Source organism: Alosa alosa, chromosome 9, assembly GCF_017589495.1.
Source record: "Alosa alosa isolate M-15738 ecotype Scorff River chromosome 9, AALO_Geno_1.1, whole genome shotgun sequence".
In the NCBI taxonomy this organism is placed as follows: domain Eukaryota; kingdom Metazoa; phylum Chordata; class Actinopteri; order Clupeiformes; family Clupeidae; genus Alosa; species Alosa alosa.
Window position 1 is genome coordinate 4,913,189 of NC_063197.1, and position 288,358 is coordinate 5,201,546.

At 41.1% G+C, this 288,358-nt stretch overlaps 2 protein-coding genes across 3 annotated transcripts in view; both read right to left on the reverse strand.

Moving 5' to 3' along the window:
• The window catches only part of si:ch211-51h4.2, a 90,620-nt gene extending 89,928 nt beyond the window's left edge, over nucleotides 1-692 (reverse strand). The window contains exon 1 of the mRNA XM_048253679.1: nucleotides 497-692. Coding sequence (XP_048109636.1) covers nucleotides 497-632 — 136 coding nt within the window. The 5' untranslated portion in view covers nucleotides 633-692. The remainder of the gene's footprint in view (nucleotides 1-496) is intronic.
• Nucleotides 693-2,004: 1,312 nt separating this feature from the next.
• LOC125300857 (inactive N-acetylated-alpha-linked acidic dipeptidase-like protein 2) lies at nucleotides 2,005-215,477 on the reverse strand. Of its 2 annotated transcripts, XM_048253009.1 has the most exons (15): nucleotides 215,322-215,477; nucleotides 150,479-150,992; nucleotides 119,112-119,391; nucleotides 114,369-114,488; nucleotides 105,961-106,111; nucleotides 76,751-76,894; nucleotides 69,703-69,795; nucleotides 68,026-68,231; nucleotides 66,677-66,805; nucleotides 54,577-54,723; nucleotides 38,024-38,116; nucleotides 35,189-35,251; nucleotides 15,520-15,613; nucleotides 9,857-10,055; nucleotides 2,005-5,482 (listed from the first exon to the last, which is right to left on the reverse strand). In XM_048253009.1, exons 1-15 carry the CDS (start codon nucleotides 215,362-215,364, stop codon nucleotides 5,302-5,304), a joined length of 2,457 nt encoding a protein of 818 aa, XP_048108966.1. In that variant the 5' UTR covers nucleotides 215,365-215,477; the 3' UTR covers nucleotides 2,005-5,301. The 2 variants fall into 2 exon arrangements, with proteins under 2 accessions (XP_048108966.1, XP_048108967.1); XM_048253010.1 differs by lacking the exon at nucleotides 35,189-35,251.
• Between the last annotated feature and the right edge of the window lie 72,881 nt (nucleotides 215,478-288,358).

Below are 288,358 nucleotides of genomic sequence, written 5' to 3' on the forward strand. Positions count from 1 at the left end.
TACCTTCTGTTCATTATTAATAGTTCTTTAACAAGTAGCCTATAGCCTAAGTAAACTGAACAACTGAAGTAAGCTAATCTACTAGAATTCTTAGCACTTAACATTTTTAATAGACTACAACATAGTAGACCAACTAATAACGACCATAAACGTCATCGCACAAATATACATTCAGATAGGCTATTTTCACTGCATGCATTTGGTGCACAGTGCCTAAAAAGGAATCGTTGGACTGCAGTTGGTGGAGAGTTGCCGGGGCAGGGCTCTACAGAATGACGTCATCAGTCAGTTGATATGAATCACATAGCTTATATATCTTTAGACCCACGCAAATGACTGGCTGGAAACTACGAACAGAATGAAATTGTGATGGTGAAATCGGTGAAATCTCTTTCCTAATGTGCATTGTCTGTCCTTACTGGAAAAGGGGAGAGCATTCACACTCGATCAAGACACTTTGGAGGCTGCGGTGCGCTGCACAATCTCTGATACTCACAGCATTGTAGATAAATAAACCTCAACTTCCAGGGTCTGTCCTGATTCTTTCTGGCAATTTTGAAAGAAACAGACGTCATGTCATTGTCAGATATAGGACAGCTCTGGCTGATTTCCTCGGCAGCAGTCGCCATCATTGTTTTTCTCTGTCAGTCGGACGGTAGCCTACACCTGAGGTGAGAGCATCCTCCACATCCAGAGGCTAGTACTGCGCATGCGCTGCTGCTCGACTTGTTTCCAAAGAGTGGAACCTAGTTGCCTACAAAATCGATGTAACCTTCCCCTGAGCAAACAGTATTGGGCTAAAAAAAACCTATATTCCACAGCAAGAGGACGAATATGCCAAGTACTGAATACATTACAGCCTATATTATATACTTTTTAATATGTCCCTCATGAACATAGATTTAATAGTCGTTTCAAGCTAATTTCTTCAATATTGTAAATGGTAGGAATAGCAGCAAACCATAAAGATGATTCTTTTAAAACCATTTTATTGGACCCACAGAGTGAGTATATTAGTTAATAAAACACATCTTTACAAGTTACAGTTAAAATTCTAATCTAATTTCTTCCCAGGGGTATTGTTATGAAAACTTTATGAGTTTTAGGGGGTTTATATCTGCATGAATGGAAGACTTGCTGAATCTCTGAAAAAAAGATTTCAGAAAAGACAACAGAAATTAAAATAAATCCACAGTAGGAAATGTATCACCAAATTTAATGCTCATAACATGTAGCAGCCACACAAAGAGCCTAATTTGTTTCAACCTTCGGTGTTTGGACTGAAGACAATAAGAATTGTTACAGCCCATCAATTCATGGGTTTCATCAGGTCCCTTTCCACAGGTGTATACAATCATGCACCTTGATTATGAAAGCAGACTGCATGCTGTTGATTAATACACCTGTGTAAAGGGACCTGATGAAACCCATGACTACAGTACGTGCTACAGTTGAAGCACAGTCTTACACAGGGCAGAGCACCTGTACAGTGTATGTCTTAATGTAAGTCTATGAGCATTAGGCCTATTTCTTTTAATCAGGAATGGCTGGAAAATAAATGAACTATTACTTTTACCACAAACTAGGCAGACCATAGAAAGTCAGAGGCAAATGGATAATGTTAATAATAAAATTCCACTTCAAATCTTAACAAGAAGATTAATCACAGGTTGCATAATTGAGTGAGTTAAAAACAACCCAAAAGGTTTCCAACGTAAACATCCCCATTCTCTGTGGAGTTCATTTACTCATACAGTGCATCCTCATATATCATTTACCAAATGGCCTCTTAAAACTGGATTTGTATACTTTGTATACCCTCCGTTTAGTTGATGTGCTTACTTTGATGTTGAAGTAATCTTTAATGGCCTTACTGGCATTATCCCACAGCTTGTCAAATAGATTTGAATTGTTCCAATTGTTTTGTGTATGCTGTGTATGCAGGACTTCAGTAAACATCAGTAAAGCAGAAGCAGAAGTATCACAGTGTGAAATATCTTGAAAAGTTTATGTAGAAATCAGTTTATTGCTACAAATTCATTCAGCAAGCCAAACCAGCTGGGACAAATTCATGCATAAGAAACATAAAGACAAAATGTAACCAGTAGTTTGTGCAGAGACACGTAATTGAGAGACAATTGTGATAGGGGTTGCATTTGTACATGCCTAACATTTTGCTCTCTATGAATTTCTTTACTCTCTTGTACGAAATCCACCTCTTTCCTCTCCCCCTGACAATTAATCTTTTCAGCCCTGAATGCAGACATCACATATGAAACTTCACATCACATCTTAGCAAAACCAAACAGCTCAGTGACTGTGACTTCACATCTCCTTAACAGATCATTATTTCGTACAAAACCATAGTGATAGAGAGTTTACCAATGGCCACTGTAGAATAATAGCCATTTTAATACTCACAACAGTGAGTGGATTTGTAACAAGAGTCTCATCATAGTTAGGGATGAAAGGAGGGAGGGAGAGGGAGACAAACCAGCCCATTATTTTTCTCTCCTGTGGTGATGCCAGACACCGCGGAGTTCTAAAATAAATAAATCAAAATAAAAGCATCCTCTTACCATGATAACATCATAAAATAATGAACAACAAACATAATTAGAATAGTTGTTGAAACTTGTTTAAATATAATGTCATTAAATAGAGTTGACACACTCCCTGACCCTGTCTATCTGCTGTAGTCTTTTGACAAAGTCGTCCTTACACGAGTGAGCATGTAAAAACAGCTCAGATGTCAGACCTAAAGGTAAAACCTTTAAGAGTTGGGTTTAGATCTTCATTACTTACAGTATGTGTAAGTGTAAGAGACATTAAACATGCAGATATTGTCCTGATATGAAAATAATGACAAGTTTGATAAGGTTTTAGTGCAAATCTACATCATATTTTGTACACATTACTGCTTCTATTCTGCACTCATTTTCTACCGTCATGATGTTTATTTTACAAAAAAAGAAACCCCAAATATGGTAAACTTTTATGGAAAGTGTAAAGCATGAGCCACACACCTGATAGAATATTTGATATCCAACATCATTCAAATCATTCAAGAAGTCATGGTATTTTCACCCACATACACTATGCATATTGGCATACATTCATTTAACTCACTTAGTACAGTAGATGTGGGATTTCTACATTTCATTGTGACAAAAAAGAATCCAAAGGATTTAAAAAGTTTAAAAAGTAACATGCTCTTTCTCATGTAAGTGTATTACTCATAAATAATTACACTTTGCTCCCAGAAAGGGAACATACTGTAGCAAACTACAACAGATCACAGTGGAAATCAGTGATTTTAGTTAAAAGCAGCTCAGAAGTCATTTCTGTTGTTGGTCAATGAGGAACAGTGAAAGAGGACAGTTCTGTCATTGTGTACTGTAGCTAAGTAGACGGTACACATATGATTGGAACCATTTCATGTCAAATGCTAGGAAGAAAGCTTATGAATAAACAAGTTTTACATTTGTCATTCATCTTGGATGTCCTTTTGTTCACCCATACACATTAAAAGTGGAAATCTGAAGAAAGGATGTGAAACTGTTTGGATGAAACATTTGGATAAAACATTTGGATGTGAAACTGTTTCTTGTGTCCTTGTTTTGATATTGACAATTGTCACATTATTTTTACTGCACGGATGCTTCTTAACCGAAAGGCACATTAAGAACGTAAAGCTTGGTTAAATTTGATTCCCTGATTCAAGTGTCCCAAAATTGGCCTGTTTTAGTTTAGTTTTTAACGTCAAGTAATTTAACATGTTCATTTACAAATCACAACACCTGAAATTCTCTCTCAAAAGCAATCCAATTTAAAGTGCACCAAAATTGCAGGCATAGTATCTATCACAGTTAAAGCAAAATAACTGTAGCCTTCATATGATACAAAAGTACAACGTCAATTAGTGAATATTCATAACTGCATACGGTTATTGATACAGGTACACTATGATTAAGCCTTCAAAGGATGCATGATGAATGTGTGCATTATGTGTATGCAACTCACAGTTTTTGAACTCAAAGTTTCTTTGTCCACTTATTGTTCACAAACACACACATCTGGTGTCAAACTCTGACATTATAGCTGCACGAGTATTTAAGTAAATGTAAGCATTGAAGCCTCTGTGCTTTTAAAAAATCAACTCCCAGTACATGGTAGTCTCAACCTCTTAGCATTGCAAGATACAACAAATTATGCATTTTGTTTTATCCAAATAATAGGGATAAAGTGTCTACCGCTCAACCTAAATATAAATTCAGTATATCCAGAGAGGTGCTACCAGAAGAGACCAAGGGAGCAGTTTCTTTCCTGTAAGAACATTTGTGTTTTGTATTTTGTCTGCTGGTGGTCATAAATACAAGCCTAACTTCCTGTTGTGTGACTGTTTCTCCACATTACTCATCGTTTATCTCATCAGTAACACAAAGTCATGGATATAAGGCACACCATGGGCCTCAGACTTCTCTGCTCTCAGCAAGCACTGAATGTGACCAGCTGCATTAACGCATTATTGGATATACTAGTGCATTGCACTAGTTACTCACACGTTAATCACCCTAACGCTAAGAAATGTAAACTATTAAATGGATTTCTTTCAACTGAACAGGACTGCATGAATTTATATTATAAGCTAATTTGATTGCCCCAATGTTTTTTTTTTTTTTTTTAAGGTTTGGATACTAAGACATACTGTACATTTCCTCAAAAAATAATAAATAATGATTTCATGTTTTCCAGTATGCTAGTTTTGTATCTGTACTATACTGTATATCTACTAACCTTTTTGGTTGCTGTGTTGTTTCCATTTAATATCAGTTAAGCTTCCTGTCTTCATCTTAGGAACACGCCAACTTTTTTTGGAATAAGCTTATTTTCTACCCAGAGTTAAAGACACATACCTTTCTCTCCTATTATATATGTGTATGCAATAATTCAGTCTGACACTGTTAGCCTAGCTTGGAAGTGGATTACACTACAGCTAAAAGGGATCAATAGGCTAATTGGGGTAGACGGCAAATAAGCTAATTTCCCTAAAGACATTTGGTACAGACCTTGAAAAATGAACCAAAAGCCTTGTATGGACACTGTCACAAACAATAAGATTCATATTGCTTAAAATAGTACTACTCTTCCAAGCCCTTGACAGTTCTGGTTATCAAGATAATCAGTGCAAAACAATCATATTAAAGTTGGTTGCTGTTCGGGTTTTTCCTCGGGTGGTGCGCCTCCACTATGCCTGCTGAGAGTGGGACTATGCCGACAATCTCTCCAAAATGCTCGGTGTCAGTGGGAACTGTCTGGGTCATTCTCAAAGAGTTCAAGCCCACTCTGCACAAGTTTCTGAGCTGACCTGATGGCATTGAAAACAAAAGATAGAGTCTGGTTTACAGGCCTTTCCACTTCCTGGGCATCCTTCAGTATGGAGAAACGGGAGGACTGCGTGCTCAGCCCATACAGAAGGTTCCTGTGGGAACAGGAGATGAGAGAGGAAAGTCATCAATATTGCAGAGGATCCAGGTGTCATGCACACAGTCTAAGCTCAGGCTCCTTGAAAGGATTGAGGTTTGAAGCTGTCTACACTTACAGTAATGCAGGTGAATGTGAGAAGCTTTTATTCTTCACGCTCTAAGGTCATTCATTGATTTTTTTTTTTTTTTTTTTCGTTTTAACTGGCTGGACAAGTAGAACAAATGAGCCAATTCTTTATCTGTAAACAAGCTGACTTGGGTTTAGAGCATCACCTTGACCTTGAGTTTATGTTCATGAGTCCATGGCTTACACAACAGGCCCAGTATCGTTCCCGTGAAAGAACTTCAATCAGTGTCGCCAGACACCTCAATTGGGTAAATTAAAGCCAAAGAGTTAACTGCCAGTTGCTGAAAGGGGTATTAATGCATTTCCATTGTAGGCTAATCTTTCAATTGTACAGGTACAATTTTCTCTTCTGAGATGATGATGGTCTGAAAAGATCTGATGGAAAATCCACAGCTCCAACTTGGTTGGGTATAAGCAATTTAGGACATTGTATCACAACATTGATTAAACAAGAAATGGAAAAGAGAAAGCAATATTGTGTCGAACATTTGATCTTTCCTGAATCACATTCAACATTCAAATCTCTGTTAAAATGCATACTACGTGTCATTATATATTAAAAAAAACAAATATTACTAAACTCAAAATATAGAATTTGTAGCCACATCTTAGCATCCTTACACCAAGATTTTGAAAAGATTTGGGAAAGATTCTTGAAAGATTCGAGTCTTTTAACTAATGGCCCCCATTCTTTACTCAAAAGATTACAATCTTTCAAGAATCTTTCCCAAATCTTGTCAAAGTCTTTTGGTGTAAGGATGGCTCCATTAAATATTACCATTAAATGTTAATGCCAGGATCATGTATTATGACGCATGTGTCATGTAAACACATGATCATGTATTATGACGCATGTATCATGTAAACACATGATCATGTATTATGACGCATGTAAACACAGGATCATGTATTATGACGCTTTTGTTTTTGGTCTTTGGTCCCTAATGTACAGTCTGAAAGTCCCTAAACACACAATCTCCATGAAATCCCCTGGCTATTGATCAAGAGAGCTCAGTAACCCCACGTCTTTAACCAAGTGAGAGCTCTCCACTTCAGCACTCCAAATTGGATTTAGCCTTTAAAAACACAGTCATCCCCTGTGTCAGTCAGGCATCATCTGTCAGTTGTTGACAGCATAAAGACATTTGTTTTAGCTGCCACAGCAGACTGTACAGGGTATGTTTGAGTGCCATCCATCTCTGTGAGACCTCGTCAGGTCAAATACCTCACAGCTGTCTCCACGACAGCCTACAATCCCCCACCTCCACTCTCTCTACCTCTCACCTCCTTCCCTCCCTCATTCTCTCTCTTCTATCACTTCATCACTACCCTCCCTTATTCCCCTATTTCCTCTAAGGGAAAATGACTCACAGACGTCTTAATCAACCAAGGTTTCCTTAGTGCGTGTACTCATTATAGTAACTTGATATGTACTGGACACAGCTAGAACTAGACCAAACATTTCACACAGTTTGTGTGGCTAGAATAAAATCATGTCGGTGTAACCCCTCCACCTTCCATCTCCCAATGCGTTCGTTGTCTTAGCATGATGAGTCCAAACTGCTCGGAGCGAGGTGAAAAACTTACCCAGACGACTGGAGGAACGTGGGGGTCAGCGAGATGAGACTAATTCCCAAGTGGCTCAACAACTGAACACAGGGAGATAAATGGATATTGTGCTTTACAAGGCCCCGGCACTTAATCTTTTCCCATTCACCTTCTGCTAATTTAATCAAGCCACTCCAGAAAATGTTGATTACCATCTGATTACAATCATGTCGCCTCTGCAATGGCAGCTCCTCCTTCTAATGAGTGAAAATTACTGAAGGCATCCGTGGAATGCAATGACAACGTCCCAAGTAAAAATAAATATCAATGAAATAAGTACCTCAGGCCTAGCAGACCAGAATAGCTGAGGTTAAGAAATCAAGCAAGTAACCCCACTTGCATCTCATTTCAGTCTGCCAACACAAGATAGGAACATCTGGCCTTAAAATCACATTTGACATCTAATGGACAATCCAAACTATTTAAACTGTTCATCAAGGTAGTCCAGTATCCGTAACATTAGTGCCCTAAAGCCTAAAGCGTAGGCATAGCTGGACAAATATGTCAGAATAAGTGAAATTTTTCAGCTTCTATTCAAGTTTATCTTTTTCTTTCTTTAAGCACAAAAGTATCTGCCTAAAATGACAATTGATAAAAAGGAAACATCATCAAAACTATTATAAGGGTAGAAACTAGAACATAGTTGTATATATTGCATGCTTTTGAGTGAATGTGGAAGGCAATTAAGCTGGAATGTTAGTTAAGGATGTCTGTACAGCATAATTCTGACTTTGTGTCTCTAAGAGGCAATTAATTCACAGGGAAAGTGGCTAGATAAAGATAATTGTGGAAAGAATCACAATGGTGCTCAGTGGCACTTTGGTACAATTTCACAAACTCTTAAACAATGGATGACACCCCGCTGGAATCTGGTATACAGTGCCAGGTAGACTGTAATTGGAAAGGCACTTTGAACAGACATGACTATTTGAAGATAGTCACAGTTTGTGTTGATCTTTATCATTATTATGATTAAGTAGTTAACTGTAATGTCATATGCTGAGATGGGTCTGAGAGGTATATTGATATTACTTCATAAAATCTGTGTTGAAATTCCCATTTAGTGCCATGCTTCAGTGATGTTCTGTACTTCTCTGGAGTACAATATTGCACCCGCTTATCTCCATGTTGGCCTCTTTGCTGCAGTCAGTTTAAATGAGTTCTACTTGTAACACTGACAAAATGATTAAAATGTGGGCCTTAAATTATCTGAAATACTTAACATGCTGTGAATCAGACAAGCACCCAATACATAAGTTTGCAACATCACGGCAGAGGACAGCAGATGATGGCAACCGAATATTAAGAACTTAGTCTACTTTCAAGTCTTCCAGACACAAGCGAAATTTATGTAAATATGCAACAGAAGTCCTCCAGCCCTAATTATAATATAGCTGTCTCTCAGTATGACACAGCACCATCCTTATCAAAGAGCAATAGAACATTTCAAATTAAACATTCAGCTTATTTTCACCTGAATATGTGCTGATCTACAATTGGGAGTAGCTCAATATAAAACATCCATATTGCCAAGATGTATGCTTCATATTTATGCTGTAATGTTCAAAAACAACAATATTACAAAATGTCTTGAGGCGAAGTCAGCACATTTGGCTGAAGGCTAAGAAGTAAAACAAAAAGTAAAAGCAAAAAGTTCCACAAAATGAAATATTCAAAACCAGCCTTTCTCTCCTTCAGCCCCCTGTCAGCCTGCTTGTCTGAAGAGAGTGCATTTGACAGAAATGCAAATTGGCATGTCTATCTCGGCTGCCTGGAATAGTCACCCACAATACACTACGGGGAAGTAATGTCATCATTCATTTCCTTACAAGAACTTCAACATTTCCGACTCTGCTTCAGAATTTGCCGTAGCCTTTTAGCAGCATAAAAAAAACTGGGTAAATTGATCTCAAAAGACACATTATGTTTCATGGTACAGACAGATACGAGCATGCATGGACAATTGAGAGTAATGTCAGCAAGTGTAATGCAAGCAAACATCAATTTGGGCTGTCTGTCTTCAGGAATAGACTGAATGATATTAAAAGCTCATGAGAGAGTGGCACTCTGGTGTTTTGTGTTCTCCCTAAGCAATTCAGATTGTCTCTGACTGCAATGAGAATGGATATGGCCACTAAATCAAAAGGCAGATTCTGTAACGCGCTGCCGTTCGATTCTATGGCACGCCACAGCAGCAGCTGTCGTGGTGACATTTTTGTAGTGCCTTGGCAGCATGTCAACTCGTTTGTAAGACATATGTTTTACATAGTCGCCTCCTTTCCGTGGTGAAAGTTTTCAGTCTGTTTTACTCCACGCCTGGCCCTCTCAATAATTGATTTCTTTTTCTCCGTCTAGGAACATCAAACAGTGTCTACCCACTTGTCTCCATCACCTTCTCCATTCCCTTTGTTATCTGATAACTCTTTGCCTTAATATATAATACATAATGGATTGCAGGAGAACTGAAGCAGTCCTCCAAGAGAGGTCTAAACCCATGAATTATTGAGGGTCAAATTTTAGCAGAGAGGGGCTCAGCTTGTGCGGATGGAGGCTCAAAAGGGAGGCTCTCATCTTCAATTTGAGTGATGGGATGGAGGTTGTAGGGGTGGTGGTGGTGATGGTGATATGTGTTTACCTGCACAAGCCAGCTGGGGGGGCGGGGATGAGGAAGCTTTTCTCCAGGCCCTGCAGGACGTCGTTCAGCATGCGCACGTGGGAGGGGTCCCTCTCCTTGGGGTCGTTGGCCGGCCGCATGCTCTCGGACTGGAGGAAGGTGGAGTTGTCTCTCAAGATGGCGGCGGCTGCCAGCAGCTCGGCTGTCTGCAGAGGGTCATCTGAATGGGAAATAAAGCGGGTGGTGTAGGCGGCTGTCAGTAGGGCTTGTGGATTACTAACCCGCTGACCTTTCAGTCAACACATTCACATTGCTCAAGTAAACAATTATTGAAATTCTACATCTGCTTCAAGGACAAAATAAAATCAGAGACACTTGCAGTAAAAACACAACCCTAGATGGAGAGAAACCATATCAGTCTGCTCAAGAAATAACCTGTTGCATTACTTTCCTAAAATTAATAAAATCTTGGATGCACAATGAAAACAATTTAAAATGCACCCTGAGTCAGATTATTATTATGCTTTCAGAGTAGAGAGAGAAGAGGCACAATGCTCAGTCTTTTATTCAGCTAAGAACTTTAATTCAATGAAGTATTTGGCTTCTTTTTAACATATTCCTGTTGTTGTCTTTTCAGAGTTCCCCTGAGTAGAGGCCTGTGATCAAATTAAAACACAAATCCCTTGCATGAGTTCGCACATTAAACTGCGACATGGAACCAATCCATTGAGCACTGCATTATGAAGCTCACCGACAAGCTATTAAGGACAAGAGTGTGTGGTAAAATAGACAAATGTGAACTAAGTACACACCATGCAAGTGTTGAAAAAAAAAATAGTATAGTGCCTGTCACCTTATGTACATATTAACCACATCAAAATAGGAGGTTCCCCCATTACCTTATGCACATATTTACCACATCATTCTTACATTAAGGCATTATCTCATACACACTATACAAAGAGCACTTTCCATGGGTATAATTGCATTCCTATAGTTCCTATATTCCTATTCCTACAGTGTAGTAAGCAACAGTAAATTAGCTTTCTCTGTGAAGACTTGCACTTACAATTTGTTTCAATGAATGTGCTGAAGCACCTTTTCACATAAAATGCTACAATGCTTTCAAGCAGAGCTGTAATTTCTAAATGCTTCATGAATAATAGTGAACACCAGAATGTCACTAGAAAATCAGGACATTTAAATCCTGCAATCCTGCATTCTACTGTGGTATAGAGCTACCTACTAAGGCAACACATAATGTCATTGCAGAAGTTATAAAGTGCACTACCTGAGAGCCCAGAAGCATTTGAGAGATTGGCATTTCATTACATCATATCTCATTTGGCCTCTCAAATACAGACACATTTTCCAATCAAAATACAACTAGAGTACATTTCAATTATGAGGGCAATATCTCACTCTTTCATATTTAAAATTTCATGTTGAGACCACAGTACGATATCTGCTTGAAAGCAATTCATGAATGGCACTGGAATCAAAGACATATCACTATGCAAAAAAGAAAGAAGGCCAAGAGCCCAGGGCAGCTGATGAATACAAATTCGGCTCTGTGCGGAAATGCTCATTCAACCCTGGCTTTCGATCAGATAATGAGATAAACATCTAGCACCATTACACATTTTTAGACACATGACTAAACAATAGCACACAGGAGGTGCGTTCAAAATCAAGACTGATTGCGTTTGTCTGACTCTAGGCATTGCTCAGCCACCCAGGTTTGCCTAACTGCTCTCTGGCATGTCATCGTGTGACTGAGTTTCAGAGCGACTCTCACAGCGACTCCAGTGCAGTCATGAGAGATGGAGTGCTAATGTACGTTGTGGCAAAAGCAGTGCTGAGGAGGCGAGCCCAGCACCAAGTGTGTGTGAAATTTTCGGACAAGGCCAAGGACAGCGGTACAGCAGGATCACAGAAGCCAATGGAGATGATGGATGGGGCACGGTCCGCACACCTCGCCGCAGGTCTCTCTTATGCCTCTGTGCTCTAATGCTGACTAAATACTCTCTTGTAACTGAACTTTGTCGATAAGTCGGACACGATGGACTCTGCAAATGTGTCTGTCACTGCTGCACAAGTGCACCGAGGGAATCTAATGGAGAAGCAACAAGCTGATTTAGCTAATGACACAGTGGGCGCTTAAGCGCTGCTTTACTTTTTGGATCTTGGTTTGCTACATTTATGCATTTCAAATGTATTTTTATGTGTGCATAAAAAAGCAATAGTCATTAGGCAGAAGAAAATCAGTTCTGCTGAGGGTATATGAGATTTCACATTAATAGCTTCAGAGTACCCTTCAAAGATGTGGCACACTTAAAGCTCTTTAATGTCTGTGTATAATTAACCTTGACTACAGCTGTGCTCAGCACACTTACACACGCTTCATACTGCTGCCTCTGATCTATCGGCATGTGCATGTGTGCATGTGTGCATGTGTGCATGTAGTGTGTGTGTGTCTGTGTGTGTGTGTGTGTTTGTGTGAGAGAGAGAGAAAGAAAGAAAGAAAGAAAGAAAGAAAGAAAGAAAGGAAGGAAAAGAGTGAGTGAGTGAGTGAGTGATTGCGTAACAGCAACTACAGAAAAAAAAAAAGTCAGAGGCCCAGCAAGGAACAGGACTAGTCACAGGAGAGTTTGCTCTCGCTGTGACAACTCACTTTGAGCAAGGAGAGCGAGAGAGAGAAAGACAGGATAAATATAGCAAAGAAGCTGCTGCCCTACACAAACTTCAGTCTCTCCCCTCCTCTCCTTGTGCCTCCCCCGTCTCCATGGGAGCAGTGCAGTTATGAAACATGTGGGAGGCTTGCTGTAACCTATCAGAGATCCTGACGCAGACGGAAATGTGGGGATAGTGGTGTTGGCATAGACCCAGCTGAGACTTCCATTTGAACAAATGAAGGGAGTCAGTTAGGAGATCACACAAGCCCCTGTCACTTTCAGATGACAAAGCGCACGGTATGATGCAATGTTACACCAAGGTCCTCAGTTGGGGAGAAGAGCCTGAATGGGAAATGAAAAGAGCCTACAAACATATCAGAATCTCAGGGCGAGATGCAGATAAGGCACACCCACACCAATTCAACGATCTGTGCAATCTTTTATTAGGGGGGCATTCCTAGAGCATCAAGATCATCACAGATGTGATGTTCAGAAAGACAGGGAGCATCTAAAGGCGTTGCTTTTATACAGTGAGCAAAAAAAGGAGAAAAAGAGACCAAAGCGAACAAAGGATCTTGAAAGATTCAATTAGCCTGGCTTGTTTGATCTCAGACAATCTATTTAATTTCTCATGAATAGTGCATCTGCACGTGGTGTCTGTGGAAATCCATTTACTCCTCTATGCCCCAAAAACAGTGATGGGTGACATCAAGAGACACCAGATCAAGCCCCAGCTACCCAGGATTATTTATTTACAAAGCTTCCATCTTTGGCTTTATTTATAACTGCAGAGATAAAAGCACGCTATATTTAATTCAACCTGCTTGTGGTCCTCCTGCCATCTCAGTGCATTAGTTCAGTGTATCTCCAGCGAGGAACCCCAGATCATTTGTGTGTCGCTAAGCCCTGCCCTCCATTGTTAGGGGTGCTATTGTAGTTGTTTTTATTTTCAGAGCCACAGTTATCACAAAGTGATCTGCAGTATACAAATATACAATATTATATCATATCAAGATATAATGGTATTTGCATTTTTATAGTGATACTATGAAACCAACAGTGACCCACATTGCACCTTTTGCACAATGTCCCTTGTTGCACCTTTTTTGCGAAAACATGCTCATTCTAACATGTTTAATGTCCTCTGCTGTGCAGTTATACAGTGGAAACATTAGAGCCATCAGGTGCTGTAAACATAATAGCACTAAAGTGAAAAGAAAATTAAAGGGATTGAAGAGAGTAAAATAAAAATGATGATTAAAAGGGAACTGTGTTTGTATGCGTCTCTCTCTCTCTCTCTGTGTGTTTGTATGCGTCTCTCTCACTCTCTCTCTCTGTGTTTGTATGTGTCTCTCTCTCTCTCTCTCTGTGTTTGTATGCGTCTCTCTCTCTCTCTCTCTCTCTCTCTCTCTGTGTTTGTATGCGTCTCTCTCTCTCTCTCTCTCTCTGTGTTTGTATGCGTCTCTCTCTCTCTCTCTCTCTCTCTCTCTCTGTGTGTGTGTGTGTGTGTGCACACATGTGTATGCATGCGTTGTGTTGTCTTTTAGAATGTGTGACTGTGTGTGTAAGTATTTGACTGTTAGTTAAGCCACTATCTGCACTGAATGAAAATTGACAGTAAAGCTAACCTGAAGGCCTTTCCTAATAAATTCCTTGTTTCTGAAGCTCAGACCCAGTTCAAAGTCACTAAAAAATGGAGCCAAGCATTTAGAAATGAAACTCAGGGAAAGCTATTTTATGGCCCTCAGGGATTTTTTTCCTAGTGAAGTCACAGGACAAACGTTCTCTCTTCCTGGCTCTATCGTTTTTTTCTCTTTTCTTTTCTTTTTTTCTGGTCCCCCTTTATCTGAGGTGCCCTTTTTGAAGGCGGCTGGGATTGAAAGGCAATCGAGTCCAAAGCTGATAATCCCCCCTCGCTTTCAGTGGCGGCAAAGGGAGAAAATGCCGGTGCCACTGATTTGAATTTTACAAATGCAGAAATCAAGGTCGCGTTGCCAGGGGCCTCGAGTGCTAGGATGAGGGGGCGGGGGTGGGGGCGGGGGTGGGGGTGGTGTGGGGTGGGGGCGGGGTGGTGTGGGGTAGGTGTGGGGTGGTGTGGGATGGGGTGGGGTGAAGAGCAGGGAGTGGGGAGCGGAGGGGGATCGATACATCCACCTAAACAGATGATCTACCACTAAATCATTCTTATGGGGAGGAGGAGGGGCTGTCAGTCCCCTGGCTGGACTGCAGAAGTGAGTTATTTCACTGCATAGACCCACACACACACACACCCACACACACACACACACACACAGGCATGCGCTCACACACTCAGAGACACTCACACGCACACTGGGATGTGCAGAGCATTTAGTCAACCTCTGTCTGCCTCGTCAGTGATGTATTAATGCCTAATTGTACAGTGTATTGAGTGCTCTAATCCTCCCCTATGACCACCTCATACTATTATAACCTATAGTGACTGCAGTCGTGGCAAAAGCAACATTACTACTACATCATCTGGTGCTGGCAGCTGATGTGCAGAGATGAATAATACACAGTGGAAAACCTCTGCAATAAAACACCTGAAATCATCTGTGAGGGTGTGTAGTGAAAACAAAAGTGGAGGAAAGAGAGGAGGGTGGACGGCTTACAAAGCACCTGCTCCTGGCTTTACTGCCTGCTATTGTTCTGCATGTCTCCAAGCATGGCATCTTTCACCCGTACCCATTAAAGTTTTATGATAATTGTGGAGATTTTAGTTCAGCCAAGCACATTATCAGCCAAGCACAGCCCGGAACAAATATGTCTAGTCTATGCTTTTTAAGTCCAAGGGCTATATTCCATCCCCTCCACCACACACACCTGATTGTTGATGACCTTGAGGCTTGTCCATATTACCTACAGAACCTGCCACTGGTATAGGCAAAAAAAGACATTCATTCTACATAAACAAAGCTTTTATACAAATAGGCATGCTGCACCCTGTTTACAAGCAAAAAAGTGTCCATAACAGGACAGTGATCTTACCTTTGAGTTTGTTTTGTACATCTAGGGCAATGTCTAGAGGGTAGAAGGGGAGGACCGGGTCGGTGCTCAGACGCAGTATGGCCTCTGCTGTCATCTAAATCAATAAAAGAGAACAGCTGTGAATTACACCCGCAATTTGTCCAGGCCGTGTATTTATTGGAGGGGATGAAAAATGCAGTGTCAGATACATCCCAGATAGAAAAAGAAAAATATCAAGACAGAAAGGTATGGTCACCTTGCCCAACTACAACTATTGGTTTAAGGGTTCAGAGTGTCCAATTCAACTGGCCTAAATGGTCCTTCATCCAAACCTAACACAGTTACAGACTGATGGTCTGCAATTATCTCGCCTCTCAAAAGGCTGGTCATGTCGCTGGCTGCAAACTCCCAGCTGTGGGTTATGCTCCATCTTGTTGTCCTTTGTATGTGTCCCCTTCATTGATTTCTCCCTATCTTGGGCACTGATCAGAGTCTTGTAGTACCCAACAGCTGAATTTGGGCAACCAGCGAACACCTCTTTATTTGTCCACCTACTGAACCACATTACAAGAGCCCTGTGTTGTCACCCCTCAGACAGTCAGGCATCACACATGGCTCTGGGGTATCTCTCCTCCTGATGGAGCGGATTTCACACGTCTCATCTCTTTCAGGCCGTCATATCTGCCTGCTGTATGAGCGGCAGCTTATTGATTGCCTCCTCAAACCCTGGTGTGCCACATTTGAGTCTAGGACCTTCAGCAGATACACAGAGATCAGATTAAGTTGTCATCAGACGAACCACAGAGGCTAAAGGTTGCCAGAGAAAGAAATACATCTGGTGAGTGACCTAAAGCCTTAAATGGAAATAACAGCAAAATGACAGCCACCCCTGCTCAGTGGAGATTCTGATACTGTTTCGGCACTTAATAAGAATGACACTTATCATTGGAGGCTGTGGAGCAATCATTCATTTGTGACTGCATAATATATTCCCATAAGAGGTTATTTGATAGGCTAAGCTAAACTAATCCCTCTCAGTGTGGATTCTAAGGCTCATAGAGATACAGATAGGACTCATAGAGAGATAGACCAAGGGAACAAGATAGCAGAAAACAATGATCACACTGGCTTAAATTTCACCAGAACCTCACAGGTTGACAGTTTTTTGTATTATTATTATTCCCGTGCGTATTTGGAATTAGCCCCCTGCCTCGGGAATTATGTATTAACCTCGGATCAGAGATTGGCTGTTCAGTGGCTAACTCTGACAACTCCAACTTTACCGTCATCGTATATCTGACAGATTCCAGCCCCTAAACAGGAGGCTTATCGCTCACCATGCGGTGAGAAGCACTCGCCACAGAGCCCGTCAAGGTTCATGCTGGGCTGACCCATGGGCGATGATCCAGACACCCTCGCCTTAGTCTGGCTTCAGAGGAATCCAATCCATCTCAACGCAAGACCCAAATGGCAGCTCTGACGTCCATAACCATCTCCTAATGTAACCCCTGGGTGGAGGCAAGAGGCTGGAGGTAGAGCAGGAAGTGGTTATCACGGTGGCGGGAGTGTATCTCTGTGTGTGAGCATGTGGGGGGTTCGCAAACTATGCTCTGCTAAAATTCATTGGCCTTAGCATTTGTCAAATTATGTTTTACAGTAAGCTGGACATGTTCAAGCTGAATCCAAGGTGAGGCCATTATTTAACTTTACTTTTCCGTTTAAGGATACACTGCCACCGGGTGATCTTTCCCGAATGACCCTTCAGCCACTGTGTCATCCGCGGAGGCTTCGATGTTTTAACAGTCCAGTTGAGAATTTTTATGGAGCTTTTCTGCTATTTATTAAATCGCCTTACAGTGTACGCTGGGTCTGGTGGGCTATCAATCACGGAGGGGAAAGATTAGAGCATTGATTTGAGCAGAGTGAGTAATAATACTGCAGAAAGCATACATCATGTGCGAGTAATGCACCCGGACAGAGAAGGCCACTGATTTCTTATTTATGGTCTTATTTCTTGGGCTGCTCTGCAGAGTGGAGGTGCTGGAGAAAGCATCATGTGATGGGAGAGGGGAAAACCACACAATGGGAAACATGGAGGAGAGGCCAGCTCATTTATACTGGCCTTTATACTGCCTTGTACAAGTGACACAAACACAAACCATCTCAATGCCATTCATATGTCACTGTTATATAATTAGAGTATGGTAGAAAAAAGCAGAGGCGCACTCAAGGGCTTGATTCTAATACAAATTTGTATTGAGAGCCGAGGTTTTTTTTCAACAAGTCTACAGACAAAAAACTGGCAAGAAAACACTGGCCCTTGAGTGCGCCTCTGCTTTTTTCTACTGTACTCAACCTTTGGAGTTCACGCACCAGGCAAAACATCTCAAACTTAAGGCGCAGACGCCGATTTGCCATTGTTCCATAATTAGAGTATGAACATGTGAAAAGAAAAAGAAAATATGCCATTGCATATTTTTTCCATTTCCATTGTTTCCATTGCAATAATTACAGAGGTATGTTTGCTATTTTGAACAAATTAGCAGCTCATTTCCATCATAAGTTAAGCTAATAACACTAAATATTTGTTTTAGATATTGATATGACCTAGCTAAATATTTGGTTAAAATATTAACAAGATTGCCTAGCAACTGTGTTGATTGCATTTATTTGATGAATGCAAAATTACATTTGATAATTGGAAGAGAAGAGTTACAAGAACAACAGGGATAAAGGAAAATGAATTTACATTGTTTACTCCCTAGACTTTTAGAAGATGGCACAACATGTAGAGCTCCAAAAAGGATCTGGCCTTTATGTCGCTTCTTTTATCATAGCATAACATATGCCAGTACTGTCTCCCATATGCTACACAATTAATTCACCCCCATCACATTTGATGCCTGGCCAATACATCCTTAAAATTGTGTTGGCTTGTACCAAGGATATCATTTCTCTCCGTCCTCCACAATCCCGTGGCCTGAATGCTCTCCCCCGCAGTGCAGAGTGAGATTTCTTACCGACCCCTGAGAAAGTGTCATTCTGAGCACACAGGTTTTAAATCTTGCCTGCTTTCCTTTCCAGGACACAGCAAAGCACCTGGGGGGGTTTGCAGGAGAATATATTTGTGTACATTAGACTAGAGGACCAAGCAGGGAAGAGAGGAGGAGAGAGGAGAAATGGCTAGAGGACCTGATAGTGCATCAACAGCAGAGGGCCCCCTTGGAAAAGCTTAGCTGAGCTGATGGACTAGTGGTGTGGCAAACACTAAATCTCTACAGAAATAGAGAAAGAGAGAGAGAGTGACAGAGCGAGAGAGGGAGGGAGGGGGAGATAGAGAGTGGGAGAGAGAGTGAGTGAGTGAGAGAGAGAAAGACAGGGGGAGTGAAAGACAGATAGAGAGGGAGAGGGAAAGAGAGGGAGAAGAAGAGAGATAGAGTTAGGGAGGGAGGGATGAGGAAGAGATAGAGAGAGACAGAATCTGGCTGAGTCTGAGTCTTGCTAGGGCATGCTGAGGCGATTTGCTTTGTAGCATTATCCCATTTCAGAGGTCACCGCTAACACCACCTCTGAGCTGGATCAAGTCAACACAGCGATGATCATGAAAATCTGTGATAGGGTTAGGATTTGAAGATTAAATTATACTGAGAGGCAATTGGTTAAACTGTATTTCTCAGTTCAGCTCAAAAGTACATGGGATATGATAAAAGTGAAAAAATAAAATCTTAAAATATGAACACTTACTGCAAGGTTATTTCAATGTAAATGTTGAAGAGATTTACTTGAGCATACAGGAGTCATTATAATTTAACTGACCTTCAGGGTCCTACAGGACAGTGTTCAGCTTTTACAATATTATATTCACAAGATCATTCATCTGCAAAAAAAATGTTATTAATAAATCATATAAATGGCATGACCTCAAACTTTACCTTTGTGGGTATCATTAGTGAATGAGACAGCTCTGATTAATCTATGGCTCATCTGTCAGTCATAGAAGCACAATGCCACAAACCACAAATACCCGGAGATCTAACAGGAATTAATCCAAAAACAAATTGGTTCCAAAGTGGGATCTAAAGGCTGTGTGTTGTGAGAAAAAAACCTTCCTATTCTTATTATAGAAAATCTGTAAACATTGTACAGGAAATTAAATGAAATACACAAGACACACACACAGGATATATTCATGTCACTCATATTGACAAACGTTGCCATAGTCGTTGACAATGAAAACATGACAAAAATAGATACGTTCTTACTTTCAAACAACCTTCCATACAGATGCCTTCCAGTTACTTCTTGTAGTTGAAAGTAAGCTGGAATGACTAGATTTTGCGCAACCAGAACAACTTACTAAAATAAAATAAAAAGGAACAAGTGATTGTTATCAAATTCAAGTTCTTTGGGAAAAACAAGTTTTGTTAAATCCCCTGGGTGAATATACAGGATACCAGAGCTGATGCATGATCTTACATTGGAGTGGTTAATTAGTTATCGCTTTGGTGACCATTGTCGCCTGTCTTTATGTGAGCAATATGTCTAGAAGATTGATACCACATCTCCCAGCCTTCTGCTTCCATTCATTATGAAGCCAGATGGCAATGAGAACACACACACACACACACACAATGCTCATGTTTGAGAGAGACAGGGAGTAACACAATATTTGCCATCTCTGTTCACCCGGACAGAAGCTTTCTGATTTAAAGGCTTGTTTAGTGTGTGAGTGACCTACATCGGAGTGAAGAGAAATTAGCAGGGCTGCTGAAATGGCTGTCGTTTGACCTGCTCTGACTTTAAAAGGAAATGTGTTTATATGATTAAAGGGCGCCTTTAATCTTTTTCCTTTTGAATTCTCAGAAAAAGGGCAGACTTGAAAAGCCCAGCTCAACTGAAGTCTCACGCTTTTGGGCGCGGTTCTGCAGAGCGACACTATTGTTGCATTACTGCTGATGAAATCAGAAGTACTGTGCACTGTGTATAGGGGCCGGCACACCAATCCCCTCGCAGGCCTGAGAAGTCTATTGTATATATTCTGCAAAACTGAACAGCTTACCGCATGCAGAACACACCGGGTAACTAAATGACAACATCAGTTTTTTAAAAAAAAGATTTAGGCATTGTAAGCAAAAAAAGAGAGAGACAAAAAACAGCACTAGTTTCACTATAGAGGAACGTGCAAAGTGATATGATTTGATGACAAGCATCTGCTGACTGCAGGGACTAATTAAGCCCCCCCCCCCCCACACACACACACACTTCAAAGTTTTATTCAAAACCACAAGCTCACTGAATTTTTGATCACAAAACACACGTTTTGCCATCTTATTAAATACCTATTAAATGTGCACATTTTCTGACACTGCAGGTGTTTCATCTGCGGGCCTATCCATGTGTTATGCTCCCAAACTCACTGATCAGATGTATAAACACATTGTTCACTGAAGCGGGTGCTTAGGATCAAACATATGTGGTTTAAAGTGAATTACAAGCCTGGCTACACCTGAAATGGCATGATCACTCACAGTCCAAACAATTACAGAAACCAAACACACAAATGAACTAATTAATGAATACAAATCATCATATAAAAGAGTAAGGCTGAGGACAGACAGTGTAGGTGGCATTTTTTTGGACAAGTCATTCGTGGTGCCTGCCATGACTACAGCTCAGCTTTTGACTGAACATCCACCAAGTCTGCACTTAAACGATTCAAATGGTACAGCTATTGTGATTGTACACTACAATACAACAATTACAGATGAGGAGGTAGACCAGTTATCTAGAAAAAAGGAGGCAACTGCACATAATGGCGAACAAAACGCCTAAGAGAAAGTAATGAGTTATGTACAATCTTCTCAGTGCAATTTATAATCTTGCGATCACTACATAATTTTTAAAGCATTCAAATGTTCCAGCCATTGCTGTTGCACCCTCTAATGTTCTGTGGAGCTATGGTCAGTTAGAGATGACTGTACACATGGTGACTGAGTTACTATAGACGTATGTATGGTTATGGTTATGGTTATGGGATTTTGCAGACACCTTTGTCCAAAGCGACACACAAATACAAAAACAACATAATATTTAAAAAATTAACAGGGAACAAATTAGAATGTTGGTCAAATTATGTTTTACAGTACATACATACACACCCACACCTCTTCTCAGTACTCTAACAGTCCATTCGGTGTGTCCACTAAAAAACTCTGTCCTGGCTCTGTAAATGGAAAACAAACACAGTGGCTCGGACTAAGCCAAGAAGTGGCCAAGCCAATTAACACATAGCTTCAGGAGCAGGGGAGGGAGGGATGCCATTTGATTGGCTGTTGAGCTGAAATATTAACAAAATTTAGCCAGAATCATGAACTGGTTTTGGGCATCTACATGTAATATGGTTTCCAAACATAGTCCATAAAAGGGACATTTCTCTTAAATGAAAGCTGCATTCATTGTGCATGTCTTTACAATGACAGCTAGAACTATAAATCACATTAAAGAAGTCACTTCTAGTGATTGAGAACTCCAACGGGTCATAATCATTGCAGTTGAATTTTTATTTCATGACTGACACCACCTATTATCAGTGTGCGAACTGAAAGGGGTTGATAGCTGTATATTATTACACCAATATTCTGTTTTCGACTGAGAAATTCAAAGGCAGCCATAATTAGTGTGGGGTGTCCTTTGTGTTGGATGTTTTTAAAGTAAAAGTGGAAAAGGCTGGAGTTGCATTAGGCTACATCAAATAAGGCACTGAAAGGCGGAAAGATCTTGATGGCTGGAGAAAAATGCTGGCTTGGAAGTGAAAAGGAAGTAAAAAAAAAAAAAAAATGGGAATAGACGGAATCGAAGCATCTGCTAAAACCTGTGAAGGACAGTCTTAAAAGACCGAGAACACAGGGGCTGGTGGAATGCCAGCACAGTAATCCAGCTCCTTTTCCCCTTCACTCACTTCAGAAAGAGGGCTGGTATTAAAAGGGATCAAATGCACTTTGTGGCTCCAAAAACCATATGGTCTAGCTGCAAACTCAAAGTGTGTTGTTAACAGATGAAGGGCATCATTCATGCCTGTAAGAGTCACTGTCAGTAAGCGCTGTGCCCAAAACACGTAGCACGGCTAATGCACATAAACCCAAAGGGAAATGTACTGTATGAAGAACAGTGAAGTGTGGAAAGGGAGGAGGGGAGGAGAGAGAGAGTGAGGAGTGAGAGAGATAGAGAAAGAGATAGAGAGAGTGAGAGAGATAGTGAGGAGTGAGAGAGAGAGAGAGAGAGCGATGCACTTGGGCATTTTGTGTGTGGAAAAGACAGACGGCGCAGTGCTGATATATCAATTGACGATAGTAATAAGCATGAAGCATTTAAAAGCACTACAGGAAGGCACATTGGTGTCTGAGATATGCCTAAGCATGTGCCTCTTCGCCACCGAGACTGTCATTTTTGATGAGAAGACCGTTATGTAAGTGCATAAACAGAGAAAGAAGGAAAGTGTGTGTGTGAGAGAGAGAGAGAGAGATGACAGAGCTATTTAATAAACATTGTTGACAGGTCCCTAGGGAACAACAGGCCCCAACCCCATATGTAATTTCCTAAAAACACAATAAAATGGCCCCCTTGCCGACTGCTGCCAATCATGCCTGCCTGATTGCCTCTCCTTCCTATTTTTCCTCTTTTTTTCTGGCTAAAGGTTAGTACAATGGGCTAGACTCCCCCTGGAGAAGCCTATGGTGCACAACTGTGATGGATGAAGCAATCCACTCCTCACATCCCGACTTAGAGCCTAGCCAAGTGTAGAGGTGGCATTCTTACTCACCTGCGTTCCCTATTACCTGCCCTGGTAAGTACAGAGCATAAGAGGAGGAAAGGGTGGTTTGAAGGGTGGACATAATTAACCACTGGAGATTATTTAAGTGTGAGCGTGAGTTAAGTGTTAATGCACCAGTGAAACTGGCGCATTAACTGTGCATTAGATGTTAGTATGCAGTGGCAGCAGGTCCTGTAGGAACATCATGAGAGCTAATTTTATTATTATTATCACTTTTAAATAGCCTGGTTCATTCACAACCTACACAAATTCCAGCTGTTAATTGTAGGTATATAATGCCTGGTATTTAAGCGATTCTATTTGTACTTTTTTGATGTTGTGCTTTACATGAGGCAATGTGTCTTTATAAAAAACCCATAGCGGAACCCTATGCATTAAACACTAGGATCTTTATAGGTGTTGGTATCGGCAATAGGATTAGACTTGAAAGAAGAATGTACGGCACAGTGAGTAAAGCTCCAAATAATATTGAAAAATGTCCACCTTAGGGTGTCACCAAGGGCAGATTTTCTTAAACATTATACTGTATACTGTACACACATACAATTTCTACCTGACAAATTAATGGACCAATACACCAAAAAATGCTTGTTATTACCAAAGTCCTTTTAGGCAAGTCCCTCCACTCAGCGGCCATATTGTAACGCTTTTTGGGCACTTATCGGGCATCTATTTCAGGGCAGTATGTGTAATGTATGTGCGCAAGGCTTCATGAATTACGACACACCAACCTCGCTACAGCTGCGAGATCACAACACATGATTGGCACGATGTATTCACAATATACCACATGATTGGCACGGTGTATTCACAATATACCACATGATTGGCACGGTCAACTTTTGGCGGCGGAAGGGGCGGAAATATGTGTAGATGACTGCGCCAAAAAAAGCGTTAATACATCTGGCCCACTGTATATATATATATACCACATATATGATTTGATATACAGTAGTTTCAGGGATTTTCCGTGGTGGGCTAAGTTAATTAATCAGTGATGAGTTTCTGGAGACATCAGCTGCCCTGCAGCTGGAAAACATCATAGAATTCCGGTCTGGAGAAATACTTTCAACCATAGAAAACTGAATGAGACAGAACCCACTACTACAATTTATGTCCACGCGCACCCCTAACAATTTCATTTTAAGTGCTATTTGCCTAATTATAGATGCATATCAGACTCTCCTAATTGGCTTTAGTGGGACTTCTGAAAAGAAAAAGAAAAAACACTGCAGGGTCCATTACTAAGTGACTAATACAAGAGAAGAAAAGTAAAAACAAAACAAAAAAAGAACATGGCTTCACACAGGAGGAAATGGAAAAGACATGTGATTCCATGAAAGACCCTGATTTCCCATACACACAAATTATTCATATGTCAAAAAAAGCCTTCAAGTGATAAACAAACAGAAGAGCTTATGCATCTAAGGCAGGCTCTTCTCGCAAATAAAACCTGAGTTGTTTAGAAATCACATTCTCTTTGAAAATGCAGGAAACTAGGGTCAGCTCAGGTGTTCTTAATATAGCGTATTGTGGTAAACAGCAATGAGCTGGTGAGCAGGGCTCGCCTGTCATAGGTAATATGCTCAGTATTCTGACAACAGTAGAACACCTCAAGCTGTATCAGGGTGAGGTGTTTCATAGCTCTAGCTTCTGCTAATGATAGCATTTCATGCAGCACCATTATAGTTTGTAGAATGATGGATGGATCGATAAATAGATTGATTAGACTGACAGACTGATAACATTTGGTCTGTGAAAGACTGTTGATTTCCTCAGCGGGCAACGATTAAATCTTGAATATTAAATCTTACTACATTAAATATATAGGTCAGGCTCAGGTCCTGACTTACATTATAGCAGCTACACTGAGAATAAAGACTTTCAAATGAACAAAACTTATTTTATATATTTTGCAGATTAATCTGTGATCTTGAAGCTCAGATCGTATGGTAGTAACAACATAATTATGTGTTAGGTCAGCATGACGAAAATGTACTTAATTCTATGGAGTGTGGATATAAATAGCAGCATAAATAATAAGAAACACACATAAATAATAAAAAAAACACACAATGTGCAAGATGCATTTCCAGGTAATGCTGCAAAATACTGGACCACCTAAGAGCAAAATTATTTTAGCATCAGAAATACCTGAAACTAATTTGTGGAATGCTGTCTCCATCACCTGGACTGGGACTGGGTCAACCTGTGATAAGTCAGCCTGCCTTGACAGTACATGCCACTGCTTTGTTATAAGTGAGCAGCTGTATAAGTGTCCTCAATGAATTGAAATATTATCTTGAATCTAAAATGTGACACTTTCATTTAGCAGTATATAAAATCATCAAATTCCCCCATTATTCTTTTAAGATGACAGAGGATAGCGAAATGAATATGAGCAGTCAAAAGACAAAAGACAGCTCCAAAAAAAAAAGAGATGGGGGAGGGGGGCAGTGGTTGGGGGGTGTTCTCAAAAGTGCTGGGTGAGTTCCCACATGTCATCCTGTCTCAATTTTTAAGTTTTCAATTTTTCAGGCCGCCAAGGAGACAAGCCTCAAAAGTGCAACGAGAATTTTTAATCACAGGCGAGTGATGGATGAGCTGTGCGTCCTCGCTGCGCTGGGGACGGTGCAGGGAGACGGCTTGACCGGCGTGGATCTCCGGACAAATTACACTCAACCCCATTACAATGCACATCAACCGGCGTCCGTGTCAGCTTTCATACACCCAGACGCCAGTTGTGTTGCTCAGGTGATACGAGAAACCCATCTCAGAGATGTGCCGTTGGACCTGAGGAGTTAAATCCCTGTGTGTCAGGGAAAATTACTTCCTGACACCTCGTCATGTTGTATATTAAGGCACAATAAACTTCCATGGCACTATTCCAAGGAAAAGGTGGCGAGAAGAGCGGGAGAGGTTAGTGGGTGCCTGCTCGTGGGGAGAGAGATCAGCAGTCAGGAGTCGTGCTGGTTTAAAGAGATAATGAGGCTGCAGGAAATCTGACAGTTTGTGCCTCGTGAAGGGGACAAACGAGCCAACAGGAGAGAGCTGGGAGAAGACACTGTGTTTTATTTGGGTCGGCTGTTCGTCCAGTCTCCAGCTTGGCACTATGGCCACTTTTTCGAGCGAGGGGGTAAGCAGATGCAAGCTTCTGAAACTTGTGTAAGCAGCACATATAAAAGACTCAGGGGAAAACAACTCATTTAAATTAATGAGATGTCATGTAATACATCTGCATTTAAAAAAAAAGCATTTTCAGCGCACAATTATTCAAAACATGTTAAGACTCAAACATGAAAAAACTATAAACCTTTCAAACCTTTTGTTTATAAAGTTCAAAGCTAAATAAAAACGGAAACAACTTGCCACAAATTATTGTTCACAAATGCTACAGTATGTATTAACAGGAGCAGTCTGGGCAACATAGCTGAGCATTTTACAGATTCATTCCAGGTCACTAATTTCTTTAACTTCTAGTTATGAGGAAAAGCAGAGCACAGTCAAGTGTGAAATTCACAAGTGAAGCTTTTGGGATTCTCTTTGCAGTCTAATGAACATCTTGGAGAGTTACACTCCACAGACCCATCAAAGAAACCAATAAAATGACAATTAGCAAAGGAAGTCTGACAGAACAACTCTGACACATATTAATCATCAGTTTATATTAAAGGGGAAAAAAGAGACAAAGAGAGATGGTGTGGAGAAGTCCATCCTTCACTGAACAAGTCAGTTGGGCCCCAACTGGACTCGGTATGCATGGGAGATAGGTAAGGATTAAAGAGACAGACAGAGGGGTGCCAAGACAAATGAGGTGAGGTCACATGTGTGGATATGAAGAAAAGGGTCATATTCCCTAGATCCTGAAAATCCGACTAGGTATTCGGTATTAACTCACCTGGAGGAGGGGAATGGGAATTATGTGAGGATGCTGTTCATTGACTTTAGTTCAGCATTCAACATGATAGTACCTCTCACCTTGGTCACAAAGATGAAGGCCTTAGGACTGAACACCACCCTGTGTCACTGGATATTTGACTTCCTCACCAACCGTTCACAAGTGGTTAGAGTGGGGGGTCTGACATCTGACTCATTAACCATCAGCACTGGTGCTCCCCAAGGCTGTGTTTTGAGTCCACTGCTGTACAACATCTATACACATAACTACAAAGCCAACAGTAGTCATACCTCCATCATCAAGTTTGCAGATGACACAGTGATCTTGGGCCTGATTAGTAACAACAATGAACAGCTCTACTTGGATCAGGTTGATGAGGTGGCACAGTGGTGTCAATCTAACAGCTTGACACTGAATATCAATAAAACCAAGGAAATGGTAGTGGATTACAGAAGGCAGCAGCAGAACTACAGTTACACCCCACTAATGATCAGCGGGCAACCTGTAGAGAGAGTCACAAGTTTTAAATACCTTGGTGTCCACATTACTGAAGACCTAACATGGACTGTTAACACTAAATATGTTCTGAAGAAGTCCAGACAACGACTCTACTTCCTTCGTCAGCCAAGGAAATTCAAAGTTTCTACATCCATCATGAAGGCCTTCTACACTTCAGCGGTTGAGAGTGTTCTAACTGGTAGCATCATCACCTGGTATGGGAACTCCACAGTTAGAGATTGTAGTACTCTGCAGAGAGTAGTGCTCAGCTGAACGTGCTATAAGAACTCAACTCCCTGCTCTACAAGATATCTATTCCAGAAGAGTACTCCTAAGAGCCCAAAAGATTCTGAAGGACTCTTCTCATCCTAACAATGGATTATTCCTACCGCTGAAATCAAGAAGACGCCTATGTAGTCACAAAGCCAGAACTGAGAGACTCAGGAGAAGTTTTTATCCCCAGGCCATCCGACTCTGAACTCGCACTATACTGACTTTGCACACATTCACTCCTCAGCACTCTCAAACATTTCCCAACTCTGAACTCACACTATACTGACTTGGCACTCATTCACTCCTCAGCACTCATGACCCCACACACACACACACACACCTACAAGACTTTTAGCACTTTTACATCCCTCACCCTATGCTACAGACCTTTTATTTATTTTCTTATTTCATCACACAAAACACACACACACACATATCTGACTTTCTCCAACTTTTGCACATCTCCATAGAACTTTTTATTTATTATTTTTGATTTCTCCTCCATCTACCCATGTCCTTGATTGCCTAGCCTTTCTATGCCCCCCCCCCCCCACCCCACCCCCCATCCCCAACACACACACAAAAAAAACACACACACTTACATCATCACTGTCATCACCTCACATACATACAGCACACTGCTTGCTACAGTAAGCCTCCTCTACTTGCTGTACACTGCCCCCCCCCCCCCTACATACACAGCACATTGTCTTCAGGATCTTCTTCAACACACATCCTCTACATACTTACAGCACACAACAAACATTCTCATCCATGGCTAAATGATACCCTCCGATCGCAGCGCACCAAACTCAGAGCCGCTGGAGAGGAAATGGCACAAATCCAAACTAGCTGACGACCTCAAAAAATTACCAGACACTCCTGACCTCCTTCTCAGCCAGCATCACTGCTGCTAAGACTGCTTTCTACCATGACAAAATCAACAGCTACAGACACTTTCGAAAACTTTTCTCAACCTTCAAATCGCTACTCAACCCTCAGCTGCCTCCTCCTCCATCCAGCCTTACTGCAGATACCTCGCCTCATTTTTTACAAACAAAGTGGCGGCAATCAGCAGTCAATTCTCTACATGCCCACTCAACGCATCTGACTCAGATACCGCGACTCCTACAACCTCTAGGGACTACTGGAACATCTTTTTCAGCATTCACGCCTCTCCGAGAGTGAAGTGTCCAGACTCCTGACATGCAGCCGTCCTACCACATGCTCGCTGGACCCTATACCTACGAGCCTACTTCAGTCCATCAGCCCGACCATCGCCCAGCTATCACACATGTGATCAATGCCTCGCTAACCTCCGGCACATTTCCAACAGCATTCAAAATGGCCCGGTAACACCGTTACTTAAGAAAGCTTCTCTCAACCCTGCTCAAGTCGAGAACTACCGCCTGTCTCACTACTGCCTTTCCTATCCAAAGGCATTGAACGAGCAGTCTCCAAACAGGGCTCTGACTTCCTTTCACAGAACAACCTTCTGGATCCAAATCAGTCTGGGTTCAAAAGCCGCCACTTCTACCTAAACGGCTCTGCTGTCTGTAACAGAAGCCTTAAAGAAGCCAGGGGCGACCGCCGGGTCATCAGTACTCATTCTGCTTGACTTATCGGGTTGCCTTTGACACGTTAATCACCACCGCATCCTTCTCTCTATACTGGCTGACATGGGAATCTCCGGGTTCTGCTCTCTCCTGGTTTGAATCCTACCTCACAGGACGCCGCTTAACGTTATCATGGCTTGGTCAGCTATCCGCACCTCACCATCTAACCACAGGGGTCCCCAGGGCTCAGTGCTGGGCCCCTCCTCTTTTGCTATCTACACCACCTCCTTGGGACAGATCCTGCTCAGACGGCTTCTCATACCACTGCTATGCAGACGACACACAGCTCTATCTGTCCTTTCCACCTGACGCACCCCCTGGTTTCAGCACGGATCTCGGATTGCCTTTCAGACATAGCTACATGGATGAAGGCACACCACCTCCAGCTGAACCTCTCAAAGACTGAACTGCTGGTCATCCCAGCTAAACCTACCATACACCACGACATCAACATCAAATTTGACTCCCTGTCTGTTTCACCCCACCAGGACTGCAAGAAATCTAGGAGTTGTTCTTGACAACCAACTAAACTTCTCGGATCATGTTGCCTCAGTCGCCCGGGCATGCCGCTTTCATCCACTCTACAACATACGGAAAAATCAGGACTTACTTGACTCAAGATGCTACCCAACTTCTGGTTCAGGCAATAGTCATCTCACGACTCGACTACTGCAATGCCCTCCTGACAGGTCTCCCAGCCTGCGCAGTGAAACCACTTCAGATGATCCAGAACGCTAAGGCGCCTGGTCTACAACCAACCCAAAAGGGCACATGTTACCCGCTGCTCATCCAGCTACACTGGCTACCTATGGCGGCCCGCATCAAATTCAAGTCTCTAACGCTTGCCTACAAAGTAGTCTCCGGGTTCTGCTCCCACCTACTTGAATGCCCCTCATACAGACTTACACTACCTCCAGACCACCAGGCGCTCCTCTGATCTAATCGACGCCTAGCTCTACCACCCGATGCACGCCAAGCCAATCCAAACTTTTCTCATCTGTTGTTCCTCGTTGGGGAACACACTGCCAGTTCCTACAAGGGCAGGGACATCCTTTTCCACTTTCAAAAAAACTCCTGAAGACCCAGCTCTTTAGAGAACATCTACTCATAGCAACACTTACAACAAGTCTTACTGATCCTAGCACTCACCAGCCGTTTTAAACTGACAAGTAACTGTTAAAAAAACAGCACTCACCCGGCGACTTATTCTTACTGTACTCTAATGTTTTTTTTAAACTGTCCTAAAATTGTGAGAATTGTTCTAAAAACTTACTGTTTACCATGTTGTTAGTCACTTTGGTTAAAAAGCGTCAGCCAAATGTAATGTAATGTAATGTAATGTAACACTGCCCCCACCTACCCACACACACACTACACACACAAACACACACAGTCACTGCTAAACTCCCCTCCCGCCCACACACACATCTTCATCACTCACATACATCATACATACAATCATACATACAATCTGCTTGCAATAGTAAGTCCCTTCACCATACTTGCAGTACACTGCCCCCCCCCCCTCTCCCCTACATACACAGCACATTATTTCATCAGGAAGCTTCTCCAACACACATCCCCAACATACTTACAACACACTGCCCCCCCCCCCCCCCCCTACATACACAGCACATTGTCTCATGAGGAAGCTTCTCCAACACACATATTGCACACGGCCTCTACCCACATACACAGCACACTATCCCATCTCCCCTGTCATCCCCCCAACACACACACCAAGACCCCTGGCAGTTGGGTTAGCCCCCTTGAGCCGTGGATCTGCCCAAGGTTTCTTCCTTGGTAAGGGAGTTTTTCCTGCCCCCTGTTGCTCTTGGGTGCCCCCCCCCCCAATCCTCCCCCCACTTTTCTTATGCAGCCCTTGCCACTTAATCTACTAAACCCCTCTTCTACTGCACTTTTTAACCCCCCCCCTTTGCACAAATAGGCTGACACCAGACATAATTTCACTGCATTTCTTACTTCCAGTAACTATATGCATGTGACAATAAACTTCCTTGTATCCTTGTATCCTTGTATTACACTACCATCTACAGAGACACTATCATGCCTACCACTGCCATCACCCCCTCCACTTTTATTAATTTCTCCTTCTTTAATTGTAGCCTCTACCCTCAATACAATCATTTCAAAAGAAGACCAGACATGCACAGCTTCTGCACAGATGATCAAACATTTCTGGACACGATGTTCAGCCTTTGCCATTAAATAATCAAATATCTGATTGGCTGCCGCTGTCGCTGCCTCTACTTGTACTGCATAAAGAGTTGGTACATGTCGTGCACCTCTGATTGGACAAGCTTGATGTTCTATCACTTCTGTTGAATACACTTCCATTGCTCACTGTCACCCCCCATCCCCCACACACAAACACACACACTCAGTCATCTCTCAGTGGTGAAGAAACACATCTGTGTGCAGATGCTAACCCGTGATGAGCAGGGAAAACGTCACAGACGCACCATCCCACTGCCTAAAGGTGGCAAATCAATGCCATCGTGTCCTCTTTGATTGCATCACCCCTGTCCTAGCTTGGACGTGAGCTGCAACAAAGTGGGTCCTCTGGGTCTTCACAGAGCAGAGCTCGCCCAACAGCGCACCACCACCCCCACTTCTTTTCCCCTGGAAAATTCCAGTCAGAGGTGTAGCAGGAGGGAAAGAGTTGAGCTGTAGCTGTTCTACTGTGTGCTGAACAATGCAGTGCGGTTCTGAACATTACACGAACAGCTAATTCCAATTTTCATGTCATTATTCCATCCTTCTGTTTCAAACATAGCTGGACCTTGAGTGAGTCTGTTCAATTAACTTGATTTCAAAGGCCTTCATGTGGCATGTCCCTCCATCTCCGCCACAATGGCATATGAACTGCTTCAATATTTTATTGAGAAATTACATCACTTTCTCAGTTAATGAAAGTTAACCAAATGGATGTTTTTTGCCGCATATTGACTTTGACCAAGCAAGGCACTCATGTGAATCTCATTCATTGTGCAAATGAAACACCTATTTTCATCTGTTCTACAGTTTTTCTGTAATTAACTTTGTGGTGAACAATGGATTTACCAGAGGCACACAATGAGGACCTCTTGATGTCTCAAGGAATGCATAAAGCCTTCAGGATTTAGCTATATATACTTAATACATCTAGAGTGTGTGATTGAGGTTAGTAAAGCTCAAGCCACTCTTCAGTCAAGTTCATATTCATGGTCATATTCACTACACTTTCATTCATATTCAGGCAAGTACCATCTGCAGACTGGAACTCTGTGTCTTTCAGGGTCACTCTTCAGATTTGTCAAAGCTGTTGAAATGGCAATATCACACAGACCAAACAGCAAGAGACAAGAACAAATGTCTTCACTGCATTCTAGGATTACATTGTCTACCACCAAAAAAGTGTAATGTGCCCTATGGGACACTTTCCAAAGTTTGCCAAGTGCTACCCAGCACAGCACAGGATCTCAGTGATTCAGTGATGTCCTGTCAGTTTCAGCTGTCCCAAAACTTGCTTCGTCAATATCTGCTTCTGACCCGTCATCCTGTATGCCCAGGCCTACTCTGGGATTTCAACACCCCTACCTATCAGTCCTGTCCCCAAAACTGCCCTGCCTCACAACTAAACTTTTTTTTTTTCCATCAATACCCTTCTAGCATAATGATGGCTGTTCTTGCCTGTGGTGTGCATTCAGTTGTCCCCACCAGGTGGGCAGAAAGAGTGGGGTGGGTGAAGCCTGGGATGTGTGGCAGGTTCGTTTCAAAACCTCCTTCTCAGAGGCGACTCCATCTCCATGTGATCCAACTCCCCCTGAATCCTCCACCTCCTCCTCCTGCTGCTGCTCTTCATTCTTTCCTCCTCCTCTCCACACCATGACACTCTTCTCCTCCCTCTCCCATTCCCCTGTCCCTCACAACCCCAACCCCCAACCCACCCCTTCCCATCACCCCCACTCCGATTATCCATCCCACCCCAGCCCAAATCCATCTCTCTCGTTTGGCTTCCTCTCTCTCTGCTTCCTCAGTGGGTTAATGGGTTCTTAACACATGGCCACTCGGTCCATCATTGTATCAGGGCTGTTCCATCTCAGATGCTCCCCCATTATTTCCCCCTCCCTCACAGGATGTACAACACTGGGACTGATGAGTCTGTTCCCTCTCCTCTGCTCCTGTTATCAGTGTGCTGCACACAATGCATTTCGGGTTCAACTTCATCTTCAACCAGGTACATATGTATGTGCTAAACACAGGCAGAGCACAGAACGTGAGAGGGAGTTGGATCCAGAATGTGAGATAATGTTGGGAGCTGTCCTCATGGGACATTTGGATGGCAGTGACGGTCCTCTGGGATGCTGCATGGTCCAGCACTCTTCCCTGCCTCACAGTCACCCTCTATCGCCATCAATCTAATCCGATTTGATAGTAAGGATTCATGGCATCTAGTCTCTTTCACTCTGCGTTCACATGCAGTGATCTATTTTCTGATAGTCTCAACTGTCACTAAGGCTTTCATTTGAGAAATAAGATCTCAGCAGTGATGGATTTCTACAGAACTTGCCAATATCTTTGGCATACTGGGACATCCAAAGAACAGATTAAAACAATAAGAGAGCAGCAGGAAATTTAAATAACTGAAAATAGATCACTCTGAAATTGTCTGATATTACTGCGGCATAATATTTGAAATAATAATAAATCCTATCAGATGCTGAGCTGATCGAATCCATCATACCCAAAAAAAGCAATCACATGACTGTGCGGTGTAGTGGAACTCAGCTCAGCTCAGACAAACTACATATGGTTTACAAACATAACTATACAAATAAGGACTAAAACAAATAACAAGGTGATAAGGGAATGCTATTGTTTTCCTGCAACATCCAGGATGTTAATTGGTGAACAAGCACATAAAAAAACTGGGAACTTTCACAAAAGTTCTAGAATGTTCCCCTGAGCCTGTGCGGAACCATAGCATTGGTCATGTGTACCACTCCCTTGGTATGTGTGTGTATTTCTATAATGTATGCTGCAAGGGGACTTGGTGGGTGCAGGTGATTGAGTGTGTGTGAGTTTGGAGGCCCCATATGATCGATGCCAGCCCGCCATGCCAACTCAAGGGAAGCCAACTGGCCTCATACTTTAAAAATTAGCAACACAGAGAGCCCGTCTGTCACCTTTTCCCCCTGCTGAAGCCAAAACCCAGGTGAAAAATGAGCACAGGGACCTGGAGTGAGGTGAAAAATCCCCCGGCCCTCTCGGCAAACACAAAGAAAGAGCAGAGCATTGCTGCCGTCCCCGAGGGACTCGTGGCGAATAGGAGAGCCTGAGCCTTTCATGACGGACCGCGCTGGTCCCAGGCTTCCTAGGGAATTTCATTGTTCCTGGGGAACGCTGGCGCATCACAGGGTACACACAGCCGATTTCTTGGCAGCTGAATCAATTAATCCCCCATCAGCCTCTATTGGGCCCGTTCCCCAGGGTCAGCTCCATACCTGTACACCGAGTTGCACATTTCCACTATTCCACATTCCTGACCTTCAGTGCTAATGTCACCCTTACAATTATAAGTGTTTTCCATGGGCGAGGCCTCATCTGGAGAGGTGTCACAGCCTGGGGTGGTGGCTGGAGGAGACAACAGCAAACACACTGTTTGGGATTATGCATGTAAATACACTTTTACACAAAGTACAGTTAGGAACTTGTGGCGTCACCTGCATGCACACGCTTAGTTGTAATACGGCTCGTGACTCCTGGGTGATGTTTTAAATTGTTTTCACCAACTTTATTTCCTCAGTACTTCACCGTACACACACACAGATTTAATTATGTCTTCATGTCATGTGGTTTAAGTCGTCTGGCTTTTAACAGTAGGAACATTTTACAGAAAGAATAAGAATAAAATTCCTGCCTGTGCATCCTAACCTGTAACAGCATTGTACTATGGCTGTGAGCACGCTTTACATGTTCCCATCAGCCTGAGGTAAGAAATTATTCAGTGGTTCGGTGTTTCTTTCATTGAATTTTCTGCAAAAAATCTAAGCAGCTAGAGAGATTTTTTTATTAGGTGAAGCGTGGAGCCATTCTTCACAGCACACAATGTGGATGTATGGTTTCAAACAATTGCAGTGAGTTCTCTACTCGGTTTTCTCTTGTTCTCCACCTCCAGATGTTTCTCAGTGTGAGGAGTCCCAGGAGATCAGGATGGATCCCTTGATAAGACACTACCGCTTGGCAGAATTATTTCCATATGAGCATGTATATACGGATACTGTATGTGTGCATGAACACAAGGAGAGGGAGAGGTGAGGAAGAGCCGAAGAGTTTTGCAATGGTTTTCTGTGTACGTCTGCCTAGTTGACCCCCTCTCATTCTTTCCCTCTCTCTCTCACTTGAGTTTGTCTGTCTGTCTGTCTGGTGATCTGTCAGTGTTTATAGTTGTTATTCTGTGCCTTTGTGAGTTGGGCAGTGTTTGAATGTATGTGTGTATTTGTCTATGTGTATGTGTGTGTGAGAGAGAGAGTGAGAGAGGCAAAGACAGAGAATGATAGAGAGAAAGGAGAGAGAGAAAGGGAGAGAGAGACAGATGGCATCCAGGAAAAAAAAAGATTTGAGACTTTTTTTCTCTCTTTGTTATTCAGTAAAGTTTTTCTCCCCTCTGCCCATTGTGTTGAGAAATGTGATATTTTGACACTTCCAATTCTCTTCTGTGAATTCTAAATCAACCCTGTGGCTGTTTCTCCTCAAACTTTGGCACACTCTGACCGATTCCCAGCACAGTTAACTGAGCTTGCGAGGCTCCGTTTGAATATGTAAATGGCTAAAGAAAGAAAACCATGGCAACATCGTACTCATTTTCTTTATCTTTTTTTTAAAAGGATATGCCATTGTTCTGTGTTTCTTTGTCGCACTGCCAGGCCGCTTCCACTCAGCTCAAATAATTTGTGGCACTGAACATTATCTCCTTGGCAGAGATGAGAAGCTGTAACGACATTCATATTTCTTTCTGCCACGTACTTACAGAGGCCTTCATCAGCTGCGGCAAGAAGAAGGGAAAAAATATTTATGAGCACTTATGTTTTTACTCTTTTTCTATTTTATTACCATCTTTGTGTGTGTGTGTGTGTGTGTGTGCATGATGGGGGACAGGGGTATTATCGGGGGCATGGGGGGTCCTTCCTTGTTCCTGCCCCAAAACATGCAACCTGCCCTTCCCAAAGAGACAAAGAGCAGGTAGGCTGAAAAATGAGCTGTCAGTTTGGAGTCCTCCACCGAGCAATCAGTGTCTGCCGGAGACGGGAGGAGTGACTGCTGGCTTTTAATGAAGTGGCACGCGGTGGCTGCGGACAGTGCCTCCCCCTGCTGCAGAGTGCAGACACGCAGCCGGGGAGGGCGGAGGGGCCGGAGACGCAGACCGGGCGGGGTGGGGTGGGGGTGTTGGGTGGGAGAGCGACGAGCCGCATAAGCATTCCGCCAGCACCTCAGCAAGAGTCCTGACAGCCTAAGGACTGAGCCGGGAGTTGGAGAGAGGAAGAGAGGCGGAGGGAGAGAGCGAGAGAGAGGAAACGAGGGGCAGAGACAGAGAGACAGAGCTGTCTGTTTGGGGTGGATGCACGCGTCTGCTTGAGAGAGCAGAAGACAGTGATTGTGTGTGTTTGTTTTTGTGTGTGTGTGTGTGTGTGTGTGTGTGTGTGTGTGTAAAGAGAGAGAGGAGAAGAAGAGGCAGATGTGTGATGGAAAACTTTGAGTCCAAGACAACAACTAGCAGCTAACGGCTAGACTTCTTTTCTGTAATTATGTGGGCTTGATTCACTTTGATTGCTGGACTAGTACCAAGTCAGATGTTCAGGTGGTCATAACTCACATCAAACTCCTTCAATGTACCTTTATAGTCTCAGGTATTTTTAATGGTTGCCAACTTTATTTATAAGAATGTCAAAGGAATAAGTGATTGTAGACAAATAGAAAGCCCCTCATAAATTGCTTGTAACAGTGAACTGAAAGCTAAACCAAACATCGTCTTGACACATCTAATCCAAACATGCACATTTCCAGTGATGAATGAGACATGCTCAGCTTCACACAATTTCACAGCCAGCTATCCTAATCTACGATCTCCTTTGTGTCAGTATGACGTAAGACGCACACACAATGTATATCAATGTATGCAGCAGAAGGACTATGACAGGCCTCAAAGCTCAGAGCAAATAGCACCACGTTGACCACATTCTCCACAATCTCCTGTCACTGATGTGCCACTAATTAAGCCTCTCTTTTTGATTGGCCACATACATTTGTTCACTACAATATTTACACAGCAACCGTTTTCTATCTGCTAAAGCAAGGCAGCTGGGTTTCAAACATGCACCATACAAACATACAGCAGGCTTACTGTACCTTAGCCACAGCCTCGTGGAGTCTGAAGGAGGGATCTGAGGCCTTGTCAGTGGATGGGTCTGAGGGGAAGAAGGCCTCAGAGAGGAAACTTGTCTACAAGTGGAAAGAAAAAAAGAGAAAATAATGCAGTTAGACTCTACTGTGAGTATTATGCTCCCCTTAAAGCAACACGATTGGACCTGAGAGGACTTGTATTGGAGTTAATGTATCTGTAACTCAACTGTACTTAGTGTCAAAGGCATGTTAAAAGATTAAAATGCAAATATAATCTCCATATTATTTTTTCTTTTATCTCAGTTTTACATCTGAAACAGAAAGACAATTGTCATTTGTGCTACAATTGGCACCATTTAAGAGGCTTCCCATCCAACAATTTATGAATAAGGTACATTTCCACAGGCTGTTTGCATCTGACTAATTACGATGATAATTATGATATCACTAAAACCGTCTGAGGCCCATAACAATCAGAAAGCAGTCAGCATGAGCAACACTCAAACCTTCCAACTCGCAAATGACCTCACTGCTTTCCAATTGATGGACAGACTCAAAGATAGTTTCCCCTGTTAGCACTGAAACTAAATTGCTTTAGACACCAAAGGGGAGACAGGAATTAACCCCCCCAACACACAAACACGCGCACGCACACACACACACACACACACACACACACACACACACTATCAAGAGACAAAAAGCAGCACTAAAATAAAAACAACTAAAGATGGAGCCTGGTTCTCCCTTCCTAAAGACAAACCTGCACATTACTGAGGTGCATGAGTCACCTCGTTGATGAGTCACTGGCTATGCCGAGAGCTAAGGTCCCTTTCTTCCTCCACCACTTACATCCCTCCACATCGAGCCCACCTCATAGCCCTAGTGATGTCGCACAGTGTTCCTCTATCCCTGTAGAATAACACCAAACCACTAAGAACAGAAGGCGTGCGTGCAAACAGATTCAAACAAATATACATATTGACACCTATTCGCATACACTGCAGAAAGTAATCACAGAATCAAGCGCACATCTCCAGGTACCCTAGCTCAATGCTAACAATCACAGACACATTACACAGATAAATGGCTGAGAAACAGATAGACAGACATGCAGGCGTACAGACAGTGTACGCCTGCATGTACACTGTCCCGTGGCATCAAGGAAGCAAAAAAGGAATACACTCACAAGATAACAACCCACTTCAAAGACAGCAGGAACGCACAAAGCCTATGGCAGGGCATTCAGGCCATCACGGACTACAAGCCCGCGCCACAGAGCTGTGAGAGCAACATCCCTCTGCTCAACAATCTGAACCGCTTCTTTGCTCGCTTTGAAGCACAAAACAGCACTTGCCCACAGAAGACCCCCCACGACACGAAGCAGCCCCTGTGCCTCTCTGCCGACAGCGTGAAGAGGACACTTGCTGCTATCAACACCCGAAAGGCAGCAGGCCCAGACAACATCCCAGGTCGTGCGTTGAAGGACTGCGCTGAGGAGCTTAAGGATGTCTTCACAGACATCTTTAACACTTCCCTGAAGCAAGCCATCGCCCCATCATGTTTCAAAGCTGCCACCATCATACCTGTGCCGAAGTAAACTGCTCCATCCTGCTTCAATGACTACCGCCCCGTGGCACTGACACCCATCATCATGAAGTGCTTTGAGCGGCTTGTCATGTCACACATCAAATCCATTCTCCCCCCACCCTGGACCCCTTCCAGTTTGCATACCGAGCCAAACGGTCCACAGAGGATGCAATCTGCTCTGCCCTCCACCCAGCCCTCACCCACCTGGAAAAAAGAGACTCATATGTGAGATTGCTGTTTATAGACTTAAGTTCTGCATTCAACACCATAATACCACAACAACTCATCTGCAAACTTGACAAACTGGGACTCAGTACCTACCTCTGCAACTGGCTACTGGACTTCCTTTGTCAGAGGCCTCAAGTAGTACGTGTTGGCAATAATATCTCAAGCAGCATCACACTGAGCACGGGGGCCCCTCAAGGCTGCGTGCTCAACTGGCTGCTCTTCACCCTGCTGGACGATGACTGCACTGCAACCTACAGCAACAACCACATAGTGAAATTTGCTGACGACACAACTCTGGTGGGTCTCATCACCAATGGCTTACGAGACTCAATACAGGTTGGAGGTCGACCTTCTGACCACGTGGTGCAGGGACAACAACCTCCTGCTGAACGTCAGCAAGACCAAGGAGATTGTTGTTGACTTCCGGAGAGGTCACACCCAACACCTGCCACTGACCATCGACGGTGCTGTGGTGGAGAGAGTGAGCAGCACCAAATTCCTGGGAGTGCACATCAGTGAAGACCTCTCCTGGACCACCAACACTGCATCACTGGCGAAGAAAGCTCAGTGCTGCCTGTACTTCCTGCGGAAACTCAGGCGAGCAAGTGCTCCACCAGCCATCATGACCACGTTCTACCGAGGCACCATTGAGAGCATCCTCTCCAGCTGTATCGCTGTGTGGGGCGGAAGCTGCACTGAATACAACAGGAAAGCCCTGCAGCGCATAGTGAACACAGCTGGAAGGATTATTGGTGCTTCACTCCCCTCCCTGAGGGACATTTACACCTCCCACCTCACCCGCAAGACAACCACAATTGTGAGTGATGCAAGTCACCCCGCTCACAGTTTGTTTGATCAACTGCCCTCTGGGAAGAGGTACAGAAGCCTGCGCTCCCGCACCACCAGACTCACCAACAGCTTCATACACCAGGCTGTTAGGATGCTGAACTCTCTCCCCCCTCCACCCTCAGCTACATAACATCCTGGACTTTGGACCCACAATGGCTGCCTTGCACTACTCCACTTGTACACTTGCACAGTTTGCAACTTGTTGTTGTTGTCCTGTAGTCCTGAAAACACTTCTGAACACACTTCTGCTGCTCTTACATAACTTGCACCACTATGCAACTTGCATACTTAGGTCAAACAGAACTACCTCAGCCATTTATTGGCCTGACTTTTGCACTATTATATTGACTGTCTACTGTATGCACAATTGCACATTTTCAAATTTTGCTGCTCTTATTTTCTTCATTGTATGTGCCTTCTTATTTTTACTTTTTATATTGTTTACTTGAATGTTATGTTTGTCTGTGGACCTAATTGGAAAAATGTGTCTTGTCTCCACCGTGGGATAGTGGGAAATGTAATTTCGATCTCTTTGTATGTCTGGACATGTGAAGAAATTGACAATAAAGCAGACTTTGACTTTGACAGTGGAGAGAAAGAATGGAGGAGGAAAAAGAGACAAGACACAGAAGAAAAGAAGAAAGAATGAGGAGCCAAACTCACATCATTTTTGCATCTAAGCATGTACAACAGACAAGTGTGACAAGCTGCTGAGGGGACAGATGAGCCACCCCGGTTACTATTTGATCTCTAAACCACAAACCTTGATCCTTGATGATTTTTTGAACAAAATGAGCCATGGTGGCTCCTTTGTAGTGACCCATCTCACATCGGTTGGCACACAGTGTCACAATTTGCAGCATTATAAAATGGGAGAAGGAGTTTGGGTAGGTTTCTGTAACTTACTCCTTGTGTCATTCACTCAAATTGGTCCAGAGAAGCCTTTTGTCTGTTCTGTGCACAACCCTCTCATGCAGGGTATCCATTTAACTTGGTATCAAAGGCCGGAGTCTGAATGGGTTATCTGAGTGCATCCCTATCCATTAGAGACTGGAAGAGACCTAGATCTAGATATTGATGAACAAAAGGCTTTTCAGAAAATAAAAATGGAGATATTACATAGAACCCATTAGAAGTCAGACACAGATACGTACAGTACATTTGTGAACGTAGCCTTATCAGCGCCATGGCCAAAGGACAGAAAGCGAACACAGTGGACCTTTAGTTTACGCGCTATTTATCATACCTGTAGCTCATTGGGTAATCGCCGCCTTTCTCTGCCGCCTCCGCTTGCAATTTGCAAATCGCAAGATTAACGTTCGTTTTGGCCTAACAAACTTTGTAGTTTTTTTCACATGCTGTTGCAACAACTAGTAACGTTAGAAAAACTACAACACCACACCGGCTCTAGCTAGACCGGAAACAAAACAAGGGGCACGCTGCACATACTTGTTTGGGCTTGCAATCTGGCCAAACTGTAGTAGGCTAACGCATTTATCACGCACCGTTTCTTGTCCTCAAACACAGTCACGTCCTAGCAAAGATTAGTCTTCCTCCTGAAGGCATGGAAATAATAAACACCACCGCTGAATGCCTGAATGGTGCTTTTAAGTCAGGGGCCTTAAACACCCGGCCCGCGGGCCAAATCCGGCCCGCGTCCTGCCCAATTCCGACCCGCGACGAATGACAAAATAATAATGTAATCCGGACCTTGAGGCTATTAATTGCGACAAACAACGATACTGATTAAAATAGACGATAGATCCAGGTACGGTGACAAATCTCATTTGTAGGTCTACTTTGCTCCACTATGTGCAAGACATCCAGAGCTTGATTCAAACGCAAAATCGCTGCGCAAAGTGTTCAGGAAATACTTGTAGGCTATTACACGCGAGAAACACAAAGATGTGCATTTGTAATGACGCGGAAGCGATGCAGGCCATAGTGTTGCAGAAATTGAAGCAGAAATGAATCAGAAATAGCCAGGCCTACACCAAATGTTGAAAAACGTTCACGTGTGATGAAGTCTTAGGTAAGCTATGTTATTCACCTATTCTAATTCTGAAGGAGAATATCCTTTTGGAGATGATGATCTATCGTCTATGACAGTGATAGTCACGGTGCGTCTGTGCATGGAGGTGCGTGTATACAACGGTGTCCACTAAGCATACCATGCTTGTTTCGACCCTCTGCCCAACATAGCTTGGAGGTTGCAGTGGTAATCGTGATGATAGTGTCCGTAATGGATGTGGTACAGACAGCAGGGCTAGTAGAAATAGGGCTCTAAAGAACTACAAAGTCACCCGCAATATGATCACGAACTTCTGGGTACTGCAGATTACCCATGATAGGAACTGTTTGACCAGAATACTTTATTGTAGGCCTATATTGTAGTAATCTATTACTAAACCACAACATCTTAGGTGTTGGTATACATCTTAGGTGTTTTTCTGTTAATTTGTTATGTGGGTAATATGAAAAAAGGAAAGTAAACCTGCTTAAATATGTTCATCTAGTATTTACTGAAAGGTGCATAATTTGAGGTGCTTGCCATCCAGTGACAAATTAGATGGGTAAATGTACCCCCTTCATAAACTTTTGTTTTACTCAAAGATTTGTACATTTACAGTATAACTTTATCTCTGACCACTTTCAAGCCATGGCCTTTTAAATTTTGAAATAAAAATCCAATGGTGTTGCTTTCTTAATCCTGATGCCTAGTTTGCCAGGTTTAAAAAAGTTATGAGAGGAAATATTTTTATTTGGTGTGAAACACACACACATACCTGTTTTTTATGTTTTTCATTTATTTTATAATTTGTATTAATATTTATTTGATCATTATTTTATTTATAAGCTAAGGTTGCTAGCACAGGTGTCTAAAACTAGATAAAAACACTTGCACTTTCTGTTTGCAGTTTTGTGTGGTATTTGAAAAAAAAGAACATTGCATTTTCAGAAATAGCCGGCCCTCCAATCAGATGACGTTGGCAGAATTGGCCCCCAGCTCATTTGAGTTTGAGACCCCTGTTTTAAGTGCTGTGGACACCGATGCCGACATGAGTGTGGTGCAATCTGCTTTCGACATTCCATTAGATTCCATTTTTCTCAGTACAAGACTGCACACCAGCATCGTACTTTGCCGCCGTGTAAATCACGATTCAGCTCTATGTGGTCGGCGCCGCTCCACTAAAATCCATTGTTCATCCAGTGTTTGCCAGTTAAAACTTCGGCGCTGATGCGTGTGGCAAGTGACAGTAAGGCATATAAAATAGCAGTGCACTCATGTTGGCACTCGTGTCGGTTTAGTCAACATGGAATTAAAATATCACCGAAGCACTTTTTAGTTTAAGTTTTAATCTAAACATTGTTTACACTCAGACTGTTACACGTAAACTGAACATAGAGATAGGCCTATGACTAGGCTATTTCTATTTGTTATGCACATGCCATGCAACTAGCTCGCACATGCCATGCCTTATGTGATGGTTTGCAGTTAGTTGAACTCAAGTTGATTTCCATCAAATGAACTTCAGCACAGCAATGAGTCCATGAGTAGATTCTAGATCTTCCAGTGGCAGTGGGAAACAAAGCAAGGGGAGGTAATGCAATCCTCTTCTGCAACATCCCTACAAAATACACCTCCATGCTGACATTTGCCAACTACAGTATTTTGGAGATGACAATCACTGTTTTACATCCTAGTGTTAATCCTAGCATTTTCCACTGTATTGTTTTTAGTATGTTTTCTTCATAACATAGAGCGATAATAAGGAAAAATTGCTTCAGGATTGGAATGGACTGAATAAAGTAGTAATAAGGAACTACAGTTAATGTAACACACACAATGTCCTGCACTTACAGGTGGCGCACCATGCTGACCAGATGCAAGCTTTGGACAGACACAGATTGAGTAGTGGTAGAGGTGGTGATTAAGATGGCTACAGCAGAAGGAAGCTATTACACACATGAGCAAGGGAGCACCTGCAGCAGAGAAGTGTGTGTGCATGTGTGTGTGTGTGTGTGTGCGCGTGCCCATTACAGACAGATGCTAATGCAATCTCTCTCTCTCTCTCTCTCTCTCTCTCTGTCTCTGTGTGTGTATGTGTGTGTGTGTGTGTGTGTGTTCAAATCCCTGTCTGTGATCATGTGTGCACATGTCTTCACCTGTGTTTGATTCAGATTTAGAGTGTGTTTGTGTTTGTGTGTGTGTGTGTGTCAGACATCATGCTGATGCTTTTCCTGCTGTGTCTGTGTTTCATCCCTCCCTAACACCACCCATCAAGTTTTGGGGAAAGAAAATCAAATGGCACACACACGCACGCAAGCATGCACGCACACACACACACACGCTGGAGGCAGATGAGGATGAAGCTCACAACCAGAAGGGGGCCTCTGTGCCCTGGGAAGGAAGCGTTCCTGCCTGCCTGCCTGCACGCCAGTGGGAGCACGTGAGAGGAATCACGGTCTCTCTGTCAGAGCAAGTGGGACACACACTGTTTATGTAAGCTAGAAAATGATGCTTTGAACGGGGTAATCAGCATGAAGCTATAGATCACCCTCTCCCAAACACACCCGGGCCGTGAGGCACAGGACAAGCATGCATCGAGAGGGTTTTTAGCTGTTTAGTGCAGCGTCATATCGCAGCAAACAGAACTAATGGTCTATTGTTGGCAACACGCACATGAATATTCAAGCAGTGTTAACAGCAGCAGGGAATAATCAGAGACACTAAAAGTATGGCTCATCAGTAAGGGAGGGAGTGGGATCAGCTGCTGTCTCATGCAGCTAACACTAATGTAATCAACCAGGGACTTCAAAGGGAAAGTTAATATTGTGAGTTCAAGTGAAATAAGATTCCATAATCAAGGGAGAGGAAAAGATAGAGGAAGGGATAGAGAGAGGGGGAGAGGGAGAGAGAAAGAGAGCATCCTAAACATAAAAAGGTTCTCAAGTAAAATTGAATTCAAGCTTACATAATTTACTTCATCCTCTCCAAAGGTTAAAGTAAATATCCTCCTGACTGTTTTGCATTCAGTGATCGCTCGTTTGTTTCCACACCACCATGGTGCTTCTTGCATTTATGCACAGATACATGTGTAGCCAATGGTCATTTCTAGGTAAAAACCAAAATAAAACGAAACTGTCTAAACTAAAATAAAAACATAATTGCAACTGAGTGAGTGGCTCCACTTCAAATGGGCAACTGCAACAACACAATAAAAGAACAGATCCAGGCAACTATATTGGGAAATATCAAGTTTTTGTCAAGCACAATATTTAAAAGGCAGAGAAGTCTTCCACACCCAAAATAAATTGCTAATGAATAGGTTCCGAATTTTGTGATGTGAAAAAAAGCCACATTTATGGGTAAGAAAATTCCCTTCACTGCTAAACAGTTTACAAGCTAATGGAAATCACTACTTTGAAACAGCAGCAAAGGAAGGTGAATTGCAGAGGCATAACCTTTATTCATGATCAATAAAAAAAAAAAAAGCATGAGTTGGCAAGGGGCTTGATAGAGTTGTTGAGATAAATGGGGGAAAAAAAAATGGGGAAATGTACTTCCATTCAGAATACTGAGCCCTGGACAATATCCCTTTATTTTCTGTGCATAATGTCAAGTGTTTGTTTTAACACAATGTGTCATGCAAATACAGCACTGAGGCAGAAATATGGATTATTCCTGGACTCTGTCGAGGTCCACTGCTGCACTGGTAAGCTGGCAGCTGGTTGCGATGAGGCTGTAAACCCTGGGTAATGGCCCTTTACCACAGAGAGACTGGGAGGAGATAATGGAGGCGTTAATGATTGCTTTCAGGTGCCTCCACTCTCTTTCATGGCCCCAGCTATCTTATCATTCCCCGGGAAGCTAAGGATTGGTTTACGTGCAGAACAGCCCTCGAGCAGTGTTCTGGGGGGGGGATCAATGAAAACTAGCAGTGTTGTGCTCATTTCATCGCCTGCAGGGAAGTGGGGGTCCTACTGAGCACCCCCTGGAGAGAACCCAGCTGGCTGAAGTGTGCCTGTTCCAAATACGACGAGTTTCCAAGGGGGTCCCTTTCCTCACAAATCAGACAAGGTGTATCTGTGTGTGTCTCACAGCCCTCTTCCCCCCATGTATGGGGCCCATCACTGTAACAGTAAAATGAGACAGGAGTTCAGCTCGTGCTCAAGACGTGGAATCTCATCACCACCAATTTTATGGCAGGGCTGATTTCATAAGCTGGCGTGACAGCAATATGGAACGCAAGTGTGTGGCTGTGACCCGCAGTAAAAACATGTGTTTGCCATATAAAGTGAGATACCCCGAGATAAAGCAGGCAACCTCAGCATCCATTTGCTCACAAACCACAACCCATATAGTGGGCATCTCAGTTGAGATGGTGCTCCCTTGGGTGACGGCATATAAAAGGCAAGCGTGTGAGGCAGATTAGTACCCAGCGCGTAGCCTCCTGCTCCAGTCCAGATGCTCAGGTTAAAAGCCAGGAGATTGATGAAGAGTCTGGGCTTGGGCACTCGCCCCGCTCTGCACAGCAGATGCTGCATTTGCCTGACTTGGCTCTGACGAGAAGCTCGATTGGATAGGCTCATGCCACACCAGGAAGAACAAATATTTTTATGTACCATGCAGCATAGATCAGTAATGAACTTTTCAGGCAACAGAATGTGCACCCGTGCTCTGCAGAATAAAGCATGGGGGAGACAGATATGGCCCTTTTAGTCTGGTAGCCAAATGCCCTTCAACTGGAATGGAATATCATGGTGTCAAGCTCCAAAGAAAAGTTGTGCGTTACAGATACTGCATGTAGACATTCCCTCATTTTTAGTTTAATATTCTCAAGGTTGTTTCATGATGAGTAACATAAGCCTGTGCTCTTGGCAAGTTCTGCCAGAGTGAGGTTTTTCCAACATGGAGCAGCAACCAACTGACTGATGTTGGGCATTGGGAATTTTTAGAATGTGATGTGATACATACATTCATATATGTAAAAAAAACATACACTCGAAAACTGTCATGAGGGAAGCCGTTCTGAATGGTGTCGACGATTGTGCTTGTTGAAGACAGTGCCGAGACAATTTTCCTTGTTATTTCTCTTTAACATCCTCTAAGGTTGAGGTTCATGTCTCATTCAATTTCCCCTGTGTTCATTTTCCCACTGGAACACCATTTCCGTCTCCGAACACAGACCTATTTTGAGGAAAATGAAAAAAATATATTTTTAGATGTGAAATTCAATTTAACAGTAAAAGGAATACATTTTGCATGGCAAACCTTCAAGATATGCTCGACCTTATCATGTACTGAGGACATGAAACACACACATACGGGGAACAAATATAATTTTCTCCTTTTAGGCGGTCATGTGTTCAAGTGATGCATCTTTGCACTGGGAAACATGGCATGTGCATTCTGTGTGTGCTATGAGGCATATACTTGAAATGATGTGAGCTATGTTGACAAAAGATACATAAGCTCTGAAAAGGTCAAACTTAATGTTAAGTCTTCCATTTCAAAATTATAATAAATAAGGCCTCATTGAGTTAATGAGTCATTGATGAGCACCATCTTTAAAAAATTGCCCTGCTTTTGATTGTTCTTCGATTAAACAGTCAGCTCTCAATTGCAGACTGAATTGCCTCAGACCTTGAAACTTGAAACTAATTTCTCTGATTCCCCAGATGTTCATTAATTGATTTGAATGCATACATTACAAAAGTCTATGGATAAATTGCCTTCTGACACACTACCATGTAACATGCACAGATAGGCTTTGTAACTGAAGGTTTCCTTTAAACATATTCTGAATATTACCACCAACAGGACAACATAAAACGGATTTACTGGTATGCATGCTGTGCAGCCCTATAAACAATCCTCACTGGTTTTTACCAACCTATATAAAGCCAACTCAGTGAGCTGCATTACGTTCAACATAACGCCACAGCACCTGGATACCTGCTCTTAAAAACGTCCAGAGGCAGGTCACTCCCATCTGGTAAAGCCAGATGGTGGACCGTAGGTAGCTGGGCCGGGCCTGACTCAACTGTCAATTGGATCCTGTTCCGGGGTGGTGGACAGGCCCATCTGATGTCCAGACATCGGGCCTGGGCCTATCTCCCCGATCCAGCTGCAGCAACTTCACGCCACTAATTAGATTAGTCTTGCACAGGGTACTACGGCAGCACCTTGGGCAAGACAGAGAGAGAGACCTGAGCAGGCCGCCTGCGCAGCGCAACGCTCGGCTGAACCGAGTAACGTCTTTAGAGGGCCCAGTGGCATTTGCATAAGTGCCAAAAAAGAGGGAGACAGAGAGAGAGAGAGAGAGAGAGAGAGAGAGAGAGAGAGAGAGAGAGAGAGAGAGAGAGCAGGGCTAGGAAATGGCCAGGAGGAATGGCTAATATATAAGGGGTGACAGGTGTTACCACATTCGGGCACATGTCTCGACTGGTAATCAATTCTGAGGTCCAAACAAGGGAACAGGGGTTGTTAGTGTGGGCTGCAGTGACCAGCTGGTGAGGGAGAGTTTGCTGCAGAGCTGGGCAGCCCTTTCCTGAGCCGTCACACCGTATTAAGGCAGAGATATGGTGTCAAGGAAAATGCAGACACCAGCAAGTTTTCCTATAAGCCTCATGCAGCCCAAAACATGCCCTGTACTTGCCCACACTAATAGAATAAAAAGAACACTACAAAAGCAAAGATTTGCTACCAAAGACAGTGACAAATAATACTATTGTATCATTAAATCATTCCCATGGCTAAATACAAAAACAATTTGCATTTCCAAATGAAAAAATATTTACCTGTAATCCACTGATTTTTAAAAAAAAAAAGGCAGTGCTGTATGGTTTTAGTCCAGGTTATTAGCTGTTACATATGCAGTTTTAGGTTTCTGGACAGATGAGTACAAATCAGTATAAAAGTGCAAAATCAGAACTCACAAGCAAAATCAAAATGTCAGAAGGCAGAACCTGTTTGCTGCAGTGCAGCAAGGTAAAGAGCAGGCACAAATGATGCTAAATACAGGGATGGAGCACCTTTTGCTGCCTCTATGTGTGATAAAGGCATAGCTGTTTGAAGTGAGTCAAGAAAAACTAACACTGATGTAAAATCAGAGCATCTGCTCCAGGCCATGACATAAAACGTAGGTTTTCTGAAGTTGAAAGAAACACACACACATGCACGCACACACACAAACTCAACCAACACCCAATGACCTCCACACACATACAAACGACCTCCACACACAGACACCCACATACAGTACACACACACACACACACACACACACACACAAACATTAACCCATCCACCCACTCACACACATTCATGCAAGCAAGAAAGCCCTGCAGCAAGTTTGTCATTTTAAATCCAAAGGCGTCGACTCAGAAGGCTCCTCAAGCTCTCGGGTGTTCAAGAGAAACGGCTTGGAAGGCGGATGCTGCGGCACAGATCTGGCCCAAGGAGCCGGCTCCCAAACAGTCCCACCATCACGTGCTCTAATTCGGTCTGATGTGTTGAATGCCAGGGAAAAGGTTACTTTCACAGTTTGGGGCACACCAGTATTGCATGGCGAATGCTTAGCCAGGCATGTGTGCAGGATGAGACAGATGAACAAACGAGCACGGAGGAGGTGAAACCTTCTGGGGAAGTTGCCATGGCTGCTGTGTTTATTTTTAAAGTTTTGTCTCCCCCACGTCCCCGCCGGCCACTCCTGGACTCAGTAGCTGTTCCACAGTGAGCGTGGAGGGAGGAGAGACGCTTGGGCTTTTCGGAAGCACTCTCACATCTGCACAAGAATCTCTGGGTCAGCATCCCATCTTTCTCAAAGTTGATTCTCGTCCAATAGCCCGGCTGATGGTGCGTGTGATCGTAAATAAGATCAAGCTGAGTGCAAAGTGATTTTAACAAACTCCATTACAGGGTTGCGCTCGGGAGGTAAAATGGAACAAAACAAACGGATCTGGGATAAAGGCAGCAAGTGTGTGTGTGTGTGTGTGTGTGTGTGTGTGTGTTTATGTTTGGGAGATAAAGAGCATCTCAAACACGAGGCGCTCAACCTCAGGGCGAGATCTTACAAACAGCCAACAGATCTGTTCCACATCAAACAACACACCATCACAAAGACAGATGAGCATTTACTCCAAAAGGCGAAGAAGAAAGAAAACAGTTGATATGAGAAGTCTCTGGAAGGCATCAAAGATTATGTGCTTTATTCTTTTCTATGGTTAAGCGGCCTAAGTCACATGAAATGTGAAATATTATGTTTTTGCACAAATGTTCAATGTTCTGACAAAGCAGCAAACATGAACAGATGACAGGTCACGGTGTATCAGGAGCACTGGCCACTAGCCAGACTTTATGAAAAACAGCATAAAAAGTAAAATCCTGAAACATATCACTGCTCCAGAAATATGGAGGTTAATAACTGATGCCCGAGGCTGGGTGAACCCAGCCTGGTCTGCCGGCGATTTCTTTTTCACCCTGCAGCTCAGGCTGGAAACCTGCTCTGAAATCTTTTTCTGCTGCTCCCGTTACAATTTTGCCGGGACCAATCACAAGCTGGTTTATCCACCTGGCGTGCTATTGGCAGGTTTAAAACGATGACGATAGCGGGAGAGCCTGGAGTTTTCGCGTCGCTCTGCAAACGTCACCCGGTTCGTTGGTCAGATTGGTGAATGACTATCCAATTGCGTACAGTCATTTGAACTATGCCCGTTGATCACGCCTCTTGTGCAGTAGAAAATACATAGCGGACTCCCCAGACCAATGCTTGGTCTGGTGAAAGCCAGACTACTGGTGCCCTGGCAGGTCTTAACCATATTTCTATATCAGGTAGCCCAACATCAGAGGCGGACAGAGTACACAGCTTCATTACTTCAGTAAAAGTACAGATACCCTTTGCTAAATTTTACTCAAGTACAAGTAAAAGTACAACAGTCAGATGTCTACTTAAGTAAAAATACTGAAGTACTTATTTTTAAAAGTACTTGAGTATCAAGAGTACATTTTCTAAATATTGCATTACTACTGCCACAGTGCTTACATTTATGTACAGAAACGTCCTACATAGAGTTATGAAAAATGTTAATGTTAATACCTTGGAGAATATAAAAGGAATTGAAAGTAAAATCAAGTCATTTTCATCTTTTTACCATGTTGCCAGGGATGGGCAGTAGCTTTTGAAAGCGGGCGGTATCCCCCAGAGGGTGTGTTCAGCACAGCTGTTTAGCATGTGGCCTGCTATGTCAGACAGAGAATCTGTCAGCCTGGGGGATTGGTCTGTCTTGTGTCTGCTGCTAATGAAAAGTCAACAAGGGCCTGCATCTCAGCCTCTTCATGCACTGAAAGGAAACAAATTAAATCTTTTTCCTATTTCCCTTAAATCACTCACTTCCATCACCTCCAAAACACGATACCACCTGCCATTTATCTTGCCTATTAAGGGTACAGTTGCTTTATCCTTTAAATGTCTCTGTAAAGAAAAGAACTAACAAACCATCAACAACCGTACGCCCTCATGCACTGTTTCCCTAACAAACCATCAACAACCGTACCCCCTCATGCACTGTTTCCCTCTCAATGGTCTGTTTGCTCTGTTCACTCTCTCTCTCTCTTTCTCTCTCTCTCTGTTCTGCCCTTTTTCTTCTCTCTCCTACTTTGACTTCTCTCTCTCTCTCTCTTTCACACACACACACACACTGTACACACTTTTTCAAACATATTCTCTCTCTTTTTCCCTCTATCCCCTCTTCTTTCTCTAGACACACACACACACACGCACACACAAACACAGACACACACACACATCCACACACACAAACACAAACACACACACACACACACACACACACACACACACACACACACACACACACACACACACACACAAGCACACACACACACACACAAGCACACACACACCTTTCCCGCCCTCTCTTTGCATATGCTTCCCTTCAGCTGATGGATGGTTGTGACCTTGTTAAGACGCTGTGTTTAGTTCATCATCTTGCTATGCGTCCCCCCTCCCCCCAGATGCAGTGTACCTGTCATCCATGCTCTATCCATCCTTTCCACATAATTACACCGTGTTTGCCCGGCCAAAGTGCCCCTGCTTCCACACCATTGGAGATCGTTTGGGGTGGGCGGGGAGCTCTGTGTCTGTATGCCTCACACAGAGATGACTGTACTGTTGCGATACCATTACGACGACGTTGCATGGGGGAACAATATGCCTGTTCCTGCCCCTGGGTAATGCGATTAATGTAAGCTTCAGGCACCGTGTTCCAAAGCTAGAAGTGTCACTCCATCATTAAAAAAGTGTGTACCATCTAATGGCTCATGGACGGTTAAACCGAATGTCTGAATACTTTTGCTTCATGTTGGTGTGAGGCGTCATCCTCTGTGATTTTAGATTACTAGTATACTCTGTGCCGTAAAATGAGGCCCAGTCAACACAGCAGTGGCAACATCTGGATATTTGTGAGAGCCGTAATAAAATACTGTATCTGCTGTACTGCAGGACACAGGACAAGGGAGACAATGAGACAAGGTAAACCTGGGCAAAGGAATTACCTTTGACAAGGACAATATGTTCCCTTCTGGAAAATAAAGCTTTGACAAGGACAATATGTTGCCTTCTGGGAAAAAAACTGGAGGATTAAGTAAAATTGATTTAATTTGTGAAAGCAATAATAAGCACATTTACAGAGGAAATTTGGTCTCTGCATTTATCCCAATCCATGAATTAGTGCACACAGTGAACACACAGTGAGGTGAAGCACACATCCCGGCGCAGTAAGCTGCCTGCAACAACAGCGGCGCTCGGGGAGCAGTGAGGGGTTATCATACTACATGCACATATTAATGCTACATAGAAGTTGTTGGTCCAACCATACAACCTCATGCTATATATTTGTGACTGATTTCAAAAGCTGGATTTCAATCAATTTATTTGCATATTCTAAGCACATCCAGGAAAATAAGGCTCAATAAAATTCAATGACATATACAAATAAAAAATGTTTGCATTCAGAAGCTAAGAATAACAAAATCGCAGCATATGGGAATTACTGTAATGTGAATAAACTCATTTCATCAAACTTTGTCACATTATACCTTATACGAAACAAGAGTTAATTCATCCTCCCACAGTGAATTTAATTTTAATACCCATTGCAAGGTGCAATCCAGCACACATATGGATGCCGCAAGTAAGTTATTCTTTATCATCCAATCACAATATTTTCACCATATGATTTTAACATTCACATGAAGCTAACTGTTTGTCAATGGAACAAACACAAACTTCTCGCTTTGGAAATGGACTGGTTCACACCAGAGGAAATGGAGAGGAAATGGTTGCGCGGAAGCTCTGCCTGACACGGTGAACTCCCACATCTATGCACGGATATATGTGGCAACTACTGTGTCTGGGAACAATTGGACAGCAAATTGCTGAAAAAATGACTGTGAGCTATGTGCCATTTGGAAGTGGAATACAGCTCAACAGTGTGTAAGAATGTGTGTGTGTAAAAGAAATATTTCTGTGTTACTACCATGGAATATGGTGAGATGCAGGAGAATGAACTGTCACACCAGAGTGAAAAATCTCCTCTCCTAAACCCTTGAATGAGTACACAATAGCTTCCAGACACAACATCCACATCTAGATATTCAATGCACATCTTAGACAAAAGGAGGCAATTCACACACAATAAATCCACTATATATCTGTGTGGATTTACAAGAGAAATACTGCCGACGTTTGTATTTTCTTTAACTGTGTTCAACAACCCCCAATCCACACACAATCAATGGAGAGCACAGGCTACATAAGCAGCTAAGCCAGATACTCAGCGACTGTGGCCTGCTGTACAACATGCTGTACCTCCAGGGTCCTGGTCGAGGAGGATGTAAACTGCACAGTGGGGATGGCAAGCTGGTTGGCGAAGAAGCTCACATCCCCGGGGATCTGCAGGGAGCTGATGTTCGGACCAGGGCAACAGCTATTCTGAGTGCAGCTCCTTAAGTGTCTCTGGAATGGAATGGAATGGAAAACACTGTCATATGTCCCACATGGCTGAATCAATGTTTACAATGGGAGACTGTGTCTGTGTATGTGCAAGTTCAAGTGTTTGTGTTGTCTAAAACAACATGTGAGCATACAGAACACTTCACACATTCTACACACTGCTTAACATAGAACGGGGGGTCAACCTCCCCATAGCATTTCCACATACCAGGGATGTGAATACTACAACAAGCTCTTCTTACAGGCAACATTTGTTTTTCTTCTTTGCCACGCAGCAACATTTGTTTGTAAATTTAAAGTACCTTTTTGTCACTTTTACCCAAAGTAAGTGACAGACTTGACACAGTGGGTTTGGAATTTTAAGCTTGGGAAATGAGACCTTTCATTCATGATTAATAGATTAGATTAGACTAGATTAGATTCAACTTTATTGCCATTGTGCAAATACCAAATAGCATTTTTCCCTTGAGTACTGTCATGTACTTGATAATTAACTTCAAATAAACAAGTACACACCAGCCAACAAATACACACGTCATCTACTGATCTTCTACTCATCTTCTTCTACTACTTTTAAATATGAGAAATGACTGAGAGGAACCACGATCATGGACAACCCCACCATTGACTGCTCTGAGAAACACCGTTTCCTGTTCTCACTAATCCTGCATCCACACAATGGCAGCAAGATCTTTTTTCAGGCCATTGCAGCCTCACTCCCACTTGGTAAAACTCGCATGACGCTTTGTTGATTTTCATCAAATGGGAAATCAGCGGTAGAGCCAGTAGCCCTTGGCATTTACCCATAGTGAGGAAATCAATCATTCCCTACAGGAACGGAACAGGAAGTATAGAAATGAAATAAATAAAATCACATGCAGTTGGAAAAATACCCAAGTAAGACAGCTAATCACCTCTATCAGTCTATGAGCAAAAACTGTCCTTGACTTGATGAGAAGAGCACACATAAGAACACATAGTATACTATTTCCATATAGACAGTGAAGTACACACCTTCATGATTAGGCAAACACGCTAACAGTTTAAATAGACGTTGGCAAGACTGAAGAAAATGAGTCAGGAACATGCCTTTTGACTATGCGATTTTGCGGACACGCGCACGCACACACACACACACAAACAAGCATTGTCTCATTATCAAAGCCTTCAAATCTCCAAGTAGAGCAAATGTGAGTTAAGCAATTGTCATCCTTGAGCTCTGAATCTGTCTTCAAATATTAGAGTATAGCTTCTTCTCCCAGGCCCTTCATCATTCCCAATTAATGCCATGGGGCCCATAATCTGTACACTGTGCATTTAGAGTCACTGATAACAGTCTCACTATCTATCTGGGAATGTATGTGTGCAGGTGCCATGTGTGTCTCCATCTCTTCTCTAACACTAAAGCCTTTGTGGCCAGCACACAGCTCTAAATTCAAAATGAAGACGCCTGGTCCTCCAGGAGCTGGTGATAAAAGAAACAGCGGAGACAGAGACAGAGAGAGAGAGAGAGAGAGAGAGAGAGAGAGAGAGAGAGAGAGAGAGAGAGATACTCTGCTATTTCATTCCTTTGTCTGCTATGATAACGAGATGGTGAAATCACTGTTTATGTATTTGTGCTTAAAGGAATTCTGTGGTCTGAAAGGATTCTGGACAGGTGCCAACCCAGCTGTTGGCAATCACCTACGAGGTGGTACCCACTCCACTGTGCCCCAAATAAGTCTGGCTGTGCCTCAAAACACTGCCGAATGCCCACCATCATTGGCTAATGGCCGTGCTTTGCCAACCTGTTTGAATCACGTTAATCCACTGGAAGGAGACTGTGAGGGCGGTCTTTAACTGGATGGAGACAGGGAAACCTCATTGGAGTAGTGTTTGAAGATTTGGTCAAAATTACCCAGTGGATAACAGTCAGAGTGCTAATTCACACTGAAACTCCTTGATGGGAACATGTAGGAGAGCAAGTGGTTATTTTCCTTGGCAGAGTTTATGTGTGGCTGTGTGTGGGTATGCGTGTGTGTGTGTGTGTGTGTGTGTGTGTGTGTGTGTGTGTGTGTGCATGCGTGAGAGCTGCAGTCCAACTCTCCAAAAGCATAAATGAGATCTGCCGTGGGTGACACTGTCAGGTCCCTAAAGACTGACACACCCAATGTTCTTCAGCCAGCCATCCAAACTGGATTAATGCTGCAAAATGTCAGAAAAAAAACTTCTAGATGGAATCGATAAACCCATAAATAAAATATCATACGCATGTTACTTTTTTTTCTGTCTTTTTCATTGACTGACTGACAGCACAGCAAAATAAAATACTCAGGGAAGGTGGACAGGTTTCCAAAGATTATGTGCATAGAGTACAAAAGGAAACTGTATGATCACTGTTATCATTATGAACAAGAGACAAAAATGCATTATTTTTTACTACAAAGACAAATCAGATTGAAAGGAAAAAAACTAGGCACAATTCACAAGACTTCTGATGAAATAAAAGGCAAAAATAGCTTTCCATGAATCCTTCAAATGGCGAGTCGCAGAACCAAAGTACTGTATCTTTCTCAAAGCATAGCTGGCCAAAATGACATTGTGCCGAGGAAATAATTTAGAAGATGACTTAAAAAAATACATTTCCGGAAACAGGAGCCTGAAGCAGCCCACGTAAAAAGATAGGGATGTATTAATAAGACCTGGAATATAATAAAAGAAATAAATAGGGCTGAGGTTTAAGGAGTGGGAGGCTCCGAATAAAGAAAGATACACTTATGCACAGTGGGAATAGCTCCACAGTAGCCTGTTAGTGGCGTGCGAGGGCCTTTTGTGAGATCCGTCTGGTCCTGGGCCCCTTTATTATATTCGAGCAAGCCATTTCTCATTCTCCCACAATGCTCCCACTTCCTTGCGCTCAATATAAAGCTTTTGCTGGGCTGACCTGATGCTGGTAATAACAGGGCAGTAAAGCAGGTTAATATTGTTCAGCCGAGTGAGCTCATATGTCTGCATGAGCCTGGATGTCACTCCAGCCCACACGAGCCTCTTTGGGATCGGAGAGAATGCCAAGGTTATAATGCAGCAATCACTGAGATTAGGGACACTCTTCAGTTTGCCAGCACAGCTCCTGTGAAACATGCAGGCAGGCCTTTTACAGGCGTGTACAACACTAACACATGCTGATGGCTCATGCATTCTGTATGCAAATGTTGGTGGGAGTGCAAGTAATTAAAATCAATGTTAAGGAACCGCAGAATAAGAGGTTACGCAAAGTATTAGTGGTTGTATTAGTTTGGTGTTCAAAACCAGTGAGGTATTCTTCCACCTTGTGTGACGGTTTGCCCTTGGATTCCAAAAACTTGTTTTAGATTTGTTGGGTTGTCACTGTGTTTGTACGTATGCTGAGTATAAGGTCAGGAAAAGGGCAAGATAGCTGAGTGGTATGAGGGAGTTGTCTAACTAGAGTAGCCAGAGATTTTGCTTGTGTGAGAGGGGATTAGCACATAACATGCACTGTACTAATGTTATTTAGTGTGTTAAGGCTATGATGCTAGTGTCCTCCCCTGCTCTCACTCACTGAGTGACCATGTGCACAGAGAAATAAGGACAGGGAGGGATAACTTCAAACTTTTAAAAGTATATATGTTAACTATATACAACAACAACAACTGAGTTGGCAACAACACAACAACACACTCCTAAAAAGAGTGAGGAGGAAACAAGGAAAGTCTGACAAAAGGAAAGTCTGGCAAATATTCAGAAAATAGAGGCTCAATTATTTCAAAACAAACAATGAATACCCCTGAATAGAGGAGGGAAAAGCCTGTCCCTATAATGTCAACACTAGCAGGTAAAATGACAGGAAGAATTTAATGCTGGTTGCAAAGCCTACTTTGAAAATAACATCAGAATAACATTATCAACATCCACCACTGGTTTGATTGGTCAACATAAAGCAAAATAGCACTAAATATTTTCCTTCTCTCTCCACCCAACAAAGCTAGAAACATTATAAACTATAGTAGTTACAGTATGCATTAAGATACTTCATGAACACAATGATATAAAATCCCCTCTAGTCAGATAGAGTGCATGATTACAAATATGAGGAAGTTCAGCAAGAACAGAAAGTAATACTGTATGTTAATACATTACAGATTATTAAATAATATATATGTAATGCAAACCTACCCAACTCACACACATTATAAATTATGAACTTTACAGTAGCTAAAATAAAATAATAAAGACATTATCAGCAAGTATGAAGACAAAGCTTGACACTGGACTCCTCTAGTGACAGCGTCATTAGCTTTAGCGTTACATTAGAGTTCTGTAAATGTGACACTGGGGCCCCATGTGAAGTCATTTCGTGTGACATGTAATTTAATCAACTCACCACAATTAAACAGTCACTGTGTTAATAAACCGCACTTTCATAAGCACAGGAGAGGTCATTCTCTCTGACACAACAGCAGTGCGTCTAATTCCGCAAGCACAAGCTGCTAAGGCAGAGTCACATAAACATGACAGCAGCTTGAGAAAACACTCTCTTTATTGGGTCTCTGCTGTGGCTACCGATGCAGCCTAATAGGCTACGCACAAGTGATATAAGAGTCTTCATTTCCAGGAGACTAAAGATACTTGTGGTGCATATACTGCTTGAGAGGAGAAAGGAAAGCAAGCCAATTAAAATAACAGCTAGCTTCAATTAACTGTCATATGGGTGACAAAATGACCTGAAGGCGAACCCTGAAGGTAGCAGTGTGCACAAACACACACAGACACACACAGACTTCCATTCAATTGCAATGTGTGAAAAGACAATAGTGCACTAGTGGCTGTGATGTTAGTGTCCTTCCCTGTGAATGTGTTCCGAAGAGCATCACAGAGTGGCCAGGTGCACAGAGCAATACTAGGGGTAGGAGGGGAACGACGGAGTGAGATTACGGTGCTCTCACACACACATGCACACTGTAAACAAGCTCAGCGTGTAAATGAAGAAGCCGTGGGAGGTGAGCATCTAATTCGTCATCCGAGAGCCCGTCGGACGGTGAAGGTTTATTGATTGTGGACAAATTGATAGCCGACAGAGGCGATAAAACATGCATGGCTGCCGCGCAGTGCCGCCGATACACTTAGAGATACTTGAGTACCTGCTCCCCACCTCCTCCCACTCCAAAAGCGGCAGGATGCAGAGGAGGCCCCACCTAGGCCACTGCACTGATTCAGGACCGCATAGGGAAGCCGTAAATCGTAGCCTCGTGTGTGTGTGTGTACTCCACTGTAGCTTAGCCCTCACAGTTTAATTACTAAAAGCAAACACTGCTTTGTCAATGTGAAACTACTCACATTAACAGGATAATAATACAATAACGCCATATCAACGGATGAAAAAGATAGTAGATATCGGCAGGCAGGCTACTGACCCACTATACTTTGAAAATAATGAATTAGGACGCAGTGTTGTGGTGTAATCAGAGAATCAATGAACACTTTATGCCACTGACTTTATGATCTCATTCAAAGACAACGTTAATGGAGCACATGACAGGAATAGGTTTCATATTCTCGGCAGGTAGTTGAAATTTTTGAGGTCATGGCCTTAGAATATTGCTAAATTAGTTGTACACTATAACTGATAACTGACAAGGCCAGTAAATGAATGTCGCTGAGGATAGAACAGATTGGTGCAGAGATATGGACTGCCATATGTGGATACTACTCACTAGTGTGAAAGGGTGCAGACCTCTCCGCAAAGTCTCATTGCTGTATCTCCCTAAGGTGAGGGGTTTTTAGATTGTTCTCCCTACTGTTGTGATGTTACGCATCAGCCATTGCAGACATCTGACAATGAGGAAAGGCAGGGCTGATAACAATGGGGACTGAGTGGGAAACATTTACCTATAATTCATGTGATATATCTCTCCTGACAATGTGTGGGAACTCGTATAAACCCTTAATGGTATATTCCTCTACTAAGCTACCACTGTCTGTCTAACATCTTTTGTATTTTGTTTATTTTGTTTTTGTGTACATCTTATTTCACAATATTTCAACAACAAAATCTTCCTGGGCGACCTCAAACAAATCTGTTATCAAATTTGAATTTGCTCTGCAGGTTTGTCTGGAAAGGATCCCATTGATGCCAGTTTCCAAAACGTTTCCGTTTTACGACTTAGAGGGGTGTAACCAGCAGTGAAATTAAACCTAAATTTAAGCATTAAACTCATGTTTCAAATTGTTTCAGAAGTGCAGTAAAAGCATATTTCTTGTTTACAAAGGTTTTAAATTCAGTTTTTAACTCAATTCCCAAAAAAATCCACATCTGTATCTCTTTAACCCTGTCACCATCAGCAAAGCCATTGGTTGCATTGATGGGAAAGCTTTCCAGACTGACCTGAGAGAAATTTCAAATTTGCGAAGTGGTTCATCCGAGTTCATCCAGTCTACAAAAATAGCTAATATCCTGGAGAATTAACACAAACTGCACAGAGTATGACAATTTTAGTTAATAAGCAAACAATTAAGCCAAAATGTTGCTCTCTATGTGCACCTGTGGTTTGTTCTTTTCAAAGAAGCAACACACTTCCCTGCTGGAAGCCATTTTCGTCTCAATATAAAATAGTTTATTTTTCCTCTGGAAAGGAATCTGTTCAAGAAATGCGTTGCTCTCACAGTTTAATAACACCTGTGGAGCAAAGCGCGCACTGAAAGCACAGCAGGATGGCAGCATGAATGTCAACGTGATGCTGGAGAGATGGAGTGCCTTTAAATCTCAGCAACCAGTCGAGTGTCAGTTGGCTGGTGGGTGAGACGACAAGGCTGGTATTAACTCAAACTGCTACACACACACACACACACGCACACAGAAACGAATGATTCATAATTATCATGTCAAGAGCAAAAACACACACTTGCTTGATGGAATCCCAAAGACACTTCAAAATGGGAGAAGTGGAGGTGGGGCACCAGATGATTGCTGTGTTTACTGTGTTGTGTGCACTCCCTGTTTCTGAAGCACTGACTAGAGGGGGGTTTACTTTGAGACTGGGGAGGAGTGAGCGCACACACACATCCATGCATGCACACTCACGCACGCACATACACACACAAACACACACACACACACACACACACACACACACACACACACAAACATACAAACAAACCCCACACAAGCCTGCTAGGTAATTTGTGAGGCAACAGATCTTCTGTCTTGGTTGCCACCGCATATGTGCACACAGCCTGGGAGCCTCGTTCACAAAGGTAAGTGAGTCATTAATTCAAGGGTACAGTAATCACTGCTTCAAACAATGTGCCTCCACACTGTTGAGGCATTCTGGTCAGGTAACATGATGTCTCACCTGAAGGTTGCACACACTGTTTCCAGGTGGCAGTAGCAGAGCAGAAAAAAAAAAACAGGTGACCAGCCTTAATTACCATAGTACTTTGCATAAGGTAGCTGGTGCCACTAATATCAGAAAGCTGTCGCGTTGTAGAAAAAACAACAGTTTTTTAGAACAATACAGTTTCGTGCTCGCAGCCCACTCACATTTATCTCTGAGGTCAGGGTGGGCTTTCCATGAGCTCAACGGTTTCCAAATAGGCCCACTGGGTAAAGGTTCCAGCCACCAGCTCCCACTGTTTGGATGTGGAAGAGGAAATAACTATAATCTGTTTCCTCTCTAAGTTATTACAGAAAAAGGTTTATATTGCGAAAGACAAATACATAAAATACAAATCTAAGATATAACCTACAAATGCCAATGAAATACATATAATATTACATATAATAAATGATGGTACTGAATAGATCTGAATAGTATCTTAACAAAACATACATTATGAGATATACGACTATGCCACAACTACCATAAGAGGTTATGAAATATTGCTGACTACCAAGGGAAAGAGGACATAAAAAGAAAGGCGTGATTTTCTTGAGATAGTCTCTGTGCAGTAAGCAATATTTGCTGTAAACATGTGATTATGTTGTCAACAGGCCATGGAGAAAAGTCTGGTGTAGACATGTAGAAATGTCTATGTTGAGGTCAAAACAACCTTAGTGGAGTGAAAAAAAAAGGTTTCTTCTGTGTGTGAGCTAATTTCAATCCAATCTGCACAGCCAGAGATTTGCTTGTGTACCATCTTGTATGCATTTTTTAATCAGACTTGACCATTTCTGAGAGGATTACAGGATCCACTTTTTCCACTCTAAATGGATTTGGCATCTGAATATAATCAAGTCGGCCTGTCAATTCTTATATAGGTCAGTTTCACTGGTTCTAATGCAGGGCATGGAGCAGGAAGAGGGATATGTGGACCTAATGGTGATATCCACCCCCAGTGTTTGGTGCACCTCCACCTCTGGGGAGTAGTGCTCGCTCTATGCCATTTAGTCATTAAAGATACATACAGCCATATATGTAGCAGTATGCATATTTCAGAGGACATACAAGGATACAAGGATACAAGGAAGTTTATTGTCACATGCATATAGTTACTGGAAGTAAGAAATGCAGTGAAATTATGTCTGGTGTCAGCCTATTTGTGCATTAATGAATTATAAATAATACATTCTGCTGTCCATTGTAATTGCAATTATTAATGAAACTGTGATCTATTCGCTGGCAGAGGAGTCATTTGTGACTACAAATATGTCTCTGAAATAAGACCTGATGAATCATACTTGATGGGCATGGGGTTCAAATGGATGGACGAAAGGGACTAAATGCTACTGTGTACAACAGGGCGTTTATCAATGTGACCCAGATTTTTTTATTTTTTTTTTCCATCAGACAGCACAGTATCATCACTGTGCATTTAAAATCAATTTACAGGGAGAATCTCTTCCTTAGTGGTAATAGATGTTGGGTTAAAGTGGATTACCAAAGCTTAACAGGTTTTAGTTCACCTTATCGGACAGAACTAGCAAGGGACACCTATTAGGTGCAGGACATTTGTAACGAGACTCAGGATCTTGAAAAATGGAGGCAGCTCGGGGCTTACTGACACATTTCACCTTGTCTTGGGGGACCTCATCCACACATACATGTGCTCTACGGAGAATTGCAGCAAAACGAAACATGCCAAGTCCAAGCTAATCTGGGACACGCGCCGTATGGGGTAAATCGAACAACAAACAACATCTTTCTCAGTATAACAAAACTCAGGAGAGTTACACACACTTGAAATGTATGATGAGCCTTTTTGGGCAGACAAAAAAAAACATCTAGATGGATGAGGATGACACTGTACTCCTTTCATCCTGGAAAAGACCAATCCTCCAAAATCCATGGTTTAAAATAGACCCGAAACACACATACACTCACTTGTACACACACACGGGTGCAACAATACCCAATTAAACGATGAAAAGTCTCTCAATTTATTTTGTATGCTAGGCCCTGTAATCCCCAAAGAAGGGTCTGTTTTATTATAATTGGTTCCAAAGCACCCATTCGAAACACATCAACACAGTGGCATCTCTACTTTGAAGACAGCTGCAAACTAAGATAAGTGGAAAATATTACCCGCATTGCACTGGCGTGATTTATTGTATCTTTAAAAATGTCTCAAAATTTAGAGACAGTTTAGCCTACCTGCTGCCTCCGAGTGCAGCCCAAGATAAATAGTGAGATTGGAGCCGTCCAGCTAGTCTGCGGGAACTACACGTACAATCAAGAGACATCAGCCGCTCTCGCAGCAGGGAGAGGAGAAGCCCTGAGGTTTCTTTTCCCACTCCTCACGACAATTAAGAATCACATTCTCCGCTCAGTAACAGGGTGACATTTGATTATAGATTTGTTCACTTTAAAAAAATTTTTTTTAAAAAAGCTTTTTTGTTCAACTTTTAGCTAAATGTGTCTCTGTTGTCTCTTGTCTGCTCTTATAGACACAGTAGACATAAGTGGGAATGTGTGTTTGCTTTATAGATGCAGCTCACTACACAAAATAATTATTGCAACAGAATAAAAATTAACACAATAATTTGAGACTGAGGGTGGGTAAATAAACTGAAGCTGTCACCTTTTGTTTAGGCAGGTTGAGTGTGATTGACACAGGTGCAAGATAATGGCAATCAATATGCATTACAGTGTGCACACACACAAAGGGAGAGATGGGGAGAGAGAGAGAGAGAGAGAGAGAGAGAGAGAGGGAGAGGGAGAGGGAGAGAGAGAGAGAATCCCTTCACATACACCTGAAATTGCAGCACCTGATTACTCTAAAGCAATTACCAAAGTCAGACACAAACAGAGCCCTGTATCTTTGATTGGATGGGAATTCATTCAATTATCATACTAATAAGGGCATCTTATGTCTTGTAGCTTGGGAGAAGAAGGGGAGTTAGGCCAGTTAGGCCAGATACCATTACCGTAGTCATTAGAAGCTTGCAAATGAGCTCAAAATGATGGGGATGAATTATAGAGAGCATAGAATGGCACTAGGCTCTCCACAGAGTGAAAATAAGACACCACAGATCTACTGAAAAATACTAAACTTTTCAGACATCAGGAAGAAATAGATTTGATTTATGGAATCAGGAAAATAGGCTATAATGATAAAATGTGATTGGATGCTTAAAATTAAAGTCCTACCACAAAGAAAGTACCAGTGGCATATTAATATGAGCCTGTGAACATATGAAGAACAGTATGAAAGGCTGGCTCACCATTTCAAACCAACATTTTTGTCTGAGAGTAACGTGACTGCATTGACAATCGTGCTTTGACAAACGGCTCTGAAAAGCCAGGAGGATTCAGTGAAAGGGACAATGAAAGATAATTATGCTACGTCCAGCAGTATGTTAACTCATTCATATAGCAACTTTCTCTTTCTTTCTCCCCCCACTCCACACAGACATTTGGAGGACATATTCCTTCCTGTGTCTTGAGATAAGTCTTTCTGTCTGTTTTATAACAGTTTATATGACCTGTTAAAAAGTTGTCATAGCTCTGGACACTCTAGGGTGTCACTGCAATTATCTATAATGGTAACATAACTGTTAGGTCAGGAAATGCCATTAACACTATATGGCAACAGCCATGGCATTCTTTATGATGGTCATGTTCACCTTATGGTGGAGGTTTCAAATAATGTGCTAGTTACACTGCTTGGAATTGTTGACTCTCTGCCATGTTGTGACTTTCCAAAGATTCGGAAACTACCATTTATTACCAGCTCAGTTCTCATATTCTTCATTGAGTATGTTATCTGTTATTCATGAAGCCAATTCTAAATAAGAACTTCCACATGACCGCAGACCACTGGGAATCACATGGTTCTGTGAAAAGGTTGCTAAGACTTTGTAGATTCAATAAGTTAACACGCTAAGACCCTGCTGAAGGTCATAGGAAATGGGACCGGCCGTATGTGTGTGTGTGGGCAACGCTATTTCTCCATCTGCAATCCTGCTATGGAGCTACTCCAGCTGTGCACTCTGAACGGGTCAAGACTTACTTTATTACTCTGAAATGTCACAGGTGGACTGGCATTTAGGCTAATGAACAGAAATGTTGTTTCAGTGAAAATAATGGGGTGTTCTGTCATTACCACCAACCACATGACTCACTCCGACCTGCAAAATCCTCCTGTCAGATGGAGCTCCAAGACCAGGGGACTCATTGACAACATTTTAATAGGTTAAGCTCTTTACCACTTCGTTGTCACCTCATACAATTACACAAATTCTGAAAGCTAGCAGAGAGGAGAAATGAAAATCCAACAGATATTGAGATAATCTAAATCAGGCTCTTGAGGTAATTTATATGACTGGTATATCCATTTTTAGAGATCACATTGAACTTAGTCTGGCAGGTTGGTTGACGGACACTTGCATGCTTACATATTGATTTATATCCCAATATATGGTCTGGTATCCTCTGTAACATTTCAACTTAAAACACATAACTATTAAGCACAAGATGTAAATATATGTACATATATGTAAATATATGTAAGAGTTAGGTACCTTGTGGATGTCGGAGGCCAGTTGAAATAGTGAGGGCGAGGCTGTGGAACAAGATGACCTCCCGACTCGGACTGGACTGTAGAGACTGATGTAAGCAACAGCACTGCTCTCCAACACCACCCGATTCTCCTGTGTCACAGCATCAAGATGAGAGCAAGATTTATCATCATCATCATCATCATCATTCTTATCACCAATAATAACATCATCATCATTGTCATCATCATCAATTAAAACATTATTATCATCACTGTGGTCTTCATCTTCACCTTTGTCTGTTTCATCATAGTTTTCATAATTGGTATAGTATAAGTATAGTATAGTATATATACTCTTTTGATCCCGTGAGGGAAATTTGGTCTCTGCACGGACTCCCAATCCGTGAATTAGTGAAACACACTCAGCACACAGTGAACACACAGTGAGGTGAAACACACACTAATCCTGGTGCAGTGAGCTGCCTGCAACAACAGCGGCGCTCGGGGAGCAGTGAGGGGTTAGGTGCCTTGCTCAAGGGCACTTCAGCCGTGCCTACAGGTCGGGGTTCGAACCGGCAACCCTCCGGTTACAAGTCCGAAGTGCTAACCAGTAGGCTACGGCTGCCCCTTGTTTTGCCCGTGCACAGTATTTTGAGACTATTTGAGAAAATGCCCCAGCCAAATTACTATTTTTGACTGGTTAATTATGATACTTTTGATTGCACTTCCATCAATGCCTGCCACAAAACAATTTCAGGTAACACTTTATTTTAATGTGTCGCTGTTACAGTGTACCTACCTAATTAGGTACAGTGGTACAACCTGTGTAACAACATGTACTATCAGGTACTATCATTGTACTTGCATTATGTATTTGTGGGTACCTACATATAGTTGTTACATTGTAATACTGAGTGCTTTTACAAAACTTTGCCAATTTGCCTAAATTTTCATCAGAGGCAAAGAGCTGACCTGAGACCTGCTGGATGGGGTAAATCTGGTTATGATAGATTTGATATACAAAGCATTCTTAGCTCCAGTCAAGGCCTCATTGTCTTCAGTGTACATGTAACAGCTGTGCTGCTACAACCTTGTTACTCTGTTCAAATTTCTTATGGACTGTTGGCTATATTAGCGAGCAAGTGTCTTTTTTGTCTGACAATGTAAACAAAGCAGGTGGATAAACACTTGTGACCTCTCATTAAACTCATTGGCCCACCAACACATACAACACTGCTGTTTTCCTTTGGTGCTTGCAAATGCATCTGGATATTCTAAATGAGCAATTCCACCAAGACATTATGCAAAGGCCACTCAGTCAAGAGGCACAAACTCAGACCAGAGGGGGTATTTGGACTTTTCTGACTTTACCTCCCCCCACTCAAATGATCCAATGCTACCAAGTGCTGACCCCCCCCAGGAGGTGAAAATGATGGTACGGTCTGGCTGCCAGCCCAGATGGGCCTGAGACATCATAGAGGAAATGAGCTGAGTCATGATGGCAGCACCACTACTCCAGTCCTCTGAAGAACCCTCATGCCAGCTGCCATGACGACTGCCCACCAGAACATATCGATCTGTGATGTAGGAAGAAAAGAACGATGACAAACACACAAGAGAAGCGCACATGCACAGTCAGCTGGCCTTCTTGGTAATTTCTTAGCAATTCAGGCCAGGGGATCTTTAAATAACATCATTGAGTATTTTTGAGGCCTGAAAACTCACTGACTTCACCAGTCATTTTATGAAAAGAAAAATACCTAACCCCTCCCTATCCAAAGCCACCTGGATAAGAAATGAGGTGTGAATCACATGTCCAATATGTGGCATCAAGCATTAAAATCTAACATCTGGTAAAGCAGCAAGGAGGGAAAAGTTCCCTCAAAAGATTTGTGGTCCATAGAATAAGTTTAGCAGCAAATTATGGCAGACTAATAGCAGGCGGTAAATCTGTGGGGTAATTTTAGGAGTGTTTAAACAGGTAGACATTCTGGCAAGAGGTGTGGAGGAGGAGGAGGAGGAGAAGGAGGAAAGATTAAGGACCACCACTGCATCAGGGACATTGATTAAATCATCCACAAGAGGCCAGAGCTAGCCGGTAATTAAAAGCCCATTTGCAGCAGCTAACCGCCCTGCGTTTGCGCAGTAGTGCACCAACATTGTTTTAAAAGGACAGTTTGTCGTTAGCGAAGGTCTGGGTCCACTTGGGCATTTGAACTAAACTTTACTTGTATTGGATTTCCATTACAAAACAAGCTCTAGCTAACCATTCCATCTGTCTATTTATTCTATCACATACACTAAGACCATATCCATACACCTGCACATTCACTCGTCTTGATATTTCACTGGGTTCATGTACTTCAAAACATTAATAAATGGAAAATAAACTAGAAATGAGACAGCAGAGTAACAATCAATAAGAAGTATAGAAAATGTGGTTACATTTAAATCAGTAAAGGACATTAAAGAAATAATATGACATAGTGCGACTGCAATTTGGATTTCATGAGATTGTTGTAAATATGTTTTCAATCCTGGAAGAGTGCGAAATGGAAGAGGGGGATTTGCAATCCTACCAAGTAAGCAATGAATGAGTGCATCTGAATGTGAAAACAGCTTTAAACAACAGCCTGTAAGAAAAGTGATCTTTCAGTTTTATTTTTCCAGTCAAATGGGTAGTTAAAACCATGTAATTGAGAGAATCTGTCTTAGCTCAGATCCGGCTCTTTTTTCAACTGTCAATCATGGATGAATAAACTACAACCCATTTAATCAGACATCTTTGTGCAACAGCAGTATACACATACTGTTTTTCAGAATTACGTTTAGAAGAACGTCCTTTCATACAGGCAAAGTTATCATAACCCAATATACAAAAATCCATTGACGCCCCTGTGCGCCAGTCACACACTATATGTTTTAACCTTTTTTATTTTGTATAGTGAAATACTGACCAAGATTATTGTGTCAGTATGTTGACTAACTAAGCCAGCCCCTCTCTGCCCTGCTTATTCATGTAAGATTATTGTGTCAAGAGTCTCCTACCTGGATTAATCCTTCCTTTCAGATAGCCAATGACATTGTGAATTGTCCTGTATGATGCTTGGGTCGTGACATTTAATGTGATTATTCTTTTGTCTGCAAGACAAACGTTTGAATGTGTGAAACAGAGATTAAATGCAGCACTCAATGCATAACAAAACCTTTTCATTTTTCTTAAAGGACAGCAGACATTAGAATCTATCAAAATGTACTTAGGAAATATGTCCTTGGTACTTTTGCAGAGAATGAAATAAATCATGTTTGGAGAAGTGAGCATAAAAACAACAACATTGTAAGTGACTTTTGTTCTACGGCTATTCAAAACAAAACAAGCATTCATCTTTTATTGCTTCTTCCCATGCAAGGATATGAACAATCATAAGTAAAATTACTCAAGAGTAAGTGTGAGTGACATCAATCAACACACCATCATTATGAAGAACATCTTATTGGACATTACAGAACATGAACAGCAAATTCAGAGCGGGAAAGATGAAAGAAGACAAATAGCAGGCTAGTGGCCTAAAAATTAACATTTCAAAATGGCATCAAGATTTTTTTCAGTCTTCTTTCACATCCTGTGAACACCATGTGTTGAAAAGCACAGGATACTTTATCTGCTGAAACATACAACTGAGATACCCATTTGCATCAGCCAAACAGTCAAACTCTAACAGGGAATGGGTTTACCACATATTTATTTGACCCAATACAAAAAAAAAACAAGTAATTAGTTCGACAGTAGCATCCTCAATGTCAATTCAGTGTAAGTAGACACAAAGTATACCATCATTACTATATGTAATTAATGTAAGTAACAGATGAGCCCTTAGCCTCAGCAGCACCAGATGGGGACTTATTCTCAGTGACATAGAACAGCACTGGCAATTTGCATTTAGTAGTCTGTGTAACGAGATGCAAAACAGTAATGCCATTCATCCCATGACTAGAGCGTCATAGCGGTGGCTTTGGCTGGGTGGGCCTCCATGCCTCTTCCTCTCTCTAAGAGAGCACGCTGGTCAAGAGCAGCCCTGAGAGGTAAACACACAGGCTCTATGACTGCTCAGTCTGCACACAACACAGTGATCGATATAAACCTTGTGTCCCCCTCAAGAGCTCCCAATCGACACTGATGCCACTTCTTCCCTCAAAAGCAAGAGTTCCACCAAGAGGCCTCGTACAGGAGACAAGCTTTGAGAACACCAGTGCTTTATTGAAAGCACTGGCAAGGAATGACATTTAAATCAATTCAACCACAATGAAAGACCTCAGATTTTTAGGATGGTCTTAATTTTCCTCTTATGAAACAGAACACATTTGTGTAGCATAACCTATCTAATGAAAAGGCATGTACTATTGACCACGTATTCCCAAATATTTACTGTAAGACAAGTTTTTTTTTTTTTTTAATAATAACAACAACAGAGGAACAGATAGTGAGAAGACGGAGACAGAAGAGAGACAGAAAAAGAATGACAAAAGACAATCTCCTCAGCCTGGGAGCTTCGATTCGCTCCACTCATCACAGCCACCTCCTTCTCCACAACAGCAATGCACACACAAGAGCAACTGCTGAAAATACCTCCATAACAGGAGCAGGAGTCGAGGAGGGCTTGATGGAAATGAAGGGGGTAGATTAAAAGACCAAACAGCCGTGACTTTCCCTGCAGATAAGAGGGGCAGGGGGGAAGAACAGACACACTGGATGCACTTGATGAGAATACAAACACAGACACTATGCATGCCAATCAATCCTCGCTCCCTGCTCTCTCTCTCTCTACACACACACACACACACACACACACACACACACAAAGAGACACACAGACATACACACAGATACAGACACGCTCAAATGCACACATGCACAGTCTCTCTCTCCTTTTGCTAATTATTGGTGGTCAGACAGCGAACGTGAATATTAATCATGCATACTGAAATCAATATTCATCATCAATACCACAGTGGATGAAAGTAAACCCCGTATCCCATAGGAATTTCCCCATCTTCATCCACTCCCCTACATTCCCCCTCTCTCTCTCTCTCTCTCTCTCTCTCCCTCTCATCCCTAGTCATCCAGCCCCCACTCCTGCGACACTGCACATGGAGGGTGTGATTCCCCAGTTCAAACAGAGCGTCAGTGAAGAGGATGTAGGCTCTCTCCAGGTTGAAGGCGAAAGCAGAATTGAAAATTCCTTTTTAAGAGAGAAGCCGGGTAGCGGGCAGATGTTCTGGCCTTGGGGTGTAGCACGCAGACACTGACTTTTTTATTAGCTTGCCGCGGTGCAAATATCACAGGGAAATAAAGATGAAGTTGCCACTAAAGATGTAAGCTTCATGGACACAAATAGGGGGGACCCTGTAACCACGGTTCATTGATACAGAGCCTTTTTGCCTCCAAGTAATTTCATTTTGTATAAAAATGCAGTGGCCGTCTAGCGGGGCACCGGATCTCATTTATCACTTTTGACAAAAGCACAAATGACTTTGGATAAAGAGCAAAGGATGTACACACAGCTCTGCAGTGGTTTTTAAAAGCTTCGCTGCTCAGGTGATATTACAGATAATACACTTACACTCATCCACTCTACAGCATGCACAGACAGCAGATACGCAGCAATACACATGTACAGTTTGCTGATATACTGTTTAACGTGAGACATTATATCACTGCTGTCATATTTTTCTTTTGCATGTGAAAAGTTCAGACACCTCAGGCTGCTACGTACTCTTTACTGTTTTGGATGGCAAGTCGACACCCTTGGTTTGGGATAATGGGAGCTCTCACGCTCTCAATTCACTCAAGCACTGTCAGCACAATCCGGCAGCGCAGCATTTTCTAAGGTCAACAAAGTTCATTGTTTTTAGACACGGAATCACAACAGACTACACAGCTGCAAATAAGAAAGAAAAAAAGTGGAACATTTCCTTTAATAGGATTAATTGCCTAGGGCAAATATTTGTTTACTGACAGAAGACTTTGTTTTAATTTATAGCTAAAACAACCAGCAGTTGACTATGTTAAACTATTGTCCTTGAAGAGTATTTCACGAGTGACAGTTTTATAGACCAAATAACTTGCAGCCTTATTTTCAAATAAATAGGTACATCCATTCCTAGGCTTACTAACTTAATAGAAACAAGTAATACCTGCATTCATAGTGTTAGATTTCTGTATTAAATTCAAACCAGAATTACAAGTGAAACAGATTACCACACAACCAAAGCCAATATATGGCCTGTCACCATTTTTAATCCATACTGACAATCCCCATTTCATTACATTCATTTTAAAATTTGGACCTGGAAAAATATTCCTGTTAAGCTGATCCACTCAATTCAAAAGCAATCTGAAAGTGCCAACCATGTCAATTGCCGTGCACAGCAGAGGTAAACAGCACACAGAATCGCTTGTGTTTTGTTGCAAACCCTTTGATACATCTATCAGGAACAGCTGCCAATTAATTAAATGCATTTTCTACAAATCAAGCTTAAGATAGAAGCAATATCTGTGCTTTTTCACCTCAACCTTAATCAAGCAATGGGGAAAGCTCAGAGAATGAGACTGATACCGACTGGTCTACCTGGGCACAGCAATCAATAGCATTGTAATTAAAGCCAGAGTGTTTCTATAAAGTTATTTCACATAGTGTTCTGCTCCTACGCAGTTACTCCGTGGACAATTTATTATGCTTAAAGCATTCAGCCAGGGGCCCGTGGGGACCCCAGAGCGCCCGTACAGAAGAGAGCCAGCGCCTCACAGAAAATCGGAATTCGTCTGGCCTCCCGCTCTCTTCGGTATTGAATTCTATTTTTATTCTCTTTTTAACGGTCTAAGATTAGATGAAAATGGCCAGGGTGGGACAAATACACAGTGCAATGAATGAGAGATCATTTAATACGACACATGGTGGGCCATGGAGCTCCTCCTGACAAAGGCGTGAACAATACATTATCTGCCACGGCAATGTGGGTGGGTGGATGGGTGGTGCGGGCTGGCTATTTCACCGGTGTCTATTTCCACACAGGCAACACGTAGGCCGCCTCTGCACCTCAGCACCTTGGCTCAATTCAACAGTGGGAATTGGAAATTAGAGAATACCGATGCTTTACAGAGAGCCTTAATTCAAAGTGGACGAGAAAAAAAGGCAAAAGCATAAAAAAAGAAAAAGAAAAAAACCACCACGAGAACAGATAGAAACAAATTATTTGAAACCTCTGGAGTGGTCAGTGCTTCACCCACAATCGATAGAGCACAGATTACTAGCCATCCAGATTTGATCGAGCTAATGGAACATTGCAACTCACGGTTGGATGGGTTTGGCTGGGTGGGGATGGGGGGGACGGGTGGGGGCTAAGAGGGCCTGGGGAAGACAGGGACAATTGGGCCTCATCCCCTGCGGTCTGCAATCGATGCAGTTCTGGTTACTGATATTTTGATCACATTGATTGCTGTGCATCAGGGTCAGGAGACAGTTCTGGTCAGTGCTCAGGAGTTATGGGGCATTACATGTTTGCTGATCCAAGCAGACTGAGAGACGGGGGTAGAGAGTGAAAGGTGACAGAGCTGACCTCAAAAGATCCCCCAGGGCTCACAGAGACAAGTTTACAACAAAAATATACGATGTACTAAAATAAAAATAAACATTATTCTATCGAATGACCAATGCTAAGAGCCTCCACTAGCGAGTTGCTTGGTGAAATGTCCAATCTTTTGTCTAATATCCAATTTACCGGCATCATCTAAAGACACACTAACACGCACATTACTAACATTTTCAACAGGCAAACAGAGCATTCTGTCGCTCTAATACGCACAAATGTATTCAAACAGACACCGTTTATGTACTAGTCCATGTACAAGCTCCCTCTGAAACACTGGCATTGTTCTATTATAGTAGTAGTACTGCATGGCCAAACAGCAGCTGCTTGCCTCATAATCACCCTGATAGCGTCCGTCTTTAACTTCTTTTAGGGAACTTTGGCAAAGGGATTTGACTCAAAGCCCATTTTCCCTCACTTTGTCGCTTGAGCCCAAATCCTGCACCGTCTATCAAGGCGAGACAACGGCACTGCAGCAATCTTGCTGGTCTCCTGGGTGACGATGCACAGATAAGAGGGGATTTTCAGTCAATAGCAGGAATTAGAGCTTAATACCCCCATTAAAAAGCCTGAAACAGATGCCCGCATAAGCACAACACCAGAAGAGGGCCGTGTCGAGCTGCAAAGTGTGGCTCTCAGTGGTTGCAGCACACAAATCATCCTCAAACAAACACCTGTCCTTTAAGACAACATCATGAAATCTTACAAGCCTCATCCAAAATTATCCCTCATCAACACTGTTTGTATACAAGAGGTATCCCAACGGTCAAATACAAAAGAAACCACAATGCTTTCATTCACAGAAGAAAAACAATTACAATCAAAGCTATTATGATCTAGCAATCGATTTACATAATGCAACATATCCAACAAAGAATTCATGGCTGATGTTGGACGCATTGTGCTCTAAATTTAAATTTGAGAGCATGTGTGAAGTCCTGCTGCTGTGTATGTCAGACTAGCCGTGCACACTTTAATGCGTTGTGGCACAGGATGCAAAAGTGGAATTCCAACATAAAGCCATTGGTCCATATATGTTGACGTGGTTTTATTCTATTGTGTGATTTTTATTTTGCTGTCACTGTTTACCCTTTACCTGTTGAAACTTCTAGGATGGGCACATACTCTCTTTGATGGATGTAAAATTGTGGTTTCCTATGTTTTTAATCTTGAACTCAACCTCGATGCAAGTGGTTTTTATACAATCATGATTTAGCTTCATGTCCTTTATGGTAGGCAAGTAGGCCAAGACAGACCTTAATTCAGAATGTTAATAAGCAAGACTCCTTATGGGAGTACATTAAGAAAAAACAGATCCCACAAACATTTACAAAATAATTAGTGTCAAACTTTTGGACAGTCGAGGGGTGTCACTCTGATGATAAATTGCCTGCCAGTTGCAAAATTTGCAACAAGGGCATTATACAATGTAGGTCACTGCAATAGCAGGCAATAACAGAGATTACACATACAGAACACCACTGCACATTACAGTTTTTTATCATTAAATTAAAAACATCATTCCACTTGAACGATGGCCTCTTACGCAAGCATTGCTATTTAAATATAATTATGTACCAATGAGCACCTCTTGAATTTGTCACTTTTATGGAGCTGATGACACACATCTCTTTTTTTTCAGCAGGGGCAGTGACCACGTTACTTGTTAAATCTGACCCCTCACAGCCATCACCACAGGGAGCAGCGCTAGTGCGCGCCTGACCGACCATCCACTCATGGATTCAATTAAGTCTCCAGAGGATCCCCACGAGCTGCGCTGACTGACACATGTAATGGACTCGGACATATACGGCCATGATGAGAGTGGCCCAGAGATGATGTGGAGTGCCCACTGCAATCCACAGTTGATATAATAACCTACTTTTAGCCTCGCACTACTCTCCCCACGACACCTACGTAAATCAAGGTAATCATGCGCCGCCCTCATTTACCCACCGCACGCCCCCTTCATTCGAAGTAGAGGGCCTGCCGTCTGTGGTTCTCACAGCGGGGAGACATCAGTGCCATGCTGCAATGGGCTAGCAGTTGGTGTTTTGATAGCATATTAAAAAGCGCCATTCTGCATCACAGACATACAAACGCAGAGAGGCAGAGACCCAGAACTCTCTCTCTCTCTCTCTCTCTATCTCTCTATCTTTCGGACAAAGAGGAAGCGGTGTTTCCCAGTTTGGGCCCCAGCTAGCTGAGGGCTGTTCTGGCAGAGAGAGGTGTGGAGGAGGTGTCAGCCCTGTTTGAACACAGCAGGACTTCAGAGCTCCTGGCCATCAAAAGAGGTGCTGGACACCGACACCAACCTTGAGGTTACGGTCATGTGATGGGGTGTAGAGATGTGTGGAAGTGTGAGTGTGTGTGTGTGTGTGTGTTACAGTATGTGTGGCGACTTCCGCAGCACCCAAATGTTGTATCCTGCAGAGAAGAATACATTTACCTGAGGCAGACTGCATAGCCAGCGGGGTACAGGGATGTCCCTCACCCATAGTGGGTGCAGACATAATCTCTTTGGCCAGACCTGCAGAGATGGACTGAACCAGCAGTGATGTTAGGTAGGGCCTCTGCACACGGTAGCTTCCCTCTGTTGGAACACACACCAAAATATAATATCCGTCAATTGCAATACAACAAGGAAGCCAAGACAGCACAGCACAGCACAGGTTAATGGTATTGCCTTGTTGAGATCTTTTTTGTTTTCCAACTCGGCTTCTCAATTCAGGAGCACTTCAGTGAACAAATGGACCAACAAAATCAACAATGAAATACAACAATTAGCAATCATTTCATTTTTCCTGTCGTCCAAACGCTAGGGTAGAAGTGCCACTCTGTTGTGTTAGCTTAAGTGTGTGTCATTGTTTTTGTCCTTGTTTGTGTGTGTGTGTGTGTGTGTGTCTGTGTGCGTGTCTGAGCAATCACATTCACAGAGCACATACATTTTAAAAATTGATGAGTGCACAAGGTGAGCGGTGTGCCTACAATCCACAGGAAATCAGTAAAAAGAATGAGAACGTCTGAGAGGGGAAAGCGAGAAGGAGAGAGAACGAAAAAAGTGAGAGGAAAATGAGAGTGAACAGAGAGAAGGTGGGCGAGCAGGATGGAGGGAGAAAGAGATAGATAGATAGAGGAGAGAGAGAAAGCACAACAATCAGTAAGAAAGAGTGTGGTGGTGAGAGGGCCAGCTCATGCAGTCAGGGATGTCTCCACTCATATCAAGGCTCCTCTGCTTCCTGATTGCAGCTCACCGGCTCCCTGCTAATAGGCTGGCGGATTTTAAGTTGGAAGTAATGGTTTCCACTGAACCAATGGGGATTTAGACGGGTGAAATGCTCCATTGATCCAGCCTCATTAAAAGTGGGAAAAGGGTGAGCCTAATCCTGCTTCAGGAACAAATTTATTTAGGGGTTCAATTTTCCACCAGCAGAGTACCTCTGGTGTGATGGGCACAGTCATACATGAGCAACAATCACAAGCTCCTGAGCACTGCCAGGTTTGGACTTTGGTGCTGATTATATTTGCAATCTATCCAGGGTACTTATTGTTAAGAAATGGCTCATGAAGTAGGGATCGACCGATATATCGGCCGGCCGATATATCAGGCCGATATTTGCGTTTTTTACGTGTATCGGCAAATGCCGATAAGCCGCTGCATTCGCCGATAGTTTTTCCCGCATTATTTACATACAGGCGTCCACAGGCAGCTCTGTTTTGCTGGAGACGCTGCAATTCACGTGCAGACTGCCCCTCCCCCAAGATCAGAGTGCTGAAAGCCTGCTCTTCAAGACAACAGTAAACTTTAAACTTTCAAAGCATCTTTTAACTGTTTGACTTAGCTGAAATATTGCCATACACTTTGAAGGTGGAAGTTTGTGGGTCCAAATGGAAAACACGAATGATAGATAGGTAGGCTACTTTTTTTAATTCTTAATGATCGTTTATAAAACTGCTTGCCATTGTATTTAGGGAGCCGCAAATAGCTAAGTTGTAGGCTATCCATATTCATGCGGTAGCTGTTACAAACACTGGTCATATGATTAAGTAGCCTAATGCCAACGTTGTTCCATGGTATTTGTGGGAGTTTTATTCAGCGACCACCTGGCTGAGTGTTGGACGCGTGTGGTGTGTGTGTGTGTGTGTCTCCCTCCCTGAATGATAGATAGGTAGGCTACTTTTTTTTATTCTTAATGATCGTTTAAAAAAACTGCTTGCCATTGTATTTAGGGAGCTGCAAATAGCTAAGTTGTAGGCTATCCGTATGCATGCGTTAGTGGTAGCTGTTACGAACACTGGTCAATCATATGATTAAGTAATGCCGACGTTGTTCCGAGATATTTGTGGGAGTTTTACGCCCCTGATCCACTAGCATGCGATGCGAACACCGCGACGCAGTATCCCTATTCATTTCTATGAGAAGCGAATTCCGCACCCGCATAGGACTCTGGGTATGCGGTGCGACGAGTGCTAATGGCTGCTTTCGCGTCAAAAAGTTCAGCAATCCCCAACTTTATGCAAATGAATCCGTCCATCGCGAGGCGAGTATCCAATAGTAGAGTAAAACGCAGGGGAGGTCCATCATCACGTAGCCTAAACAAAACCTAATTTTCCGGTAGTGTGGTTACCGCCAACTTACAGAAACATGGTCAGATGAGGGGAAAAATAATCATAGCAGTGTTTGTATGTTGTTTGTATGATGTGTGACTAGAATCCTACATGGATAACTTCATGATTGAAATGTCCGCCCAAATTGCAAACTAATTTATAGATGTGACTTTCCTTCGGTAATTTCAAAATAGTGGAGGGAAACATTTTGTTTGGTTGTTTACTAGGCTAGCTGCTCTTGCCCTGACGTTACCACACATCTACAAAAGGGGACGCCCATCAAAGCGTCTTCATGGAGGGTAGCGTCGCGATTTGAGGAATTCGCATCGCATGCTAGTGGATCAGGGGCGTTATTCAGCGACCACCTGGCTGAGTTTTGGACGCGTATGGTGTGCGTCTCCCTCCCCCTCTCCCTTTGAGCTGGCGGAGTTGCCATCGCAGTGATATCAGAGCTTTAATAATGAGAGACGAGTAGTTGAATATTAATTCGTGTTAACGTTTATCATGTACCAGACATACTTACAACCGGACCCGCGTCACACAGAGCAGGTTGTTTGCGCCATGCCCCTTTTGAGGGGAAAACATTCCCTCAGAACAAGCCAGAGTGAACCGGTAGACATGTACCAACCACACAGCTAAGAACCCCTCCCTGAGTTTCTTTTTTGCCTACCATGTCCTCAAAAAATCCTGACAGAAGAAAATTATGGCTACAAGCCATAAGAAGAGAAGACCGTATAACACTTCTGGTCACTGAGTGGGGTTGTTGCACCACCTCGTTTTCGAGACTGAAGGGACATGTTTTTATATTAATTGAATTAAGCTTTTGTAGGTATCTTTCACGGTCAACGACCGGCAAAGTGGTTATGTATTGAGTGGTCATATTGATTTGTGGTATTTTTGTTATTATTTACTCCTCTCGATTTCTGTGCAATTACGTTTATTGACCCTAATTTGCGTTGGAGTTAATGAGAGGGGTTGTTTGTTTTCCCCCCGAAAGGGGCGGGAACGTTTGTCACGAGTCAAGTTCCCGGATGTGCCGGTCTAACGTATGCCTTACTTGTTTAGAGCCGTTTACTAACGTTATCATTATCAATCCAGTTCAATGGTGGTTCGTCAGCTACCAAACAGAAGTTTGTGTGTGTCCATACCTGTCAACATTTAGCTTTCTAAAGTGTGTTTGTGTTTGCATATTTAATACGTTTCATACACATGTTACAACACTGCGTTTCGGTCGTTGCCTCTACCTTACCATTACCTTACGCATGCCAGTTATGTATCCACCAGCTGCCTGCCTGCAGCCTACTTCCAAAACTCCAAAGCTGCTTGCTGTCTGATTTGGTTCCGAGGGCACAAGTTCAGTGTATCAACAACACTCGATAACAGTTTATGTGATGTGTTAATCAATTAAATTCCCAACAATTTCACAACAGCTAGTTCTGGAGTAGGCCATTCAACTAGCCCGCTTGCTTACGACGAGACTCAGGCTGCGCAGTCGGCACCCGCTTCCTTATCTGGGTTTTGGGTTGCCAGGTTTTAGCCTATGAGAAAACGGTTGAAATTGAAACTAAGTGATCGTGTATATGTAGGGTGTATTTCATACACAATCTGGCAACCTGAATGGATCAATGATTTTAAAATGAAGTTTGATGGCCATGCAAATTACGGGAGTTTTCCGGGAGACATAACAAAACGGGAGGGTGCTGGGAGATGACCTTGAAATACGGGAGAAACCCGGGAAAACGGGAGTGTTGACAGGTATGGTGTGTTCGTCTGGTCTGTCTCACACAGTGGGACACACGCATCACAGCGATATGAGAGTTCTGCGCTACCTGAAGGAGAGATTTTAAAACTTTGAGAGATACGTTTTTATACCTTTTGACGTTGATGCCGTTTAGAACAGAAACATCTGACACCACGCTATTTCCACGTTATTTTCCTCTGCTGATTCATGTTCTGTGGTTGACAAATCTGGCAGTTTTTTTTTTTCAGGAAAAATATAGACATAGAAAAATTGAAACCATGCAGTCTAAAATGACAAATCAAGCACTTTATTTCAATAGCTACTTTTCAGGCTAATTGTTTTCTTAAATTATTTAAATGTGTTGACAAAGGACATTTTGTGATGACTTGAATTATGTCTTATAATATGTCAGCAAGCAATGCATCATCAAGGCTGTGTTGTAAGATGTTGATGAAATCATTTTGCACAGTTAACCATATCCAGTGCACCCATCCATAAGTTCAATAAATGTTCCTTTTTTAAATTGAGACTTATAACATTTGTTATCATCATTTGTGTAATTATGCGTCATTTGTATGATGTAAATCGTCTCAAGAAAATCGGCAGCCTGTATCGGTCATCGGCTAAGGCTGATGGAAAAAAATCGGTATTGGTATCGGCACTAAAAAATCCATATCGGTCGATCCCTATCATGAAGGTATGTCTTATATACGGCAATGAATGGAAACTTTTACTTTACATTAAAACTTGCATTCTTAAACACAATCTTCAAGTAGAAATGGCACAGAAGCCGTCTTCCCATCAGCCGTCATGTTCATAAAGGAAAGGACAGGTTTCAGTTTCAAACAGAATCAAGACTAGTGTATCAGTTCTAAAATTTGATTAAAGACTATTCATCCGTGACAAAGCATCCGTGGCCTACTTGTTAGGGAATCGGACTTCTGACCGAAGGGTGGCTGGTTCGATCCCTAGGTAGTAAAAATATGGGTGGGGGAGGAGTCATTGAACAGCGCTCTCCCACATCCACGGATGAGGTGCCCTTGAGCAAGGCACCTAACCCCCACCTACTCCCCTAGCGCCGGATTAAGGGCTGCCCACTGCTTCGGGTGTGTATGTGTGCTGTGGGTGTGCTCCTAATGAGCTCACTGCTCTGAGCGTGTGTGTGTGTGTGTGTGTATGAATGTGTGTACTACCGGATGGGTAAAATGCAGAGAACTCATTTTCTACAGGACTAATAAAATATAACTTAACTTAACTTTAATTTAATTTAATTAACAAAAAACAAAAGAATGTTGCCTTCTCTTTTTATTAGAAATAGTTTGGCCATGTCATAAATTTATTTAGAAAAACTTGCATAGACCTCATGTACAAGGCACTCCTTCCAGAAGTTCCATTCTATCCTAATGTAAGTTCTGATAATAAAAAAATGTGGGCAATGTATGACAGGGGGGCTACAAAAGTTTTTTTTTTTTTTTTTTCACTGAAAGAGGATAAAGACCAAGGAAGCTAATGAAAGAATGGAGGACGGTTAGAAATGTGCCTTTTAAAGGTGCTTATATGCCACTGAAATAAGGTATCTTCATGAATTATGGAGGAGCACTCTGATTGTCTTCAGGCTGTGAAGCAGTTTACAGACACCCAATAAAAGAGCACCTCCCCATATGGCTCTAACTCTTGCACTCTGCTGTGGTGGCCCATTCGTCACCATTTTTCAAGTTACAATAACCAGTTCCCTTCACAATCCTACAGCAATAACAATAAAACAATGGCCATATAACAGCACAAAGTATGTCAGGGTGGGATCTAAAATATACCTTTGGAATTACAATTTCATCCTTCCTCGCAATCAAACGTCTGTGATAAGATGTGTAACACAGTCTTTGTGATAAAGACAATTCTCATGAAATATACAGAGAAGAAAATGCGGGACAAAAAGGCAGGGGATGTGAGTGTGTTTGTATCTGTGTGTCTGTGTATGTCTGACAGGGGGTAGGTGGAGTGCTTTGCTAAAGTGCTGAAATCTTTAGGGAAACATCCTGAGATACTCCGCTCCCTCTGAATCGCTCAGCATCAACCACTTTTATTTTCCCCCAAACTTGGGAAACATAAACAACTTCCCCAGCAAATAGCTTTTATCTATGTTCTTCTAAAAATTCATACACGTCTTCTGAGTCCTCCTCCCTCCTCCCTGGAAAAAAAAAAAAGGTACTCAGAAGCATTCGTTCCCGTGGACAGAAAAAACGAGAGAAAAGAAAACCTGAGAGCTAAGAGTTTGCTGCTCACTCTCACATTCTCTCAGAAGTCAGAGCACGGCAAGTCGAGGGCTTATCACTTTGTTGCGGTGTCCTCACAAAGGTAATATGGTCTAAGCCCCGTTCTCCCAGCCCTGTCGTTTATTACCTCAGAGGGTGGAGGCCCTTTCACAGCGTCTGCTAACCTGAACAGCCATGATTCATGTGGCCAGTGAAATATAAGTACAGTATCTTTATTCTCCATCTGCTGTGTTGTGCACATGCAGTGCATGCTCCAGCCAGGCGATGCTGTGTCTTTCCAATCCACCGTGTGTGTGTGTGTGTGTCTGTCTGTCTGTGTTCATCTATTTATCTTATGGTGTCTACTGGGACTGCTTCAGTACATCTATGTGGTGGGGGATGTTAGCCCTTTGAGAATGAATGAAAATATAATTTGAACTCAAACTCAGTTTTTGAAAAAGTGTATTAGATTTACTTTAACCTAGCATAAATACGGTAGACATGCTTAGCAGAGAAGATCCTACTCAACAGTCATATACCATCACAACATGCAAACGTTTTTTGTTGGTTAATTCTACAGAGCATTTAAACTGGGCCTCAGATGAGAGCACTTTTGCCTCGTCAGGCTCTCTGACCACTCCTGACTCCGATTAGCAGTCCAAACAGGCCTGGCGCAATATACACCCCTTTATTGAGTATTTCCAGACATTAAGCCCAATGAAAAAAATAATCGAGATACATTTCTGTATACATACACTGCAAGATCGATTAAAAATATACAAGGCCAAGTTCAATACAAGTTTATGAGATTTATGAGATCCAAAAATGAATGAATGGTTTGTTCATTTTTAACAACCTATAAGATTTTATGAACGCCAGAGAGATTTTATAATCCAATTAATGCAGCACAATTTTGTACAAATAAACTGGTAAGGGATGGCAATTAATTTGCACAAACACAATGCCATGCTCTTTCATTTAAATTATGCATTTTTTGCCCTTTGATGTAACATAGTGCTCACCTTTTTACATAAGTTCTTTCATGTGTTAAAAATCTTGAGAAGCATTGAATTAGTTGTTCAAAGCTTGATTTACATGATCATGAAGCCCAACATGCCAGTTATCGCTAGTCAGGATAAATATGTGTTCAGAGGTTTTGCATTTAATCTTTGCTTGTCATTTTTATTGAATTCTGCTCACACTACTGTAAAATTTGGGAATCAAGTATACAAAGCAAACAATGAAATTCATGTTCACCTAAAATTAAAGGGAAATGTTTTCATTTAGCATGTATCTGACGCTCTGTCAAGCCAAAAAAGAGAGAGGAAAAGAGGAGCGCAAATGAGAAGAGGAGACAAATGGAGGGACAAAGCAAGGCAAACAGAGGGCAAAAGAGCAATGGTGTGATGGCTCAGCCCAGCACAGCAGATGTGAGACAGGGAATTCTCTCAGCCTTACAGAACTTGTGCTCCCAGGGTGTTCAACTGAAGCAAGCACTGCTCAGATCAATACAGCCAACAGACCCCCAGATAAGCCTTTCATTACTTCACTGTAATGGAGACTACCAACTCAGTGCCACACAGCATATCGGCTCCATTTGGGCTTCTGAAACTGAGCACAGACAAGTTGATTTTTCTCTAAGGCGAGTCTTTAACACTAGTCCAACACTAGGCTGAAACCAGAGTGCTCTTAAATGGAAGTTGAGATGCAAATCAAACTGTAGTTTGTTTTATTTCTTTATTCCCATGAGAAGGTACTCAAGGAAAAATACTTGAGTATTCAAAGATACCGGTATAAGACATTTCTGTAGTAACACTGACAGTCTGTCAGTCAGTCATCCCCTCCATACTGTAGGCTTGTCTAAGGTGACAGACCTGTGTTTGTTTAGGTGCACTGTATATATGGATGTCTAAATCAGAATAGTAAGAGTTATGTAGCAAACACTCTTCTAGCAGAACACAGGTACGGCAGGATGCCTGGCATTGCAGACGTGATGATATACAAAAGCCAATGTTGAAGCAAGACCAATAAAAAGGTAAGATAATTCCAAACAATCACGCTTAACTAATAATCTCATAATCCCTTTCAGTGGTGCCCAAACCAGATTAGAATGAAAGAAATTGGCGGAACAATAGAATTAAAGAAAGTTGTAATAGATTAAATACCACATTTCAATAACCACTGCTCTATGATCAGAGAACTCAGAACTATACACCCTGAGATAACATGTAACTTAGAAGAACAGGAAAGCTATGTGAGGGGTAGTAGACAGCAGACAGATTAACAACAAGGCCTGGTGTAGCAAGTGAGTAAGAAATCACAAAAAGCTTTCACACGCACTGAGAATAAGCAATGATACCAATATTTGCAAATTTATTGAGATAGTTCAGTGCAATCAAGCATAAAAGGCTTGAGTATTTAGGGCTTCTTAATATCTAGAGGATCATGACAGAGGTTAACTTTAAATGAGAGTTGGTCGTCTAGTGCATTTTTAAGTCAATTACATTTTAGAGTTTCTCGGAAATGGTGTGGTTGTGAACAAATTAATTTACGGAGAACGTCCTTGTTTGGGCAAGAACACACCAGTACATTGTGCTGATACACCCATGTTTGCATGTAGGATTGTGTTAAATTTGCCTTAGTTCATATGAATCAGGCCAGCTGTCTAAGGAAATCATTTTACTGAGAAAAGGCCCCTTGTACCGAGCCCCTGTCATGATGATTTTCATTTTCAGACATGAATATGAACTATAGGATTTTTTATAGGAATTGTAAGGAGTAATGATAGTGTGACAAAAAAGATACCGTCTTTGAAAAATGGCAAATGTCAAGTATGTGATTTTATCAGATCTGTGATTTGTGTCTGAATCTGCGCCCTATTCTTTCTATTGTGTCCATTTGATAGCTTGCTAATTTGAAATCTGAACAGAGGAAAAAGTATTTAAGGAACTGCTGAACACAAGGCGACTTGAACACATTGTAATGGTGGATACAGTTGTCAACAGACTAATCTTTAGCAGTGTAATTGCTTCAATTAGAATCAACTTAATTTGAACATGAGCAAAAACCATGGTCACTCTAAGAAATACAACTTGAAACATTATGTAAGACAATAACAAAACATTACATAACAGGAATGAAACATTATATAATAAAAATGCAGCTAATGAAGCTGTTATGTATTCATGAATGATAAAAAGCAGGATCCCCTACTTTGATCAACCCCATGAGCAAATTACATGAGAGGTTGAAGATGCACCTCACCCTTCACACAAGGTACAACAACACTTTCAGAAAGTACTCAGTGTCACAAAATGTCCAGTATGGTTAACATCATTTAGCTCTAGGTCAATACGGGCGGTGTTCCCACTGGTAAAAAGCTTTAATTTCCTTAAAAAAAAACATCGCGTTGAATCACTGGACAGTCTTGTGATGGCTGTCTGTACATGACTGGTATAGTCACCTACACAGTGATCAGCCTTACTGATTATTATTGACTTTAGATACTTTCACAGGCAAATGATACCTAAAATCGAAATACTGATGTTACTATTGATTTTCCTCTACTTAAACTAAGCACAATGTCCAGCTGGTGTAGTTAAATAGTAGATAGAGGATGATAACATGCCACTGTTTCTCTTGAGAATGGTGACAATGTCATACCTACAGTTTCCATACACAGGTTCAAATAACACTTTAAATAACATTTTCCTTAAACCTTCAGTCAAGACCAATGTAACCATTGAAATAAACAAAATCAAAAACATATACAGTAAATGTGGTAGGTGTAATATCCAGACCAAAAACATACGATGATCATATCAGTGTCACATAAGCTATTATACTATTAACCATTCTGAGAGTGGTCATGACAGCAGAACATCCTTTCAATAGGTTGACCGCCAGAAAAGATAGGCTACTTTTAGATAATGTAAATGGCCACCTCTGAATCAGGAAATGGCACAGCTGACTGAGTTATTTGACCATGATTTGCATGAGGTGTGTGTGCCCTTGATTAGCTAGTCAGTTAGTTAGTTACTTAGTTCCAGAGCTAGTGAGCGGAGCTGAGTGGTGTGAATATCCCGTTCCTCGCTCAGGTGGTTCACTGGGCCGCTCCTCCGCTCAAATTCACGTCAGGCCGCTCAGCTCAAGCTTGGCAACGTAGGCTCCACATAAGCCTAAAACTAAAGGGCTCACTGGGATTAATTGCCTAAATAATACAGGTTTAGCATCCAAGTTTGACTTCAGCCTTACTTAAAGCATTGGCCATTCAAATTGCTTACGTTTTCCTTTGCTCTCCGTAGCACACTCATATTTCCGCGAAATGTGTCTTCTTAAATTCCAAAATAAATCTCACTGGAACAGTGTCACCACATGTTTTGTAGGAATAGTACGCTTCCAAGCCCTATGACTTTTAGTTTCCTTTCTAAAATATTTAGCGACTTCATCCCCAACGAACTCACTGTAACGTCAGCACGCTGGACTATGTGCTACGGACTCTGGGACAATGTATTCTGGGATATGGGGGAGAACTCTAGGGGTTGTTTGTGTGTGTTAATGCCTTTATTCACTGTTTTAATGTCCGTGTTTTAGTGTAGCATGTTACACTTTTAGGTCTTCCTCGTGTGTGACCCTTTTTGTGTGGGGGGCTGCGTCCACCCCTGTATGTGTAGTGTGTGTGTACGTTTGACATGCCTAGTGTATGCTGTTTTTCATTATATGCAACCCAATCCCCGTGTCTAGAAGCTAGACACTGAAAGTGTCCTTCGTATTTAGCTGCAACTAAACCTACTCCATTACATTGATATGGCTAGTGTATTTGTTTTGAAATATGAAGATTTAAACTTCATTCAAGAAGTTTACTCAATTAAGACTTGAATTCTGGGCGGATTTCGTTATGCCTCAGAGTCGTTGTGTGAGCGGTGCCGGAGCGAGATTGGAGCAGAACAGAGCTCCCGCTCCGGTTGCTAAATGAAAAAGTGCTCCTCGCTCGCTCGCGCTCCGCTCACTAGCTCTGGTTAGTTCAGCTTCTTACTGCTTATAATGACAATTACATGAGAAACTACCGTGTGAATTTCATCTGATTTTTTAATCAAGTATATTTTATTAACTACCAAGACATATCAAATTGGCTAAGGTTATTCTTAATTTGTAGTGGCGACCAGTGCAGCGAGTGCCCATGAAACATACAGTAAGTAACTTACATCGTTGGCCCACATCACCAAAAAAAATATACCCGAAAAGTAATTGAGTATAGGCCTACCAGTGAGTGATGAATTATTTCATGGTAGTATCTAGCATTAGTTCAATAGTTAATTTGTTAAAAAATAAAACAACATAGATAATTATTCATTATATAGCTAATTGTTTGCTAATTTTCACTTATTTAATACATTTATTAAGGCATCATAAATGCAAAAATTCAAAATGTAGTTATGACAAAGACAAGATCAGTCAGATAAAAGTTTCCTAAAATCCAATAAAGTTTAATAACCTTCAATAGGGATTTATTATTGACAGTTTTTGTTTCATCTTTTGTGGCCATGTGATCCACACTTTAGATTTCTAGTTTGAAACTCTACTTGAAAAAAAAAACATAACCAATTAGAATGATGAACTGAGAGGCCCTCTCCAGAGAGCTCTGGTTAAAGTAGGCTGGAAAACATCACAGTTTACGGGGTGATGATCAAAGCAAAAGGGATTCACTGTGCATTAAATGGTTTCTCTGTGCAGAACAGAGACCACAGGACGCATTACATAGCCACCACAGAAAATCAGCCATATTCCAATTCCAGGTTTCCACATCTAACACCTAAGTGACTGGGATATGAACCATGAGAAAGTAGAAGACAACCTTGATGAATAGTGTTATTAATAGCAAACCATAAACAAAGCAACAAGGAAAAGAGGGAAAGAAGCATTGGCATTAGTCAGCTAAACCCCATAAAAAAAGTCAGCACAGGACTGATATACAATAAATACACTCAGGTCCACTGAATTTAATATTTCTTGGTTGAGAGGTGTTTTTTTTTTCTATAAAAAGAAAAAGAACATGTTATGTGTAAGCCCAAATTAAATGTTCCATCACAATTCTTCTCGAGAGCAGACTTAAGTCCTCAAAAGAGTATAACTTGATATAATGCCTGCGCAGCACTTTCCAAAAAATGCTGAGAGAAAACAAACAAACAATAACATGTACTTGTATCCTCTGGAGCAGCGTTCACAAAGTGGAAAGGCACTGTATTAATTATTACGGAGGCCCATCCTCTCAGAGGCTTTATTTCTCTCATCTTCAATCTTAGCACATGGTCATTTGGGGGAGCAATGCCCTGTTACCATTGTTGATGGGAGACAAAATAGGAATCTTAATAGGAACAGCTGGCCCGTGTCTGACATACTGTATAGTGCATGCAGACTGTTGTGAATACAGTGGTTTTGAATGGGACCAGGATTCATGATTGGGTTGTGAAAAACAGGTGCCATTTTCATGGTAGCAATATTTGCTCAGGGACCAAGGCTGGTAAAAAAAACGCTGCATATTAGGTTATGCTCACTCCAATCTACGCTTCTGATAACCATTACTCTCTGTGGAAATAACTGCATTGCCTTTTGTATTATCCATTACACTGCAGGGCGATGCATTCATTGAGATTTATGTGAACCATGTGTCACATCTATTTTAGTAGTGGGGTGTAAATTAAATATATTTTTGTGGATGTTATGTGATACACTTTGCTTTGAGACTTAAATCAGATTGTAGCAAGCATATTTTCTATGTAAACGTAATTCAGGGTCAAACAGTTGTCCTTTCCCAACCTTCATAATCATTTCCATATTTATCAGTACAAAAAGTGTCTGTGACACCTATATCAGGAGACATATAATCTTACCATCTGTTCTGTTTCATTAGCAACAAGCTGCCTTATTTACTTGAACTGAAACACAGTTGATGATTTATCTATTTACTTAGGTGTCAACATTTATAAAATTAATCTCAAAACATAATGAGAAATCTAGTCAACCAGCTTATACCAGTAGACTTGTTTAAGATCACTGCAATCACAAATTTAATGCAACAAATCATGTTTGAAATGCCAAATCATGCTGCAGAAGAGTTTAGTAACACACTTGATGTGATGTGAAAAAAATCGCTGCTCTCTCTTAATGTTGTGGGATGGTGGTATGCGAATACAGGTTCATTGCAAGGGCAGGTGAATCTTAATCAGACCCTCTAATGATAAGGCTGATGGTTTGTTGCCTGAGACTTGCTCTAGGCATAAGTTTCACTTTCACTTGTAAGGCCCTATTTTCGACCTGGCGCATGGCGGAAAACGGGTTATTTTCCCGGCGCACCGTTTAAATTCTTATATAGCACGTCTCTTTTTTTTGAGCAACGCGCCAAGGGGTGTGACAACTAACGACCTGAGGAGGGATCTGGCGCGTTGTCTAAAAATCGCTATCGTACACTACCTAAAATGCATTACGCCACTGACCAAGAGACCTGGAACCTGAAACCTGGTCAGAAGTCCATGGTGAGTTGTTTATATGTATATAAAAGTGCATTATCAACAGTGATATGGGCGGGTGCACAACACACCTAGCTTCTCTCATCCACAAACGCACACGGGGCACATCCATGCAAAACATTACAAATTGACGATTACAATGGTAAACATAACTAGATGTACCGCATAGCGGTACAAAATATGACCGCCGATCAGTCCTGTACATCCGTTCCGCGAAAATAAATCACACTTCAATTTGTCTCCATATTTTACTCCATCCCCCACTCTTGAAACTTTTTGTGTATGCTTGTTTGGCATGCCTGAGTGTGTGTGGGCTGCACAGAAAGTACCCTACTGGTGCTGAAAAGGTGAATAGATTGTAGAATAGCCAAAGAAGATGTAGAATTGTTATAAAACCTTTAAAATCTCTAAACAATCACAAGTAGGGCAGTTCATCACAGTTCATCCATTGCAACTGGATTGATGAAAGGTCACTTACACCTGTAGGCTACATTGTATTTGGGAAAAGCAAAAGGTATCAGCATAATGTTATTTATTTATTTATTTTTTATGTATTTATAAACAAAAACTTCTCTGTCAGTTCCATGCCGTTTTTCAACAGCTATCAAAAACAAAGGTCATTTTGGATGGATGGATTTTTTGTGAATGTTTCTTCTTCTACATAAGATTTTAGTCATCTTTAGTTCATGTAATACTTTTATTGTCAATGCACAAATTAAGTAACAGTAGTCTGAAACGTTATTGTTAATGCACAAATTAAGTAACAGTAGCCTAGTCTGAAACGAAATGCTGTTTTACATCTAACCAGTGGTGCAAATAACTGACATGTCCAAATGGGCCTTGATGAAATGCGTCGCTAGACTGTTCATACACATTTTAACGGGCCAAAGTTGAAGAGCTTTGTCCGTTATTGTTAGTGCAAATATAGGCTGATTCATGTTCCCTTGCATTGTTTAACTGAGGTCCATGGCTAGTCTGGCTTTCATCAGACCAAGTTCAATCTTTTAAGAAATCAAAAAAAAATAGCGGGCCAGATCAGGCTGGGTTCACCCAGCCTAGTCCATAGGCACCGATATTGTTTAATTTTCCGATTGAGATATACACGCTCTGGCTATTCTAAATGCAAAAATGCATCAGGGAGTTATGACAAAACGGTAACTAACAAACTAGATCCTAATAGAAAGTTGTTAGCTTCCCTAAGCTACAGGTAGGATTATAAAGTAGGCCTATTGACAACATAAATTGTCAATAGGCTATGCTGGCGACACAAATAAAATCTCCTTTGGAAACCAATGGCTTACGCCTTACAGTATCAAGCGGACTTAAACTGTCATATCGTGGCGAAAAGTTGTAATAACATTCACGCAGCTCCATGAGTCAAGGAAAGCGCGAATGAAGTAGCCACTTCTAAATGGGACCCACTACACAGTAGCTTAAGGTGTTTTGCTAAAGCAGCCATAATGAAATGAAGGTGTCATTGTTTGGATACTTCACACACACACGTGCTTTTTAATTTCACAGACTACAACTACCAAGCTGTAATCAAAGCACATCGATTCCCCTCTCACACCCTGCACGCACTTAAAACAAAATAAACAGGGCGCCTCAGTCTCAATGCATGTATAGGCAAAACTGTATCAGACCGGTGTAACGTTGGTAAATCTTCCATTGCACAGAATGATTTTTTGTAGCACGTGCAATAAATGACAGTCGAAAGATACAAACAGTGCTGCTATACATTTGCTTGTTATAACCGCATTTATAGTTTTCTACAAATGCAATAAATCAAATGCCTCCATCACTCAACCAACGCTAATGGTAACATTACCTAGGTCCTTATTGATATTACAAGATTAACGCATTACCTGCAGTAAAAACCAAGCATGTCCGATAAACATCCTCAGATTTATTTCGCTTCAAGAAGAAATGGGAATTACACTTCATGTGAACATCGTCCTATCCTTGTTAGATGTCCGCTGCGGTAAATTACAGTCCTTGTATGAAGCGTATTGTTGTTTTTCCAACCCACTTTTAACTTCCAACAAAATTACGCCTCACTGCAACGATCGCCATCTAGTGGACAAACGACTACTACTCGCCAATACTGAAAATGCAGCCATGATGATGATGATGAATATTTATTTTGGCTTTCTTTTTAATCCTACTGATTTTCGTTTTTTTTTTTTTTACGGGGCAAATCACAAATGAGTGATTATGAGCCAGGTTGATGTGGGCCCTTGAGACCAACATACCATAAAAGATTCACAGAGAACTGTGTCTGCCCTACCCTCCTTTCGGGGGTCCAGTCCAGCGGGGGGGCTGCAGATGAAAACGAAAAATTACGGTTCCATGCTATCCATGTGGGGGTACATGCTCACCAAGTTTTGTGTACCCGGTCTTTCAGTGTCCCGAATCCTTGTTGGTGTACGCCACTAAATGTACACATAAATTATTTTATTGTAAGGCCCCCCATGAACGAAAGTACACAAAACTTGGCATGCATTCAGAGGGTGTCATAATGATCCTACACTTTTAATTTCGTGCAGTTTTGACCTTGTCAGCCAGAGATATTGAGATGAAAACACCTAATTTTTTGCTTTTTATTTTTTAACTAGGTGGCGCTATACATGAAATAAGTGGTAATGGGATGGGTTGACATGCCCCTTAAGACCAACATACAAAAAAAAAGGTGGACCTCCTAGGCCCCACGGTTCTCGAGATATTCACAGAAAACTGTCTCCGCCACCTACAGGCCAGTTGGTGTATAGTAACATAAATTAATTTATTGTGTGGCCCCCATGAACGGAATTCCACAAAACTTGGTGTGCATACAGAGGGTGTCATAATGATCCTACACTTCCAATTTCGTGCAGTTTTGACTATGTTAGGTCACAGATACCTTCAATTACACCACCTCATTTTTACTTTTTTGTGTTTAACTAGGTGGCGCTATACATGAAATGAGTGGTTATGGAATGGGTTGACATGGCCCCTTGAGATCAACATACAAAAAAAAAATGGTCCTCCTAAACCCTACGGTTTTCGAGATATTCACAGAAAACTGTGTCTGCCCTACCCTCCTTTCGGGGGTCCAATTCAGCTGGGGCTACAGATCAAAACGAAAAACGATGGTTCCATGCTATCCATGTGGGGTTACATGTCCACCAAGTTTCGTGTACCCCGGTCTTTCAGTGTCCCGGGAATCATTGACGGAAATTTGGGCATGCGAAAAAAGCTTCGCTGCGCGGCGGTCATAATTATAACTAGTGCACCGCATAGCGGTACAAAATATGACCGCCACTCAGTCCTGTACATCCGTTCCGCGAAAATAAATCACACTAATCAATTTGTCTCCATCTTTTACTCCACCCCCCACTCTTAAAACTTTTGTGTATGCTTGTTTGGCATGCCTGTGTGTATGTGTGCGGCTGCACAGAAAGTAGCCTACTGGCGCTGCAAAGGTGAATAGAATAGACAAAAAAGTTGCAGCATTGTTATAAAACCTTTAAAATCTCTAAACAATCACAAGTAGGACAATTCATCACAGTTCATCCATTGCAACTGGATCAATGAAAGGTCACTTAGACCTGTAGGCTACATTGTATTTGGGAAAAGCAGAAGGTAGCAGCATAATGTATTTATTTATTTATTATTAAACAAAACAATCCCTGTCAGTTCCATGCCGTTTTCAACAGCTATCAAGAAGAGAGGTCATGTCATGGATTTTTGTGAATGTTTCTTCTTCTACATATGCATAAGTTTAGTCATCTAGTTCATATGATATTCAGCTTTATTGTCAATGCACAAATTAAATACCAGTAGTCTAAAACAAAATGCAGTTTTACCCAGTGGTGCAAATAACTGACATGTCCAAAAGTGCCTTCATGAAATGCGTTGCTAGACTGTTCATACACATTTTAACGGGCCAAGTTGAAGAGCTACCGTCCGTTATTGTTCGTGCAAATTCATGAGGCTGATTCATGTTCCCTTGCATTTTGCAACTATGAGGTCCATGGTTAGTCTAGCTTTTGCCAGACCAAGCTCAATCTTTTAAGAAATCGAAAAAGAAATCACCGGCAGATCAGGATGAGTTCACCCAGCCTAGTCCATGGTAGGCACCCGATACCGAGATATTGTTTAATTTTGCGATTGAGATATCCACGCACTGCACCCCCCATCCCCCCCAACATGTTCGCCCCCCGGTTTCAGAGCTATTCAAAATGCAAAAATGCATAGAGGAGTTATGACAAAACCGTGACTGTTAACAAACTATATAAGCTATATAAGGTAGGCCCTATGCTTGGCCTATTACACAACATAAATGGTCATTAGGCTATGCTGGCGACCCAAATAAAATCTCCTTTGGGAACCAATGGCTTACAGTATCAAGCGGACTCAAGCTGCCACCTCTTGGCAAAAAGTTAATAGTTTTGCAGTAGTAATAGGCAAGGGCGTAGGTTTGGTCTCAGCTTTGGTGGGGACACATCCACAACTCCTGTTGTCACGATACCAACATTATTGTTTCAATACCAATAGCAAGTGAAGAATCTCGATTTCGATACTATTGCGATTTTTTAAAATTTGATTTGGTTTGTGTGATTTGTGAGATCATTGAAAAATAAAAAGATACCCGCACACTGTTTCTATAAGCTCCCAGAGTGGTTATTAGTGGTATTAGTACAACGTTTTGACCAGAGGTCTTCGTCAGGTATCCCTGTCAGGTATCCCTGTCGGCTAAGCCTTATACCCAGCACCTGTTTAAATTTGGAGATGTGCGTGCACTCCACTCATATTCATATAAATTCATATAAACTATAAATGTATATTGAGAATTATTTATAGTATTTTATGATCTGCATGATTACTAATAGCTAAACATATTTAGTAAATTGATTACATCATATTGATATTTAAATTATTAGGCTACACTTGTCTATATCATCACATTTGGTGTGTAAATCTAATTGAGTGCCTGTCACTTTAAGAGGAACGTGAATGCTGAAAAATAGTTTCGCAAGTGCAAGGATATGTGGATTCAATTCATCATGTTTGCTATGTCATTAGATAAAATAAATGTTAAAAAAAACTAACAAATCAAAGAAAATCTTTCTGGGATGAGATAATAGAAGAGATAAGTGTCTCGCAATGTTCATTTCTATGAGTAGGCCTATGGAAATGCACCAGTTTATCTTTTATTTTTTGCATTGTGCAGGCTACATTCACAAATACATTAGCCTACATAAACAGAATATAGGAACAGGAAAATATCTCGGATCCATTGTTTATTGCGACTGCAAGATTGGTAGCCCAATTAGCCTAACAGTCAGTGATAATGACTAATAGCCTATGTGACTGCCCGTGCGGCACACCCTTATTCAACATGACTCCTAACTTTGGTTGAAAGATTACAGAAGCTAGGTTAGCTGTGACAATATCCTGGGTAATATGCTATTTTAAACAGTAAAATCCGCATTTGAAAGCCTGGTCACCAGTTGCCAGTTTGTATGGCTAATTATTTTGCCTAGACTCAATGAAAAAAAAGCTTCAGTATTTTTTGGGTGGCAAAGCTGATCTACAAACCACAAAAAGGGGCAAACATGTACATGCTGAAGGGCAAAGGGAATATCACAATGTTTTACTCTGGCCTTTTTTGGCATAGGCTTGGCAGACAGCCCTAACTTACCGTTGGCGTTGACACACCCGCTCGCTTGACTGCCGGTGCAAACAAGTACAGTAGTCTGTGCTTTGACACTCTCCGTGCGTGTAGGCCTACTGTAGCGTGCATGTCAGATAACCCTTCCCCCTCCCCCTCTGTTTTTCAGCAAATCATATGACGACGTTTCTTGTACTGTTGTGCTGGCTGTCGGAATGATCAGCAGCACAAATAAGTTCGCTAAAATATTGGTGGGGACAATTTTGTCATCTTAAAATATTGATTAGGACTAGTCCTTAGCGTCCCAGCCTAAATCTACGCCCATGGTAATAGGCCTACATTTCACGCAGCTGTGTTAATCACGGAAAGCGCGAATGAAGTGGACACTTCTAAATGGAACCCAACCCACTGTACAGTAGCTCAAGGTCTGTGGCTAAAGCAGCCATAATGAAAGCGTTATCATTGTTCGGATACTTCACAGACACGTGTTTTTTTAATCGCATAGACTACAACTACCAAGCTGGAATCAAAGCACATCAACTCCCCTCTCACACCCTAAACACGCACTTCGAACAAACAAAAAGCATCTCAGTCTCACGGTATAGCCATAGGCAAAACTGAATCGGACCGGTGTAACGTCGGTACTAAATCATCCATCGCAAAGAATGATTTTTGTAGCACGTGCAACAAATATGTGTAGGTACAGCCCTGTCCTGGATACATCTCTCAACGTGCACTCTAAAACATTTGGTTTAAATGGAGATGTAGATCATCACGGGTGCGTTAATAAATCTACATTGCGGCGAGTTGACACAAATGATTCACTTTGACGAATTTATGTAGTTTCAGTCCTAGTTACTTTACTTTGGGCCATGCTCTTCCTTACTTGAATCACCTTTGAAAATAGAGGATTGAAGTAGCCTATATGGGTGTTTGGGAATGAACGTTGACTCAGATGCTTTTTGAGACTTTGAGCTAAATGTCCCAGCCCGGTGTTTAGGATGCATCATAGACAGGTTATCTTTCAGGTAGCCTATTTTCCATTAAAAAACCATCACGTAGCGAACGTGTTGTGGCTAACTCACTTAGCTCCTGTTAGTAGCCTCGGTTATGGTCATAAGCAAATGAGCTGACAGTTGAAAGATACAATTAGTGCTGCTATCAATTTGCAGTGCTGCTATCAATTTATAGTTTTCTACAAATGCAATCAAATTGGCCTCCATCACTCAACCAATGCTAACGGTAACATTATTGTACCTAGGTCCTATAGCTATTGATATTATAAGATTAACGTACCTGCAGTAAAAACCAAGCATGTCCGATAAACATTCTCAGATTTATTTTGGCTTCAAGAAGAAATTGGAATTACATTTCATGTGAAAATCGTCCTATCCTTATTAGACGTTCTCTGCAGTAAACTACAGTCCTTGTAGGAAGCGACAAACGACTACGTATCGAATACTGGAAATGTAGCCATGATGATGATGAATATTTGCTTTTCCTTTAATCCTAGTGAATTTGTAATTATGTATCGGCCGTTCTAATTGCCGATACCGATAGTATGTGCGTGCCAGGTTGATGTGGGCCCTTGAGACCAACATACCATAAAAAATTCTTCATCCTCGGTGCCACGGTTCAGGTAGTTATTTAGGAAAAACTGCATTTTTTTGTTTTTTTGGGGCCCAGCGGGGGGAGTGGCCCCCGGGGACCAAACAAAATTTTTCCGTAAAAGTCTAGTGGGGCTACATACCCACCAAATTTCATGTGACCCGGTGTTTCGGTGTCCCGGGTATCGTTGACCAAAAATTCAGGTAGTAGATGACGGAAAAAAAAAAAAAAAAAAACTTTGACAATCCCTATATGACCGCTTCGCTAGCGGCGGTCATAAATATATGTGATTTGAAGTGATAATCTAGTATTAGCATTTTAATATTTCAATATTGTGCAACTGCTGTGGAACTAAGAACATTCAAAACACTGTTTTCTTAATTGGCCTTTATTGTGTTTGATACTCCAGAATCATTAGACCAGGGCACCTGAAAATTCTCTTTCTTAATGATGATTGCTTTTTAACGATCAATTAATGACACTTTCTGCCCATGGAATCACCAACTGGGATGACACTAAACCCACAGACCATGTGGCTGCCTTCATTAAACAGACCCAAACGTCAGATAGATTTTCAACCCAATGACTGAAACTGAGATACTGCTCAACTCAATTTTGAGATACATCACTTCAGCATCCTTCTAATCATGCACCATTGTTGGGTCTATTGATAATATTTACTGGATACTATTTACTAAGCGTTGTTACAGTCTTACTCAGCCTGAACACATAAGCATTGTGTCTGATAAACCGCATTACTGTGAACCTCCCAAACTCCTACAGGTTAAACAAAAGGATGTCAGGTGCTGGTACAGAAAGTTATTTCTCCAGTGACCACCATGTCATCAATAATGGTAAATTTACGTGATACCTGGGACCCAAACTTAAATGTCATGGTTTTATTGTTTTGCTTGCAATAAATAATAGCTGACTCCAGGAACAAAATCGATATGTTGTACCATTAGTGTGATTAATTAGTGTGCAATGAAAGCCCATGGGGGCCCAAACAGGGCCAAAACCAATCTTCTCAACAGCACAGATATTATACTCAACATCTAAACGATGCCACAATCAGAAATTGTAGAAACTTTATTCAAAATTTGTGTGAAATAAAAATGACTGTCCCAGAAATGGCAGTAACTGCAAACCCAACACAATAAAATACAAGACCAAATCTAAACATGCCAATCAAATCAAGCGCTGTAAATGAACACTCAACAAACAAAACAGAATGTTTTTTTGGTTAGCGCACGTCAACTCTGCGGTCTCTAGGCATGTGAGTAATTTCCTACAGCCACTGCCACTGCAGGGCCATAATCTCCAGCACAGCAGATGCAAAGAGAAATGAATTTAAGACCAGAGGGGCTTGGGGCTAGTAGCAACAGTAAATTTTAGTCTGGGAAAATTATTCCCCACTTGCTGGGGCTAAACTGTGTCCATGTCTCATAGGAAATATGGAGCGGCAAGGGGCCTGCAGGGGTGTTGGAGAGGGCAGACAACAGCTCAACATGAGAGGGACTGAAAACAGGTAAATAACAATGGGCGTGGGTGCCTCAGTAAATATATTCTCTCTCTCTCTCATCTGTATATGTGTGTGTGTCTGTGTGTGTGTGTGTGTGTGTGTGTGTGTGTGTGTGTTAAGTTACAGTTAGTTATTGATGTGCAAAGAGAAGCAGGATGGGCACACATATTGGCAGCAGGGTTATATTTGTGTGTGTGTGTGTGTGTGTGTGTACTGTACACCTGTATGTGTCAGTGTGTCTGGTTTACTGTCACATTGTGATTGGAGTCGCACAGTCTGTCATACGTATACGGCACTGTCAATCTTGAGCTATATATAAGTATCTCTGAGCTCTATATAAGTATAGAGCATGGGGATGCCCTGTGATTCAGCCAATCGTGAGCTAATGCAATGGGTACAAAGTCTTACATTCTAATGGCATGGCTATGCTTGAATGAAGATTGACGTGAAGCAATTTGAAGATGCACATGTGCTCAGCAGATCACTGATCAGGAGGGTGGACTGAGCCCTGACAAACACAGCAGAATCTTCACTGATTTACTCATAACCTACAGGTTGACTCATGGGTCGGGCAGGTTTGGATAAACTTTCCAGAAGATATTGTATACTCAAGTGTGTTGGGTGACTAAAGCTAAAAAGCAGCTTTCTGACAAATTTCTAAATAACCTACAGCCATGTACCACATGGTTTTGTTGATCATGATCCACTAGTTAGGATACTCACAGATAATGTGCTGCGTTCACTTTTAAGAGTTACATGCATTGTTGCATGCATTGCATTGTATGCATTGTTTGTGTGTGCATGAGAGAGAGTCTTAAATGAAGGGCTACTTGTTTTATTGGTGTACAACAATTAACAACACCTTCTGAAACATAGTCAAGATGATTTAATAGTCCTGACCCAGACGCTATTGCTGGGGTATAGACTATGCTTTCGAATCAATGTATTGTGTTAACATTTGCTGGAGCCTATTAGTGGTGGCTCACGCGAAACCTTGTTACAGCAGCCTGTAGCAAGTTTTGGTAATACATGTTCTGGATGATATTGACTACAATGGATTAGACGAAGGATTAAAAACGATTTAAGTGGTCATTGGTGTGCTGTAGTGTTTAGTTTACATAGGCGTCTTTAAAATACGCACCACATAAGTATACATGTCTTATTCCATCATATCAATTCAACAATTCAAAAAAATAGTTATGGATAAAGTTAGCGCTCTGCAGGTCAGGTTGGCTTTGAGTGGATCTTTAGCACATATAGCTTTGGGGTCAGCAGTGTGGAATGGCTCTCCTAATGGGTTGCAGATATGGAGAAAAAAAACACTGACCCCAGCATCACTACAGTCCATTCCTGCCAACGCTACAACACTCATGATCTTTTGCAGGCAGGACAATATTTCAGACATTTGAAGGTGTTTTCCACTTTGTCTGCTCATTAAAAGAGCAACAAGGGACACATGAGCATGTGTGGGAGATTCGTCCTCAGGGGGGCTTTGTAAAAAGGACCAAGTCCTGTGCTCTGTACTTTTAAAACATTTTTATGTTTCATCAGCACAACTTTGATACTGATATCTCAATAATACAATACTACTCTGAGGCCTCCACTAAAATATTATGTTCAATACCATTTAACACTTGGGAATACACTTTAAAATGTAAAGATGCCATCAAATTCAGGTGGAGAGCAGGTGGTGGTGCCACTGAACTAAAGCAATGAAACTAAGCAAACAGAGTGGCAATGTGGGCTGAGTGCGTAATGCTGCTTACGTACACACATGCATTACACATACTTCTTAATGTATACTCAGTTATCACACTTACATAATGAGATAGGTACTGTAATCTTCAGACATGAGAAAACTCAATAGAAGAAAAAATGATAAATGGTAATGGAAGCAAGACATAACAATGTAAAAATGTATTCGCTGATTTTGTTAAATTTTGCCATCAAATGACCTGACTTGTTTTTTATACAAGGCTGTGAATTAGCAACTTGGTATGACCCACATTCAATATGCATCATCTCAGGGAAATGAGGCAAAAGAACCAGGCAAATTGCAACCACGACACCAAAAACCTGGGCCTTGGATTTCTTAAGAACCATGGCTTAAGAAGAAAGCAGCAGCACTCACTTTTTTCAGATATACACTAGAGCGATAGACAACAATGCCTTTTTAACATTGCACAACATGACACAGGATACAACGGCAATGCACAGTTGGCTGATGGCAGTCGCAAACTGTGCGAACTGGCCACATGTTGTGCCCAGGATCCGTATTGGAACTCCACCACATGCGTTGCCAGTGGCCTGAATGCCCAATCAAAGCACCACAACACCAAAACAAAAAGCACCAACAAACCAATGTGCCAATGTTACTGTCCTGCTGGTCATGGACTCCCAGGTAATCCAGCTGCTACTGACTCATAGCTCTGATTTCAGCTCTCCTCTTCCATGTTCCCCACAGAGAATATGATGTCTTTCCTTTGTTAAGCTACTTTGAACCACATCATAGGTGCTGTTCCTCAGAACTAGCCCTTGCTGTCTACATTAATCAGTAATATGCATAGTGAATGATTCCAAATAATTCTCTTCCAGTCAAAATGGTTCCGGTTTCTTTTGAATCTTTTAATCTAATGTCTCCCACTAATTATAGTTTCCCTGTATCTCACTCATTCTGTGCTTTGTATTGAACTAAAGAAACTCCATAAGCAGACCTACAGTAACAACTCCGACGCAAAATGCAACAACATGAGTTTACGTGAAGGCTACATCTTTGAATAATCAAAAAAATGACAAATCATGGGGGGAATACCACACACACACACACACACACACACACACACACACACACACACACACACACACACACACACACAAACACACGTGTGAACGGCCAGTGTAGCAAATACATCAGTAAGGCAATAGTCATTACGTGTCGAGGCATATCACTTAGAAACATTCAAATGAGCAACCCTTTGGGTTTGAAGTAACCAAAATGCTGTGTTGCAGTTAAGGTAAGGTTTTAATAACCTTTACCTAGCCAGGTAGGCTACAATAGTCACAACAATTGCATTTCCAATGATATTAGGTTACAGGGATAAACCACGCCCACTCCCATTTTCATATCCGAATATACATACAGATACAGATCATGTTGTGGGTTGAACAGATACAGTTACATACAGATAATGGTGACACTGTGCACCCATACTTACTAAATAGAGTAAGGTATTAAGTAATGTAAGTACAATGTAAGGTCTACACTGAGAAAAATGTGGTCATATATTTTAGACTTGGATATAGAGCTGTATTTCATTATCAACATGTGTTACCTTAAATATCAACCAACTCTCCATGTCACCTTTAAAATCAACCAAATCTCCCATTATCAACATGTCACCATAAATATCAACCAACTCTCCCATTATCAACATGTTACCTTAAATATCAACCAACTCTCCATTTCACCTTAAAAATCAACCAACTCTCCATGTCACCTTTAAAATCAACCAACTCTCCCATTATCAACATGTTACCTTAAATATCAACCAACCAATATAACCTAATAGATTTAGTTTACCACCACTGATGCATCCGTAGCAGTCTGATCACATGAGGAACTCAATTTCCAAAGTAATTCATTTATACTTCAGAGAAACATTAATAAATTAAACGGAAAGCATTTAACTACTTTAACCTCAATGCATTATGCAATTCAAAGAGATGCAAAAGCACAGCACGGGCACAGCACTTTTTTTTCGACGTATTGTTTCATTAAAAAGGCAATTAGGCATAATGAGAGCTTCCAACTCCACCACAGAAAAAAGCTAGCATCCTCCTCAATTTATAAGATCCCCGGGCTGACCTTGACACCAATAACAAGTTCCCCTTAATGGAATAGAAAGTTCACCTGAACCTTAAATGTACATATTAATGCACTTGGGACTTGCAACTGCTTAATCTGCTTTACGATTACTTTAGGTTTATCGGCGTGAGTCCTAGCACACATTAAACACAAAAGACTCAAGGGACCCGGACAAGATGTTACAAGGATGGAGGATGAGCAAAATAGTGTGATCACTGAGTGACGTTGCACAGAGGACCACCGCCTCCTCAATAATAATGGCTCCATTTGTTCATTAAAGTCTCAAACATGGGTCCCATTGCTGTGCCTGTGCCGTGTTTAAATCAATATGCAAATGACTACATTTCTATTCAAAGGCTTCTTTTGACTTCAACAAGGTTTCTAAATAACCCAAGGGATGCAATTCTTTCCATGTGAATAGACCCACCTGTCAGCAAGTGGAAATTAACATGTAAAAATTGTTTCAAACCATTTCTTCTCTTCTCGTTTGTGTCGAAAGGCAGGGGAAGGATAGCAGCCTTTGCTTTAGAAGGTTAATATGATTATGAAATTAAAAATATCCCCTCCCTCTGAGGTACGGCAGTCAGCTAATAGAGGAAACTGCATTCTAATGTGAAACTGCATTCTTCTGTGGTAGTCTCATGTTTCATCTGAAAGCATGTCTGGCACAGGGCATAGCTCACCACATGGGTAGTAGAATGTTGTCTTATGTGCATCAGACAGCTGTCGTCTCCAGAGACAAACATCTGGCTAATACCTACCATGTCAAGCAGCAATGGTCTGACAAACATCTTTCGACCAAATACACAGTGGGGAATATATTCCAACACTGCACATATTCAGGATGCAATCGTGGAGACATGGACTGCACCACTAAGGAATCTTTTAGGCAGGCATCACACTGACCAGCGGCGAGCGGCAGGTTTCCTATTGTTCTCTATGGTTCAGCAAAGGAACAGTGGCAGCGCTAGTGTAACAAGCTGAGTGTAGAACTTGGTTCAACTTTCAAAGTGCAACGCAAACGTACATTATTCAATCATCAGTTTAGGCAAACTGTTTGTGTTACTTAGGAACAAGATAGAACTTATTATGGTTGCATATTGCATTGCACTTAACACTGCCACTGGCCAGTGTGTTCCCTGCCTTAACGTCTTGTATCTTAATGATATATACTCTAAATTATAATGCACCCGTTTCCATAAACACTATTTTAAAAACTCACACAGACAACGCATTTGTGAGTCACCTACCACAAACAGACTGTACCCCTTTCATGACTGGGGGTGTCTTACAACCTGGCACAAACCTCTAGACCCCCTGTGTATCTTATAAACACACACAGTGCCTAAGACTGGAGTAAATACCACTTCTCCTAAATAATTCAGTGTCCCCTTGACCCCCTCAAGTGCACCACCCACACACACGCACTCACACTCCAAGAGGCACCAGCAACACTGCTGCGCTGGTGATGGAGTGAGGCGGCATGCAACATCTGTTCAGACATCTGTTCTCAGTCCTCTGTGTCCTGACTGTTGCCTGCTACAATCCTCAGGTATTACAGTGGTGCCACTTTTTCTGAGGCCAGTCCGAGTGGTGCATATGGTGGGGATAGAGAGGGCTGCCACACGTGGGTGAAGCTTGCTCACTCGGCAAACTTACACCCCTTCAGACAGTGGCACCTGTCTGTGGAAAGATGGGGAGGTCCGGATCCCAGCCTGTGCGGTTCCATGGCTAATGAGGGTAAGCGATGGTAAACACGGCATTTTGCATTCATGCAACTCCACTGTCATGATGTGTTTGTTTTGCTTGGAGCTGTCCATGGTGCTGCCCAGAGGACTGGTTTTCAGCACCACGGACAGCGGCATCTGACCAACACACTCTCCTACTACACAGGTTCTACTACACTGGAGTGGTTCATGACCAGAAACGTTTTAGTTCCCTGGACATTTAAAAAGGGAAATGGAAAAGTTCTAGTTACATGGACATTTAACGACAATGTTCACTAAGTTAAAAAAAACAAATGTCATCATGTTAACCATTACAAATTACTGCACAAAACAAACACATATCCAATTACCATCCTGTTATATCAAAATTCTGCATGGGTCTGTTTGGATGTATATAAATAATTAGTGGTACAACTTTGTCCTGAAAAAAATGGTGGCTGAACAGTAACTCTTGTGGAATGTTGAGTGCTTGACACTAAGTCAGTGGAATACTGATGCTCACCGTGCTAGTGCTGACACAACTTTTCAGGGAGGAAAACCTGAATTTCCATAATTAAGCCATGAAATGCAATTATAATTCCTCAGTTCCAGCACTTGACTTCATAGCGGCGGCGCAGGATATGAATTTTAGAGCGGGGTCCCAGGGGCGCATCAAGTGCAAACAAACAAAGCTGCTCTTGAGCTGCTCTCCTTTCTCTAAACTCTCACGCTGACGCCAGGCTCCACCCAGGCCCTGCGCACGCAGACTTGATCAGCCAAGCCTGGGGGCCTCGCGGACTAACTACTGCTCATTCAAATTTAACATGAGACACCACTGGAATAATAATCAAATAAAGAGATATCGCAGTGTCTGGGGAGCTGTTTGGGGAATGTTTGAAAAAGACAGATAGTACAAATGTGCACTGAGAAAGTGCATTGAAAATAAAAGAAATGTAAGATGCACTGAGAAAGATAGAAACACAAGATGCATTGAGGACAGCAAAGCACTGAGCGTATTCAACACCATCATCATCATCATCGTCATCATCATCACCTCTGACACACTTTAACAAGTAATACTAACATGAAGGCCCAAAAAGAATCAGAGAATGTGGAAAATGTGTTCTATTGTGAATAAAATAACTCTTAGAGCATCATCATCTGAATAGTTCACTTACTGATGCTTGGGTATCCTGGGGTTGATGGATCGCCTCCAGGGTTCAGAGTGACGCCAAAGGCCTTGTGCCAGATATTGACCTCGCTGGGGACATCACATGGATCCACGTAAAGCAACACCCCGCCGAAACCCATCTTTTCCAAGAGGGAGAGCTGAAAAGCAAGTCCAGAAACAAGAACTGATCAATTATTTAAATAAAAGTGCATACAAAAATAGAGATAACAAAAAAAATATTACCCACCACACCCTAATCTTGAGACTAGACATCTCAGTGCAATTATGATGCTATCGTGCAGAAATCACTATACATGCAGATATGGACTCACTACAAAGAGAGGCACTTAACCATATCAGCAGACATTTTTTACTTTAAAGGGAGGGAATTACTTTAAAGGAAGGACATACTGTTTTATCAGCATTTCTGCCCTGAGGGTATCTTGGTGATTTGTACCAGGATGTGCAAATTGAGTGACAAGAGTAACCATAACATTTATTTCAGCACACATTGTGGACAAAATACACCAGGGCTGGAAGATTCGAAAAAGGTGTTAGCGGGGCATGCAGGGTCAAACATGTCCATCAGGGGAGTGAGCAGGGCGTGTGAGTGATTGAAGGCTACCCCAGGCTCATTTTAGCCAATGGGGCGAAAGCATTTGTCAGTGTGTGTGTGTGTGAGTGAGAGAGAGAGAGAGCGAGAGAGAGAGAGAGAGAGAGAATGTGTGTATGAGAATGACTGGGAGACATACGTCTCTTTTTGAGAGCTCACTAGATATGTGTGACAGACGCCCCAAAGCCCGCCAGTCTAGATAACAGCAGACTGACAGCTGCGCTAGCCCCAGTCCCCACCCCCAGAGCAAGCCCTGAATCAGCCTGGAATGTCTCTACCAGTCTCTCGACAGGCGGCTCTCCACACACAGTGCAGTCGTGCCTCAGGTCCTAGCCTCAGGTGAACAGAGGACAAATCCCTAAGCCCTGCTGCTGAACACACAAGGAGAGCTCTATACTGAGAAAAGAGCAGGGCTAGATACAGGTTTATTATTATTGTTTATTTTTTTATTTATACGCACATGTTATTATCTTATTTGATTATTACGAGTGTTTTTAGTAGTAGTAGTAACAGAACAGTAATAGTAGTAGTAGCAGCAGAAATAGCCACAGCAGCAGTCGCATGCTATATGATATAATGTGTAACATATGATCCTAGTAACTTTATGTAAATATGGATATGTCAGAAAGAGGGGGACATTTAGGTCACATAGCCAATGTGACCGCACAAGAACCAGGTCTTTCTCACTGTTATGTCTTAGCTCAGAAAGGACTAAAAAATGTCCATCTCCATGTTAACTCAACATCTGTTTACGACGGGACGTCACATCCTTCCATCTGGCCTCTCTAAACCGTAAAATAAATTAGCATTTGTTCTGCCATGAGAGACTGTGACAGTATTTTGGACACAGCCCGTCCTCCAGTATCTCAGATATTCACCAGGGTGAAGTGTAAGAGAGCTGCAGGGTGTTTTTCACCAGCCAGGGCTGATGTTGCTGACCCACTTTGCATCAAGACAGCCATTTATATCCACTGAGTCACTTTTTATTAGGCCATGTTTGCCTTTCACGCAGCAACATCTGTAAAACAAACTCCTGAGCTCTCAGGAAAATAGAAAAACTGGCATGGTAGAAAGTCTGTGTGAAAGTCACATAAAAAACTGGCATGTTTTGGAGATGCATCAAAACACACCACAACACAGGCAGGGATCACAGGTAGCATACACTGGCATTAAGGGAGTTGTAACGATGACAGATCCTTAGGACCTGGCATACATAGAGAAGAGCCAAATGACCTTTTCGAGGGGATAGAGATAAGTGATGTTGTAAAGGGAGAGAAATTAGAGGATCAAAATTGTATTAAATCCAATGTGGGAGTTCTTCACAGATAGCAATCAACACCTTGGGGGTATGTTTGTATCTGCTCTAAACCCCAGACAATAATGCCATGGATCACAGCCTCTCTCTCTAAATGCCAACAGCCACTAACCCCCTGTCCTTCACTGCAAAATCGGGGCGCACAACTAGGCATACAACACTTGACATTTACTCACTGGTAGAGACTACTCTATAGCCTTTCTACCAGCACCATTCCCACAGACATTTAGCACTATATGTACTAGTTCTGTACTTATATTCTTAATAATCTTGATCACCTACTCTGACTACCACCTAAAAGAAAGCATACCATCTCCTACTATCTACAAATGCTCAGATTATAAACAAACTATCTGATGACAACAACTTCTTTTATTAAGGGATTTTGTCTGTGTGATATTTGATAGTTGTTCATCAACATTTTTTTAAGATGGACCATGAATTTCAACAAACCATCTTTAAAGTCTCTGTTAGCAATCTCAGTGTACAAGGTACCTTTTAGTGTCCGTATTTACAGTATGTTGCCCCAGCACAGACCAGTGTGCTCCTCTGCATTTTCCACTAACTTATCTTTTTCTGCAAGTCCCAATAAGCCATAAAAAGCTAAAAAGCTTAACACTAACCTCATTGCATGAGTGCAATCTTTCCTATAAATATACTATTCAAAGCACAAGCAGCTCCTCCCACACTGCCTCTTTTACACACACCAGTCCCAGAAAGGGGCAAAGTGCTTCATATCACATTACACCTTCTTTATTCTCTCCAAATAACAGTGATTCAAAGTCCATCTCCAACATATTAGTGGTAAAACACTATCGTTTTCTGATGCTTTACAGATACAAGGGCAGGCTCAACCATCCCTCTGCAGAGAGGTTATTCAGTTTCTCAAAGAGAGTATCAGTCTGCACAAATCTGCATGGGTTTTTTAAATGTCTCTTCAAATGACAAAACTCAGTCAAACTTTGACCAGCTCTATTTAAAGTGTTATATTAATGTTGTGGAACTGATTATAGCAGAATTAGAGCCCTTGCCATTATGTTCCTTGAAAGTGATTAAAGCCATTACAGGGAAGAACTTTGAATTTTGCACTTATGGTTCTAATTGCAAGTGCACTTATGGTTTTAATTGTGCTGAACTCTGATGATTTGTTGGTTGTACTTTTGTTAAATTGTATTTAACATATACGATCACACAACCGATGTCTCAATGGGTCTAGATCTTTGTTATGTAAAAACAGAGGTTGTTTAATACAATTTATTCTATACATTCTATAGAAGGCTGACAAAGTACAGCATTTGCTATCAATGTACTATGAAAACATTTTGTGCAATGATTTTGGAGTAGGCTTATTCTTTCAGGTCCAACTTGTTTCATCATTTTTAATAATGAAAATAATTACTTATAAAAACTGTCATTATAAGCAAATGGCATGAGCATGCACACCTACATAAGAACACACTTCATGGCACTGACACAAGTGTCTTCAAGATTTCCACACCTAATCTAATCCTGAAAGCAACTGAAGCCTTCCCTCAATGCCAGCTTCTTGTCATCTCTCACAATATCTTACAGCAGCCAGCACTGATAAGGAACTCTCTATAGGCCCCATGAACCAAGGGTCCCTCTATTTGTGCACACAGGGTCTCTATTTACTCTGAAAGATAAAAGTCTTTCTGCCAGTGGCTGTCTATCTATCCATCTATCTGTTTATGTATTCATCTGTGTATCTATACATCTATCTTTTCATCCATCCGATTATCCAGCTGAACTCATATACAGACTTTATGTCTCATCATCATACCATTTCACTGATGTATGCACTTTACTCAATACTATTCAAAACAGGGAGTATCTTTGAGTTTGTTGGCACTTTGAATTAGATCTCAATCCTAAAGCAAGAAGAGATGCACTGTATGAATCATTCATATCTTACGTTGCATGATAGACTACCTTCTTCTTGTTTGAGTATCTGTAATATTGCAAATAAAAAATACATACAATGTTGCATTGAGTGTGTGATGAGAAATGTGTATCTGTCATGATTCATTCATTGATTTGAATTCCGAATTCCGAATTCCGCCTTACTATTGGCCGTACAGCAGTTGGTACACTTTCCATGACTTGAGTCATTTTGCTGACAATTCACTGACTGAAAGGAAAGGTAAAAAAAAGTTATGCACAGACTGTAATGGAGCACATTTCTAAAAAGATCAATACCTCTTCCCAAACAAATGATGCCTTGAGTAACAGGCAAATTGATAGAATTTAAACTGGAGTCTCTGGTCAATACTGTGCAACACAGGAGGTTAACCAACGGGTCAGTTCTTGGATGACATCATTGATCTGAACCAATCTCCAGCCATACTTTTCAGGGATTTTTCCACTTTGTGTCGGGAACATGTATCAGGACTTAGATTAGATGCAGATGTACTGTATATGTGTGTATTGCTAAGGAAATGTCTTTATTTTGTCTGACATATATCTATCATTCCGTTTACAATTGGAATCTTCCACTTGACAGATGGCCAATGGATTAACATAGTGCACAGAGACATACACGGCCTTTAAAACTAGATAGGTTAACTGATCAAAACTCAGATGTGTCTGAGGTGCTTCAAAAGCCTCTTGTACAAATGCTATTTTCATAGTTACATTTTTATTCAGTCGACAGAGGCTTTTAACCAAAACAAATTACACATGAGGTAAAGTGCAGCAGCTTATCAACAAAACATGTGTTCAAATGCCGCATAACCAAGTATCCAGGTGCCTGGAGGATATAAAAAAGCTATATTTACAAATGCACTACAAAAGACAGCAAATATGGGTATAAAGAAGTACTAATACATATTTAAGGACAATGTGATAACAGGTCAGATGTTTAGGGGGTCTCTGATGAGAATTATGAGCATGCATTTCCACTTTGATCAATTTTCTATACTGATCAATTTTTTATACTGTATCTACTGTAGATTAGAGAGTCCAATCAGGAAGGAGTAATGATATTCTGCTGTCTTACAGGACAGTATCAGGAACTTGATGTATCAGCTTTTATACAGGTCAATATGTTAAATTCCTTACCATACTTAACCACACTAAGCAACAGCAACGTCACCCGGACAGAGACACACACAAGAAAGATACCGGTGTACCAGCCAGATGTGCACTGATGTAGTCCAAACTAGAAATAACAGGTAGCCAGACATGAAAGAGTGCAGCACACATCAAGTGTAACTTATTTTAACTAATCTCAGTTATTATGGTTAGATGGTCCTTGAATGCTGTCAGGCAGTTTCTTGAGGAAAAGTCTACATTATGACTACAGAAACCAAATTGATCATGTAAAGGTTCCTGCACATTGGCAGTGGCATGAGTGCGGCACACTCCACTTTCCACATTACTTAGATTCTGTTGTTTTCAATAGAACCCTGCACATCACCGCCCTACCCTTCCGCTGCCCCCATGTAGATTGGGATTCAGTTCTATGTTCGTCGGTGCCACTCAATAAAATCCACTGTTTATTAAATGGCTCTCAGTCAAGAATTCGAGTGCTGGTGTGCGTGGGCAAGTGATAGAAAGTGTTCTGAAGTGCACTCATGTCGGTGCCTAAATGTGTTGTGCTTTACTCTGTGCACCCTACATCGCAGGCTGTGAAGATGTACAAGGAGTAAATAGTTTCTCTTGCTTGAAATAAGGTTCTACTCTTTGTTCTAATAATGAAGAGGCAATAGCACATCTTTTTTTATTGTTAACTAATGAAGCTCAAAAACACTATTAAATATCCAGAGTTTAATTTGGCCTCATTACTTGCATCTCTGCATCCATCACCCTTTCAAGACTAAAGACCACTGTGGTGAACTGTGGAACATGTCTACCACACACATCCGTTTCATTACAAAAGACAGCAGACGATACGCTACGACCCAAAGCAGAGCATGGTAAACATACGATATTAGGTCATTAGTCAAGACATTATTAATTCATCTTGCTTTTTGCATAGGGAACACAATTCAGGTTAGACAATGTTCAACTGAATAAAAGTCAGACTGTTTGACTGGCAGGATTCAGACTATTCTTGTACTGTTGTGACTGTTCCTCATCTATTGATTACAGACTAGAACAAATGAGCAGTTCTGATACATCTCTGTCAGTTTGAAGAATATACTCACAGAATACTCAAACATTTAGTGAGTAGCCAAGCAATCTTTACAGAGGTATTGTGTGGCCTCTTCTGTCATGCCCCCCAGCATTAAGATATTATGGCAAATGCAACAGGACCTTGTTGAGTGGGAAGCTGCAGCCTAGTGAAGAATATTTGGACTACATATTTGAAACTCGCTAAAACAAGAAGTGCTAAAATCCTTGCTACATTACAGGTATGAATAATGTACAGATCAGCAGTGACTTTGAGATGCCTTTCATGCTTCTAACATGGACAGAGAGGGGGGAAAACAGAGAGTGACTCGTTCGCCAGGCCCCATCTCCTTCAGCTCACCTTCCTCCATTTTTTCTACACAATCCCATTTATCAGAGGGATATTCAACTTTGTGGAGCTATATAAAAAGAAAATCTTTTATAGTAATTATGATGGATTTATATTCATGGGAAGACATTTTTAGAAAATATAGAGGAATAACCTTTAAAAACCTTTTATATTCACATGTCCCAGTGATGTCCTTTAGGGAGCGAGGCAAATAAACCAGCATCTTTACTAATACTCTGTTATGAACTGCTTTTTTCACCAATCCCCAATAATCATAGTGATCATGAGTCAACCTTTGATTTGGGGCTTAACCACAAGCCAATCACCAAGAGAAGGGTCAAAAGAGGTCAAAGAATATCAATAACATTGACTGGAGTAATGAATAGGTAAACTACGAGTTTGTTTTGAAATGCATTGTAAGCCCTGACTGTAACCTTTAGCCTAATAAATAGTAGTTGTCTCTACATAATTGGCACAATTACATGGTGGAGAAAGAATGGCATAAGGGAGCGTGATGGGGACAGCGATCCAAATTAAAGCTTAATAAATGCAGTTAGCTGATAGATGTCAACAGACATTTTCCCACAACCTAAATGTGATAGGCCTTACCTTTCAATTATATTAACATAAAAAAAACCTGAAACAAAAACATGTTCACATACTTAACAGTCACGGCTCTATTCTACTCTAAACCTTTTCATGGTCAGTGTTAATTGAACTACACTGCCAGTCACCTTCACCGCCTAACTTAATAGTTTGTTACTTGGGTCCACATTAAAGTCAGGTATTCAGTGACTCTCATGGAAACCATCACATTAGAGTCAGGTATTTAATGACTCCTTCTTGTTTTTGTTTCCCTGTAACAAATTCAGCCACAACACTTCTGTTAGATTTTGTTTTTTTGAGGATTATCACTGACAAGAGCTTTAGAAGAGTTGTCTGAGGCTGCTGAAAAGGCAAGCCAGTGGTTATGGCTGAGGTGCTTACAGACTACTTGGGGTCATGTTAAGACCTGAATTGACTTAAGTTGTTGTGTTTCTGAAGTGGCACTTGTTGATGTCTGTTTGTAACATGTACCATCCCATCATGAGTGTGGAAGGGGTTGGGTCTGGGACGCCAGACACCACTGTAGAGCCTTCTGAAAATGTTGTGGGCATAATTCAGCACAGATGACAGAAGGTGCCTGCTTGATAACCTCAGTGAAATGATTATGAAGTCTGCTCTGTTGGTGGTGTGCTTTTTTTCTGTTTTGGTTCACTGTCTGGTTAGACATTCAGGCTACTGGTAGTGCATGTCGTGCCGTGAAGGAGAGGCTTTACGGATCCCTGGTACAACATGCGGCGTGTTTGCAAGTGTCACAAGCCAATTGCGTATTGTTATTGTATCTCGTGTCCTATTGTGTCATTTTAGATGGGATTGGTTGTTCATTAGCCTCTGTGGCAGCATATGCTGTACTGTGAAGGAGTGCCTTTACAACATGTGGAGTATGTGTGACTGCCACAAGCCAACTGCGCATTGATTTTGAATCTCATGTCATGCAGAGTACTGTGAAATAGGCTTGGTTGTTGATCGTCCACAGTGGGAAACAGCACTGTGGGAAATACCCTACCGATAGCACCACAAATTTAACACCTTTCGTGTATATCTGAAAAAAACGAAAGATTCACCTTTCAAATAGTCCTGGATTATCAAAGCATAATTCTATGTGTTGCAGTGGGAGTTTATATATCCTCACTACGGTCCAAACAGGGAAAACCATAGTGATACATTTTGAAGTACAATATCTGAAAATACAAGTTTTTGGTTTTAAAACAATTCTTCTAGAACCATTTGTTAATTCATTCTGGAACAGTTTCTAAATCTTAAACAGAGCAACTTGAAACATGCATGCAATACATGTCCACAAAAACTCAATTGAAATGGTCACTTCCAATTGACTTGGTTTGATTTGTAAAATGTAGATTAAAAAAAAAAAAGCCTGCTAAAAGTAATGAAACTGCTCCTTACCTTATACAGTAAAGGTGCTTGTCCAAGCTTCATTATTGCTATTTTGTTGGTGAGATTCAGCGAGGCCTTGGCTTGGGTCAGGTCCTTTATGCTGCCATACTGCACATCCACAATCTCCGCCTGAACAGACCACAGAACGGGAGACTTCAAACCAGACACACCCTTTAATCAAGCTGCATTAAATTATTAATTCTACTTATTAATTCTACTTATTGGTGAATTTTTATTTATTTTTGTATCAGTTTGGTAAAAGAAAAAGTCTGATAATTGAGGAAACATTTGTCTTTAAGTGTCCATGGGCAGTGATGTGAAAGTTACCAAAAAGTCATTGCAAGTTCAGAGGAGAGGAGAAGACTATTTAAGGGGCCCTGATACACAGCAGGAAATCAGTTGCAGTATTGTACCTGGGCTCCAATTCATTTTTCATAAGACCTGGGGGCAAATGAAATGTGATGGCAGTGTGAGGAGAGCCCATCTCGTTTGCATCCAGTGAGCAGGGGAATTGTAGATTTATCACCATTGTCAGTGCTCGCATCATAAAAGTGCTCTGTTAAACTCCCTCGAACAGAGACAAAATTGGAAAACGATAGGATTAGCTCTTTGAGGTTTTTTTTTTTTTCACTGCCAGTGAGAGGGATGAGGTTTTGCAGCATAAAGTCCTTTGCTTTCCAGAATGCACTTTGTCATTCAACAAAATCATTCACTGTTTTTCCTCGGCTGTTAAGGAAAATTGGATTTTTTCTCTGATTGAGGTACAAACAAGGGTTTGTAATTACATTTTGTTTAGGGACGCAAATGAAATGGCAGCTCATTCAAAATGTAACGCTTGAGGATGATAGACAAGGAGGAGGAGGAGGGACAGGGACAGACGTGTGTGAAAGATGTTGTAATCATCACACATGTACATATAAATGTATCAATGCAGAAACACAAGAAAACACTAAATGAACACATATGACACACCAACACACACACAGCCCACAAAATACTGATATTTCAGTCCACATGGTAATTAATTAAATGCTATTGTATGAACCAAGGAGCAGTGTTCGGGCACATGTACAAACCCCCCATGCAGGAAGGTTGAGTTGACGTGGTGAGTGGAGGACACAAATCAGTGTGGGCCTGCGGTGAGATGCGAGGACCGGGCTGACAGGCTGTCCCCTCACGCTCCACGCTGGATCGCTAAATTACCCAACATATTTATTCCTCCACAATGCAGCTTTTCATTTCGACTGCGGCTGTCAGGGGCCTGCTCTGGCACGGGCCCCTGTGTTTAAGTGCCATTATGTGGGAGTTAACACAATCACAGGCAGGAGGAGGCTGCTGGCTGGGCCGCTTCCTACCACACGAGCACACAACTGATGAATAGGCATGCACATCTCCGAGGGGCCGGCTGCACGGGAACAATGGCTAAGGAAAAATTTATCTGTCTGTGGGAAATTAGATTAGCCTCACATCAAAGGAGGGGAAACAGATTAGAAAAATTATATTTCAATGTGATCCAAATTCTCACTTTTTTTATATTCTCTAATGATCTGTCTGCGGTATCTGATCCTTGGAACAAAGACATGCACGTGTTAAGTGCTCGTCATTTCAAACATAATTCAGAAATAAAATCAAATGTCTCCATTTAAATTTTTATCAGTAAGCAGAGTGAAGTAAAATAGTTTGCAGTGTGGAAAAAACATAAGGCTTGGCAAATACACAGCACTTAAGGGGAAGGTGATTCAGTATTATAAAGTACATTTCTGCCAATGTGATCTGGTAATGGTGAGAAATATCATAGACACCTCACAGGGATGACTGACACCAAGGGGCCAAGGAAATGTGACTGATTACCCTGCCCACCATGATGAGTGAAGGGAGGAATCCAGAAAGTATGACTGTCAGATGAACTAAGCCCTTGTGGACTTGTGTAGTGAAGGCTTTGGAAGATCAAGCAGGCATGAGACTCTACACATGAGAATTCAACACAGTGAGGGAAGGATTGCTTCACATTATGTGCCACTGAAATAACCTTGGGAACAGGGAATTCATAAACCATGTTTAATTATATTCCGTTTAATTAAAACTGAAAAAAGCATGCACAAGGTGAGTTAACAGTGGAAGAGCAATGCAACTACAACCTTGCTGAACCGTTTGAGAAATTAAAGAAGACAGTTACACGCCATGATTTACAGTAACTTTGAGTGTAGCTGTAATAAAATAATCAAAATGAGCTACAAAAAGAAAAATTAACTTAAAACTCTTAACTGTAGGGTTAAGTTTTTCTATGACAAGAATTTCATGCTCAAGTACCGCACAAAAGGATGGACCCTGATATATTTGGCACCCGTTGATGGACCCTGGAGATACTTGGCGCCACACGCCACTCTTAACTGACAGGTAGACGCCATGGATTTAAATAGAGCGATTTTGGTATCTTCAAACGGCATACCAAGACAAAATCCTTCCCACTTTAATTGACTGTGCACTGGAAAATGTAGGCTACTTTTTTTATTATGCATGAAGGAAGATGTCACAGTAAAGAATGCTTCATCAAAAGATCCAAAGACTAATCTAAATCTAATGAGCCATGGAAGACTGAAATGCCGTATTTTTGTTTTGCTGTAAAAATTCTGGAAAAGAACAAGTAGCAGTACAGACAGAACTGTTCTTTGTATACTAATTACTGATTGAATATAAATCCTTTCAGTCCTACATCACCAAAATTCTTCAACACAGAGGCTCTGGGAAGCTCTCCCTACACAAAAAGTTTCCACATTTCCAAAGCGCAAATCCTCTACTGTTGGCATCTTTAACGCATGTGTACTACAATAAAGCACAGTGGCATAATTGTAATAACTGTTCTTCTAATATAATCATTAGAAGAGTCGCCACTGACTGTGTTAAAGGAATTTTTACAGTTCACATTCCTAAGTATGTTGTGTTCACATATTTACGTATTGAAAATGGTTTGCATGCTAGGATTGCCACAGTTGTTCATTTTCACGGGTCCTGCTCTGTGAGACACAAATCACGTCTGCAGTCATGTCCTGTGTGGGTGCCCTGATAGAACGGTGCATTGTGGGTTGTGGTTGATGAGTACACTGTACGCCTCCTGCATTCTGACTTCCCTGATCATCGCGTAAGGGCGGCCGTGCCTGGAGACCTGCCTTTGCTAGGTAAAGGTAGGGGCCATCTTTATTCTCAGAATTACACATTTAATGATCACGAGGTTCATTTGGGAACAAGATTGAGTATTGTGCTCTTTTGCTACAAAAGGCCCTCCAATTTCCTCTAATGAAAATGAAGTCCATAGTTAATGTCCTGACAATTTAATTCTAAGTAATGTTGTCAGATTCAGACTCATTTAGAACCAAGTAGTTTTAACTTTTTAATTGGTTGCTTGTTTGATGAGATTCAATTAACTGTCACACTGGGGAAAGCTCAACCCATTCACATTTGTACATCATTTGGAAAGTAGTCTCAAAGCATTTGATTTCTTGATTTAAATGAGATAGAGGATGCATATTAAGGTCCAACAGAAAATTACATTAATTTAGGCTAAATTATGGGAAGATAATGCAAATGAAAATCATTCCTGTTCATCAATCTGCTTAAATTCTATTGCTATTTCTGTGTTAGCCCCAAAGCTCTGGAATGCACTGCCTGAGCAAATAAGGTTAGCTGATTCTGTGACATCCTTTAAATTACTCCTTAAAACAAAGCTTTTAAAGAGCTTATTCAAGTTTAATTTTTGTTTGGTCTTGTTTTGGTTTTGTTTTGGTTGGTTTTGACATGTATTTTTTGTTCTGTTTATTCTTTTATATGTAAAGCACTTTGTAACTTTGTTTAGAAAAGCTCTCTATAAATAAAGATTATTATTACTATTATTATTATTATTATTATTATTATTATTTTATCTCTAGGCCTAAACATATGATCTTCATTCTGAATGTCCTTTCTGATGGAGAGTTGTCTAGAAATTCATGTCTAGGCATGTCACAAGTGTCTCAGTTTTCCAATGACATGCACTTAATTTTTAACAAACTCTGTAGACAAGGAGTAGAGTGGAGTGAATTGCTCCCTGACCCTGGTATCACTGTGGATTGGGAAGGAGACCTAATGTGTCACAGCACACAGCACATTAAAATGGACACGGCCAGCATTCCATCCATCAAGATAGCCATGTTTGCTTGTTTTCGCGCTCCCTCACTTGTTTTTCTTTTCTGGCCTGTAACTGATTTTGAGATATTGCAAATGGTGTTTAATTCAAAGCTGCAAACACAGAAGCACATGAAAACAGCTCAGTGATGGATGACTTTGGCCCTTCTTCTAGGGGACAGACTGAGTGAGGCAAGTTTTTGCTCCCTCTCTTTCTGCGCCATCACTTAAGGTTGTTGGTCTAACTTGAAGGGGGGAATAGCGATACATCTTCTTTCGACACTCGCATTCCTCTCTGGAGACAGGACGCATAACCTCTAAAAATAGTTTGAGAATATTGCATAGGCCTGTGAAACAGGGGCTGCCTTGCATAATGGCTTAAATTAACCTTCACAGTGGAGGACACAGCCCGTGTCTACACACCATAAATACTAAGATTCCCTTACAATCCTGATTGAAGAAAACACTTGTAATTGTCTTTGCCCGTGGGTGTGTGCGTGTGTGTGTGTGTGTGTGTGTGTGTGTGTGTGTCTGTGTGTCTGTGTGTGTGTGTATGTCTGTGTGTGTGTGTGTGTCTGTGTGGTAACACTGTACCTCCAGACTCCCCACGGCAGAGTAGGCAGCAAAGAAAGGGCTTGGGTCTGCTGCTGGAAGGGGACTGGTGGCATCACACCCTTCTCCATTGGGCAGAAAACACTGATTGGTGTACTTGTCGATGATGGTGCTGGGGGAAGGGCCCGGGTGGCTGAGGAGGACGGTGTAATTGGACAGGTGAATGTCCCTCAGGCCCAAGTCCCTCCACTTCTGCACAAGAAGTGACACTCTGAACAACTCACTTTGTTCTGACCATGAGCTATTGACCATAGTTAAATTCCTGTTGAAAAGACACAAAAAGAGAGCAGGTACCAGCATTAATATAGTCATGTGTCACTTGTCATTGGTCAAGGAATTCTGGTTACATGTGTATAGAGGTGTGCCTTGTGCTTTACTTTGTAGAATTCAAAAAACAATATAGATCTGTGTAACTGTGAATAACTTCTATAAAATCAGTGTAGAGTTAATACAGAAACAACATTACTGTTTAGCGCCTATATGTATTGCTCCTAGCAACACTAAAACATGCATGTGAGATACTGCCATACTGATTGATTATCCAGCTAATACCAAGGTCTCTTGACCAACATATGTTCCATGTGGTGGTTACGTGATCTGTCCAGTTTGCAGAAAATGCTTTTCAAAGATAAAATGCCACACAGGGGAGGTGGGGATCAGCAGCCTTGAACATAAAGAATGCTAGGAATGCCAGACTTCTGGAGCATGCAAAGATAGCTATAACGTGTTATTTTGAGGCACACAACCTTGTGACGAATGTACCTCTTCTACAACATTTCCTTGACAATTCAGGGGTGTGTATTTCTTAAGAACAACACTATCTTTATGTCTTATTGAAAGCATACTAAATAGCTAACCATAGTGTTTTTGTCTCTTAGTTTCTGAAAAGTATACAGTTACAACAGCCAGTATTTAATATACACTGCAATCTTCCCAAACACCTTTCAAAGAACTCATTGAATAAAACATCATTAATGGATTTTTTTTTTTTCATTTGTAAAGTAATTTGCATGCATTATCAGTCATTACAATTACTGAAACAAATTCAGCAGCGATAACTGTTTTGTTTGTGCGTCTGTTTTCAGACTCTAGTCTCCATCGTACAGAAGGAATAGCCACAGGTGAACGGAAATTAGCAGCTGAAATCAAATTCTGCTGGTCTGGGAAAAGTTCCACTCCAAAGTGCTTTGGGTAATTGTTTAGGCCCTTCCATCTAGGAGATATTTGGGTAACACCACACTTCGTGGGTGAGTGCACTGCACATTCATAAAACCATAAATAAATGCTTCATAATATATTCAGGAATGGGTGAAGCAACATTCATACAATACATTATATTACTATGGAATACAATTGTCTTTAACATAAAAGTCCCCTTCTGCAGATCATATTTCCAGTCAACTACAAATATTGGCACTAAATGACTTGCAAACACTGCAAACTTCTGTTATCTGAATTATCACCTATTCCTACATACAACAGACAGGTTTAGCAACACAGTCAAGATTAAGATGAACACAAGGGGCAGCATTTTTCTACACTTGAAGTTAACTATTGCTATTCGTTTATTTGATCTTGTTGCTTATCCGTTTTATTTTGATACAGAAATAGCTGATAAATTCAACAACATAAGTATGCATTAATAATTCTAATGAAAGGGCCAAGCCACATCATTTTCACAAAGCTAAATATGCAATATTTTCAGTTTCAAAGTATGATAGTGAATTAAAAAAAAATGACAAAATGAAAAATGAATGTATTATGCACTCACCCATCAAGTAAAATGTTAATAATTGGCATGATTCTACAACCCTTATCCAATGGTAGCTATGTGTTTTGTACATTTAAACATACCAGTGCAACAATCTAAATGAGCCTGGTCTCCTACCCTGGGAGCCTACATGTCCCTTGATATGTCTGTTACAAAATAAATCTGAAACCCCACTCAGCAAAGCTCTAATGGATTTGTAAGGGATCCTTAGGCTAATTAGGGGACTGTTGGCTTTGGAGTTAACATGCTTATTCCATGAAGGCTTTGTGTGGTCTGCTGAGTATAATACACCAAACTTCATGTCTCTGCCAAAGCTTGGGACCAAAATCCTGCCCACCACAATTATGTATAAAGCATAGTTTACCATATCGTCCTCAATAAGCAATACAGCCATTCATCTCCAAATCCATGTGTGTTCAAATTTGTTTTAGCTCATTACGTATGAGAAACTTCGCAGTAAGACCATTTTTAGAAATGTAAAGCACCACTGAGTTTGCAGATTTCAACCTGAAGGTGTTTTGACATCTCCAGGCATGGTTTCATCATGGGTTAAAGAGGTCTCTCATAAGCTGGTATCCCGCCAAGAAAGCAAGCAGCACTGCATGCATATTTCAGCTCCCTTAAAGGTTCTGGTGCTCAGATAAATGTCGGCAGTCTATCACTGCTTACAGAGCCGGGTCTCTGAGTATCTCCACTTGATTAGCCCACTTAAAGAGAAATAGGTGAGTGGTGTGGGCCTGTGTAGCAGAAGTCACACACATCAGAATAGGAGCACATGCATCGAGTTCTCAGGAGCATCCCCCTTGGCTATGCATGGGTGCCTCTGTAATCTAATTAAAGTAATGCTACGCATGGCCAACCAGCCTGATTCTTCTTCTATCTCAGGAAATGTGACCTTAATCAACTGAGACTGCATCGTAAACTGAGAGAACACAAACTCAAATAGTGCAAGTTTAATTTTTCCTTTGTCTATGTTCTGAAGGTTTTCAGTATAAATATATGTTTGAGAAGGTCAAGAAAGGAATTGTTGACAATTTGATTTTTAATCACTAGAATATAGTTCATCGTTGTCTTACTAAGCTGAGCAAACATCTAAGGAAAGCGCTGGAATGAATTTGCCATAGATGATGTGGGGGCTCTGTTCCTGATAACTTTGTTGGCAGAAAGTCAAGCCCTCCTTGTGGAGTTGTGTTCCTTTTGAAAAATGAAATGTAGCACTGTAATTGAATTTCCTTTTCTATTCTGGATGAAAAGAGATAAAGAAATAATTTTAGATCAGACAGTCAATTAATTAGTGAACAAATAAATGACCCCCGAAAGAGCATACCCTTTTAAAAGCATAAAATGTGGAATACAAAATTGAATACCAACACAGGAGCTTCTCTCATTGCCCAACGTCGTATAAAATGATTTGCAGCATCATTGCACCATACAGTACCGCAGCACCCTCCATTTCACTAGAAGACACCCCTAAAGGTGCTGTGCTTGGTGATGTGTTGAGTCAGGGAGATTTCATCGCCAAACTGTCAGGCAAGGTGGGGCACAGTGATGGGACCCAGAGGGGACAAGGGGACTCCCGTCAGGGCTCTCGGCCGTACACAGACTGGTCCTGACAGACCGAGGGAAGAGTGGTGGTCTCAGGCAGAACCTCGTCATTATGCACAGGGGCTCTCAAAGTCAGGGTGATTCACAGGACTCAGGCCGTTGTAGAGCCCTGCGGGGTGCCACTCTCGACAGCTTGGCTGGCTGATTGATGTCTCCTCCTTGAGAACTAGGCTGAGAGCCTCTCTCACACACAATCAAAGGGGGCACATATATATATATATATATATATATATATATATATATATATATATATATATATATATATGCCCCTTTGATTGTGTGTGAGACACATATATGACACATATGACCATACACACACCTTCACACTGACAATTAATCGGATATGCACAGATATGCATATTTTTCTCTCGCTCACTCACTCTCGCACACACACACACACAATACATGGATGAGTTTGGCTGGTACGAATTTAAGCCTTAGGGATTCCAAAATGGCAGTGAACGAGCTTGCTGCCATCTGTTCTAGGGACTGATATAGAACTACATATATCATATGGTGACCGATAGCTGTGTGAGAGAAATGGATGGAAAACAGCATGCTTTCAGGCAGAAAGCCATAAAAGAACACTCTAATGAGGAGGCCTGATTACACATTCTTCTACCAATGCTTGATTATTTTCTCTTAATACTGGAGGTCCATTTTTGTACTGGTGCATGCAAAATTACTTAATTTAGTCTTGCCCTAGGATATAATAACCTTATGATTTTGGTGCCCCCTAGAGTTGTCCTGTACCAGGTGTCTGATGAGTAATGATGCAAATAAAAAACATACCAGCAGGACTGTAAAGTATGGTATTGATGGCATATGTTAACCTTCTACCTAAATCATCCTCCATCTACTGTGGGTTAAATCGGTAATGCAAGGTAACAACAACAGTAATCATATTACCTCAAGGCCCTGGTCTTTTTATTGACATTTTGTGGCCTTAATTAAATGCTGTTGAATGTGTATGATTGACAGGTAGTGTATCTTTTCCTACCATGGACACAGTCAGTGGATACGGCACAAGGGGAGGCCCTGGCACTTGATAGGAGCAGCTGCCTGGGTGCCTATTGACCTGTGGAAGAATACTCTTATGGACAGATAACACTGGCAGCACCGACTCCTGTTCTTTAGAGGAGAGCCTACCCCTTCCACTTCACTCTGCTCTGTGTCCCCAAAGAGGCCTCTGTCTGAGGACTGACAAAGGCAGAGATGGCAGATATCTGTGAAGCCCTGCGTCCACTCAATGGAAAAATAACAACAGCTGACCTCGTCGCTCTTCACACTTCACTGCCCAGTATATGGACACACAATATTACCAAGACTGTAAAGGTAATCTAACTTTTATTTCAACATATAGCATTACCCAATATTAATGTTATTTTTTATGCTACACTGCAAAATATGATGGCCATTAAAATGGCTTCTTTTGTGAAACAGTTTGTTCTAATCACATTCACATGGGTAATAGGCTGTTGACTATCCAAATATGCTATCGTCAATTGTGAACCTTTTCCCCATTTTAAACTGCATGTGTTAGACCTTTCAAAAGTTGAGTCTCAACAATTCTCATACAATATCACAAATATATATTTTCATATTGGGGCGTGTTAAATTCACATGATCCCAAAGGGTTTTTAAGAGTTCCTAAATTAAACAAAAAGTATTGTGCTGTGCATAACATCTTTGTAACACTCTGTTCGGCTCCTCCCCATTATCCAATCAGTGCCCAGCCTCATCTGAGTATTGATCATCCAGCTTCACTTGCTCATCAATCATTCAATCACAACCTGCAATCATAACCAGCTGTTAGCAAGCTTTTTTGAACCTGCACCTGCCAACAGCTCATTTTCTCCGTCACCTGTTCTTGTACCACCTTTATATAAACTTGGACTTTGTATCACTCTGTGTGAAATCTTGATGTCATGTCATGTGGGACAGTCATTTTGTATGTAAAGTCCTGACTGTTTTGAGGCCTGTCTTTTGTTGCTGCTTCTCTGCCAGTAGTAGTTGTATTTTGTGCCTTGGTCCACATAAAAACATCTTCATTTTTGGCAATCTTCGCATTTCTGTCCTGTCATCCACCAAAACCATTGCAATCTTCAAAGAGTTCTAAAGTGAGTTGATCTTCTCTCTCTCTCTCTCTTGTTTTGCACTTGGAGATTATCGCAGGAGGAGCAAATCAGATCACCATAGCCGGGAGCACAGGCAACCTTGGAGATCTGAAGAAGATAGTGGTAAGTCATGCGGATGGTGCACTGGGGGGATGAGTGGAAGTCAATGTGCTCAAAAGAGCCAGAAACAAGGTGGAGGGTACATAAGGCAAGCACTGACGTCAAAGAGTCTCGGAGAAACAAAAAAGAAAAAAAAAAGCATACGCAGGTGAACTTTCTGTGAACTGCTGAGAAATAAGATAAAAGCTGGATTCTTTTCCCCCAATCCGCATCGGAAGGCCATGCATAGCGTCTGGCAGGGAGGGTTGGTGAGACAGGCATCCGCATGGGTAATTTGAAGTGATGTTAAACGTGTCTGTGATCACATCCACTCGCTGAGAGAATCCACCCATTCTCACTGAAAACGACACCTTGACTGGGTTTACCATATGAAGAAGATCTAAGTGAAAAATACAGCAGACAAGGGGCAAATAGAAGAAGACACTTATGTAAATGGTGCAGAAACACAACAGCCTCGATAAGACAGTTCCTTCCCTAAGTGATATACTGCTGACAATTGCATTGGATTCAGAGTCAAGCAAAGCATTTTCCTATTATCGTTTTCATGTACTTTTGTTACCAAAAAGAAATTACAATTACACATAATTGTGCCAACATCTGTGATCTGCCATATATGGTCACATAAAACCATCAACCTAACAACATACAGCACTGAAGAAGAATCCAAAACCTCACACTGTGCTTTTGCCATCTCTTCAATGATGTTACAGCAAGAAGTCAGCAATCTGCCAATTCAGACTCTCAACAAAGGCAATCAAGAAAATCCATAGGTGCAAAAGGAGGACAGCTCTCAGCATCACATCCACTAAAAGGCTTATCTCACTGCTGCTGCTGTCAGACAAAAAGGAGGAAAAACCATCATGTCATCATGAGAAGGTACACACCATTTCCATTTGTCTGGAGTATCTTAGTGAACACAGACATCGAGCGAATACAGAAAGAGGAAGAACAGACAGATGAAAGAGATAAGAGAGACATCTACCTCTTTCTCAGCAGGAGATAAGCTCTCAGAAACACTCATAGTGTCATAGAAAAAACACATCATACACAGGCACTCATAACCACACCTAGACTTGCGCACACACTAACACACACAAACACACACACACACACAGTATGTATGCAATGTGTGTGAACAAACGTGAGTGAGCGGGTGCAGCAGATGAATGAGTAAGTCACATTCAAAGGGAGCCGTTAGCTCAAAGAAAACAAATGCCAGCTTGTTCATTGCCTTTGACACCAAAGCAATGTTGCATGAAAAAGTTGCTACTGCAGTGTTTCCACTTGCATGTACTCTGCAATACTAAAAACATAACAGCCCAAAAAAAAATCCCTCTAAAAATCACTATGTGCTCTGTATTTTACTCTGCTTTTCCCATCCAATATAACTTCAAAAGGATGGAGGGAATTGCTAGCAGAGATATCCGAAAAACTAACTCTGCGGTTCTTATGCCACAATTGCTGGAGTCTGACCAGGTCACAGGTGGACGCGGAAGTGCCAACACGGTTCCGCTGCTCCGCCATGCGCTGCACACTCCCAAGCTCTCTTAATAACCTCTCCCAGTCTTGGCAGCTGGCTGAGAGAGCCGTGTCAGTTTGTCAATGAGACGCCGCACACGTACCAAACCGGCCCTGGCTGCCCTAGCGCGCCCTCCTCTCCACCGCTCGAAACGCCAGTCCGCAAAAAAAACTGGCATCCAGACAAGGTGCAGTGTAAGAGGTCACGCATTAGGGTCTCTGATCCTGGGATTACAGAAACTTCTGTCCTTTAGCCAAGCCATAGCTCCCTGCCTGGGCACTGTTTTTCTTTTTAATCATCTGCCACGGCTGAGGGCGTAACACTACCCCTCTCTGGCACTTTCACCCTTGGTACCTGCAGTAGTCCAGCTATTGGCTCTGAATTGTTCAGGGATATGGCTTATTTGGCTCATAAACCTTTAAGCTTTTGTTTACCATCTGATCTGTTGTTGTTGTTGTTGTTGTTGTTGTTGTTGTTGCTGTTGTCACATTAAAACACCAGCTGATGGACGGGAAGATGCCCTAAGTTATACAACTGGATATGACTGGATGTGAAGTGAAACTCTAACTCTAACTATTTTTTTTTCTGGAACTGGTCAAGGAAAATCCTATAACCTTGGTTCAAGTCTGCAGGCAATTTTATTACATGATAGAAAAAGAACAGAGAGGAACAGAGAGGGGGGAACAGAGAGATGTAGGTGGTTTTATGGTTGGCTTTGCCATTTAACTTCTATGCTTGTAGATTTAACTATTGCCAGCTGGCAGGGAGAAAAAGAACAAAAAGGCTGATTTGAACCAAATCCTTCAAATTAGACAGACCCAGAAAACCTTTTAAAAATGCAATTACCCACCACCGTGCAAATCTAGGGAGAGGAGTTGAGCTCTTTTAAGATTACATATGTAGAGCACTGCAGGAATGAACAGAAACCTGCTCTGGGTCAATGCACACACCATGCTTTTATGCAGAATGATTGAAAACATGACATGCCATTTGCTGTTTGCAGGGTACATGACAATGTATGTTTTTTTTCAACAACAGACACGGTGCCAATCATCTCTGTAGACTGATTAGATCTCAACCCATGTTTTCTGAATCTAAAGAAACCCAAGGCTGCTCTAAGCACTTAAATAAGACATGGGCATTGTACTCCCCCGGGCCATATATGGCCCTTTGGTTGACTCTGACCGGCCCGTGTAAGCAGTGGCGTAACGTAGAGCTGGGACCCGGTGCAAGCATTTTCATTGCCCACCCCACCCCCACTCCCCCCAACACCACCCCACCCCCCGCGACACAAACACACACGCCCGCACACACACCACCTCTGAATTCCCCCAAATCGAAACCGAAACACAGATAACGTACAGCCATAGAACAATTAAATAGCCATCAAGGAAAAGCAACTCATACGCAGTGGCGCCTACACAATATATGACCACACAACTGTTTAATTTAGCCTATAACAGTGTGGCACAGCGGTCAGATACCCTTTCACAAACAGGTCACAGAAAGTGCACCTCCACATACTGTATGCCTACTCCATAAAAAGCAACCGAACTCACCCATTAAAAGTTCACTCTACGGGCCGTCATTGATGATATCGTTTAAACCCAACTGCCTGGCTCTGCTCTTCTCTATGGAGAGTATGGCCAATCCACTCAATCGTTCTTGTCCCATGCTAGCCTACTCCTTAGGTAGGACATAACGTCGGCATCGCTAGCATCAACGCCAGCAGCAACATTCAATGTGTTTTAAAAAAAAACTATTCAATTTCATCCATTTGGATTTAGTCTCCTCCAGTTCTCATCTTTATTTTCTCTTCTGCATGTGTGCCACTTTTATGCTTACAAATAAAGCGGTGCCTGGGCCCCGGTCACTAATATAAAGTCCCAAATGTTAAAAACTTTCACATTTTGTTTACCATTGTTTTGAGAAAATTGGTTGAATAAATTACATTTTTTGTAAGGCAACCTCACTTTTTCCATTGCTTAATCATAACATATACTGTACTCTTATCAGCTTGTCAAAACAATGCTATTTACTGCTTTTTAATAAAGAAATACAATTAATATTATGCAGAATTGAATTAAGCCTTTTGGCCTGGCCCTTCTCATGTGGCCCCATGTAAAAAATAATTGCCCACCCCTGACTTAAATGGTTTATTTTCCAAGAAAACAGGCTGATCTTCCTGATTCTCAGAAATGACTGCAGATAAATCAGTGCAACTGCTGTCACAGCAGCAGCCCGCTTCTGACCGAACATACTCAACATACTAATATACCAGTCATTTGCGGAGATGGCTGTCACTCAAAGTGGTAAGCCCCACTCATCTGCATCCCACTACACTCACTCCACAGAACCGCTTGCTCTCCTAGCTGAGTAGTCAGCCGTCGACTTGTGTGAGATGAGCACAGTGAGATCAATACCACACGCCAACTAAAACTTTAAGACTCTAATTAGAATCTGTAATCAATCGTTCACTTAAAAGGTGTAGGTTTCTTTGGGGACAATGCAGTCTGGCTAGTTGCACTCTAACATTCATTTAGTCAGGAATGGTACTTCCAGTGTGACAAAGATATATAGTGTTTTTCATGGACACAGAGAACCCTGAGGTCGTATGTGAAACTTATACTCACCCTCGCACATCTACACACACACACACACATCTTTAACACATTTAAACCATCCTCTGTCAACTATTAAGGACCTGGGGAAATGTTCACAGTACATGGATAAGCAAAATTCTTACTGAACCGTGACAAAATTAAAGTAGTTGGAGTCCCTCTTATTTACTGAACACTTGGTGTCCAGATTGGAGCAGAGGTTTTGTACCGTGAGCTACTGTGTCTGAATGCACATTTCTGAGATGGGGCCGAGACACTGGGAGGCTACCGCAGGTCTCCGGTGTGATACACAGGGACGGTGCTTGGCCTGCCTCTGTGATTGATAGCTAGGGAGCCAGAGCCCTGTGTGCATGGCCCCAGGGAGCTGCCGGTAAACACACGGCCTAAGCCAGCCGATGCATCTGAGCTCCTGACAGCCGCAAACAACCCCCAACTCCCGCCACGACCTCTCCTCATTCAGAGCAGTGCTAGGAGACGAGGGCTGTGCTCTGCATACTGAGTGTTATCCGTCCCCCCCTCTCCCTCACCCTCTCTCTTCTGTGCCGTTCTCCTGTATTACGCCAACGTTGCTCTAAGCCCTCTCTAACTCAAACGGCTCTCTCTCTCTCCTCCTTCCCTTCTTTGTCACCCTTCCTTCCTCTGCATTAAAGCCCATACAGTAAGCCCCCCTCTCTCCTTCAACACAAAGATTCCTCTGTCTCCCCTCTTGGTTTCCATCTCACCCCTGCTTACCAACAGTGTTAGTCTCTTTCTTTCGTCATCCCGCTCCTGCTCTCTCTTATGGTATTACAGCCCTCTCTCCTCCACCAGACAGTAAATGAGACGCAGCACATGCTGGGACGCTGTTGTGTGTGCGTACAATGGAGAGACGCATTAAGGGATCAATGTGGGATGCAAAAAAGGGATTAACGCTCCGGCTAAACCATTAGCACTTCAAACCCAGCAGAATGCAGGCGGCTACAGCATGCATAGTGTAAACATGAAATGGTGAAAGAGATTAGCGAGAAAGGTGAAGGGAGCCACGAGAATGGAGAATGTGTGCCCCAGTGAACGGGTCTGGTCACTCTTATCGCCTCACAACACATGCCCTCATGCTGCGTTACGGTGTTAAAACCTCGCTTTTTTACTTTGCCCTGAAGTGAGATACTAATATTGGCCTGATGTTTTCTCTCCCACCTCCACCCAAAAGAATAACAGGACATGGGGTCTGCAGGCGGCAGAGAGGACTCTGATACCTTGCAATCGATGGAAAGGGAAGCTTGGCCTTTCTTCATCAGTCTACAGACTGCACACACAGCTGTTCTCCCTGCAGAGTGTGTGTGTGCTTCCATGTGTGTGTAGGTGATACCTGGTAATGCCCAGGTGCAGTTTCAGACACTTTCTACTTACATAAGTCTTGCTGCCTGAGTGAGTCATGTTCTCTGTCTCTTTCTCTGTCACACACCAATTTGGGCGTCCACACAAATATCAGTCACCATAATAGGCAAATGATTCATAGCATCAATTTCAATTGCTGAAATGTAATCGACACGAAATGTGTGGTGGATTTTCTTCACCCTAACCCATGCAACCATTCACCCTTAGATAAACCGCGGGAACAAAAACAGAATTTTGGATTATCTTCATCTGACCTGCTTTGTCCCTTGAAGAGGACACTGAAATTACTCTGCAACTGGAACTACATTAATTATTGTTATGTTGCCGAGAAGCTTGCATGCCTCTATGCAGCATTTGAGTGGCCTCCTGTTGAATCGCCTATACAAAACAGTATACAGTGGGTCTAGAAAGTTTGTGAACCCTTTCTGCAAGTCTGCATGAGACAAAGCATCTTTGTGTGAAAAGCTATGTCAACCCATTGTTACAAAGAGGGACTGACGCACCAGCAACCAAACTGTACTATCTTGCCTAGGGAATATATCTCTACAGCTGACAATTGTGTGAATTCTAATTACCGGTAGTAAGTTCACAATAAAACTGGCTGAAAAAGGCATGATTTCTCAATTATATGAACAAGGCTAAATGTGTCTAAATAGCTTAGACTTCTCTGGTAGCACTAGTAGCCTAGAACACAGGCTAACAGCACCCAATGTTGAATCCCTAGGTAGTTTTCTTGAATGAAGCTTGCCTCTAGGGCTTAAGAGATTGATAGTAATTGCCAAATATCTATCTGAAGCATCACGACAGGCAATCTTTCCTCACATCTTCCTCATCTCTACAGAAAGGATGCAGCAAGTTTGGACAATCTCCTGTGAAGTCACGTCTTCAAATGTGTGCCGATAAATGTAATTTTGCAGCCAAGAACCTATTTGTGAAGGAATTAGAATATTTTGAAGTTCTAAATAATGAAATTAAGCCCGCAGTGATATATTTAGTATTAATGTCTTTACTTTTATCCCTAAATTATTTATGTAGCCTGGCTGCTGCACATTAAAATGGAACAGGTTCAAGTCCCGAGTCCTCCAATCAGAAGCTTTTGCCAAGTAGACTCATCCAATCAGCTGCTCAGAGTAAAGCTATTAAAAATGTTGCCTGCTTGGGAGGTGTCCCGCCTCCTTTGAGCTCCTCATGTTCAGCTCTCTCCTCACCTTTTTAAAAGTTAAAAATAAGGGGCTGGGCTCAGGCCAAACTCAAAGCAGAGCAATTCATCAGCAGCGCTGTCAAACCAACCCAATCCTCTCTTCATGCAACACAGAATGTCCAAAGTCAAATTGTGATACACAAGTTTCTTTGTCGCAGCTCTTGATATAAATCACGGATGTTTTTTTATTTATTTTTAGCAAATCCTTGCTGTGCCACTGGCATGCGACACGCTCTTCAGAGACACGCAAATGAACTCTTCGTCCCTGAGCTCATATATACACACAGGAAGTGGCATTATACCCTCTTCTCCCCGCCATTACCTCGGAAAAGGCCGGCCGAAGAGAGCTCTCAGGAGGAAACACATGTTCCCTGATCTCAGTGGAGCTAAAGGCTTCATTCTGGAGAGGCAAGCTGAGCGGAGCAGTGGCGTGCTGGATGGGACTCATCTATAAATGACCAGTGAGCTGAGGAGAAATGAGGACGCAGGAGGGACTGCCACTATGAGCCTGACTCCAGCTTCTGCTCTCCAACTTCCATCTCTCAGGTGGATTAATGTGTGTGTGTGTGTGTGTGTGTGTGTGTGTGCGTGGTTGGGGGAGGGGGCCCAGTGTGTTATGTGTATGTATATGGGGGAGGGGAGTGTCATATGAGACTCCTGTTCCCTCAAGCTCGAGGAGATGGTTATAACACAAGCCTGCTACTGCTCATATACACAGACATTAGAAAAAGACACACACACTCACACACACAAACTTGCATGCAGTGTTCTCAGTAATCCATTGCTTTTGTTATCTTAAATGATGGGTATACCAAAGTCTTGATCCTGGTCTTGACACACAGACACAGACACACGCGCACACACACAAGTGAGAAAGAGTGAGATGGAGTGGAGAGGGTAAAAGACAAAAGGGCAAGACAAAACAGAGTTAACTCAGTAACCCTGGACTTTAATTGCCTCTTCTCAATGATGACATTGATTAATCCACTACAACACTTCAGCAAGGTTCCCATTAGACACTGGTCACTTGTGGGGTGTCTAATGTGGGCAGCACATTGCACAGATGACCCACTACTAAAAGCATGTTCAGCTCAACACCAAAACTCTGCAGTGTTTTTTTTGTTAAAATTCCCTACGAGGAAGTCATGGCATCAGTGGAAACAATCTATTATTGAACATTATATAAAATACATACTTCTCAGTTTATGTGACCTAAAAAAACTGCAGTTACTGTCGGTTGTCAAAACAAGCACAAACAAATCGGTTTAATGCATGTTTTATTGAGTCTCAAGGCCTGACAAGGCACACACAGCTCATTTCTGTTTCTGTGTGGGTGAGACATTGAGGTGAAGCAAGAGGATCTCTCCCAGAGAGAGGCTGCCACTCTGATAGGTCTTACAAAGAGGCCCTTTACACCAGGCTTCTATCTCTGGAACACCAAATCAAGGCTGGAGATAGGCCTAAGAGTCAGTCTAGAACTGTTAAATGACTCAAGGATTTGACAACAGTAGAACACGGTAACAACAAAATAAAGAACAAATATTTGCACTGGGATGATCGTTGTCTTCGGTCAATCTTTACTGGTTTTATCTTTCACAGTGCCATGAATGCAGTGTGTTTCATGCTTGTATCCAGCACAGTGCCCTCTAGTGACAGTGCTTCATAAAAGTTGAGACCAGACAAATTCAGCCTTTCCAAATGTTTGTCTGTCTGTATCTGGTTGTCAAGAGGAATTTGTACGTTTGTGACAGTAATAGTCCTCTATGATAACATGTCACAGAAAAAGACAGTACAGGTCAGTAAAAACTAAAACCAGTCTCAATTGTTATGCTGTTTCAAAACCCTGCATTTGCACCAATGCACAAACTAATTCCATCTAGTCAACCTTATAATCATGAGAAGGGCATTAACACAAACGTGTGCTAATTGTTTATTATTCAAGGTTCTAATTACCAAGTGTATCATATAGAGACAGTCTTTGGTGTCACTCCTAATAATGTCTCAAAGTCACAACATGTACAGTGGTGTTTTGTCTTTCACTGTCATATACAGTGAAATAAATTAGTCTTCCTGATGGCTAATTGCCTATGTCTGACAGTGGGATGGGGAAGGAAACAGCGATGATTAGGGAAGGTACCCTGCCATGAGAAACTCATCAGTGTTTGCCACAAACCTGTGATTTTTATTTCAGTAAAACAAATACTTGAGGACCTAATGAGCTATTCTTCCTCCGCACAACAAGCAAGAATCTGGCAAGCGTGATGCAACAGTGAAAGTAATTGGAGCTATTTTCAGCATGAAGAAAGAGAGAGAGAGAGAGAAAGAAAGAGAAAGAGAAAGAGAAAGAGAGAGAGAGACAGAAATTCACATATTTTATCCATTCAAGTCAAGCACAGAGCTGCCCAGCCCACCCACATCCAAATGCACAAGAAAAACTTGAGACAGACAGACAGACTCACAACCTACAGTCTATGCTCACAGCTAACACTCTGTCTGTCCTCCCTAATGGATGTGCACAGAGTAAATGGGAGTGAGGGAGACAAAAGCCATACAACACAGGAAGTGCTGAAAATCACAGTGACGTTAGGCTGGCTATTGATACTCGTTTGATGAACATATAGGTCTAAATGACATCCATTTTGAACGGACAAAGAATGTGATTGCTATAAGAAATAACTGTAATCAAGTCATCCTATTCTGTGGAGCAAAAAAAAGTGCAAAGCTTTTCAAAATGTCAACTATGGGTCTAAGAAAAGGGAGAAAGAAAAGTGGTGTGCCTAGAAAAAAAAAGCAAAAAGGATCATACATGTACAACACAGATCTGCGCACCCAGAAAGCATGCCAGAGGGCTCAGTGGTCCAGCGATAGGAAATGTGACAAGCTACTGAAGCATCTGACATTGAGGGGATAGTGAAAAATGTATACACAATCTGTTAAACACTAGAGGTGACTGCCGACTCTGCAGTGCATTGGCCCCTGCATCTCTCTCCATTCAACCGCTGGCATTTGCAGACCCCTCGGTGGTACGGCTCTAGTGGGACCTGGAGAAAATACATATGAAAACATCAAAGTGCCTCTGCACTTCAATAATACATACAGGGGGGGTCTCCGGCATCGCCGCTTGCCCACCTTATTAACATTAAATGTGAACTCTTCAACTCTGAAGCGAGAGGTGGGAGAGGCGAATGGGGACTGTTTGGCCAGTGGTGGCTGACCTTCTGGCCTACGGGCAGACGTTAATCCCAGCTAGCGTAATCACGTCGCCATTGTGGACCTAATGAGCTCCTCCCCACGCGATCATATCCCCAAGTCTCCCAATTATCCTCCCCAGAGCCAAGATAACAGCAGGTCACTGCTATGAGGGCAATTAGAGCCCTACCTGATGTCTCGCGAGGGCCAGGCTCAAGACTAGCCATCACCAAACAAGCCACCTAGCGACCACTGTTGTATCATAAAAAATAACCATTAACAAAGGGACAGTATGGTTAAGTATGAGCGTCACATTACATTTAGGAACACTTAAGCCTGGTCGACAGAATAAAATGCAAATGTGTGAAAGTTGCTCTGAGGCAAATGAAGACAACATATCAGAAGCTATTACACTCAAACCACTAGCCTGGTTGTGTCTCACGAAATAACAATAGAAACGGGGGAAATACTAAGTAAGAGCAAGTCAGAGCCGCACATACATTCAAGTGCTTTAGCAACAGTGTCAATCTTCCTTTCTTCACCACCTGCCGAAGACCATCATTTCCACCAAGCTGTTTGACATCCGTCAGACGTGACCTTTTCCTGACGTCTGTCTGTCTCGGTGTGTTTGAGTGGCGCTGGCGGGTGGGAGGGGGGCCACGGGGGTGACGCTGCCTGCCGCAACGGGAAGTCTGCACGCTGTGTCATGGAGGACAGATGAGCACAGGCCCACTGCTGCAGCTTAATTATTCCCACCCAGCGTCAGCCTGGAGGGGACACAGGTTCCCAACACCCACGGTATTGTACCTAAGGGGCTGCCGGACAGCCGGGATCCCTGTGGTGAAACTGATGGGATTCTTACAGCTGAATTTCCAGTTGCACTTTAAATGGACAGCCACTGAAGGGAGAGAGAGAGAAGTGGGGCGGTCCGGGTAAGAATAGTTTCAGTGTAGGATGGGGAGGAGATGGGGGATACAGGTTGCTGCTCTAGTCAAGGGCTCTGCGACTAGTGTGGGCCCTCCGTAGGCGAATGAAATTAACATGCAGAGTAGGCATGGTGCGTTATGGTGGCGTCTGCGCATCTCTTGGATAAACAAATTGAAATGACGCCTCATATTAGGCATGCCATCAATTGAATTATTGATGAAATTTGATAAACTTTGCAAGATATTAAAGCCCATTAAAAGATGCCATCGTTATCTCCTGCATGCTAATGAGGATGATTTCTTGCTTGATGCATAATACCAAAGACAAAGATACTCATCAATCTTGACTGTGCATGCTTGTCAAGTTGTAATAATATAATCATTGAAGGAGAGCGCTGAGAACCTTGCCCTACACATGTTAACTCAAAGGCTAGGCTATCAGTCTTTATGAAAGTAGGTAGGGGGTTTCGGTCGACATGTCTGTCGCAACAGCATCTACTGTATTGTGGGCATCCAGCATCTCATATTGCTCCTAATCATGATAAAATTACAGATGCACACAGCAAAGACAGGTGGATATCTGGAGATAAAACGCTAGATTACACACTCTCAGAGCTGAGGCTCCACTGCGAACTGACTGTTAATTAGCCGCTGGCTAATGCAACGGCAAAATAAAAAAATGCTTTGTGCATCTATACCAAAGAAACATTTTATTCCATATTGTGCACTCTGAATTTGTTCTTGTGTAGACCAATGTAAGATATTAGCAGAGGACAAGGAACCATTATTAATCGACTGTATGCTACTGCACTCAATGTCAAATTTTGTAACAATTTCTACCTAAGGTTTCCATTAGGTGCCATTAGTAACACATAGTTTGTTGAATATTTTTCAAATTGTTTTACTGTTTGACTTGATAACTTCATACATGTATTACACACATATATTAAGGAAGTAGAACATAAACAGTATGTTGTTTTATAATAGTTGTTTTATTAAAAAATATATTGTACTTAATATTGTATTCCAATATTTGACACTGCTTTCTTGTGTAAATGAATTTCCTATTATTAGGCTACATGAGGTACATTTTTTTTTTTAAAGAAATCCAGTCAGTATTCCCACAACCACAAGTACAGTAAACACCATACAAAAGGTTCACATGCTTCAATCCACCAAATTAGCCAAAAACCCCATAGATGGTCATGCCCTGTAGGAAGTCAGTCCCATTTCCTGTTCCACTTGAACAGTCTAAGAACACCTTTCGCCACCTCTGCTTCACATCGGCAGCACTGGTTGGCCTCCAAGTCTCAGGACAACCCACAGGCCAACTCCACTGGAATTCTTTTTCAAAAATAAGCAACCCAAAAGGCTTCAATTTGGCACAATTTCAACTCTATGAGAACTCTTAGGGACAGAATCTCTTGGATTTCAGACTGAATATTACATCAGGATTTGCCAAAAAGGGCTTCCTTTCAGAGAAAAGCACCATACTGCTTTAATTTAATACAAAGGTTGAAAAGGAGAGAAGAGATAACTACTTGATGCTGTTATGCTGTTATCTCCGTCTACAATCCTCTGCTCCTCTCCTCCCATTATCTTGCATCTCTGACCACAGCCAAATAATGTGGTAAAAAGCCCAACAACATCGCCTCTGGGCTACACTGGGTAGACATTTCTTATCCACTCAACTTATTTTACTACATCAGATCTTTTTTTGCTCTTTTTTTGTCCGCTAAAAAAGAAGCAAGTGAACACAGACTTGGGAGGGAGAAGGAGTGGACTTTTTCACCCTGTTTTTCTCAAGCAGACACTTACAGTACTGCATATTTCTATAATTAAAGAGGCACTACTAAAAAATCAAACAGATTAACAAACAGCTCGTGGCATCAAAATGCGAAGTAGGTGCAGAGCCACCAGATTCTCTGACCAAATAACTAGCTTGTGCTCTGGTGGCAGGAGTGAGCGCGTGGCTCAGGGTCGAGGTGTACCTCACTCACCCAGAGGTGGGCTGTGTGAAATATGACAGGTTCTCCTCTTTACAGGATGCGCCCTGGAGCCGCTGCCACTGCATCAGCCGCGCCATCTGATAATGAAAACGACCTCGGCAGAGTCACTTTGATAATCCCATGCTTAATCACTGTTTGTTTGAAATGTCACGGGCCCACTGCAGTGACCTGTGCTCTGCTTGATAGGGGCCTCGACTCCTGACTCATACAAACCTCTTCTCGAATGAGCTTTTTTAATTGCTCTGGACTTGGCACTTGGGAAAGAAAAAAAAAGAAATAAGTTTTGGTATGAAGTAGGTGTGCCAGCACTAACAGCGTATGACAGCACCTCCTCATCACCACGGCAACCAAGAGGCTAGAACAGAATTTAAGTATGAGATTATGATTTTTTTTTTTTTAAAGGTCAGTTTCTAAAAATAGACTTTCCCCCAGGGGTAGGTCATTATGTGGATATTGATGAAATGGCCCACAATCTGGCTAATTTTAAACAGAGAACATATCTTTCTTTATAACAATGATGACTTCATGAGTCAGGCCACATGTAATGACTGTTCAGGAGCTCATGCACAATGAGGATGTTTACTTATTCCTTTAATAGTTCATTTATTCCCCAAATCCCCAAGATCTCCATTTAGTGTTGACTGCTGTAGCTAATTCAATAAACAAGGAGGGGACAACATCAAGTCAATTACCAACGCAGCATTACAGAGATAACTGTGTCTTCTTGATTTAGTGTGAAAACATGGATGCAATGTAGATTTGTACCCACATGTTGCCACTGGAGAATCAACGCTCATATATGCTGGGTGTGGGCCAAATCTCCCCTCAGCACACCCATGGCCATGACAATCAGTCAAGTTCACATTCATCACAGCATGTCAGTATGGGTGTGCTTCCATATAAAGACATGTTCATCATCTTTTTCACAGCTATTTGTTTCTCTGGGAAAGAGGGGAAATTGCTGGCTGGCTGAGAGAGAAAAAGAGTAACTACGGCAATGAGCCATAATCCATCTGTCTGTTTGAGTTTAGGACCTCGTCAAGAGCCGAGAGACAAAGAGAGAGTGTCATCATGACTCCTCCGAGGTGACACTGGGCTCCGGATACAGTCTCACTTATTAGAAGGCCCATTGTAACACACGGTTATTAATATTGATCTCCACCCTCAGGAATATCAATTTCATTCTGCCGTTATTGATCGCCGCGTGCATAGCCTAATGATGGGCTTCTTAGCCTTGAGAGCGCTGCCCCTGTGCAGAATCAGCACAAGAGCAGAGAATACCACCACAATGTAGTACCAAGGTGGTGGGAAAATATTCCCTCAAACAAGGCTGGTAATCATACTCTGAAATGTACACTTTGCTTACCCACACAAACACATTTACACTCTCTCACTATCACACAAAAAAAAAGAAAGAAAAAGAAACTTCTCTTTTTCTTCAGCTAATATACCACTATTACACACATCTAGCGATACAACGGCCACTGTATAATACCATTATAGTGCCGTGGGAGTGGCTCATGCAGACACCCAGTTGGATCATTACTCTATTCCCATGATGATCAGCCCAAGAAAGGCAGTGACTCCAGCATTTCTCAAAGTGAGACACAATATTCCCGTGACACTGTAGCTGTTCTACTTATTCAAAAGCATTCAATCAAAATGTCATGTCTGTTATGAAATGCATAATTCTTGCCTGCATAAGAGATAGAAGAATATCTCCATACTGTATCTCTCTCACTTTGGAATTGTATGTTACACTACTGGTTGAGCATAGGTGAAGTCCCCAGATTCTAAAGAATGGAAAAGGGATTTTTTCCCCCTATGGTGTAGATTAATGCAGGATAGAGAGCAACGACTAGTCTGCTAGAGGGATTTTAAACAGCCAAAATTCTTGAAATACTATCGGTCAGAGACAACATTCTGGGGGAGACCAAAAGCTCGAAAAACATGGTCACACACAAGTCTAGCAGTTTCACTGGCCGAAGGCAATTTTGGCAAGGGCAAGAAACGACATGCTTTAGAAAATCTATCAATTATGACCAAAATAGTGTCTACGAGGAATGCACAGTGGGTGAAGAAGACCCTGGGGTCTCTGACGTGGATCCTTTCCCTGGACACAGTTTGGGCAACTGGCCACATAGGTCTGTATGTCTTTTTTCATATTCGGCCACCAGAAGCGACGTTGAATGAACTCAAGTGTCCTAGAGGATCCAGGATGGGCGGTGAGACGGGAGGCATGGCCCCATTGAAGGACTTGTCCACGTGCAGCGAGAGGAACAAACAGGAGGCCTGCAGGGGGAGTGTGAGGGCCAGGATCGTTGTTTAAGGCTTGCTGGACAACAGAGGTAATTTCCCAGCGGACAGGTGCAACAAGTTGGGATCTTGGAATGATAGTCTCCGGGGGGCTGTCTTGGTTGGCTGGCTGGAATAGGCGAGACAGTGCATCAGGTTTGATGTTCTTGGAACCTGGCCGGTAGGAGATTGTGAAACTGAAGCGGTTGAAAAAGAGGGCCCATCGTGCCTGCCGGGGGTTTAACCGTTTAGCCTGTTGGATATATTCCAAGTTCTTATGGTCTGTCCAGACAACAAAAGGGTGATGAGCCCCCTCGAGCCAGTGCCGCCACTCCTCCAAAGCCAGTTTAACAGCAAGGAGTTCCCGGTTGCCGATGTCATAATTCTCTTCAGATGAAGACAACTTCCTCGAGAAGAATGCACAAGGGTGCACTTTGCCATCAGGGGACCTCTGGGACAGGACCGCTCCAACTCCAACATTAGAGGCATCGACTTCAACAATGAAGGCTCGAGTGGGATCTGGCTGACAGAGGATAGGGGCTGAAGTGAAGCGCTGCTTGAGGTCTTCGAAAGCCTTGTTGGCTTCAGGGCACCATGAGAAGGGGGAATTGTCTTTTCGAGTGGCTGCAGAGATGGGGGCAGTGATTGAACTGAAATTGCGTATGAATCTCCTATAGAAATTGGCAAACCCCAGGAATCTCTGTGTCTCTTTGATGGAACTGGGTACTGACCAATCCCTGACAGCTTCCACCTTCTTAGGATCCATCATGATTCTGCCCTCGGAAATGATGTAGCCAAGGAAGGAGACCTTAGGGACATGGAACTCACACTTCTCGGCCTTAGCGAAAAGGTGATTGTTGAGGAGTTGATTTGAGAACTAATTGGACATGTTGGATGTGCTCCGGAAGGCTCTTGGAAAAGATCAAGATGTCGTCTAAATAAACGAAGACGAATTTGTCCAGCATGTCACGAAGGACATCATTGATGAGCGCTTGGAATACAGCTGGGGCGTTTGTGAGACCAAACGGCATGACCTGATACTGTGAGTGGCCATTAGGGGTGTTGAAAGCAGTTTTCCATTCGCCTCCTTCACGGACACGGACAAGATGGTATGCATTACGGAGATCCAGTTTGGTGAATATTGTTGCATCCTGCAAAGTTAAGTAGGCTGAAGACATGAGGGGAGAGGGTAACGATTTCGCACAGTGATCTTGTTGAGGCCCCTGTAGTCAATACATGGCCTCAGACCTCCATCCTTCTTGCCCACGAAGAAGAAACCTGCCCCAGCCGGTGAAGAAGAGGGTCGGATAAAGCCTGTGGACAGCGCCTCTTTGATGTACTCCTCCATGGCAATGCGTTCTGGCGCAGAGAGGGAAAAGATGCGCCCCCTTGGAGGACAGGTGCCTGGCAGCAGATCAATGGTGCAGTCATAAGACCTGTGAGGCGGTAGAGTCGCTGCTTTCTTTTTGCTGAATACTTCCTTCAGATGATGGTACTCTGGGGGTACTCTGGACAGTTCGGCCGGTGCTCGGGTTGACTCAGGAGCCGTCTGGGTTGACTCGGGAGGAGCTCGGGTTGACTCGGGAGAACGAACAGATGATGCACAGGAGCTTGAGACAAGTCAGGTGGTGTGGCACGTAGATCCCCATCCGCGGATAGTGCAGGAACTCCAATCGAGATGTGGGTCGTGGCGAGTAAGCCAGGGGAATCCCAGGACTACCGGAAACTCAGGAGACTGGATCAAGTGGAATGAAAGATTCTCCTCGTGGTCACCGATCTGCAGATGAATGGTAGAGGTGGTCAATTCAACAAGGCCTGCTCCTAAAGGCCGTCCATCCAGAGTGGTAACAGAAAGAGGAGGATCAAGAGCAGATGTCGGAATCTCCAGGTGTTGTGCGAGAGAGAGATCCATAAAGTTGCCAGCTGCGCCAGAGTCAATGAGTGCCTGTAGAGAATGTGTCTTGTGACCCCAGGATATGGTGAGAGGAGTTAAAACCCAGAGGCTGAAAGCTCAGGAGAGGAGTTCACCCCGTCCACAGATCTCCTGGTGCTGGGCCGGGCTTGGCTTTTCCCATTAGTTCAGGGCAGGCATTTCGAAAGTGTCCAGGGTTTCCACAGTAAATGCAACAGCGTTCCCTCATACGCCGGTCACGTTCAGTTTGAGACAGCCGAGTGCCACCCAGCTGCATGGGCTCTGGCCCACCATCAGAGGACTGTGGAACAGGGGTGTCATTGACTGGGACCGCATAGGAGGAGAATCTTCTTGAGGCCTTGGTACGCTCCTGGAGTCGGTGGTCCAGACGAATAACCTGGGCAATCAACACTTCAAGGTTCTCAGCCTCTTCCCATGAGGCTAGCTCGTCCTTAATACGGTCTGATAGTCCATGGTAAAATGTTGTGAGCAAGGCCTGCCACTTTCAGCTGCTAGGGGGCGGAACTGGATGGCATAGTCAGTTGCTGACTGGTGAACCTGGCGAAGTTGCAGGAGCTTGTTGGCTGCCAGCGACCGCTGACGCCAGGTGCCAAGACTTTCATCATCTCCTTGGAGAAAGCCATTGAAAGAGCTGCAAACAGGACTGTTGTTCTCATAGAGTCGCGGTGGCCCAGGACAGGGCTCTTCCGTCAAAAGAGTTATGGACGTAGGCCACTTTCGGGAATGATCAGTTGGATAGGCGGCAGGCTGGAGGTCAAAGGACAAGCGGCACTGGGTCAGGAAACCTTTGCATCCCTTGGGATCTCCATTGAACCTCTCTGGAGTTGGCAGGCGGGGTTCACGGCTGGGCGTGGGGTGGGAAGCTGGTTGCTCGGTGGAGGATGCGGCTGGTAGTGTTGGCCGAGCCAGTTGAAGGGCCTGGTGGATTTCATTCAGCATACCGGCATGTCTTTGCATTTGTGCCCCCACTGGGATAGGGCTTCTTCATGGCGGGCGATGGTGTCTTCTTGGCTGTTGACAGCTGTCACCAGGTGCTGGAAGGTGATTTCGTTCTGTGCTGGGGCAGAGGTGAGCACTGGCTCCGATATGTCCATAGAATCCGGTTCAGGGAGTGGTACTTTCTCCGGCCCGGCCCATTCTTGGCTGAGTTTTTCTGTCAGGAACTTTGTTGGGTGGTGGATCTTGGACAGACATGCAGAGAAGCAGTGAGTTCTGATAAGTCTTTACTTTCAAAAACACAGGATACAAAAAAATGCAGTTCTTCAGTTCAGTTCAATTCAGTGGAAGCTCCCAGAGTCCCGAAAACAAAAGTTCACAGCCAGCAGTCCAATGACAACAAAAAGTCTTCAGTCAAAAAATCAAAAGTTCCAACAAAAGGTATTTCAGCACAAAAAATAGGCTTTTTCAAATTCTCAAAAATGCAGGCAGAAGTCAAAATCAAAACAAGAGCTCAAGAATTAGTAGCACAGAAAAAGAACGGGTACTCACACTGTGTCTCTCAGGAAAACTCAGCAAAGACAAAGAAAAACCCAGGATCTTAAATAGGCTGGTAGATCAACCCCAATTATCCAATCCTCCAATCACAGAAGGGTTTCCATTAACCAAAGAAAGGGGAGCGAGTAAACAAAACACACAAAGGCAGAATGGCGACATCTTGTGGGCAGGTAAATACATGGCAGGCACAAAAGTCTGTAGGACTTCACATACTGGACTCATTCCTTGTATGTTCTTTCTGATGAAGATCTCGCATTCCCTGTTATTTTAGGATAAGACTTCCTGCAAAAAAGCGACTTGCATCTAGATTTCATGCAAGGAACCTATGGCGTGAAAAGTGGGGGGAAAATGACATACTATCCATACACTGACCAGAGAGAGTGGGAGAAAGAATGGTATCCAGTAAAAGGTGCAGGGAAGCTTAATATTTATTATGCTCTTCCCCTTAGGGATACAACCTCCGAAACACCATCTGCCCATCTAAGCATCCTCTCTGACTTACCTGTAGAGCCTAGGCCTGTGCTACTGAATCTAATGAATGAATGGTCATCTGTCTGTTCCGGGAAACTGGGAAGAACATCCGTGGTGGAACATACTATCCGCCTAACCGATGAAATGCCGATACGTTGTCCTGCTTATCGAGTGTCCCCTTTCAAGAAGGAAATCATCCAGCAGCAGCTGAAAGAGATGGAAGCTGATGGAATTATTGAGCCTTCTTCTTCTCCTTGGGCTTCTCCAGTAGTCTTGGTGCCTAAACCTGATGGAAAATGGCGGTTTTGTGTTGACTACAGACGCCTGAACAAAAACACTCTGTTCGATGCCTATCCAATGCCCAAGATCCATGACATTCTCGAGTCCTTTTCTGGGGCGAGTGTGTTCAGCTCCTTGGACCTGCGATCTGGATATTGGCAAGTCGCCATGGACCGGGCCAGTATTGAAAAAACAGCATTCATCACAACATTTGGCCTTTTCCATTTCCTCTCCATGCCTCCATACGATATAATAGTCTTCCCAAAATCAGAAAAAATTGTCACCTGAACCACTTGAGGAAGGTGTTCGAGAAACTCCATTCAGCTTCACTGACTCTCAATCTAAAGAAGTGCCACTTCTTCAAGTCTTCTTTGACATTCCTGGGCCATCAGGTTTCTAGCCAAGGTGTTTCAGCTGATCCAGAGAAAGTCAAGGCCATAGATGAATATCCAAGGCCTCAAAACATCAAAGAGCTCCAGAGGTTTCTTGGATTAGCCGGCTGGTACCACAAGTTTATCCAAAAATTTGCCAATCTGGCAGCCCTGCTGAACAACCTCAAGAAGAAGGATGTTATCTGGAAATGGACCGAGGATTGTGAAGAAAGCTGGGAAAAGCTTAAAAAGGCAATGCAATCTCCTCCAGTCTTGGCTCATCCAGATCTTTCAAAGCCCTTCAAGGTCTCTACCGATGCCAGTGATGTTGGTCTAGGCACAGTATTGACTCAGGAAGATACTGATGGAGAACATGTAATTGCTTTTGCATCTCGCCTGTTAAATAGAGCTGAGCGAAATTACTCTGTCTCTGAAAAGGAGTGCCTAGTTGTTATCTGGGCTGAAGAAAAATGGCAACACTACCTAGAGGGAGTACAGTCTGATGTAATTACGGATCATGCAGCACTGTCATGGGTCTTTAATACTCCCAAAACCTCCTCACGTCTCGTACGCTGGGCTCTGAGACTTCAACCTTTCTCTTTCACTGTTCGATACAGGAAAGGTACTCTAAATGTTGTCCCCGATGCTTTATCACGGATTCCAGTGTCTCCCCCTGGTGCTGCGGTGGCATCAAGCCTTGCTGTGTGTTGTAGCAGTTCCAAGACTGTTGTTGATCTCCCCCACACATTGCAAGAAATTGTCGCCGCCCAGACAAGAGACAATTATGTTCAGGGGGTCCGTGAACAGCTGCCTCCATCTAATTCTCTTCCTCCAAACCGAATTACCTTTGTTGACCAGCAGGGATTGCTATACAGGAGAGTGTCAATTGCACAAGATGGGTACAAATACCAACTGGTCATCCCAGAGGGCCTACACATTGCATTTTTGCAGTACTTCCATGACAACCCACTAGGGGGGCACTTTGGACGCCTGAAGACTCTCGTTTTGTTGGAGGTTGTGTGGTGGCCAGATATCCGGAAAAACACATGGAGCCACATCAAAGAGTGCTCAATCTGCCAGCAACATAAACCCTCCAATTCCAAACCCAGTGGCCTGTTGCAATCAACTCAAGTGACTGAAGTGGGAGAGATGTTATTGTATATGGGATTGACATCATGGGCCCATTCCCTCGTAGCAGAAGGGGAAACTGTTTTTTAGTTGTCTTTGTGGATTATTACTCCAAGTGGACTGAGCTGTTACCCTGTTCGTGATAGCCGGACACCGAAGTTAGTGAAGATTCTCACGGAAGAGATGTTCACCAGATGGGGAACACCAAAGTACCTCCTATCCGACAGAGGAAGCCAGTTCACTAGTCACCTCCTGAGAGCCGTATGCAAGTCATGGGGGGTAATAAATAAGTTCACCACCAGCTACCACCCACAAACAAATTTGACAGAGAGGGTCAACCGAACGCTCAAAAGGATGATTGCCTCTTATGTCGGAGAAAACCATAACAACTGGGACCAATGGGTGCATGAGTTCCGGTTTGCCATGAATTCCTCATGGCAAGAATCTACAGGTTTTCCGCCGGCAACTCTACATTTGGGACGCGCTCTTAAAGGCCCACTTGACCAACTCCTGTCCAGTGCACTTAAGCCCACATCTTCAAAGCAAACCCTCATGGAGAGACAACAAGTGTTGTCAAAGCAAGTGGCTGAGAATGTGAAGAAGGCCCAAGACAAGCAGGCGAAATATTACAACCTAAAGAGGAAGAATGTGGAACTCTCGGAGGGGAATGTGGTATGGGTCAAAGCACATCCATTATCCGATGCCTCAAAAGGGTTCACTGCCAAACTGGCACCTAAGTGCACAGGACCATGTACTGTACAGAAGAAGTTAGGGCCCCTGAAGTATAAAGTCCTTTTCCCTGATAACTCCACAGACACTGTGAATATAGTCAATTTGAAGCCTTACTTTGGTCCTGCTCCCACCATGTCCAGTCTGGGGACTATGTAGCATCAGCCACATAAATGGGCATATGATTTGATTAAGGCAGATCTTATTTATTGTTACATATCAGATGTGTTACTAAATATTTAGTAGGCCTACCTCTAAGTAAAAGTAACAATTTAGGTTATCTCTCTTTATACTGTTTAAATCCTGGCCAGGTACTTTTTAGCTCTATTTCTATACCTTTGTAAATCTCTTGCTATCTTGATTATGGGCGTCAGTGATCCAGGACAAGTAAGCATTTAGCAGACGATAGGGCCCAGAACTGTCACTCACATTTTCACTCACTCGCACCCACTTTTCCTGTTCTTGCCCTATGGCTGCGCTTACAGAGAGTCACGTTATGTTTTTAAACGGGACGCAGGAGAAAGCCGAGGAAGGAAATAAATTAATGAATGAAGGAAGGGGTAGAAGTCTAATGGCGTTCTGATATCCTCTAATCGCTTCATGGAATTAATAATGAATTGTCCTGCTCGTATACACCCGTTACATGGGATATCTGACTCTACAACTGTTTTTTCAAGGAGGTGATATCGATCCTTTTTTCCCTTTTTTTCGCTGGAGTTTTGCTGGAGACTGTCTTGCGACAACCTTGGACTCATGGAATACTATAAATTTGGGACTGAAAGAAGATAAGGAGTTTTCTGACGTTACTTTTGTTTAATGGACTGAGCGCATCGCTGGATGCTTATTTTTGTTTTTTTGTTGTGCCGCATCTGCGGCGTTTGGATGATATCTCTCCCTCTCTCTCTCTCTCTCACTCACTCTCTTTCTTTTCCTCACCCTCACGAGAGTGCTCTAAATAAAGCCAAGCATTATAGAGATCATCTTGAACGCGTGTTTTAATGTACCCATGACGTTAATTTGTTGACAACCATTTGAGTTTGTTACACATTAACACTCATTTCTTTCTAATGTGAATTTCAGATATACACAACTGAATATAGTCAGAAAGGTCTGGTGATAAATATTTTCAATAAGAAGTGAGTAGGCCATCAAATTAATTTATGAATAGGCATGATATTAAGTTTCAAAGAAATGATACCAACCTTCATTACTCAGCTGCCATTTCAATCTTTTTTAACAAGCGGCATTTTCATATTACATTTTGAAAGAGCATCCAGTGTGTCCAATATACTAAAAAAAAGTAAAGTCTGCAATAAATTGAGCTTAAAATTGCAAAATTACAGTTTTATTAGGACACATACCCTTCAGAAGACTCATTTATAATTGCTGCGTTTAGGACGGCTGTATCTCCTGTTGCGTCCCTGATTGGCACCCCACTAGTGAGGTTAATACGGACTGAGTTGATGATTAATGGAAGATTGTCTATATAAATTCAATTTGGCAGCAGCCCAACGTTGACAGCGTCTGTGCAGCATGCATTCATGCCTCTCAGATTCTCAGCTGATGCTGTTTCAGTGTGGAAACAACACGCACGCATCACCCACAACACAATTCATAATCTATACAACATCCTATCCAAAAGAGGACAAACAGAACAGTATGAGGGTAGTATGATTTCTCTCTTGACTTTTCTAGCAACTTCGGCAAGCTCAACCAAATTTGTCTTCCTTAACAAGCACAGTCTTTCTTTTCTTTGTAGGGAGGGGGGTCCCCACAGAGCCTTTGTTCTGATGTACAGCCCTCTTCAACCTTGCACATATTTATTTAAAACTGCCCGATAAAGTGAGTACCGTGCATTTGACGGTATCAATTACAAAGTGTAATTAGGAGCCAGTGTCTTGGGGAGATAAAGAATAGCATTAGAGAGGACCGAACAGTGGGAAATGCACTTCTTCCAGGGATTTTGGGTTAATCCCATTTCACTGGAACTGCTTTTCTATCCACACCTTCTTTGAAGTGTAAATGAAAGAGAAAAAAAAGAGAACAGAAAAATAAGAAATAAACACGAATACAAGCTAAGGAAATAGCAGTATCCTGACATGAGTGTATTCAGGGCTAAAACAACGAGAAAGAAAATCAAGCAATGACACCAAGATGTTCTGTATATTTTCCATCATATTGTTGGTATATTAGCGTTTCGTTCAATAAGGAGATGGAAGTATTCCTATGTCAACCAAGGCTTTGTTTAACCCCATTTCCATGTTCTAGATACTTAAAGACAAACACGGCTATCTGGCAAGCTCCTGACAAACTCCCAAAACTCAGGATTGAGATGATCATGAGATGATGAAAGGGAGTCGAGAGAGGGCTTGGATCTGAGAGCTACATTTGTTGTTAATGACGTTATTAGCATTTGTATTGAACCAATTACGCAAGGCCTTTCAAAAGAGCCTCTAACTCTCCATTTGAGGCGCCTGGCGGCCTGGCTGGCTGGCTGGTGGAAGCTTTGCTTACTGAATATGGCTTTCCTTTTTTCATTGGGAAGCACTGTTTCATTTACAATCACCATTTTCTTTGGTTAATCCGCTACTAGCTGCCACAGTATCCTCAATCCCACTAGAGCGCAATTTCTCCCTAAGAGATTGCAGGCTTTGTGCCCATAAAGTAAATAATGCAATTATCTTTGTAAACATGTACTCCTCTCCTGAAAGCCAAGCAGATAATGCTGGAACAGAGAGAGATAGAGAGAGTAGAGAGAGAGAGCGAGAGAAAGAGTTAAGACGCACTGGATTCAAACATCATCACAATATTTTGACTTGTCTGTGTTTCAGCTTCCCACCCATCAGCGTGCTTGCCTGCCTCTCTCCTCCTGCAGACTTGCAACTGCGGTCGGCTGCTCGCAATGGGGCTTGAAAAATAAATGTGACTAAATAAATAATGAACATGGCATAAACCACAAGGATTGCTCGCAAAGTCGCCATTGTGTCACTTGAGCCTGAGAACTCAGTTATCTTACTGACACAAATATGCATGCAATCCGTGATCCCTGCCTGAAAATAAAGCAGTGTCATCCCAGTTGAGGTTTGTCGACATTTAATTTCACATTAAGACCTGTTAGGGAGCCTTTCCCCGGCCTGTCAGCCCACCCCACAGCTGGGCTTGCAGACAACAACACTGCTTGTCACCTGCAGGACGGGCTACGCTCTGGGCTCCAGAACTGTCTTTGTTAGCGGTGAGCAGGTCCCAGAGAGGCTGTCCCAGCAAAGGCCACACCTGTCTCTACAAGAGTGTCTAACTTCCTCTATGAAGGCCACTGTGCACCGTGTGTGTGAAGATCTTTTTTTATACACTTCTCCTCTGTCTGTCTTTGGCCTACCTGTGTTTATCTGTCTGTCCGTTTAAGAATGAGTACTTTTACATGGACACCACAGTCCTGTATTAATCAGAGCAATGACAATATTCCAATTGCATATGTAAACACCTTAACTCAATTGCCATAATAATTGAGATCATATTACAATTAAGAAAAACATGAATAAGACCCCTGGCACATGCATTTATTTACCAGAATATTGGGTCAATGACCAGTCATGTAAACCAGTGGTTCTCAAAGTGGGGTCCACACAACCCATAGCCAATGGATCCGCAAAATATTTTGCTTTAAATGATAACGTTGAGGTTTATCATCTAAAAAAATAATATCTACAGATGTGACGACTGTGTCATTTTGCTCACACCCACATTAACATTTAACTTGAATCATTTCACTCAGGTCACATAGAACCTAGCGTTCCTACCGTTACCTAGTTTGGCTTATTTGCCAGCTAGCTAGCTGATGAACGTGGAGAAGTATGAGTCAGTCCACACTGACTTTGCCTGATGCACGGATTGTGATACAGTGCCACTGCAGAGCCGCAATGGCAGCTACATCCTTCAAATCAATTCAATGCTGGGAAAAGTTTTTTCGTGAAAACAAGTACTAATGTTAGCAATTTGTTGGGAGGCTGGGGCCGGCTCGAGGAAGCGACCTTACAATTCTATATGCAGGAAAACCCTGTAATTTGGCTCTATATGTAGGCCTATGTACGCATAATGATGTTCTAAGATGGATTCCCATAGTGCTTGTGAAAAGGATGCAATATGAATGATGTTATTAATGCTGTCATTTTTGACATCATACAGAACCAGAATTACCTTTTTAATGCCCGCAGATCCTCTGCTGTGATGCCCCTCAACACACTATCCAGCACATCCACATCTGACGGCACACCTGATGTCTGTTCCTCTGTGCTGTGTGTGTACCGTCCGATCACCAGCCCCAGGATGAACACCCCTGCTCCAGCTAAGATGTACTTGACTGCCCAGCTCCAGTTCTCAGCCCTCCTCTGTGCTTTGGAAGCTGCCCGGGTGAAGCGGGACCCGTAGCTGGGCTCCTCCTGGAGGCGCTGGAATCGTCCGTGCGGAGAAGTGGAGGGCTGGATGGGCTCCAGGTCCAGGTCGGCCCCCCCACCTCCTCCGACGGAGTTCCCCACAGGCTGTCGCTCGACACACTCCAGCTGGAAGCGGTCCAGACCGGGCTCCTCCAGCTCCTTCTCCATGTCCCACTCCAGCTCGAGAGTCGCAGCTTGCAGCTCCTCCCTCTCCAGGTCCCGCGAGCGCAACGAGCCCCGATGACCTGCACGCACCTTCCTGTACGCCATGTCCTCACCTGCGCGCACACACACACACACATAAGCACACATCTACCTTCAAATATCAGGACAATACTGAATGTATTTCTTTGTTAGATGTGACAATACATGTGCCATTTCATTTTGTATATTTTAAATCAGTGGTCCCCAAACTTTTTCTCCGAGGGCCAGCTCACTATGCCTGGCTCTAAGAGAGGGCCAGAGACTCGGAGTATATCAGTAACCATAAACAGCTTAGCGCTGTGAACAAAGGCAGTCTACCTTAGTTGAATATTCCATTACATTTAATCTATAGGCTATTGCAATTTAATACCATTGTTATCTGTGTTTATATTGCCATCTTGCCATATCAGTGTAAAATGTAGCTCAAATGAAATAATACTAATAATAGCATTCTCAAAACTATAAGCAGGGAGTCTCAAAAGTATATTTTGAACTCTGAACTTTGCATACACAGCTCAAGTTGTAAACAAGCAATATCCTACAAATTTAAAGTTCTCAAACTATGAGTTTTATGAAGTGGTGGCAGAAACATCTGAAATGACCACCATTCTAACTTTCACTCACCTGATGAGAACTTTGTGAACTCTGTATGAATATTTGAACGAGTGAATAAAAAATATAAATAATTATACCAGAAAGTTCCAGAATTATGACTTGAATAGAAGTTAGTTAGTTATTAACAATTAATTGATAAACTTTTAGAATACTTTGAGCACTGATGCAGTCAGCAGAGGCCTCTTACATTGTTTGCAGGTACAGTAGGCCTACTATACATTTCATTCCGTTTTCGATGGCAAACGCGAAACAGCGCCAAAACAACCACCAGTGGACAAAAGAGTATTACATGTGTACTGTTAAAGGGACACCAGGCAAGCCTGATGCTTTTTCTCATACGAAACTCCCCCTCGCTCAGTCTAAAGCTCTTTTCCTTTTCTTTGCATCTTCCGTCAAGGGTTTTCGCTGCTTCTTCGCCGGCTCTGCCATTATACATATGTTTGCAACAATAACATAGCGTTTCGTTAGCCTCCCTCTGTGTTGTGGATGCAGGATGTAAACTGATCCTGCTTCGGTCGGCAGGTACGATACTGAACTTGCAAGCGGGATATTCTTCCTACAGACAGTAGGGGCGGGCGAGAGAGTCTTCATTCGCCCTGTAATGAGTCATTTAACCATATACCGACTTACGAAGATGAGTAATTAACACGAAAACGTTGCCTGGTGTCCCTTTAAGACCCGCCATAGAGAATGAATGGGGGAAATTACGGAGGTTATAGTTTGACGATGTCGTACTCCCGTGCGGGCCGGATCCTACCACGGACATTTTTTGGGGGGCCACCTAAAATGAGGTGGCGGGCCGTAGTTTGGGGACCACTGTTTTAAATAAACTGGAAACTGTATTCACAAGCTGAATAGATGTGGACTACAGTATGTACCCACAGCTGTACTGTACTTGTTATTGTAACTGGAAATCTATCTGTAACTATCATAAGATGAAGGTAACAATCTAAATATGGCACACTGTACTAATTATGTATTCAATGTGAAATTGGATACATTTGTGTAATTGGGTTTTTAGTGTTTTTTACAATGTCAGGTACAGGTATACATTAAACGTCAAGGCAATATTTCCCTTCACAGCCCTGTTAGTGCACGGCAACGTGTTCTCTGAACAAAATGTCAGACAAAAATGTCTTAATCACATGGATTAGACCGTCCAGTGTTTGTTGAATTAAACTGACAAGATCTTCATCTAAAAATGACTCCAAAAACCATGCAAATCCAGTTCTTAATGTCATAATATCCTATGTTTCCAGATTTAACTGAAACACTTCTCTACAATCGAATGAGATTTACACAAAATTAAGTTAAATTAAAATTAAGTTAAGTTAAAAAGCCATGAATTATACCAGGATAATGCAAAAGCTCCCCAAATAACAATGTATTCTAACACAAAGCACTATCAATTGAGAGTAAATCAGTTATTAAAAACACTGAAATAAATGTCCCCTCCATGTTTGCTGACATAATGAGAGATATTTTTAAGGTTCTGGCTGTTATTGCATGGCCCACAATACTATGACAATTACAGGCTCTGGGAGTTATGTTTCTGCAGGCTGTGCCGTAAGGCTTTCACCTCTGTTACTACATAGTAAAGAGTATTCTCAAAGGACACAGTAAGAGCACGCGGGTTCACTGCGGCTCCTAAAAAAGATCATTATGGTTGATGACTTGGTGGGAGCAGATTCATAAAACTAGTAGGCCCCTGTTTTAGTATAACATCTGATTTAACAATCATTTTTACCAGCAGAGCCATCATAGTCAAAACAGCCAAAAAAAATCAAGAGAAATGCAAAAGAAAAAAAAAAATCCCTCTCCAAGCTTGTGCAAACATTTCAGCATTAAAATGTGTCTGCAGCAGCCATCAAATCACCCTGCTTAATCAAAAATGTGAATAGCCACTGAGGAGCCATTTTAGTCAGTGCAATGGCTTAACATTTCAGTTGAGACTGTGGGGGAAAGCCTTGCAATAATAAAAAGGCTTGTGATGACAAACATTTTTTTGCAAACTAATATTCAACAAAGAGGAGATAAAGAAAACACATCCACCATTTCCAACCATTATTTAACATTCAGCATGTTTCAAAGGTTCTTCATCTTTTTGTTTAAAGTAAACGTTTAAGATTTCCCAGCTCCTTCAGACTGGAATAGTTGCTAGGTGTGGAAAAGAGTAATATTAGAGGGCAGCAAAAATGTCCACATTAGTCTTCAATGTGCCAGAGAAACCCCATTATCTCCTGTGGGAATGTTAGACAGCGCTCTTGGCTGCCATAAAGGGGCCTGCATTTAATCTCTGACCCCTGATCAAGGCAGGGGGAACCACTTCTCCACTATTCTCACTCCAACTTGTCCTCATCTCGCTCTCCTACTTCATCTTTTCATCTTGTTCCTTGTGCTTCCTCCTCCCTTCCCCCTTTCTCTCCACCTCATTTTCTATCCTACTGCTTGCCGTTGTTCATGTAGGGATGAGATGCAGGCCTTGCTTTCGGAATGACAGCTGACATTCCATCATGGAGACGTCAGCAATTTAACGCCTTTCGACTCGCCAACAGAGCCATCAATTAGACAGGGACGTATATACCTCCTTTGACTTTACCCTGGTGATTGATGCGCCGCTGACAACTGAAATGGAAGTGCAGCAGTGTGTTAATGCCAGCTTAGCATCCGGCAAAATCCTGAATTTGCAAACCCCAGGGTGTGTGTGTGTGTCCAAAAAAGATGGCATTTATTCATACTGCATTTAGCATTATTAGATCTGTTCTGATTGTTATGTGGATTAAGCAAAATCCATTACAAAGAGTAATGTTTGTCAAATCATTATTCCCCCCAGAGCAGCATTTATGACATGTCATAAATGCTGCTCTGGGCGGAATAATGATTTGTATACAAATATACCTGATAGTGCTGAAATATTTATTTCAGCACTATCAAGTATATATTGTATACAAATGATCTAACTGGAAAGGTTTATTTAAAGAAACACTTTGAAAATGAGGAAGTCAATGTATGATAAAGTCTGAGAGGAAGAGGCAGTCTATAGACAAAAGATGAGGCCAGTGAAAAGCAGAAAATTTAATGAAGAGGGATATTTCCAAGTGCTGTCCCATTTAAGCATAATCTGCTCAGACATGACCTTGTCGGTTGCTGTAGTTACAGAGCATGAAGTCAGCTGTCAATCAATTCAGCTGTTGCACATTTCACTGGGGTCCAGAAAAACACTTGCAACAGTCAAAATAATGGGCAACACCTTGCAGCTAATAAGCAAGGCTACATATCCATAACTGCAGTAGTACCCTGCGTCACACTGGAGCCTGTTGAAGAGGGAATTAGGAGTAGAATCATTATTGATACAGTGCTGTAATGCTTAAAGTATAACCCTCAATAACCCAAACAAAAGTGGATCCCACAGGCTCTGGCTATGGGCATGTGTCAGAAGTGCATGTTTCAGTGCTTGCTCTCTCTCTCAGGTCATTAGAAGCTATATAGCCGAACCACAGGCCAGCAATAGGAGGCAATGATCCCAGACCTACTAAGGAAGACAGAGGGGAATTGCCAAGACCTTTTCCATTTTCACCGTATCCATTAGTGGAAGCATATGGCCCAGTCTTGAGAATATGTTGCTTACCTCCAGCCAGCCGAGTAAACCTTTATTTTTTTATGGAGTGCATAAATAAAATATGTGACCCCAGGGGGACTAGAGGGGAAGAATGAGTGCTGGTTTACAGATCTTTCAGACATTAAATCTCAGCGTTCATCAGGCATGTTTGAAAATGTCAGACATGAAAATGCCAACATGGCTCATATGTTCCCTTTGCCTCCCCTTGCAAACACACAGCTTACTAACATTATGGCTAGGTTTGTGCTGAGGTAACCACATGCCAATGAGATTTCCAACTGGCTGGTAATCTCACTTACCTGAGAATGTTTTGATATTTAGCACCTCTCACATTCAGTGATCACTTGACAGTTTCAAAATAGTCTTGTTGGACTACTGCCTCATAAAACTGCACAAAATGAAGAGTTTTCAGACAAAGTAAGAAAGCTCATGCACTCACACATACATACAGTACATACAAACACATTCACACATACAAACTGTACATATCAATATAATGCTTGAAACAAAGACAGATAAGATCATTTGATTTAGCAATCTAATGAGCAGGAGTTGAAACTGTGTTATACAGCTCTGGAAAAAAATAAAGAGACCACAGCACATTTTTCTGATGTCATCCTATGGTTGCTGAGTGACATTCAAATGAGTTGAAGGTCATATTCAAATTTGTAGTGGTCTCTTAATTGACTGTCAACTCATTCGAATGTCGTTCAGGAACTGTAGGATGACATCAGAAAAATGTGCAGTGGTCTCTTTACTTTCCAGAGCTGTATGCCAGTGCTTATGGGCATTAACTTCACCATCATGTTAAAATGTCAACAAACTCCCATTGGCTACAAATGGACTCTCACAGCAGATTGATCCGAAAAGCTATTAGACATGACAATCAGACCCGGATGCTAATAGTGTGCATGTAAAATAACCACAGTCCACTGTTGAGTGATACCCCAATTGTATTTTCCAATCGATAAATGGTGGTAAAAGCAATAGATGCACTCTAAGAGGAAAATGCTCTTCACAGAGAGGCTACCTGCTTCAAACCATATTAACAAGGATATCAGATCAATTATCAGCACCTAATTCTTTAAGCTAGGAGAGAAGACAATCTAACTTTCAGACAGAGCAAACATTAATTTTGCCTGCTACAAATGTGAAGCCAGGGTTATTGAGGCAATCGATCAGGGCCAACTATAACGAGAGATATTGTACACATTCGAATCAGGCAAGAAGTGCAATTGGAGGCATTTGTTCACAAGGAGAAAAACATGAGTGAACATGGCTTTTACCATCTGAAATGAATTAGGACGAACAAACAGATCATTACAGTTTGAATTAGGCTAACAATCATTCATTAAAATTCTATGAAATTCGACAGGCCAGGGGGATAGCATGCTTTCTTCCATTGTCGCAGCATGGTGATTAACAATAGAGCTAATCTCTATGTCATTAGCTTCATTAACACCTAAAATAGCTGCCTTTCTGGAGTTCATGGCAAACCCAAACCACTTGCATCCATTTGCTCTCAAGCACAGGATGTGACAAAATTCTGAATAACAATGCTTCTTTGAGGCAAATCCTTCCAGAAAGTATTTCGTTATTATTCATGCAATTAAATGCAATAAATCTTAACATACAGCAGAATAATAAATGCAATATATGATTTGATGGAATGTTAATGAATAAAATAACTGCTCTATGTACATACAGACACAAACGTGTATCTGTGTTGTCCGTGGGTCTATAATAATCTAATTTATCTTGCCTGGTCATTTTAATGAACTTTTCATGAACTGCATCCACCCACCAACACTAACAAAGCTAAGTCTTTAATCTCCCAAAGGTTAGAGTCATGGCTGAGGGATGGGTGTGTGCTCTCTCAGCCTCTCTTTAAAGTGGGACCCCCTTCAAGCCAATGGCTAAGTGTGTGTTTGATCTCTGCCATCAATACACCCTGCAACCCTGGCAAATTAAATGCTAATACAAAACTCAACCCAAGGCATCATTTATCAAAGTTGAAGGTATGAGTTTCCCAATGAGGAAGCCATATGCCACTTAATTGATTTCATTAAATTCATGTGATAATGCGGGATTATTAATTAGCACTCAAGCTAGGCTAATCTGGCAACAGGTGTGCAGTGGATGGGAAATGCCCAGACCCAAAAGGGTCCTTTACCCAGCCAGTGTCTTAATTTGTTTGTGTATAATAAAATGTTTGAGTGGAAGCTTAACCCTTAAAGGTGTAGGTTTTTGAACATTCTAAGTTCCGCAACAATTGAAGGTTCTAAAATTCTATGTTGAATTCAATGAACCCAGATATTCTTTAGAATGTTCATTTCTCAACATTCCCGTCACATCGGTGTGACGGTACTCCTTTAAGGGTTAAAGGGAAACTCCAGTGCAACAGCAACCCAGGGTCCATTTCTGGATGATAACGAGTGGGAGTTTTCGATTGGGACCAAAATGGCGTCAACTGGTGCAGTTTTGAGTAAGACCAGATAATGCATTTACAACTGAATGGCATATAGCATAGCTTTTGAGGCCAACTTCGCTACGTCAAACTATACTGCTCTTTTGAGCCATTAACTAGGCTCAAAAAATCATTACACATCTAGGTTACTATAGAGAGAGTATATGCAGACAAACTGAATTATTTTTTACCTGTGACTATATAGCTTGGTCCGGTCAAAGTATTTACTAATATCAGATTAGACAAGGTATTAAATAAGTCATCATGTGTGGACCCCACCTGGACTGTTTACTGCCAGCAGGCATGTAACATTACATTCATTCAAAGCCAAAGAGCAGCTATTTCATTATGTTGATTTCATAAATTTGACAGTTAATGAGAGATAAAATAGAATAAATGTAGTAGGATACATTTTCATATTAACATGTAATGCTTGTAATGAAGTTGATGTGTTGGTGTTTTGCAATATCTAAACCACATAAACTTCTTCAGCCATTCCAGTCAAAAACACTGTTTTCTTGCCTTTTCCCCCCACCACAGCTGCTTCTTCTGAATCTGACACGTCGTCTGATATTTCCTCCTTGACCTCAGGAATTGTTGCTGTAGGCTCTGGATGACGTGACCCGTACAACTGACTAATCACTCCCGGACCCTCCCCCTCTCACACACATTGGCCTACACTGTCAGACTCGCTCCTCGTTTTTCAACACGAAATTAAAAACAATTAAAAAAAATGTCAACAAATTTTAAGGTTGCACATACCGAGTAGTAAAAATACTTATAGTGTCTCAAAAAATAGTTACAAAATGTGACAATTTTGTCGCCGTCTGAAGCCCCAATTTATTTCGCCCACTCATCTTTACATTCACCTCTTTACATTCACCTCCTATTTCAACATCCTAGCAACCTTTACTTCACTGATTATTCCAATAACCTCTACATCTACTGAACCAGCTAAGTAATTAATGTAACTAGCCACCCATGCACGCAGTGTCCTCTGGTTCATTATAGTACTCACTCAAGCATACCCACAGTCTACTCAATCAATGAAATCTATGACATTAAAAAAGTATGGTTACTTGGAGTACATTTACAGTGCAGTATTACAGTAACTCAAATCCCACCTCAATACAACAATAAGTGCACCATGTTGTTACTCTTTCTCAAAAATGACAATGCTTAGGCAAATCCAAATCTAAATGTCTTAATGATGACATGCATTGTATTTCACAACCACAGTTTTTTTTTTAAGAATGCTTTCTAAATACACAATAGACATAAGTATTGGGACGCCTGCCATTTCACCCACTGGAACTTCAATGACATCCCATTCTAAATCCATAGGTAGTAATATGGTCCCCCCTATGCAGCTGTAACAGCTTCCACTCTGTTGTGATGTATTTTAGAGTTTCTGTGGACATTTTTGCCCATTGATTCAGAAGAGCATATGTGTGGTCTTGCTCACAAGCTCTCTTATAGTTCATTCCAAAGGTGTTTGATGGCAGAGAAACCTGTTCTCTGTGGGCCAGTAAAGTTCTTCCAAGTTCTCTCTTATTTAACATGAAGAAAGCCAAAAATGTAACATCAGCCTTAAAGATGTAATTTTTGAATGACAGGTGAAGTGATGGATTGTTTGAAGTATTGCAGTTTTTCACACATAGTGTGTTTGATGACACTGGCCCCTACACTGTAGCTCCCCAATAATTTGGAGAGCAGTATGTAAAACCCTAAATGTGACTGCACAATCTATTCAACTGACTGCACAGCTAAATTCATCAGAAACATGGTAGACATCACAGTACCAGGTTGGTAGGCATATTCCTGAGTGTTAACAATTTAGTTATGGATATTTGTGAGATACAAAAAGCACTATTTTCTTCCACATGCTTATATTTGTGGTTTAAAACACATTCCTTGTATACCCTTGAACACTAGAAAAAAAAACAGGGTGTTCTAAAAAGCAACCAATTTAACAGCCTAATGCTTCTGTATGTGGAATCAATTATCTTAGTTCATTCATTTAGTTGCACATTTCACCCTTTTCAGCATCTAAAGTGGAATTATTCACCACAGTAAAATTAATACACATGGACAGCATATTTCTGTATCCGGTAGTGCTGTGTTCCATTTTTTTTTTATTATTTGAGCCCTTTAGAGAGGCACTCTCAAACTGCCCACGCAGACCCTACGAGAAAGTTCTCCAACGGCCTGCTTCTTCGAATAGGCATTGAATAGAGAGTAATTATACTTAGTCATGGTTCTCTTAAATATGCCTAGGCCCATTTGGCAGTGTGAGGACGCTTGTGTCCCCGGCCATCTGGCTGGTCCCTTCCGTTCGGAAGCCCATGCTTTGAATTCCTCCTGCCTTTTTTACACATTTCCTTCTCTCTCCATCTCTCCTGTTCGTTCTACTGCTCTCGTCACTCTCTTCTAACAGCTCCATTCCTCTACTCCATCTCTGTGCCTCCCCTCTCCATATCCCTCACTCCATCTCTCCCTCTCATTCCATCTTTTTCTCCACTTCACTGCTCGAGCTACCTGGCACTCTCCTCCCACAGACGTGGCCAACAGATGGCTCTCCAGCAGGTAATAATGACCCAAGACAAACTCTTAAATTGATTATGCCATCGCGGGGGCATACATTCAAAGAGCCGCTCCTACAGTGGAAAATGGCTGAGTGTCAAAAAACATGCTCCAAACCCCAGGGGCCATTGCCAATCCCAGAATTGTGAAGGAAAAAAATAAAACTCAAAGAGCCAAGAAGACCCCACTCACAATGAAAGCTGAGAACCGGAACTCTAGATTGTGGGGAAGTAATTAATAGACATTAATTGCTGGTTGCATGCTGAGCGAGATGTAGATTTCATCCGTTGATCCGTTTCATCTATATTTGTAACGTTGAAGTGAACGAAAAAAAAAAAAAAACAACGAAATCAACACAGAGAACAGACGGAGGCTCCATCCGTATCTGTTTTTAATGTTGAGCATAAATGATGCTTTAGACGCAGAGCTTTATGGTTTTTGGCACAGCCAAGGATGCATACGAGTTGCCCCAATTTGCACCAAGGCAATTAGTTCCTCCTGGCAATCATTAGTGACAAAGTGTCCATCTTAAGGATTCATGTTCAGTAAAACCACATTGTCTTGCTGGAGCCCCTAAGATGATCATTCCAACCAATCTGTGTGATTCATCAGGTCCTTGTGCTGTACTGAGAGGGCATGAGAGACTAGAAAGTTAATGTAGTAGACTGTAGTTCTTATAGTCCTCCTTATTTACTCATCTGTTTTTCTAGCTTGTTATGCGTTTTGCCCCTTCTCAAAGGAGGCTTGCTTGCAGCTGAGGTGTTTTTTTTCCTCTTAGAGAAACCTAAGAGGCACTACCCCACTTTTGTATTCTTCAATCAAAACAAAACATCTGCAATCATATTTGTATTGCAGACACATTGTCCTTTCCCTGCACCAGTCCTGGTTGCATTATTTCTCTCCTATTAATTGACTGCGACAATCACTTAATCTCTACCCTTTTCTTTTTTCCCCATGAGGTCTACCCAATATGGCGGGCCAACGATGACACCTTACTGAGAAAATCAAACCCGACAGTGGATATAAACAAAAGAGCCAAGGCTCCACTGGCCATGCCTTTATTTCAAAACTCATAATGAAATATCCACCTCCACATGTGTGATAGATTTTTAGCTGCCCCACACCATTAATCAACCACAGCGGATCTGAGCTAATTCAATTATGATTGAGAAAAGTTCACTTCAGTATCAACTGAAAGCAATAACAAACCATTAACACTGCTTTAAAATTAGTCAAAATCCATTTTAATTGATTAACAAATTAATGGAATGTTTGAACTTGCCCACCAATGAAGTTATATTTCATGTGGGAACATGCTGTGTTTAGTATTGTGGCTGCAATTAATGTTAGAACAATAAACAACAGGCTCTCATAATTATCCTTGTACCCAATTACAGTATGATTACAGTTCTAAGCAGATGCAGCAAAGCACTTTGGCTAACCAACCACAATTTATTAAAACAAGTTATTAAACGAGTTATAATTTAGATAACAGTGAAAATAGTACAAATGTGAGGAGAGCTGGGCCTTAAAGGTACACTATGCAGGTTTAGGTATTAGGTATTATTTAGTCGCAATATATTTATATTTTACTCTGCTGTTGTAAATAACAAACTTCTTATGACTTATCCCCCCTGTACACAATGAAAATGCTTTTATTGTGGAGGTGAAGGATTAAGAACAGGCAAAAATCTCCAAAGAGCTATCTACTGACAAGGTAAAGTTTCACGATTCTCATGAGATTTGTCGGGCCACAGTGTATAGCTATGTTAAGTGAACGATTTGGCTATTACAAGTTTGTTTACCATCAAATTGGCTTCATAAAGGTTATATTAAGGTGAAAATTGCATAGTGTACCTTTAAGCAGTAGCATCCCAATTCACAGGTACAAGTATCCACAGGGTTTGGCATACGGTCATTTCCTGATCTACTTCCAATCTCTCACTCACCCTGTTATTCTTCACTTTCTTTTCTCCATAAAAAAAATAATAAAATAAGTACCGGTAAATAGTACGAATTTGCAAACATGTCACCTGTCTCTCAAGGACTTCTGTGTATGAAAATGGAGACTAACCACACAGTTTAATTTCATGGCTCCTTAGCTTTCACACAGTTAATATTACCTGTGGCACACAGTATTCCCAACCTATTGTGTGCAATTTCTCAAAAAATTATGAGAATGGGGGAATGGGGAATAACTCGATCTCTGCCACAATGCAACATAATTCATACATAATCCAAATATGACGACAGGCATTACTAAAACACTCTATGTGTGCACACAGAGTCATGGGAAAAGCAATTTAGGGAAACTTGGCCATAATGCACATAAAATCTGGTTCAGTGATTTCAATCTTTTTTTTGTCTGTCTGCTCTCTCCAGTGAGCCCAGGTCCATGCCTAGTCAGTATTCAGTCCCTTACTGTAAAACAATCCAAACAGATTGCTTAATTCCTTTGCAATCATTTCAATACAAATGAAACAAAGCTAGTGTTGTGCATAGTCCACTATTTCTCTGGCAATAAATAATGGAATTCCCAAAACCCAAAGCATTTCATGACTGTGAGAGTAAACAACCATGATTTAGAGGTTCATGTAAACTGAGTAAATAGGCCTATAAGGATACACATAAATGGTAATGGAACAATGCAAGTGCTGACTAAAATCTATATCTGCTTTAATGTGGTAAGTGTTCCATATCACCCTATACACCCTATGCTGTTTCATGAGAATAGTGTACTGAGTAAATATTGGTGCAGAAGAGAATATGCACGCATGCATATGGCTGAGTCTAGGAGTCCATGCTTCCCTGTTCAGGGTAAAACAGAAATCAAAGGCTAAGAATAAATGAATATAAAACATTTTCAGACAAATGGAGACTGGAGAAAAATGGATGCAACTTAAACGACAATTTCAACTCGCTCGTTAAGTGGGTGGTCAGTCAATGTTTGAGGGGCTTAGAAATCATAAGAAAAAAATTAATTTGAGGGACATAATAAACAAACAGGGCGTGTGTGTGAATCTACATGGTTACTGATGCACAAAAGAAGCTCCATTAGAGGCAGTGGTTGTCATTCTACATTATGCCTAAAATTAGAATTGAAAGGACAAGATGACTGCTGGTACTTCCCAGTTCATCTCTAACAGTCGGATGTTAGCCAGTCTTGGGTCAAGAGGTCAATTTCCCTTGGGCACAAATACTGGCTACACACACTGCATTAAGAGTGACTCTGAATAAACATGTCTGCTAAATGACCTTATTGTAAAAATATTTTTCAGTGAATTGAACAATCTACTATCTTCTTGTCGTATATGGTCCTGATTGCATTTGGTACCTGAGGCAAATATTAAGCTGGAGCTGAAAATGTGTATGTGCAAAATGTTACATGTACATTTACCAAATTTTACAGACATTCTTTTGATGCTTTCCTGGAAGACCATTTGGTTTCTCAAGAAACAGCATGCAAAAGTCAATTCCAGACCTGGCACCTTTTCATTTTAGGTAAACAATCTTAGCTCTGAATGAGCACATGCAAGGCTGATGAAACTTGAATGACATCTATTTTAGCATAGGCGAATGCAGCTATTCTTCAAATACATACAGTACATGCATGAAAATTATTATTATGCTGTGTTGTTTATGATACATAAGGGATAACTGCCACCGAGGTGTCCCAATATTTAAGTTTTAAAAAAAGCCAATTTGTTTGTTTCTTTCTAGGAGTGTAGATAGATTGGCTACATTCCATAGCTGCGAAACCTGCTTCCTAGTTCAAACGTTGTTTAGTATGGTTATTATATTAACCATTCAAAAGAGCATTGATATGGAATTGTGAACTTTGTTTTTACCGGATCTACGTCATAGGTGTCCTGATTTACAGAATCAATAGCCCCCCAACCAACCAATCAAAAAAGTATTTCTTCTCTATGGACAGTCAAAAGTTAAACACAACACACTAGTAAACTGTTTAAAATAGGTATTCACATGAGACGCACCGAAGACACATACAGCATACACCACATCCTACATGCATGATCTCTCCAGGACCTGATCTATTTGCAGCAGAGAACATTTTTTAACATTTTAACCTTGAATAAATCATAAGCCATATTTGTGTCATCACATACAAATTCCTGAGATAAATTCAGCTATTCATTATAAAACAGCAAAAAGTTTTAATTTGATTTACAATGTGCTCCATTCAATGTGCTCCTATATTCATAAGAGTAATAACGCAAGGGCAAAGATCCTTGATTACTAGCAAGATAGAGCAACGTAATTCGTTACTATGGGAGCAAAACGGGACAGTTCCGGTCTGCATAAGTGGGAGTGTCACCTTACGTCACTAAATAAACTTTCACTCTTAATAAGCAATAAGAACAGATAAACATAATTGTGTTCACAGTATCATTGTCTATAATCATGTATGATACCAATGAATCATTCTTTAGGACATGATATAAATAATTGAATTAGTCATGTGTACCGAGCTAGCTAGCTAGCTAACGCTAGCTTAAAACACCATACAAGTGGATGGGAGTAGCTATGGCAATACAGATATGCGCTAACAAGTGACTAGTAGTTGAAGGACTTCGCTTAAACTTAATATACTGTTCCAAATTCGCTTGAGTATAAACTATCCACTTTAACTAATGTCAGTAATGTTATTCAGCTAGTTGTCATTTCAAAGAAATTACACTTCTCCGTTTAAAATGTTACCTTAGCTAAGAGGCTAGCTAGCATGCTAACAACTGGACAGTAAGCATGGTCTGATATTAAGTTATTTTATTACAAATCCGAACACTAAAAAATTACACTTTTAGGCTTGAAATAATCCCAAACACTTACAGATTATGACAAAATGTTCGAAAAAACCCTCAACAAATCCAGAAAGACATAATGACCAATTTATTGGTAAAATTCCACAAGTCTCCATTGACATTAGTGCAGCGAGGGTTTACTCTGGTCTGCATAAAGGGGGATTCCCCCTGCAATAATCGAACGCGGAAATTGTCGAACGTTTGCGCCTCTCGCTCCGCTTTAACCCTCTCTGGCAAGGGTTTGCCATCATTCTCAGCATGATGACAAGGTTGCAAATGCTATAACATTCTTAGTGGACAGGAATACACTTTTACAGGTAATCTACACAGCACAAAAGGGCTGGATCGAGCATGGAGATAGATAAATAAATCGGTTTGCAACTGTGAGATGCATATTCGAGAGACCAGAAATGGGGTCAGAGAGGCACACCTTTTTATTTTTTTGAGCGACACTACTCAGAGATGGTGGAGCCAGAAGATGGAAAATGATGGGATGTTATGGGATATTATATGCCTAACATGCACAGTTGGTTAAATTCCTACAACAGATATTGATCCGTGCCAGGGAGGATTAGGAGGAAAAGGGGATGCGATTGCAATGCCTTTCAATGTGAAGAGAGCAGACAGTCCTTTTCAGAGATGTGGATACTTTGCCCATGAGGCAGAGTAAGGACATGCCTACTGCCTTTCCTGCAGCAGAGACAAATATGTAATGATTTTAAGTGTGATTTCGGGCTTTGTGTCTGACCTATTGACATAAAGGTCGTCTAGATTGCTATGTTGTCAAAGGCAAGATTTTTTATCATCTATACCTGCAGACAGCAGATAAAATAGAACCGTGATAGCCCCTAACCACATCTCTCTCTCTCTCTCTCTCTCTCTCTCTCTCTCTCTCTCTCTCACAAACACACACACACACACATACAAGCAAGCTGTACAAGACATTGGACAAGATAGTAACCCACATAATTCCCCCACAGACACACCTTGAGACAGCAGGATAAAAATGTGCACAAACACACGCAATCACATACACTTAGCCCTAATTACACAAGGAACGGTGATGAGTCAAGGTCACCTCAGAGGGGTCTGGATCAATAAAATGGACTAATATTGCTGTTCATGTACTGTGACACAGCCACAATCAAGCTCATGTTGTTAAACACGCACTGACACAAGGAAACACTTTTAACTCATCAAGCATGAATTCCTTGACACTCCTTCAGCAGTGAGTTAAATATCACCCTTATTAACTTTATGGACAAAAGTAACTGCTCGCTTGATCAAATTCTGCTGACGGATGCTAAAACAGTAACTGCTGCTTCACATGAGGGAACGTCTAATTGCAAACAATCAATTAACAAGCCAGTGGGGGAATGAGAGGCCCTTGGAGAGGGAACACTGAGGAATTCTTTTTCTACTTGCCCTCAGCTAATCTTTCCAAGTGGAGCTCCACAGTGAAGGTGACTGTATAAAGGGGGATAGAGAGTAACAGAACAGGGAGGAAAATACCACACAACAGGGAAATAGGTATTCACAATGCCATAGGGTCTATAGTCATAACACTAAACATCTATCATGTTCTGTTGCATAGGACCCCTTCCATTCGGACAAAGATTCCGTCAGGCACTTTGTACGTGCTCATGGAACTCGACCCGGCCTGAAGACAAATTACAAGAGGAACAGGGAAGAGGTGCCTAGCATCCAACAACTATTCCTCATTCTGCCAGAGGATGAGTGCTGCTAGACCACCTTGCCTTGCACATCATGGGGCATGTTTGCCAAAGTTTAGGCCCAAGCAGAAGCAACATTGTTTTGCTTGATTTTGCACCCTCCTCTTTCCTCGGTCATCAGATTTGGCCAGCTGGCTTTGAGTTGGAGTATAAACTCAACTCACTTTGAAGCCTGCAAACCTACACCTATGAACACCACACTAATGACAGCAGGATTAAGAATCATATATTTTTAGAATTCTGGTCCTTTCTCATCCCAAGCCAAAAGGCTTGTCTCCAAGAACGTGTTCGTCATGATATACCATGTAGGATTTTGAAACTTTACCACCTTGAGCTGATGTTGTGTGTGAACCTATTCTATGTTGTGGGATGAGAATTGCGGAATATCAAAGAACCTGAAGACTTACTGACTCAACAAAAATAACCAGGCATTCTTTCTGCAAAATGAAGCTGTACAATGAAACCACAGTTCAAGGTGAGGGTGAGGAGACTTGTAAGATATCGACCTCATAGTGTAGGAAGCTTCAGGTGAAATCTGTTACGAAGACAAGTGGGGAAGCACGATGTTATTACTTGTGTGAGCACAGCTGCAGCCTGGACACTGGCTCTAATTTACTGGGGAGAAGAGATGGAGATGCAACCTGAGATATTTATACTGAGACAAACCAGACCAACCTGAGATATTTATACTGAGACAAACCTGATGCACATTGCCAGACCCAATTCCTGACAAGCACCACCTGCAATTGGAATCTAGGGCTGCCATTAATGACTATTTTCATATTGATTAATCTATCGATTAATACGTAAATTAATTGTTAGTCTAAACTATCAGTTTTCCTCGACAAATCAGAAAACAGCACTTAATGAGAATCTCATTTAAATGCACTTTAAAGTGCCTCAAGGATTTCAGACCTTTTTTGAATTTGTTGCAGCCCAAAATACCTCAATTCATGGCAGTTTTTTAAATTAATATAATGGAAGTTGCAATGTTTTTAGATGTTTTGTTGCAGTGCAATTTAGGGAGCAAATGAAAACTGCTAAAATATTTCTGATTTGTTTCCCTTTTGAATTGTTTGAAAATAGAAGGTAACTTTGATGTATTGAGATAAAAATGGCACTGTTCTTAGTATTCTATGTAACAAAGAATTGCAAAAAATTAAGTATTAAAAAAAAGTTGAAGAAAACAGTTGAGTGACTGCAACACCGCTTCACTTCATTCCATCTCATTGCTTAAATGGGAACCATCATATTTTGGGATAACCTCGCATGTAGAGAGTTTATGAGCCAGTGAGCTGTAAGTTATGGTACAAGTAGGAGTAAAGTTAACAATGTTTTCAACACACTTAACATTTTTAAATAAGACTGATGACAAGATGTCAGCGGAACTTAAGTGCATAGTCTTTAGCAGTTCTTTTTGTTGGTAGGATTAGGCTATTTGTGAGCTGTCGCACATGTCTATATCTTCACAACACCAAACAAGGAAGTGAGTATGTATGGTGACATCTGGCTCATTTTGTGTGAGGTACTGCTACTATTGGTGAAATTTCTCGGGAAACTATGATGATTTGTTTAATTTGCGGAAAAGTTGTGGTGGTCGGATAAAATTGTGAGGTTGCCCACCATTTGTGGGGATTGTTTGAATTTGTGTTAATTGTTGGGATTGTGACGTTACAAAATCTTGGAGCGGCTGAAAATATTTATCGATTAAAGATACTGACAGATACTGACTTTGTTGATTATGTTGACTAATCGTGACTGGTCTACTGGAATGTTTTGCTTTGAGTTGCTGAGTGGTTGCGCTTCACTTAGACATCGCAGCAAACACAAAATTGTTTGGAGCACAAAGTTGGAGATTTCAGTCATTGACAGGACAGCACAATTTATGTGCAACGTGTTCAAAATGAACTGTAACAATATAACATTAGACCTAAAATCCAAAACATTTCATGGCAGCACACTGAAAGACCAAAAGAGACAGCACAGGTAAAACCAGACATTTAAAATATAGCCATACATGGCAGTCAGGGGAACAAAAGCAATCAAACATTGAATCAAGATAAGATAAGAGCAGCCACAGTGAAGGAAAAAAGACAGACATTAATGAAATCCCCTAGGAAGAAACTGTTTGGTTTTGTGTTGAAATCAGATCGCCCCCTCGCTTTAATATTTCAGTTAGCTGATAAGGAGACTCATCACCCACCACCCTTTGCCTTTCAGTGGGTGTTGCCATGACGATCAGAAAAAGGCTACACACAAATTCATCAACTAAAGCCTGAGAGATAACACACATGCCCCTCTATAAAAAGGGGGATTAAATTGAAAAATAATAAATAAAAATATGTGTAGGGAAAAAAATCGAATTACACAGAAATTGTAAAAACCACAGTAATTGTGTGGTTTTTTTTTTTTTTGACCCTACAAAGAGCAGTTTTCTTTTCCAAACAATGTAAAGGGTTCATCAATTTCCATATAAAAGACTCACCAATTATATTGTCTGCTTTTAACAATCCTGCATCTCTTAACTTCCCTGATGAATAGAAGCTAAAGTGTAGAGAGTTAAGGGTTTGGAGGCTTAAAACCAGTCCACGGTGAAGACAACCCTCCTAAATCCACTGCATAATTTAGCGCAAAGCTCCTGCACCAAATTCCCATGGCAGGTTGGGAACTCTGGGGTATTTGTATCGTGTTCTGATGAGCCTCTTCCAATTATGAGTCACCCCTCCTTTAAGCTGAGAGTAAACGAGGGAGAAAGATCAAAACTTCCCGGCCTCTCTCCAGGGCCTTTGGATTCAAGTCCAGAGAGACAGAGAGGCTCACACTATGAGACTTGCCTGGAAGTAGTGGTATAGTAGCCAACCACTCCACACACAGACATGCATACACACACACATTCACACCACACAACCAATGAGGGCCATTCCATACACTGCACTTTCTCTTAGGGGAAATCTTTACAACATGAATCGTCATTAAGGCTTTTCCTACCATTTTAGCTGCACTCAGATCCCAACCTTGATTAAGGCGATGCAATCATGTGACACATTTTTCTCCCCCCTTCGTTCTACCCTGAAATCCATTTGTTCATTTCACAGAATGTAATTATTGCCAAATCCACACCACCCCCACCATGGGGCAAAAATCGATTCTCCACAGCTCAGCTGTACCCAACTTCATTGTGCTGATGGAAGAAGCTCTTAATTTCAGCTCAGAGTAATACCAAGGTTAGACCTGGATATACACAAAATCTACAGCATAACATTTGCATGCAATCCATATTCCTTAACATATGGGCTATTGCAAATATTCTGGTCATCAAAATTAAACCCTATATCCAATAAACTATTGTGAGTTTCAAGGAGTGACTGATAGGTCTATTGCATAAGAGGACCTCAATGGAGGGTGGCAGTCGCTGAACAGATTTATTTAGTCTAATGTCTTAGCATAAATACGTAAATCTATCTGTCTTTGGACAGGCAACAGTTTCAGCCCATCCAGCAATTATATGCTTCATGACAAAATATTAAGAGGTGGCTGTGTGTGTGATGTCAGTATGTGAATAAGCTGCGCACTGGTTCAGCTCAGATGGGTGTTTCCGTACTGATCCAGATAACTGCAACCAATCTCATTTACATCTAAACGATACTTCTTCAACCTGCCATCACAACATTCATTCAGCGTGTGTGTGTGTGTGTGTGTTTGTTTGTTTGTTTGTGTGTGTGACAGAGAGAGAAAGAGAGACAGAAAAATGTGCAAGAAGGCAACAAAGAGAAAAATAGAATTTGTATAATAAAACAAGATGCATGTTTTTGGGAGTTTTGGAGAGAGAGAGAAAAAAAAATATATATGTATGTCAATGTTTAGCTAAGACATATAAGACATATATGTGTTTATTTTTGTGTGTTATGGCAGACAGAGAAAGTGTGTGTGTGTGTGTGTGTGTGTGTGTGTGTGTGTGTGTGTGTGTGTGTTTGTGTGCGTGTGTGTCTGAGTGTGTGTGTGTGGGAGGGAGAGAGAGAGAGAGGGAGAAAGAGAGAGAAAGAGAAAGAGAAAGAGAGAGAACGCGTGAGCGTGTGTATAATCTCCAAATTGTATCACAGTCATTATAATTCCATGGTGAGGAAGTGACAGGCTCATTTTCTTTGAGACATAGCCAAGGAGGTGCAAATTGCCAATTGTTGCGATGAATGGCAACCAAAATATTTCTTAAAAATGAAGGATCAGGTATTTATATCAAAGCAAATTGCATGACTGATGTTGTATTAACTAAATGAAAGGGTATTGCTGCATTTTAATGAGGTATCCCCTATGCCTTGGAGTAGTAGACACTCCATTCAGCCGCATTAATCTGATGATAAGAGGAAGCATTACAACTTCACTCCATGTTTTTCAGGATTGCAGTTCCAAATGATAGTCTCCTAACAATTCAATTACTATTCTGTGAGGGACAGGGAGTGGAGCAGACCATGTGTTCTTTGACATCTCTAAGCAGCAGCTGCTTCTTCTTAAATCTGGACATTTTAGAAAGAGACAAAATTAAGCAACAGCTGCCTTAGTCAAAGTAAGGTACAGATTGTGTATTTCAGGTGGAGGAAGTTGCAGGTTAAGGGTACGCAACAGAGGTTGAAGAGGGAGGGGATAGTGCTGCTTTTCGTCAGAGCCTCAGTCTGGTCTTTCAGTCACAAGTTTGGTTATAATGACACAAGGCCAAAAGCATCCAAGTAAAAGTGGACCACTAGTGATTTTGTCAATTGCTCAGTGATACTTACAGGCTAACTAGGTCAAATTCAGGACTTGAAAACACAAAGATGGCAGAAATTCATTACTGACAAATGTGTCCACTCAGCATTTTCCTAGGGGCTTATTTAGTGTCATTTTCAAATGTCATGTTTATTTCCAGGATATGAGTTCAATTAAGCAACAGAGTCAATCTTGATACACAATATGACAACACGTCTTGTTGTCATTATAAGAGTGATTGCTTGCTAATCTAAAGCCACACTTCCTCAGAAGAGAGCACTCAATGATATGGCCTTTTTAACAAAACTGTAACAGAACCATTCGGAGTGACTTATCTAAGGTTCCATAGTAATACATGTCATGTATGATTTTCTTTTCCAGTGCTTGTTCCAAAGCTGCTGAAATTGACAATAATCTCAGCTCTGCACTGGGGATGTATCTACACTAGGATTGAAGGTATCTAAAGGAATTGAGGCAAGGCATGCTGTAATGATTCTACTGAACTATTTCTGAAGTCTACTGATACGAGAATTAGATTTGGAAAGGAGCATTGCATGTGACAAACATGTCTTCGAGATAATACTATGGATGACACGATTGGAAAGAACCACGTCAATCTGCGAGAAAATGCATGAATAATGCAAGAGCAGTCTTAGACCTTTCACACTGTATGTTAGGCAATGGGCTGAAGCCCTGTATCTGCTTTAGTTTTAGAAATTAATTATACATATCCAGGGGAGACATGGATTTAGTTTCAAAAGACTAATACTAAAAAATGCTAAAAAAAGAAGAAAACATATTTCTACAGAACACAAGAGATCTCTACACCCCATGCTGGACACTTACAAGCAAAAAACTCTGGGAACAAACACATGATCTAAGAAGATCTAGTAGACACAACTGGAACCTCCTGAAAAAACAAAACCTAGAAACACTCAACCCCCTCAAGTCACATTGCACTGATGAATGTGGACACAATTGCTAGAGATCAAGCAAGCGAAGAAGTACAAACACCAGATCGTAACTTTGGAAGAACAGCTCCACAGGAGTATCAGCAACTCTACAAAGCCACCCCTGAAACAAATTAAGGACTAAGGGCTCCTGGCTGAAATGAAAACCGCCCCAACTCTAAAAATAAAACTGGGAAGGCAGCTGGCATAAATGGTATACATCCAAATATGATAACACTTCAGCCCTCAGATAGCCACAACTATCATGACCAACTTCATTACCAAAGGAAAATATCCCATCACCAGGAAAAATGCAAAAGTAATAGCTATACAAACTTCTAAAGAGACTAATACTCACCCACATTTCACCTATACTTTCACCTCACATCCCCATCTGGGGGGCACCACGGAACAAATCCTTGCACTAACTTGCTTTATTGAAATTAAACAGAACAATCTTCATAGACCTGTCAGCAGCATATGACACTATTCAAGCTTGCCAAAATAAAAAAAAAGATGTACAGACTACTCAAACTATGACTGGAACTAGGTATTTCAAAGTTTGTTGAGGAGATAAAATCAGCAAAACTCTTTTGAGGAAACGGCACAACTTATTTACAAAAACATTGGATCCTCCCTCGACAGGGATCATTCAAATACACAAAATTGCCCCTAGGCCCACCACCTTCTTGGTAGAATGCATTGAGAACATGTCATACATCATACATTGTGAAAATGTGTTCGGCACAAGACTTCCCCTGCTCTTGCCAGAAGCTTATTAAAAACTTAAGTAGGCAACATGATTTTTTGTAATTTTACCTTGCTTGTCATAGAGTTTGTCAGAGTTATAATATAATAAAAATATGACCTTGTGTTTTACCTGCATTTTAAGCCTAGGGGGATGTGAAAGTATAACATAATTATTTAAAAAATTGTTTATTTATAAATCAAAATAAAAGTTCAAAAGAGAGTATGCCGAACACCAGCCAAACCCAAAACTATAAGTAAAACTAAACACAAACATCCTCCCGATATGGAATACAATTGCCAACCCCGAGACACACAGACTGTCGGGCTACACACGGAGCAATGCTGCATCAACAACATATGGAAAAAGCTGTAAGGAACAACACACAGCATGTTTCAGCCATATCTTTCTACCATGTGAAAAACTGTCCATACAGAGTTGTTTTTTTAAAGATTAAAACTGTCGTCAACATATTGTTCTATAGAACAACTTTTTCTTTTTAATTGTGACAACACAAACAGCTTGCACACTTCAATAGCTCAAAAAGAGACTCCCCCCACTCCAAAATCCTGACCCTTTTTAAAGAGCACAAGAGTGGGTTCAATTAAACCACTACCATTACTCCCACGTGCAGACTCTTACACAGCTAATAGCCTGACAGACACATGTGCATCTTCATATACCCTTGCATAGTAAAAACTATTATAAAACCACTTGTTATGGCTTACTAGTCAAAGAGATGTTTTTGTATGCCCTAAATCACACCATTTTGCAAGTGAAAAGTCGCAGACATGGTCATGAGGCATGCCAATCCTAAAAAAAAAAATGTTTTGTGCGAGCTGTCCCCCTTGCTGTATCCTGATATTTACTGTTCCCCATTCCATTGTAGTGATGTGCACTGATAGAGGAAAATCTCTGTCCATTATTCCAAAGCCATCCAACATTCAATTAGCACTCTATTTCCATTCTGGCACAGTAGAGCTTCTGGCACTTGATAAATACCCTCCTCTCCTTCTATGCCAGTCAATCATGAATCATCCCCATTTCCTCTGTAACATGGCTGCAGGAGTCCCGCTGGGAGGCGTGGACAAATTATTCCACTCAACAACAGTCCCTTTTCTCTTGTAGAGCTTCACCTTCAGAAGCCGTCCAACTGAAGCATCAATCTGCACAATTACCGGTAGCTGCAAATGTGGAGCAGGTAGCAGCTGACAGAGATCAAATGGGATGATGGAGGGAAAAGAGCCCAGAGAGAGGATATGATGATGGGAAACTTTGGTAGCATGTTTGGTGTCCTAGGTGTCCTCTTACATCTTTCTTGATCAATCAAAATAACCTTACATACAGTCATCAGGTCCCTCAGGTGTGTGCAGTGGTGAATTAGTCATAACAATCATCATCGTCACTGCATGTGAATGCAGCGATGAGCACTGCGTCTCACATCACACTTTTTCTCTCCCAATCTCTCCCAGTCGTCGGCAGACTTTATAGCCTATCAACCTACCCGTTCTCCGCATTTGCCAAGTTGTGAAATATTCATCAACCCTCCATATCAGCCAGAACGCACTGGTGTGGAAACCCCAGGAGAGGCTACAACAACTGTGATTGTCTGAGACACTAAAGTGTTTTTCCTCTCTGGATCTTAACAGCTATCACAAGGGTGGACAAAAATATCCGTCCGTTTGAGTGGAAGCCATAATTATTTATTTATATATATCCTGTTTGTTTGTTTGAAAGGAAGTGGAACAGGAAGAGAATCCTGTGATTTCATTTCAGTTTCAAGAGGGAATATCCAAATATATTCATACACAGTACTATGCCTTGATCGTTAAAAGTCTCCAAAAAGGGCTTTGGTACACTTAATGGTGTTGGAAATACCACACAGCCAGATTTTTTCTCTCCCAGAGAGCATTTGGGATCTAAAAAATTAATCTATACTCAGAAGCCAGTGGGGCTGTGAGACACAGCACCTACTTGCCGCAGTCCACAGTATCTGTTAATTGCTTTGAACACTTGCCCCTAGCATCCAACATTGCACTTGTTGGATCTTTCCAATTTAAAGTTGTTGTTGTTTTTTTTGGAAAAGCAAGCCGGTGTGGTCATGACATGAGGTAAATTACTTGCATTAATCATTTGGACTCATTATCAGGTTTTTAAAGGTGAAGTCAAAACAAACTGTTTGTTTTAATAGTGTCTGTAGAAGGAAGGAGCAGCCATGAATTAGATTTACCATCCCGTAAATTATAATTACAAAGAAATCTATGTAAAGGAGGATTTATAGCACAATTTTTTTTGACCATATATCAAAGAGGTCGATGAAGCTGTCTTTTTATGTTACCATCCTTTGCATCCTTTGCAGAGTTTATTTCCTCAGAATGCCCACTGATTGCTTTGTCTAATTAAAATCAACTGGAGTGGTTATTTTTAGACAACTGGAGTTAATTCTCTGCTTGTCATAAAGTCAAGTTGTGAAAAGTGTCTGATGAAAATGTACATAATAAACTACAACATGGGTACAGCACATGACAGCAGCAGATAAAATCTTTTGACAAGTGGTACCGCTTTTTGCTTTGGTTTCAGCAAACACCACCCTCTGGTGCACATCCTATTAGACTGATCTATAAAAAAAAGTGATATTCCTTTTTCAATAGAAATGACTCAGTGCCACTGTGATCTGCTCAAAATGGAGATGTGCGTCTGAGCTGAATCTTGTCCCGACCCTGATCCAATTTCTTGTAATTTGTGACACTGTACACATGGCGAGATGACAGGATAATGTATCGGGCCATAATCTCCATCATATGGGTGGTCTTGAACGCAAATGCAAAAGTGTCAGCCTGATTTTTAGATATTAAGGACACTATTTAATTGTTTGAATCAAAAAGTTAAAGAGTGGGAGACTATAAAGGATAAGTGAAAATGAACAGAAAGAAGGGCAAATACAGACAACATTTTTTAATGTAGCACTATTCTCTTGTTATCTGAAGGTTAATTCTGGTTTTAACATCTTTTTTCCACAAAAATCTTTTTTGGGTACATTTATTTTTCATTTCCATTCCCCAAACCTGATCAACTCTGATTTCCAGATTAAAGACGTACACATACTGTGTAAAATTGGAAGCACCCCACCAAGATTATCAGCGATAACAAAGACAAACCAGCCATTAGTGCAAATTACCCATTTAATAGGCCTCCTCCTGCACACAATATGCTGCCTCTCAACCAATGGTCTATGATTAAGCGAGCACAGCGTATTCTGTATTGATGATTCTGAACAAGTGTGGGAATCAATCCTTGCCGGATGCAAATCACCCACACATGACTTTGATGGCTGCACAGGGTAGATTGTAATGTGCTTCCATATGTTTCCTCTTGATCGCCCCTCCCTTGTATAAATCTAAATGCTGTGCAGTGTCAATTAAGTTATGTGTTTACTGAAATACTCAAAACATTTTCTATGATTTATCAATTAAAGTTATGGCTAAATAACCCAATTGATAAGTCTGACACATAGGGATTTGAGATCTGAGTTCAATAACAAGATACAATCTAGAGAGCAAGGGACCTAAATCTGATGTGCCAGCGATTTAGCAAAATTCCTGTCTAATCTGGTCACAGATCTCATATCCTAATTTCAGCACTTTTTGATAGACAAAGATCTTATGGCAGTTTTCCTGTCTATCCATACCATTCTCTATCACCTTCTCCAGCCACTGACAAGTATTAATTTGTGCCGGGGCCATTTCTCGAGGGAATGATTAGGTACAGGAAAGATAAAGTGGCCATCTTGAGATTGATGAGTGGGACTGCACACAGCAAGCCTTTGTGGAGATTGCAGGGTTTTGTGCGTGCTCGCACATTTAATAATAACCCCACCCGGGTGCGGCCAGCAGAGCGGAAGCAGGTGTTTAGCCAGCAACCATTATTCAAATTAGCGTCACCCCCACAGAGTGCGGGACACACACTGCTGCTACTGATGAGGAGAAGCAGTGAAAAACCGCCACGTTGTTCCAGGGGGCGCCACGGCAGGAGGCCACCCCTGCCCCCACATCATCTCATCCCCTGTCCTTACCTTACCATACCACACACATAAAAAGCCTCTCCACAGTTCTGTACAGTGGCCCCTCCTAGACTGTCACAGCGTCCTCCAGCACTGCAGCACCCTCTTGTAGGCCTCAGCACGACTCACGAGACTAAGCAAGTAAACAGGTGTGCGGAGGGGGGATATAGCTGTTACGTTGAATTTGATCTGCTTCAGAACCCTTCTCTGCAGTCGACAACCGAGATGTCACTGAAGTAATGTGACAGGATTACAGATCATTCCTCCAGAAGACGCAAGACCGCTGTCATTATGTGGTGTCATGACATGGAAGTCTGCAGTCTGAGTTGTGGTAGAAAGGGTTGAGGGGAAAAAGGGGGGAGGGGTGAGAAAAGAGTCAATTCACTAGCGTGAACATGAGGATGTGTTTATTTATGTACTTTTCCCCATCCCAAACAGCATCTTTATTTATTTACTTTTCCCCATCCCAAACAGCATCTTCCCTGAAGAGGCTCCAGAGTCACAACAGACTGAGCCTCTGGCACAAAAATAGAATCTGCCATCCTGGGCAGGATGTAATTCAAGGAAAACATGCTGCTTGACAACTAAACATGGTGAAGAACCCCTTTGAACAAAACCAGTAGCTTTAATTTCTGAGGGAAGCAGAGTTGATTCTTTACAGTCTGCTGTAATAAGTGTTCCCACCACTAAAGGGCATCTTTAATCATTTCTGATATTCAGATGGAGTAAGCATATTCATCATGCTCCACCAGCCCTCATGCACACACTTCCGCAAATGAGACCATCACAATGATGCTCAGTAACCTCTGCCTTTGAGTTGACCACCCTCTGACCATATTGTGAATCTGTCTGAGAACACACATGTGCTTACTTCATTGAACATGTGGGTAGACTGCAGTGTCAAGTACAAAAATATTTGAAAGAGTTATGAAGGCCTCAAATTTAGGAACTTTGCACGAATCCACACAAACTCTAAGACAGAGAAATCAGTCATATGTCAGAGATAACAACCTGTGAAACTCCATTTGTGAAAAACAGTGTGCAACTACATTTATCCTCAAGCATCTGTTAGAACTGTATAAAGAACCCTATTCCTCTCTTCCAAAACAATTGAAGCAAGGTGCACAACAAAGTTAGCCTGAACCTGAGAATCACTATTCAGAAATAAGATCAGGATGGTATATGATAGGGATTTATACAAACCTATACAATCTAAGGTCAATGGCAAGGTGATAATGTGACAAACTGATGAATCACAAAACAAGACATCTTGTAGTTAAACCAAATAGAAATTGCAAAGGTTGCTGTTTACTGTCCACTCAACAAGTGATGAAGTAATGAAGCATGAAGTAATTGTGTGTTATTTTAGGTTGTGAGAAATTAAGGCTGAAAAGCCTTAGAAAAGTTTTGAAAGTTGTCAATGTAAATGGGTAAAAACCCTGGTGTGTTCATCCACTGACATTAACATCTACAGGTATTTTTGAGTTCACATTCATAACAGTGTATAATAGAACAGGATATCAGGACTGGTTTTGCTAATTTAGTTGGTGGTGTATTTTAATGCTGCATTTAGTTGGTGGTGGATGTAATTTCATTGGCCATTACATAAATCAGCAGATTGATATATAACCCCATACTGTGTAGTATTGTCTTACTTTTATCTCAACCAAAACGTTGATTTCATAGTTATATTCATGCATGGCAAAAGAAAAATTGATTAAAAAAAAAAAAAAAAAAAAAAAACAATACCCTTGAGTGCTCAATCTGAGGTTAATTTTCAATATGAGTATGATAGAGTGTGTGTTCATCTTTGTGTGTGAGTGCACCAGTGTATGTTTGTGTGTGTCTGTATAAACTTGTGCGCACTGCCAATGGGCCTGTGTGTGTATGCGCAGGTGTGTGTGTGTGTGTGTGTGTGTGTGTGTGTGTGTGTGTGTGTGTGTGTGTGTGTGTGTGAGTGAGTGAGTGAGTGAGTGAGTGAGTGAGTGAGTGAGTGAGTGAGTGAGTGAGTGAGTGAGAGAGAGAGAGAGAGAGAGAGAGAGATTGCCCACATCCACATATCCAGAAGCAGTGATCATAGCAGCCCAAACAGCTATTCAAATGTGTCAATTGCAGTGCCCCCTATGGATGGAATTACACAAAATGTGGAATGCCAGCAAAGATTGTGGCAGTAATTCAGCATGTCAAATTTCATTAACTTCCATGAACTTTCACACTCCACAGCTAGAATACCAACATAATCATATTCAAACTGACTAAAAATAAAAATTATCCTAATTATGAAATAAAGAAAGAACCACTACAATGAGTCATTCCCACTCTGTCACTCTCTTGCAAATGCACACAAACACACACACAGTCACAAAAACACACATACGCACACATATCAAAGAACAAAAACTTAGTAACAAAAAATTGAAAGTTAGAACAAATTAGAAGTGGTATAGTGTAACTCAGAGAACAGGGTCAAAAACACTATTGATATAAAGGCAGACAGCACAAGACAGACCTGGTAGAATGGGCTCTGGCTCTGGAGTTCTAACGCAGGGACAGAGCATCTGAAGGGTGGATTATGGCTCCGTGGCTTGACTTGGGAGAGCATTTCAAGCAAGCATACATAAATAAATACTGGGGACAGCAATTCATGACAAATCTAATTGTCCGGCATGGTAAGTCATCACATGAGCTACAGCAAACGCCTTGGCATGTCAGCCACTACCAATCAAATCATCAGGCTAATGCTTCCCATAACTACATTATAGCGAGCCATATTAGTTTCCAACATGTAGCCTCACAAATGTTTTTGTTGAGCAAAGGATATCAGCCAATATCTGTTGTGCCTTTGAACAGTGCTGTAGTTTGTTGAAGATGAAAGATAAAACTTGCTTCTTGAGAACACACTCTGCTATGAGCCCTTGTGACCATAAAAGCAAACACAGATGTCGTCACATCCTGAGAACTCAGTTTGAGCAACCGTATCGATGAAGCCATCACCTGTGTTCAGAAACTGTCTCCAGTGTAGCTGTTTTTCTCTCCAGCATACAGTATGACAGAAATATTTGACCTGGCCACTAAGAAAAGAAGAGCTCCAAGGACCTGTCTGTAGTAATCTGCATGGTCTTTTTCTTCTTCCTCACTCAACTAGGACAACTTTTACATGGATTTGTAAATGTCTTGGAAATGATTTCAAAAACAACTGAAGAAAAGCAAACTATCTGCGAAATCCATTTGCCCAAAAAGCTACACGTAACTGCTTAGCACAGCTGTACATATCGGCAGCTGAGGATTGACATTCACATTGCAAGGCAAAACACCTCTGTAATATATGAGCAACCTTTGGGACACTACATACAGTGCAGTGGCACCAAGAGCAAATCCATTTAAAATATCACTAGTAAAGGTCATGATAATCGCATTTGCTGTTTCATACAGACCCTGCAACTCCACCTCCCCTGACGGGTATGTAGTGTTTATGATGGATGACAGCACTAGCAGTACACACAGTTGGTTTTCCCTAAAGCTTGCTGCCTCCGATTCACTCACTGGCTATGTTGTTATGTAACTATAGTTTAAATAAGATTATTTTCGTAGGATATATCTGTTAACACATTTTCTGGCAAAGATTTTATTATTTTTTTTAAAACAGTTTTATGACGCTCAGTGAACCAATCCAAGCTTGCAAAGTTTATTATATAACATAATTTGCATATCATCAGCGCCCTTAACGTAGCTAAATAAGACATACCAAGCTAAAACAAAGAAACCTTGACAGGCTCTCTGCTATGTCTTTGTGTCTCATGTGAAAAGCATGTGAGAAATATAAGTATATCTTAATCTACTATGTGAAAACACAATTAGGTCAGTGAATAGTAATTTGTGGGCAGCAGTGGCGCACTGGTTAGCACTCTGGACTTGTAACCGGAGGGTTGCCGGTTCGAGCCCCGACCAGTGGGCTGCGGCTGAAGTGCCCTTGAGCAAGGCACCTAACCCCTCACTGCTCCCGAAATGCCCGCCCGTTGTAGCAGGTAGCTCACTGCGCCGGGATTAGTGTGTGCTTCACCTCACTGTGTGTTCACTGTGTGCTGTTTGTGTTTCACTAATTCACCGATTGGGTTAAATGCAGAGACCAAATTTCCCTCACGGGATCAAAAAAGTATATATACTTATACTGAATAAAGGAGATGGCAACAAAATAAACTAGATAATTATCTACTATCACTATGACATAATGCAGCATAGCCTTCATGGTGTTCTCTGTTTAAAAGCACATCTTTCTCAACTATTCTCAAGTTGTGTCTCTTCCCTGGACACTGCAAAATTCTGTTGTGATACCACACCCTAGTGACCTCCACTCCACATGGAAATGTAATGGAGGTGAACATCAAGTCAAGCCTGACTTAATGATTTTGAACCCAATCATGTGCATCAGGCAACCAGGTCTAATGCACAACATTTCTAATCCTTTTACAGGCTCTGTGTCAATCCAGAGAGAAGAAAGCAATTTCATTAAATATACCTTCGGTGTGATATGTAGTATGTGTTGACAAAAATGACAGGTTCTTGTTTAGTTACTGTAATTAGGCATAATAACAACTCTGCCTTTGTTTATATTACAATCCAGTACAATCTCTTTTTTTCCAGAATTTACTTGCATTTGTGCACATTTATCAAGCCCTGAAAATAAAACAAATGCAATACAAGACATGTATTGTGCACATCTGACCTTTCATTGAACTAGATGTTGTAAAGAAGACAGAAATAAAGACCATATAGGTCACCTTTGACAGCAATAAAGACCATATATACATGCATAGCTATACCTGTATTCATCTTTATAACAGCAGGCATCTTCTCAGCAGCTACTCTCCATGTAGAACACTGCTCTCCATCTGTAAGGATATCTATCAGTGCATTGTAAATACCAATACAAAAGTAAAGAGCCTAGCTGCATTGCATACCATCAGGCACCAGCAAATATATGTAGGCACTGCGGCAATTCCTAAGGCCAAGTCATCACAGAGAAGCACATAAACAGATGCTGGGCAGCAGTTTACATGTAAGGTGCTGACATTCCTTAATGAAGAAAGCCCAATGCAGAGCCCAGCCTTGTAATCTAATCTTGGCCAGCTTTGCATCTCAGTCCAGGGCTGTTATTGACTACATTGGAGGCCATAAATCACAGAGCAGCCTAGTGTATGCCTCAGTGCCTCGGCTGATGCGAGCTCTCACAATCTGCTTTCAGGTCACTGGCAGTGGCCGAGCAGACAGGCGGAGATGCTACAGTACCCACCCCACTCTAGTCCAGAGGCCACTCACTTTACCTCTGTCTCTCTCTCACACACACTCACTTCTTTTATTTCACATATATTTATCCTCTCATGGTCGCGTCACATGCACATGTGCACTCACACACAATGATGAAGAGTCCGTCACCTTGTCCACTACTTTAGCTACGGAGTCCATCACCCCACCCCCCAACCTACTGGGCAGCAAGGAGGCATAGGAGCTGAAGGCTGAGAGGCACTGACATTTCGCGACATGTGGCGGGCGCTGCAATCAAATGAGGAACTCAAGCAAGCTCATTGGCTCGACATCTGCGCACTCACCGCTGTGCTCTGGAGCACAGTGTCAACATTTTACAAGTCCGCCTCCTCTGCTCCTCCCGCTGCGAGAGAAGACCTTTCCCACTTATTTGAGGGGTTAGGGACTTTTTTTTCACCCTTTTAGTGACAAGGAGGTCACGATGAAATTGCACAGTGTCTGCCAGAGGGGGACATAAATGAGCACAAGGGGGTTGTCAGGTAGCATCAGTGTCAAAGGCGTTTCCATCACTGTGACATGAACATGCTAAGATGACAGCCATGCTACACATGTACTACATCGCACAAGAGCAAACAACAGAGATGGATGATGGTGGGATTTAACCCTTTAATCTCTGAGGTGCTGAGGGCTGATAATATTTTAGACTGTTTAAACAAACATGATCAAAGCACATTTATCCCTCTATTCAGTTCACTAAGATGAGAAAAATAAAACATGATAGGAGCAAGCAACAAGAGGAAATGTTCCCAGTCACCCCTGAGCACCCTGAGCATCTGTGTCAGTTTAGTGACTTTCTTTATAGTGATAAATGTGGGGGGGGGACTATGCAGATCACTATAGACATTCTCCCCAGGTCTAACAGGAAAACAATTCTGTGTGTCTCTAAGCGTGGTGCTTTTGTCACTGCTGACAGTACTGGATTCAGGAATTCACTGTCTTGTTGAGAAAAAACAATCTAGCAGCAGGAGGGGCTTGTGGTAGTATCTGTGTCTACTTTTCCAGGTAAACAAGAAATGGCTTTATGTCAGCCAGTAAATGCTGTGGCATCATTGAGTTTGTAGCTCCCAGAGCCCCTTGTGACATCCATAACACTGGCTGTCACAGACACACAGACACTTGCATAAATACACACTAAAGGCAGTTGGTCTCTCTCTCTCTTGCACACACACACACACACAGAAAGACCGAGAGAGAGAGAGAGAGAGAGAGAGAGAGAGAGAGAGAGAGAGAGAGAGAGAGCGCAGCAAACACTGACAGACTCTTATCCACATGAACAGACACAAAGGCTTCAATTTAACAGATTATGGAGATGAGACACATTCACTTCTCTCAAAACAAAGCTCTTCTGTCTTAGTATACTGTTTAAAAGGGCACTTGAATGTTTTAAATGCTGACCTTGGAACATTTTTCTAAATATACTTATTGAATCTGCTCCTGATATCTGCTCCAGGCTAATCTAAAATCAAATGTACCTCTAACTGTACAAAATCTGTATCACTCACATTGCATTGAGTAAAAAAACAATGTTTTTGGAGTGGACATTCTGGTCAAAGACAAATGCCATAACATTTGTGCATGTACATATAAGCTTATGAACATGTGCGCACACACATCTTGGCCTCTTCGCCTCACACACGCCACACACACACACACACACACACACACACACACGCGACACGCCAAGACGCGCCTTGCGCCGCCACGCACGCACACGCACACACAGAATCAATCCTAGTGGACTGAGGGACAGGGTGTTTTAGATCTTCAGCCAGAATATTTGAGAAGTGAGCAGAAAATGGAGAAAGAGATTCCATTTCAGAGGAGAAGCCTTGGGGATCAGAGGGATATAAAGCACAGCGCTGTAAAGATCAGGGCCACCGTGTTAACACACTGAATCAAAGGTGAGCTGGGCCTCCTGTCTCTCACAGCACCTCTATTCAATACGGTAGACAAAAACGAACCTTTTCGCCTCAAACAAGGAGTCTTTGGAATCAGAGATCTTAAAATGCCAGGGATATAGTAGAATGTGTTAGCACACAGGTAAGTTCTGCAAAACATCCTCCTAGTTTTCAGTGAAACAGCCTTGTTACAACTCCAATTCCTCAAGTAATGATAATAAAAGTTTAATTTGACAAGACGGATATCCCTGTAAAAATGATTTCACAGAGTGTCAGTTAGGTGGGAAAGGTGAGAAAAGTTTAAAGCAAGACACTTGCATAAATAATCACTGTGCTGTGACACTTTTCAGAGACTGTGAGCCAGGTCTGTTCCTTGAAATTTAAGACAAGAAGGCCTGAAAAACAAAAAGCAGAAGAAACCACTGCAGGGAAACGGAGACAACAGCAGGAACTGAAATTGAGGAGGAAGATTACAGGTAATGAGAAGCAACAACAGTCTCAGATAATTGTTGATATTACCCTGGAGTTTCAGGGACAGGTCAGATTTCTCAAGCTCATCAGGTAAGTAGGTCTTTGTGTTAAAAGAAAAAACTAATCCTACCCCCTTGGAGAAAAGACGGTGCTGCTCTAGTCTTGCAGATCTTGTATAAGTAGGGAGAAAAAAGGAGTCTCTTCATCTCTCCCTCACACACAGACACATATTCACACACTCCCTTTATCCCCAACTCTCTCTCTCTTCCAAACACACACTCACACAGGCATTCACACATTCAATGGAGGGCGCAACTACATTTCTGAGAGACTGGATAGTGATCAAATATTAATAGTGAGCTCGATGTCAATCCCACACATACCTAAACCCATTGCTCCTCTCCAACACACAAGTATGGGGAACATGTTCCAGCCTTGTTCCTTAACAAACAGCTTGCTACTGATGCAGAAATTGGAAAATGACAGGCAGGATGAGATATACAATCAACAAAAAAGCCTTTTCTCATACATACATTACATCCATGCATCCCTTCAGAAAAGAGACGACCTAGTTTCTTTTGTGCGAAAGATCTTTACTTGAAGGTATCTACATATAAGAGTGTATGACACGGTCATGACACATGAACCCTAACCCTAACCCTAACTAAACCAAATGACACTTAGGGCTGTATTTTGGGTCACCAGCGCATGGCCTAATACTCGTTATTCACCCGCGCAAAGTTGAATTCGGTATTTTGCACGTTTATTTTTTAAGCATTGCGCCCAGGGGTGTGGCAATTAACAACCTAGGGAGGGGCCTAGCGCGTTGTCTAAAAATCGCTATCATACACCACCTAAACCTGGTCAGAAGTCAATGGCAAGTTGTTCATATGCTATTTTAAGAGCGCATGTCACCAGTCATATTGGCAGGTGCACGCACCATCCTTCTATCATTCATGAACGCACACCAGCGCACGTCCATGCAAAGCATTACAAATTGCACGATTACAATGGGAAACATAATTAGAACAAAGATATTACGAAATACTGTACATCTCATAATGAGTAGCCTAGTTATTCACCATCATTTGCAAATTGGTAATGACGGTTAAAAGTGATTAGGGGAGAGGCGAGAGACTCTCAGGATCAATATTAGGGTAAGTGTTGCTTTTTCCAGCCTATGTTTTCGGTGGTAACCCATTGTCAGTCAATAGTGAAAGTAACTGCATATAACTGTCTTGTCGTTGACTGACTCCTTGGTAAAGTTAGTTTCATTTTGCCAATGAGTGCACTTTGCCAACGAGTGCAAATGCGTGAAGGCTATGCTAGATTTTAGTAAAGCATGATTTAAGAATGACTATTCTATACGGTCTCGCAAGCAGCCTCCTTCAAATGCCAAAATACCGATGCATTTATTTGACATATCGCTAGCGTTGCGCCCGTTAAAGGAATGACAGATGTCATTCTCATTGGTTTAAAATGATGTTACGCCCAAACACACCCATATGACTGATTAAAAGACCTAGGAACACTTTGTTCGCCATGCATCCACTTTTTTTTAGCGAAACCCCTCCCAATGTGAACTGGACATCCTACTAAATTTGAATAGACTTTTGACGAGTGACGATGCACTTTAGAATGTCATGATAGGGCCCTGAATGACAGAAGCGTTATGTCATAAACCAGGGGTCTCCAACCTTTTTGGGAATGAGGGCTACCTGTAGGACCCGAAATCATATGGAGGGCTACTCATTTGAAACAAACAGACCCTCACCCCTTTTTTGCGAGGGTATTCCTCCTAAATAATAGGCCTATGTGATTTTTACATTTAAATTATCAATATTATGTAGGTCTATAAGCCTTTATATATTAAGCAACTGTATTTTCGTCTGATTCTCCAATACTTAAATATCAATATGCAACACTACCAACAGTTTTGTTCAGTTTGCTTGTTTTGCTCGCAAAGTTTGCTTGCAGTTCGCTCAAAGTTTGCATGAGGAATCTAATCTAATTTTTTTAAACAAATAAAAACAATCTTTTTGTGCAATTAATAATTTAGATTACAATTTTTAGCATCACCCACCATTAAAAATTCAGAGGGTGTTTAAGTTCTGATTTCAGTGGACAATTCGGTTTTAACATTTCAATAGAAACACCAACACCATCCTAACATATGAAGACGCCTTTTTATTGCACATCTGAAATCTCTCGCAATTCTTTTTCAGTCCTTGAACAATCATATAGGAACCTATGGGATGAACACGGAATGGCCACAGAACTTTCCCAAAGATATGCTTCCACTGGCTACACCAGACGAGCAAGCTTTTTTTCTCTTTTACTATATGCGTGCGAGCGGCGTGTATGCTCTCCGCTTCCGCTGTTGTTTAAAGAATAAATGGGAAAGGGATTTGGAGCCAAAGGCTACAATTTAACCCAGTTTAAATTTGTAAGGTATCACCAATATCAAGTTAATTTTACAGATGTATGGCTACATACAGTACATTCTTAAAATGGTTCTGGTCTACAATTAAATATATATTTAAGATTTCCTTTACAATAGAGAATGTTTAGTGTGATCTGCAGGCGACTTGTTGGCTATTTTTAGAAGGTGTGCTGCAGGCGCATCACAGGCGTCCCGCGGACACCGTGTTGGACCCCGTCATAAACGTTTATGACTTGTTTATAATGTTTGACAGTGTCATGTCACTCTTATGTAGATACCTTCAAGTAAAGTGTAACCGATCCTTTTACTGTCTTGCAATTGTCTATGCCCTCCTGAATGAAATGGAAAATCAAAGAAATATTAGAACTGTTTTATTTATAAAAAATAAGAAGCCAATGTGCATTCCATCCACATGCTATTTTCATTATCATTCTTTCAAAGGCTATTATATATCAGGATCCTTTTACCTTATATTCATTATATATAAAAAAAAACACATAAATATCACTGTGCCAGACAAAGGTCCATGGTATTACTTTCATGTCAAAGATGACAGGATGTGGCTAATAGGTTTTGTGATGGCAAAACCAATGTCAAAAGACCATTCATGTCTTTCTTTTTTGGCATTACCTTTCAAGCTGTCTATGTAGGAATAATTGATATAGAAAAGACTGTGATTCACGAGTAAAAATATAATGATTCAGACAGGCAGGCATTTCAGACAGGCTTGCATTTACAGTGTTTTGTCAATTAAAACTGACAAAGCTTTTGGAAGCAATGTTATATTTTAAGCTGAGATTGTTATATCTGATTGCGCTTCTCTATCTGAATATACTGTAGTGCTGAGTAAAGTCCTTTGCCTTTCATCTCAAGTCATATAATGGTTTGTTTTGGTTTTATGTAAGCAAAGTTAAGGCAACTAGCCAGTTGCTAAAAAAGATTTAAGTCTTCAGTGCTCCACATAGGGGGAATACAGGGGGAATTTAAGTCTTCAGTGCTCCACATAGGGGGAATACATTTTACGAACCAAAATCACATTTTCTTTATTACAGGCATCAATGAAAGAACAGTTAACATAGACTTTACTTGCATGATTTTGGTTTTGATTCTCAAATAGGAGTGTTTGTGACAACACGTCATGACAAATTTGATAATGTTTGATCGCTGTTTTGGTATGAAGCATCTTTCACGTAATGAATGCCCACTAGAAAGTGTAGGTAGGCCTACTATGCACTCTGTGTCTCTAGCTGTGCATGTCCGCAATCGATTACGTTCCTATGGAGAACACATCCATGTTCCCTCGCGTCTCATGGCCACTCTATGTAATCCTTCTGTGTTTCCTGTCGGTTAGAAATTGATGTAGAAGCACCTAGCATAATTTGACTTAGTGACCTGCTGCGAGAGAGAGAGAGAGACAGCGGACCTGCAAAGTGGTTCTGTGCACGTGTGTATCTCTGCACAGGGTTAAGTTTGATTCAAGTCAGAGGTTGGTCAGTCCGGTCCCGCATTCATGATGCTCCAGTATTAGAGTTGCGGGACTTGAATAAATTATGTGCTATAGCTGCAATCCTGTGCTGAAATTTAGGCCCTGATTATGTTACAATGCTATAACTGCCAACCACAAAGCGGCAATATAATCCTCTGGGGCAAGTAGGCATGTCAAAATAAACCACTTGTTTTCATCACTGAAAGGTTGATAATGTTGTTTAGTGTCTGACAATATGGAAAGTACCTTAGAGAGATACAGGTGTGTCAGTTTACCTAAATAGCTGAAAAGAAGCCACTTTTTATGGGGGGAAAATTAAATGTAGAAAAGTCTATGCAATTTCAGTCATTTTCAGCAAAAAGAAATTATTGGTGTAAACAGACATTCCATTGCTCAAACATAATTATATCAATTGTTCCACATGAAAAACGGATTTCCACCAGGTCATGTTTTTATTCAAAGCAGTAAATGTGTGTCTGTATTTGCATCCATTTGTTATTTTACCCAATTAAATCATTAAATCTGGCTTTGAGGGGAACACAAAGGTCTTCTGCCACATATTGTTCTATTACCAATTCGCTTTTGATACAAAAGTTGAACTTTTGATATTTGGTCTGACACATTGAAAAGGGGAGTTTTGAGCTGGAATTGGCTGTTCATTGTTGCAATTTGACAGCAAAGCCAGACTTTTAAAGCAACAGCAGGCAGTTATCCCCTTACCGACAGTGAATTTTAAGATATTTGGTTGACGTCAGACTTAAAGAACTTTTGATTTTGTCTCGTATCATGCATCTGATTTTTCAGGCTCATGTGTTGTACTGCACATGTCGGTATGATGCTATATGGATGACATAACGACAGCACTGACAACAACAGCTTCGTGTCCCCATTATATTAGCCAAGTTGAATGACATGGAATGGGCAAGAATGAAGGCAAAATCTAAACGTAGAAGTGTATCTATTAGGAGGGGAAAACTGGTGTAAGAACATTTTTATATTGATGGCGAGGCGATTCTGTATATTGTAATAAAAAAACAATGAAGAGTTTGGGCAGGTGGGACAGGAGAAATGACAGATGGTAATGAGTTTTTTCACAAACAAGATTAGACGTTCAACAACAGTATCTCAAGGTCATGTTGCTGAGAAGAGGATCATTTGGAGAGAGCTATGGGCCATGGAGGTTAACAACATTAAATTCATTGGAGGGGCCTCTGATGTCAATGAGTTGGCTAAGACGGAAGTTATAAGCTATGTATGGATCTTGGCTCTTTAAAGCATATTATGTCTGGTTTTATAACTAGCCTGGCCCAGGGTCACTACATCGGAGACATGATCAGGTTTTAAAATCACTGGCTTGTTTGCATGATGAGAGCTAAGGTGAACTCTTTGTCAGTAAATGACAAAGACAGTAGAATTTTTGTTTGAACGACAGCGAAGAGGCCTTCTGGTGAGCAATACAGGAAGATGGGGTAAAACATAAGATTAGAAACTCCTGGTGGATGTCAGAAGGTAACTTCAACTTCACACAAGACCACTAGTAGTGGTGTAGTAAAGTCAGCCAAAATACTTTATTAATTATTAATATTGATTTTCAAGGATGGTCACTGAAAGGAGTTGTAAAAGAAGTATTGGAGGCTGCTGAAAAGGCTGAGGAGCTAACAGAATACTTGGGGTTTTTCTGTAACCTTGAGATATGTAAAATCATGATGTTTCTGGAGTGGTATTTGCCTGCATCAAGGACTTGCATTTTGTCTGGTTATGTTGCTGATCGTTGCTGGCCAGAGGTTTGAAGAGGAATGACCAAAGAATGTTTTGGTATTTGTTGGTAGAGAACACATCATGAGTGTGAAGGTGAGTGGGTCCAGGATGCCAGACACACCTGTTGAGCCTTCGGGAGGGGTTGTGGGTTAAATTTAATGAAATACAGATGAAGAAAGGTGCCTGTTTGATAACCCCAGTGAAATGCTTTCCAATGCTGCTCTGTTGGTGATGCTGTCTTTTGCGCTCAAAGGTTTCTTGGTTAGGTTGGTGATTTTGATTTTGTCGCTTTGGTGACTATGTTATTCAAGCTACTGTCAGTGCATGTGGTACAGTAATGGAGGGCCTTTACGGATCCCGGGTACAAACGGCGGGTTTGCAACTGCATTGGTGCTGTATCCTGTGTCATGTTGTGTTAAATAGGCTAGTTTGTTGATTGGCCACTGTGGAAGGATATTGGCAGGACTTTTACTTTCTGGAACCGGGATATCCACCTCTGGTCGACTGACTTCATTTCTTTCTCATACATTCCGTACCGTCACAATGCACCATTGGAGATCTGTCTAACTTTGACAGGGCATATAAATGGCATGAAAAGAGCAATGAACATGTGAGTGCATGTGCAAGATTAAGTTGCATGTTGCAGTTGCATTTATGACATGAGACAAATGTTTCCAGAGGAGGCCTTCCAAAGTATCCTGAAAAGTTATGGCCATCACTTTGATTCAGGGAGACTGGGGTCTGAACTTCAAGTCCTGTATTCAGATCAGGACTTGCATGGTAACAAGGGAAAGCTGTGTGATTACTTGGTGTTCCTTAAAGACATGGAGTTGGACAATGCAATTCCTCAGTTTTATAAACTGTTCATTAGTGGCAACAAGTAGAGTTTCATCTGCAGGTGTAGAAAGGAGCTTCTCCTGTAAGTGGCTCAAGTCCTACACCCGTAACACAATTGGCCAAGGCCGTTTAAGCAGCCTAGCTCTGCTGGCCATTGAGAGGACACTGGTCAAGTCACTGGAAAAGACACCTAGTTGGTACGACAGGGTCACAGAGCATTTTCTTGAAAAGGGCAGAATTTACGTAGCCTGGCTAACGCCAAACCTCGTGTCATTGAGATGGGATCTGGGAACTACACATTCATTTTCTCATATTTGAAAAGTGGTTTACGAATGCCCAGAGCCGTTTATTGGGCGCTACGAATGTCTATCAAATGCGTCTGTACGTAGCTCATAACCGCTTCGTTGTGTCGTCATTATCTTGCTGTCCCCCCCTCCGTTCTGTGATTGGTTCCTTCGTTGAGGTGAAAACGAAGTCCATGGAATCCAGGCTGCCTAGCAGCGTGAATAAAATTGCGTGCATAAGGCAGCATGGGTAAACCCAGGCTAGAATTTACGTATAAATAAATGGACAATTTTTATGATATAGGCCGAAAATGAGTTTGCCCTCTTTGAAAGACCAGCAGCCGCCACTGTCCCCTATTTGAGACCTCTCCTGTGTCTATCTGAAAACTGCTTGCAATAGATGCTTAAGAGCAGAATGAGAGGATGTGTGATATGGAAAAAAGTGTAATTCTGTGCATTTTATGCATATTACATTAATGTTGCATACGGTGAACCAGTAAATAGGCCATGCGTGGACAGCACAGATGGACAAGGTGTTAAACTGGTTTGGTCATTTCCATAAACTGCCATTGAGTTTGGGGAAATACGGTGCATTTACAAGAACCTGAAACTCCTTCTGAATGCTAAACCAGGAGCCACAAACTCTGTGTCCGACCCACAAGCTATAAATCCCCTCCAATGATCACCTTCTTAATCAACCTAAGCACATACTGCAAATAAAAGATGATGGTGTTACAGTTTTGCAAAGTCAAGGTAAAATATTTTCGCCCGACAAGCAAACCCACAGAGCACTTTGCATGTCAAATAAAATTTCATGCTGTGGCAAAATAAAAATAACTCCAACAATAAAGTCATTCGTTCAATCACAAAGGGACATGGTGTTCCCTGTAATTCTAACAGACAGTAAATTGCTGGCTGCAGGACAAGGTAAAGCCTTGGACAAGACCACAAGTACCCCTCAAGCCCCTTGTTTTACTACCAGCCACAACATGGTTCTCATTACACCAACACTGTTTATAGCAGATAAGTGTATACTTTTGTATTTAATACACTTACTACAGTACACATTAAGTTTATGCCAATTTCATTGCTGCCAACAGCAAAAAATCTAACTTAACCAAAAGCAAAACAATAGCTAGAACTAGCCAGACTAAAATGCAAGACACTATTTTGTAGCTAAGATTATTCTATTCCAATGAAGTCAAATTCACCTGCCAAACTAAAATGAACTACTCCATATATAGCATTAAAACAGAAAGTCGAAATAATCTACACCGTGCATAGCATTTAAGCAGAAAAATTCTGTCGTACTATCTTTAAACTTGTTTCTTATCTTACTTGAATATTCATTGTAACAACCCATATCTCTAAAACATGGGCAACAGGATATGCTTCAAGGACCGCCAGAGATGCAACAACCTCTGTTACATAAAAAGAAGAAGTGGGAGCACTCCAAAGAAAGCACTCACAAACAGTTGGCAGCTGATCCTGCAGGAGGGTGAAATTCTCAACTCGCTTTGCTCTCATTGCACACACCTGCCTTCTCGCGGGGCCAACTGGACATTTCTTTGAAAGTGCGGCTCAGCCAGCCCTGGGTTTTGCTAAAAAGGAAGTCACCTAAGCCAAGCTGCAGTAATTACCTCCACAGTTCAGCGGCGAGGTCTAATTTCCTCACCCTCCTGACTATTTTGGGCAGTACAGGCTATGTATGATTGATGGTTTATAAAACCATTTTTACAGTTCTGACATTTCCGTGAAACAAGCAAGGGGGGTGAACTTTCCATCTGCTGTACCTAGCTACCACCCTCCCAGCCAACCCTGGCCCCCTCCCTCCCCAAAGACCTCCACCGTCCTTGAGCAGGGGCACGGCGCTTTGATCACGACTCTTTAGGGAAAGGGCAGGAACCCAAAAGATTAATGCTTTCCCAGGGCATATCACAGACGCCACACAGCCACTTTAATCACTATCAACAGCTTATTGTAAATGCAGGGTGTGTACCACACTGCTTACAAGCACAACTGCTCTCCACACATGCCACTGTGGCCTTCTAACCACACCACCCCGCCACCACCCCTGCTGGAGGAGCACTTGGGTAAAAGGGGGGGAACACACACAGAGTGGGAAAAGCAAGATTACTGAGCTCACCAACTGTTTTCCTGTGCACTCTATTAAACATGTTGTCTCTTTTGAAAGATATAGTGAGAGTTAAAAATATGCAAAGATGGAGTCAGATGTTGACAAAGTACCATAGCAAGTAAGGACAATATAGAGCATTCATTCAAAGATAATAATATTAATTTGGTGAGAACATTTGCTTGCTGGGCAGTGCGTACGACAGTAAGTTTCCTGCCTTTGAAGAAAGCCATCCATGGCAGCAATATGAGATGCTACAAACCTATAGTGTTTCCATATCTATTGTGTACCCTCCAGTAAAGTAAGGTAGAACATATCTCAGCATTCTGTGCTGTCCGAACATGTAAACATGAAAAAACCCAAGCAATCATGTCCAAATATTTGAAATCATTTTTAGATTTGACCTGGTAAAATTTAAAAAATCCAAAATAATACTGTTTCATAACTGCTGAATTAAAGCTGCATGCGAATGGGCCGGTCTATGGACCATTAACAACAGGCTTTTGACATCTTTCTACCTAGATTGTTCAGACATATCATGATTGTGCCTCTCTGTCTTTGTTTAAGGTCAACACATCTAATTTGCACCACGACTTAAGTGGTAAACCAATTACATGGCTGAACAGAGTGGGCGTTCGCCAAGCTAGCTGCAGAGCACAGGGTCAATACAAAACCTATTTGCCAGGTTTTGGCAAAAATTAGAGCCTCCTGTCCATCCGTCATCTGAGACACAAATAAAAAAGGTGGCATCACCAAGAGATTTCATGATCAAACTGAGCTATATAATTTATCATTGAAAATAATAAACAATTTGTTTTGCTAGTAATCACATTATGGTTTCTGTATAATGTATTAATTTAGATACCAGTGACATTTTTACTCCTTCATGAATCTGTTATACAATGAAAGGACACGCTACAGACTGTGCTTTGGTTTTTGAAGTTGGTATACATAGAGCAGCCTCTAAATCCCAAACGTCATTGACTCCACTGCTGTGGAGTTTCTCCTTCAGTGTTCACTGAACTGGAAAGATTTCAACCACATAAGAATAAATTACCTCTCTTACAAGTGTGCCCTTAGAAAATGCAGAGCTTTATATATACACTGCAAAAGTTGCTTATCTAATCAAATCTAACCAAGTGTCATTAGTCTTGTATCAAATATCAAAAATATCTAGTTGGTATTGTTTTCACTAAAGATACTTACCTAGAGCTTTCTCATAAAATCATTTGACTTAATTTAAGAGGAGTTTGACTTCTAAGACATCTCATCCTAAAAACAAGCACATTTGTCTGCCAGTGCGTTGAGTAAATTTGTCTTGATAAGACTCCTTGAAATAAGTCAAAGTCTTCTTAAATTAAGTCAAATGACCTTTCGAGAGAGTGCTGGGTAAGTCTCTTAAAAACAACACCAAATATATTTTTTGATCTTACAATAAGATTAACTAGATGTACCGCAGAGCGGTACAAAATATGACCGCCGCCCAGTCCAGCACATTTTTTCCACAAAAATAAATCACGCTGAAAGGCCTATATGATTCTGTCTCACTAAATTGCATTATCCACATTCAATTCTCACTGGTATCTGCTAGACAACAAGTACCAAAACATGATTAGTTCATAGATTTCACATGTAAAATTAATTTTATACAACCCCCACCCCCATCTTGCCTGTTCATAATTCTGAGAAAATCTTGAATTGTGTGCATGTGTGCGTGTACACGTTTATGTTTATGTGTGTGGGTGTGTGGGTGTGTGTGTGTGTGTGTGCGCGTCGTGTGTGTGTGTGTGTGTGTGTGTGTGCGTGCTTGTGTGTTTGCCTGCGTATGTGTGTTTGTGCATGTGCATGCATGCGTATATATGTCTACTGTGTGAGTAAGTGTCATACGTATGATTACTGTAAATGTATGTGTGTGCGTGTGTATCTGTTTATGCACATGTGTGCACATGGAATGGGTTAACATGACCCCTGGAGGCAAAACATATGGAAAAATTGGTCATCCTAGGCCCCACGGTTCTCAAGATATTCACAGAAAACTGTGTCTGCCCTACCCTCCTTTCGGGGGGTCCAGTACAGCGGGGGGGCTACAGATCAAAACAAAAACCGATGGTTCCATGCTATCCATGTGGGGTTACATGCCCACCAAGTTTCGTGTACCCCGGTCTTTCAGTGTCCCGGGAATCCTTGTTGGTGTACGGTCACTAAATGTACACATAAATTATTTTATTGTAAGGCCCCCCATGAACGAAAGTTCACAAAACTTGGCATGCATTCGGAGGGTGTCATAATGATCCTACACTTTCAATTTCGTGCAGTTTTGACCATTTTAGCCAGAGATATTGTGGTGAAAACACCTAATTTTTTGCTTTTTAATTTTTAACTAGGTGGCGCTATACATGAAATAAGTGGTAATGGGATGGGTTGACATGCCCCCTTAAGACCAACATACAAAAAAAAGGTGGACCTCCGAGGCCCTACGGTTCTCGAGATATTCACAGAAAACTGTCTCCGGCCACCTACAGGCCAGTTGGTGTATAGTAACATAAATTAATTTATTGTGTGGCCCCCCATGAACGGAATTCGACGAAACTTGGTGTGCATTCAGAGGGTGTCATAATGATCCTACACTTCCAATTTCGTGCAGTTTTGACTATGTTAGGTCACAGATACCTGCGATTACAACACCTCATTTTTACTTTTTTGTGTTTAACTAGGTGGTGCTATACATGAAATGAGTGCTTATGGAATGGTTTGACATGGCCCCTTGAGATCAACATACAAAAAAATGGTCCTCCTAAACCTTACGGTTCTTGAGATATAATAATAACACTTGGTTAGATTGTATTAGATAAACCGTTTTTGCAGTGTATATAAACATCGGATAGCCACAGAAACAACAAAATGAATGCCAAGTAATCACAACACAAAAACATAAGGTCTGTGTGTTTTCTCAACTACAAAGGAAACTGTATGTGTCAATACAAGCTATGCTCCTTTGGAGTAAAGCCTTTAGGGAGGGTTGGCAGCAGCTGGTTGGTGGTAATTTTAAAAGGTGCATATAATTTATTAATGATCTAAAAACATACTCAGAACATCCTACATGGAATACAATCTTGTGCCTATCATGTATGGTTATAACATCTAAGGCCATATAATTATATTCTATATAAGCCTTTAAGATTTTACTGAAAATATTACAGTATATTCATATAACCCCTTTTTGATCACCATCATTTTGACTAGTAACTGTAATTTATATATTTTATTTCAATGACATGTAACTAATTACTAGGGAAGTCCCGATCCGATATTTGGATCGGATCGGCCGCCGATATTAGCAAAAAATGTGGGATCGGCCTGCACGGGAAAATCCCATCCGACTCCAGCTCCAGTTTGTTTTTTCAAAACTCCGGTCCGTGTTTTCAAGCGCACCGATGTAGGTAATCCATTCCAGTTTTTTTTTTCAGCTTTTCCCCCCAAATCCGGTCCGCGTTTTTCAGCACACCTAGCGACCTGTCCAGCATCCCACTTGTCTGTGCATCTCCCACTAAGAATTTAAAGTTATCGAGCAAATATTTCATGTCACAGTTGAATTAATAGGCCTATAGCCTAATGTTAACCCATGACCATGTGTCCATGAGACCCTCTTACTATTAAGGCTCTTATGCATGTTGCTGCTGACAGCTTTGCCTGTCTAACTAATGTTATCTCCGCGATTTAAGATTGTTTGTGTAATGTATAGGCACAGCACGCACTTTAATTTCCCTATTTTTACAATCGGCTAGCCTAACAAACGCATTTCATTTCAAAAAGCAACCTGGTCAATCGCTAACAACTAAGTGCACCCAGGCCTACAACTCTACACATCCAAAAGGGTAGAAGCTTCCAGTAGGCTTTCATAACTTTTTTTACCGTTTAGTCTGTGCATCGGCGCAGCCTACGACGATGTGAATTAGTGACAGCTGTTGTCACGGTAAACTTAAAGGCCGTGTTGCAGGGTTCATTTTCCAACGAATCATGACGATCATGTCATATGCTGGTCACGGGGGGAGCTCCTCGACCTGCGGCCAAAATGCACTCGCTTCCCTAGTTACTGCAGCTCTCCACCACAGTTTCCATCGGGACGGCACTGCCCACACAAGCACCTGCAAAACCCTCCAAAACAAGACCTCCCGAAATTCAGAAAAAAATACTAAATTGATATCAGGCACCGTTATTACCATCGGTAGATCATAGGGTAGCTGTGATATAAATGCTGTGACGAAATTCGAAGTGTAAATATACAAACTTTATGTTGAAAGTGTAACCGCAATGTCCATTGAAATGAATGAAGCGCAGATCATGTAGTCCCCAAAGTGACGTCATGCTAAAAACAACAAAAACTGGCATTTAACACCATTTGGAGACATTTTTAAAAATGATATACATATCTTGAGTGCTTTATGTACCCATTAATCAACAGTGGTGGTTAACCTGCAACACAGGCTTTAAGCTCCTGTCACTAAATAGTGTAGATAGGCCTACGTGCTATGTTGCTTGATTTTCTGTAATAAATACAGCCTGTAGCCTAGGTTACTTCAGCAAACCCAGACCAGTTGTGGCATCAGTTTAAACTTTTAAAACGCAACAGTGAGAGGCTTTTTAGCGCAGTCTCACTTATCATTGATGAGCACAGGAGCAGGCTGACACCTGAGCATGTTGAAATGATCACCTTTGTGAATAAAAGAAGAATCTCCCCATCATGCTCAGACTGCAGCCAGGGCAAACAGTAGAAATTGAAGGGAGATGGAGATGGAGCAGTAAAGTGTGGAGGAGATAGCAATACTGTAGAAGAAGTGACAGTTATTTGGGTTGTTATAGCCAATTCATTGTGTGTGTGGTAATTTGACTATTTTCTACTCAGGTTTTGTGTGTGTTGCTTTTATATATAATTTTATATTGTTTACAATATTGTTTACACTGATGGCTTTTTTAAGCCTTGGTTTACACTCGCTGATGCCAATTCAGTTTTTGTGTGGTTAATTCACTATTTATTTTCTACTCATCTTTTTTGTGTGTTTTGCTTTTTTTTATACAGTTTACAATATTTGCACTAATGGCTTTATAAGCCTTAGTTTACACTCTTGTTGTTCAAGAGCAGAGCACTGATGCCAATTCAGTTTGTGTGGTTGATTGACTATTTATTATTTTGTGTTTATTTAACCCTGTTAAGAATAAACAGGTCAGCTTCTCATTACCAACCACTGTGGATTATTCAAACTAACCTAATTAAGTTGGCTAGTTTTTCTTAAGAGTAAACCCCTTTTCAACATGAGTATAACAACAAAATAAGTAAATATCTTTAATCTTTAATACATGCTTGGATCGGCCGGTATCGGTATCGGCCGATGCTAAAAGCTACAATATCGGTATCGGATCGGAAGTGCAAAAAGCTGGATCGGGATGATCGGGAAAATAGATGCCCGATAAGTGCCCAAAATGCTTTGCAATATGACTGCCGAGTGGAGGGACTTGCCTAAAAGGACTTTGACTACAACTCTTGAACACTACAAAACTGATCTGAACTATTTATTTATTTATTGTTTGTTTGTTTTGTTTTTCTTTATTTTCTCCCTTACTGGATTTCTTTCTGTAACAACAATTACCACCAACATTGTTGTGCAAAAACATATATATAAAATATATCTGGTATCTTATCTAACCAAGGTGTATAAACATCTTCAAGATGATTAAGAGAAATTAAAAGGACCAGGGCCAGAGACATAAGAGTTAAAAAAAAATAAATAAAAATAAATAAATAAATAAAAAAAAAAAAATAAAATAAAAATAAATTAATTAATAAATATATATATATATATATATATATATATATATATATATATATATATATATATATATATATATATATATATATATATATACACACAGTATATATATGAGAGAGAGAGAGAGAGAGAGAGAGAGAGAGAGAGAGAGAGAGAGAGATTACATTTGTCAGGTAAAAATAAATTATCTCCAGACACCAGTGCAGTTTTTGTGCATATATGCACATGCATACATGAGCATCCTAAATCCCAAGCAATCTTATGACCTCTTTAATCAAACTGTCAAATTAGCAACATGCATATTCTGTGCATGTGTGGCACTAGTGCTGTGCAGTGTTGCTGTGCACCCCTAGACATTACCACCCACCATCACTACAAACTCTCTGGGTGGTGAGCTGAATTAAATTTAGATTAGACCACACGGTTGACCTGGTCGCTTTCAAAGCCACAAACACAGATTGCAAGGGTCTGATAAGGGATGAAGGAGGAAGGGACGGAGAGGGGGATGCTGGGTAAATGCGTGTGGAGTGGGATAATCTCTCTAACTACTACCCCTCCATCTTGAGTCACAAGTATTTTGTAGTAGAACTGTTGCCAGCGTGGCAGTCATTCTGAACTCTGGTCCTTATGCTCTACGACACTAGAGAACACATTCTGCTGCACTCAGTTGGCTCTGTGTGATGTAATGGGCTTTGTTATGGCCGATCTGGTGCATCTGTAGATACTGTATAGCCTATGGAGATGACCCCTAACAAAGCAAAACTTGGAAAAGAAACTATTGACAAAATCAAATGACAAATATTTTTTGTACACAGACAATATAAATCAGACCAGGAGGAATAGATTTATAAGGGTATTGTGTACTGTATTTTCCAGACCATAAGTCGCTCCGCATTTATTTAGAAATGTAGCCTATTTCACAAAAACCAAAACCAAAAACAGACAGAGACTGGACTATTGAGGCCAAAAAGAGTAATGTTAAAGAAGACGAAGGAGTGAAGGCAGCCAAGAGGAGGGCCGGAAGGTAATTGTAAAGCAATTTAAGCTACAAAAGAGTCACTGAAAGAAAATGCTGATGCGGTACACCAAAATGTTGCTAAAATGTTTAGAATTCAATATAAATCAAGCATTTTGGCCGATGTGGAGTCACAAGCCAACAGCAGATTAAGAGATTGTGGTTTTAAAATCACGTGACCGAAACTGAGGCAAGCCAGGCGATAAGAGTAGGCCTTATAGGCACGACGGTGATTGTAAAGCAATTTACAAAAGATTTACTAAACAAAAATGCTGATGTGGGACATGAGAATTTAGCTAAAAATGTGGAGAATGCAATGCAATCAAGTATTATGGGCGATGTGGAGAGACAAGCCGGCAGCAGATTAAATGTTCACGAGAGAGAAAAAGATGTGGTTTTAAGGACGTGCAGACCGAAGCTGCAGCAAGCAGGTGATATTTAGACATTTATTTTACAAAATCCAAGACCAAGAACAGACAGACTATGTAACTGGACACATAGAGGCCAAAAATATTGAGAATTCTACCGGGGAATGTTAACGAAGACGAAGGAGTGAATAGTGGCAAGCTGAAGGCTGCCAAAGAGGGCCCAACGCTAATTGTAAAGCAATTTACAAAAGATTCACTGAACAGAAATGCTGCTGTGGTACTTGAAAATGTAGCTAAAAATGTGGAAAATGCAATGCAATCAAGCATTTTGGACGATATATTGGCACAAGCTGGCAGCAGAGCAAATGCTCGGCAGGCCACCTTAGAGAAGGCCTACTGTAAATTTCAGCGCGGGATTGTGGGTATTGCGCATAAGTTATTAAGTATTGGGCATAATAATAAAAGTCCCGCAACTCTAGACATCATAATGCGAGAAATTCCCGCACACATTTTACAGCACTGTCTGATAACGTTAATCTAATAATGGAGCGGCCTGAATGTGGGACATTGCGGAGTTATTTTTTTAATTTATGCATGATTTACTTTTTTATATAATTCGTAGGCTGATGCCTAGAAGCAACAATTGTGTTTAAATGTAGGTTACTGCTTCAGCCTCTGGCAAGCTCAGAAGAGGGCGGCAAGCGACTGGTAGCTTGAGAGCGACGTGTTGGAGACTCATGGTGTAGGACAATGACTTTTCATTGGCAACAAAACAACCAACAATATAAAATATTAAGAAGAGCTCTTTTATGAGTTAAATCAAAATAAAATTATTACTGGCCTTTATTTGTCCGAATCTGAGGCCCGGCTATAAATAGAATCCCGGCCATAATAATACGGTATGCACGTGTGCTTCAGGTAGAGTGCAAGCACTAATCTCTGACTGAAAGTACACAGAACTTATTTGAGAGCGCTCTCTCGCAGCTGTAGACGGTAATGTTTCATGTAGGGTTCATGTCAGTTAATATGAATTAACATTTAAAAACATGTTCAATTATATATTTTTTTCATATATAAGTCGCACATGACTATAAGTCGCAGGACAAAAGGACCAGCCAAACTATAAAAAAAAGTGTGACTTATAGTCCGGAAAATACAGTCTATTAGCAATAGCTTACAACTGTAATAGCAGAAGCAGAGTGTCACTACATGGGAAATGCTCTAATAGTTATATGCCAACATATACATATATTTGCATTTAAAGGAACATTCCAACATTTTGGGAAATCAGCTTCTTTGCCATTTTCCCCAGATTTAGACAGAAGAATAAACACATGCCCTTCTCTTTCTTGTGTGTGCAATAACTGTCACTGCTAGCCTACAGTATTTTAGCATAATTCACTGGAAGCTACCTTTTAGCTAGGCTAACTGGTGTAACCCACTTCCATTGAATTATAGAATGTTTAACTTAATGTTAAACCTTAATTTACTAACTGGGACACAGCAGTCCAATACTGGGGCTTATTTGCATAGGTTTCTTGAGAGTGACAAATTAAGATTCCATTTGTCCTGGAAGGGCACATTTTGAATAATAGACCCAGAATTCCAGGCACACGATTAAAGCTCATTATACTGCCGCTCTTTAGAATGCTGCAGAATGTTCCATTAACTTTAATTGCCCTTCCCAACGTTCAGAGGTATGATATGTCTTATATTTCTATAAAAAAATGATGGTGTGCTTCTGATTCAAGTCTTTCATACCATTCTGTAAATAGCCTGTTCACTGATCACATTGGAACTTCACTGAAAGTTAATAGTCAGCAAGTAATATGTTGCTACGCAACACCTAAAACTTTCAAGTTCTGTTTGTATAAGTATATATACTCTTTTTATCCCGTGAGGGAAATTTGGTCTCTGCATTTATCCCAATCTGTGAATTAGTGAAACACAAACAGCACACAGTGAACACACTGTGAGGTAAAGCACACACTAACCCGGAGCAGTGAGCTGCCTGCTATAGCGGCGCTCGGGGAGAAGTGAGGGGTTAGATGCCTTGCTCAAGGGCACTTCAGCCGTGGATGTGGGCATGGGAGAGCAGTGCTCAACCACTTCCCCCGCCCACATTTTTCCTACTGGTCGGGGATCGAACCGGCAACCCTTCGGTTACAAGCCCGAAGCCCTAACCAATAGGCCATGGGCTCCATTTTAACGAACTGAAACGCAAGTATCAAACGCAAAGCGCAAGTAGCTTAGTGGGCGGATCTTGGGCGCTGTTGCTATTTTATTGGCAGGATAAATGACTGTTGCGCCCGATGCAAATCTAAAATGGGGTGGTCTGAAGTAGTTACATCTCACATTCCCTTTAACAACAGGCGTGCTTGTTCCATAGCGGATTGCTACTATGATGGCGGATTTGCCAGGCGCAGCCAGGAGTGGTTCATAGCGCTATAAGGACTGTTCAGTTGGGAACAGTTTGCTATTGATTTTTCTTCTTGACAAAATGTAATACAGAAATGTCACAAATATATACTTTCCGATGTTTTGGGATCACTATCACTGAATCACGAGGTTATGAATGCATGGTGATATTTTTGCAATGTAATCTAACATTACCTCACTCTTCCTTCAGATAAGTTCTCCTCTCCCGTGCTGCTGCTGGGGCATTTTAAATGGCATCGGCATGCAGTTCAACGTCACATCTCCTTAAGTCCTGTAATATTTCCTAATTTATGTCATCAACACATCCGTGATTCGTGGAAATATGTACGCTAGATGCCTATGCCTATTTTTTCACATCTTAATGGACACCACAATGACTTCCCTCGTGTGGTAATATTTTTCCTTGTAATTACACTGTATGTATGATTTGCAGAATGGGAACCACTGTGTCGTATAGATGAGAGGAGCAAAGTGTGCGTTGTGCAGCACAGGCGGCCAAGCAAGCATGCCTGCAGGTGTAAGCTAATATGGCTGTTCCATACCATCAGGCAACTCAACAACGAGAAACAATTTCCTTTGTGTGTATTCACACCAAGTTGACCTAACTTTCAACTCTGCACAGTATCCCATTAACTGCATGATAGTAGGCTATTTACAATATTTTCTGTAAAGTAGTTTGTAAACACTTTATCATCAACTTAATGCACACACAACTTTTGTTTGAGCAGGAGAGAGAATAACAATGTATGGACGCAGCCAAGGCTACTTGCTGCTCTCTTTTACTATCTGGTTGCTGGTTATCAGCACATAATAAGCTGATTTAAGCTAATTCACTAACTCAAGACTTCAAGGCCATCATGGATATAAAACGTTTTTTTGAAAACAACGAAAGGATGGAGGGAACATAGCAAAGCTTGGAGTTATTTCAGATGGGCAACAACAAGGTAGGCAAAATTGTGGTGCTTGTCAAAGCCTTAGCGCAGCTGGAATAATGCTAAGGCTGATGCTAAAGCGCACACAATGTTAAAGCCATACACAACAATGAATTGGAACAAAACTAAAGGTAACTTTAGCCTTTATAGCGCTGTATAAAGTTGTCCAAATTAATAAGTCGTAATTAGGCGTTGTTGTAAAGATATTGCATGTAGATGTTGTACTGTATAGGCTAATCTTTAGGTGACCAATGCACAAACAAAACCGGGAAACGGACAAATATTATCAATGCTTTGAATGTTTCCGTGTGTGCACGGGGGTGTCTGTAGATCAGTGTGCATAGCATTAATTTCTGAATTTGAATTTGCACCCTTTAGACCAGGATGTTGGTCTGTGGCAAAATTGTTTTCTGAAACTACAAAATATCAACAGGGAACGTTTGCGCTGGAACATGCCCCCTCTTTTCGCTGAACCACCCCTGTGGGCGCAATTGCATTACCTAATTTACGGACGTGTACCTGTGGAGGGAAAATTCCAATATGCGCTGAATGCAAAATAGAAAAGACAAAACCGCCAGTATACAAAGTCAATTGCACTGGAGTGCACGATAGAGCCCCTTATGTAAACATGTCATTGCAATGTCTCTTTACATGTGCTGTATGTGAACAATTCTTCAAGGAAATGGATGTCAAGTAAAAGAAGAAAAAGTGCTATAACTGTTGAAAATAGAAAGTGGCCATAGTTCTACACCTAAAAGGGTCAGAAGCCTAAACAATCATTAGGATAGATAAAAAAAGTAGAGGGGGAGGCCAATAGGACACACAACGCCAAATGTGGTGTGTATCTAAACTCTGTAACTATACAGTCTGCTCTAAAAGCACAACAAATAGCATGGTAACATATTTATAAGGCAAAACTCTTGAATGCTAAAATGGTTCAGACACAGGTGTTGGGAGAAGATAAGACAGGGGTCCTGTCTTGAGCTTTTAAGGATTATTTCTTGGGGAAAACATATAAAGACTGTACATATTTCTCATTGCACCTCTATCAATCACCATTTGTGGATGGTGGGCTTGGTGTGGAGAGGAGCTTGTCATTTCAGTTACTGTCAAGGAAAAAACTAAAAGGAAAGAGACAGAAAGAGACAGAATGACACTTTGTTGACAGCCACCTGAAGATTAAGGCCAAAGGTTAGGGAACCCCACCTGGGAGTTGTTGTCACCTTTACCTTGAAAATGAATCTTTGACATGACTTCCCCAATTCAGTGCAATAGCTACCTGGAAAAACTACAGTATGGTTAAAAAAAAAAGAATGTTTTTCCTTTGTTCCCCTACAAAAAGATAGAGTGTTTCCGATTAACTAACAGCTGGGGTTGCAGTAATCAAATGTGTTGGTATGTGTTCGGATTTCATAACCGTGATGACTTGCCCCAATTCCATTTAGCCTCATTAAAAAAAAAAACCCTTGGTCAGTTTATTTCAACTGAGATGAACATGAAATGATGTTTTCTAAACAAAGTACGGGAGGAGCCCTTAGGGATGATTGACAGCAATTAATCACCTGTCTTCCGCCGCCAGGCTATTTAAGCCAGCCTCCTTATCCATACATCTCACACCGCGGCGCTCGCAAAATTATGGGGAGTCGCAAAGCCTCGGTAGGCAGACGTAATGGAGCTGGGTCTTTTCACTACTAACCATCTAAAAGCTACATCCAGTCCATGGGCTACAGCCACCTGGTTCACCAGCGTTTTCAGGTCACTGCACTGAGCCAGGGTAAGCTACAACTTCGGTTATGCTATAGCTAAGCCTACTCACCCCAGCCTACTTCAAGGCTCTAACATCAGACTGCTCCAAGCTCGCGTTTTCACGTCGCAAGATTATCCAGGTAACTTGAAATGCTCTAAATTCTAACATGGCTCGCCACGCCAAGCGTCTGAAGTTTGTAGGCTATCCACTAACGTTATCCAGCGGAGGCCTATCTTCCGAAGATCACTCAATCCGTAATGCGTGTTGGCATCGGAAACGAACAGGTCTTGTTCATTCACTTCCTATAGTTGTCCAGTGACTTCTCATAAACTGATACTAGCGTTGTTGGATATTTAAGCTACTTATAACGAACTGATAAGCCTCAACCTTAAGTGCCCAGTATTTCCGCTGGCTTGTTCCGCAGTCTGTTTAAACAATGGCGCTGCGTCGCAGACGTCAGAAATTATTAAAGCGATAGTACACATTTGTAATTCGCGTCAGGTGACGCAGACAGCAAGGACCGTGTTTGGTCAACTCGTCCTGTGTCGATGACCGTCGAGCTCCAGGACCCATGCAACAGCAGCTACGCTGAGCCCAAGACCCATGCAATGACTGCTTTGCTCAGCCCCAAGAGCCATGCAGCAACAACCAAGCTGAGATCCAGGACCCATACAACTTCGGCTCCACCAAGCCTCGAGAACCATGCAGCAACAGCTACGCCGAGCTCCAGGACCTATGCAACATCGGCTCCACCAAGCCCCGAGAACCATGCAACAGCAGACTAAACCGATCAGTTCCGAAAAGGACACTCCTATTCATATCCAACTCTGCCTCAGATCCTCAGCTTCATACCCATCACACTACATCTCATATCGGTCAGCTCAAGCATCGCTACTAGCCCGCTCTCTTCATCTCAGATGAAGGGTACCCATCACTCGTCACAGCTTCCAGACTCTAATATATCCTTGTCAAATCCGGTTCCCGCAGGCCGCTACTCTGTGCATTCAGGATAGGAGCTGCTACTACAGCTGCATGCATTGTCCTATCAGAGCAGCAATCACATCCTGAGCCGTTGGTCCACGGATGCCTATCAGTCCTACTGTACATCCACTCCATCTAGTGGATCTATGACTTGCTAAGCAAGCGCAAATGTAATTTCGGTAGTGGCCTTCCTTTCTGCTCTTTTGGGGTGCAAGCGGCCATCGCTCTATCGCGATCTCCGCTTTAGGCATTCCATGACCACGGCCAGCTACCATGCCAAACACGCGCTTAGCTTATTCAGTATAGCTATCATGCCGACGGGCGAACTAGATGTTTTCTAAACAAAGTTCGGAAGGAGCCCTTAGGGATGATTGACAGCAATTAATCACCTGTCTTCCGCCGCCAGGCTATTTAAGCCGGCCTCCTTATCCATACGTCACACGCCGCGGTGCTCGCAAAAATATCCCTACTCCTTCCCTTACTCCTCCATTTCACTGATAGCCCAGTTACGCATCTTCCTTACATTGGGGGGTGCAAGCGGCCATCGCTCTATCGCGATCTCCGCTTCAGGCATTCCATGACCACGGCCAGCTACCATGCCAAACACGCGCTTAGCTTATACACTCAGTATAGCAATCATGCCGACGGGCGAACTACTGAAATGACAGTTCCGCTGTCTCATCATGCTGTAAAAACTGTATAGTGTTGTCATAGGAAGCATGTGAAATCAAAAAAGCTGTCACAAATAATGCATGCTGTAATTCCCACCAAATGGAGCTCTTGCCTTCTCTTGTCACTTTGTTAAACTATCCATAGTTGTCCATTAGAGTTGCCCCAGAGCTACAAAAAGCAGTCTGTGCACTACACCATGACCATTTACGATAATTATCCTATTTGGAATTTGCCTGTGATTCCGTCCATTCTGAGATATGATTTCCATTCAGCCAAACACATGGAAATTGTCATCACTGAGGCAAAGAATTTGACATTGAAAAAAAAAAAACACACACAATCAAGACCAAGATACCTCCACAACATAACCAGACACATAAACCCAGTGACAACCCTCAGGCTTGACCATTTCGACCCATTTCCTCATGCATTTAAAATTTTGATTTGCTAAGATGATTGATTAGATGAGTTTATTATTTATTACATAAATGAGCATTTGTAGAAATGTTATGATAAATGCCAATGGCAATGGTAAATATTGCCATTTTGACATCTGATCCTAAAGCTGTTCAACTCCTGCCTTGAAAAGGCAAATGTCCATTTTTAATTTGCATAACACAGTAGATGGAAACAGCCTCGCATTTTGCTTAGTCAAATTGTCACGAATGGGCTTAAAACATGCAAATGAGTTGAATGGAAACTAAGCTTATGCCACCACTCCATGACTGATAAGTAGGCAATGCGTTACAAATACAATTATGAAATTACCTTTAATGAAATAACAAAACACACAAATCACAATGATACATCCAAAAGGTTCCAATACTTGCACACTTATCAATACACCTTCAAATTGCTACATAGCCAAGGACAATCCTTATTAGGGCACTGACAGGTGTGGCTCAGCGCTCACACTAATAGGGGAGACCGTGACTCTGTGTGTGTGTGTGAGGCTCATTACTACCAAGAAGACAGCAGCAACAGGCTCAGCTAGAGGGCATTCTCCTCTTGTTTTTCACACCCACACACATACACACACAAGGTTCCTATTTCTCCCACACCTACGCAGATAACATCAAGTTATGGTGCAAATTAACCCCACCACACACACACACAGACACACACACATACTGCTATGCGCCACACCTGAGTGAGTGTGCCCTTCAAGAGCAATGGGTAAAAAATGCATTGCAGAGGACCATGCTTGGGCCTTCAGAGGAAATGGGGTGAAATGACCCACATTTCAATTCTAGAGACTGATTTAAAAAAAAGGCTAGCTTAATAAATAATAAATAGATCATCTTGAATCGGTTCCATTCTTTTATCAGGATCCCTTTTTTTCAAGGCTTCAAGCTAAAAGCTACCATCTTAAGAGCCTCTTATATTTCTTTTCTCCTCTTGAGACATAGCATGTTTTGGGGTGAAAGGGTATTGTTCAGTCTAGCATGATATTTCCTGCCACAAATGAAGAATAAAAATTCACGTTGTAAATTATTCATAAAGGCTCTTCGAATCAATCAGTCAATGTAAAGTCTAAAAAGATCTTGTGCGTGCAGACGCAGACACTCACACACTTACAATTTGTCACTTTTTTTGAGTACCAGGTGAGGGAGGATAAGAGAAGGTAAAAATCTTTCTGATAGATAACTGTCTGTTTCACTGCATACTGTGGCAGAGACAATCAGAACAAAACAAAGCAATGCCACTCACTCAAGGACAATGTTGAAATACCAAAAGAGAAGGTCAGAATGAAGAACGGAAAACATTTACAGGAAATTGAGAATTTGGCTATCCAAACCAGCAGCTATCATAACTTTGCAGGATATACACTCTTGTCAACCATTCATTGTCCACCAGGGTATCAGAGTGAGCTTGAACACTTTGTTGTTCCAACATAACATAAAATGTATACGTTTGACTTTTGATCAGATAAGTCTATGTTGTGTACAACAGAGAAGCACATGTGTTTGAACTACCTCACTAATGCAAAATGTCTGATTAATGACTATAATCACCTGGAACATTTTTATTTCCATTAATTGTACAAGTTCTGATGACAAGGTTCCAATTGCAGAATTAAAATGAGCATAGCAGTGCCCCAAAGAACAGATGCAATTAGAGATCTCGAGAGGAAATCAGTCAGTGGGGATAATTGCAGGGTGAGAAAGGCTTTTGTAGAGGAACGTCAATGAGCTCAACAAACACAGCAGTCTGGAAAGCAACACTCCATGGGAAAAAGAAAGCAAAGCCCATAGAGGCTGGCCCATTTGTCCATTTCAGACACATGGTTCTCTCTCATATTCCCATCTATACAGAAAAATATGAAATGATGCGACAAGGACCTTGGCAAACATGGAAATAAGTGTTTTCTTATTTAACAAAAAAATAAAGAAGGTCAAGTTTGGCCACACATTATATTTGTGCAGGTCAACCCAGTGTCCCTCAACCTCACAGTAGCCTGTGATATGACACTTTGAACACATGCAGAAACCCAGGGACCAGAGCTACTCAAACGATTCCTCAGGAAAGGTAAGTTAAAAGGCACCGCTTCAGGGAGTGTGCTATAAGGAGCATTCCATTGCAAAGTGGAATAGAAGTAGCCTGGCTCTGCCCTCCTACATACAGTACTTCCGCTCAATTTTAATTTCCCTTCAGTACGTCGTCTGGGTCTGCGGTATATTCGCAGGGTTTCTCCAGCCAATCTTTACCTGTCCAATCAGCGTGGCTGAGAACGATGGCAATGAGGTTGTGCAAAGACAAAACCGAAACTTATTGTGATAAGTAGCAACGCCTGCAAACGTCAAAAATGCAGTTGGAAATATGCAGAAATTTATTTTCAGCAAAGGTAGACCCACATGCATTGTTTCCTGACTGTTGATGCTGTTTATTGTCAGTTTGTAAAGTCTAGGCAAAGTAGGAAGTAACGTTAGGGATCTCTGATCAATATGATTGGTAAGGCTGGACCAACAATTTCAAAGTTAGTGCCCGTCATGATGCAAGTGTTGCAAACGTTTCCCTATCGAGAATTGCCCGACTCTCTTCACTTCGTGGATATTTCCAGGCTAGAATAAAAGCCCCTCGCCCCCTAAGAGCACGGAGAAATCACATGGACACAAATAAATAAATAAGCTGGATGGCTGTATGAAGTAAAGATCACAAGAGAAGAGGGAAGGAATCTATTTAGAGTCTCCTCTTCTTTTTCTTTGTCATTTGATCATGGAGGGTAATCAATTAGTTGGCGTCATGTCAAGTCTGTTTAATTAGACATCCGGAGATGAGCACAGCTTCAGCTGCTGGCATCATTAAAATCCCAACACCAGAGCAAGTGGGGTCTGGTGCAACAACAGTGCAGTGTGTGGTTGAGTCAGTGCCTAACTATGCTTTATTATTACGCATTTCCAACTGGCTCATGCCAAACTATTTGCAGTTTTTGTAAAAGCTAAGGATCAACCAATACATTTTTTTCAGGGCCAATATAGTAATCATTATATGTGACATGAAGGAGGACGATAACCAATGAGTGCAAGGGTAGGCACGTATATATGAAACGGCGTCTGACGGAGAGAGGCAGGGCCCACTAAAAGGGACATCATGGAAGAGCCCCAGAAGCCATTCTGCACTATCCTGCGCTTCCAATATGCACATCCATCAAGTCTATTTTTGACAGATGTCACTTCTGGGATGCTTCTGAAAGCAATTGAATCAGCCAATCAAGTAGAGCTTTCCTTAAGAATAGTCATACCATTAATGAGACATAAAGATTTAAATTTATCACAGATTGAACTGATGACAGGCCAGTGTGTTTCAACAGCAAGATTGGGATTATAAATCTGCCCAAAAAAACAAAGTACAAAGAGGATGGAGAAGACTATTCTGTAACCGTATAACCTTTTCTTTTGTGACAAGACACTATGTTATATGAATGCTATTCTGTTTAAGTTTTGTTGCTCCTTTGCATGGAGGACAGGCCAATGATGAGATACAGTTTAACAATACCGTGATAATACAGATAATCGTGATTATTTTGATCACTATAATTGTGATACATTTTCATACCGTTACATCTCTAAAGTACTAATACTTGAGTTTAAACATGTGTGTGTGCACGTGCATTAAATGAATCAGAGGCTGACATTAGTGCATATCATGACACTTGTATGAGACAGGTAACCCTAAATTACTTGATGTGTGATAGCAGCACATTGGGCATTTGAGTCATTTGTACAGTTTTACTATTTCACAAACAGGGGATATCAACAATGATTGTTCATTAAAATATCTTCAAGCAACTCCTGGACATCTATAGTCAGCAAACAACCTACATGGATGCATGTATATGCATTCATGAGGTTTCCAAGGGATTTAGTGGGCATGGGGGGCAGACTAAATGAGAATGGGAGCATGCTCTCAGTTTGAGACACAGCATCCATTTGAGATGGGCTCTTCACATTAGGGGCTCTTCACATCCATATCTACTTAAACTGACATATTTAAATACTCTGCATGGAGGGAGGCAAAAATAGAGCAATATACGCAAGAGAGAGAGAGTGTGGCTGAGACGGATAGAGAAAGACGTGGACTCAGTGAGAGAGCATGAAGCGGAGATGGAAAGGCAAAAAGTCTAAAAGCAGCTTTGTGCTTATTTTATGAAACAGGACGATGCAGCTGTTCAAATATTCCTTTGGTTTTTCTTTTTCAAATCTCCTGGTAACTTCTCGCTTTTCCCACATTCCAACTCTATTACAGACTTGACAAATCCATTACAGATCCATGGAGACTTTAGTCTTCGTTGAAAAAAAGAGGATACATTATTTTTCTCTCTCTCTTCCACTTTTCTCAGGATAATCATAAATAAACCAGGTGCTGGAGCTGGCATTTGAGAAGTGTAACACTACAGACCCTTGCAAGAGGAATCGAATTTAGCCATAATACCAGCACAAGAACAGTTCACCCCACTTATTTTGAACCCAAAGACATATCTCATCCGACTCCCAGGGTTGTCATGATAACTCCCACTTCCTGAATGACACTTTCTCCTCCGTGTTTGATCCCTAGCAGCCAACCCGAGCAGGAAATGCAGGGTGACATGGTGTGAATTAAGTCTGGGTGTTCCATGCAAGCTGCATCCACTGCTTTGCCACGCTGTGCTGTTCTGAACACACAAAAATATGATCCCTAACTGGGAATGACATATAGTAAAGGAACAAAGCACTGGTGGCATAGTGAGTGAATGCGCTCTGACTGAAAAATAAGTGTAAATAAATAAATAAGGGAGAGAGTGAATGAATAAATAAGGTAAGGAGTGACAGGTAGAAAATTGAGATTTCCATCTAACTCTCATAAAACTCTGGTGCCAACCACTGAGCTTCTAAAAGGCAAAAGGCAATCTCTGCATACTTTTTTTTCATGCAAAATTACCTGCCAAAATGCATCTGGTGAGAAACTCCAGAAAGAGTTGGGGCATGAGGTGGTGGTGGTGGTGGGTGGGGCAGAGGCTGTCACTTTCTCTTGCACTAAAGTGTATACAGAGACAGTATCTTTCAGTCTGCTCCATCTAATGTGCACGATGACAGCTAGTTGCAGGTGCTGATGAGGCAGGATCCCTGTAAGGTATCTGTCTGCCTTTGTGAAGGGGCTTAGCTTATCAATGCCTCAATGATAATGAACAAGGCAATCTGGACTTATAACAAAGGCCATCCCAGTGCAGTGAAGTACCAGGGTCTCAGAACTACAGGTTTCACTTTTGTGACTCTAAAAAAACACCACCGATCACATTTCAAAAGAAAAAAAAAATGGATGAACAAGAGTGAGCAAGAACAAGTGATAGGCTCACTGGAAAGTTGATTTGATCTTTGAGTGAGGAAAAAAAAACTAAGCACATAGAAGGGGCTGGCACAGACGGAGCTAGATCATTAATCCTCTAATGTAAGATTTGCTCCACAGGGGAGTTACCGTTAAAATCTCCTCCTACTGATGGGACAAAAAAGAACCATCGATGAAGGTAGATATGGCTTTTTCAACAGACATAATCCACATCTACAAAACAGCATACATGCAACATACTGTATCTCATAATGTCACACAATATTGTCATGGCCATTATAATTATACACATTTTACACCTTACAAGGAAAGTGAATTTCATTCAGAAACTGATTAAGCATTCACCTTTGACCTGTCAGCTAAAGTATTTAAAAAAAAACAGCCACATGTGCTTTGTCAATCTAACAAGTGTAGACAAGGTGACTTGGCTTCTAAATACCTAAGTAGGAAAATATGTGCACCTCTGTCTCTATTGTCCACCTATGAGATTAGGAGAGCTGAATTAATGAGCTACCTGTAAGGAATGCAAATATGAGAAACGCCACGTGCCTCAGAGTAAAGAACAGCCTTGTTACAAGTTACACACACCACACCAGCACAATGAGAACAAGAAGAGCTGTGACAGCGCTCATCAAATAATTCCCACTTGGATGAGTGTGTGTGTCTGAGTGTGTATGTGTGTGTGTGTCTGAGTGTGTATGTGTGTGTGTGTGTGTGTGTGTTGCATTGAGGTATGGATGACATAGGATTATAAAGAATGATGAGTGTTCTAATGTCTGGATTAGTAAGAAGTAAATACATGGCTGAATGAAATGAACCCCTCTTGCAAATGATGCCCCATTCTATGGAAAATATGCCTGGTGTATTTTATTCTTCTTCTATCGTATTGTATTATATGGGAAGTATGTCACTGAGCTGTACTGTAATGCTCTTAATTGAGTGCAATACACATATCATATAACACATATCCTGTGTTCTAAGTCAGAGAACATGACCTGTGCAGGGAACACTTAGGTTGTTCACAGAATACAACTAGAATATACCCCGATAGCAACAAGAAAGAGAACAAACAGTAGTTCTACTACCATGGAAAAAAAAAAAACTTTTGTTGACTCAAGGCACATTCTACACGTGTCTTAGTGCAAGCACTGAAACACCAGAGGGTAAAAATAGAAAAAAAAACCCCTAAATGGTATGATGTCCAGCACTCAAACACAGCTTAAACAACTGAAACACGAACACAATGTAGTTGTGCAATTTGCACGCACTAAACAGACTTAAGAGATCTCACGAGCTGAAAACGTTTTTGTCCCCCATACAAAACAATAATCTTACTTCTTAAGTGATATCCCTCTGTAGATACTGACGAAACAGTGAAAATACACCGAGAGTGAGCAACCAGTGCTGCTACAGCAACTTGCTAATCTAGACCCTCTTCTCTTTCCTGAAATGAGTCAGACAGAGGGGGCAGCCACCTTGGCAAGACTATCAGAAAGAGAGAACGGCTCCTGTCACACTGGTACATACTGATAGAATGAAGAAATCCTACTGCAACAGGAGTCAGAGAGCAAATGAACTGCAGCAGCTTAAGTCCCTCATTAACAAGGAAATGTGAGGCAACACAAAAATTTACCTCGCTGGGCTGGATGAGTCTGGAAATCTCGAATGTCTCCCATTGTCAGGTCCCTACTCCTCTAGAGTCAACTCGCAGGAGAATCAGATATTCAATAGGTTCCCATGAATTCACTGGCTCCCTTCAGCTGTGCTGTAATACAAGCCTGCAACTCATGTAAAGAAATTAGCACAAGCTGCTTCCTGGCTCACCTTCACTCAACTAACCTGTTCTCCTATTGATTGACATCACTTCCTCTTATACCTGTTCCGTGTGCCTATGTGAGTATGTGTGTGCATGTTACACCTGTTGAAACTGGACACACAGGAAATGTAAGTCCTTTCACTCGAGGAGCCGGCTGCATTCTCTCTCTTTCTCTTTCTCCTTCTCTCTCTCTCTCTCTCTCTCTCTCAAAAAAATGCAACTATATATTTCATTGTCTGTGCTTCAACTGATCCACCCCATTTCATTATATCAGTAACTTAGTAAACCTAGGGATCCCGGAGAATATATGCTGCACTAACAAAAAATGTGGGTATTGCATCATCAGTGAAGTTACAAAGAAGAAAAGAATGCCACATTTTCACTGGCTCTGACTGGGAATAGTGTCACTACTTATAGAAAATACTAATACTATGTTTCTATGAAATGCTGAATTCGTCATTGCATAATAGACGCCTGAAAGAAAGCATTTTTGCAATGTTCTTAAAATACAAAAACACACACAAATAAAGTATTTTGACAAAATACAAAGCCATTTTCTTCAATCCAATATAATACAAATGACAAAATACAATTTTGTATTTGAAATACGGATTTTAACATGTAACAGAAATACTCCTGATCCCTGGATCCGAGAGGGAGGCCTGTGTGCATGAAGCGCATGATCTCGCTTCCCAAATGAGGTTAGTGTAACGGAGTGTCACTACAGTTGAGTATGCACTCTCACTGCCATACCAACAAGTATTGTGGTCCAAAAGCAGGTTTAGTACCCAGGAGAGCTGGGTTCGAGGGGTGGGGTTTGTTATAGGGATGCACTAAAAATTTCAAAAGAGCAATTCTGTAGAATTGTCTTGAACACTGCCACTCTTCCGTTCAATTCTGTTTAATACAACACCACACATGGTAAAAACTGGTATTACAATAGAGCCAGCCTGGTGCTAGTTGGTTTTTATGCAAATTTGTGGATTTGTGGGCAACATGTTTCTACCATTACATCTAAATTGATGTTTATTTGCCTTCTGCTGCCATTTCTAGTTTGTCTGGGGGGGAACGACTACATCTATGCCTATTTTCAAGATCTTTATGAACCTTCTTAATCTGGACAAATGAAACAGTCATATCTACATTATTCAACACAAGAGGTTCTCACTAACTTATTTCCCCTGTTAATTGCTTTCTTTCCCTCCTATCAACCACCTATCATAATTTTGCAGGGGCTTTCTGCTTCTGGACATGTTATTCTCATGGGCGTAGGTTTAGATGGGGACAATGGTGACTGTACTGTACGTATCAATACTTTGAGATGACAAAATTGTCTCCACCAATATTTTAGCGAACTCCTTTGTGCTATTTGATCTGATTCCGACCGCCAGGACGACAGTAAAAGAAACTCTGTTATTTGATTGGCTGAAACCGAAGGAGGGTTATCTGACACACACACAAACTAGATGTACCGCAGAGCAGTACAAAATATGACCGCCGCCTAGTCCAGCACATTTTTTCCACAAAAATAAGTCACGCTGAAAGGCTTGATTCTAACTGTCTCACTGAATTGCATTATGCACACTCAATTCTCACTGGTATCTGCTAGACAACAAGTATCAAAACATGATTAGTTCATAGATGTCACGAGTAAAATACATTTTATACAACCCCACCCCCATTTTGCCTGTTCATAATTCTGAGAAATTCTTGAATTGTGTGCATGTGTGCGTGTACATGTTTATGTTTATGTGTGGGTGGATGTGTGTGTGTGTGTGTGTGTGTGTGCGCGCGCATGTGCTTGTGTGTGTGCCTGCGTATGTGCCTGTGTCTGTGCATGTGCATGCATGCGTACATATGTCTACTGTGTGAGTATGTGTCATACGTATGATTACTGTGAATGTATGTGTGTGCGTGTGTATCTGTTTATGCACATGTGTGCGTATGGAATGGGTTAACATGGCCCCTGGAGGGAAACATACGCAAACATACGCGTCGCTGCGCGGCGGTCATAATAAAATAAAATAAAAGCAACAACAGTAAGTTATCAGGGCTATCTGCCAATACATACCCCAAAAAAGACCAGTACATTTTTGTCCTTTTCAGTGTTTTGTAAAAGAAAAGGGACATACGAAGATTTTTCATTACGCAGAGTGTAAGTAGGCAAAATAAACTACACAAACTAGCAACTACAACTTGTAGCCTAACATGACCTTCAAATGCGGATTCTAATGTGGAAAGTAGTATTAACTGGTATATGATGGTATATGTTACCCAGGATATTTACCCAGGATATTGTTGCAGCTAAACCTAGCTTCTTTAATCTTTCAACCAAAAATAGGAGTCATGTTGATTTGGGGTGTGCAGTATGGAGAGTCGCATATAGCACAACAGAATAGAAGTCGCGCTATCATGATGAAGTTAAAATCTTGCAGTCGCAATAAACAGTGGATCTGAGACATTTTCCTGTTTCTACAGTATATTCTGTGTATGTAATATATTTGTGAGTGTAGCCTACACAATGGCAGAGAAATAAAAGAAAGACTATGGTGCCTTTCCAGAATCAGCACCTTAAATGTAAAATGCAAACTTCTACTGCTACTTTCCATATTGAAATGTAGCCTCTGCAGTTCCTGGAAAAATATCCAATATCAAATATCCAGTCATACAAAGTACAGTAGTTATAAACCAGGACAAAACAGTGAGGCCATGCTGGGCTGGGCTGTGTCCCCACCAAAGCTGAGACCAAACCTACACCCTTGGTTATTCTCATCTTTGCACAAAATCATATATTTCAGGGGGGTCCTCCAGAATTGTGATGGCTGTGGACTATCTTAAGGAGCTGTCCGTGGGTGCCTGCCTTGCCTGCCCTGCTGCAATGGCCCTGTTTACAGAGAGCAGAATATGAAAATCTTCTAGTTGAACTTAAAAGATTTTTGGTTGTATATGTGACCAAAATGATTAGACTCCGGAGCCCTGGAATACAATGCTTTCTACATCCTTTAGTTTGAACAACCACTAAACATTGTCCCCAGAGGTCCTGTCCCAAGCACTGTGGTTAATGAGATTCCACGACATCTTAAGTTATGCTGAAGTGGCATTTTTCAGCCAAAGTGTACTGTATATGTGGTTGGACCAAGTTCAAATAAAAAAACTGTGGAGCTTAGCAGCGGAAAAGCTCAGCAGCAGGAAATGTTCAATGATCAATTTGCAAACAGTAGAACACTACGGCTAACAAAAACTAATCCAGTCCAAGAATATATATTTTTTTCATAATGTCTGATCAGGACAAAACTAACCCTACTTCTTGTAAACCTGTTTCAGAACGCAGGCTGCACTTTAACAGCTCTCTCAAGAGCTTTGTTCCCATGACACTTTGAGTGCTCCCTTTCTCAGTGAGTGACAGCATGTTTTCAGTCAGGTCATACACATATTGACATGTCAGCTTAATCAGTTATTATGACCGCCGCGCAGCGAAGCGGCGGTCATATAGGTTTAGTTTTTTTTTTTTTTTTTTTTTTTTGTCCAAATTTCCGCCAATGATTCCCGGACACTGAAAGACCGGGTAGACAAAACTTGGTGGGCATGTAACCCCATATGGATAGCATGGAACCATCGTTTTTCGTTTTGATCTGTAGCCCCCACGCTGGACTGCACCCCCCGAAAGGAGGGTAGGGCAGACACAGTTTTCTGTGAATATCTCGAGAACCGTAAGGTTTAGGAGGACCATTATTTTTTGTATGTTGATCTCAAGGGGCCATGTCAACGCATTCCATAACCACTCATTTCATGTATAGCGCCACCTAGTTAAACACAAAAAGTAAAAATGAGGTGGTGTAATTGAAGGTATCTGTGACCTAACATAGTCAAAACTGCACAAAATTGGAAGTGTAGGATCATTATGACACCCTCTGTATGCACGCCAAGTTTTGTGGAATTCCGTTCATGGGGGGCCACACAATAAATTAATTTATGTTACTATACACCAACTGGCCTGTAGGTGGCCGGAGACAGTTTTCTGTGAATATCTCGAGAACCGTAGGGCCTAGGAGGTCCACCTTTTTTGTATGTTGGTCTTAAGGGGCATGTCAACCCATCCCATTACCACTTATTTCATGTATAGCGCCACCTAGTTAAAAATTAAAAAAAGCATAAAATTAGGTGTTTTCATCTCAATATCTCTGGCTGACAAGGTCAAAACTGCACAAAATTAAAAGTGTAGGATCATTATGACACCCTCTGAATGCATGCCAAGTTTTGTGTACTTTCGTTCATGGGGGCCTTACAATAAAATAATTTATGTGTACATTTAGTGACGACACCAACAAGGATTCCCTGGACACTGAAAGACCGGGTACACAAAACTTGGTGAGCATGTACCCCCATATGGATAGCATGGAACCGGCCATTTTTCGTTTTCATCTGCAGCCCCCGCTGGACTGGACCCCCGAAAGGAGGGTAGGGCAGACACAGTTCTCTGTGAATCTTTTATGGTATGTTGGTCTCAAGGGCCCACATAAACCTGGCTCATAATCACTCATTTGTGATTCCCCGTAAAAAATGAAAATCAGTAGGATTAAAAAGAAAGCCAAAATAAATATTCATCATCATCATCATGGCTGCATTTTCAGTATTGGCGAAGTAGTCGTTTGTCCACTAGATGGCGCATCGTTGCAGTGAGACGTAATTTTGTTGGAAGTTAAAAGGGGTGGAAAAACAATGGACGCCATATACAAGGACTGTAATTTACCGCGAGCTTAACATCTAATAAGGATAGGACGATGTTCACATGAAGTGTAATTCCCATTTCTTCTTGAAGCCGAAATAAATCTGAGGATGTTTATCGACATGCTTGGTTTTACTGCAGGTACGTTAATCTTGTAATATCAATAAGGACCTAGGTAATGTTACTGTTAGCTATGGTTGAGTGATGGAGGCATTTGATTTATTGCATTTGTAGAAAACTATAAATGCGGTTATACCAAGCAAATGTATAGCAGCACTGTTTGTATCTTTCGACTGTCATTTATTGCACGCGGCTACAAAAATCATTCTGTGCAATGGAAGATTTTACCAACGCTATAATCGGGTCTGATGCAGTTTTGCCTATACATGCGATGAGACTGAGACGCCTGTTTATTTTGTTTTAAGTGCGCGCAGGGTGTGAGAGGGGAATCGATGTGCTTTGATTACAGCTTGGTAGTTGTAGTCTGTGAAATTAAAAGCACGTGTGTGTGAAGTATCCAAACAATGACACCTTCATTTCATTATGGCTGTTTTAGCAAAACACCTTAAGCTACTGTGTAGTAGGTCCCATTTAGAAGTGGCTACTTCATTTGCGCTTTCATTGACTCATGGAGCTGCGTGAATGTTATTACAACTTTTCGCCACGATATGACAGTTTAAGTCCGCTTGATACTGTAAGGCGTAAGCCATTGGTTTCCAAAGGAGATTTTATTTGTGTCGCCAGCATAGCCTATTGACAATTTATGTTGTCAATAGGCCTACCTTATAATCCTACCTGTAGCTTAGGGAAGCTAACAACTTTCTATTAGGATCTAGTTTGTTAGTTACCGTTTTGTCATAACTCCCTGATGCATTTTTGCATTTAGAATAGCCAGAGCGTGTATATCTCAATCGGAAAATTAAACAATATCGGGTGCCTATGGACTAGGCTGGGTGAACCCAGCCTGATCTGCCCGCTTTTATTTTTTTTTGATTTCTTAAAAGATTGAGCTTGGTCTGATGAAAGCCAGACTAGCCATGGACCCTAGTTAAACAATGCAAGGGAACATGAATCAGCCTATATTTGCACTAACAATAACGGACAAAAGTTCTTCAACGCTGGCCCGTTAAAATGTGTATGAACAGTCTAGCGACGATTTCATCAAGGCCCATTTGGACATGTCAGTTATTTGCACCACTGGTTAGATGTAAAACAGCACTTCGCTTCAGACTAGGCTACTGTTACTTAATTTGTGCATTAACAATAACGCTTTCAGACTACTGTTACTTAATTTGTGCATTGACAATAAAGTATTACATGAACTAAAGATGACTAAAATCTTATGTAGAAGAAGAAACATTCACAAAAAAATCCATCCATCCAAAATGACCTTTGTTTTTGATAGCTGTTGAAAACGGCATGGAACTGACAGAGATGTTTTTGTTTATAAATACATAAAAAATAAATAAAGAAATCACATTATGCTGATACCTTTTGCTTTTCCCAAATACAATGTAGCCTACAGGTGTAAGTGTCCTTTCATCACTCCAGTTGCCATGGACGACCTGTGATGAACTGCCCTACTTGTGATTGTTTAGAGATTTTAAAGGTTTTATAACAATTCTACATCTTCTTTGGCTATTCTACAATCTATTCACCTTTTCAGCACCAGTAGGGTACTTTCTGTGCAGCCGCACACACACACTCAGGCATGCCAAACAAGCATACACAAAAGTTTCAAGAGTGGGGATGGAGTAAAATATGGAGACAAATTGAAGTGTGATTTATTTTCGCGGAACGGATGTACAGGACTGAGCGGCGGTCATATTTTGTACCGCTATGCGGTACATCTAGTTTTAACAGGACCAATTTGTTGGTCATAATGCATATAACGATGTTGTCATCTTTGCTGGTGTAAAACTGACTCAAATTGTATGTCATCTATGTCAGCTTATTGATTACATAGTCACACTGAAATTGGAAAGTTTAAACTGTACTGTTTCAATGCTTTCTGATTGCAATCTTTGCTAGACTTATAGTGATGACTATATCAACATTAACGTTCATGTGATTTAATTTCATGTACACTTTATTTCACTAAACAGCACACACTACATAAACTAATTATGCAAGTCCGCACCTTTGACTTAAAAAATCCTTCAATGTCCAACTGCTCCATACCAGAGCACTGACATGAATGACCTTGTATTAAATAAACAGACCTATCACACAAGGCTATGTCTCTCTGAAACAGACTTCTGTTTGAGCCCTGATTTAAAACCCCAAAGAACAGACAAATGCACTACCACACACATTCACACACCACACACACACACACACACACACACACACACACTTTTTGAATTGCAAAGCTGCATACTGGTCAGGCATGGATGGGGCTGATTAGAGCACTACTCAAATATAGAAAGAATTTCACCTCCAGTACCCAAGCAGTCAAGTCTGCATTTGAAAGCAATATGAGAAAACGTTTGATGTGAAGAATGCAAACTGGTTCTTGCCTCACAAATAAACATACAAGAATGAGCAAGTACATGCAGGTACCATGATCAATATAACTTCATACTAATGAGCACACAAAGCTTTGTTCTTGTGAAACGCCTCATGAAACCTTTGTGACATGGAAGAGGCTTGTAGTTGGGAATTGGTGGCATGTGTCGGCTATGTATAATGCATTTTGCAGTCTTTCAATGTTCCTCCATCTCTTATTCAAAATGCAAGACAAAGACACAACTCCAAGCAACCAAGTCACTGAATAAATTCCCACATCTCTTGACCACATTCAAATACAAGGTTATCACTGGTGATGTGTAACTGTCAACAGAACTAAACTGAAACTTTGACAACCAAAGTCATTCTATCTACATAAAAAACTATTTATATTTCATTCAGTCTAAAAATATTTTGAGTGAGTCGGAGGATTCTTGGCAATTGTGCCTAAGCTTTTGTTCATATTCTCCCCTGACGAGGATCTTGAGGGTCAGTGAATAGGAATGCTAAGGTCTCCAGTTACGGCCCATAGTTCCAGCATGAGAGCAGCCTGGCTCTGACACACAGGCTGGTTTCTTAAAGCTAAGATCCATGTGATAATGTCATACCACACTTCTCTCTTTTCTCTACAGGTTCCCCACTGTGTAATATTCCTTCATGAAAAACAAATCAATAACAGCTAAGAGGCAGAGTCCGGCAGCAGCTCTTTTATCACAATGAGATACTGAATACAGGTATTCAAAATAAAAAAGGATAGACAGAACTTACAAGATGGAACAAGTTGTATTTTTCCATCATATTCAGGCAAGACCAACTGAATATCATTGTTCTAAAATATATATTGTTAGATGCCATGGTATAATTCAGTCAACATAGAAACTTGTTTCTGTCATGATATGTCGCCATAATCTTGACAAATCCAATTTTCACAAAAATATCCTAAATCCAAAATATACAAATTCTGTTTCTGCCGTGTTTCTCTTTGCTATTTAGAGCTATTAAATTCAAGTCTGAATCATGATGTACATTTTTTAGAACATGTACTGTAGTGTTCACCCCAACTCTCAAGTGTAGCTTGACTATTGTCAAGATGGGGTATTATTCAATGACAGAATTTTTGTGCATTTGAAATAATTATGTGGCGTAATTTTAAATGGACTTTTCCAGTAAATGGTCTTTTCCCGCTTGATATTTAATGAAGAAACTGGAAAGGTGAACAATTTAAAGTGGTCATGAAGTAGTTGGGATATGAGGTCTAACCCAGCACGAGTGTGTCAGATATACCAGGTAGATGAATGAGAGGTGCATAGGTGTGCAAAGGTGGGGGTGGCCTACTGGTTAGTGCTTCGGACTTGTAACCGGAGTGTTGCCGGTTCGAACCCCGACCAGTAGGCATGGCTGAAGTGCCCTTGAGCAAAGCACCTAACCCCACACTGTTCCCCGAGTGCCGCTGTTGTTGCAGGCAGCTCACTGCACCGGGATTAGTGTATGCTTCACCTCACTGTGTGTTCACTGTGTGTTGAGTGTGTTTCAATGCAGAGACCAAATTTCCCTCAAAGAATCAAAGAGTATACATACTTATACTTATACATCTTTAAATTTAACTTAAAACATTACTTAATATCCCAGAGGTCATCCTGCCAGTCTCTAGTAATATTGTGCTCTATTTATGAGGATTTACAAAAGCTTCACTATATTAAGGGTGAAAAATGCTTACTGGTTCTATTGTTATACTTGTCAATTACAGAAAATTTGAGTGCCTGCTCGTCAGATTATAAGGGGCCAGTGACAAGGATATATCATTCTGAAGCACAGTGTGTGGGCCTTCCCAAACATTCCAATTACTGTGTGGTAGCCGTCAGACACGTTATGACGTATACACCCAGAAATAATTTCTCAGTAGCTCCATTATAATTTGCATTTTAAGTGTGCCACAGAATTCAGTGAAGGGATGTCAATGATTATAACCAGAATGTGGTTAAATTATTTCTCAAAAAAGGATGATGTTTCTATACACCTACTAGAAAGTTCTATTTTTTTCTAAAAATCAAGTCTGAATTTAACCTAAATATGTTGTCAAATAATTGGGTGATCTGGCCTGGAAATGACTTATCTGTATGACAGTCATTGCTTGAGATATATTTAATGTGTTCCCAATGCTGGATGAGTTTATAGGCTTTTTTCCTCAAGCAAGTGACCAATTTAGATGCATTTGGAGAGGCATTTAGGATATTGACACAACCTGGTCATTGCAATCGGGCATGGCTTATTTCAGTGAATTATCACATGAGAATACCAACAGATAAGTTATACTTTTTAGCATCTACTTACTTAGACTTTGGGATTGTGTCGTAAATTGCTAAGAATTGTGGGAATCACAGTAACGGCGGCTACTGTACAGATAGGCATGACTTACGTCAAATAGACCTCTATTTTTCACTACTGACAGGTTCAACATGTAATCGCAAATGTTGGCCAACATGGAAAGGATCTCTATGGATAACTATGTCTGTTTTACCCAGTGGATGTAAAGCAACTTAATATGTGTGTTTGTATAGGCAGTAGTAAGTTACAGCTTCGTAACATCAGTTGGCAAACTCATGTGAACTCAATGTTTCACAGTCCACAGAACAAAAGACAATCTACAGAATTTAAGTAAGGGATAATGCCCGACGAGGTGTCCATTATCAGAAATAAATGGACGACGCGGAGGCGTGAACCGTCCGATGCGAAGCGGAGGACGGTTGCTTCCGTGAAGTCCATTTATTTCTGATAATGGACGCATTGAAGGGCATTATCCCGTTTATCCCATGGTCACTTACGAAATAAATAAATATGAAATCAATTATTAATACTAAATGAGTTTCAGAGCTAAAATCGTTCGTTTTTTCAGCTGTTTATCGCAACGCTGTGGAATGTTGATAAGTCACAGCTGAGCGGACTAACTCAGGTGTTGTCAAGCAACATCATAATAATTTTATAGGTGTAGTATATCACTTCTTAAACAACACCCTTTTCAACCTAGACCATGGTATAATGGTCTTTATTCTATTTAAGTAATACTTAGTTGCCTTCTTATACATCTCGTTGTTGTGAAGAAGCTCACATTTGCTTATATCACGGTCAATTTGTTTTCTCATCTCCTCTTGACGCTCACTACTTTCTCATTAGTAATGACTGTATCTTCCTTTAGCGTACCAGGAAAATGGCTGTTGCTACCCAAACGTGACGTAGTCGCCCGAACTCTATTGGTGTACCTGAAAAATGTATTTCGAGACAGAGAAACAACCATTCTAGTTGAGCTGAATTCCTTTTGGGTCAACCTCTCTCAGTCTGTTTGAACAAGTGGACTTTATCCAACAGGTTTATGGTCATTGATGCTTGGTATAGATAAGTGTAGACTTATGTATGATATATGTGTATATGTGTGTGTGTGTGTGTGTGTGTGTGTGTGTGTGTGTGTGTGTGTGTGTGTGTGTTTTATGTATTACATGTACTTTATGTATTCTGCTTTTCACTATGTTGTTTGATTGCCAAAAGACAAATTCATATTTTATGTAAATCTAACGGACAATAAACTTTGCTTATCTTCTCACTAGAGCTGCTTTTATACAGCTAAACCTTCTGCAATCACTTGTTCATATGGCACAAACTGGGGCTGGCACTTATTCCAAATATGTTAATGTGATCAAACAAATACATAAACTGTACATTCACAAAAGTTTTTTTTGTGATTTAAGAAGTCGCCTATGTTCTCATACATTTGCACACTCAGTGGCAACTGTACTATCAAAAAGGGCATGTCCTTCCAAAATAACCACTTAGTTTACCACTTAAGTGTAGAGAAATGTTATAAAAATGACTGTAGTCAATCCCTTGCCTCAGTCTTCTTACGAGTCTTTAGTCGTCAATTCAATGCCTGTTGTCCAGTAATACAGCTCCCATGAGACAATCCATTAGTAGGAATTTCCTGGGGAGAAACACCAGAGACAGGAAGAAGACAAAGGTAGGTCAGTAACTCTACAAACACAGGTTTTTAAGCCATAAAGATTTTACAAGGAAGCAGGTCATTGCTGTATTGCTTTATACTTTAAAAACCATAAAAGGAGCATTGGTCTTCAAAAAAAAAAAAAAACCCATGAGCAAGCTATCTACCTAAAAGGTATGCAAAGCATTGCAAAAACCACCAGAACCTAATTTGTACTGCTAGAAGCTTGCTTAAATGCTAGCTAATGTCTTTGGGCAATATAGTCAGCACTCTTCCTTTGCAGTTGCTGTAATGGGCTTTACTGAAACATTTTAAGTCAAGTACAAAACATACACAGCTAGCTGATCCTCAGGCAAACTTGCCTGCACCTACGTATCCTTTGAAATAAAGTTATGGTTGCTCTCTGAGAAAGACAAGGGTGATACAGCAAGGAAAAGAAATAAAAGATAGTCTGTCACCCAAGTCCCTTTTCTCTTCATCTTCAGCACATACACCCTCTCTCACACAGCCCCACTGAGTTAGGTGGCCATGTCAGCTGCATCAAAACCAATATCAAAACCTTATGAATTAATTACTTCTGGGAGTCTTTCCTTCATAATGAGCTTCTCGGGGAATTCAAGGATTTAAAAATTAAAATGCTATCAGGTCTTCGATGCAACTAATGGCAATATTCGCATCACACTCCTTGAATACTGTATAATTCCTTTGTTACAAAGATGCACGCACTGCAAGCTTGTGACCATACATTACATACATTTTGCATCATATGTCCCTCAAGATTTACAAGTATCCTAATAGATGTGGAAGTTAGATCTATACTAAACAATATGACATGTCCAACATGGCTCCTAGGGCATCCAAACATAGTATCTCAAAGGTGCATGGGATCATGACATCTACTATGATTTTGCTAATGCTATTCAAAAGGGCATAGAATTAGATGAGAAATTAACTTCTAAATTACTTTCCTTCCCCTCTGATGCTGACTGCTAGCTAAAGCACCATCAACTTCTTTTCTATGCCTCCCATAATGCCAGACTTTTATAGAGAGAGTAGAAAAAGTCACAAGGAGACCAGGAACTGCAAAAAGTAGAAATGGTGTCTAATTACACCATTCAGGGTTCCTCTTTGCTATGACAAATTTTGGGTTTATTTACCGAGATGCACAAATCACTATGAATAATGGATTATTAAAATTGATCATTAATCTATTTAGTTTGCTCCCTTTATTACTTGTCCAAACAGCATCCACATGACTGCAGAAGATGAAGTTTGACAGTACTGCCTGCTTTCCAGATACGGGTAACAATGTATTGTATATCACAGTAGTTGTGACAGTACTGTCTCTAAATGACACATTCCATGGATGCATACTTTTCACATTAGCCTTTTTAAAATGAATTATGAATAAATGAGCTTTACACATGTTCAACATTACACTTAATTAACTGACTTCACATGTTTAAAAGAAACTCCCCCTTTTAGCTTTCTCAGAGAAAAAAATGCTCTAATTCATGAAATTACCTAATGTCTGCAGTTAAAAATTTAAAAAAGTAAATTCAGGAAATTAATTTCTTGGCCTTTAGCTGGTGTGGTATTTGAACAGTATTGCTGTTAACGCAGTCATTGACATGAGGACTGTCAAAACCAGAAAGAAAGTGCATGAAACAACACAGAGTACAAGTTGAGCACTGACAAATGTTTTGGTAATAGCCTAATTCTCATCTCTTAAAGTGCACCAAAAGTTACAAAACATAATGGTTGGTAAGATGCACAATATGCATCTTACTTGACATTTAACCATTCCAAATACATTGAATCATAATTCCACCCCAGAATCATCAAAAGACCAACAGCCACCACCACACTATGTTCCTTAAATCAGTGGGTATTAACTGCAATGTGTTTTCTCTCACTCTCATTTCAGAATGAGAGGAGGGGATCAGTAATACTTCATTAATCCTAAGTGTCTAGAAAGAAACTTGGAAATGGTGAGCAACACAATCGAATCACAGAAAAATGAAGAGTGAGATTCACAGTAATGTATTTCCTTTAAAAATCTCTCCTGAGCCAGCTTAGAGAGTGAAGGAGGAGGAAGGAGACATCTTCTTAGCCTTACACTGCTTCTCAAACACTTCTCTTTACTTGTGCGTCATGAGTAGTGGAAGAATTACAGCATCTTACATGGACAGTACTACGGGGAGAAATAATGACACAGACCACTGTTACTGATGGAGACCACGTGGCACTGGCAACACACACCTAGATAGATAGATAGATACTTTATTGATCCCCAAGGGGAAATTCAAATCCTACTGAAGGTTGTTCCGGTCTCACAGGGTACAGTAGACACATCACGTCTAGAGCAGTGGTTCTCAACTGGTCTGGCTTTGGGACACACAATTTCCCATGTTCATAAAGTCGCGACCCATATATATGATAGCTTCAGTGAAAGTTCTACTAGGAAGACTCGTAGTGTAGCTTACTCCTCCCATGCTTACACGGAGCCAATCTTAGCTTTGCCTACTTTCGAAAGCCCTGCAATCTGATCATTCACTCATTCAATCAGCGCCAGCCTATAGGAATTCAGTGGGCTCTTTAAATATGTACCACCTAACACTGCTTCTGCTTCTCAGTACGCTGACTTTGACGCCCTAGCTCAGGCTTCCGCGTGGACCTGGGCTCTCTGCATTTTACATTCGCCCCTTCTGCCCTCAGTGGCGTTACTTGTTACAATCCTACCTTCGTTGTTGCGCTTGTTCAGACCTGTGCGCCCTTCAGTCAGGGCCACTGCATGTCGCTTCATCGCTAATCTCTGCCTATCGGAGCCAGTCACGCCACGCTATTGCAGCCTTCAATTCACGATAACCTACTGCCGGTCGCCGTCCTCGCGCAACTCTGTTGCAGGCCCATGTCGCTTTTTTTCGCAACAATTTCTCAAGCTTCAGCGCCTGGTTGGTAAGGTTATCGTGTCTCTTCCCAAGCTCCTCGAGCTGGACTACACTCTACCCACAGTCATGCAACCTGCTTGCCAACGATATTCGGGCGGGCAGCAAACAAACTGACTTGTCTGACACGGTTTAACTTTCACTTAAGCCTCCTTACATAATTCTTGCTGATTTTATAATCCTTTATGATGTGTGCTGTAAATTGCTGGCCTGCACCACGCTGCCGTTGAACCCAACCATGTATTAAGACCTGAATTGATGAAGAATTGATGTTCTACACTCACTGTGGTTATCTCGATGTCTACCTTGGTTGAGCGTCGTCAAACCAGTTGTCTTTTTGTGTAGCTCTTAATTTGCCTCGCTGCTCGCTGGGCTGCATAGGCTTTAGGCTAGGCTACTGCCTGCTGGACCTTCGGTTCAGGTATCACCCTCGCATGGCTGCGGAAGCCAGTTCATCGCTGCATTCGCTTGATCATCTGGGATTGCGTCCCATACCTTCTGGTAGGAAGTCTACACGCCTTCCTCGGTGATTCTCTGCATGCACTTGCCGTTGCTCAAACTACTCAGCTACCGCTGATCTGTCATGTCCCAGGTATGCCGTGGACGCCCCGACGTTCTCGGCTATCTGGGTTCTCAATTTTGGGGGTCTTACACCAAAGCTCGAACCAAAATGACGCACGCCCCCATGGTCATCAATTGCCAGTATGTCACACAAGCTATTATCTAGGCAATAATAGGTGTTTTCTTTTCAATGCCCGTATTATGTCAGTGTTCATGAGCTGACACCATAGTGTGGGCTTATGCCCACATGGTTGAGGATTAATGGTTTAATGGTTTAATTAAGAAGCTGTGTCATTTGTGTATAACATATCCTTCTAGCGTCTTTTGTATGTTTAAAATGTCTTTTCTGATTCCGTATCGTGTATTGGGTTCCTAGGAATTCTATGGCAGGCCTCACTTTGCTCACTGCCACCAGTGGGTCGCTTCAGCACTCCATATATTGGTGTTAATGGTTACCGGCTGTTCATGATTATGTCGGTAATTTTACATTTTGCTAGTTGTGGTTTAAATGGTGGCCTATGCTGGAAGTTCGTTGATCACGACTACCAACGTAGCCGTTGGCTGGTTGTTTTACCGATGACGATGCTACATGTCACCTGTCTAACCACTCCTTCCTTCTCGCAGGTCAAACGGAGCGGTCCATCACTGGCAGACTCAAGTCTCCTTCAGGCCAACGCCGCGCCCTTCATGCACTCTCTTTAGACAACGGGTCTCTGCGTGTCCGTGTGATTTCAGCCCATCTAGTCACGCCATCAGTCACATTGATTGCTGACTCGAATTGCTGTTTTAGCAGGATCCTCTGCAAATAATGTGTACTCTAATTTCCATTCTCCATTTTGCCTTGGCTGTTTTGTTTTTGGCAGATATGCTCACCCGAAGTGATCGCTACCAGGGAGGACGTGGAAGTTCCTTTTACATTCTCCTCCCAATCTTTAATTTGCTAACCCCTGCAGGTGCATCATGCCTCCCCTTTCCATTGAGGGATGCAGTTCGTCAATGGAGAAGCAGTTCCACATATCACACTAACATCTACTTTCTTACAGGGATGGCAGTGCCGGTTCACAGAATCACGCAATCGTGTGGATCATGTTTCCAGTTCATACTGGAGGGGGGTCATCCCTCCGTCTTCACAAATCTCCCCGGGCCAGCGCCGAGGATATCTCCTCTTGTAGCACGGCTTAAAACTAGCCTTCCTAATCCCAGCACTTATCACCTGTCTAGAACTGACTCTTGACTGTGTAAAACCGCACTCACTGATGCACTTTTCGCTATTGTGCTCTACCTTGTAAATTGTTTTTAATTGCACTGGCATTGTGGGAGAATTGTTTTAGCTTTAACCTGTTTGCCATCACGCTTGGTCTAGGTTGCCCTAGACGCTGGTTGCCCAGCTCACTGTCCAGGTTGCCTTTGGACGCCGGTTGCCCGCTCATGACGCCGCCTAGGTTGCCCTAGACGCTGGTTGCCCAGTTTGGTCCAGGTGGCCCTGGATGCGGTTGCCCGGCCGTCCATGTCTGTCTGTTGCCCTGGACGCTGGTTGCCCAGCTCATGGTTCAGGATACCGCTATACGGTCAATGTTAACTGCCTGATTCCGACTTTGACGCAATTGGATGACACTACGCCTGTCATCTGTTTAGATCGCCTCTGGCCCGCTATATCAGCTACACATATATTGGTTCCCCGCGATGCAAGGGGCAAAAGTTACGTGCATCATACTCCTTGCCAGACTCGAAGCCTCCCTGAGCAAATGCTTCCGTGAGAACTCTGGATTCCCAGGGTACATTGTCAGTCGCTTTGATCAAAAATGTCCTGGCCACATGGAATGTTGTGTGAATGCACACCCCTCCACTCACTCAGGGGCCAGTGCTTGGCGCATGACTAATATAATTTGCATCCAGTTGGGCGATATGTATTGCTTATTCTCTCCTCATTGCTACCTTTACTCATTGTCTCTCCAGCAGCCAGTTCTAAACTGTACTATCCTGCCACAATGGTGCAGCTGGTATAGCAAGCTCGCGTTAAGTCATTCTCAGAGCTCCTCTGCACTCTGAGATGCATAAGCACCATGGTGGTACCCCAGCACTCATCTGTTCGTTGTCTCGGCCATATTTCAGTAACATATGTTTCTTCCTCCTGTCACATACAGGCATGAATTGTCCTGAGTCCTTTGTCTACGCCGCAAGGTCATGCTTCCTCGCATTACTGATGCTGCTCATCTTATTTTGGGGGCTTTCCAAGAACAGGTGCTAAGGTGTAGCTCACACGCATCCATCCTGGCCTTGGGTCTGCAGCTCAATGCATTCATCTCACTCTAGCCGCTGCAGGTGAGCTATCGAACCAGAACACACATCTGGCTTCACAAGCACTAGTCTTCTACAAAACTAGTCATAATGCTTATCTATCCTAAATATTAAACCACATGACTTCGATGCGGATATACTCAAGCACCCATATCAACTAACTCATTGCTCCGGTCCCAAGCATCTGCAACCACAAGCTCTATTCCCCTGCATTGATCCTGAGTACATCATGTTTAACCTTTTAACCCTAACCATGTTTTGCTTCCCTGGTCCCCGCTCACTACCTTTTAAACTACGGCTCACACTTTACCCGATTTTTCAGCAGCCATCTAGCTAACGTGCTGCTTAAATGTAACCTCTCTTCAAAGAGGTTCACTTCTCACTCATTCCGCATCGGCGCAGCCAAGACTGCCGGCCAAAAGGGGCTATCCACGTCATCCATCAGGATGCATCAAACTAACTCCTCTTGACATTTTCGATGCTCAGAAGTTGCTCTCCCATGTTAACTCAGGTACCTCATTTTACCTTCACAAATCCTGGTGGCGGTGGTTAAATTCTGGCATTCGCCTTGCACTAATTGCTGAAACATATTGGGCCCCAGCATGCCGGTAGCTTGTGGTGATTTAGTCTCAGCCATGGGCATGTTGCCCTTTCACTGATTGCCCAGCTCGCTCGACGCTTATGGTTCAGGGTCACTTCTTGCCGGGTCGCCCGCTCGCGGATGCACGCCTAGGTTGCCCGGTGACACTGGTTGCCAAGTTTGGTCCAGGTTGCCCTGGATGCCGGGTCGCCCGCCATCACATCGGGTCTAGGTTGCCCTATACGCTGGTTGACCAGCTCATGGTTCAGGTCGCACCGCACGCCGGTTGTCCGCTCGTGGACGCCGCCTAGGTTGCCCTAGACGCTGGTTGCCCAGTTCGTCCAGGTTGCCCTGATGCCGGTCGTCCGCCGTCCACGTTGGTCTAGGTTGCCCTAGACGCTGGTTGCCCAGCTCACTGTCCAGGTTGCCTTGGGACGCCGGGTTGCCCGCTCATGACGCCGCCTAGGTTGCCCTAGACGCTGGTTGCCCAGTTTGGTCCAGGTGGCCCTGGATGCCGGTTGCCCGGCCGTCATGTCTGTCTAGGTTGTCCTAGACGCTGGTTGCCCAGCTCATGGTTCAGGTCGCGTCGCGCGCCGGGTTGCCCGGCTCGTGGACGCCGCCTAGGTTGCCCTAGACGCTGGTTGCCCAGTTCGGTCCAGGTTGCCCTGGATGCCGGTCGCCCGGCCGTCACGTTGGTCTAGGTTGCCCTAGACGCTGGCTGCCCAGCTATAATGGTCCAGGTTGCCTTGGACGCCGGTAGCCCGGCACGTCTCGTGGTCTAGGTTGCCCTAGACGCTGGTTGCCCAGCTCGCATAAGCACTAAAGTCCAGGTTGCTCTGGATGCCGGTGGCCTGGCTCGTCACGATGTACTAGCTCGCTAGTCACTGGGCGCCCAGATCGTGAAGTGCTTATGGTCCAGGTTGCCCTGGACGCCGGTTGCCTGGCCGCCGCATTGGTCTAGGTTGCCCTAGACGCTGGTTGCCCAGCTAAAGCGAAAGCATGCTGCGGGCCCCACTACAACCCTAGGTTCATGGTTAACACCTAGCTACTTTAAAATTCTGTCGGCGTCCTGGCCCGTCAACGTCTTCACCCTGGCCCAGTCATGCTGTTTAATTCATCTTGTATGTATACTAATGTCTCTGCTCCTCTCAGAACCAGATTACTGAGTCACCGCCCTGGCGGGCATCACTCATCCTTTTGGGGGTAGGCTCCCCGCCCCTGCTTTCATCCATCGGCAGGAGACGAGATCCGCTCATCGCTGGACGGATCCGAGACGGGGCCTACGCCAAAGACTGTTACCTATTCAGGACTCTATCATGCTTGCATCCAAGCCGTTCCTTTACTAATTAAATCGTTAACTGATTCTATTCTGTCTACTGAGTCTTTCTGGTAGAAATGATAGCTTCAGCGAAAGTTCTACTAGGAAGACTCGTAGTGTAGCTTACTCCTCCCATGCTTACACGGAGCCAATCTTAGCTTTGCCTACTTTCGGGAAAGCCCTGCAATCTGATCATTCACTCATTCAATCAGCGCTAGCCTATAGGAATTCAGTGGGCTCTTTAAATATGTACCACCTAACACTGCTTTTGCTTCTCAGTACGCTGACTTTGACGCCCCTCCACCTCCCTCCAGCCACCTCTGCCAGCAGTCCACGCCCATCGGGCACGGCCTGCCTACCACATCTTCCTTCAGCCACCGCCACCAGTTGGTCCCCGCCTGCGTCGTGGGGGTAGGTTCCCCGCCCCTGCCTTCATCCATCGGCAGGAGACGAGATCCGGCCATCGCTGGACGGATCCGAGACGGGCCTACGCCAAAGACTGTTACCTATTCAGGACTCTATCATGCTTGCATCCAAGCCGTTCCTTTACTAATTAAATCGTTAACTGATTCTATTCTGTCTACTGAGTCTTTCTGGTAGAAATATTTTTACCGTTCAAGCCAATGGATATGGTGAGCTACATGGTAAGACAAGCAAAGTGCCTGTAGGCCTACTTGTTTGGAACATGCGGATGTTTGGAATTAGCCTACAGTACTAGCTAAGTACTCGACAGGTATGACTTTGACAGGGGTGCCTTGTTTCCATGTGGCATTTTAGTTTTGATGGTTTCATGCTCTCATGTGCCAGCCATCTACTGCACACCACACAATGGGGTTTCTGTCCTATTTTGTCCTCAGTTTAAGTGAATACATATCCGAGCCTACTGTAGGCTACTTCAATATTCAGAGTAGCAGCCTACTTGCGTTTACCACTAAAATGATGTCTAACATGACCTGTCACATAAACATTGTCTATGTCCATGGCAATGACTGATATGTAGGCTACGAATAAAGTTTATCAAAATAAAGGTCCAATTTTAGATCTGATAAGGTAGCATTTTAAATTGGCAATTTTTTTCTTTATTTTTAACCACAAGCTGTGCGACCCACCTAGAACGGTTCCGCGACCCACTTTTGGGTCCCGACCCACCAGTTAAGAAACACTGGTCTAGAGCTTGTCCAGTATCATTAGCCAATATAGGCTATTTGTTTTGTGGACTGCAAATCTCAACTGGCCACTGCACCGTATACAACAAAGTTTATCATGGTGGGAGTCATAATGTGAATTATACAGTTAGATCCGGGCAAACTATTGATTAGTTTCGGAATGGACGAGAGGAAGTTTTTACCGTTAGTAATCACTCCACAAATTAAGGTTTTGCACCTACGTCATAATGTGACATCACCATTTGTTTACAACTAGAGTGGTAGGCAGAGTGGTAGGTAGCCTACAGCAGTCGGGATGCATAGGCTACACATAGTTACAATAGTTCCAAATAGCATCAAAATTTAAATATTAATATCAAATATTAACCAAGATATGTTGACCACTTGTATAGGCCCTAACAGTTGAATTATCCAACACAAACATTGCATTCATTCAAAGTAAGAGAGCAGCAATTGTTCAATTTAATATGACCCATTTAGACAAGTACGTAGCCTAGGTTATACAAGTTACTGCACAAGCCTCTCACTGAACTTGAATCTCTCTGGTGTTGCGTTGCTTGGCAAGATTAGAACTATTTTTGTGGGCCGAGGATGAACAAACAAAAATCTAAATAAACAATAGCAAACACAATTTTGTAGGGTACTGTAAGCGTACCCATTAAGCCCACCAAAATCTGAGTTCAGTTATTTTTCATACACACTGACATAGTTTATTAACATAATCATTTGTTAATATGTAAGATTAATCTCTGATTCCAAAATACATTAATTTATTTGTGTATATTTTAGCATATAAAATAAATATATTTTATAAATAAAGTCACCCTTAACACGATTTGCTCTCGGGTCCCCCTCTGGTTGAGAAGCTCAACAATAAACAAACAAAATATGCGTCATAATGCATAACTCACATATAATATAAAGGGAATGCACCGACAACAGTCTGTAGAAAAAGATCTCCGAATTCCTGTAGCATAGCAGCTCTTTTGCGTTTTGATTTTGAAGAGGGCAACAAATTATTACTACTACTACTTCAGCAAACAATAGACAACACGGCATGTTCCAGCAAGTTCTAGACCACAAAAGGGCTTTAGCAGCTCACTTTAGTTAAATACAAAAAGCAGCAGCTCCACCCAACCTTGAACCCAAATTTCCAGGTTAACATACATGCCAGTGCCAACTGCAATGCCAGAAGTCTTGACATGTCACATACTCAACCATAAGTGACAGACCCCTACACACTAATGCTGTTCCCAAGCAAGCTTGTTACACTCTTGCAAACTAACACAGCCCACAATAGCTGATAGTAGGCCTGCCGACACTTCATTTTGCTCAAGCTTAATGGAGCAGCAGTCTCTTGCAATTTAATACAAGCACTGCCAAGGTGTCTCAAAGTAAAAAAAAAAATCTCCCAGCTGTCTTCAGTGACAGGCTTGCTGAATTATTTGTCATGCTAGGCTTGATAAGCGGCTGCTGGAGTGGTGGCAGGTGTCTCCACCTGTGGACTTCCCTTTCTGAGCTGTTCAGTTAAAATGTCACTGGAATTCTAATGCAAAGCTAACCTTTGTCACAAAGATTATTGTGCTGATAACTTGGGCTTGTCATTCTTGAGAGAATTAAATGGGGGTAAATGCTGCTGAGACAATAGGCAACCTGATACACAAAACTGCTTACAGGTTCCTGCTAGTAGCAGTTACTTGAAAGTGAGAAGCCATCACTTATCAGTATGTATGCACATTGATGCAGCATACAGTTTATCATGACCACCGCTAACGTTAGTATAGCGCAGTCATCAAGGGTTTGTCAAAGTTTTTCCTTTCCATTTCTTTTACATTGTTGACTTTTGATTAACAACACTAAAGGTATATTTTTTATTTTTTATATTTTTTTAGGTATATACCGTAAACATTTTGTTCCACTGTAGATATATTCCTGGCACCACGTTAATTGGAGTAGGCACAGAGCACATTTTGGCCTGTAGTTTAGCAACCATTTCGCCAAAATGTACAAAATATTTGCTTGGCCTCTATGAACTCCATCTCATTTTGACTCATCTGTGGAGTATCAACACCTGAGGTGCGATATTGGCAGCATATTTTGCTGACAGTGGATGCACACTGGCCACAGCAAGTCAGACGCACAAAGTAGGCAGAGTCAGGCAGAGGTTAATTGATAAAAGATTTGGCTTAAGTCGACCAATAGCAGAGCATTACCTTTAAATTGAATGAATCAGGCGATATTACAGTAGAATTTACAATATCAATAGGCTATTGTTAGCCATCTGATCTTAATACTTTTTCAAAGAATAATAATAATAAATAAGCCTATGTAGGGTTTAAATGTCTTCCGCTCCTTCTTCTACCAAGCAATTAAATTCATGAACACATGGTTGTAGCTTTTCAAACCCGTTTTAAATATTGTCTCACAGCTAACTAGGCTGTTATTTTGTCAATCCATTGCAATACGATTTTGAGCAAAACATATGCGATATTACATATTCAATTATATGAGCTGCGCTAAATCATAATCTCCAATGGAATCCCAATGGGATATAGCCTACTCTGTGATGATGCCAAAAAATGTCCTTAGCAGGTAATATCTGTCAACTATGATAGTCCTCTTATTGTAATATTCTATCCTCATCTGGTGTTAGAATTAATTGGAAAGAGGTGCAAAAGGAGATGAATGAATTGAATGACAACACCACAAGTTTGACATAGGAAGATTAGTTTGTCTGCCTTGATTCATTTATGTTGGTCATGCATTGAAATACGATATTAGGCCTAAGCCTAGGTATCTGTGGATAGGTCATGGTTGGAAATAATGTAGCCATCTGACGTTATCTATATATGTGCTTTTTGTAGCCTATGTTTTAAATAACCGATATTACTTTCATGTGCACCTGTCCGCCTACATGTTCTCATGCACCTAGGCTACTTTGTTTCCAAATTAAGCACTTAGGCCTACTGTATCAATGGAAGGGAGTGGACCTATTTAATTAACGATCGTGACGATCGTTAATTAAATAGGTCCACTCCCTTCCATTGATACAGTAGGCCTAAGCATGAAGTTGAGATTAGAGATTAGTTTGAATAATGATGTGAAACCTCTATAAACTGCAAATATCAATTCAGCACATTACTTTAATGGCTGGCATGACCCTGCCATGACGTGTTAATGATTTGCAGCCTGCTTAGTTTTTTTACATAGGACCGCAGAATGTCCCTTTCTTACGATAAAGGAATGTTTACATTTATTTGCCGATAGACGGAACAAAATGTAGTTGGTTGCTGGTTGCAGTGATTTGTTTATTTAAATTCACTTCAGAGAGGTCTCGGCCATTGCAGTCCCCACCTGTACCGCTTCACTGTAAAACTCGCACCCCTAGGGCTCTATTTTAGCGCTCTAAAACGCCTGGTCAGAGACACAAAGTTTAAGGTGTGTCCAGTCCACATTCAACAGCAAATTAATTAAATGTATGTGATTTTGTGTGATATTGTGATCAGAGGCCTGGCACATTGTTCAAAAGGGTTGTTCTTATATTTCTTAATCACACCTCTCATGGGTGTGTTTTGGGCATAACATCCTTTAAACCAAAGAGAGTGACATCTGTCATTTCATTTAACAGCAAGTAGAACAACATCGAACAGCGTGTCAGTATTTTGACAGTCAGTGCATTTGAAGGAATCTGCTTTCACACGAGACTGTGTATGCAACAGTGAATTTCCACTATAATGGAACCACTAATAATATTCAAATGACTGAATAAAAATCCTAAAGATGTAGAGTTGTTTGGGACTTGTTGCTAATGGCTGCTTACATCTCAGACAGTCTACAGCTATGCTTTATGTGCGCCTTTCACTTTAGACCAGGTTATTCTTGGTCAGTGGCATATTGATTTGTAGAAGGTGTAAGATAGCGATTTTTGGATCATGCGCCAGACCACAGCTATTTTGTTAATTAACACAGTGGAGCCCATAGCGATAAATTAATCACTGAATTGGGTGTAAAATAGGAACAAGCCTTGTGTCGCTTTTTTTGTTGGGTGTACAATAGGGCCTCTAGTGAGTTACATCAATGTAAAAATCCAGCTCTACACTGGCCAATATCTTATGACTTAAAAGTTCAAACCTCAGGAAATTTGACACCATGCATCACTACCACATTCTTTGGACACATGGCAAATTTGAAACCTCAATGAGGAACTTTACATTACAAAATCTAGAACAAATTAAGAACTAAAATTTTACTTCCATGTGAAATATGGTCCAGAGGGGGCCCTTCCTCTGGCACATGTAAATAACTGTTTCACTTTGGAACTCTGATAAACTTACACTTGGCTACATTGGCTGAAAAGTGCCATTTGGCTCAACAAAATGATTGCCTACTAGTCTGACCCTGCCCGCCTAGTATCTCTGCTCATTTTTATTTCAGTGAGATACTAACCTGACTCCTCCCAATGTGCTTATGTTTCCAGGATGGCGAGCCAACCAGGGATGAAAGAGCATTTGTTTAAAAATCAAAAGTTGCTGTGGTAAACGGCAGTAGCAACAACTGCAAAACATCAAAAACTATAGTGGAAAGAATGTGTAAATTTATACAGCAAAGGATAATACATTGTTTCCTGACTGCCAATAAGGTTTATTATCAGTTTGTAAAGGTTAAGCGAAGTAGGAATTAACGTTAGGAATCCATGATCAATGTGATTGCTTAGGCTGGGCCTAAGGCCATGTCTACAGGTGCATATGCCAGCCAAGTAGATGTCGTGGCGGTGCAAATGCTTCACCCAAAATCTCTATTTTATACAGTCTATGCATTCTCCAAAGGAGTCATGTGAGTTAAGCATTCCTGATCACAATTCAGTTTTCAATTCAACTAATAAAACTATAAAAAAAACTAATAAAGTTCATTTTTACAGTTTGTGAAGGGTGCAGTCCAGTCCTTTATTTGGTGAACGGAGGTGCAAATAATCTTCTTTACTATCTTTGGTTATAGTCCATGATTCACATTAGCTGCAGACTATCTATCACCGCTAGTGCATAAACGCTAGTAGGCCTACCCAAGTTCTAGGCTATTCTGTTGCCATATTATATTGCTATAATGCCATTTACCTTCGTTACCAACAGTCGATACTTTTTGCCTGCATCAAATCGCGCATTCGCATTTAGTTTGCAAGTAGCGTTCGACTCCCATGCCAATGTGTGTGTCGAGGTGGCGGGTTCTAAGCGACATGTAGGCTCATTTCAGTGTTCACTAGACTATGAATGCATTCATTTGTGTTATTATACGGCTCTTCACAATGCAAGTAGAACGCTCCATTGACTTGAATGGGATTTCCCAAAGTTATACCTAAGACCTGTAAATAATGACCACTGTCAATGGCAACGGATTTTCATTCAAAAGTGAAGGCAGACGGTTGATCAGCTGTGTTCTAAAGAACATTTGATTCAAGGTTAGCGTGTGTTGCGAACTATTTGTTTCTCAGCAAAAGCCACAACGAAACGGTAAAAAAAATAAATGTAAAGACACATATCATGGAGTTTTGGCAAGTTTTGGCAAGTTCTATAATGTATAGAACGCCAGTCATTTTTGGGAAAATAAGTCCCTTCAGGACGAAGCAAGACCCCTCTGTTGGCGCGTCGGGGTCCGTTTCGCCCTGTCGGGACTTATTTTCCCAATAATGACCGGCGTTCTATAGGGCATGACTTCGGCTCTCTATTGGTTAGTGATTGGATTATTACGCCTGAATTAGAGTATATAGTTCCATGTCAAATCAGCCTAGAAAATCGCCACGTTTCCTTTTCCTTGCGTCAGTCACTGACAGTAGCTAGAATGCATCGGGGAAAACACGTTGGAAAAACATGATAAGCTACTGGCGCTGCGCAGCACCAGTTTGTGATGTTTACTGAGTGTAATCTTAGGTAATATCATGTATGAAAACTAGTATTGCCAGACAATACTATGAGTGTCAAGTCAAGGTAAACAGGGTTTAAAAAAAAAAAAAAACCTTTTCGCGAAAATGATTGTTTGTGGTCACCTAAAACACTGTGTTTGTGTGGAAGCAAGGCCAAAACAATAAAAACGTTTCACGAAAACTGTGTTCATGTGGACATGGCCTAAATTAATTCAACGTCTATGAATTAATGAGTCTGCTACAACCAGGGTAATTACCTACAACAGCCAATCAAAATTCAGAATCCAAAACATGCCTATGTGAATGGCCAATTAACTTAAGCATATTTTGTATACATTTCAGGGCATTACTTATATCATATATCATATACACAAATTCTGTAACAAAGAGTTTTCAAATATGATATTATAGATATGTATAATAATAAGTTAATAATTAATTTCATTTACAGAGCACCTTTCTCAAACTCAAGGTCCCTTGAGAAGTGCATGGAAGTGTACACTTTTCCATGGGAAATTCCAGACCTTCTCATTATGCGACAAGCTGTCTGAGCAAAAAGGCACTCGAGGTTCACAAGGGGCAAGAGACAGAGACCATGAGGAACTGAGCTTCCCCCACCGTGGCAGGGGTGTATAACATATTGTATATGAGCCTGTCAAGGTTCCCACTGAAAAATGTGATGCCGTATTTCAGGAAGGGGTTTTCAGTTATTAAAAGGATAGTTGCCTGCTAAGCTAGAGTGAACAGAGATGGCATTTCAAAATTGGCCATCACTGTCATTGTTATTAAAAATAATGTACATGCAAGTATTTCCCAAAAAAATTGAGCTGTTGCTTGTTGTTGTTGTTGAGGAACCAACATTTTCAAGGAACTAACAAATAAACTTCTAGATGTACCGCATCGCGATATATAATATGACTGACACTAAGTGCTGATTGTACAGTACAAAGAAAGAATTGTGTATACAAAAAAGAACTCCTTGTAAACTGCAAGTAATGCTCCTCCCTTGGCTCAATGATTGCTGAAACTTATGTATGACATGTACATTTTACAAAAAGTTAAAATGTGGTACAAAGTGTTCTAAAGCCACACTTAAAGCCAATATGTGTCTGAGTGCATCTGTGAGTGAGTGAGTGAGTGAGTGAGTAGGCTATAGGGTGAGTACAGTCAACACTATAGGTGTGTTCGAAACGGGAGACAGCTGCCTACTGCCTCCCTCCCTACATAGAGAGCTGTCTCACTAGACATGACTTTGGATTAAATGCATCATTTAAAAATGAGCGTAGCACTCTAGAATCTTTGGTTAACACTACGGTATGACGTTAGCAAAGGCCTGACGTTAAACTAAATTAGCTTACGTAAGCTAGCAGGCTAACGGTATAAATTAGTTTTACGGCCGGCAGATATATCAGACCAGACGCTATTAATGGTTACAACAATGGCATAATCAGATAGTAAATTGTTTATTTCTAATCTGTAATCTACAAATCTAAGCAAAATAAGGTCACACAAATGACATTTTAAACAGATTCAGCAGCCATTACCGATGTCATCCGCCATGTTTGTTTACCTTTCACAGCTGTTTCAGACGTTGCCGCAAGGGATTATGGGTAGGAGGGAACATGAAGTGTGCATCGATGCTGCCTTCAAAAATTACCGTTATTTGGGAATTCTAAGATATCTTAAAAGGCAGCAGAATTTGTTTTTTCGGTTTCGAACCGCACTTGCTGCCTTGCTCCCCAGTTAGATATCTTAAAAGGCAGCAACTTTGCCCGTTTCGAACACACCCTATATGTCTGTACAGAAGTAAATGTATAATTTTCTACATAAAATTATATAGCCTACAGTTACACAGCAGTATTAAAAAAGCTACTTAAGATTAAATGCTAATCTTCAGTAGTCTGTACCTCATACGCAATGCATCTCATACCACGTTATTACCGGTCTTGCTGACATGAGCAGGGGCAGTGGAAAGCAAAAGTAAGGGGATGCGATCTCAAAGTTCAGGGTACTGAAGGCAGGACACCGCAAACAACTTTTACAAATAACGAATCCCGATTACCACTCCGCTGCTATCTAGGGCTTTAGACAAATGCACAAAATACAAGCCTTATACAGTGAAAGACCGAGGTCTTCTGATGCTATAACTCTAACGGAAGAAATGGTTTCTTTTTAACACAGTGGAGAAGAGTGCATTTGGCGCTTTAGTGCTGTAGCCTCAGAAAAATAATAGAGCTAGTCTATGTGACAATCAGCAAGAATTCTCTCTAATCGTAACAATAGCCTAATAGCCTGGGCATCACAATGGTTGCTTCCCATCGTGATGTCAGTCAACCATCACGATGGACGGCCCAACCCTACTTTGGACCTTCACATCACAAGATATTAACACTAGATTGTTTTGGCTGCTGAATTATGATTAGCCATTGGTGGCCATTTTGTTGAGTGAGCCAAATGAAACTTGAGGATATATGAGCAAATGTGGCCAAGTGTACAAAATTTCAAAACTGTAGCTTAAGCAGTTCTTGAGCTAGAGGATGTTGTAGTGATCCTACATGACAAATTTTGTGCAGTCCACAAGACACTGGCAATTTAAGTGCCCAATTTTTGCATTTACGACTGTGATGAAATATCATAATCATTTACTTTATTGAACTGGCATCTAACTTCTTGTAGTTAAATTAAACCTTTGCATTCAGTTTAATTGGTAATGGTTACATTCATTCATCCACCATTCATTAGAAGTGTTAGGAGTGACGAAGTACTCTTGAGTCTTCAAGAGCTTCTTGACAAGAGAGAGGGCTGAAGTCTGTTTTCTTTTTTTATTGAAGTATAGTCACCTGGCTTACCAGACGGAGTTGTGTGTCTTGTGCTTCAGTTTTGAAGGCTTCAGGAGCACTGCATTTGACAGCATTAAGCCACACTCAATACACTAGGCACTTCCATTGTAATTTTTTTATGTAATCCGGATTGTATTTTCACAGTTTTTCGTAAAATATTAGGCCTATTATTAGCATATTTTCACTTCTGTAACTTTTCCATTTTTCACTATCTATCCTAAACACACCACAGCATAGAATGTTATCTTGTCAAACTGAGCACCTCAAATTGATGATGTTGTTTAAACTTGGAACAAACTAGATGTACCGCATAGCGGTACAAAATATGACCGCCGCTCAGTCCTGTACATCCGTTCCGCGAAAATAAATCACACTTCAATTTGTCTCCATATTTTACTCCATCCCCCACTCTTGAAACTTTTGTGTATGCTTGTTTGGCATGCCTGAGTGTGTGTGTGCGGCTGCACAGAAAGTACCCTACTGGTGCTGAAAAGGTGAATAGATTGTAGAATAGCCAAAGAAGATGTAGAATTGTTATACAACCTTTAAAATCTCTAAACAACCACAAGTAGGGCAGTTCATCACAGTTCATCCATTGCAACTGGATTGATGAAAGGTCACTTACACCTGTAGGCTACATTGTATTTGGGAAAAGCAAAAGGTATCAGCATAATGTTATTTATTTTTATTTTTTTTATGTATTTTTAAACAAAAACATCTCTGTCAGTTCCATGCCGTTTTCAACAGCTATCAAAAACAAAGGTCATTTTTGGATGGATGGATTTTTTGTGAATGTTTCTTCTTCTACATAAGATTTTAGTCATCTTTAGTTCATTTAACACTTTATTGTCAATGCACAAATTAAGTAACAGTAGTCTGAAACGTTATTGTTAATGCACAAATTAAGTAACAGTAGCCTAGTCTGAAACGAAATGCTGTTTTACATCTAACCAGTGGTGCAAATAACTGACATGTCCAAATGGGCCTTGATGAAATGCGTCGCTAGACTGTTCATACACATTTTAACGGGCCAAAGTTGAAGAGCTTTTGTCCGTTATTGTTAGTGCAAATATAGGCTGATTCATGTTCCCTTGCATTGTTTAACTGAGGTCCATGGCTAGTCTGGCTTTCATCAGACCAAGCTCAATCTTTTAAGCGGGCAGATCAGGCTGGGTTCACCCAGCCTAGTCCATAGGCACCCGATATTGTTTAATTTTCCGATTGAGATATACACGCTCTGGCTATTCTAAATGCAAAAATGCATCAGGGAGTTATGACAAAACGGTAACTAACAAACTAGATCCTAATAGAAAGCTGTTAGCTTCCCTAAGCTACAGGTAGGATTATAAGGTAGGCCTATTTACAACATAAATTGTCAATAGGCTATGCTGGCTTACACAAATAAAATCTCCTTTGAAACCAATGGCTTACGCCTTACAGTATCAAGCGGACTTAAACTGTCATATCGTGGCGAAAAGTTGTAATAACATTCACGCAGCTCCATGAGTCAAGGAAAGCGCGAATGAAGTAGCCACTTCTAAATGGGACTCACTACACAGTAGCTTAAGGTGTTTTGCTAAAGCAGCCATAATGAAATGAAGGTGTCATTGTTTGGATACTTCACACACACGTGCTTTTTAATTTCACAGACTATAACTACCAAGCTGTAATCAAAGCACATCGATTCCCCTCTCACACCCTGCACGCACTTAAAACAAAATAAACAGGCTGCCTCAGTCTCACGCATGTATAGGCAAAACTGTATCAGACCGGTGTAACGTTGGTAAATCTTCCATTGCACAGAATGATTTTGTAGCACGTGCAATAAATGACAGTCGAAAAGATACAAACAGTGCTGCTATACATTTGCTTGGTATAACCGCATTTATAGTTTTCTACAAATGCAATAAATCAAATGCCTCCATCACTCAACCAACGCTAACGGTAACATTATTGATATTACAAGATTAACGTTACCTGCAGTAAAACCAAGCATGTCCGATAAACATCCTCAGATTTATTTCGCTTCAAGAAGAAATGGGAATTACACTTCATGTTAACATCGCCCTTATTAGATGTTCGCTGCGGTAAATTACAGTCCTTGTATGAAGCGTCCCATTGTTTTTCCAACCCACTTTTAACTTCCAACAAAATTACGCCTCACTGCAATGATCGCCATCTAGTGGACAAACGACTACTTCGCCAATACTGAAAATGCAGCCATGATGATGATGAATATTTATTTTGGCTTTCTTTTAATCCTACTGATTTTCATTTTTTTCGGGGCAAATCACAAATGAGTGATTATGAGCCAGGTTGATGTGGGCCCTTGAGACCAACATACCATAAAAGATTCACAGAGAACTGTGTCTGCCCTACCCTCCTTCGGGGGTCCAGTCCAGCGGGGGCTGCAGATGAAAACGAAAAATGACGGTTCCATGCTATCCATGTGGGGTACATGCCCACCAAGTTTTGTGTACCCCGGTCTTTCAGTGTCCCGGAATCCTTGTTGGTGTACGCCACTAAATGTACACATAAATTATTTTATTGTAAGGCCCCCATGAACGAAAGTACACAAAACTTGGCATGCATTCAGAGGGTGTCATAATGATCCTACACTTTTAATTTCGTGCAGTTTTGACCTTGTCAGCCAGAGATATTGAGATGAAAACACCTCATTTTTTTGCTTTTTATTTTAACTAGGTGGCGCTATACATGAAATAAGTGGTAATGGGATGGGTTGACATGCCCCTTAAGACCAACATACAAAAAAGGGTGGACCTCCTAGGCCCTACGGTTCTCGAGATATTCACAGAAAACTGTCTCCGCCACCTACAGGCCAGTTGGTGTATAGTAACATAAATTAATTTATTGTGTGGCCCCCCCATGAACAGAATTCCACAAAACTTGGCGTGCATACAGAGGGTGTCATAATGATCCTACACTTCCAATTTCGTGCAGTTTTGACTATGTTAGGTCACAGATACCTTCAATTACACCACCTCATTTTTACTTTTTTGTGTTTAACTTGGTGGCGCTATACATGAAATGAGTGGTTATGGAATGGGTTGACATGGCCCCTTGAGATCAACATACAAAAAAAAAATGGTCCTCCTAAACCCTACGGTTTTCGAGATATTCACAGAAAACTGTGTCTGCCCTACCCTCCTTTCAGGGGGTCCAATTCAGCGGGGGGGGCTACAGATCAAAACAAAAAACGATGGTTCCATGCTATCCATGTGGGGTTACATGTCCACCAAGTTTCGTGTACCCCGGTCTTTCAGTGTCCCGGGAATCATTGACGGAAATTTGGGCATGCGAAAAAGAAAAAAATAATGTAGGTCATAATAATGTAGCTTACTACTTTGATAGCTGTTACTTTAAATTTAACATGGTTGAAACATCTCATTTCCATTATAGATTTGATTAATATTGTGCACTACTAAAAACCAGTAAAAATCCAGCCAAAAAAATTAAGCTTTAACTTGAAAGCATTTCGTAGCCCACTAGATTGTGCTGCGCGGCCCACTAATGGGCGAGAAGAAACACTGCCTTAGAGCTCGTATCGGCCGAGGGATAACATAAGCCTTTATGAGAGCTTTTAAGTAAGTGGGAGCAGGCCCATCCAGCACTTTGTACAGTAAGCAAGGATTAGTGACTTGAATTTGATGCTGGCAGCTAAGGGTAGCCAGTGGGGCTTAATAAACAGCGGAGTAACGTGTGCCCTTTTCAGGTGGTTGAAAACCAGATTTGCCACTGCTTTCTGGACCATCTGTAGCAGTTTCAAAACACAAGCCTGCACGCTTGATTTCATTGAAATTCCTGCCATTGTGAGTTTGTGTCGCTTTGAATAAAAGCGTCTGCTAAATATCAGTCAATTTGAACTTTAACTTTAAAGTGGCGGTTAGATTATTCTTATATTGTTTGTTTACCTGATTTATCAAAGCCATTTGTGGCCATTAGATTTAGTTTAATATACAGTAGTAACAGAGAAATAACATACCAAATGTCCTATTTATCCTTCACTTATCTCAAAAACGTTGAATGTGGGACATTTATAAGGCTGCACCAATAATTTTACAGAGTGGGACAAAATGTTTTTTTTACATCACCCCATTAGGTTGACTGGATCCTGTTACTGTGTCTATCAGCTCATTATTTTTCTGCATCCATAGAATCCCATATTTCATGCTGAAATAGGGTCATTCCGTGTGAAATCACCCAATTTCAGCGCAATTTGGCAGGTGACCCTCTCCGAAAAAATCTGAAAAAAATCACAGGTGTTTGTAGACCAAATCCATGCATAGATCTTAAATAGAATATCTGTATAACTAATCGTTGCAAAACTACAGCCCTTTGAAACTTCAAGTCATTTTAAGCATTGTGGTGAACAATCCTTTTTGTTCAACTTCCAGCATTATTGGCTCTTTTGGTATTTCACACACATTAGTGAAACTATGTGAATAGAAGTACATTTTCCTGTTGAATTAAAAAATCCAATCGGATCAGACGCATCTTGTGTACTTTCCCCTCTGGAAAGCTCTGAAAATGGCTATAAATTCATAATGTGAAAAGACATCATCACCTTTGAGGGCTTCTCATTCAAAAAGTATGTGACACAAATTCATCAGATTTTTTTCCTACTCATGTATGTATTATAAGGTCCTGTCCATGCATTAACTTTGGTTGTTATAATTTTAATATTTTCAGAGCATTTTTTTAAAATTGGGCTTGATTTTCAAAAAGCCTGTTTTCATCTTCTCATTTCACCACGTGGACAGTTAACAGGATTTTTTAAAATTTTACCATATATCATTCTGTATGTGAGGATCATCTGCCCAAAAGTTGGGCTTGTTGCTGAGTTTCTTCATTGAGATAAGAATTTTAAAAATATTGTCTATAAATCCACTGAATGTATTGGATCTGCAGTACCACTTTGCACCACATGTGGTGCTCTTTTAATACAATGGAAGTCAATGGAAGAGTAAGAGAGTCACTTGTTTGCTGCACATATCCAATCTAAACACACAGTTTATGGTTCATAGTTGAATTGGTCCAAATAATTATTGCAACATGAACAACATACTACTCATACATAAATCTTATTTAGAGAAAATAAACTGATCAAGTAAATTATACACACATAAGACTGACTGGTCATCATACATGCAGAAAAAGGATTTAGCATAATTACCATCTTTGTAATGAGTTTTCTACACCAGCTTCAACCTATCAGTGCCTATGTGAGCACTTTAATAATTTCTAGCCAGCTGGTTAGGCAAAGTCTATATCCATCGTCATATGCTTGGGATGCAGTCCTCTGTGATACATAGACAAAGAGCATCAAGATGGAGATCAGTGCTTTGTCTCCATGTGATCTGGGAAAGAAGTTGGAACATATTCAAGAAACAATGGGTTTCTAAAATTCAGTTCATCAAGGTATTTCACTTGATGAAGATGACCATGTGTGTTTCCAAGTATTCCTAACAAGGTTTGAGGACTCGTGGATCCAAGAGGCATTTGTAAAAAGATCTTTAGTATTGATTTTTCTGCATCTGACAATGCACTGAATTTTAGAAACCCCTTTTTACTTGAACCATATGAAATAAACTGTGTGTTTAGATTGGATATGTGCAGCAAACAAGTGACTCTCTTACTCTTCTATTGACTTCCATTGTATTAAAAGAGCACCACATGTGGTGCAAAGTGGTACTGCAGATAAAGTACAAATTCAGTGGATTTATAGACGATATTTGTAAAAAATCTTATCTCAATGAAGAAACTCAGCAACAAGCCCAAATTTTGGGCAGATGATCCTCACATACAGAATGATATATGGTACATTTTTTAAAAATCCTGTTAACTGTCCACGTGGTGAAATGAGAAGATGAAAACGAGCTTTTTGAAAATCAAGCCCAATTTAATAAAAATGCTCTGACAATATGATAATGTTAACAACCAAAGTTAATGCATGGACATGACTTTATAATCCATACATGAGTGGGAAAAAAATCTGATGAATTTGTGTCACATACTTTTTGAATGACAAGCCCTCAAAGGTGGTGATGTTTTTTCACATAATGAATTTATAGCCATTTTCAGAGCTTTGCAGAGGGGGAATTACACAAGATACACCTGATTTGATTGGATTGTTTAATTCAACAGGAAAATGTACTTCTATTCACATAGTTTCACTAATGTGTGTGAAATACCAAAAGAGCCAATAATGTTGGAAGTTGAACAAAAAGGGTTGTTCACCACGATGCTTAAAATGACTTGAAACTTCAAAGGGCTGTAGTTTTGGAACCATTAGTGATACAGATATACTATTTAAGATTTATGCATAGGTTTGGTCTACAAACACCTGTGATTTTTTCAGATTTTTTGGGAGAGGGTGACCTGCCAGCCACTGGGTGATTTGACACGGAATGATCCAATAAGTACTGGCAGCCTGAATTTACCTTAGAGTGATACAAAATAAATTAATTGTTTGTTTTTTTTGTTTTTTTTTTTTAAATTAATTGTTTTTTTTATTAAAATTAATTGTTTTTTTTTAATGTGTGCTAGCCTACTGTCTAACTCACAGACTGTATTTATTCCACTGCTTGGTTGAATTTCCCATTGTCCTACGTAATTTAGAACGACCATTAACCGTATGTTATTTGCACACCTATGAAGTAGATCCATTTTTTGGCCGTATCACACTTGTATATTAATTCGCCGAACTCGTTGTGAAGTTTAAATGAACCGTCACGTTGCATCCGAGCTGTAAAATGCAGACGTTCAGAACATACAGTAGTAACATTGTAGCATATGACGGAGGTGGCTTTTAGCTAGATGGATGACAGCCAAAGGGACAGGCGAATTCCCGGAAGTAGAAGAATCAATGGTGGCTGGAGGGACCACTTCTCTGCTAACCCCCATAGAAGCTCATTCATTTTAGTTTTTTTTTTTAAATACCATAACTTAATATAGCATATATCCTGTGCCGATATTGTAGCTTCTGTGTTATCTACATAAACAATAAAATGCAAAACAAGACTCGACTACCTCGTACGTAACGTTAGGTTCCCTGTAAGAAGAATGTTTAGCATGTCCGGTTGAAGGGAAGCTAACGCACCGAAGGGAGATAACCGTATTGTTTGGATAAAAAGCGTAGTCCAGCCAGTACGGAAACTCGTGAACAAAGCTATGTAGCCTACAATAGCATTGTATGTTAAGGTAAAGCATAGAGGCAAGTAAACCTAATGAAAAACAGTAGTTTTACCGTTAGGTAGTCTAACGATAATCATTTCAGAGGTTTACGATGGATTGACCGTAGGTCAGAAAAGTGGAAAGAAGATTAGCTTCAGACTATCTTTTTTGTTTTGTTTTACCATGACTGTTTTTGAAGATGATCATGTGTGGTAGTTTCAACATTTACACGACTTGATATCACTTGTGAGGATGATCTTAATAATAATAATACATAAATAAATGTTTAACTTTGAAGGCGAAGGAAGTGTGAGAAGAAGCAACTATCCATTTAGAACTAGTAACAGCAGTTTGTCTTGCAAGTTGCGAAATTAGTTGATATGTACGGAAGAAAGTAGTTCTACAAACAAGACAGTTTTAACGATTAAAACGTTTAAATTGTAACAGGAAATGAACACAACACAAGTGGCAACAGTGGAATAAGCGGGATAATGGACTCCACGGTGATCTGTTCACAGAAGTTAATGCACTTACGAGGTTTAAACGGCCCTCCGCTTCACGTCGGGGCCGTTTTACAACCTCGACCGTGCATTAACTTCTGTGAAAAGACCACCGTGTCGTCCATTATCCCTTACATAACTACTCTACAGTCTATGGTCTAATTTACATACTAGTGGCAGAGGAATTTAGCTAGAAATGAAGCCACCCAGTTACACATTGTTGACTCAATAAACTGCAATGGACTAATAGTCTGAGCGAATAAGGGTCAAAGGTGGAAGTAAATATAGCAAAAGCATATTTGGCATCATTTGAATTGTAATTTTCTGTAGATTAAGAATTTGTGGTGCCTACAGCGCAGATTTGTACCAAAAAACAAATATAGGGCTTTGAATGGAGCATGGCACAATGATTTTGGGCCAAAAACGTATGTTAGTACATCTTGATATTAGCTGATATCTCCTAAGCCAATTGAAACTTGGTCTACTTACCCACTATAAATTGTCAGAGCTGGCAAGACAATTTAGGTCTTGAGGTCAAAGGTCAAGGTTACAAGGGGTCACACAAATAACTCACATGCAGTATTTGGTTCATATTTCCAAAGCAGACTGATGGATCTTCATGAACTCTAGTACATTTATTGATACAAGTTAGATGAACTTAGGGACTCAGGGCCATGGAGTCAAAAGTTAAGGTCAGTTTCATCCCCTGATATACAAGGTTATAGACGGTGGAGACATGCTAATCAACATGCCATGTTCAATTCAATTACTGTAAATATAATATTTTTTTTATGTTGCACAACATAGAATTGGTTGTTTTTAACATGGGGAGTCCCTAGAGCACAATGAGTTTAATACCCCTCCTTTGTGTATAAGAATCAAGAATCTGATTGCAATTACTGTAGGCAAATGTGCTTAGCAGTTACATAACAGTTAAATACTTCCACTAGCATAGTCATGACCTGACCAATTTCTCTTTTAATATTGCCCATGCAGTCCTTTCCACAGTACAAGCAGTGGTACTTCCAGCTGTAAATTATAGCTTTCTGTGCTGTTGTGACTTTCCATAAGTTAGTATGACTGTTAACTGTGGCTCTTGCTATTTTTCCCTTCATGGACAAGGTGTTGTCCACTTTCTCCTGGCAATTTCTGTGACCCTGAAGACTAGCATTGTCTTCCAGTTTTGATGTTAGTAATGTGGCTGTTATCTGTTCAGTTGAATAATATCTAAATATTTTGGAAAATGTTGATGGTAGATATCAATAATATAATTAAATATGAATTTGTCAATCTCTTAAAAAATGGGATTTAATTGTAAATTTTTTATTTAATTGTTGAGTTACAAGCCACCTTATAATTTCTTACAAAGCACATTAAGGGACACAAAATGTTAGGGTAGCAGTTCATTTTCTAAATTTTGTTTCTGAAAGATGAGACTGTTGTAAGAATCAATATTTTCCCCTGGGATGAATATCAGTATTTAGTTGTGCTCAGTACTGTCTTGATTCATTATTTTCCATTTCACCACAATGGATAATGAGACAGCACTTGAAGAGGAACCTGCCATATGCGCAGATCTTTGCGTTATCTGCCAATGTGGAGGTGAGCTGTCATCTTGTAGCACTGACTTGCAAAAGCTGATTTACTATAGCATTGCTATAGCCAACAACACATTTTTAAAGGGGTGGTTCAGGATTTTGGACATAGGACCTCATTTCCAAGTTAGCGTGTGTGATATTTATCAGTGGAGACCATTTTCAACACGTTTTATCCAGTCCTTCTAGTTGCAGAGTTCGCAGGTGCTAAGCTAGCGCAAGTCATCAGTGTTAGCCTGCCACTAAAAACTCTTCCACTAAAAAGTCTTACCCACTCCACAGTACACCCAGGCAAATACATTATAACGGCAGACAAATAAATTATAACGGCAGACTGTCGATGTAAATGTCTGTGTTGATAGTTTTATTTCTAACATTATTCTATCCTTGCATTTCAATGATCGCATAACATTTTGAGGGACTAGTTATAGCAGCGGTTAGTAGTACTGCACCGAAAAGTAAACAGAGAAGCGCACTCTAATCAGGATACTGTTGTGGAAAATGTCTAACCTCGAAATCCAAAGTTCTCGCGAGAGCACAATGGAATGAGCAATGGTGCACATTACTTTTACCCCTTGCATCCCGGGGAACCAATCAAATCAGCGTATCTGATATATGCGGGCCAGAGGCGAGCTAAACTGATGACGACAGCGCTGCAACGTTGGAGGTCAGTAAACAGGGTCGGACTGGGAACAAAATTCGGTCCTGGCAATTTTCTCCTGGACCGGCCCACCACTGGGCCGACGAAAAAAAAAAAAATCCCCCCCTGATTCCCCCCATAAATAACAAACACACAATGCTGTAGCAACACTTCATAAACTGAACCCAAACATTTAGATTTGGACCTATAGCCTAATCACAATAACACGGGGGTCCGGGGGTGTCTCTCCGGGATTTTAAAAAAAAATTCTGGTTGCTAATCACACCATTTTAAAGTGATTTGAGAGGGACAGGATTCAGAGATAGGCTACTAAAGACAGGCTCATCTTCTGTCTGTCTCACGTCATGTTACCCCATGCATTCTTGAATTTCCCCTTGGGGATTAATAAAGTATATCTATCTATCTATCTATCTATCTATCTAAACCACATGTCACTGCTTGACTAAATGAAAAATATAGGCTACTGAACATGGACATCGTCATAGTTGACAAAAATTACGTTTTGTGCCAACATGTTGTAGAAACAACAACAGCCTTTATTTGGTGCAAATCTCCTTTACTTTGGTTATAGTCCGCGATTCACATTAACTGTAGGCTATCACCACAAGTGTAGGCCTATACTAAACGTTTTTGCGCAAGTTTGTGTGCCGTCATCACATTTTGCAAAATTAGGCTACCTTCATTACTAACCTACTAGTTGATACTTTTTACCTGCATCGACTCGCGATTGATTGTGCATCTAAGGTAACACTCGGTGAGAGACTTCCACTTTCCAAGTTTCACTTTCACTGTCATTGTGAGCTAAAAGGCTATACTATATGGGAAATACTTTGAAGTTCCTTTTGAGTAGGATCAGCTCCAAAAATGAATGGGTTTTCTTTAACCTGTGCTACACTTTACTAGCCTGGAAAATCCAGACCCTGATAATCTAGAAAGATTAAGGGTCTGGCAAAGAGCAATGTAATGGCCCAACTCGAGGGGCGGCAACAAGCATGCATTTAAAAATCTCACTGCACGCAATTGGATAACACTAAACCATGTTTACTCTGAATGATTTCGGACTTCGACGCAATCGGATAACACTACGACCAATGTGTACTGTCCTCCAACGTTTCAGCGCTGTCTTCATCAGTTTAGCTGGTTCCCCAGAATGTTGGGGTAAAAGTAACGTGCATCATTGCTCTTTGCCAGAGTGTCTCGCAGAGACAATTCCATTGTGCTCTCGCGAGAACTCTGGATTTCCAGGGTAACACTTTACCACCAAGTTGTGCGAAAATTGTAGGCTACCCGTAGTTTTTTTTATGTTGACAGAACCGCAGTAGCCTACATGGTGCAGTAAATAGAAGCTCTTGGTAGCACGTGCAACGTCTATAAAACAATATATTTATGGAATAAAACTAGACCTCTGATTGCTGTTTACGGTTAAACTGCGATGATGTGAACACCAGTCAGCGGAGGGCACTTATACAGCCTAGGCTACCATGCACTCGTAGGCTATATTTCCGCACAAACCTAGCGGCTGCTTGGACCAATCCACTTGAGGGGTGGGGCAGGGGGGCGCGATCGTAACAAACACTGAACCTGTCATGAAGAGGCCAAAATGATTGACCGGTCACCCCCCAAGCCAAATGGATGCAACTGCATTTATAGGCTAGACCTAGGCCTACATGACGGGCCGCTAACTTAAAAAATAAAACAATTTAAAAAATCCCGGAGGTCACCGGCCCACATGTGGACCGGCCCACCGGGCATTTGCCCGGTTGTACAGATTACCAGTCCGAGCCTGTCAGTAAACATTGGTCATAGTGTTATCCAATTGTGTCGAGTCCGGAATCATTCAGAGTAAACATTGGTCTAGTGTTATCCAATTGACTGTTCGCAAAAGCCACACCCCCTAGTTATTGTTACTACGCCCGTCAAACTCAGAACGGAGTTGTCTAGAAATTCAATGGTACAGTAGCTGTAAAGACTCTGTAAAAGTTACAGCACAAGAGGCTCTTTTAGAGAGCCACGGACCTAAAAAATGTACAATCATTTACAATCCGTTGAAAGACTGCAGTATGACATGGAGACACATATAAAAACTCATATCTAGCTTTGTTGGGTGACAAACTTAAACGGGAGGCGAGTGTGATTCACAGATATTAATATTAGCTGTGCTAGATAGACTTGCATACATGTTACAAGGACACTGGGCCATGTCATGTAAGGAACATGGTGCTGCCAAAAATCGGAAACATAACCTACATTGCAGAGCCACTTCAACTTTATTATTATATGGTGAAAAAATGTTACACTACTGTGCACAGCCCCATGCTTCTCTGACGTGACGTAGCACGTTATTAGCAGCAGTTAGCTAGCTATGCTAATGTTAGTTATCTACAAGTCTCCTCCAAGTGACAATCATTTTATTTACAATGCTGGCAATGCTGAAAACAATAACATCCTTATTTATCTTACTTGAGTTGACTGTGTGGCTTAATCCACAGATGTGGTGGAGCACTGTTCAGTTATGGTTTGCTAAGGAGTAACCCTTTGCTTTAAAATAGTGGAGATCTGGGACGAGAAAATTTAATCTAATTTAACAGTTAATCTAATTTACAGTAATTAGAGAAAACGTAATCAAGATTGAAAGGCATTTTTGTGTGTATCGGTGTTGTGTTAATCCCACATGTCATTTGACTGTCCTTTTCAACTCACTCAACTCAATAAAACTATAAAATCCCATAAAACCTAAATATCAAGGCTCCCAATACATTTCTATGGAGCCGTAAGGTGAAGTTGACGGGCCATGATGAGCGGGGTTTTGCGAACGTTCAATTGCATGCAGTGAGATTTTCAAATGCATGCTTGGTGCTGCCCCTCAAATTGGGCCATTACATTGTTCGTGGCCAGACCCTTAATCTTTCTAGATTACCAGGGTCTGGATTTTCCAGGCTAGAACATGTCCACTTCCCAATCCAATTGTCCAATTAACAATTAACATTTGACTATTTAGTCATTTAGCATTCTGGAACAAGGCGTCCGAAGGACAATATGTAGATAGAAGATTTTCCGAAGACTGTTGATCTTTATTCACCGTAATGCAATGATAGTACAGCCCAACCAAAGTCCACACCAACCATCAAAGCAATAGGGAGGAGATGTCATCAGCTGGGGCCCTCAACAAGATCTCCCCTACGGATGGCTATACACTATATTTTATACTCCTCAGCCCTTGAGAAGTGCCACCATCTCACGCCATCTCCATCAAGACCCTTCACCAATCAGTACCAAGCAAGGTCGCTTACATTGGTGGAAACCATCTTTCCATCATGCATAAAACTATATGCAAACCTATGTAATGCATAGGTAAGATCTGTAAAATAGTGTAACCCTACGTTTTTCTGGTTCCTTCCAGTTTGGTGAAAAAAGGCCTTCTTATCTTATTCTCTTCCTAGCTGGACAGGTCCTAACTTATAAGGAACAGTGGCCTCCTCATCTTCCGGCCACCTGGATCAACTGCCAGTCTCAGGCTTTAAGCATACAAACTGGCCCTATTAAGACTACACATCCTGTTCAACTGCTTCCTCTGCCAAAAACTGTTTCAAAATAAAAGTCCTCACTACAACATTTCACTGTTAAACAATTTAACCCTTTAAACTACTGAACTTTTTAACTGTTCAGCCATTGTAGCTGTTACTTGTCATCAACTATGACTCCTACCCACTGTAGCTAGTTAGCATAGTTAGCATGTTAGCATTGCTAACATTGTTAGCATTTTTAACAAAACTGCTAAAAATGGTTAGCTAAGTAACATGGTTAGCATAGTTAGCATGTTAACATTGTTAGCATGCTAGTTAGCATTTTTTAGCAAAACTGCTAAAAATGATTAGCTAAGTTAGCTAAGTAACATGGTTAGCATAGTTAGCATTGTTAGCATAGTTAGCATAACTACTAAAAATGATTAGCTAGGTTAGCTAAATCACATGATTAGTATAGTTAGCATGTTAGCATGTTAGTTAACATAGTTAGCATAACTACTAAAATGATTAGCTAGGTTAGCTAAGCCACATGGTTATTATAGTTAGCATGTTAGCATTGTTAACATTCTAGTTAGCATAGTTAGCATAACTACTAAAAATCATTAGCTAGGTTAACTAAGTCAGATGGTTAACATAGTTAGCATGTTAACATTGTTAGCATGTTAATTAACATAGTTAGCATAACTATTAAAAATGATAAGCTAGGTTAGCTAAGTCACATGGTTAACATAGTTAGCATTGCTTACATAGTTAGCAAAACTGCTAGAATATTTTAGCTAAGTTAGCTAAGTAGCATGGTTAACAAAGTTAACATTGTTAGCACTGCTATAAAACATTAACTAAGTAGCATGGTTAGCATAGTTAAAAATCTTAGCATAACTGCTAGCAAACATTAGAGCCATTCCAACTTTCAGTTATTGTCAAATATCTACTTATACACAGCCATTAAACAATTTGAATATCAACATTCATTAAACTGCTAGAAAATGTTAGCTAAGTTAGCTAAGTAGCATGGTTAGCATGTTAGCATTGCTATAAAACATTAGCTAATTAGCATGGTTAGCATAGTTAAAAATCTTAGCATAACTGCTAGCAAACTATAGAGCCATTCCAACTTTCAATTATCGTCAAATATCTACCTATACACAGCCATTAAACTATTTGAATATCAACATTCATTAAACGTCCAGTCTGTCAACAACTTTTAAACTATTTACCTTCAACTTTTAAACGGTCTACTTTTAAACTATCTATTAAACTAGCTGTCTATCAACAACTTTTAAACTATCTACTGTCTATCAACAACTTTTAAACTATCTACATTCAGCTTTTAAACAGTCTACTTTTAAACTATCAACTTTTATTAAGCTATGCAGCCACCATGTCTATCCTAGCATCACCGTAGTAACCATCTCTGTATTATCTATTTTAACTATACATGATATTTTACATCACAACTTTAGCATTTTCATGCACTGGTAATTCCTTGGAATTGCATTTCTAGTTAACATTGAGGTCTATGGCAGAATCCAAGAATTTCCCAGAATTTCGGACACGGTATCATGATCTCCAAACCCTCCTCCCCATTTCAGGAGAATGTTGTGACAGAATGACCCTCCAGTCGGGAGAAAATCAACATTAACGAAGGTGTACACCAAGTTTGTTTTGTACTCCGGCTTCTGTCTGGCGTGGAACCGAGGCGTTCAAACGTCAGTCATACGTCAGTGACATGCCCCTGTGCAGGCGGGGACTGAACCAGAGCCCGTCTCTGACTGAACTCCACTTTGCCCTCATAGACATGAACTAGGACGACCCATCTTGCTACGCATTAATGATCTTTGGTTAGGCTCTGGTGGTGGCAAAGGCATCCCAGGGGGGTCAGGGTTGAGGGAGCTTCAGTCAGCTTCAACTCTACAGCCCAGCTCAGTGCAATGCTAGACTTGAAAATGGATGAACTAAAGTCCCTTTTCAACTGCATGGTATCAGCTTAACTCGCCTCGACTCTACTTGCTTTTTATGGTTTTCCACTGGCAAAAACTGGTGACTTGATACCTGGTACTATTTTTGGTATCGCCTCCGTTGAGGTTCCAAGCGAGCTGCAATACCTTTACAGTCTATGGGCGATAGCCTACCAAAAGGTGACGTGAAAGTAAATACTTTATTAGCGATTGGTCGCTATTGGCATTGCTGTGTTCTGGACAAGACCGTAATTAAAAAAAAAAAGAGCAGCTCCAATGTTGAAGGAGAAATACTGTCAATAGGAAAAAGGCTGCGTGTAGACTATTGGTCGATTCAATACCATTCGATACCACCATTGTTGAATTAATAAACTGTATACCTCACCATGTGGAAGAGACTGAAGTCATCAGGCTTGACTGGTGTTATCGTTTCATTACGTTGGTGACGTACATCATTCGAGATGAGAGATGTCCACTGAGCGGATTCGCACAAAACCAACATAACTTTTAAAGTCTGTCGAACAACAGTACATTCTTGACATGAAAAATTATCTTTTAAATTCACACACATCATGTGAAATTCATGGCACAATTCAAACGGGACCAAAAAATAATTATTAGGCCTATCTCTTCATTGACTCCTGTTCATATTTTTTAGAAAGGCAGGTCCCATGGACCGGAAGTAGAAGGGCATGACTTCGGCTCTCTATTGGTTAGTGTTTGGATTATTACGCCTGAATGAGAGTTATAGTTCCATGTCAAATCAGCCTAGAAAATCGCCTCGTTTTCTTTTCCGTTAGTTTTATTACACTTTCTAACTTGAGAAGAGACAAGTTTTAAATTGGAAAATTACCAGAAATCTTAGTCACTTTTAACTCATTGAATGCCAAGCTGTTTTCGGAAGCTTTGTCCTAGAGTGCCAGCAATCTAGACCATTGTTGATTATTTTTGTACAGCCACAGCATATTCTGTGTTATAGCTATGAACACATACAATGGCTCATTTGAAAGGTGGGACTTTAAGCTCTCAGTGGGTGCAAACCGTGTATTTCTACACGCCTCTGTTCCTGAGAAATACCAAGCTAAACATTGGCTAGTTTTCATCAAAATCCCTGTTTTTTTTCTAGAAATGGAGATATTGCGTCTTTTATGAGTCACCATCACCGACAAATTCGGCACTCTGGCAAGGGCGTGCCCTCTTGCAAGCGCGACTCGGCCTACCACCCACTCCGCTAGGCCCGGCTCGTGGTGGAGATGGAACTCCTCAGCACAGTGTTCAGTCACTCTTTGTAATGTTTTTGACCTGTTGTGGTCAAAGTCATCTTGTCTTAGTAGAAAGGTGGACTCATCCAGCGTTGTCTGGTGAAAACGCACCTGCTGCAATATCTTTTTCTTCGACTTTTTCATTTCTCCCTTCAGCACCTGAGAAGTGTTGCCTGCAAAGTTTCTGGGAAGAGATCTAACGAGACCTGCCACCTAGTGATAAACCCACGAAAATAAATGACCTGATTTTGACCTGGCGTGCATGTCACTGATAGGCTAATCAGTGACTGATTCGAAACCAAGCGGCAACCATCAAAAGCCGAGTTAAGATCAAACATCCAGATAAAATGTCCAGATCTTGCGTTTTCATGAGTTTTCGATCGTCATATATTTCATTTCCATTCATCACAGAGTTCCCAAAATCACATATAAGATGTGTTAGAGTGTCTAGTTTCGTAATAAATAAAAAAAAAAGCTAAAAACGTAATATTACGTTTTTGGCACTCAACGCATGGGAAGGAAAAACTTAATATTATGTTTTTGGCACTCAATGAGTTAAGCGTGATGCTAGCAGGCAAGATGCTAATGGTCTAATCCGATTCAATGATCTATGCTAGGCCGAACCTAAAAGTGGTATCGAGTCATAGAATGTCTGGATGAACTGGAGAAAGGGAAAAATCAATTGTTTAATTCAAGGGGAGGTGGGAAATGAGTGCAATTCCCCAAATGGTGGAATATCCCTTTAAGTGTATAAAGTTATTAAATTATAATCAGACAGTGTTGAAACGGAATGAACGAATTACGTTGCTCTATCTTGATCAGTAATCAAGGATCTTGCTATAATGACAGTAGACACAGGTTTTGAGCTATGAATCACATCTTTCATATCATTCCATGAGTAGTTTGTTCAAGTAAGCAAGTAAAATAGGCTACATTTCTATGCAACATCTGAAACGTTCAAGTTCTATTGGCGATCTATTTGTTTTCTCAGAAGATGCATTAAACCAAATAACCAAATAATTCTCCTTTTATTCTGTAAGACTCATTTCCTTTTTCCTCCTTTCCTTCAGCTGTATAGCTTAGTAAAATGTAATGTCTGCCGGTCATTATCGGAAAATTCATCCTGACCATGTCAACAGTGGGCGAACAGATTACCGATGCGAAGCAGAATTGATATGGTAAGCCAGTTTAACATGACATGCTGAAGTAGCCTATTCTCGCAGTTGATAAGCAAACATCTTTCCACGCCAATGTGGCGCAGTACCTCCCATAAGTCAGCCACCCATTTAAAAAATATACCCGCCATTGGCGCTTGGCGGGTGCTAATTTTGAGCCCTGAATGTACCATCAAAATTATTTTGGAAACGTTATATTAAGGTGAAAAAAACTCCCTAGTAAACATTTTTGCATAGGATGCCTTTAAAATAAGCTAGCCAAATTTTGTAAGGTAGACTCTAAAACAATATTTAGGCTTTACTGTTGTTGCTATACGTTGTCTTTTCTGCATGTTACACGCCCCTTGGCTTAAAGGCCCGCCCTCACGATAACGATGAAAACAATGTTTTGGGCCAAAATGCTAAAGTTTTGTATGGGTTTGGGCCTTAGAAATGCCACTCTGTTGCTGTGTAAACACGCAAAATGCAATTTTTAGAAACTGATGTCACAGTCCCACCTCTAACCTCATGATTACTGATGAAACATCAACACCCCTTGTCTCCATGACAAGATTTCCCAAACAATCAGTGTCTGCCGGTCAGTTTGTCACATTAAACTTTCCCTGTCATGATTTCTGTGCAAGAGGCACCAGTCTTTTGTAGCTAACTAGACCACATGTTACGTTACCATTACTGCAAAGCCAGGGTTGCCTGGCTGGCTCTGGCATGGCAAGCTAATGTTGGTTCCCCAGTATAACTTGCTCTAGGCTACATCAGACATTCTGCCTGACATAAAATGACCATTTAAAATCCCGTAAAAGACGAAAATCACATCTTCTAGTGCAACTCTTAAGTTTTGTGCCAAGTGCGGATGGGGCTTAGCAATAGGTCAGTGGGGTGTGGCTTCTGTGTAATCTTTTGTAAATCATATGGCGTAAGGCTGGCATTAAGTTCAACAATAACACTCACAGTGCTTTCATCCTAGTGAGTAAATATCTAACAAATATCACATGTGAAATGAAGTCCAACAAAAATCTTGTAATAATGTTTCTATGAGCAGAACAATTTGACAGCATCACATTAGAATAGTTAGTTACCCGTCCGGTATATTTTGGACATCCAATTATCTCGTTACACACACTTCCACATGAAGTTTGGTCCACCTCGTGTGAGCGTTTGCACCTTCCTATGTCATTACCTCTTTTACATCTGGAAACGATAACATTTTGTTTTAGATTGGCCCACTTAGTCTTCGAATAAACAGGTCTTGGATAAAATGGAATACAGGACAACAGTGTTGATGGAGCAGAATTCAACCGTAGAAATGTAGGATCCAGAGATAAACAGGCAGTGCATCTGCATCAACACCATTCACCTGACTATGATCTGGCATTTTTGTGTTTCATAGGATGAGCTGGACAAATACAGGTACACAATGCTTTTTGGCAGCTGGTAAGGATCCAGCATAACGATAATCTTTCAAGCTATCACCCAAAATCATCCACCACATTATTTCATTTCAAAATAGAAAATTAACTAAATAACACTCATATTGTATTTCACTGGTGCACAGCACTAAATGTGTGTATAGCAATTGATTTTGATAATTTTAATTTAATTTTCATAGACATTTGTTCCTCTAAAGAATATGCACAATATAAAAGACTAGGCCTAGCCTGGCTCGGCATTTTGCATTTTCAGAGGATAAAGAAAAAATTTCCTGTAAGTGTCCGGTGTGTATACCTCTGAGGTCTCAAGCGCCTGAAGCAATAGCTGAATCAGCCCATGAATAGAAGTCTGATTTCAGCACAAAGTCACATAGAATCCCCCTGCTCTCATATTAATATGCAGTGACAACAGAGTGGAGGAAAAAGAACCTGTCTGTGCAAAAGCCTGAAAAATGCTCACAGCAAATTACTGCACAAACACAGTGCACTTACAGTTGGTGGCTCACTTTCATACAGAAATTTGGAATCTTTCATGTGCTTTAGCAGTATATCTCTATAATCTGTGGCCATAAGACAATGCCAAATGCTAAGTGATATCAAAGGCCAATTAAGTAATAATGAAATAAGATATATGACAAGATACCATTTCAAAAAAGTTTCACTGAAGCAAAGGGCATTGCTAATTGCTTCTGAATCACATTCAGTAACATTCTTCATACTGGAGTTTATGACAAATAGTAATTGCACCATGTGAATTGGTTAAATATTACATACAGTAAAATAAAATAAAAATATTTCTCTTAAAGAACAATCTGCAGTTCCCATATAGCTGCACCCATATATGTCTGGAATATACAAATAAAAAGCCTTGCATCAGAATCATAGAGACTGACTTGAAAAAAATATTCTCTCTTTCATTCATCTCTCTCTCTCTCTCGTTTAGTTCCCTCACTGGTATCACAATAAAACAAGCAGGATGCTGTTGTGCATACTACTGTGCCATCCAAGTGAGCAGCCAAGCTTGGTAAAGCGTGTTTCTGTAAACGGCTGTATCCCAGGGATGTTCAAAGAAAGGGGGATTCTGTGTTTTATTAAATGGTGATCCATTCAGCCCTTCTGCTGCACCCCACCCACTCCCCCAGACAGGAAAGGTCATAACAGGTGTCCTGCGATTTCCCTTTCAAGAACACTTGGCTCGCTTCCACTGTCTCCTTGGTGAATTCCACGCATCTTTTCCACCCTTTAAGCCAACTAACATCCCTGCAGTTTCTCTAAAGACCCCCACCCTCCCCTTTCTCCTCTGTCTGCTCTTGGGGAATGTGCACTGTGCTTAAAAGACTTCACTGGCAGCTTAAAAAGGCAAGACATTAGGTTACACAAGTGATGGTCCATTGGTTATGTGCAACACACTTCAGATTCTGAAATTCAGGAGGCATTATACTGTATTATGTTCATAATCAGGTGAGTATTTTTTCACTTAGCCTGTTCACATGATGCTTTTCCATTATCCTATTTTTAAAAGAGTGGGAAGTGTAGGATATGCAGCCACCTGTTATACTAAAGACCTGATCAAATGGATATCAAATATCCACAGTTCTATGGATAGCATACAGTATGTAAAACATACAGAAACATACATTATGTAATGAGTTGGTAGTGAAATATCTCATACAGTACATTTGGTTAAATATGTTATGAATGTAGTAGTAGCCATTGTTCAGGCTTTTGATCAACCCCTATATCATTTATGACTCTCACAAGATCAGGGGGGCTGTCACAAGACTATGAGGTACATAGCCCATACTTATTATGACATGCATCTCTCTTATATTAAATAAGGCAATATGATCTGTTGTAGAAGGAAAATGTATCTCTGAAACAGAAGAAAATGGTGAGGTGTTTTTCTTACGAAAAATGATTATAGCTGAAATCTGTATAATTTATATCCTCATCAAATAAATTTGTCAAATAATGAACATTATTGATGAAATTTGAAATATGACATTAACAGAAAATATAGTCAATTAGCCATTCTTGAAACTGATCCAATATAAAGTGTTACAGTGTTGTAGCTAAAATATCTGAAATGGCAGAAAGAAACTTTGTGTTGAAAACAATGCTAAAAACAATGGTGTCATTAAAAACCATTAGCCATCGTATATTACATGATCATGTCCAAGTCCTCCTGACAAATGTAAACATTTATACTTTAAGACCATCTCACCATGAATACGCATTGATTTTTTATCAAATGACAAGATGAATGGATGCTGATTGTATAGGCTTGAAGCGATGTGCAATGCTGAACAATTCAACAGCATGTTACCACAAAAGAAAATGCCAGCACACACTGGTGCAATGTGCTATCCTGCACCCACCAGGTGGAAAGACAACAACCATTCAGACGTTTTATATCAGAAGCACACATATGAATGCACCACGTTAAGTACGCTATCAGCATTAGCATATTAGGATAAATACCACAATGCTACACGAAAAGGGTGCATTGTGCCTTTAACTTTTTTTCCCTGATAGCCCAGCTAGGGATTCTCCACATGCTAGAAAGCAAGGGTTAACAACCATAGCACGCTCGCTTTTCTCCCCGTATGCCACGCCATTTTTACAGCTCTTTTTTTCCTGCCGTGCTTCTTCACTCCCTGCACTGCCAAGTTCCTGCTCCAAACACAAAGCTGTACAGCAAGCGAAAGGAATGGAGGGATAATATTATAACAGTATTAATGAAAGGTCATTTTCTGGGGGCTTACCCTGGATAAAAAGGACAAGGGCCCGAACCCGTCAAAAAGTATCGACCTCGTCCGGAAGCAGGACCTGCAAAAGAGAGAGAACAACAAAGACAGTTTGTGACAAAGCTGACACGCTGTAGTCTTAGGAGTGAAATCAATTGTGACATTTTTCATTTATTTGTAAATGCCTCTTTGGCGGCACACTCACTCGAAAGGACAGTTTAGCTCTTACGGAGTAAGCGAGGTGATGGTAAAAGAGAGGAATCCTGACAGTTACTCTAAAGAGATTCCGCATTAGGGCCGCTCTCTCACACTTTTCTCCTCAACTAGGAATGCGCCCTTCACTTTCAATCTTACCTGCAAATCATCTGGAAAAAGTTAACCCCATGAAAATACTACACTAACCTTTCTTCAGACTACATTACATTGATTTTGTTTTAAACCAGCCATCACTCTAATCTGATGATGTCAGGAAACAAAACTACAAATGGTCTTTCATCTCCAGAACAGAGATACACATTAAATACATTTGTTAGATTCTATTTTAAAAGCTGCTATTTTAAAAGCATTTCATCCACTATGTATGTTGCGGATTCCAGTAGGGGACCACCATTAATGCTTCCTCTACTCTGGAGTGGAATAAAATTGGTCTTAAATGTAATGTGAATGTAAGGTCAACATTATTCAGTATTTGACCAAATTATATGTACATGAAAGCTGTCAGTACAATACCCAATGTAGCTTAGCACCAGCCCTGTAATTAGGGTACACAGCAAAGATGATGCCTAATAACTTCTATCCAGTCAGGCGAAGATTTCCAACCAGTCAGGATAAAGGGGTGTTTCTTTACCTTTTGGGGGTTGAAGCTCACAGTCTATTGGAACACATTTGAGGGGTGACCTAATCAAAGAATTTGGCAAGCTCATCCACTCCTGTTTAACATGATTCTTATCTAGAATGGTCATGTATTAAATGTGTATACAGTACTCATCCATTGGTACAACCCACTGAATTGATAACATCAAAATCTGTATGGTTTAACAAACGATTTAATCAAAAATAACTCCACCACAAATGCCTCTGTATTCTTAGCTAGTTCCACCTCAAGTTAGGTAGCTTTGAATGATTAATTATTTCTCATTGAAACCATGAACATGGTGATGAATAATGATAACATTCAGGCTACGTTTATACATGGCCGGCTATTTTCATAAACGGACATTTCACCCTCTCCGTTTTCGAAAATAACATTGTGCACACTTGTCAGTTTTCAGAGAAGTTTCACCATGTATAAATGGCGTCAAGCGCATGCCAAACCTGTCAGTGGCAGTGTAAGGATAAGCTCAATCCCACGTTAGCCAATCAGAATCCCAAAAAATAGCAACAACAGCAACAAATCACTTTCTCGTTTGAACTGTATTTGCAAATGCAAACAGGCCAAAAGCATTTGCACAAACGTAAAACTTTTCTGGCGCGTAATGTGACGTTTGAAAACCTAAAACCCTGTTTCTCTCAGTTAACACAACAACATAACCGGCGTTATCAGAAATCTCCACTTTGGCCGGATTTTTTAGAAATAATCGTTTTCTGTGATAAAAACAGGGTTTTCATGTAAATGAGAGGCCAAATATCTCATTTACAGGGAAATATCTCCGTCTTCCCTTCGTGTAAACGGGGCCTCAAACTTAGGTATAATGTTAGCCTGACGAGCCAGACTCACATTAAAATGTAGGGTCTGGGCACTCACCGTTCGCAGTGCTCAGTCCGAGGGGCGGGATAATCGGTTGTCTTTCACATTCCCTCTGCACGCAATAGGGCAGCGCTGAGTCCCATGCGTTTTCCCACCAGCGGAGCTAGTTGGCTAGTTCAAACTTTTGCCAACTTAAAACAAGCATAACTCGTGTCACACTGTTGGCCAACAGCAACATTCATCTTCTTTGTTTTCAAGTAGCAGGGAATTCAAGCCAAACCGTTGCAACTCTGCCATCAATCATTATGTTAAGCCCGCCTAACGACTCTATACACGATTTGATTGGCCTGATAGAAGTTTCATTTTTCGAGCTCATAAGCCAACGGAGATTTGCTAGACTAGCCCTGGAAGCAAATGTAATTTGCTGCCGCTAGGGTGCGTCTAGATTTCTAGGCTAGGATAATGTGTTTTTCGAGGACAAAATGTAGAATGTAGAAAATTAGTAAGAAAGAAATTTCAAATAGATAAGTTAGGACAAATTATTTTTAAAAAGATGTGAGTTATTATTAAGGCATACTGTATCATCATACAACTTACGTTTTTGTAATAAAGACTTACAATCTCATTGTATTCAGATGTCAGAATTGTACGATTTTTGCCTTAATATTATGAGTAAGTAATAAGGAAGTAATGAGGTAGTAAGTCAGAATTATGAGATACTAAATCAGACACCCAGTAGCACAATGTGATCAATTATGCATTGGACTACCTGAAGTTCTGATCATTTGTCCTATAAGGTTCTGAGCTGTTGTTACCACCAAATTATGATGTAATACATTTTTAATGCAGCTCAAGGTGTTAAGACACAGGAAGTAAAAAATAAAAACAATAGGAGTATTGTGTATAATCATACATTGAGATTTGTGAGATCTTTTTTATATTTCATCTGAATGCATACCATCATTTTCTGCCTATTAACTATACTGTACATTCATTGAACAAAACAATTTTGCTATAAGGTAAATACACAGGGGTGGGCTACATGGGAATGCATGTCTTTTCTTCGTTCTACTTTCTGATTGTCTGAATGTGTGTACCCCAGCCGTGTGGCATTTAGTTTCATGTGAAACCGTTTCACTCTTTGAGTGACTTAGGCTATATATCATTCATGGCATAAGGACTTTTGTGTGAGGGAATGGAAGTCACTGAATACCGTAAAGATAAAAATAGCAGGGTCCACACTTGGAATGTATTTTCTGTCTGACACAATAAAACAATGTTTAATAATCTGATGTTAATGCATGGGTGCGACCAAGGCACAGTTTTGTTTTGTTTTTTGCATTAATCATGTGTTATACGGTTTATACATGATGCATCGTGGATGCTGGAAATTACGGTAGTCTTAAGGTATATTTTCACTTGTATTTAGATATTAAACCTACAGTGTGTAGATTTTAAGGCAATCTATTAGCAGAAATGGAATACAATATTCATACTTATGTTTTCATCTGTGTATACTTATTTGTCAATATGAATCATGTTTTCATCAGCTTAGCATGAGCCTTTTTATCTAAGGAGTAAGTCTACTTCTGCCATGTTGCTACAGGACTAATCAAAACACTGGTTCCAGGGATGGTGTTTTGTGGTGTTATGCCAATTGCTAGTCATCACATTTCTCTGACCCATTCAGAAATGGAGTATTCAGTTTGTTGCCATTCAGCGACTGCACCACTAGACATGCAGTATTGTTCAGTTAATCAGGAAATAATGGGTGTTCGCTAGTTAACTTCTAGTGTTCATATCAGATGATTTAGTCCTGCAATGAAGAACTTCTTTAAGTAAAGGAATTAGAATGAGTATATTTCAGGAATTTGATTTATGTTTTATTTTGTATAGGCCTATTACAACTTCAAACATTATTAAAACTAAGACAACGCTAACTGTAGACTCATAAGTCATAAGGTGTTCAGACTTGCTGCCAGTGCCCTTGCTCAGCGGCAAGAAGAGGGAAAGACGGCACAGCTTCCTTCAGGCACCTGAACCCAGGGTTTGAATTAAGTCCCTAAACATATTTAGCATATGGCTAGTACCCTTTGGGAGGCTGAAGATGTGCTTTGCGATTTTCCCATAAACTGTGATGATGACCTGGTATGTTGCTTCACCATATTCAGGTTAAACAGGAGGGCAGGTTGTGGAATAATGAGTTTTAGCACAGAGGGGTGACCTTGAATGGCACGATGTTAAATTGGCCAGCAAGGTTTTTTGTAAGGCATACAGTAATACTAATAATAGCCCACAATTTTACATTTTGGTAACACTTTATTTTAAGGTTCACATGTTAGCCACCAATACATACATACTTAATACCTGTATTAGTGACTTGTAAGGCATGTGTTAGGCAACATTAACCATTTGTTAGGTGTGTATTCACAAATTTCTTGTTCGTGACGAATTAGGCCTTTATTATTGATATAATCTTAATAATGACCTTGTAAGCCTTGATCTCTACATACTAATTAGTAGTAAGTACCAAAATAGAATATGCATAACCTACTTGTATACTGTCTGTATAAATCCCAAATAATAGGAGAACAGTTGTAGAATAAGCAAGTGTATGGCTCAACCTCATTGCTGCATTTCACTGCCCAGGTTGCTGTGTGAAATAGCACTTACTAACTGGGAGATTGGCTCCCATTCTAAAGTGGAAACTGGTTCCTTGGCAGCAAGCACATTATCATCAGTAATACCTCTATATTTTTTTTTCACTTGAATGGAACCCACTGGAGTTAAGATTGTGAACATGGTTATGATGACCCTTAAAATCTTTATAATGTGTTAGCATAAATAAAAACTACGGTGGCGCATTGCATTCACATCACAAAAAAAAAATTATGAGATAACCTGATTATTTTTTTTTTGTGATGTGAATGCAATGCGCCACCATAAACAACAGATGTTCTTCACTAACACACTTTTTGATACAGAATCTCAGGGCATTTAAGTGCATGGCTTAAAGATGACTAAAGTTGAAATCGACACTTTTATCCAAAGCGACATAGACTCACAATGGTGGGTTCAGGAATACAATCAGGGCACAGCAGCCCAATGATATCACGGAGCACCTGAAAATAGTCCCCGTAGGCTATAACTTCCAGCAACAATTTTGAGCTGCAGCAGATTATTACGCCGGAATGAGAGTATAGTTCTATGTCAAATTAGCCTAGAAAATTGCCACGTGTCATTTTCCGTTAGTCCTTGCTACTTGCTACACTTGCTAACTTGAGAAGAGACCAGTTTTAAATATGAAAATTACCGGAAATCTTAGTCACTTTTAAGCTTGATGCTAGCAGGCGAGATGCTAATGGTCTAATCCGATTCAATGATCTATGCTAGGCTGGAGCTAAAAGTGGTATCGCCAGACTCAGAGAATGGCTCTATGAACAGTCTGCACTGTGCAGATCTGGCTGAATCTTACAATACAAACATGCATCACGTTCAGCCAGATAGTAAAATCCCCTGGTCATATTCCTGGTTATCATTACAGTGCATGAAAATGCACTGTACTGTTCTTCCTAGGCAACTTCAACAACTTCTTCTTATTATTCCGCTTACCACTTTTTCCGTACGCTATTTCTCTTGAACAGTTTAACTTAGAAACTTCATTCAAACTTTGTAACGTAGGTATTCAAATGGACCAAGCTGCTATGTCTTTTCAACTTTGAAACTTTTATACTTTTTAAACTATTAAAGAAAAACTTTTAAAAAATCCCCATAGACTTAACATTGCCGATTGTGACATCATAATACGGCCGTTAAGCAATTAGAATCCTATGGCAGGTGTTCAGGCCACCTGCAGCCTCAGGCTTTAAGCATACAATCTGGGTCAATTAAGACTACACATCCTATTCAACTGTTTCCTCTGCCCAAAACTGTTTCAAAAGTCCTCACTACAATAATCCACTGTTAAACAATGTAACCCATTAAACTACTGAACTTTTTACATTCAACTTTTAAACGGTCTACTTTTAAACTATCATTAAACTATTTATCTATTAAACTAGCTGTCTATCAACAACTTTTAAACTATCTACATTCAACTTTTAAACTTTTAAACTATATACATTCAACTTTTAAACAGTCTACTTTTAAACTATGATTAAACTATCTATTAAACTAGCTGTCTATCAACAACTTTTAACTTGTCATCAACTATGTCAACACTTGTCATCAACTATGACTCCTAACCACTGTAGCTAGTTAGCATGTTAGCATAGTTAGCATTTTTTAACAAAACTGCTAAAAATGATTAGCTAGGTTAGCTAAGTCACATGGTTAGCACATAGTTAGCATGTTAGCATTGTTAGCATGCTAGTTAGCATAGTCAGCATAACTATTAAAAATGATTAGCTAGGTTAGCTAAGTCACATGGCTAGCATAGTTAGCATTTTAATTAGCATAGTTAGCATAACTACTAAAAATGATTAGCTAGGTTAGCTAAGTCACATGGTTAGCATAGTTAACATTGTTAACATGCTAGTTAGCATAACTACTAAAAATGATTAGCTAGGATAGCTAAGTCACATGGCTAGCATAGTTAGCATTGTTAGCATGCTAGTTAGCATAGTTAGCATAACTGCTAAAAATGATTGGCTAGGTTAGCTAAGTCACATGGTTAGCATAGTTAGCATGTTAGTATGCTAGTTAGCATAGTTAGCATAACTACTAAAAATGATAAGCTAGGTTAGCTAAGTCACATGGTTGACATAGTTAGCATGTTAGCATTGCTAACATAGTTAGCATGTTTATCAAAACTGCTAGAAAACGTTAGCTAAGTTAGCTAAGTAGCATGGTTAGCATGTTAGCATTTCTAGCACTGCTATAAAACATTAGCTAAGTAGCATGGTTAGCATAGTTAAAAATCTTAGCATAACTGCTAGCAAACATCAGAGCCATTCCAACTTTCAGTTATCATCAAATATCTACCTATACACAGCCATTAAACTATTTGAATATCAACATTCATTAAACGTCCAGTCTGTCAACAACTTTTAAACTATCTACTGTCTATCAACAACTTTTAAACTATCTACATTCAGCTTTTAAACAGTCTACTTTTAAATTATCAACTTTTATTAAGCTATGCAACCACCATGTCTATCCTAGCATCACCGTAGTAACCATCTCTGTATTATCTGTTTTAACTATACATGACATTTTACATCACAACTTAAGCATTTTCATGCACTGGTAATTCCTTGGAATTGCATTTCTAGTTTGCAGTTGCACCTTCTGTGTGCGTAACATCTACATGTTTGTCATGTGCAACTGAAACTTGTTTTAATGACTGATCTGATATCCTGCCAGAAAATATTAATCCCACTCATGGTTATCCTAAATTAATTGCTCCGCCGACATCAAATACAAACTGCTATGCTGGCCTCACAGAGAAACTACTCCTGCTCTGACTTTGGTTTTGCAAGCTTTATTTGTTTTTCCAATTTCCTATTTTCTACTGTAGTTTTCTAATAACAGCAAGATAAGGATTAAGAATTGCACATGCCTATTTTTGGTCATGGGCCCAACAATTACACTGAAAGCTGATGACCCCCATGACTAAATAAATGGTGAAATTAATTACCACCATGGGTTACCAGACCAGGGGGGTAAATCCAATTACGTGGTTTAGTGATAAACCTGGGTAAGTTAACTCAGAGTAAGTGGTAAACCTCCTACAACAAGAGCCCTATGACATTGTTTTGTTAGGCGAATGAAGCCATACAGCTCTTCTATTAGGAGGTTTACACTTACTCTGAGTTAACTTACCACACCTAAACCACATACTTGGAATACCACCCAAAGTAAGTGCAATAGCTAATTTTGCAGAATGACGTGCAGTAAATATGATCTACAGTAATACCACTAAAAATTGTGATATTACAACCTCTAAAAATCATTACGCCACTGACCACTGTAGCATATAGGGCCTAGGGCCGCATATTTCTGTCCGAACCCGGCCCACGTCCGACAGAGTTGCGTCCGAACCCGACATTTTCGAAATGTCTTGAAATAATCTGCAACAGTCTTTGAAACTACGGTCCTTCTGTCACTGATCCATATGCAGCATCGACGTTAATTGGAGCAACACAAGGAAATCCTCTCCTCCAATTGAACGAGACAGCCTTATACCTTACTTATATATAAGGCCTATGTCTACCACAGTATGCAACGTAAATAGGCCTACCTCCACATAGTAGGCCTAGACTTTGCTTCGTTTTCTTTGGTCTTAAAATCTCCCGATAGGCTTTTTTTTTAAACGTCACCCAAAATAATGTTGTCACTACATAAACAAATCTTGCACACAGAAAGAAGGCTGTTAGGTCTTTTTTTACGTTTTATTTTATTCTCGAAAAACAAACTTTCGCATCATGTGAAGCACCCAACATACTGTAAAACTCTTTTAAACAGATTTGGGTTAAAGGCCTGTCTGTTTTGGGTTGTATTTAATCTTCTAAAACCCGTCAGAGCGTCTGTTTAAAGCCCAATTCACACCAAAAATACGCAATGAGACCAAAACATTGCAGAAAGGAATTGCAGTAATGTGAATTATGTTGCACATTGTTGCAAGCCGTCGCAAAGCATTCACCATGTCTAGTCACAGTTGCAAGGTTTTAGAATGTTGCATTAAGTTGCTGGTTTATAGAATGTTGCAGCTCATCTTGTCGCAAATCTTTGGTGTGAATTGGGCTTAAGCCAGTATGGTGCAGACTGAGCACGCTAACGTTATGATTAGATGGCATTTAAAAAGGCTGCGGTGGGAAAAGCTAGAGTTCCAAATTGTATAACTTTTTTTCAATAAATGATCCGTAAATTGTCATCAGATAGCCTAGTCATATGGGTAGACATTCAGTGTGTTTGAAATAATTAATTCAATAATATTTTCCATCTTTGCAGAGGAAAAATTTTGTGTAAAGGGAATTAAAGGCTTGTCTCACATAGATGCCAGTGGCGATTTGGGAAAATAAAAGCCCGGGCCAGTAGATATATAGAGATAGAAGGTAGGGCTTGTGGAGCTATAGGCTACATGGTGCTCACTTTAGATTGGGGGGCTGCAAAATTTACTACAAATAGGTAAGAAAGATCTTCTGTATTAGTGTATTAGTTATCCACCTCTTTGTCTTATACACCATTAACAAGCATTAAGCTGCTTGTTAACACACACAACTGTTAACAAATATGCTTGTAAGTAACCTAAAAGGCTGCTTGTTAACACTTACAAGCTGCATGTTAACAGTTAGTTAATGCTATTAAAGGATAACAACAGTTAACTGTTATTAATGAATTGTTAACTGCTTATTATGCACTATTAATACCTAATAAGCACATGTTATTCTAAAGTGTTACCCACACTTCTATGGTAGCATAATGAGGGGCCCTACATGTAAACCGAAGCATTAATAACTTTGTAAGTGTACAGACAGTTTGTTAAAAAGATGGTTTAGAAACTGTACCGTTCACGTATACAGGCGGGCGCCATCTTGGGAAAACAGTCACGTGACAGTTCAGCTCGCATTGCTCCATTCCAACGTCGTGCAATGTGAGCTGAATTGTCACGTGACTGGTTTAAAGGATGCTCAAAACACACCCATGACTGATTAAGAAAAAATAAGAACAACCCTTTTGCGCCCCGATCAAAAAATCGCGTTATTAAAATAGTGATTGTGGACTGGCCACGCCTTTGTCTATAAATTTTACACCTCTGACCATCCGTTTCTGATCGCCAAAATAGGGCCCAATGTTTGCGATGGCCAGAAGGCACTTTACACTAGTATCATATTATTAGCTGGCAAGGTTGCAGAGCATTATTTATTTTTTTCCATTCCATATACAGTAAGAGGGCCATTCACCCATGGTCAACGCTATGGATGTGTCTATGACATAGTAAAAGTGATTGAGTATGTTGTTTCTATGGGAACTTATAAGGTCAATCCACTTGGAGTTTTAATCATAAAAACTTGCTACTTCCAAGCTTGGTATATTTATGTGTTGGATATTGCTACCTTTGGTAAGGAGATATACAAGAAGGTGGGGTTAAATGATATTCAAGAAGGTGGGGTTAAATGTTAGCATGCCCAACTTAACTGGAAATGTTTCAAAGTTCTATTAATTTTATCTATTTATATGAATTATTTAAACCCTATCCTCACCCTGGCAAAACACCTGTTTTGCTTATGTTTTATCTCAATATGCTTTATTTATCTTCAATGCAATTTTAAAAAGGGCAGGAAAATTCTTCTCCAGTTTATTCATTTCACTATAGTATAGAGCATAGCATACCTGATAAGTATCTCCGTTGCAGAGTGGGCACAGTTTTTGTGCTTTTGAGTTGTGGTGCCCTTGTGAAGTTTTTAAGATTTTTGTTGATTTTCTGTCATTCATTCATGTCACTCAGTTTAATGAATAACTGTAATTTTTCACATATCATCCCTTTGTTGTTGCTTTATTATGACTGCCGCAGAGTGCGGTCATATTGGTTTTGGCAAGTGAAGGCTAGGATGCCAAAGGCATTTAAACTCCAAACTTCCAAACCCCCATTTGCTCTCATTCTGTAGCATTTTGCTCATTCAGAACAGTAAGCATTACTGTAATACATACTAAATTAATATGTGAATAGCCAGGGTGTCAGAAAAGTAGCCTTCATTTTGTATATAAGGTGTAATTCTATGTAATTATTTTGCTTAGTTTGTTTTGCATTTCAAACTGCTCATCCTATGTACAGTATGTTGTTGTATTGCATTGTCAAACAATCACAGAGTAAGACTTGATGTTTTCAGACTGGAGTAGCAGGAAGCATTTTATAATAATTTGGCATTTTAATGAGAGCAAATAGTTTATAGAATGAAAAGACCAAGAAAAAGTGGGATATAGTAGAGAGCAAAGGCTTTTACATCTTAATAGCAGAGAAATAGAAGGCATGGCAAAGCATTACTGCATCAGCATATTCACTCTGTGGTGAAACTGATGTTTGACTCTTACAAGGTTTTCATTTCCGAGTTTCTCTATTCCTTTTAGATTGTCCATGCATTACTCAGAGGAAGTGAAGGCTAGGATGCCAAAGGCATTTAAACTTCCAAACCCACATTTGCTCTCATAGCATTTTGCTCATTCAGGACAGTATGCATTAAAAAGACCTGAAGCTAAATTACTATGTGAATAGCCAGGGTGTCAGAAAGGTAGCCTTAATGTTTACCATTAAGACATAATATTGTTCTTGATGCTTGGAATGCTGAATATGTTGTAGTCACAAGGTACTTACATATTTAGTTGTATGTAATATAGAATAATTAATATTGAGTTACCCACATTAGTTTGAAAAATGTAAACATAGCACTTAATTTTACATTACTTTCAATTTAACTTCACAGGATGTTTATGTCATACTGTATTTATCACTTTCTATTTGTCAGTTGTACTTTTTGTTTTAAGGTATTTTAATGACCATGACATTTTACATTATAAGAAAGCACTTATAATGAAAGAAGGAAAACACATTTAACATCCATTTTGGCACTTGGTAAATCTTCCCCTTAAAAGCGATTTTTCTAAAATATTTCCATCAGAGGCTTGTGCCGCCCCATTAGCTCAAAACCCTTTTAAAGACAAAGTACATTCAGTTAAGTGTTATAGCCAGTCTCATAAAACACCACAGACTTCCATTATATTTGTATACCCGTGTATGACCATCCATCAATAATGGCTTTAGCTTTCTTCTACATCCATCCAGTATTTGTATACGCTTGACTTGCTAAACTACTGTATTGTGTGAATCCCATTCAATTATTTTTTGTGTTATTTGTATTGGTTTCATAACTTTTATAAATGATAAGATCCATATAATGGATTTGATAAAATCCACAATAAATGGATTTTGGATCCATGATAAAAAAAAATTATGATGGAATATCTATTATACTGAATCCTCTCAGAGTTATTTTGACAGGTTGTTCATTTGGTTAGCAGTCTATAGAAACTATCTCTCTTTAACATTTGAATAGATTTAAAAAACACCCCTGCAATTATGAGTCTGTTTGTGTAGGCCTACTTCTTTGCTGCAGCAGTTTTAAGAGTGCCACAAGTATTAATTTTCTCTCAACAAAATGAATGGTGGGTTAAGAAATAACTAACAAATAATACAACATAACCTTTTAAGTCTGTAAATCTGACAAGTCAGCCACTGCAGTGCCTGTGGGCGGTAACTGAAAGCCGCCGACCCAACCATGTAAAAATCAAAAAGGTAGCTTGCTATTCTGGTGCAAGAAGTTCCTTAACAAGGAGAGAAAAGTGTCATCAGATCAACACTTTACTGCCTTGTGTCATTTCATCTCTCCAACCTCGCAGATCACATCACAATAAACTTGTCAACTTTCCAGAAATTACTGCATCCGAACTCATTTCCGCCAAACAGAGGGAAAGGGTCTATGACATTGGATCTTTTACTGGCGCCAAGGAGGTCACTGCAACTGTGCCTGCTTGTTTGGCATTTAGAGTATGTGTGTAAGTGGGATTTATGTGCCTGTGTGGACTTGAGCAAGGTCTCATTGAGAGCTGTTGATTAAGGTGGATTGAGAGAGATTGATTGCACAAAATTATGATTGCGTCGTGCTGTGCTGCAAATCATAATATCCACATTGCAAAGGTAGGCTACGCTGCTTTTTAAGAGACGTTGATTTGCTAAGCATGAGGTGTCAGGGCGATGGGGGAAACATTGATGGGACATCAAGATGCAGAAATGCATAGCCTGGAATGATATGAAATACATGACATGGCATACCTGAATGTAATAGAAACTCTCTGACAAAAACAAAATTGTTGTGCTATGGAAACCTCTTTAAGGCGTATAATGGCTCTTGTTTCTTGTAACATACTTCAAAGGCATGCTCCATTTGACTGTACAAGCATTCACTCAGTATTTTGGTGGGACAACTGGCATCTGTGTCGTAATTAGTAAAATAATCAGAAACTTTGGTTTTAAACCAACACAATGTAGTTGTTAATTGAACTTAAACTCATTTTGATGCTATATGACTGACGATACAGAGAGTGGAGTCTGGCATTGCCCAGTGCCTGGTATTGCAGTATGGAACATTGTGGCAGGTAGGAGCATGACATTTTTAGTCGATTTCGTTGGTTTAGTACTAAATGGGAACCCAGTAGGTTGAAAATTGATGAATAGGGGAATGATTTTCTCAACAATACAATATGAACTTTACAAATGACTAGATACATCAAACTATGATGCTAATCAATTAATGTGATCTGTGACCTGAAAGTGAAAGCTACAGTATGACAAAAGGCTGGCATGGCACAAAGGTTATGAAATGACACAGGGGCAGATGAGCGTACACTGGAGAGTGTGCTTTCTTTTGTTTGCATAGCAGGTGACAATACCATGCGGCGGTCATGTCATATACTGCTATGCGGTACATCTAGTTCTCATCACAGTGTATGATAATGGTCTTAACATGTTTTGTACTGAATAGCCATGCAATTCAATACAAGCTGTACTAAAGGCTTTTATGAAGGGCACCATGGACTTTCCCCCATTTTTTGGATGACTTTGCTCCTTTCCAGTGAGCACCACCTAACCTTGCCTCATTAGTATTTCCATACTCCATCAGTAGCACTCTCCAGTGGATTCCCTTTGTGCACTGTACAATGAATTGCGCCTTGATTTTGAGACTAAATGCTTTGCATAAAACCTCTTTCACATTTCCAGCATTTGATGCACTCTATAATTTTATTTTCAGCTTAGCATTGCCCAATGTCCACTCAGATGAAAACCTGCTAAAACAGTGACAAATATATTCAGAGGCTGGGATTAGAAATGTCCATGTGTTTTGTTCTACTGAAACACTGATCAATCACATTTCACGGATCACGTTTTAATCAGTCGTCTGGAGTCTGGACAATGTAATTAAAGGGACACTTCACCAATTAGCTTTAAGCTTTGTATCAGTAGAAACCTGGTAGTATTGTCAAATGACCGTGCTTCCCTCCCTCATGTCCACCTGAGACAAGAGATACCTGTATTCTTTGTCTGGAAAAAATCATACGATAACGCAAAAACTGTCATTTTGTGTCATTAGAGGATTTTTGGGGCAGAGGCTGGAGACTGGGTGAGTTTTTTATTACTGTCTAGGGGGATGTGACCTCATTCCCAGACTTTGGAAATAGTGTCTGCCATCTTTGTTTTAAGCTGAGCTAACAGGCTAGGTTCTTGCTCTGCGGAGAAAGCTGATAATGTTGGATATGCTAGCCTATGCTGTCAAATCGCGGGGCATCTGACATGGAAATATGTAAAATGTGTGATTTTTGTGCAAACAAGTAGCCTACTGATGTGCTGATAATGTTTGCAAAATAGATTAAAAAAAAAAAAGTCCATATGAAGAACAGGACCTTCAATATATGGCCACAAGATTAAGTGCAACATAAAACAATGATTGTTTTAATTTTAGAATCCTTATTAATGCCAAAATGTTACATAAATGAGTCCCTCTGTGTGCTTGTAGCTTAGGCCTTGGCTACTTCCCGGGGGAATGGCTTGGTAGGGCAGCGACATAGACAGTAAAAGATATGGACAGAGTCATCACGTAGACATCAGTAGAGACAAGTGAAGCAAATTTCAACCATTTCCTGTTGGTCGACGTGGTTTCTGCGAAGCCTCAGACTATGTGTAACTCTTGGGTTAATGCCCTTACTTCGTTACCACTACATCTACATTTACTTCTCTTAAATGTCTTAATTGTTCGTAGATAAATGTGATTTCATATAAACAGCACTTGCCACATTCATAGCCTACTGTCAATCCATCAAAACTTCGCTGAATTGTTGTGGTCCGATGCTTTTGTGGATTTTCCCAATGGATTATCCTTCTGCTATCTGTCTTTGGCTTTTCCCTTGAATATCATTCACATGCTTCCCCCCAGATTGTCTGCACGTTCTTATCCAGAGAATACTGTTACTTTGCTCCTGTGCGTCGCATGCTCATTATATTACGTCATTATAGCATTGTTTTCGGAAAAAAGCTTATCACTCTGCCATCAAGTGAGTTACGCGGCTATGACGCCGATCACATGTGTTGTATTCTCCGAAAATAGAAAAGGTTTATATAAAGGCTTAAACCGGTGATTTGCGAGCTGCCACTAGGGGGTACGCGAGATGAAAAGGGCAATGTCGGAAAGCTGTTAAAAATGATTAATTAATTAATACATAATCAAATTAAATAACAAATAATTTCAAATTGGGTTATAATGATATGGAAACGTGAAATTAACGGAAAACTTTATAGTAGGCTATGTTTTCATAAAAAATAAGCTACCCACAATGCACGTAATTTCCTGCGGGCAGCCAGAATATCTGGCACGTTAGCTTCGTCAGTTTCGTGAAAGTATCGGCTAGGTAGAAAAAGAGGGACACTGTCCAAAAGGCCTAATTAAAGCGATCGAAGAGGAGAAGCGAGAGAAACAGGAAGCAGGAGACAGGTAACGATGGGATGGGGGGCAGAATGATGAAGGCGGAGGTGGCTCCAGAGCGCAGGGGGCAAAGGACGAGGCAGAAAAGACTGCGCAAAGAAAACGAAAGTATGAGGAGGCATATAGGCTAGGCTTCATGTGGATTTGGAGACAGTCTCCTCAAAGCCACAGTGCATGGTTTGCAGTGCTATGTTGTTCTCAGTGTATGCAATACGATTTCCCTTCGTAACAATGCCGTTAACGTTACTGGACATTAAATGCAGTGCGTTACTATGTATTGATTGAATAAACTGTGTAATCCGAATGCACCCCTGGCTCACATCTAGTGAGGAGGTGGGTTAATAACGACGTAAGCGATTATGATTGGCTAAGGCAGTCATGTTTCATGATAGCCAATCAAAGCCAGTGTTTTTACACACTTGCCAGCACACACGCCACACACACACGCAACAGCTAAAATAGAGATTCGACGAAACAGCAGAGGTCAGGAGCAATCCGATTAAAAGTTGGCATTTTCAAGGTGGAGATATAAGCACTACTTCAAATTCATTGTGGTCAAAGGCAAGAACGTGCATGTACTGTAATGTGTACATTATGTCCAGGAGCGAAGACTTTGTCGACATCCGTTGTAAGCAACTCTAATTTAATGAAGCATCTCACACACGCATCTAAATATACACAAAACCACAGATGATAGCTCGCCATCCACTAGCAAAGAAGGACTCGGAGCAAAGTCCTCTAAGCAGCAAAAGCTAGATCTTTCTGCCTCACAACAAAAACCTATGACACAGGCTGAAGTCAACCGTAGGTCTGTCGATGTGCAATATCTTGAATTTTTTGACATTTTTTTAACAGTAACGCAAATAGTTACTTTCCCTGGTAACGAGTTACTCTTATCATAGAGTAATTCAGTTACTAACTCAGTTACTTTTTGGAACAAGTAGTGAGTAACTATAACTAATTACTTTTTTAAAGTAACGTTCCCAACACTGGTTGTTCTCCACACTGTTTTTTTTAGCGTGAGAGATCATAGACCAGTTGCACATTTGGATTTTGTTATTTGTTATCATGTTAATTAAACACAATGCCAAGAATGCGTCAATAGAATGTGTTACGTTTTTATGTGTCAGATGGTGGGGATAGCAAGCCGAGTCAGAATGTAAAAGGTGGTCCGTGAGAAAAAAAGTTTGGGAACCGCTGACTTAAGCTATAGCATAATTACCCACTTTACCTGTCTGAAAATCTGTAAATATTTGTCACATTACTTGTGAATAAGGTTTGCAAGTTTTATGTTATGTTACGTTACAAGAAAAGTGTTAATAAAACATCAATAAAAATGATTGTCAAAAATTACTAAAATGTTTGTTGTATCTTATTGATTTAGCATTTTTTCTAGTAAATATGAGTGTGATGATGTAACATATTTATGCTCATTTTGGTACATTTGCTGAAATTTACACTTGCATGGAAACTATTAGTTGTTAGAGCCCTAAATACAGATTAGCAACATAAAATAAAATACACTTTCATAATAATAAGGGGTTTAAGTGAAGTGTTACCAAAACATTTCTGATCTAGTGTCACTAGTGAGCACTGAATACTTTCAGTCACATGGAAATTCACAGCTCTTAACAATCAAGAGGTACTTGCACAAAAATAAAATAATACCTCTATGTACCTTACTAGTACATATACTAGTACATATTCTGAAGTACTCCATACCAGTAGACCTGCCCAATTTTAGTGAATTTAAAATCACTACTATTTGTGATTTGGTCTCCATATGCATTCTTATAGAACAGCTGGGGGAATCCTCAAGCCAATGAGGATGGAAAATGTTGAAGTATTTATAAATGTTCCTAAAACCTCAAGCCTGGTGTCCTCACACACAAGGGAGAATTTGAGCAAGTTGTGATGAATTAGCAATCCATGCAGAAGATTCCACATGGCCTGGCATGGCCTCCATCAATGTGAATGAGTCAGAGGACAGTGAAAAGCATCTACCCTCGACTCATCGGCAATGCAGAAGACTAGCATTCACCTCAGAGAATGTAAACAGTATACATCTATAAGTGGGTGTTCCAAGAGGATAAGTTAACCTGTGGGCACACTGTACTAACAAAAAATATATCCTTCTTTATATCACATCTGTGTCAATGAGGAAATAAAATGAGTTATTGGCCAAAATACAAGAGTACAGCAGTCCGAACGAGTTAAAAATAGAATAGAATTTATTAAAGATGTTAAAATGCTCAAGAAAGCCATGGATGTCATGGAGTCCAATGCAACAGAGAATTACTGAAAGGCAAAGGTCTTACATTTACAATGGAAATGACTTGTCCTGCAGATTCTACTTGTATGCTGTGAGTATAGAGGAGAATTCACAAATAATGTAAATGACCCTTTTTAAAAAGCCATAGCCAAAGAGACTCAATTAAGGGTGTGCGGTCACTGGTATAGTACTGACCTCCAGTATTACAATTCTATAGTGAAGACAATATTGTTTTGTACAGGTTTGTCTGAAAATATTAGTATTAACAGTTGATATTTCAATGTAATGCTCAGATCCTCAGAGTCTTTAAAGATGAAACATATAAGAGATGGCGTAGGTCAGCTTCTCATTCTTTTCTTCTCACCAGTTTCAAAGCATTGCAGTTCTGACAAGATGTTTAGTCAGATTCACATAATATGACACTGCACTAGGTGGAACAAAGTTATTCAACATTTCTATTTATAAAACATTGCTTAAATACATAGCAATTATCTCTAGCTGTAAAATCCTTGCAAAAATGGCCCAGGGATAAGCAGGAGATCAAACAGTGCTGGTAAATGAAAGCATGCTTATCACAGGCAAAAAAAGTGTTTGATGTTCCAAAAGCACCATAATGGGAAACGGCAAGACATTATCAAACGGGATTTGAACTCCTTTTTCTACAGGGGTGTCCTTGGTCAGAAATGTGCAGAGTAAACAGCTGCATGTTTACTCCCATCCTTTGTCACAGCGTCAAAACCCCATGCCAGCGTGTAAATGTCAGGTCTTAATAGTCATTTGTTATTAATTGCTCAATGAGTCTTAACTCCTGAAATTAACAGCTGAAGTTGTTTACCAATTTGGGAAATGCCATCTCATCTGTTAGATGGAAACACAAACTCAAGATGTTGAGAAAAAAATCTTGTAAACAAAAGGGACGAATGAGGTATCGCTACTGTGCAGACAAAAATGTTTACATTAGTTATCTATGTGAATGGTATTCAGAGAGATTTAAGGCTTCTTTTCAGATGCAATGAAGCGTTGCAAAACTGCTAAGGTGTTGTTTTTTATAATTACATTTTCTATAGTATTGTGAATGAGGTCTATCTGAATAGTTTTATTCTAGTGTGTTGCTTACAGATAGGCAAGATTGGCTGTAGTCATTTGGCGCAAAAATCAAATGGCCTCTCTACATTTTTGCAGAAAATCATTGTCATGCACTGATAAAAAATGGATAAGGATATAAATCAGTCGACAGATTCTCCTTTTTTTCTATCTCTGACTCATTTCTGTAGACCTTCCATGACACTGCACATTTTTTCTTCTCAATGCTGACAATGATCTGATTCGGACATTTCACACAATATGGAACGCGTCATGTCATCTAATACAATTTGTGTGCCATATCACAGATGTGACGAGTACACAAGGACGAGTTAGACATAACATACAGTACATCTGTCTGGTGTGATTTCAGGAAACCATACTGCCCTGCCTCATAGTTTTCCACCTACCAAAAGGTCAGTGTTGAAATGGCTTCCACTTTTTATAATACAATGTATCTATAGTAATCATAATCGCCCATCATATTTTAGTTAGGGATGCACAATATTGGATTTCTGCAGATATTCATGTATGCTGATATTTTCATTTTGGTCGATTACCAATATATACAAATATTTTTCTCCTTTGCAAGAATACATCTATTACTCTTATTGTGATAGCCTAGTTGTTGCATATATGGGCATAAACATTCACTCTCATTCATTCTACCCTAAATGTAAACTTTAAGAAAAAATTACATTCACTAAAATGAACAATAACAAATAAATATGTAGGTCTCATCCTATTTGAATAGACTTTGTATGACTCTCTCTGAAACCCAAATAGGTTGTACCGATAACTAGTCTTGCTGATTCATACGCCAGGAATAACTGTAGAAATACCGATAGAAGATACCGATGTTGTGCAGGTAATATTGTGCATCCCTAATTCTAGTGTTGTAAAACAACGTAATGGTCGTAAACAAATAAAACAAATCCAAATTATAAGAGCAATATAACTTTTCATTAGTAGTTGATACATTTTGTATTGGTGGACAATGGACATACAAGTATACTGTAGGTAGATCCATCACCAAGGGGTTTTGCTCAATTTTACTTTTTAAAATGGCACAGGATATATGACTATCACTTATCTACCACTTCAAATGTGATGTGTGGAATACAAATGGTATCCCACCCCTACTGGTTTAAAATGAATGTATGGTGGATTGTACAAGGTCCATTGTCCGAACCCTTCTTTAAAAGGATTTGAGGAAAACTCCCCCTGTGACTGCACAACAACTGGGAGGCTGAGCAGCACTAACTAAATCAAACATGGGCAAACTCAATTCACACGTGCTGTTAGCTGTGAGCATCCTCATTATCAGATTAGATGTGTATTCAATCAAGAGAAGGACAATAAAGAGCTACAGTGATATTATTTCAGCTTAATAAAATCATTTATTGTGCTCCAGAAGAGTAATCACTATTTAACCAGAAAAAAAGACAAATGACAAATAATCTATATTACAACTGCCTCTGACACGGTGCCCATTTCACACAACACTTTTTTTGACAGAACGATTAGCATATGAAGGTCATAAGAGTAGAAAACAAACAGAGAGATGGCTGTTTGGTGTCTTAGAAAAATGGCACTCGTTGCATTACATTCATTCATTCAAAATCGTATCCCTTCTGTACGTGTCTACCAGGGAGGAATGAGACTCGGAGTCACTCATGTCGCAGAGGTGGCCCAGATATCACCTCAGCCTTACATGCAAATGAAAAGATGAATCCTCAAAGTCCCCCTCTTCACCACCACCACCATCTCTGTGAATGGCTCATTAAATTTTAACATTGTTCAAAAGCTAGTTGCGTTTAGACTGAGGGGACCATGGAGAAGGGATTCTGCATATTCATAACTGCATTGATTAGGTTTGGAGGCCGCAATGAGACAGCGTGTTTCTTTTTGTGTCTCTGTGTATGGGGGTGTATCTGTTTCAGAGAGATGAGTGTGTGTGTGTGTGTGGTTGTATGTGTGTCTTGGGGGGTTGAGCTCTAAGTATGAAAGTCATTTTCGATGTGGGCAGGGCGTGAGTGCAGGTGCGCTCATCTTGGACTGTTTACAATCCTCCTGCGATGTGATTGAGCGGAAGGGGGGATCAGAGGAGAGCTTGTTCGGCTCATGAACATCTTGTTTGGGACCAGCAGTGTGTCACAGGTCATCTGGTGCTGCAGGAAAAGCTGCATAATTCGTCCCTTCTGTCCTCTGCCTTCCATCTTTAACCACAAAGCCACAAATGAGCTACAGTACTTGATTGGGAGAGCCTAGATTTGTTTTAGTTACATTTGTCATTTAATATTGGCACTTAATTGTGTTGCCACCTTGATCAATATTAGACTTGTGTACTTACAGTGCACTAATAACATTGAGGGCAGATGCCACATATGATATGCCACATATGATATTTGACAGTGATGATTTCATCAAAAAAATCATCAAAAAAAAAAAAAAAAAAAAAAAAAAAAAAAAAAAAATCAAAAATGTTAAAGTAAGCACTTTTTGTGTGGAGATGACTTTTTAAAAAAATAAAAATAAAATAGTATCTCTCTTCATGATAATCAGGTAGCGGGTAGCGTTCTGATTAACTAAGAGAATTATGGAAATAAAAGGGATTTGTAGAGCCAATATAATGAAACAGTAGATAGAGTACAATGTTGTCTGGTCTAAATTCTTTCGACTTTCATGCAACTGAAACTGACAGAAATATCTTGTACCGGTTTCTTGGGGCTACTGAGTGGAGCTAATGGTCAAATTCACCAACAGTTAGTTGTGGGGATGTGTAGCAACATGCCATAAGGCATAAATTACATGACAGACCTTGCTGAGGCCCAATGTGAAATCTCGTACACAGTAAATCCACAGGGTCATTGGGATAAAAACAAAAAACTCTGAACAAACATTGGCAAATGGCATTTACTGAGAAGAGACCATACTTCAAAGTTTTTTTGTGTCCATGTCTTTAGCATTGAAGCAATGGCTACAGATCTGCTGCTCTGATCATTAGGATCATCAGGGCCCCTGGTTCCCTCACTGCCAGGTCTCCACCTGCTCCGTGTTTCAGGCACGATGCGATGAGAGGACACTCTAATGCACAGTGTCAGCAGAGCCCCAGCCTTGCTTCAATTACAAATTTATGAGCATTTAACTTTAAATGTCACTATGGAATGTACTCTGTGAAGGAATAACAAGGAAAAGTAACAAAAAAGTCCATACAGCAAAGCAAACTCACAACAACACAAAATATACCATTCCCTGCAAAACACTCATTCTTTTATGGTCCTGGGCATCCATGGTGTGCTGAACAGAAATAACAATAATGAGAATAAAATAAAAAAAAAAACGCCAGAAACAAAAAAGTGCAGGTAATTACTTATCTAATGTAAAGTGGTC

Coding starts and splice junctions, on each gene's coding strand:
- LOC125300857 (XM_048253009.1), bottom strand. CDS start 215,364: ATGGGAGACATTCGAGATTTCCAGACTCATCCAGCCCAGCGAG. Junction 114,489..119,111: donor CTGCCGTGGGGAGTCTGGAG/GTACAGTGTTAC, acceptor TGGTCTGTTCAG/GCGGAGATTGTGGATGTGCA. Junction 35,252..38,023: donor TCCACGAGGCTGTGGCTAAG/GTACAGTAAGCC, acceptor TGTCTCCTCCAG/CCACCACCCCAGGCTGTGAC.